Genomic DNA, 288,358 nt, shown 5'->3' with positions numbered 1-288,358 from the left:
CTCACATTATTCAGAGGAATGTGTAGGTAGTAGGTTAAAGTATATTATTATTCTGTATTGAATGGGAGACAGGTGGGACATGGAAAGGATGACAAATATTATTGAAATGAACAAATGTTCATTTTGTTAAATTTATCGTGGAATCTTGGGTCACAAGAACTTCATCCTTATGGTTCTTTTGCTGAGCATGTGGAGATGATGTTTTAAACACCAAAAATGTTCAGGAGTTTGGGTTGTTGTGGGACTTAACGTGGTGTACCTTCAGCTGTCCTGTCTTGCAGGGAAGATTAGCTCATGGTCTTTGTACTGAAATGCATCTTCGAGAAAATCCCGGAGTGGGCACCCATTTGGCCTATGTTTTGGTATTAACATATTTACTTGTGGTCAGACTCCAAGAATCCATTCATTTAGTAGAGTGTCAAAAATCCAGAAGAGCCCATGAAATTATGAAGACCTGTGATTAGCTGCTTTGGAGTGGTAGGCGTAGAATGCTTTATCCAGAACACCCTGACTGTGAATGGAGGTATATTTCTTCCCATGTAACAACTGTTAACTTCCACATCCATGTGATCGCAATTAACTAATTTATTTACTCAGTTACTCCACAAATACTTCCAAATGCCTATGCTGTGCTAGATACTTTGCTAGGCACTGGGGATTCAGAGATAAAATCCATACCAGTCTGTGCCCTCTGGTTGCTTCCAATCAAGAGGGGACGAAAGATAAGTTGTAATGCTGTATGAACACTATAATAACGGTCTGCAAAACCTACGGTTAGATAAGGTTTATGGAACCGTGTGTCAGTGTTTAATCCAATCATTATCATTGGAAAATACCAGTATTTTATGTCAGCACACACGCAATATAACATAGAAGCATAAAATGTCTTTTCACACTACCCTAATAAGTCAGAATTCAGTTTTTGATTTTGATACGAATTTTTCACTTCCGTGGCCATAAGTGCAGTTTACCAAGAAATTTCTATGTCCTTTCTCAAAACAAGTAAAAATATAGACATGTCTTTAAAATATAGATACTTGCTTCAATTGTTTCCCAATACAAGTTCAGTTTAGCAACAATACTTAGTTCCAGTTTTTTGTTTTTTTGTTTGTTTGGGTTTTTTTTTAGTTCATCACTTTAATTAAATTTAGTCTTTCTCCAACCTTTCAGCCTTATTAATAACTATTACTTCTCAGGAACCTAAAGGATGATATCTTTAAATGATTTTTTAAGAGCCTCCCTGCTAATGATCATTAGCCTTACACACAGCAGATATTCTATTTCTATATAATTAGAAGGACCAAACATGAAGTTTTTCAGCAGCCAAAATTCCTCAGAAGCCTGTAGAACTTTTATCCATAGGTCTCTTTAAGATTAGACCCACGGCTTAAAGCCAAGTAATATAGTTTAGGCGGGGTTGGTAGTTTGGTCAAAATATTACCTACTGAAAAATATAAACGACAGCATTTTGCTTGCAATCCCAGAGTAAGGTTTTGCATATCCGTTTTCAATAACTTTAGTGAAGTTAAGTGATTTGAAATTGAATGCAGTGGGGTAAGCTGGTGAGACAGCTCAAAGCTATGGCAGGTCAAGGAAATCATGGAAGTGGAGTCATCCCGGATTTCAATACATTTCATTGTAGAAATGCCAGCACCATTGGACTCAGAGCGTGGCTGCATCTTGTTATATGTATAGAAGTTTTAAAATCAATTTGATTTTCACCGGTATGATTCTCTAGTGTACTTAATATGCTATGGACGGATTTCTGAGAATAGTAAGAAGCAGTTACACTTCTCATGAATATATAGCGAATGAGGCACTCTGATTTATTATTCCATTCAATCTTAGAACATGCTTATGATTTAAAAAAAAAAGGAAAAGAAGGAGAAAAAAAATTCTAAGAAGTACAACTGGTAGATCTGAGTTTTCTCTCACTAGGTGACTTTGGGTAAATACTTTAGCTGCTTTGTGCCTCAGTTTATCCACCTGTAAAATTCGATAAAACCTCCCACCTCTGAATTACTACATTTTTTTAACATTTTTTTATTAAAGATTTTTATTTATTTATTGAGAGAGAGAGAGAATGGTAGAGAGAGAGCATGAGAGGGAAGAAGGTCAGAGGGAGAAGCAGACTCCTCGCCGAGCAGGGAGCCCGATGCGGGACTCGAACCCGGGACTCCAGGATCATGACCTGAGCCGAAGGCAGCCGCTCAACCAACTGAGCCACCCAGGTGCCCTGAATGACTACATTTTTATGAACAATGAATTTTGAGGTTTTTCAATATATGTGTTCAAAATTAAATTATCCCCATATTTTAGATATCAGTTTCTTTATTTATAAAAAAATCTCCCTTCTTCCTAATGATTTTTTAAAAATTTATATGACATTTAAGGAAATAAAGACAGTGAAAAACTCTCCAGAAAAAAAATAGCATTTATTGAAAGCACAAGCTCTGAAACTCCAGAGAATTCTAAATGAACTCAAGATATACTAATTCAAAAAGCAATGTGTATGCAAACTTGCAATAAATTTTGATCATGATTTATAAAGTTTGCTATAACTCTTAGTTTGCTATGATTTCCCTGGTATTAATCTTGCTCTTACTCCTTTTTTTTTTCACTAACGGAGTTAATATCTAGTTCATTCTGTAGCATAGCCTCTCCAGTGGTATTGATTTTCTTTTCTCTTCTGTTCTGTGACCTCAGTGAAGTATCAAACATCACAGGGGAAGAATTTAATGTAGAATTTAACACCAAGAAATTAGCAGAAGTCTGTGTCCTACTGATAGAGGGGAAAATTATTTAACCTCGCTTTCCGTGTCATTGATTTTTTAATGCCTTAATGCAAAGTGTTCTTAAAAACTTCTCTAAACCGTATGTTGTGCTGCATTTTGGTGATTGTTAAATGCACTAGTTTAGCTAACTGCAGATGAACTTTGACCCCATCCGCATTGTACCTCTAAGATTGGTTGTTAGAGAAAGAGAAAGTAAAAATCCCAGGAAATCAAAATTAAAAACCAGATTCTAAAATTAAGGTTAATGATTAGAATGCAGAGTTTATTGGGGAGTTAAAACCTGTATAAATGGAGTCTGTTCCACAGAAGTCCTGGCCCTGGGCTGAAGCTGTTGGGAGGCGGAGAGCAGAGCCTCAGCCCAGCCCTGAGGGCACGACCTTGCAGGAACTTCCACAATCTCTACAATCACAGCTGCTTTTCCAGGGTCTGCTCAGGGGCACCAGAGCGCGTAGGGTGGCACAGGAGACCCCACCCACCAACTCTGGAAACATCTGGATGTTTGATTGAAATCTTCACTCTTCATCCAAATGTTAGAGGGCATGTCTACATGTCTTATGTAGAGGCACAGCCCCAAACCAAAACAGTTTCCCTGACTCAGTTTATCCTTCAGTGTACAATTAAATGACACCCTTTCTTTCAATGGGAGCGTTTCCTCCAAACGTTTTTCTTTTCTTTTCTTTAAGATTTTATTTATTTATTTGAGAGAGAGAGAGAATGAGAGATAGAAAGCACGAGAGGGAAGAGGGTCAGAGGGAGAAGCAGACTCCCTGCTGAGCAGGAAGCCCGATGTGGGATTCGATCCCGGGACTCCAGCATCATGACCTGAGCCGAAGGCAGTCGCTTAACCAACTGAGCCACCCAGGCACCCCCCTCCAAACGTTTTTTATCAAGTATTGTCAACAACGGTCCTGGTCCCGGAGGAACTAGAAGCCCTTTTCGTGGGAAGCAGCTTGCTAGCCCCTGGGGCTGCAGCTTGGGTCCCCTGAATGCTGGTTGCAGGCTCCAGGGAGTAGAACCCCCAGGAGGGGAGCAAAAGGAGAGAGAAGGTATTTCCATAAAAGGGATGGGTGAATGCCAATGTTTTAACTCTTTATCCAAATGTCAGGCATTGCATATTGTACCCTGCATACTTAGCAAACCCTATACACACGCAAGGTAAAATATTTGAATGATCTTGTTTATTGAATTCAAGTTTAGCCTGAAAAGAGTGATTATGTATTGAATCAGCTTTTTGCCCTGTCCCATGACCACCAACAGAACAGGTCATCTGACCTACTTGTTTGGCTCTTAAAATTAACCACCTGAGCCACCCAGGCACCCTTAAAATTAAATGAGCTCTGAAAATGTAAGTTATTTTTGCCCTTGGAGGCCACAGCAGACATAAACATTAATATTTTCGTGTCTTGGTTAAAATTCAGTGCTATGATTTTAGCTCTGAAAGAAATTTTCCAAAATGTCAGACAGGAACACAAATGGAAACATCACAAACTTCCCCAGTAAACTGAAAATATAGAGTATGTATTCAGTTATCCAAATGGATCAGAATGTGCTTTTTCACTCATAGGGATGAGTTAGTGCTTAAAAACCCCTTATGACAACTGAGGATTTAAAGTAGCATTGCTTTGTATTTCTTCTGCAAACCAGATTGAATTAAATTAAGAGCAAACAGTATTTGTGCCCCTCCCTAAGGTAGAGGTGATGGTGTTACCTATTGGGCAAAGGTCTCTCTGCCCTCAGAGTCTTCCCCAGCTAGCAGATTTTCTAGCTGGGGAAGACTAGGCTTGCTGAGTTGAAACCCCACAACGTCAGGTGGTCGAGTGAAGACAATAAGCCCTTGGAACTTCAGCCTAGGAAGGAATGGATCAACAGCATTTGCAGAAGTTGGGGAAGGCTTTACGGAAGAGTAGGGACTTGGATGGCATTCTTATTGTAGATGGGGCACCTTGGGAAGGGCAAAAACATAAGGCAGAGCCAGTGGGTGTGAGGAATGAAGGCCCGACTAGAATAAAGGGTTTGTGCTTGCTGATAGAGAAAGGCAGCTTGGCTCAGCTGAATGGAACAAGGTTATGGGAGAACCTGGAGGCACCGGGGGCTGGGGGGGGGGGAGGAATTTAGAGTGAATTATGCAACGTAGACCATGGGAAATCATTGCATGGTTCTTGAGCAGAGGTGTGCCATGATATTTAAGAGAAAGTAATTACCCTTGTGCCTTGAAAGGTGGTGCTAATGAATCTGTTGACGGTTTGGGGTTTGGTTGTTGTTGTTTTCTGTTGGATATTATACTTCCCCCTCATTTGCTTTTTACCGCTTGTGTCTGCTTTAGTGCGGCATAGTCTCACGTCCGTCCCTCTTGTACTTCCAGTTTCCCATGGCTCTGCGAGGGCAGAACCAAGGGTGGGGTGGAACTTTCACCTGGAATGTGGGACCACCTGGTGCTGAGGATCCTGGAGAGACCATGGGAGCGGCAAACCTGTGGCCCCAGGCTCTCTGGCCTCCAGGGCCCTCGGCAAGGGTGTGGTTTCCCCCTACGTGGCGCTGTGCTGCCCCTGCCTTTCAAGACAGGCAGGATGCATGGGCAGCGATGCAGGTCACAGCAAACTGGCTCTGTGAACGTGCACTTGTGGAGTCCTGGTGTAGGCATGTCCCTGAGCAGCAGATTCCGGTCACATCAGTCCACTGGATGCATTTTATGCCCTTATTACCCATTATTCCCCAACTTTAAGCCACCCAGCTGTTTTCTTTGACAGTCTAACTTAAGATACAGTTAAGCCTGGCCTCTAAGAAAGATGTTCCTTCCATACTATAATGTTCCCTTCTATAACTCAACACAATTAAAATCTCCCCCTGCCATTTTGTAACTTTTTTTTTTTTTAAACGGGAAATAAAGTGGGAAGGAAAGTGAGCATTTTAATTTCTGGATGTCTCCAAATCCATTCATTAATTTTGGAAAAGTAAAATGCATTTAACCTAATGGAATATTTATAAAAATTGGAAGCTCATTGTCAAGTAAATCTCATTTATTTAATCTAGTATTAGACTGCCTTTTTTTTTTTTTAACCAGATGGAAAATATTAGCAGTAATAGTGAACAAACATATCCAGGCTCCCAGAGGTCATTTTTAACCACCATTAACAATCTGGTTTCACAGATTAGTAATATACAGAAGGCAACGGTCCAGTAAAAGATACACAGAAAGGCAGCTGAAGGGGCCCCTGGGTGGCTCAGTTGGTTGAGTGACTGCCTTTGGCTCAGGTCATGATCTTGGAGTCCCGGGATTGAGTCCCGCATGGGGCTCCCAGCTCGGCGGGGAGTCTGCTTCTCCCTCTGACCCTCTTCCCTCTCATTCTTTCTATCTCTCTTTCTCTCTCAAATACAGAAATAAAATCTTTAAAAAAAAAAAAAAGGGCAGCTGAAGCGTCTGTGCTCCTTATTTACCTAACATTTAACCATTTTAAAAAACCCTTCATAAGTGAAACATTTGAATCTTCTAAGCTCCAAATTGGCAGGTTTTACCGAGAAGTTGCTGCAAATTATCTATTTGAGATAAGACACTGATGTAAAAGATTAATAAAAGCTCCACAAAGCTGGTGAAGAGAAAAACTTAATATTATCAGTAGATTTGCTTGTGGTTAAAGTAGTTTCCAAGCAACCAGCCATTTGTTTAATGGTTTCACACCTATGTCAACCTCCTAACTGTGAAGTAGAAAAGAAATGTATGTTTACATATCATAGTTCCATTTTTAAATTTAATTATCCAACTGAAGTATAATGTAAGATAAACAGTCCACAAAATACCCTAATGAATCAAAAAGGTCTATAATGTGATCAGAACACAGCTTCTAGAGCTGCCTATTCAGAAATGGATGGTCTCGTTTAAATCATGTTTCCAGTGCTTGGGACAGTGAAGGATGGTAAACCCTCCCTCTGCCCTGCAGATGGTTGCAGATGTACACGCATGCTTGTTTCTTCTCTTGTTCGGACTCAACATTGTATGTGACTATGAAACAGCTATGCATTTAACTGATTGACTGAGACTGGAGTAAACAGGTAAAACTGCACATAATAGACACATAATAGGCATTTATTTTCACTTCAAAATGCCATTATTCTTGGTTTATATATTTATGATTTATTATCAACCTTCATGTGATTCTTCTTTCAGAGAGTAGTATTTTCTAGGAATCAGAGTGAAGTGTATATTTAAAATGCTTCACAGATATTTTCATGATTCTATATAAAGAAGAAAGCCAGGTTTGAATGAGCCAAGCCTAGAGAGGAGGTCATGTCCAAAACGAAAAGTGAGACTGAGGTTGTACAGATATGATCTAGATGGTAGAGAAAATGCCTGTCATTAAGGAACTCAGAGATGCCTAAGATATCATTGTCCTAATGACGGGGAGCCAGGGGAAGTACCTTTTCATCGCTATGCACATGTGCAGGAATATTTGCATATATGTATATTCACATGTATATATATATATATATACATACACACACATATACGCAATCCACTCATTCCTGCAAATACGTACTCCCCACGGTCATTGGGTAGAATGCAGAATCAACATTTATAATATCACATTAAAAATTTTCCTGTCCATCCTTGATTCTGTAGGCTACTGCTTTGTGGAGAAATTGTTTCCCTCTTTGCAGGAACTTTTACCTTGACAGTGAAATCTCCCAGTATTCCTACCAGGGCCTAGGGCCATTATATTCTATTTCTTGCTGAGGAAGGGAAATGAATGAATGGTGAGGAGAGAATTGAAATGATGCATTCTGGCCTGTACTGTCATTTAGAATGTTTGACCTCCTGGGGTTCCTTTCAGTGACAACTGAAATACTTTATTGAATACCTATTATGTGTCCAGCATTCCACTAGGCACTGGCCGTACAGGAAACACAGAGCCCCTACCCTCAAGTAGTACACAGCCTGGTGGGTGTGGAAAGTGAGTAAGCAGACAGCACCATGGATGCAGAAGCAGGAGCTAACCCAGGGGTTCAAGGAAGGGGGAATCCATGAAACCTGAGAGCACCTTTGTCTGTCCTCTTGTACATGAAAATGGCCAGCTTAATTATACTATGTGGATATTTGCAGATAGCAGGTTGAAATTGGAAAAACAAATTCTGGTTAGCTAAATGATTGGATTCCTTTGGTTTATTTATGTCTTGTAGGTTATGCAGACTCAATGTATGACTGTACATAAATCCATTTTCTTGGCTTGCCATCATTCTAGTTAGCACATAAACACAATAGGTAAGAACAGCACCTAACTTTTATCCACAATCTAGTTTTTATTGCTTGAAGACCAAGTCGTTCTGAAACTATCAGCATGTAAATATTACAAAGTAACATAACTTATTTCACACCTCTGTTTTAGGTTGATTAAAAAAAAAAATTGGGGCGCCTGGGTGGCTCAGTCGTTAAGCGTCTGCCTTCGGCTCAGGTCATGATCCCAGGGTCCTGGGATCGAGCCCCGCATCGGGCTCCCCGCTCAGCGGGAAGCCTGCTTCTCCCTCTCCCACTCCCCCTGCTTGTGTTCCCTCTCTCGTTCTGTCTCTCTCTGTCAAATAAATAAAATCTTTAAAAAAAAACAACTTATCAGTTTTGAGGAAAACTCCAGGCTTATACATTCTCTCCCAAGGAGAACAAAAGCCACCTCCTGTTTCTTTCCAACTGCCCCCAAATTGTGGCGATCCAAGAAGGGAAGAGGTTTCTGCTTCCACGGCCTTGAGGGTCTCCAGTTGCCACGAGGCTCCCTCACAGTCTGGAAGGAGAGGAACTCTGATCCGAATTCTTCGGGATATGTTAACAACCTCCTCTTCTGCCCCTGGAACAAGGACCTGCCTTGTAGCGAGGGGAGAGCGGTGCGGGGAGGGGCTGCCCCTTCAGGCCAGGTAGACCACCTCCTCTTTTCCTGCCGCTCTTGCCATGCTTCAGGGGAATTGTACACGAGTAAATGAGGACAGCGTTTGGTTCTGAGAACTGCCACTTTCAAGTCATCTTCACCAAGCTCCTTCGTAGATATTAAAAGAAAATGAAAAGAGGGGCACCCGTGTAGCTCATTCAGTTGAGTGTCCGACTCCTGGTTTCGGCTCAGGTCATGATCTCAGGGTTGTAAGATCGAGCCCTGTGTGGGGCTTGGTGCTCAGTGAGGAGCCTGCTTGGGTTTCTCCCCCTCTCCCTCTCCCTCGTGCTCTCTCTCAAATAAATATTTTTTAAAACAGAAAATGAAAAGAAAAACTTTCAGAAAATAGACTACACAAAACCAATATTTTTTCTCCTTTTTTTAAAGGTGAACACACACAAGAGACAAATTCACCTCATTCACTCAAAAAGGATGTTGAAAATATGGGGAAAGGTAAAGAAAAGTTTCAATTCTGTAGAACTTCTCTTAGCTTCAAAAGACCATGGAGATAATAGGAGGATATTTTTGTTCTACACCATATTTTAAGCTTGACAAGCAACATATGAATAATATATGGACCATTGGGTGGATATAATTGAGATTAATGCATACATATCAATCAATACATGACACTGTAATATAATACTTTAAAATAATATATTACATTGATTTATATTCATGGATTTCTGCACAAAATCTATCCTATGTCTGTGTAACACTTTTTAAACTGGTAAAATATTTTGTCTTATAATAATAAATTGCCATATATAACAGTTCTCTGGAGAGTTATTTGTAAAGATTAGTAAAATGACTCTTCTGTTTTTCTTTATTAGAAGAACTTCAGAAGGTTTTATTTGAACAAATAGATTTACGGAGACGGCTAGAACAAGAATTCCAAGTGTTAAAAGGAAATACGTCTTTCCCAGTATTCAGTAAGGAATCATTTTTATCTTATTGCATTATGATATGTAATGACGTTTCTATTATTAGGCTTAAAAGTGGGCTTCTGAGTATGAAGTGCTTGTGTCAAGTGCCACGGGTCTTCCCGTGGCCTCTGTCTAAATGTTTGGAAATTTTAGTCTGTTATTTATGCTTTGAATCAGCTCACAGATAAAATTTCTTACGAGAACCTTTTGGGATTTATTGTATTGATATTTGTGTATCTGTGTGTATGTATTATGTGTATTTAAAATATGTAGGCATAGCTAAATACTCTGATATTTTTAGGTTATATATTTCAAAACAAAAGAATTACTCAGGTATTTTTATTCTCCAGGGTAGGAAAAACAAAAGAACAATTAATTTTTATTCTTGGATAGAGCTGGAGAGCTTCCTGGTGCTTGAAATGTGTATAAATATGAAGATTTACAATTTAACAGTTCGGTGTACATATCTCTATTTGATTGACTGAGATTAGTATAACTTAGCAGTTCTGAATTCTGCACTCATATTCAATGTTAAAATTCCATTCCCAATTTGGTGGCGGATTCGGTAGCGTAAAAACTGTCGGTTCTGTTCCCAGAGTCCTAGAATTTAATGCTAGGTGTCCACATTTCTAAAATTCACCAGCCTTGGGCTGGGTCACATTTGGACAAATATGTCACAGTGGGGTTTTTTCAAGCTTTTTGGAGTTTCCTTTAGTCGTATTCCTCGCTCCAGAGAAAGGAAAGTGGGAAAGAAATTGGTATGTAAACTTATGTTTTGAATTCTGTAAATTTAATATTAGTTTTTTCTGGGACCCTTTTTTAAAATGTCAGCATGCCCCTTGTTATGAATCCGGGAACCACAAAACTCACATTGGCCATTCCTGTGCTAGGGCCATGGACCAGCATCTGGGAGATTTTTTAGTACTTGTGACAATTTTAATAACATGAGCATGAAGGTCTGTATTCACCAGGGCTTCTCACATGTGATCGTCAGCACAACTAAAAGACGTGCCTTCTCGGGCAGCAGCTTTGAAGAGGACTAGGTTCCTGGCACATCTCAAACTGAGTTCCACTGAGCACTTAGCAGGGATTAAAAAAAGGAGGATGCATGACGGAGGAGAGCTCTGACCACAAGGAGCAGTAGGGTCTGCCAAGTTTGTGATCTCTCAGTACCCACAGGGGAGGCTCGGAGTTCACAGTGTTTCAGTGTTTTGAATTTTGACACTGCCTGCTGAGGGCTCGGAGTAAGATGGAAGGGTGGAGCCTGGCCTGTAGCTTTGAATAGTGTGTTAGGATCGTCATGACATTGTGGCTTCAAGAAAAAGAGAAAGAAACATTTAAAAAGTATCTCTGAGATCATAAAAACCAAGTGCTTCCAAAGGATCCACGGTTCTCTCATTTCTAAGACAGTATTTTAATACCCAGCTCCTTACGGCAATGAGCAGACCTTGAATTGTTTGCTTCCCCTATGAGCTGATGTTTATCTCATTGTTGAGTTTGCAAATCCTTGCTTTTAGATCCAGCAGAGGTGGGTCAAAGTTCCATTGAACTGCTAAAGTACCCAGCTAACTCCCCATAAAGGCAGTGTATCTGTAATTTATCCCCTTGATCAAAGCTAATTAATCATTTTAAGGAATTAAGTAATTTATGGTAATTGGTACATTTTCCTTCTTAATTGCCCTGCCATAGAGTATGTACCTGTTTCTGTTGCAAAGAAGTTAGAATGTTACAGTACAACTGGCCCCATTTTGATTCAGACGTATCATTCATCCTTTTGAATTAAAGCTAATCCTCTGTGATTGCCACATACGTGAAACACTTCAATTAAAGAACAACAAAATTTGTTTTCTATCTGCAGCATACTCCACTGACCAAGGAAGTGGCATGTGTGTGCCCAAGTTTGGTTTAGACAGTACCACAAAGAGGCAGTTAATTTCACACCAATGAAAACAGCAAATGTGCATTACGTGCTTGTTTCCTAAATGTGAGAGGCCCTGAGGCTTGCAGACAGATTTAGATTCGCTCAGAGGGGGGAAAACGGAACTTTGTGAAGCCGCATCAGAAGGAAGGAAGCGTAGAGGAATCCCGGCCAGAGTTTTGCAAAGCCTTTTACTAGGAAGGGGACTCAGTCATGACATTTAAAAGCGTGGTTTACTTAGAACACTGTGGACCTCGGGTAAACTATCACGTGTGGTGAGGATTAGGAACCCAGACCTGAGTTCGCTCTGGGGCTCTGCCTCTTCCTGGTTGTGGGACCTTGGAAATGGTCAAATGCGTCAGATACTTCCTGTCTTGTGGGAGGACCCAAGGAGTAAAAGAGAGGAACCACGTGAGGTGCTGTGCATAGCGCAGCCGGAGAGATGTGCTCGGTACCGTCAGCTGTGAGGATGGTGGTGGTGAGGGTGGAGGAGGAGGTGATGAGCACTGCGCTCTAGAAAAGCCTTTCTAAAATAGGTTCAAATTTCTGAGTTTCTCCTAGCCTTCTTGTTGTGGTTCTGAGGGCTAATTAGGACCACAGGAATGAATCCTGGGCATGGAGGCGGTAAATGGAAAGATCAGAAGGATGGAGGAGGGGGACAAGGGGCGGGAGGGGGGAGGGGAAGGGGGAGGAGGAGGAGAAAGCAGGTCTCCATACTTGGGGGCAGAAGTTTGGAGGAAGAAGAATAAGCAGGTGTCTCTACTTGCTGTAAATCTGGAAGTCATGGTTGCCACCAAAGTCACTGCTTGCCCTTCCCTAACAGCTATGTCTCCTCTTCCTCCCTTCTCTTCTGGAGCCCTAGGCCTTCCTTTATTATGGCATCCATCCCTTGACTGTAGTTTTCATTCATTTCACTCTCTAGCCACAGGTACCAGCTCCGCTCTGAGCTGGGGACCTGCCAGAGAGTCGCTGGATGAGGCAACCAGTGGAGAAGGCCCTCTTCACTGCAACGGGGTGCCCTGGGCCCTCTCTTATCTTCCCTACCCCAGCCCTTTCTGCCCACTGCCATTAGCCCAGTCTTGCCAGAGCTCTACCTCTGGCTCCAAATCTTCTACCCAAGAAGCCATATTTTCCCCTACTGTTGATCATGTTGTATCTAATTTAACTCCTGACTAACTCTCAAAACTTTCCATAATTGGCCCACCATGCCTCTCCGGTCTTACCTCCACTCCCCTCCTTGCTGAGCTCCGGTTACCCTACAGATCACTCTCTCCCCTTGCTTTCCACCTCTGCAGACTATGTTTCTCTAGTCTGGAATGCCTCCCCTCATCTAAGCATTCCTAACCATTTGGGACATAGTTCAAGCTACCACCTCCAGGAAGCCTTCCTACTCTCACAGTAGGCACTCTTTGCTGACGTCCTACTGTGTTAATTTCTAGCTCCACAGGTGTTTGTGTTGCTTCCTCTCAGATTGTTTTACACCTGCTACTCTCCTCTACCCCACGGCATTGTTCACAGGTTCAGGAAAGGGTGTTCTGTTGCTGCCTGCGTGGCACCTGCTATATTGGGGGCACAGGACATGCTCTCAGTACATGACTGATATACATTCTGGTGTTCTATTCAAAGAGATTAAAACCGACAATGAAGAATGAGATTGGGAAGCTGAAAACTGTTGTATAAAGGAGATTAGTGAGGGCTCATAAGTTGAGTCCTTGGATTTGCATGTGACAAATTCATGGCACTTGAGAGAACTGATGGAAAGGCCAGTCAGTGAGGACAAGGAAGGCCCAGTGACTGGGGCTCCGTGAAATATTTCAGTAGTAGATTTTGACCATATGTCATCATTTTAGATTCTTCTAAAGAGCTACTCTTCCATGTTACTGTTAAGGTTACTTTTATTAAAAACAAGCTATATTTCATCTACTTGAATATGATTATCCCATCTTTCACCTCTGGCTCTTACCACCATCATTCTATGTTGAGTGGTTTCCTCTCTCTTTTTGTATCATCCTCCAGAGACGGAGCGATGGAGATAATCTAAAACACGGACACGGATGGTATGGACGAAAAGGTCCAACAGTTGTTAAAAGTAGTGATAACAAGGGCGCCTGAGTGGCTCAGATGGTTAAGCGTCTGCCTTCGGCTCAGGTCATGATCCCAGGGTCCTGGGATCGAGTCCCGCATCGGGCTCCCTGCTCCATGGGAGCCTGCTTCTCCCTCTGCTTCTCTCTCTCTCTCTCTCTGTCTCTCATGAATAAATAAATAAAATCTTTAAAAAATAAATAAATAAAAAAAAATAAAAGTAGTGATAACAAAATGAATACAATGTAAGCAAAGTAAGCCCCAAAGCCTATTGCTTGATGAGTAGGATGGACCACATGGACCAGATGTACCATATGGGTTTTCTTTTTTCTGGTCCTGGGAATGTAGGTTGCATACTTTTTATTGCTGTTTGTAAAACCCTGGGCTTTCAAACTGTCCATGTTTGCAGAGCACAGCCCTTGCCACTGTGTTGGGTGGCACACTGCACATTGGTGCTTTCCTCTGCTACCTCCTTTTATACTTTCATTTTCTAGAAATAGCTGGGTTTTAAGTAAGTCCCATTAGAGAAATTGGCTTAATGATTTTTTTTAATCTCCACTTAACTTGTGCCTTCATCAACCCTTAGAGCATAGCAGAAATTTTAGGGTTTTTTTTTTCCATTTGCCAATTAACAATTTTTATATCTCAAAAGTTTTACACATGCCTGTTGTAGGAAACCGTAAAGATACAGAAATACAAAGAAAAGGAAAGAAAAGTCACCCATAACCTTGTCACCTGGAGATAACCAAAGTTAATATTTTGGAGTTTCAGCTTTTTAAACACATGTTGAATCTTTTTTTTCTTTTTAACAAAATGAAATATTAGACACCCCATTTTTTACTCTCCTGTTTTTCACTTAACATGAGCTTCTTTCCACTACTACAGGGAGTCATAAATGTACTTTCTTTTTAAAATTCTTTATTTGAGTATAGTTGACACATAATGTTACATTAGTTTCAGGCATACAGCGTAGTCATTCGGCATGTCTCTAGGTTATGCTGTGCCCACCACAAGAGTCGCTACCATGGATCACCATACAACCCTTGGACCATACCACTGACTATATGCTCTATGCTGTGATTTTATTCCCAGGACTTCCTCTTTCCATAACTGGGAGCCTGTATCTCCCACTCCCCTTCAAGCATTTGGCGCATCCCCTCACCCCCTTTTCCTCTGGCAACTCTTAGTTCATTCTCTGTATTTATAGGTCTAATTCTTCTTTTTGTTTTATTCATTTGTTTTGTTTTTTAGATTCCACATATGAGTGAAATCATATGGTATTTGTCTTTCTCAGTCTGACTTATTTCACTTAACATGATGGACCTCTAGGTCCATCCATGTTGTCCCAAATGGAAAAAAAAAAAAAAAAAAAGAAAGAAAAATTCAAAAACACAAAAACACAAACCCATCCTTTTTTATGGCTGTATAACATTCCATGTGTGTATATATACCATATCTTCTTTATCTGTTCATCTATTAATGGACACTTAGGTTGCTTTCATATATTGGCTATTGTAAATAATGCCTCAGTAAACATAGAGGTATGTATATCTTTTCAAATTAGTGTTTTTGTTTTCTTTGGGTAAATACCCAGTAGCAGAATTATTGGTATTTCTATTTCTATTTTTAATTTTTTGAGGAACCTCCATACTGTTTTCCACAGTGACTGCACAAGTTTGCACTTCCATGAACAATAATGCACAAGGGTTCTTTTTTCTCTACATCCTCACCAACACTGGTTGTTTCTTGTGTTTTTTATTTTACCCATTCTGACAGGGGCAAGGTGTAATCACATCTCATGGTAGTTTTGATTTGTATTTCCCTGCTGATGAGTGATACTTAGCATTTTTTCATTTGTCTGTTGTCCATGTGGATATCTTTTTTGGGAAAATGTCTATTTAGGTTCTCTGTCCTTTTATTTTTTATCAGATCAGTCTTTTTGGTATTGAGTTGTAAAACTTCCTTACATATTTTGGATACTAACCCCTCATCGGGATATATCATTTGCAAATATTTTCTCTCATTCAGTATGTTGGCTTTTTGTTTTGTGGATGGTTTCCTTCACTGTGCAAAAGCTTTTATTTTGATGTAGTTCCAATAGTTTGTTTTTGCTTTGGTTTCCCTTGCCTGAGGAGACATATATAGAAAAATGTTGCTATGACTGATGTCAGAGAAATTACTGCCTGTGCTCTCTTTTAAGATTCTTTATGGTTTCAGGTCTCATATTTAGGTCTTTAATCTATTTTGAGTTTATAATGTATTCTTAGGTTAGACATTAAAGTTATCAAAGTTTTAGATGACGGACATCACGGAACTAAATCCTTGCACATGTCTATAATGATTCCCCTACGATAAACTCCTGAAAGGATTGCTGTGTTAAAGAGTAGGAACTTCTAGGAGGGTGGGTGGATGGGTTAGCCTGGTGATGGCAATTAAGGAGGGCACGTACTGCATGGAGCACTGGGTATTATATGAAAACAGTGAATCGTGGATCACTACATCAGAAACTAATGATGTATTGTATGGTGACTAACATAACATAATAAAATTAAATTAAATTAAAAATAAATAAATAAGATAAGAGGCGCCTGGGTGGCTCAGTCGTTAAGCATCTGCCTTCGGCTCAGGTCATGGTCCCAGGGTCCTGGGATCCAGCCCCGCGTCGGGCTCCCTGCTCAGCGGGAAGCCTGCTTCTCCCTCTCCCTCTGCTGCTCCCCCTGCTTGTGTTCCCACTCTCTCTGTCTCTCTCTCTGTCAAATAAATAAATAAAATCTTTAAATAAATAAATAAAGAGTAGGAACTTCTTATAGCTCTTGATATGTAATTTCTAGTTACTTTCCAGAAAGATTTTACTAATTTATACTCCCATTCTTGGAACACCACATCGCACTTTTTCTTTTAGTCTCTTCTAACTGAAGGAAAAATGGTAGCTCATATCGTTTCCTTTCAGTGCTAGGGACGTTGAGCACTTTCCATGTCTACTTTCCAGCTGTAGCTTCTGTAAATGCCCATTATATTCTCTTCTCATATTTCTTTTAATGTGTTCTTATTAATTTCTATAAACTTTTTACATACTAGTGTATTAAGTCTTTGTCACATCACAAATATTCTTTTGTTTGTATCAATTACCTTTAGATGTTGACCATGATCTTTTGTGTGTTGAGGGTTCAATTTATTTGTGATTTATTGTCATACCAAATTTTTAAATTTTTGTCTAATCAAATCTATCAATCCTTTTGGTTTTTCTATCTTTGATACCCTTCCCCACCCAAATTTTATAAAAATATTCACCATTTTTTCTAACATTTTATTTTATTTTATTTTAAGATTTTATCCATTCATTTGAGAGTGAGAGATCACAAGCAGGGGGAGCAGCAGAGGCAGAGGGAGAAGCAGACTCCTCACTGAGCTGGGAGCCCGATGCGGGGCTCAGTCCCAGGATCCTGGAATCATGACCTGAGCTGAAGGCAGACGCTTAACCGACTGAGCCACCCAGGCGCCCCTTTTTCTAACATTTTAATGGCTTTATTTTTTTTTCACTTTTTCTTAAAGAACAGTATTAAATGTACCATCATAGACCAGTGAGCATGAATTAAGTGAGGACTAAGCATCACCATTCCACTCTGAATTGTCCTTAACATCTTCTAGGATCCCAGGGAGGTACCATAGTCAGGTTTGGTGGGTGATGGGATGCAGGGGTTTCCTCTGCCCTCTTTGCTGCAACCAACTGAGTCACTTGCTCTTCCCTATGCCTCTTCCCATGTCTTTGTATAAAATATTGTTTTCTACATCTCTGCTCAAGCATTTCTTGCCCCGTAACCCCCCCTTGACTCTTGCATTGTGTCATGTACCCTCCCCTATTACAATACCTTTCATGTGAAATTCAGAGGTGAGACTAGGGAATGGATCTTTTTAAAAAATATAAAAGGCAGAACTATGGAGACAATAAATGATCAATGGTTGCCAGGGGTGAATGGAGGAGAGGGGTGAATAGGCAAAGCACAGAGGATTTTAGGGCAGGGAAAATACTCTGTATTTTCTCTGATATTATACTGGTGGATATTCTGATATTATAATGGTGAATATATGTCATTGTATATTTGTCCAAATCCATAGAATGTACAATACCAAGAATGAACCGTAAGGTAAACTAGGGACTTTGGATGATCATGTGTCACTGTAGGTTCATCCATTGTAACAAATGTCCTACTCTGGTGGGGGTTGTTGATAATGAGGGAGGATATGCAGGTGTGAGGGCAGGGGGTATATGGGGAAATCTCTGTACCTTCCCCTTAATTTTGTTGTGAACCTAAAACTGCTCTTTAAAAAAGTGTAAATTAATTAATTAACTAATTTAAAAAACGTGCTTGAGGTTGGGGAAGGAACTCAAATAGTATAGAAAGGTAGAAGTCAAAAAAATAAAAAGGATATGTTTTTAATTTCCAAGTACCCAGCATCTCACGAGTAGGAAAGGATTTATTATCTTGAAAGCAATGGGAAGCCATCACAGATTTTTCAGCAGGAGAAGGAAAGGGATTTACAGAGGGAGGGCCCAGAGGCCAGGTGGTCAGTTGGGAAGCTATGCAGGGAAGGAGGTGTCCATGTTGGGGAGGTGACAATGGCAAACTGGGAAGGATTCACACACCAGTGGCTGTGGAGGTGAAAGGAAGAGCTGAGGAAAAGATGTGACAAAGTTTCTGGTTTTTCCAAACTGCTGCCCTAACTACCCACCACAGAGTCCATAGGAGATCATGTGAGGTTCTCATACAAGGCAGAAAATGCCAAAGTTAGCCAGGTCCCCTCCCCCTTTTCTTTTAGTGGGTCCACACTTTTAAAAAATCACCTGGAGAGGTTGTAATGACACGATACACGTTGGAAAGTCATTTCCCAATAAAAATGATCACTATGTAGGACGGCAAAGATAGTTTGCATAACAATGTCTCTTAAAGCCCTCCCCCCCCCACCCCAGTTCTCAGATAGAGGCAAGGTCTGTAGAACCTCTCCTGGCCCACAAAGGACCACAAAATAAGGCTGATGCAGAGGGAGCGAGTTCACAGGTTAGGAGAATCAGAGTATGTTTATCAGTCTCTAGGGAGTGCAGAGAGGCAGACATGGCTAACAGACCTGATAACCCAGGAGGCATGACATGCATGCACAAGGGTCCACATTTGCTAAGACAGTGGAAGCTCTATACCTGTGACCTGCTCAAACAGGCAAAGGTAGAGAACATGACTGCACCAGACATTCCTATTTTTAAAAAAAAAAATATTTATTTATTTAACAGAGAGAGAAAGAGAGAGAGAGGGAGAGGGAGAGAGAGCACACATGCACGTGCGTGTGTGCGTACAAGCAAGGGGAGGGGCAGAAGGAGAGGGGGAAGCAGGCTCCTCACTGAGCAGAGAGCCTGACATGGGGCTCCATCCCAGGACCCTGGGATTATGACCTGAGCCAAAGGCAGACCCTTAACCGACTGAGCCACCCAGGTGCTCTGACTAGTTATTATATGTGAGGGATCATCTATCTAGATGGGCTATGGGATGCTGTGAACTATGGGATATAGACCTTACTCTCTCAACATTTGCTGTCTGTTCTGATTATGGAGCCTTGAAAACATCCCTTCCAACAGCTACATTATTTACTTAAAAAATACCACAATCCTTTTTAAAAAGGGGAATGGGCTTCTCTGGGACCGTGAGTAATATTTTTACTAAAAATGCTAAAAGAAGATTTTGTGACTCTAATTAATGTCTTTCTCTATTTGTCTCTCCTACCAGATAATTTTCAAGATCAGATGAAAAGGGAACTAGCCTACCGAGAAGAAATGGTGCAACAGTTACAAATTGTAAGATGATTTCTACTTAAAAATCTATGCCACTTGATGGGTTTGTTTTCAAACCACCCAGTGTCTGAGACTGTTCACGTTTTTGCCGTGAAACCCTTTGGTCCACCTACCACTTACCTCTCAGCTGGTTTAGATACTAATTACCGAAAGATTTACTTAGACACAGGATAAACAGATGTGTCAGTACGTTTCCTCGAAATGTAACTACCTACCATGTGTTAATAGACAGATGTGTAAACTGTCTCTGTGGGTGAACCAGAGGTACCTGCATTGTCTCCCACTGTGCAAACATGTGAACACGGCGCTGGGCTGCACTAGAAGCTCAGTGAGGGGCAATTGTCTTCTCTCTTTCTCTCCTTTTGTTACCCTGAGCCAGGCCCTCCGCTGCCAATAAACTTAGTATAAATACACTTAATCAATTAAATTCACTTGAAGGGTGATAAAAAGAAATGATTCTTTCCAAATGAAGTGTGTTATTCACCCTCTCCTAATCATATTGAAAAGTGGACGCTAAGATGTATTTATGTGGAACCAGGGAAGCAGGAAGGTGCCTGGTAAATATACGTCGTGGGGGTTTTTGTTGCGTTTTTGGTTTTTTCATTCTGAATTCACTGCCCTTCATCTCCATGCAGATACATCTGGTATTAATCATTAGTCCTTTTATTTTTTTTAAAGATTTTTATTTTTATTTATTTGAGAGAGAGAGAATGAGAGATAGAGAGCACGAGAGGGAAGAGGGTCGGAGGGAGAAGCAGACTCCCCGCCGAGCAGGGAGCCCGATGTGGGACTCGATCCCGATGTGGGACTCGATCCCGGGACTCCAGGATCATGACCTGAGGCGAAGGCAGTCGCTTAACCAACTGAGCCACCCAGGCGCCCAATCATTAGTCCTTTTAAAAACAGTCTCCCATACTCTGATTTACATGAGTACGATGGGGAAAATAATTTCTCTTCCATGTTTGTAAGATATTTTTAATCACCTGGATAAAGACATACACTGATCCTTAGTGGTATTCTCAGCATGATTATTATAATTTGGATTGCTTGACATTTCTGAGCTGGTCCATGTTACTCTTATCTTACTAAGCATGTATCTACACATACCTGCCTGTCTTGTCTAGAGAGCCAGATAGCTAGCTCTCTATCGGGATAACTCAAGGAAGACAGGTATTAATGTTTTCTTTCTGCATCAGAGAAATCATACTTGTGTTAATGGAGATTGCTGGGGGTCATTTTTAAAACAACCTTGTAGCTCATGAGGTTTTTTCCCCATTCTGGGAGCTGCGTTAAAAGTGCTACTTATGGGGACGCGTCTGCTTTCGGCTCAGGTCATGATCCCAGAGTCCCCGGGATCAAGTCCCACATCGGGCTCCTTGCTCAGCAAAGAACCTGCTTCTCCCTCTGCCTGCCTCTGTCTCTCTCTCTGATAAATAAATAAAATCTTAAAAACAATATTTATTTTTAAAAAAGTGCTACTTATGCTCATAACATGTCCGCTGGTTTTCATTGGCCTCAAGTACTGGTTAACATTCTCTTTTCTGAAAGCCACCTCAGCATAAGATGCCTCTTAAACAGGACCTTTCTTCTTGTTTCAGTTTTGTTTGTGTTAGTTTTGTTTGTACCTAAAGTCATAGGAGGGGGTGGGGTGTAGAAGGATTTTTCTTAATTGATTGATAACTAAGCCCCCAAAGAGGTTAGAGAAAAATGTATCTACATTCTCAGCTTTTGATTAATAAGAGCTATTAATTACTTGCTGTGAATATGCTTATTGTTTTCTTTGTCCAAAGGACAAATTTATTTTTCTTTTTTAAGATTTTATTTTTAAGTTATCTCTACACCCAATGTGAGGCTTGAACTCACCACCGTGAGATCAAGAATCACATGCTGGTCCAGGCTGTCCTGCCAGGCACCCCGATCCAAAGGAAGAATTTAAGTTTAGATTTGGAGATAGGGGGATGTAAAATTTTAAGACCTTACTGATTTTACACATCACTTTTAGACTCTTAAAACAAAAATTGCGACCGAAATTTGTAATTTCGTGGGGGGGGGGTGTCGGATATAGCAACATGGGCTTTAGGAAAGGGGACTAAGTATTTATTTCAGTGCCCCTGTTTAAGGTCAGTTATGTAACTTTAATGTCTTAATTCTCTTTGACATTCAGTTGCTTTAGTGAACGAGGACATGATACTGCATCCATGTAATAAGCGGGCAGTATTAATAGAAGAAAAAATGGCTTTTGAGATATTCGGTACCTGGAAGATATAAACTGGTATTACTAAACATTTTTATTACATTGTATCACAAAATATTTTATCATCATATATTCATTTATCTAGACAAGTGTTATTAATTCAGATTTCTCTAGATAGTAAATGGTTCCTGGTCACAAATTAAATTCTTTGGGAGAAGCTAGAAATAGTTCCCCCAGTCCTGTAGTTACCATATAATTTCTGAAATCCACAAAAGCACATCCAGGATGACAACATGAAAACAAGTGTAATAGACATGATTTGTCCCTGCTTCTTCTCTTGTGTTTCCTGCCGTAAGACCGGAAGGGTCTTCACAGTGCCTCCAATACCTAGCATTGGTGTTTAGCATCAAATGGCTATCAATAAACATTTGCTGAATGAATCACCATCCAGGGATGACCTCTGACTCAACTCTGATACTCTCATAGAGTGGTCCTCTTAATTCTTTTCCAAATTTCCCTGGCTTGTCCCTGATTTCCTCAAATTTTCTTTTGTGCTAAGAAACTACTACTAAAATGACTAAAGAAAGCCATACTGGTGAATTATGGGAAGCACTGTCCTTGGGACCCCCAGACATAAGCTGGAAGGTCTGCAAACTTTAGTTCAAGACTACTCCCGGGCACCTGGGTGGCTCAGTTGTTTAGCGTCTGACTTCAGCTCAGGTCATGATCCCAGGATCCTGGGATCGAGTCCCACATCGGGCTCCTTGCTCGGCGGGAAGACTGCCTCTCCCTCTCCCACTCTCCCTGCTTGTGTTCCCTCTCTCGCTGTCTCTCTCTCTCTGTCAAATAACTAAATAAAATCTTAAAAAAAAAAAAAAGAAAGACTACTCCCATATAGTCCATTAAGTGTCAGTTCCTCAGCCAAAGGAACTCGTAAGGTCTAATCTAGTGCCCTGATAGGGATATAGTAAGGCACAAGTGCGTAATCAACATGAAATGGTCGTGCTTGTCATCGAAAGCTATCCAGTACGAGTAATCAATTTCATGGCACACCCCTTCCCAAAGCAGTACCTCTAATAGTAGGATTTTCAAGTCCTGGTGGCTAGATAGATTTTTGTGCAAGAAGGACCTGTGTTCACATTATACCATCTGCTTTGGAATTGAGGCAGCAAACTCAAGGTTACCTGAACAGAAATTTATCTAATCTTTTATTCAGCTTGTTTTATTTACTAAAGTACTGGGGGGGTAATATCTTTAGAAAATTCTACCTAAAAATTTTCAAGATGTTGCTAGGTATCACAATTATTCACTTTCTCAATATTTTTAGTTGAATGATCTAATTCATCAGTAAATATGGTTACATGCTTTGCTTCCTAGGAATAGGGCAATTCACTCAGAATTATCTGATTGTATTATATTTAAATTATTTTATATTTAAGGTTTACAGAGCATATGTTACAGAAGAGTCATTTGCCTACAGAATAGGCATTTTTTTTCCTTTAGATGAAATAAAAACCCATCCCATCCTGCAGAAATGGAGAATTCAAATATATTAAAGCCATCATATTTTATAACAATTCCCATAGATCCAAAATGCATTTATCCTATGCTGTTACACAGTGTTCTTATTCAAAAGATTATATCAAAAGCATCTCGGGTATCATTGCTATAGAAAGAAAACTTATGAATTTCTTTGGCTTCTGCATTTTTAGATTCTCCACTGACTATAATTTCTGCACCACCGCTTCCTTTTTCAGTTTGTTAAATGCGAAGTGGTGATGACTATACAGTCAAATAATTGACTCTCTTTGTACATTTATAAATGAATGTGCGTTTCTCTCAATGTGAGATTTAAAGCATATGCAGCTTATTTAACATTTATACATGGGCAACAAGATAACTTTTTTTTAATAGTTTAAAATTAGAATTTATAGTACTTCATACAGTTTGTGTTAAAGTCCTCAACCCCTGCCCTGGGTTTTCAAACCCTTACAATGTTTTCTTTACTAAGCTAGAGTTATTTATACAAACAAAGAAATATATTCTTCTCACTATGAACCAAATGCAAAAGTTTTAAAATTTAACAAGTTCATGAAAATGTTAGTGTATAGTATAGTACAGAGCAAAAAATTTTCTCATTCACAAGGGGATTGTGATTCTAGGCAAACTTTGTTCAATTTTGAAAACAAAACCTATCACCCTGTACAATTAAGAAGAAGGTGAAGAAGCTAAATGCAATGTTACATATCAATGACATCTAAATTTTTAAAAATTAAAAAAAGAAGCTGAAGATATTTTACTCAGTGTATAACCTCTTGATTAAGGTTTTTTCAAGGACTGAAATATAATTTACACATTATGATGCCTTGATAACTTTTTTTCAGTGATAATTTGGCAACAGTGTTTTTCAATCAAGTCCATCTGTGTAGCAGCTGCTGCTGTAGGTTTGTCGAAGACATACTCTTCTTTAGTCATAATTCTTGCAGGACCTTGTGAAGCTGCAAAAAAGAGCTTGTGATGAATGGCTCAACCCAGATCGACATCCTTCAAACTTGCTGGATTGCTAGGAAGAGGCCCGTCAATGGAGAAAATGTGCTAGTCTCAAAGTGCCCTCTGCTGTTTCTCCAGAACACTGCCGTCCCACGCAGCCCCCGGAAGCTGGTCTCAAAAGTTCTTCATTAAAAGCCTCAATTAAAATAACGCTCAATCAATAGATTTAGTACTAATGTTTCGTTCACTGTGGACTTGTAAAAAAGCAATTTCCAACTTCCCGATGGTGGGAGCACAGTGCTTCCTCGAAGAGAAAAGAGTGAGGTCTTTATTGTTGCTGGAGGGGCCCTCCCTCTTTGGCAAGGGCACAGATCTTCAGCGATAGGGTCTTTCCTTGGAGATTCTCCAGGATTCATTAGGATGGGAATTTGCTCAGACTTCTAACGTTCTCCACCCAGAGAGTTTTTAAAATATGGTCTACATGCTCTTTAAAAGGTAGATAGAACGATTACTGTTTGGCACTATGTTTTTAGGATAAGATCCCTAGGCCACTAGAGGATTTTGCTTTTGTGGCTAAATATGCAAGAAAAGAAGGTCCCTACAAGTCAGACGAATTGATGCTGCCTTAACATTCTCCAGCAGCAGACAGACTTTGACTACAGTGGGTCCTTTTCCCATTACTGATCGATTGCCATGCATCTTGACAAGGCAATCACAGTTCCCTAGTTATGTGGCCTGCTCTTCCTTCTCTTTTTGACATGCTAACCCACCTGAATGTCTGAGGTCAGGCTAATTCTTTCTTGGCACAAACTAGGAAGTTATCCTTTTATACTTTTGATAGACTAACACCAACTAGGTAATTAATTTAGAATTTATATAACTGAGGGATTTTTTTTTCTTTGTCCATGCCAATCTTGGTGATTTCTAAGCTGGTCAAAATGAAAGGAAAAAAAAAAGGTTTTATAAGTTCTAGTACAGGAAATTTACATGGAATAATTAGCTCAAATGGAGCTTCTAGGAGCCTGAGCTCCCAAGTTGGGGAGTGCGTGCCGAGATCTCTGTGAATCCACTATTGCATTTCATGGAACACAACTGTCGATTATAAGAGGCGCCATTACTTGATGTATCACAAGAAAAGAAATTTCCAGCTATAATTCTAAGCTATCATCAACTATAAGACATCTAATCTCAGAGATGTTAAAATGGGAGGGGAAAAAATGCATTTTAGAATCAAGGAGATAGGGTAATTTCCATGAACAGTTGAGCCATGTGCTAGTATATTCTTTATCATTCATGATTTAGGACTTAGCATTGATGAAGAAACATGATTTTCAGCTCACAACCTTATGCTTTTTGGTCTTTGTTTTTGTTTGGCTTTTATTTCATTTTGTTTGAATGAAATGAATGCAACAGTGTTTGAGTGAGGGTGATTCTTCAAACAGATTTAAATTCCCATCTGGAGATTTGGGACTCAAATGCGGAAATATCCCTTTTCCCCCACCGAGTCCTTTTTCTCTTTTTCTTCTCAGTTTCCCACCTTAATAAAATGCTACATTGTTATTTCTGGCAGGAAAAGAAAAGAGAAAAGGGAGAGAGGGAGGGAGGGAGGAAGGAAGAGTGGGAGGAAGGAAGGAAAGAAAAAGGCATTCTGACATAGATCTGAAAGCAGTGCCCTTCAGGCCCTTATCTTTGGGTTAGAATGAGTAGTTTATTGGCTTTGATGAGACAGCCCAAGGTGATGTCAACTTGTGTAGTGTCTGGGATGGAACAGATGCTTTCTAAATCGTTGTGGCATCGAATCTTGGTGTCGAGGACTTTCTCTAAATGTGAGTGTGGTGCAAACACATTGTATTCGGTAAGTCCTCATACCCAGAGGTTTACATCATTTCTACTTCTTCTCCTAAATAATAGAATTCCATTCGAGGCTCTGTTGGATCATGCCTCTGAAGAGAGAGGTGATGCACGTGTTTTGGCATATCACAACACGCACCGTGATGGCAAATGCGTGTCTCTGTTAATAGCAGGTATAGCATGAGCTAGAGTGAGAAGAACAGGTAACTAGAGTAGGTGCCTATGTCACTGTTCTTGTCATAGTTGTCCAGCTCAGCTCAGCTCACGTCCTAAAATGTGAGATTGGGACTCCGAACTTTTTATGGCACTAACTGAATGAATCATTAATTTATTGCTGTTGTCTGTGGCCTTTAGCAGATATGTGCCTGTTAGATGCATCCATGTTGTGTTTGTGTATCAAAATAGTGAGATGATTATGTTAGCTTCTCTCTCTCTCTCTCTTTTTTTTTCTGCCATTAAAAACCCTGATTCAACTGGCCAGTTATCATGGCAAAATGGTCCAGCTAATCTTAGGCACTCACATCATTGTAGATTCATGGTTCCTTCCCAGTAGAAAAGGCTCATATTTATGGATGGTGGATCAGGAGGACAAAGCACAAATATGCTGGAAACGTGGAGAACGTGTATGTATCAGTATTCAAAAACATTGCCTAATCAGACGAAAATAATTGCATTTCCCTTGCGGCTTTTACGTAATAGCCGTATTTCACGTTACATTCTAGAAGGCTGGATATTCATTTCTTTAAATATAAAATAGGTTCAAATCTTTAGAGTCCTGAGTTTAGCCTTATCATGCTGAAGGTAAGTAACATAATGATAGAATACCTTAACTGGGGTTAATGAAGAGGAAAATGTAAATAAAACATGTAATGCAATTTCAGCCATTTGAATCTTCTAATGAAAAGTAACATATCAAATGGGATAGGCTTTCGTTCAAAGTCTTAGCACTGAAAAGTACTTTCCAAGTTTATCCAGGTAGCATCCTCAGGGGTCATATTTTCCCCTCAGTGCAATTATTTCTGATGCTTCTTAGTAGTTATTGGGAAATTACCCAGAGTAATAATTCATGTTCAGTTCATCTTATTTGTGATTTATAATGACAGCATATTTTGTCACTGTAATTAAATGAAAGCTAGCATTGAACTAGTTCTTAATCACATCCTTGTCTCTTTATTTTGGACGTATATTATAACATCGTAAGTTTCATTTTCATACCTAAATAAAAAATAATAATACCATATTATTAAATGCAAATTTTAAAAAATTCTGAAAGTGAAATGTCATATACTGACCTCAGAGACTAGCTCTAGCAAGAGTCCGGTGTGATCACCAGTTCTGTCCTTGATACCATTTTTAACAGGCCTTAGGAGTTTCTATAACCTGGAAGCTACATACTGTTTTGTTTTGTTTTTTTTAAAGATTTTATTTATTCATTTGAGAGAGAGAGAATGAGAGATAGAGAGCACGAGAGGGAAGAGGGTCAGAGGGAGGAGCAGACTCCCTGCTGAGCAGGGAGCCTGATGTGAGACTCGATCCCAGGACTCCGGGATCATGACCTGAGCCGAAGGCAGTCGCTTAACCAACTGAGCCACCCAGGCGCCCTGGAAGCTACATACTGTTGATGATCAGATGGAGACCTTTTCTCCTTAAGAGGGGGATTCACTGGCATTCAAATTTTTAGGCATGATGAAGGGTCTCTATATGCATCTGTCTTTAAATTTAGCTTATCTGGATAGTTTTGCTTATTTTTATCTTACAGATCCCCTATGCAGCAAGCTTGATCAGGAAAGAAAAGCTTGGTGCCCATCTCAGCAAAAGCTAAAAGGTAAGCTTACCAGACGAAAGAGATTTTCCCGAATTCGGAATTCTTATTGCTCAGCCATGTTCTTTATTTGGTATATTCAAAATAGCCCAGGGGATTAGTAAAGTTGCATCCCGTGTTTCAGCCAATATACGGATGAACTTTGTTATGCACAGGCATGGGACTTCCTAAGTGAGTGGCCATGGACATTTTAGGGATTCCTTGGAAAATTCCTAAAACTAGGGAAATTCTCTACTCCTCTGCAGAAGCAATCTTCATTCTGTTTTGAGGTTTTCTGTTCTCTATGGTTCTCCTTGACACCCCGACTACTGCCCCTCCACACGAAAGTGGCGTGTCAGCAATCACAGTTACTGTGCCTCATCTTCTCTGCCTCTCCTTTGCTCCCAAAAGTCTTCCCGAAATCTGGCTTCCAGGGAGCTTCTGACAGACGGTGATGTGAACAATTGCAGGCAATGTGGACCTTTGAGAACATCGCTGTAGGAAGAGTCATTCATTCTTTCCCTAAACCAATCATTGTCTCTCTAGAGCTGAAGCCAGGTTCAAGCCCACATCCCTGGCAATGATTTAAAAGACAAATACTCTGGGCTCCTAAGGCAAGGAAGACAGTAAAAATTCAATAACTGTAGTCAGAACAGACCTAAACATTTCAAAAGCAACTTTTTGATTACGTAGAAGACATATATAATTTTTAGAATAGAAGGGATATAAAAACTATGGCTTGTTGGTTCTGTAACGATACATTAGGATGACCTAACAACTGGAATTGCTAAATCAGGAAAAAACTCAGATGTCAGAGGGAGCATTTGTAAGTGCTCATGGCCAACTAGGATTGCGGTCATTTATCAGTTTGACCTGTTCCCATCAGAATCATTCTTCCCAGGCCTTCCCTCTGGAACATGTTTTCAACTTAATAGAATTTATTGGCAAAAAGAATTCTGTAAAATGGCGGCTCGTGGCTCCCTTTCTTTCTTTCACGTCTCTCTCTCTGCATATCACAACCCTCCTCCATCTTTGTACAAATGACATCCCACTTCTTGTCATCATCTTCATTAGTGATAATCTTCAGCATTTTTCTTAAATAATGATAATTATGTCACACATATTGCATCAGGAGCTCAAAAATCTCTCCAAGATGGTCTCTCATTCATATGCTTTCCCTTAATTTTACACACAAGGAACTGAGGTATGGAGAAGAGAGATGTGATGTTTTAGGTCCATGTTGCAAAGCTAGGAAGAGATCCCAGGGCTCCTGACTTTAGATTCAGTGCCATCTTGCTCCTAATGCATGTACTTCCTGTCCTCTGTGAGTAGATGTTTCCGCAAGAGAGACAATCAAATAATAAGTCATTGTGTTTCCATCTCCATGAAGTCATACACAAGTGGGCCTGTGAGTTGGCTCTGTTCTATATATGCAGGTATTCTTCTTAAGCCTGAAGTTGATGTTGGGCATTTCTTTTTCATTAGAGTAGACAGGTTTGTACCAGTTGTGTGAAATGAATAATTTTAGAACAGATTTCACTAAATCTTAACTCCGACTATGGAAGGTAATCAAGGCAAGAATCACTCAAATAATCTCATAGGTATAATTTGAAAATATCAAAGTAATTTTCTTTCAAGTTAAAGAGAATATATTAGGATGTGTTCTTTTTAAATAACATTTTTATGAGAGTATAACACACATTCATCAAAGTCCAGAAATCATCAAGTCATACAAGTCATGAAGTCGACAAATCAAAATTCGGTAGATTTTCACAAGAAGAACTCACTTAGGTTTCCAGCACCCAGACAGCCTCTCTGTACCCCTACCCAAATATTCCCCCACCCAACAAAGATCAGCTTCACCTGATTTTGAGCTTCAGTAAAAGACCTTGTACAGAATGCTCTCTTTGGTATCTGGCTTCTTTTACTCCACGTTTATGAGATTTATCCATTAGAATGTAGTCTGATTTTCCACTCAGGAACTTCAGTAAACTCTCTTTTTACTCCTTCTGATTCCCCAACTCCTCTGCTTACAATGAACTGCTCTCGCACCTACAAAATGAAGACTCACTGCCCAGAAACCATGCCTCTGATGATGACATCGACTACAGCTAGGTGGAAAAAAAAGAAAGAAAGAAAGATTGATTTGTGTTTAGTAACTAATGCTTCCTTCATGCTGATTTTGTTTCCATCCTTGCAGACAACAGGGATTTCTCTAAGTAGACCCTGGTGCTTTCAGAAGATTAGTGGTTACTTAAATGCTGAGCTAAATCAGCCAAGCAGAGAATCACGACCATATTGTTAGAGGCGGTATTTGATTCTCAACATGCCAACCCTGCAAGGAATTACCCCAAGAGAGATTACAAAATAAAAATCATTACACCAAGGGAGAGAGACAAATTCTGCCTTGCTGAGTGACCACAGGTTTCCAAATTAGGGACTGATGCATTAATGTCTTATGCAAGAGTGACCCTTAAGGTAGTGTGCTGTGTTCTTGCCACCCAGTGGATTCCAATATGACTATTAAGAGGAGGAAGCTTTTCAAAACCACAGGCAATCCACTTAATAAGCCGAGCAAGTATTGCCACATATCACTGCTCTACAAATCTTTTTTGCCCTACGTTAGGACAGAAGAAATTCCATGTTGAGTCGAATAAAGGTCCACCCAGACCAGGATACTAACTGCGTAATTCCATTAGAAGAGCCAAATTGTTGTTCTTAACAATACCAAACTTGAAATTTAGGCACGTGCACTGAATGCTCCTAGCTTTTCCTTGATAACTCCTTAAAGACCCATTACCCATGGATTTATCTAAACCTTTCTTCAACCTAGGCATAGTCCCCTTTGGGGCAATGAATTCTATTTGTTTAGCTACCAGCTGTGTTAAGTGTAGTTTGCTTTCTTTATTTTCAAACTACCTCCTAAAACAAGCCCTAGTCGATTAGCCATTGGACTACTTTGTGTATTTGTTTCATTGTAAGCTCACAAGTACAATGGAAATGATTTGAAAAAAATATTTCAAAATGTTGTGTGTATTATCCTTGCATCTAGGACTGTTTTTAACCCCAGAATTACTCCTGACAGTCTCTCTGTTTCTATGACCCATGTCTTGCTCGGATACCCAATGTAATCTTTGTGAAATCTATACTCCCAAAGTGCCATGATGTCAACACTAATTTAACTATCACTTTGCGTTCTTTTTCTTCCAAGCCCCTTTTAAGATTTTATTTATTTATTTTAGAGAGAATGAGAGAGAGAGAGCCCAAATGGGGTGAGGGGCAGAGGGAGAAGCAGACTCCCTGCTGAGCAGGGAGCCTGATGTGGGGCTGGAACCCAGGACTCTGAAGTCATGACCTAAGCCAAGGCAGACGCTTAACTGACTGAGCCACCCAGGCGCCCCCAAGCACCTTTTGACATTATACAAATGTCCTCCATGTAGCTCGTTGAAGCACCCAGGTCTTTCAGTCATTTTATACAAGTGGAAAGTGGATCGTGGGAAATGACTTGTTCATAGTCATACAGAAACTCGTGACCAAGCCGGAAATAATAATAACTATCATTTCTTGAGCACTAATTATGCCAGATACTAGGCTAAATTCTTTGCCACATTATCTATCTCTTTTGACCCTTACAACTCTATAAGGTAGATAGAACATTGAGGTTCAGTGAGGTCACTTAGCTAACAAGTGACAGAGCCAGGATTCAATCCAGGTCTATTTGACTCTATTACACTGTGTTAAGTGTAGTTTGAAAGAGGATCGCTCTCCCAAGGATCGCTGAGCCAGTTTGGAAGGAGTCTGCCTTCTAAATCTGACACTACCTCCCTATGTTATCTTGAGTAGAATATCATGTAATCTCTTTGAGGCTCAGTCTCATCTATAAAATGTGGGTGGCCAAGCCTGATAAAAGTTTCTGCCAGGTCTAAAATGTTGACTATAATTCTTGCGTACCAGACTTCTGCCATACTCTCCTTCCTTTCCCATAAAGGGGCTGCTTTTATTAAAATATGCTCGAGACCATATATAACACCTTAGGGCACGATCAACCTACTTTTACCTATGTTTGCATTTTCTTCATCACAAATGGCTACTTTGCATACTTCTGGAGAGGTTGAGAATTTTTCTTCCTGTACGAAGAGTATCTACCTCTTTGGTAAACTCCTCTTACTTTTATTTCAGTTCTGGAATAATTGCTACAAAAATAATTACAAGAAAAAGTTCTTAAAAGGATATAGAGGGATTGTAAGAGAACACTCTGTGTCTTCCTTTTGTATAGCTCAAAGACAAAGGGAAGGAATAGCATATGCATTTCTTTCATCTGTAGTCATAGAAGACTAGGTTCTTTCAAAAGTCTCCATTGAAAACGACAACGTGCTCCTAATCTGCTCAATGCTTTGAGTCAATTATCTTATTTAATCTCCAAAACAACCCATTGAGAGAAGGACTTCTATTTTCACTGTATTCTACAGCTGTGAGAAAACTGACAGGCAGAGAGCTGAGTACGTGGTCTGTGGTCTCACTGGGAGCACGCAGGAGGATTTGAGCCCAGCTGCCTGGCTCTGCCTCCTGCACTTCATCTGCTCTCCTCTGATTTATACCTGGAGATCGGGGCCTAATTCACATCCTCTAGTATCCGTTATAAATATGCAGTTAATAGCCAATCCAATAGTTTTGTTGATGTTGAATCACAAAACTCCAGTCATGCTTCTGCTGTTGCCCTAACACCTCAGGACAAGAAAAATAGATGTAACGGGCTGTCCAGCCAAAGCCAGCAGGGCACTGGCGCATGAAATTCTGTCTGCCCCTTTCACCGCAGGCTGTCTTAAGCAAACCGGAGCTTCTAGAACCCTGCAAACATGGCATTACTGTAAAGAAGGCATAGCAAACCAGCACACTCTGATGTAATCGTTCTAGCTTGGCTCAATGTCCGCGGAGATGTATAAACGAAGATGGCAGGCAAATAGATGTAAAAAAGAAGATGCTTTCATAGTCACTGTTGAAACATCTTATCCACACGGTACTAAAAACGTCTTCTCTCAGGATGTACTAAATGCTACTTGATGTGTTTTGTATGGTGCTGAAGTCCTCATTCTGTGCTTTTTGTCTTCTCCTAGGTGCACAGAACCACTTACTCTTGTTCTCTTGTAAGATACACCCTGCCACTGAGCACTTCTGACCCACATAAAGACTGCGAATTGAAAGGGCTTGGGAATCCAATACAAAATCAGGTTCGGGAGAACCCAAGGACAAGTGACCTCAAAGCAGCATGGACAACCATGGAAAATAGACTGTAGCGGCCATTCATTAGTGGGGGGAGGGGGGGCGCCAACCAGAGCAGCCAATGCTTGTCGCATCTTTTGGTGGAACCAAAGTTTGAGTCTTTGTGTTTTTCGAGGCCAACTGAACCCAGAGCGTGGGAGTGCTGTTAAGCCAACCGGAATGGGAAATCCGTGGACGGTCCCAAGTGATCTCAGTGCTGCCCACGTGGAGAGAGCGGCTTTGCAAGACTGTCTGTTGTGTTTGAAGCAGTGATTCTTGGTGGAAACACAAGACCTGTCCTAGGAGTGGGGATCACGTTTCGACAGCTGGGACGGTGTCAGCCATACAAACCCGCTTTTCACAGCAAACTGGACAGACTTACATGTGGCCCCTTCCTCTCTGGTATTTTGCCTGCTGTATGAATGAAGATTGTATTCCTCTGGAAATATTTTACAGTTTAATATTGAGTGTAATTAAGAATATAATCATGTTATCAAAAATGGTATTTAACTCTGTTGTAGTTTCTTTAACATTCATGTGGATAAAAAAAAAGTCTATAATAAAAAAACTATGAAGTAATAGTGGTGTTCATGTAGTTAAATACACATTTGATTGGGGGAGACTAATAGAAATAAATACTTTCTAGAATTATTTTGACATAAAATATTTGAATAAATTATTTTTGAAAATGGAATTCCTTCAAAAATGATTATTAAAGTCTAGGTTAGCCTTTGGCCACTGTCAGCAGCTGGAGTCCTCCCCATCATGTTAGGATCTTTGTATGGCCAAGGGAAGCTTCTGTATTCCTGCTAGGTCTTCTGATAGTGTGGGTGATGGTGTTGATATTATGCCTCCCTCCTTACTAGGATGTTGAATCAAAGTCCAAGATCCCATTCTTTTTTAAAGGATCTGTTTATTCTAGAGAGAGAAAAAGAGAGAGACTGTGGAAGGAGAGGCAAAAGAAGAGGGAGAGAGAAAATCCTCAAGCAGACTCCCCACTGAGCGTGGAGCCCAGTGCAGAGCTTCATCCCATGACCCAAGATCATGACCTGAGCTGAAATCAAGAGTCAGATGCTTAACCAACTGAGCCACCCAAGTGCCCCCCAAGATCCTTGTATGCCAAACATTCTGCCTCTCAGATGAGATAGAAGGACCAAAATGGTGACTCCTCTGAGGCCAGGATTTCTAAGGTCTTGCTGAGTTGCACAGAAATCTACTGTGGAAGACCTCTTACCATGAGGTTGCCAAAGACCATCCTAACTGAAGAGGCACCTTGCCAGTGGCATTCTTGACAGATTTCAAAAGCATCACCATGATATTTGATACCTTTTCCCCCCACCATCTTTATTATCATGAACTATCAAAAAAAAGCTTCACAATTTACCCTTGAGATAAATTTTCTTACCTTAGGCTGTCACATTAAGAACCCAAAGGAGAGCTACTCATTACTGATTTTCTTCCTAGCCCATGAAGGACAGGAAGTCGATCAGAGAAGGGATCTAACCAGGTCCTGGAATCTGAGGATGGATTCCCAGTGATTACTAGTAGAAAATGATATGAGGATGCTGTGACTGACCACACAGGGCAGAATGCTCTCTCTGAGGTGTTCTGGCCTGGCTCTGAGAATGAGGCTCACACTGCCCTTCAGACATGGCACACATTTCTAAAAATGGCAGCTGTACTTAGGAGGGTAACTGGGCAGTCAAGTTGGTGGGGCATTTTCTCCACATAAGCTTTACATTACATATAGGGATGGAAGCCCAGCACCCTTAGCTTTGTACTTGAAGCCAGTACTGCCAGAGGTGACAGAAAATCATCTATGAGAACACAGACCTGGCTTCATGACCTACCCCCGGAGGACAGCAATGGTCATTTTCTGCAGAACCCAGTGTAACCTTAGGAACCAGAGCACTTCTCAGAGCAAGAAGAGTGACTGGGCAGGCTGAAGTAACTAACAGACTTACAGATGAATTGAAGGCCTTTGTCTTGCAGCTGCATCAACTGGCAGTGTAAACAAGCCTAAAATGTCATTCTTTTTTTCTAATTGCAACTTGAAACATCTCCGTCGTTAGTGCTAAGCTATCAGCAAGTAAGTTTGAAGCAAAAGGGACATTAGAACTAGATAAAATGACAAGTATGTCTGAGAGCCTGGAGTTAGTAATGGTGGCATAGCTCTGAACTGAATTAATGGCCAAGCTCTTGGCGAAGGCCACTGGCTTCTATGGATGCTAGAACACATTATGCCTTCCAGTTCTCCTCCTAAACTCCAGGCTTCATAGAAGCCCAGCTGTGCATCTTTCCCTGAGCACTTGGGAAATTGCTATTGTCTTTATTCTCTTGACCTTTAAGTCTCCCCATTTCTGGAGGTATTTTATCAGACTCAGTTTATTTCTTATCAGCAGTAGAGCCCAAGAATCTTCCATGTAACCATGAAGTTGTACACCCAAACCCAAAACCTTCAAAGAAAAAAGGCCAACATATGATATGGAAACATCATTAATCCATATATTTTCTCATTAAGGAGAGCGAAAACCTCTTCTTTATTCTAGCAATGCTTGATGCTCCTAAGTTGGAACAAAAAGAATTTGTCCCTAAAACCGGATGTGATTGGGTTATCTGAGCTGCCCTGTGGAAACAGACAGGACATCCATCTAAAAATGCTGCATGGGGCTAAAAATAAAGCCACTCTTCAGAAGGGCAAATAAAAATTCTTGGCTCCACAAAATGACAGCAGAAAAAATGCTGTGCCTCTTTTCTTTGTTTTACCATGTTAAAATTCCAAGGTCCAGCCAACTATTAGCTAATGAAGAATAAGGGCAATGCAAATAAAATTCTCTATTTCAATTCCAAATGAAATCATAAGATCAGAAATGGCCATAGCAAATCAAAGCAGAAATCCAGGCCCAAACAATAAAGTATTTCCTATTGGGATAGACATTTGCAGATGGATACTTTTGGTCCTTAGGATGCCTGAGTAATGGCTCATCTATTTGCCACAGGCAAGGAGAGTGGGACATCACATCCCAATTTCCTTAGATTGAGCAATGAGTGTAGCCTCAGCTCTGTGGAAAATAGGGGAGAATTCTCTCCTAGGTATAGGGAATATGACCAAGCAGATAGGATCTCATTTACAGGTAAGAGTTAAAACAGCTTTGGTGAGCAGTGAGGAAGGTCCGAGAAGAGGAATACCATCAGCATGCTAAGAATGTGTAACCACATCATTTAATGGGGGTGCTTCCAGCTGACTCCAGGCCCAATGACAGAGGCCCTTTGTCCCTCTACACAGTTGAGGGTACAAAGTTCAAGTCTGACCACCTAACACGATTCTCCATACACAACTCACACCACAGTTTGGAATTACACACATTTCCTTTCATAGGAAGATGTGCACTGTACATTTTATGAGGGCAAGGGATGTTCATTTCAGCTCCCTACCATCTCTCTGCTGCTGAGCACAATCCCTGACATACAGTTGCCACATAAAATATTTTTGTTGATTGAGTAAGTAGATGTCATTTATTTTATTTGAGCCAATCACAAAAGCAGATTGTTTCACTGTTATCACTTTAAACTCTCTCTCTCAAGGAATGTTGACATTTCATTCGGTTTCAAATGACCGTATGTGACAAACGTTAGTTACCATCCAACAGTATCCATTCTTGGGGGCAATGCACCCAAATGAAAGACTACAGTTCCCAGGCTTACTTGCCTTTAGATGTGGCTGTGTGACTCTGTTCTGACCAATAAGATGTAAGTAGTAATATATGAAATTTTCAAGAAAGTCACTTCAAAAGAGTTTGACTTAGGCAATATTTCTCTTCTGTTTCCTTTCTTTTTTTTTTTAAGATTTTATTTATTTATTTGACAGAGAAAGACATAGCGAGAGAGGGAACACAAACAGGGGGAGTAGGAGAGGGAGAAGCAGGCTTCCCACCAATCAGGGAGCCCGATGCAGGGCTCAATCCCAGAACCCTGGGATCATGACCTGAGCCAAAGGCAGATGCTTAATTACTGAGCCACCCAGGCGCCCATTTCCCTCTTTCCTGATGTCAGTAATATGGATGGGGCCCCAGGAGCCATCTTGGGCCATGAGGTCACTTTGAAGAGAGAGGCCATATGTTAGTATGGAACAGAAAGATCATAGAAGCCTGGGTCCCCAACAACTACTGAACCAATGTTCTAACTCCAGACTGCCCACTTCCAAACTTCTTTTATTTTGGAAAGAAATGAAATTCTATCTTGTTTACACCACTGTTATTTTAGATTTTCTGTTAACTCTGATTACAGAATCCTTCTCTCTATTTGGCACTCAGTGATCAGCCAACAGTAACTTCTTATTAGTGTTAACAGTTTTCCAGTGCATATTTATGCCATCTGTGTCATCTTACGTTCTCATTAGCCCTTTGATTTACCCAAGGGAGGTCAGCAGATATGAAGGCTTGTTAGTTGCAGAGTCAAGACTCAAATCCAGTTCTTACTGCTATAACAAGCTTTTCCTGCTCAATCTCTTGGCCTTACCATCAGAACTGAACCAGTCTGTAACATCTGTGATATCCCCCATTGCAATATAGATAGGTGAAGATGACAGAAGGGGCTGGACTTGAACTTGGTCTGTTCCCCAGGGTAGGACAGGAACTGGGTTGGAAAGGTACACTGTCCAAAAGGCCTCACAGATTCTTGTGTGATGCAAGCAAAGCTGTGACCTAGGGTGTAGCCAGGACCACAAAGGGAATAGAGCTCAGCAGCACGGATATCCGAGGAGCAGGAGGTTGTCAATCCTCATCATCCTAGATAATGTGTCCCTGCTGCTCACTTGGCTTCATGGTCACATTCTAGCCTTGGGAAAACACACCACTGAGAATAAATAGGGTGGCAAGAAGCAAGCCCAGTGCTTGACTAGGGGATATGATGGGCAGAGAGGAATTTAACTCAGGAACCCATGTGGGCATTGGCTCTCCTACTCAGAGGGCAGCAACATACACTGGGAGAGCAGGTAAGGCCCTAGGACCCCTAGACTTGAGTCAGTCACCAGTATGCAGGACTAGAAGGGAGCTAAGGCTTTCTAAATGCCACTGGACTCCAGTCTTGATGTGGGCTCTGAAACAATATCGTAGCTTCAGGAGGAAGAATGGCAAGACAGTTGGTCTTGAGCTGAGAAAGGATCCAAAAAATACTAAGAGCCGAGACTACCTTGCTGCAAATGGCCATTTATTTCCATTCCAGGCCTAATATACATATAATTTAGAAGTAATAAACTCAAGTTATCTAAAGTAAATAATCCTTCTGAAAAGCCAGGACTCTGTGCCAAATTAAGAACTTCCCTGAAAGCATTGTTAACGTCTGGAGTTTCCAAACAATAAAATTCATTCTTCTCATCCAACTTTTACATCATCTCACTATTAAGGACAGTGGCTTCCTGGATGATTGTTAATGATGGTTTTCTTTATTATATTTTAGACCATTTAGCAAAGTTTATTGATTTATACTTGCTTGTAATTAGTTGTGATTAAAATAGCTTTTATGGCCCTCTAGAGATTGACTTTCTAAAGAATCAACATTTACCCCAAATTGTGTGCTTTAAAACATGGTTAAATACTGTTTGAATTCAGTACTAAACCATCATTGGTGAAACTGTGATTTTATATGTAGTTGCTTTCTCATCCCTCTGCTTATATGGCACTATCATCCAACTACTTGGCAGCCAATAATAATAACAGCAGCCAACTTTCACTGAGTGATTACAATGAGCGGAACATTGTGCTAAGTGTCTTAACACATTATTTCATTTAATCCTCTCAACAACCCTCTGAGGCAGAGACTATTTAACTCTTTAATTGAAATCTGAGGAGTTAAGTCACTTGGCTGATGAGTAAGAAAATTAGAAATGTGAACCTTTGGAAACTATGAATTCCAAACCTCTGCTTTTAACCACTAAACTCCAGTGCACATTGCCAGGGGAGCCAAGTAAGACCCCTTGTACACATGGGTGAATTGGCAGTCCCTGACTGATGTAATTTGAAGGATGCTAGAGACCTCTCTTAAACAAAAATATCTCTCCTCACCAAACTCACTTGAAGCTGAAATTTCTCCATTAGCATGATTCCTTTAACTATGGTATCATATGTTCCTGGAAATATAAGTACTCTAACACAGTACTACTTGAAGTGTGGCCTAAAGCTAAAAAAACAATACAAGAAAACATAAATCTTTATGACCTTGGGTTAGGCAGTGGTTTCTTAAATACAGCATCAAAAGCACAAGAGACAGAAGAAAAATAGATAAATTGGACTTCATAAAAATTACAAACTTTAGTGCTGCTGATGATACCATCAAGAAAGTGAAAAGACAGCTTACAGAATGGGAGAAAATACTTGTAAATTATATACTTGATAAGAGATTGTATCCAAAATATATAAAGAACTCTTGCAACTCAATAATAAGAAGACAACCTAAATAAGAAATGGGCAAAGGATTTGAACAGACATTTCTCCAGAGAAGATACACGAATGCCCAGTAAACACATGAAAAGATGCTCAACGTAATGAGTCATCAGGGAAATGCAAATCAAAACCAGTGAACCCACTTCACTTCAAAAACCATCTCACATCTACTAGGATGACTATTATCAAAAAGACAGACAGTAACAGACTTGGTGAAGATGTGAGAGAATTGGAGCCCTTGTACATTGCTGGTGGGAATATAAAATGGTGCACCACTATGGGAAACGGTTTGGCAGCTCCTAAAAAAGTTAAACATAGAATTACCGTATCAGCTAGTAATTCCACTCCTAGGGATATACTCAGAAGTATGGGAAACGGGTATTCAAATGTTTTTATACAAATGTTCATAGCAGCACTATTTACAATAGTCAAAAGGTAGAAATGACTCATATGTCCATCAATGGATGAATGGATATACAAAATAGGGTGTATACTATTAATCAGCCATGAGAAGAAATGAAGTATTGACACATGCTACAACATGGATGAACCTTAAAAACATTATGCTAAGTGAAATAAGCCAGACATAAACGGTCACATAATGCATGATTCCATTTATATGAAATTATAGAACAGCAAATCCATTGAGATAGAAATCAGATTGCTGGTTTTCAAGGGTGAGGGGGAAGACAGAATTTGCAGAAACTGCTTAATGGGTACAGGGTTTTCCTTTGAATGATGAAAATGTTTTGGAACTAAATAGAGGTAGTGGTGTCCCTAAATTGTAAATGTACTGAATACCACTGAAATGTCACTGTGAAATGGTTAATTTTATGTTATAGGAATTTCATATAAAAAAAACTTTATAAATTTAGCACAAGATATGTAAGACCTTTCCAGTAAAAACCTCCAAACATTGTTGAAAGAAACTTAAAAGACTTAAAACACTTGAGAAATATACTATATGCATGGGTTGGTAGATTCGGTATTGTTAAGATGTCAGTTCTCCCCAGATGTTTTTATAGGTTCAACACAATTTCAATCAAACTTCCAAAAACACTTTTGGGAGAAACTAGCAAGACAACTCTGTAATTAAACACAAGTGCAAAAGATGTAGGATACCCAAAGCAATTTTGAAAAAGAAGAGCAAGTTTTCAGGAATTTATACCACTTGATTTCAAAACTTACTATAAAGTTATAGCAATCATAATACTGTGTGCTACTGGCTTCAGGATTGACAAACACATCAGGTAACTGAATAGAGAGCCCAGACATAGGCCATACCTATATGGTCATTTGATTTTTGACAAAGGTGCCAAAGAAATGGACAAAGGAAAGTCTTTTCAACAAAATGGTGCTGGAATAAATAATTCTGAATCTATATGGAAAAAAATGTTACCTTCAACCCCTACCTCACACCATATACAAAATTTAATCTGAGACAGATGATAGACCTAAATGTAAAACTTGAAATCATAAAAATTTCAGACCAAACATGGGAGAATATCTTCATGACTAGGAGTCAGGCAAAGATTTCTTGGACATACAAAGCAATAGTTGCCTAAAAACCAAAAACCGACCTGATAAATAGGACTTCATCAAAATTAAAAGTTTGTGCTCATCATAACACCAGTAAGAAAATGAACATGTAAGCCACAGACTGGGAGAAAACATATGCAAGCATATATCTGACAAAGAACTTGTATCTAGGATATATAAAGAAGTCCTTCATCTTAATAAAAATAAGAAGCAACCAGATTTAAAAAGAAAAAAACTCAGCAAAAGAATAGACATTTCATAAAGGAAAATATATAAATTATCAATAAACATGAAAAAGTGACCAACACCTTTAGTCATCAGGAGATCAAGTTAAAAACCACAATGAGATATCACTGCATACCCACTAGAATGACTAAATTTAAAGGACTGACAAACTCACACACTGGCAAAGTTGTAGAGTGACTGAAACTCATTTGTTATTGATAGGAATGCAAAATGGTATACATTCTTTAGGAAGAGGTCTGGAAATTTCAAGCCTAAGCCAGTCAATGCACTTCAATCCAAGAAAGGGAAATTTAAGAACAACCAATCACAGATAGCCAACTAGGCTTTCCCAAACAAGGCAACCACATAAGCTATAGCCAACTGAATAACTGCTTTGCTTTGTTTCAGCATCTTCTGTATGAAGACCTTGCCCCATTGGTGGAGCACTCTTAACCACCTCCACTTTGGCAATGACCAATTCAAATCAATCCATGAACAAATCAACTTTTGAAAAATGTAATGTGCCTCAGCTTACCTTTTATTTTTTTTTAAGATTTTATTTATTTATTTGAGAGAGAGAGAATGAGAGATAGAGAGCACAAGAGGAAGGAGGGTCAGAGGGAGAAGCAGACTCCCCGCCGAGCAGGGAGCCCGATGCGGGTCTCGATCCCGGGACTCCAGGATCATGACCTGAGCCGAAGGCAGTCGCTTAACCAACTGAGCCACCCAGGGGCCCCTCAGCTTACCTTTTAAAACAGCATAATAGCCAGGCACAAAAAGGGAGCTGCAGACCCACTGCTGGGCTGGAAACTCACTATTCAGATCATTTCCCAACCTCTATTCCTGTCTTTGTGAGTCCGATTCTGTGATGCTCTTGGGTCCTTGTGAGGCTTGGATGAGTAGAGAAGATCCCTGTTTTTATTCTTTCCATGTATGTTCTTCAGCCAACTTCCATTGTGCAAACTACACCAAACCTATAAACAAATGCTTAACCCACTAGCTGTGTTGCTTTTATACAGTCCCATGTTTACTTATGTCTATGTCTAAAGATATAAAAGACATTTTCTGTATTCTCTGCTCAAGGAAAAGTATGTTGAGGGAAAAACACGTGGTTTTTCTATTTCTTAGAAAGAGGAAAGCTGTTCCATAATACAACATGTTTTTAGAACCCTCACAGTCTCCAAATCCTATTTAACATCTATAGACAGCCTTCCTGGTATTCTTGGGTCTCCCTACCCCCCCACCACGGTCCCACCATCTTTCCTGACTGTTTGAAGTAGATTCAACAAAGACTAATAAGGTAATGTTTGTAAAAGACATCTTTTCTTTAATAAGCTACATAAATAATAAGCATAAGAAAGTCCCTTGCGAGATACTACTTAATTCTCGGAACTCCTGGGAGGTTTCCTTACTTTAACATTAAGTAAGAAGGAAGGAAAAATCTTGGCAACAACAGATATGGGTGTATCATCTTCTGGAACAGAACTTTTCATTCTTCACTCCCAATAAGGCAAGGCTAAATGACTTTTGTAGCTACTCCAGAACCAAACTAACTGGGGAGAGTATTTCCAGACAGATGAAAGTTCAAAAACTAATACTTGAAAAATAAGTGTGATCTGGGTACAAAACCACCACTTTTACCTTGATGCTACCTATTATCTACAAAATAAATCCCAAATCCTACCTGTTGTTCGAGGCCCTATACACTTTGGACCCAACTTACATTTGCCATCTCATAGCTGGACTCTTCCTACATTGGCCCCTAATTGCTATCTTCTTGCCTTTGCTGGCACCATTTCTCCACTTGGAAGGCCCTCCTTCCCTCTTTCTTCTTGCCTAAGCTCTGTCTGACTCTCAAGATCTAGCAGCTCAAGTTCACCCTCCTCCCTAGCTCTCTAAACCCTTAGATTTTCTCCCTCTTCTAAATCCTATAAGGGTATGTGGTTTTCTGCACCAGTCACTTGGCCCTTCTTATGTGCTGCCTTGGGTTTCTCATTGCTCTCGCTATCTTAATGTGTGCCCAGTGAGACTGTAAACTCCTTTAGGGCAGGAACAAATAGTCCTGGTCCTACTTTGCACTCCTCTTGGCTGGATAAGTATTTCCTAATGCAGATGACTTGGATGTCTCAAATGATCTAAACTTGTATACAGGTTTGTAGATAACTATCAGAACTTGGGGAGACTCAATATACAGAAATGTGGCCAACCAAGCTAATCTGCTTTTTGAGCCACAGTTCATTCATTATCACTGCTCCTTTCTACTTCCCCACCTGTCCCCCTTGAGAGTCTCTGTCCTCTATATCTATATACATACAGATGCTTCTTAACTTTCAAACTTTCATATATTATGTAGCTTTGCTCTAGATCCAAAGTAGGTTAACTCCTCTATAACATCAGCAAATGGCTCTGGTGGTAGTTGGTACGGTGCCAGTGGACTTAAGAATAAATGAACCTACCACAGTTGTTCTTGAACTCTGCCTTCTCTTCAGGCTGCTGCCCCCTTTTGCCTTCCTGTCAGCACCAATTTCTTTTTCTTAATTCTTCATAGATTTATTTGTGCCCAGGACCTAGCTTCTGCCCTGACAGATGGCCACATTTAACTTGACTTTGAATTGGATTATGAGTTTGTTGTTCTGCATTTTATTTTGAGTCCTAAGTATATTTATTTCTTACTGAGAGAAAAGGGTGCTTTCTCTATCTCTTTCTCTCTCTCTCTCTCTCTCTCTCTCTCTCTCTCTCTCACTGTATTTGTAGTTAGGGTAGATTAAGAAATGCTGCAGTAACAAATAAAACCCTGAAATCTCAGTTGGTCAGTGGCTTAATATTACAAAAATTTATTTCTTGATTATATCACAGTCCATCACAGTTCACAGTCCACAGGAGAAAGTTTTCGTCCATGCTGTGGCTCTGACACCCTGAGATCTTTGAAGCTCTCCTTTGGATCCAGTCCATCCAGCCAACTAACGCTTGGGGGCTGGGGACATCAAATAGAAATCCACTGTTTCTCAGCTGCCCTGGCCTGAAAATAAAATTCACATTCCCTTGGCCATAATTCAATTATACAGTACTAACAAACTACAGGGAACACTGAAAAATGTAGACATCCTATGTACCTAGGAAAGGTATTTAAATGGATATTACTGAACACAGTTAATACCACACCTTATCACTTCTATCTTCCAGGGGATTCTCATTTTATTTATTACAAGAAATCTATTTTTATTTCTTTTTTCTATAAGAGATTCTAAAGGAGCATAATGACTTCTTGTTTGAATTTGAATCAGTGCATTTTAGGACTATGACATACCACTCATCTTAGATTATTCATTGCTTGCTTAGTTTAGTTCTGTCACTTCTTATAACTTCTTGTTTTTTACTAATCATTTGCTGGAGTACATCTCCAAATAACTTTCTCCAGAAGGATGCTTGAAACTTACCTCCTTTAAAATATAAATTTCTTGAAGGCAGGGCATCCATCACGTTTCTTGTTCTATCTCTACTGCCTAAGAGAATGCCGAAATAGGTACACAGTGTGTATTTGTTAGCTAGGCAAAAACTTTTTGAGTGTTTTGCATGTCTAAAGTCTTTTTAAAAAATAATTTTGGGGGGCACCTGGTGGCTTAGTTGGTTATGCATCCCAGTCTTGATTTCAGCTCAGGTCATGATCTCAGGGTTGTGAGATTAAGCCCCATGTCGATTCTCTCTCTCTCCCTCGGCCCCTCCCCGCTGCCAAAATAAAATAAATAATAATAGTAATTTTGTTTGAGGCACCTGGGTGGCTCACTCAGTAAAGCATCCAACTTTTGATCTCAGCTCAGGTCTTGATCTCAGGGTCTTGAAGTTCAAGTCCTTCTCTGGGCTCTGTGCTGGGTGTGGAGCCTACTTAAATAAAAAATATAATAGTAGTAATAATAATAATAATTTTGTTTAAAAAAATGTTGGTTTGGGGGCCACCTGGGTGGCTCAGTGGGTTAAGTAACTGCCTTCGGCTCAGGTCACGATCCTGAGGTCCAGGGTTCAAGCAAGCTCCACATCAGGCTCCTTGTTCAGCGGGAAGACTGCTTCTCCCTCTCCCTCTGCCTGCCACTTACCCTGCTTTTGTCTCTCTCTCTCTCTGTCAAATAAATAAATAAAATCTTTTTTGTTAATTAGTTTTACCTTTATCTAAAAAACCTTCATTTTGCCCTCACCATTAATATAGATTGTTTGGCTATAGAATTTTAGATCTAAAATTATTTTCTTTCAAAACCTTGAAAGAAGTACACTGTTGTCTTCCATATTTAGTGCTGATCAGCTTCTTATTTCTTTATAGGTAATATTTTTCCTCCCTTAAAGTTTTTAGAATTTTTAATAGGATTTTTAAATTTAAGATGTAATAAGTTTTTGAAATTTCATGATGATGAATCTGGCTAATGCTTTTTTTTTATTTTTTATTTGTTTGTTTGTTTATATTTTTTACCATTTAATCTACTGTGTACCTGGTAAGTCCTTAGTCTTTTCAGTTTGACCACTCCATGTATTTTTCATCTCTGGAAATTTTTGCTTATATTATTTCCTGTCCTGTACTTCTTTCCTTATGAAACTCTCATTTTCCCTAAGCTTTCTATATTTCTGTGCCTGTCTCATACTTTTATCTTTGGTTTGTTTTTTTTTTTTTTCCTATATTCTTGGATAGTCCCTCAACTTTATCTTCCAGTGAACCTTTTTGGAGGGCTATCATGGTTTTCATTTTAAGAATTCATTCTTTTTCTCTGATTGTTCCTTCTATATAGAAATATCTGAAAAAAAATTTTTTAAATGCCTGTCAAATCACTTTCATTATCACTAATTAGCCTTTTTTCTTTTTTAAATAAAGTATAATTAACATACAGTGTTATGTTAGTTTCAGATATACAGCCTTTTTTTTTTCCCCTGAATTATCTCTGTCCCCATCTGAGGTCAGTTTTACTGAGTTTTTCCTCTTAGTCTTTCCTTTTCATCTTGCTGGTTTTCATCGTATGTCCAGGTGGCCTGTTTATATTTAATAATAATAAACTTGAATGGATATTTATATAATTGGTGTGTGGAGAAACATCTAACTGGAAGCTCTGTGTACTTGGAAAAGCATGAAATCAGCTGCTTAGCTATAGATTGAACCTGTAGGGAGTCAGCAGTCAAGCTAAGAGCCTCCCAAACACAGAAAGAACAGCCCCACTCCAGAGCAGCAACGCTCACATTGGAAGCCTTAGCTCTTCTCAGATGCTTTAATTTCATAAGAGTAAAGTCCTTTCAGTCTTGCCCAGGGGCAAAAGCAGACTGGTTGCTATATTGTCCAAGCAGTTTGGGAGTCTAAGTACTGCGTACAAAGATCATCAATCAACCCATCTGTTTTCAGCCCTGCTTCTCCTTCTGGATCTCTGTTGTACCTCCAACTCTGAATCAGGAGATTCTGTAAAATTCTTCAGGACAACGATTTCCACCCCTCCACTGTGACCCCTTTGTGGTTTGTTCTGGGCTACGAGTTCATCCACTGAGAGTCATCCATCTATATGCTTCCTTCCTTTTTTTCTTTCATTTTCTTATCTTCCATACATTGTTGAAATTTCTTCTATTCCTCTCTATCTTTACTATTAGAAAAGTCTCCCCCCCCCTTTCTTTTAATTTGTAATGTAATGGAGTCTCGGAAAGTAGTGATGAGAAAAACATGCACTTGATGTGCCATCTTGAACTAGAAGAAAAGCCTGTATATTTAAAGGCCCTCAGGTGACTATGATCCGACAAGTTTGGGAGACACTGTCCTAAACTATCTTTTATTCTTACTTACCCTTTATTTTAAGCACTGAGCGTTTACTGCTTTGTAACTCCTTGCATTTTATGCCTCGCTTTTCCTACTAGTTATCATTTTCATTAGAGCAAGAGCATGTCTGAAGGTTCTTTGTGCTTAGCCTACTGCACTTCACCCAGCCCCTTGAACAATGTAAAGCATGGCTTAGAAGTTCAATAAATACTCCTTGAGTGACAGAATGAACAAAGGGATGAGTGAGTGAAGGAATGATATGCATTTGAGTAAGTAGTTTCTCTAGTATCTTATTCTGCTTTTATTTACTCAGTAGGTTTGTTGTTGTTTTTTTTAAATAAGACTAGTCAGCTATATGTAGCCATTCAGAATTAATTCTCTTTAAAAATAGATACAGTGACTCACTTTTATTTTTTAAGGAAACTTTCCATTTCCAAGAGCCCTATTTCCAGAAACACTTCATAATGCACAAGCTTTCAGCTTGTAAATGGTTTCATTTGAGTCTCATACCAGGAATAGCTTGTATGAATCCATAAACATGAATGAGGCTCTTCTTGTGGGATTTTCCTATTTTAGTCCAATGCTTACCTCAAATAGAACCCATTTAGGTGAATTCTGCTGACATAAACCCATTTAAACTCAAGGTTGTCATTGTAAATAACAAGATTAAAAGCAAACATACCTCAGTCATCATTGATTCATATCTCAGACAGACAATAAAATAAATATATCTACTAAAATATAGCAGGACAAAAATGTTAAAAACTAATAATCCATTTTTATCATTCTTCAAGGTGAGTCTAAATTTTTGATAAATAACATACATAATCCTTATCTTCGTGAACTAGTTTTTAATGAACACAGGAACAGAAATGCTGAGATTTAAAAATAGGAATGCGAAGAGAACAGCTAGCACATTCATTGTAGACTTATGCTAAGAACTGACTTGCAAACATTTTTTCTTTACCACATACCTGATATTATTCACTGGGTGAGTGAAAAGTTTTAGTCAGTTTCAATAGTGACTGTTTTCTTCAATCAAGTGTTTTCATTTTGTTACAGATGATTCAGGTATTGTGCATAATATTTAAGTCAGCCAGGACCATGGGGATACAATCTGCAAAATTCAGAATGTGGGAGTTCTACAGGACAAATGACCCAGTTCTCTCAACAAATAAATTACTTTCCTTACTTAACTTTGAAAGAGTACTTGGGCTGCTCTGGGGAGAATAAACTGAGGGGAAGCAAAAACCATGGAGACCGGTTAGTAGTTACTGTGCTAATCTATCCAAGAGATGATGGTGGCTTGCACCAGGGTTTTGGTGGTAGAGAAGATGAGAAGTAGTCAGATTTGGAGATATATTGAAGTTAAAGTCAAAAGAATTTGCTGATAGACTATATATAGAGTGTGAGACAAAGAGAGTGAAGGACAATCCAAGGATTTTTTCTTGAACCACTGGAAGGAGAAATGGATGACTGCGAGAGAAGTGGGTTTCAGAGGGAAATCAGGAATTCAGTTTTGGGCAAGGAAAGTTCGAGATGTCTATCAGACCCCCAAGTGATAGTCAGCTGGAAATATCAGCCAAGAGTTCATGCGTGAGTTCTGGGTAGGAGATATAAATTTGGAAGTCTTCAGAGTATACAGATGTTGTCAAGCTGTTAGAATAAATTAGATCACCAAGGGAGTGTGAGTAGAAATCTGTTGCTTCAAAAATACTGTGGAACAAACAATCCCAAAATTTAGTGACTTAAAACAACAATCATCTGTTCTCATGGATCTGTACTTGGATAAGGGTTTGCTGATCTAGCCTGGTTGTCTGTGGGGCAGTTTGGTTCTGCTTTAAGTATCTTTCCTCCTTCTCCTAGAACCAGTGGACTGGCTCAGGCGTAGTTGCTGTTTGAACTCGCCCCTGCCCCATGGCAATGTCAGAGGCACAACAAAGAAACATATAAGGCTGGGTCACCTGGGTGGGTCAGTCGTTAAGCATCTGCCTTCAGCTCAGGTCATGGTCCTGGGGCCCTGGGATGGAGCCCCGCTTCAGGCTCCCTGCTCGGCAGGAAGCCTGCTTCTCCCTCTCCCACCCACCCCCTCCCGCTTGTGTTCCTGCTCTTACTATCTCTCTCTGTCAAATAAATAAATAAAAAAATCTTAAAAAAAAAAAAAAGAAACATGTAAGGCCTTTTGAGGTCTAGGCTCAGAGCTGGCCCAGCATTTCTTCCTTCTTATTCTATTGGCCAGAGCAAGTCATAGAGCTGAACCCAAAGTCAAGGATCAGTCAAATGAAAAGGCAAAGGTGCTGGTACATGGAAGGGTAAAAATTGAGTTCAATAATGCAATTTCTCCTAAGTCCAGGGACTAAGTCCATCCTGGAGCACTTATCTTTAAAAGGTAAGTTTGAATTCTACATCTACCCTGCCCCCCACATCTAATCAGAGGCCAAACATAAAGGTTACCCTAGACATCATCTTAACCATTGCTCCCCCTTGCCTAAAGGAACTTTACTGAGGGCATTCATTCTTTGATTTTTGTTATAGGAATGAAAATATTGATTCCATAGTACCAGTTACAAAGAAAGTCTGTGGCAAGATGGTCCAAGATGCCAAAGTGTGCCACCTAACAGTCTGAAGACAAAAAAACACAACCTGAAGCAAATGATAAGGAGACATCTGTATGTGAAATTGAAAACTGCTCAACAGCAGCGTCTGGTAAGATATCTAACATGAATGCATGAAAACGTACCACACTGACATCAGAAGCTCAGCACCATGCAGCAAGTTCTAATTTTAAATAGGCTATACCCAGTTGGGTTTCTTTTTTCCCCCCAAGCTACTAAGATACAGAATATGCATTTTACCCATTTCTTTGTTTGGGGAAAGATTTTTTTCTAAACTGAGACAACTGTTTAATAAATATATTTTAAAAATTCCAGGCTTTTAAATTTTTTTGGAAGTAAGGACATCCGAGGAACAATTTTTTTTTTCAAGGAACAATTCTTTTAAAAAATATAATCTGCTATTATCAGCTTAGTCTACAAGCCTGGATTTTTGAAAAATAGTGGATCAGATAATGTCATACTAGTATTCGTACACTATCTTATATTTTAAGCTGCTTTTGCTAGATCTAGAGATTTTGGGGGCTGAAGGAGCCTTAGAGATCATAATCACCTAATTTTATAGATGAAGTAACAGAGGCCCAGAGAGGTTAACCTGATTCTTTTGAAAATAAAAGAAATGAATCCAGTGAATTGTGACCCAGGGGCAAGTGACACAAAGAGGTAACTGTGAGAGGCTTTACCCCACCTCCTCCGCATCTATCCCCATAATCTCCAGACTCCCCCCTCCCCCATTACTCCCTCCTCAGTAAATATACAAGCTAGTAAAAACTGTTATTCACTGTTCAACCAAAGCTGCGAGACAAGGTCCCCTGGGTGCCCTCTCCCCTCTCCCAGCCCAGGGTAGCAATCCTGGATTGGTCACCGTCCACTTACAGAAACAACCTTCCTTCTCTATCACCAGAGTCTAGAGTTTTGTGGACCTAGAAAAACTGGAGGATTTGTTGGTATCTCGTTGTTTCTTTTATTTCCTTTACTTTATCTTCCCGCATCTCTCCCTACCTGATTTGCATTCAGGGCCGATTATGGAGGTAGTGTTTATGTATGTCTGTGGGAAATAATACATCTCTTCTTCCCTGTAGGTACTAACTAGTTGGCCTATTTAAGCTTAATTTCTTCTTCGGAGATTAACTAATTATTTTTTATTTTTATTTTTTTTGGCTAGTGTCTCCTCCAGCAGCAGCCACAGCAACAAGCACATGGGCCTCCAAAGTCCTTTCTGGGACTAATGTGCTGCTTTTCTATTTTCTATTTTAGGGGACCATGAGAAGTTCAGAAGGTGACTAATTTGCATACTTGGCCTCAACAATATCTAAAATTCAACATAATCAGGCTCAGCCTCTTACTGCTGCCCTCAGTCAAAGATAAACAAAGCTAGACACCAGTTACAATGGTAAAGACAGATTTTAATCTGTAATATACCATTGCAATAAGCAAGAGGGTCAAATGCAAACTGACCTCATTTCAATTTGTACAGAGGTGACTGGGCATTTTAAAGAGAGAAGAAAGGGAGGTAAACAGGGGCTCAGTAGGGTTAGAGAAGTGAAAAATTACAGAGGGGTGGTCAGTGTAAATGTTGACTGGCCAGTTATGACGATGAGCTGACAATTATCAAAATTAGGATTCTACCCTCCCAGGGTAGACACTGGGAAACAGAGGCCCTATTCTTTCTGATGATTACATTTTTTTTAAAAGATTTATTTATTTGACAGAGAGAGAGACAGCGAGAGAGGGGACATAAGCACGGGGAGTGGGAGAGGGAGCAGCAGGCTTCCCGCCGAGCACAGAGCCTGATACATCTGCCTTCGGCTCAGGTCATGATCCCAGGGTCCTGGGATGGAGCCTCACTTCGGGCTCCCTGCTCAGCGGGAAGCCTGCTTCTCCCTCTCACTCCCCCTGCTTGTGTTCCTGCTCTCGCTATCTGTCAAATAAATAAATAACATCTTAAAAAAAAAAGTAAACAGTAAAAGTTAATTTTCTTTTTTTTAAAGATTTTACTTATGAGTGAGCACAAGCAGGGACAACAGCAGAGGGAGAGGGAGAAGCAGTCTCCCCGCTGAGCAGGGAGCCAGATTCCAGGCTGATCCCAGGACCCCGGAATCACGACCCCAGGCAAAGGCACACGCTTAAAGGACTGAGCCACCCAGGCGCCCCTACAGTAAAAGTTATGTTCCTAATTCATTTTATTTACCTAATATATTTTGAATGTATTTCAACATGTAATCAACATTTAAAAAATTAATGGGAGATTTTACGTTGTTTTCGTCCTAAGTCTTTGAAATCCGGCGTGCACAGTCTCACACTTTACAGCACCTCAACTGCGACCGGCCACATTTCCGGCTTTCGGCAGCCTCACGTGGCTGACTACTGCACTGGACCGCACAGGTCTAGACCGTCGATCACATGCGCCCTGCTGACGTAAGCGCGGGGCGGGTCCTAGACAGATCGGGGCGGGGCTTCTGGGAGAGCGCGTTTGGGGCCTCCCCGGCTCCCGTAGGAGAGCGCCGGCCGTTGCGGCGCCACGTCCCCTGCGGCGGCGGGAGAAAGATCAGTTGGGCCTCGGGGCGGCTCCGGGCGGCCATGGCCTTTACGTTGTATTCGCTGCTGCAGGCGGCCCTGCTCTGCGTCAATGCCATCGCCGTGCTGCACGAGGAGCGCTTCCTCAAGAACAGTGAGTGGGACCGCGGGGCAGGGCTGAGGGGGCGGCGGCGGATCCCCGGGGGCGCGGAGCCCAGGCGGGCCGCGGGAGGGGACACCCTGGGCCGCGACCAACGGGAGGCCGAGGGCTCGACTCTTGCAGCGATTCCTTGGAGGGAAGAAGCAGAGCCACTTCCCGTCTCACCGAGTTTGAGCTCAACAGCGGGACGAAGATTATTTAACAGATGTCTCCTATGTGCGGGACCCCGGGAGTTGGGATCGGAAGGGGTACAGAGAAGAGCCAGGGAAGCCTCTGCCTGCGATTAGTTTAGTAATTTAATGCACTCCTTTTGTGATCGCTTTTAATGGTCAGAAACTTGGGGTGTGAGGTTTTAGTTACAGAGGAAGGGGCGTGGCTCATTTTGGAGCCTGGGTAATTAGAAGAATGAACTGGGTAATTAGAAGAATGAACTGATGAAGAATGAACCCCCATAGGGGTTCCTGGTGTATGAGGCTAGGAGGAAAGGGAAGGTATTGGGATTATCATGGCATCCAGACACCCACGTTCCAAGAAAAGTTTATTCAGCACAGTTTATTGGGTGTCTACAGTGTGCCAGGCTAGAATCTAAGAATACCGAGGTGAAGACACAGTTATGCCTGTCATACCACAGAATACGGCGATTTCTGTGCCATCCTGGGCGGGCCACTTCTTGCTGTATGAGGCAAAATTAAAACAGGATACTGCATGATGTGCATCATTTTTCTGTGCAAGTATACCTAATATACAAAATATACCATCATTTATAAGCACGCCAGGTATGTCTGTGTGAGTGAAGCCCAAACCCATGAGCAAGATTGATTCATTTCATTTATTCCTTCAGATTTATTGAGCACAAATTATGTGCCGAGCCCATGTAATTAGGTTACAGGAGTCACTTGTCCTTCTAATGGAAGTTAAGTAAAAAATAAATAAGTAACAATGACAAGTATGCAGAATATTATGAAAGAGAAGTGCAGAGAAACACTAGCTTGTGAATCTTTGAAAGCGTTGTGGAGGAAGTGTGTTTAACCCAAAATCTCATAAGTAAGTAAACATTAATTAGGTGAAGGGTTGGGAGGATGAGGAGTAAGAGCTCTTCTGAAAATTGGGGCAGGTGAAACGAGGTTTTAAGGTTTTAAGCAGGGCAGTGACATGACCAGATTTGTATTATTTGCAAGAGCCTTACTACAGTGTGGAGAACAGATTGGAAGGGTAGAATAGTGGGTGTGGGAAGCACCATTCCAAACAGGGCAAGTAGAAATGGTGGGTATCACATCAGCTGAGTTGGTATAATAACAATAACTAACACTTAACACCACATACCAGGATCTGTATCATGTGCTTTACATATATTAACTTGTATAACCCTCACAACAACCCTATGAGATAGGTACTGTTTTCATCCCCAGTTTACAGATGGGAAACCAGAAGTACAAAAGAGAGTAGGTAACTTTTCTATGATCACACAACTAGAAAGTGGCAGAGCTAGGATTCACCTTAGGCATTCTGACTGAGAAGTTCATCTCCTCACTACTATACTGTACAGAAAAGTAGAAGGTATGTGGGGGTTGAATTGTGTCCCCCCAAAAGATACATTGAAGTCCTAACCCGTGGTACCACGTAGGTGACCTTATTTGGAAATAGGGTCTTTGCAGGTATAATCAAGTCAAGATAAGGTCACACTGGATTAAGATGGCCTTAGATCCAATGAGGTGTCCATATAAAGAGAGAGATACAGAAATGTGGGGGAAGAAGGCCAATTGACAACAGAGGCAGAGATTGGAATGATGCAGCAAGAAGCCAAAGAATGCCAGGGATTGCCAGTAACTACCAGAAGCTTTGAGAGGCACGGATGAGATCGTCAGAGTCCCCAAAAGGAACCAACCCTGCTCACACCTTGATTTTGGACTTCTGGTCTCCAGAACCGTGAGAAAATACATTTCTGCTAAGCCATCCAGTTTGTGGCATTTTGTTATGGTAGTCCTAGGAAACTAATACAGATCAGAAGATATTTTAAAGATAGAAAAGGCAGAATTTTACTGTTTGGTCATTGGGAATGCGGAAGAGGAAAAAGTCAAAGATCTCTAGGTTTTCTGGCTTAGCAACTGAGTAAAGCATAGTACATTTACCAAGTTAGATAGTACTAAAGGAAAAATGAGGGCAGCGGTGGTAGGTAAGAAGGTGAAAAGATAGTGAAATAAGTTTTGGACATGGTGAGTTTGAGATTTCTGTGAGATATGCAGGTGGAGGTGTGGGATAGTCAGTTGGAGTTAAGTCCATAGAACAGAAGCAAGAGCCACAGTGGAGACTGAATTTGACTTTGTCAACCACAGATGATAGATGAAGCCATACGAAGAGATGAAATTGCTCAGGGAGAGAATACAGTACAAAGAGAATTGGTGACCAGGACAGTCCCAGAATCTCTTCCAATATTTAATGTTTAGGTAGAGCTGGAAGAACTGATAGGAGAAATTGATGAATGAGCAAAACGAGAAATGGGAAAATCTAGACAGTGGGATTTCACAGAAGTCAAGGAATGTTTGAAGAAGGAGACATGGTACAACAGGGGAATGTTTGGGGAAATCAGATAAGGACAGAAAAATGTCCTAAGCATTCAGGGTAATAGAAGTCATTGGTGATTTTACACAAGTAATTACAACTGTGGATAAAATCCGAATTGGAATGTGTGGAGAAGTGAGCAGAAAGTGATAAAAAGGGCGATCACCGTAACAAATACAGTAATAATGGAAAAGTTTGCAATACTGTGAGAATTACCAAAATGTGATAGAGACACAAAGTGAGCTGTTGGAAAAATGGCACCGATAGACTTGCTTAACACGGGATTGCCATAAACCTTCAATTTGTCAGGAACACACTCTCTGGGAAATGCAATAAAGGGGGGCAATAAAATAAGGTATACCTATATAACATTGTATAGTTTAAAGTGTACAATGATCATTCGATACACATATACTGCAAAACGCTTACCCCAGTTAGTGTTCTTCATGTCAAATAATTATAATTTGGTTGTGGTTGTGGTGGTAAGAACATTTAAAATTTACTCTCAATGCAACTTTCAGGTATACAGTACTGTATTAACTATAGTCCCCATGCTGTACATTAGATCCCTGGAACTTACTCATCTTATAACTGAAAGGTAGTACCTTTTGACCGGGAATTTCCCATTTCCCTCACCACTCAACCCCTGGCAACCACCATACTACTCTGTTTCCAAGAGTTTGAGACTCCACACATAAGTGAGATAATATAATATTTGTCTGGCTTATTTCACTTACTGTAATTACCTCAGGATTTACTCATGTCACAAATGGTAGGTTTCTCTTCTTTTTTATAGCTGAATAATATTCCATTTAATAAATACACCACATTTTCTTTTTCCATTCATCTCTCAGTGCATACTTAAGAGTGTTCCCATATCTTGGCTATTGTGAATAATGCTGCAATAAACATAGGAGTGCAAATATTATCTCTTCAAGATAGTGATTTCATCTCTTGGAGAAATACTCAGAAGTGGATCATTGCTGGATCATATGGTAGTGCTATTTTTAATATTTTTTAAAGATTTATTTATTTATTTGAGAGACAGAGTGCCTATGAGTGGGGGGAGGGGCAGAGGAAGAGAGAGACTCCCCACAGAGCACGGTGCCAATGCGGGGTGTGTTCTCACGACCCTGACATCATAACCTGAGCCAAAACCAAGAGGTGGATGTTTAACCGACTGAGCCACCCAGGTGCCCTGATAGTTCTATTTTTAATTTTTTGAAGAACCTCCACGCTGTTCTTCATAGTGGCTGTACCAATTTACATTTCCATCAGCCATGCACAAAGGTTCCCTTGTTCCACATACTTTTATTTATTACCTCATCTTTATATATAGTTTGAAATCAGGGCGCACGATGCCTCCAGCTTTCCTCTTCTTTCTCAAGATTGCTTTAGCTATTTGAAATCTATTGTAGTAACACACAGTTGATGCCACTTCTGTTTAGCATTATACTGGATATTCTAGCCAGGACAGTTAGATGAAAAAAAAGAAATAAGGGACATCCAGATAGTGAGGCTGAAAAAGTAAAACTATCCCTTGTTTGCAGATGACATAATCCTGTGTATAGAAAATCCTATGGGGTAACTAAAAAGCTATTGGAACGAATAAATGAGTTCAGTAAGATTGTAGGGTACGAGGTCAGGAGCAAAAATCAATTGTTTTTCTATATATGAACAATGAACAGTTGAAAAGGAAATTAAACAATTTCATTTACAATATAAGTAATAAAATACTTGGATAAATTTAACAGAAGAGGTGCAAGTCTCGTACTATGAAAAACATAGGCATTGTTGAATGGAATTAAAGAATAAAGATATTCTTAAAGGTAATTAAAGAAAATAAAGACATCTATGGTCATGGATCAGAAGACTTAATATCATTAAGATGACAATACTTAATATTATTGATTTACAGATTTAATGCAGTCTATCAAAATCCCAGTTGGCTTTTTGCAGAAACTGACAACTGCTCCTAAAGGAAATGGACCCAGAATTGCCAAAACGATTTTGAAAGAGAATACAGTGCCCAGACCTTACTCCCAGACCTGCATTTAAATTTTCCAGAAGTGAAGTTCAGCAGTGTCTTCTCCAAAATTTCTGCAGGTGACTTAGCTTTGTGCCCCTAAATGAAAATCACTACTACAAACTGTTGGAATGGCCCAGAAATGTTAATACTTTCCTCCTATAATTTTGTCTTCATTTCCTCTTCTCTCCAGAAGTAGCACAGATATGTTATCTGAATATATGTTTTGAATATGGTCCCAGAACTAAGGGAAAACACCACATTGGCTTGTCTAAGTTGATAAGCTGTTATTTTAAAATATCTAAGGGGCGCTTGGCTGGCTTAGTCAGGAGAACATGCCACTCTTGATTTCAGGGTCTTGAGTTCAAGCCCCACATGGGCATGGAGCCAACTTAAAAAAAAACAACTCCCTTTATTCAAGGGTGCCTGGCTGACTCAGAGGACCCTGTGACTCTCAATCCAACCCCCATGTTGGGTGTAGCAATAACTACAAAAAATAAAAAATGAAATATCTAAATATGTTTTAAAATAGAATTTTAAGATATTTTGAGTATTTGTTAAATATTGTTTGTGTAGGCTCTTGACTCTTATTTCATAGTAACCTCCTCACTGGTCACCCTCCCTCCAGGTTGTTTCTGTGTCTCCCTCTTTTTTTTTTTTTTTTTTTAATGATTTTGTTTATTTATTTGACAGAGAGTGAGAGAGGGAACACTAGCAGGGGGAGGGGGAGAGGGAGAAGCAGGCTTCCTGCTGAGCCGGGAGCCTGATGCGGGGCTCGATCCCAGGACACCGGGATCCTGACCTGAGCCAAAGGCAGACGCTTAACGACTGAGCCAGCCAGGCGCCCCCAGTTTTATTTCTCTTTGTTTAACCTTCCATGAGAAGCCGAACATGTTTCTCAGTGGTTTGAAATTCTTGAATTCTTTAATATTCATAGCCTCCAACATAAAAGTCAGACTCCCTGTGTGCCCTACAGGCTCACCATAATGTATTCTTTCTTCTCTGTCCCTCCCTTCCTTTTCCCCTTCTGCAGTATTTACCCTGCGTGCCATTCTTACCATGTGCTCCTCGCTCCTGAGCCTTTATACATACTTCCTCTGCCTTCAGGTTCCTTGACTTACCTCATACTGTTCTTTAAGGCCTACCTCTGCCATTTGCCTCTCCTAGAAACCATCACTGACCTATTTCATAGGTTGTAGCACCACTGCAGTTCCTTTCTGGTCTTCTCCAGTAGACTGATGACAAGGATTCTCTCATTTTTACAATTCCATCAGTCAGTGAGTATTTTCTAAATAACTGAATAACATTACCATTATCATATTCTTGCAATTCCTGATTTGAAAGCTGTATGTTTATACCAAATAGTTTAGCCAGTATTTTTTTTTTTAGCCAGTATTTTGACTGTAGTGCAGAGAATGTATTTCTTCTGGTGTTCCACAATGATGCAAATTCCCTTTTTGTACAAGAAAAAAAAAAAACACACATGCAGTGAATTTTAATACCTGCCAAAATTATTCTTACTAGTTTTTGTTTATGGTGCCGGGTATGGATCCATTTGACAAGTATAATGTCCAGTAGCATTTATGAGTGCTACAAAAGAAACATTTCATACATGAAACAGTGTATGACTCAGCTCTGGCTGCCATAAGGAAGTATCATAGACTGGGTATCTTAAACAACAGAAATTGATTTTCTCACAGTTCTGGAGGCTGGAAGTCTAAGATCAGGTCAAGTTATGGTGAGGGCTATCTTCCTGGCTTACAGATGGGTGCCTTCTCTGTGTTTTCACATGGCTAGGTGGAGGGAGGGGGGAGGGAATCGAGATCTCTCTTCCTCTTTTTTGTAAGGCCACAGTCCTATCAGATTAGGGCCTTACCCTTAAGATCCATTTAACTGTAGTTACCTCCGTAAGACCCCGTCTCCACATAGGCTTCAACATAGGAATTTGGGGGGAACACAATTCAATTCATAGCAATAGTTAAAATATTACAAGGTACTACGGATTCAGGGTTTAAATGACTGCTCCAGAGCCAATGTAACATTAGAATTTAGAGTAGTGAGAGCTGTATGAGCCCAAGTAATGGAGGGAGAATTCCTAAAGGAGGTAGATGTTAAACAGTAAATCAGGTGTGCATAAATATAGAGAAATGAGCAAGGCATTTTACAGGTCTTGTATGATAGTCAGGGTATGAGCATGGCAGTTTATAAAACATTAAGAAAACCATGTAGACATATAAGTTTCTCTGTAAATATATACTCCTAAAAAGCATTTGTTGAATTTCATCCCAGATTAAATAGAAATTGTTACATTGAGCTGGAAATTAATTATATTGATCCAAGAGTGATTAGTCCAAGTATACCAGATCATTTACTTCAACATTGATCTTTTTGATCAAGGTAATTTTTTAAAACTTATGTTAGCAGAATTCTTTATTCTGGAGTTTATTGGGTACTTTCACATGAGTGATAGCATTTGTTTCCCATGCAAACTTGGGTGACACTGACAAAGTGAAGCAACTTGTCTCTTTTGCACATATGGAAACAGGGTCAACCAGCCCTCAAAACTCTACTAATACTTTTAATACTAACACTGTACTAATATGTTTCTAATACTTTTTCTTCAGAATGTATCTGGCTGAGGGTTGTTGGCTGAATCTGGATGGATTGCCATTTTGTGTGACTTTTTGAAGTCTGGGCAGCAAAAGAACATTTTTGGTGTTTGCAATAAGTAACTTTTCATATTTAACTCTCTTCCTGAAATTATGGCAGCAACCAGTGCTGGCTAGTCTTACCATTTGTTCTTTTCTAGGCCCTCTAGCAATGGAAATGTCAAGAGAGCTGCAGAATTAAATCTTTCTCCTTTAAAAAAAAAAAAAAAGGCAAAGCTCTTTAAAGCTTTGGCCAATTTCCTTAGAAAAACAACTGAGACTCCCTAAGACTCCCTAAGTAGCAGTTGGAGGGAAAACTATTTGTTACAGTAAAAGATAATCCATGGTATCTGGTCCTTTACTTGTCACCTTTGTGTTTTTTGTCCATGGAATATCTAAACACATGATTTACTCTCTCTACCCAAAATTAAGTTTTCTTTTCATTCTGGTGGCATGGAAATAGAGACTAGGCTAAAATTAACTGATAACTTAGTATTTTTTAAAATACTTCAATGCTGATGCTTAAAATGTCATACTCCCAATATTGTAGAATTTTATCCTGTTCTGTTGAAGAGCAGTTAGTCAGTGTTGGAAAATACATTTTTTTCTGGCAGTCACTCTTATTATGGAAAAACAAACATTCAAACATTTTTGAAACAGGTCTAAAAGAAAAAAAGATTGTTGGAAATTATGCTTTCTAACAATAATTGGGTGCATAATCCATAACATACTGAAAACAAGTCCCTTTTACCATCTAAGATTGTGGCTGTGGGTGGAAAGGCTTGTTATTTTAGCAATGATAAATTCTAAAAAAAGCAGGTAAAGGAAATGAAACCAACAATACCATTTAAAGCTGGTTTTGGGGTTTTTTTTAAAGATTTTTTATTTACTTATTTGACAGAGAGAAGGAACACAAGCAGGGGGAGTGGCAGGCAGAGCAGGCAGAGGGGAGAAGCAGGCTCCCGCAGAGCAGAGCCGGATGTGGGACTCGATCCCAGGAGCCTGGGATCATGACCTGAGCTGAAGGTGGTTGCTTAACCAACTCAGCCACCCAGGCGCCCCTAAAGCTGATTTTAAAACATACTTTTAAATATTCAGAGTAACTCATAGATGAAGACTTTCCACTTGTAGACCTTGTCCCTGGCCTCAGGGTATTCATGCCCTGAAGAGGAAGGCCTAATTGCAGAGGGGTTTCTCCAGTGGGTAAGCGTCTTTACAGGCTTTCTTTTTAAATTTCATTTTTCTTTTTGTCAAAGCAGTGTAAGTGTGTTTGTGGTTGTTAAAGTCAAAAAGCTCTTCTGTTTATAAAGAAAGATAGAAGCCTCCTGCCTCATCTCTCTGCAACCTGAGCCCCATTTCTCAAAAGTAGTTATTTTCAACTCTTCCAAGTTTTGAGTCACTGACTGACTGCTGTGGAAGGGTTTAGTATAATTATACCATCAGCAGGACATTTGTGCTCGTGGGAGCACAAGTACACACACATATCCCCTCCCCCATCTCTCCCATCTCCAGCCAATTATTGGCAATATTGGTATTCCATATTTATGTTACCGTCACTGAATATTGCTCACAGCTGAACAATAAAAAATAATGATGTCGTTCTTCTAGTTGATTTGTGGTTTGAGTATAGAATTCTAGATTGGAACTAATTTTTCTAAAGAGTTTTGAAGACATTGTCCCACTTAATTTTCTCACTTCCAGTATTGACATAAAGAAGTCTGATGTCGGGGACACCTGGGTGGCTCAGTTGGTTAAGCATCTGCCTTTGGCTCAGGTCATGATCGCAGGGTCCTGGGATCGAGTCCCACATCGGGCTCTCCGCTCAGCGGGGAGCCTGCTCCTCCCTCTGCCTGCCGCTCCCCCTGCCTGTGCTCTCACTCTCACTCTTGCTCGTTCTCTCTGTCAAATAAATAAATAAGTAAAATCTTTAAAAAAAAAAAAGTTGGGGCACCTGGGTGGCTCAGATGGTTAAGCGTCTGCCTTCAGCTCAGGTCATGATCCCAGGGTCCTGGGATCGAGCCCCACATCGGGCTCCTGGCTTGGTGGGGAGCCTGCCTCTCCCTTGCCCTCTGCCTCTCTCCCGGCTCATTCTCTCTCTCTCTCTCTCTCTCTCTCTCTCTCTCTCTCTCTCTGCATCTCAGATGAATAAATAAAATCTTGGGAAAAAAAAAAAGTCTGATGCCATTCTGTTTCTGATTCTTTTTATAACCTGAACTGTCTCTCTTAAAGCCTTTAGGGTGTTCTCTTTGTCTTCAGAGGGCTGAGATTTTACAAAAATGTGGCAGCATGTGGGCTTTTTTTTTTTTTATTGGGCTGTTCTCATTGGGTCCTTTTGGCTTAAAGGCTCATGTCCTTCAGTTCCACAATATTATCACTTAATATTTCTTTGATATTTCTCCCTGTCTGTTCTTTCTTCTCTCTGAAACTCCAGTTATTTTGACAGGTTGATACTCTTCTTTTTTCCTTTAGCCTTGTCTGATAGGTTTCCTCAACTTAATCTGTCAACCTCTTGAACTTCTTACGCTAATGTAGCAAGAACAAGAGCTTTGTCTTGATTCCTTAATGTTCCTTTTTTATGGCATCCTGTTCTTGTTTCATAGGTACAGGAGCTTTGCTCTCTATGGATGTTCATTTTTAAAATTTTCTTCTGGGGTGCCTGGCTGGTTCAGTCAGGAGAGCATGCGACTCTGGATCTTGAGGTCATGAGTTTGAGCACCATGTTGGGCATGGAGATTACTTAAAAAAATAAAGAATAAACCAGTCACTTAAAAAAACATAGTAAAAAGGTTTTCTTCTACTTCTTGCATCGTCTCTTCCTCAGAGTCTCCTTTTTCTGTTTTTGCTCTTTCCTTCCAAGTTAAGGATGGTTTCTTCTTGACAGTTCATTTTTAAGTGTAGGGCACAGAGGCTCATTGGAAGCTTTGCTGTGTGCTTGGGGCTTGTTTACTGGTGGGCCTCACTGGTGCTTGAAGACATTGTCTTGTTGACCCCCGCCCCCCCCCCCCCCCCGTGTCAGTATCTGAAGTCTTTCTTCCTGGGCAACTGGCTAATTTCCAAGTAATTTTCTAACTTCCGACCTGCAGAATGTAAGCATTATATGATCAGATTTAGAGATGAGCAGAGATGGGCAAGAGTCTGACACTTTGGTGTGCAGACTTTCATTCCCTCCACTCACAGCGGATGTCCCCAGGTCCAGAGCTTCTGTGGTTCTCTGCTGAAAGAGTAAACCTCTTGTCTTTGATGTGGGTGAGAGGCACACTCTTCCATCAGTCAAGTCTATGAAAGGAGATGGAAGTGCAGGGGGGAGCTAACTGCTCTTACGTAGCCCTTCAGTGAGTCCTGTTTCTTGTCCCTGTTGCCTATATTGGCATTTTGAGGTTTCTCTCACCTTCCCAGGGTTCTCATTCTCAGCACGAGTCACCTCAGTGTTTTATTGTGTGCTCCCTGCAGAGTTTTAGGTTTCACCTTTCTCCACTAAGTCAGTTATTCTTCTTCATTTATTTTTTAATGTCCAAATTTTGATTGAGTTCCCTTGCCTGAAGACTTCTCTTTTGTTAAGCTATATCCTTTATTGTCATTTTTAGTAGGGTTTCAGGAGAAAGCTAAGATAAAAATGCGTATCCATTGATGAGGTTTGAGGTTCAGGACATACTACCCCAAAATATGACACCTTGGCAGTATTTAGTATCTTAAGCTGAAGGAGTTTGAGAAAATGGCAGAAGCAGGAAGGTCGTTCTCACCGTCTGTTCCCCCCTCCCCTTGCCCTCTTTTCTCGAAGCCGATACTTGATCTCCCATGTGAAAGGTACCCTCCCGGTGTCAGGAGGAGGGGAGACATCCTTATCACCGGAGAGGAAAGCTGTAGAAACAAACCTTGTTACTTTTCCAACATTTATTACTCCCCACTCCCAGCTCAAACTCCTTTGTCTTATCAGTTCTTCACAAATGTCTCAAAAGCTTCCTGCTCTAGTCACTTCTTTGGCTCTTCATTCTCTCCTGAAGGCTCCCATGTACACGTAAAAAGTTAATAGATTTTGTATGCTTTTTCCTGTTTATCTGTTTTTATGAGTGTAATTTTCTTTATTTTTTTAAAGATTTTATTTATTTATTTTGAGTGAAAAAGAGACGCAGAGGGAGAGAAACATGGGGCTCAAACCCACAACCCTGAGATCATGAACTGAACTGAAACCAAGAGTCAGATGCTCAACCGACTCAGCCACCCAGGCACCCCTTATCAGTGTAATTTTCAGACCTAGTCAGGGACCCCAGGAAGGTCAGGGTTACCTTTTGCCTCCCTGACCCCATCATGATGAACCAGAACCACAGTGCTTTTTTATTGTACAGAGCTGTTAAAGAGGTTTCTGTAAGGAAGTTATCCCAGCCATGCGGCTTTCCCATAGAAATCTCCTGTAGCAGTTATGGAGGTTGGAAACTGACACAGTTGATGGTGGGTGGTCATTTTGTGTATCCTATATGTCTAGAGATGAATATGAAATAGCTTTTACCACACTGTAAGTAGGTGAAGGCTCGTGCTGCAGTTTGAACTTAGATTACAAAAAGAGGACTGCCATTTAGTGGACAATGCTGACTGAGCTTCTGGGACAGTGAGACATATTTGGAGGAAAGATGTGGTAAAACTCGTGATAGAGTAAAAGCAAATGTTGGAGAAGCGGCAGAAGTTTATTTGCTTGTTGGAGAGAGTAGATCCTGAAGTAGGAGGGTGATGCTGCCCAGGAAAGATGCAGGTATATTTTCTAAAATTATTTTTAATTTGGATAGATGTGTACATTTGATATTGGAGGATTTCTATCCCCTTCCTCTAAAGCTACAGTGGAATGATCTGTTCACGTTACAACTTCTTGTGTCATAAAAATTCAGAAATGGAGTTCTTTGGAATTGGGATCCTAGAAATTACCTTATTTCACCTTATCCCAGATTAACTCAGTCTACTATTACTCACTTCAATTCCACAAACCTTTACTAAATACTTGCTGTGGGATGGGGGTGCAGGAGAGTGGGAAGGTGAAGAAAGACTAAATTTAGTCCCCGTCTTCCAGGATTTTATAGTCTAATGAGAGAAACTTGAAAACAGCTAACCATGAAGGAGAACAAAGTTACTACAGTCAGGAGGCTATTTGAGGAGCAAAGAGAAAGAAGGTTTATTATGATATGAGAGGGAACTAGGAAAGGCCCTGACGCTGAAGTCAGACCTAGATTCAGAAGCTGCCTTTAACATGTACCGCAGTTAGTGGGCATTGAGTGTGAATAGGAATTGGAAGGTAGTGGTGGGATATAAGGCTAGAATGTCAGTTTTAGGATTTGAACTATACTCGGTAGGCAGTGGGAATCATCACATGATTGGGTGGTGGAGAGGTCTGACCCCGTAAGGGAGAAAACTCAAGGGGTTAAGACAGCTAGATTGTGAGGCATCTGTTGAGAGAGTCTTGTGAGACATCAGAGAGGCTGATTGTAACCACTGTGACGGTGGCTGCAGTGCGGGGGCACAGAAACGAGCGACACCCCTGTCAACTGGGATGGCTTGTCAGCACAGCCTGAGCTGGCCTCGAAGGGGGAGTGCGAGTCCAAACACGTTGGCTCTCTTGTGAACCCGAATTTTAAAGTAGCTTTATCCCACAACAAATCTCAGTGTTGATGTGATCAAAAAAGCAGGCCAGTCCTTGCTTAACTTTCATGTTGAGCAAATAAAGGTTGATGAAATGAAGTGCAGTCTTGTTTCCTGAGACTTGGTTCTTTCACATATAAAATAAAGACCATCATCAAGTTTAAGGGCCAGCATGTCAGGAACTAGGCCCTATAGTCATCGGAGCTACAAAACAATGTAATGTAGGATATGAAAAGTGGGCCTGAAATGCAGACCAGAGGACACGTTGCAGAAATGAGGACTTGTAGGCCTTCAGCAGAATGTACGGCAGGAAAGAGAGAACTAGCAGGTAAAGGTAAAGAAATAATGATGTATATCAGGAAAGTTACACAGAAGAAAGTAAAAGACTCTTCTACAGAGAATAAGTGGGGTAGTGGGCTAGATTCCACAGCTAGAATGGAGAAATGAAGAGAGTGATGAAGAGAGAAAGATGTGCCCCAGCCGGCAGGATGGAGCACACTCTGAAAGCCTAAGCAAGCCGTGAGCATGCTTAAGTTCAAATTTCCCCAAGTAATGTAGATAGTGCGTCTCAGCCACAACATTTTTATATTGCTAATTGCGTGGGATTTTACAAATTCTGAATTGAGCTAATTATCGAGTTTGACCATACGCCTTGGTTTTCAGTTCCGACCTGAAAAATATTTTGTTTGAAAAAAGGCAAAAACCAATCAGGATGTCACAACAATCATCTTCACTGAATTAAATGCTATGGAATAATTTAGACTGTAGTTTATTTTATAAAATCAGTGTGGAAATGAAATGAGATTGTTGCTGCTACCAAAGTAAAAAATATACTCTACAATATTTAATCAGTATGGTAACTTTTAATTCAGATGACTATATTTTATCGTCTTTAACAAAGACTCAAGCTCATCTTTTAGAAGATGACTAATGAGGGAGCAAGGCAAGTGCATAATAAATTTCAACACAACTAATCATTTTTATATTATGCAGTTGGCTGGGGAGCAGACCAGGGAATTGGTGGATTCGGAGAGGAGCCAGGAATTAAATCTCAGCTAATGAACCTTATTCGATCTGTAAGAACTGTGATGAGAGGTAAGGAAAAAAAATTAGTGAAACACTCTTTTAAGTTTTAATTTTGTGATTTGAAGTGGCAAAGCTTCTGAGTGTGAATACTATCACACCATTTTTGTAGTGAAGTTTTTTTCTCTTTAACCTGGCTTTACTGTTTAGAAGTTAACTGGTTTTCTTTCTTAGTTTGCCTCTTACTTCTGTCTAAACCATTTGATGCGAATGGAATGCCCAATGGTATAATCTGTTCACGTGTTACCTCTCAGACTTGAAAGCAGTGTTCTTACCTTTTGGAAATTATGTTGCTTCAAGTAGTAAAGTCATCTAGAGTCCTAGAAGGCTTTTGAAAGAAAAATAAAGGTCCCATATCTACCAGTCTATTGGATATTATTTTAAAGATTTTATTTATTTATTTGTCAGAGGGAGAGAGCACAAGCAGGGGGAGCAGCAGGCTGGGATCATGACCTGAGCCGAAGGCAGACGCTTAACTGACTGAGCCACCCAGGCGCCCCTATTAGATATTATTTTAGAGCAACTGGAGAAAGAAGGGTTCAAAAGTTTTTATTTAAAACCATTAAAATTAGGGTCTGTCTCCCTCTTTCGTTGTTAGGATTTTTGATCACAACTCTGTATAGAATGGTAAATAAGTTCACTCTTAATTTAGTGGTGAAACTGTGGAATCTTCTTTGCCCTTTATTCCTAATGTCAAGTGTCACAGACAGCCGTGTCTCCTTCTGCCTGGGCCTGATGTGCTTCTGTGTTCCCAGCCCTGCACCAGCACCATTCACAGATGTCTTATATTGATTCAGTTGTACCAGTGTGACTCTTAACCCCAGTCACACAAGCCCTCTTTAAAATAAATTTTGGATTTTATGATCCAGTGCATGTTCCTTTGTTATAATGATTTGCAACATAATTATGGATGACATATTGGTATTTTCATCTTCCCTGGATGCTAGTAACTATTACTTAGTTTTTTCCTGCTATTTTCTTTATAGTAACGAACTTTTTTTTTTTCTTTACAGTGCCATTGATAATAATAAACTCAATTGCCATTGTATTACTTTTATTATTTGGGTGAAGAACAGTGGGGGAAATGGAGACTCAGAAGAAGAGATGCCAGCAGAAGTTATTACTTCAGTCATTATTGGAATATACATGTCTTAGCTGGTCATCCTTGCACTTGACAAAAATGTAAACCTGACAATAAAGCCAGAGTCCCTATTTATCTGATTTTTTAAAAAATGTTGCACTTATAGTTTCATTACAGAAAGATTAGGTCATCAGAGGCAGTAACTATCCAGGATTGGAATACATTTGATTGCTACCTGTTAATAAAAGTTCATGCTATGATAAAGATTGTTAAAAGGGTACAGGACTGTCATTTGTGTGGTTTTAGAGATTTTTCCTCTCTCACTTCTCAGGGATAAATTTTTTTCAAGGTTTTGAAGTCCTTGTGACTTAGCTATGATGTGAGAGTGATTATCTTCCTACATAAAATTTAAAGGATTTTTAAAAAGTAATTACTACATATAAAATGATAAATTGGTAATTTGGATAATTTTACTTTGAACACTTTATTTTGTCTATATATCGTTTTGGCCATGACAATTCAAATTTATAGCAACTATTGAGCAATACTCTGACTTCAGGGAGAATTTAATTTTGTAAGTCAGATAGTCACATGATGATTGTGTTTTTAAGTTCTTTTCATGTGTTTGTTATTTTATTAGTTGGCCTGAATGATATCAGACCACTATCTACATATTTCCATTGGTAGAAAAATCTGTGTAGAAAAGTCTGTGCCCTTTTTTACAATAATGACTTATTTCTTAAAATCAGCCTAAATATTAGCCTGCAAGAGCAATCCTAAACAGTCACAAACTATGCTATGTAGGAAGACTATTGTGAAGCATTTACCTCTCCCCCAAATTATCACGTTTCCGTTTTCTGGAGTAGCACATTAAGGGGTATAATTCTTAATTCTTCATTCTGTCTGTCAGTAGAGATTCATGTTAGATAAGTTTTTTGTTTTGTTTTTATATTCTTAGACCATTCCATATTTGCTCATTCCATAATACAGTTTTATGCAGGAAGATTAAAATTATGTAAGTGGTTTTCCTAGGAAATTGTCAGTTATTATAGTTTAAAGGGATAGAGTGGCATCTTTGTTTACAGGAGAACATTTGTAAATAAAGTTAAATTTCCAAGTCAAGCACTTGTTTTTGTACCTTACCTGTCAGTATTAACTGAATTAATCTCATTTCATGTGTGACACTGGTTATATACTTTCTTTGCTGTAAAATCACCTAGCATAAATTTAATGAAAGTAAACATTACAGTCACTTTTTTTCCTTCAGTGAGTTAACTGAATTGCTGATTACATCAAGGAGACTCATGAGCAACTTTTATTCCATGATTTAGGTTACTTCTAAAACTTTGGAGCAGGTACTGAATGCCTTTTGGCCATGCCTGAATTAGAGATAGATGATCTTTGGGCCACAGGCTTGCAGCTGAACCAAAAAGATGTACCAGGGATTCTTAGTTGATTATCTGGCTCATATGAGTAACATATCTGGCACTTAGAAGCAGTGTTCTTTTGGCCTTAACAAAAATCCGATGCATGAGTCGAAGTTTAAGCCACTGAACAGATTCAATACATGCAGTTAATTGAGAGCACTCCCATTTCTCCACAGACCATACAGAACTTTAAAAGGAAAGAAAAGCGAGACCTTGGCCTGATGCCATTTTCTTGTAAAATTTACAGCACACCTTCATGCTCGTTTAGTGGCAGGATTCTGTCCAAGTTCAGACTCCAGTGGAGACCAGTCATAGCAGGGCAGGATCAGAATATTCTGTAGCAAAGTAGTTCTAAGGAAACTGAAGCACTGAATATCAAAATATTTCATCTCTGGCGGCCACTTAACACAATTCTAGCTTCAGTGTGCCTGTAGGGAGATCGGCAAGCTTTCACAGGTTAGTCCTGATTTTCCCAGAGCAGTTGAAATTCAGTAAGTATAGTATCTTACTTAGTTGGCAGTAACTTCAGTGTCTGTTTGCCTGCCCACATCCTCCCCTTAGCCATTCTCTGTTAACAATTGGTGATCATTCTAGATTCCAAATATCCATGATGTTTATGGTCCTAATGTATGCTGACCCTGTGTCTATATGCCTCTGACCTATCTCATAAAGGATCTTGGCCCATGTGTAGATGTTAACCACATTCATACCCTGATCTTTAGTTAAGTACAGTGGTTTTCAAGTTTTGATTGTTAATGATAGAACCAGATTCCAAAAGGGATAACACAGAACTGTAATGCTCCACTAACCGAAACAGATGAGAGCAGTTCACTTATTTCTAGTCGAAGCAGGGATGGGGCCCAAAGGCCCACTGTTCAACCTCCACCCCACTCTTGTCATCATTCCTAAGGTACTTCCACAAAACTCTTAAGTTTTCGAAAACATAGTTTAAAAGAGTATCTTAAAAAAAAAAAAAAGAAATCCGTACTTTAGATAAGAGTAGGCAATGTGATCTGTGGTCTACAGGTATATGCTATCACTTGAGTTATATGATGTACTCATGAAGTGATTTGAGAGAAAGCAATATATCTGAGTAGTAAAAAAGGGTGGGAGGTGGGGTATTTCTAATATGCCAAGCAAAACCTTTTATCATGACAAGACAAACTTCCTAAGACCTCAGTTGTTTACAGTTGCTTCGTCTGTAAAACTGGTCCAGAACTATTTCAGAACAGAAATCTGCTCCAGGTGATTATGTATGTATACCTTTTCCAGGTCACTAACCTTTGATTCTAGATGTACCTCAACCAAAGAGATGTTCTCCCAAAGTAAATGTTTTTAGTGAAATAAAGTGCTTTCTCAGTGCCTCATAGTTTCAGAGTTATTACCGATAAATAAAATTTTGATACTAAGCAAAATGGAATTATTTTTTGCTGAAATTTTTCTTGGCCCCTGATTGGTCATTAGATGCCAGATATTATGAAAACATTCTGTGCAAGGACTTTAGACACATAGTGGGCAGTGTCCAAGGGTATTGATCAAGGTGAATTTTGGAATCTTACTGTTTGTTTCAGGAAAACACTGCTTTCTTTACTCTTTGTGTTTTTGACACTGCTTTCTTTACTCTCCCTTTGTGTTTTTGTACCATCTTTCTCTTTTCCAAAATCAGCCCCTTTTTTCTTTTTTGTCAATAACAATTTTTTTTTCATTATTGAAGTATAGTTGACATACAATGTTACTACTTTCAGGCAACATAGTGATTTGACAGTTGTATACATTATGCACTGCTCATCCCCATAAGTATAGTCACCATCTGTTTAGACATCCTATCCCTTCTTTATTCATCTTGCCCTTTGGCAAGCAAAATCATTTGAGTCTTTTGAGGAGGAAGCCATTAGTCCTGTTCAATCATGCCACATTATAGTGAGTGACACCATCACTTATACTGCCAAACTGCCCAAGCCTAAAACTTAGTAATTGATGCCTTCCTCTCCCTTACCAATTTAATCTGTCAACAATTTCTGACTATTTTACTTCCTAACATCTCTTCAATTTGCTTTGTTTCCCCACAATTTAGTGCAAGCATCTCTTCTTGTAGCCCTGCAGTAGCTTACCTGGTCTTACATACAAGTTGGCCCCTCTCCCATCCATTCTCCATACTACACCCAGAGTAAGCACTTAGAAAAAGGCAAGTCTTAACATTACCCACTTGCTTAAAATCCTTCAGAGCTGTTTTAGTCTGGTCGCAGCTCTTAGGTCTGAAGGGGAAACTAGGAGCTGATTCCTTTTCCTCCAACCACGTATGTCCTCACATAGAAAATAGACTTAACAAATATGAATAAAACAAAAACAGCCGCCAGGACCAGTGGGGAGGAAAAGTAGTAGAAGGTCACTAGTCCAGAGGAAAGTGTTCTAGCTCACAACATGGCAGACTGCTGCACTGGGCAGAGATGTTGGATGGGTTCTGGCAGCACAAGTCCCAAGGCAAGGAGTTTCATTTGTGCAAACCAGAGTGCGTATCCTATTATGTCAGACCGCTCCAGAAAGTTTTTCATTTAGTCGTTTTCATAGAGAATGCACAGGATGACCACCTCTGCACTCAGGAAGGCAGCCAATGTGGATCAAAGTAGAGACTCCCAGTAGGTGCGTGGGAGGGGAGCAGTGATGGTTCCCCGTACCTCGAGATATTGCTCCCCTAGGGACGGGGAGGCAAGGCCTCTGGTTGCCTTAATGAGAGGCATGATGGGAGAGTTGACAGCCTAAGGTTTGGGAATAGCTGATCTAGGAAAAGAGGAACCTCGTTGCCTGAGGTTGTGGTTAACACAGCTACAAATGCCAGATGCTGTTTAAGTAGCAAAGCAGAAAATGACTTCAGAGATTGGGTATCTCACGGAAAGTATCACGGAGATGACTTCCGAGTTACGCCTCGAGAATGGGCATGAAGAGGTGCAGCGACGGAGGGTGGCGGCAAAGAAAGGTACTAAATACTTGTTTCACCAATGGTGCTGTAGAAGGGGAAAGAGCGGCTGAGCAAAGGCAGAGGTTTCGTTTACCCTCCTGCATCTGAGGCTAAGCAGGCCGCGCCCTTGAGGGAGCGGGTCTCAAGAACAACTTCTCCACCTTGAAGGTGCTCAGGAGCAAGACTATAGACTCCAGAGCGGGCGTCCGAAATCCCGAGCGAGGCGTGGCCGGATGGGGCGGAGTTGGACGGGGAGAGGCGGGACTTCCGGTGCGGCCGTGGGCCCTGTTTCCGGCGTCTAGCGGCCACTTACCTTGCGCGCTGGGCTGTCCTCGAGGACGTTGCGAATGGCGGGGCTGTGCTGACTTTCCTGGTAGCGGGGCTTTTGCTGAGGACGGCGTGCGGAGCAGGGGTGAGGAGCCGCTATGGGACGGGCGACCTCCCACCCGTGCGGAAGCTGCGTTTCTTTGTGAGAGGTTTTGGGGACACTGGTTGCGTCTCTAGGCCACCCCCTCCTGGGCCGCGGACCAACCCGCGCGCGCCCTCCGAGAGGACGGGCCCACCCCTCCGGGCGGGGGCGGTTCCTGCGGCAACTGGGCCACCGCGCATGTGCGGAGTGGGGCTCCAGGCACTTCTTACGGGCCCCGGGGGCGCGGGGCTGTTGGTGGTCCTGGGGCACATTGCGATTCTGGTGTGGTAGACGTACCTCGGGACCTGCCCCTGGGCTGTATTTCGAAGCTGGTGTCCCTTCCGGTCAGTGTTGCCAGGTCCTGGATTTGGTGCTGGGACAGAGTGCAGCGACCGGTCCTGAGGCCCTTTCCCATCCAGGAGATGGAGGAGATCGCCGTTGTTAGTGCTGAAAGACCTTTGTTCTTGGAACTCTACCAGTTCCTGAGACCGGGATTCATGAATTGAATTAACTCACAAGCCTGTACTGAGCGATCAGTAGTGCAGCGGAAAAGGCAACAACAGCTCCTTTCCTCGTAGAGCTTAACAGTTTGGACCGAGTGATGAGTGGGATAATAGTAGTAAGCTAGGAGCTCCTCGCCCAGCCCTGGACTCAGGAATGTCCGAGGAAAGGATGATAATCTGAGACCTGTGAACTGCAGGAGTTGCCCAGGGAATGGGAGGATGTAGGGGACAGGGGTGGTAGAAGTCAGGGAACAAGTGATTCTAGACAAAAGTCCAGCGTTGAGGGAGGTAGAGTATAGGCCTGGTAGCCGACTGCAGTGCCGTGGAACTTTGGTGTGGGAGTAGAGACAAAGGAGTTGGAGAGATAAACCAGGGCTCTGGTTTATGACAGACATGACACCAGTCATTCATGGTTCAGACTTTATCCTGAGGGCAGTGCAGAGCAACTGGAAGATTTTTAACTGGAAAGTGACTGAGTAACAGTGTCATTTATTGAGTGCATACAGTGGTTCCAGACTTTTCTACCGGAAGTACATAGGGAAGAAAAGAGAATTTGTATTCCCCAGGAGGTCTAGAAGGCATATTCTGAAAAGCCCCAGCCTCCCAGGAGAAAATTGTTTGTGGAAATCTCTTGTTTTAAATATTTATACAAGATCTGAATGATATACCAAAGTATATACTTGGTTTGGTATAAAATGTTTTCTCAAATCCTCAAGTTATTCTGATGGCTTGAGGACTTTGCATCATAAGTATCCTGTGATTTCTGTAGTCCTTGACACATGCATCATGTACCCTCCCCTCCACCCCCACATACATAACCCAGCCTTTCTATGTGGGGAACAGTGTTCACAATACATGTGTTACTTTCTTTAATTGTCCTATCAACCGTTAGAGGTGGGTGTAATTCCTTCCACTTTAGTAATGAAGAACCTGAGGCTGAGAAGTTAAGAAAATTGCCCACGTTCCCCCAGCTCTAGTGAGTCACATTCAAACCCAGGCACGTACAACCCCTTAGTTCTTGGACTTCACTGCACTACTTCGCTTCGAGGAATGGATTTGGGGCTGGAAATAAGGAGAAGATTTGAAGCAGAGAAGACATTTAGGGAGTTGTTGAGATAGGCTAGATTAGAGGTGATTTCAAAACCAAGATAGTTTTAGTAATGATAGAGAGGAGTGAGTGGATTCAAAGGAGGTAGAGCTGACATGATTTGGCATTTGATTGAAGGGGAGGAAAGAGTGGGAGTGCCTGGTGGCTACATCTGCATTGCTGGGGTGGCCATTCCCTCATAAAGACTGTAGGAAAAAGAGCAGCTTTGAGGGTAAAGAGGGCTTGCTGGCCTGAGATGCACCATGATATTCAAGGGGAGATGTCCTGAAGTATCTTGAAGAGTTCCTTTTGGCATTAGAGAGAATTTACTTTTCTTCTTTGCACTGAATATGTGCTGTTCATTATCAATTGTTGATGACTTTCTAAGGTATATCCCCTATAACCTGTTCAAACTATGGGAGATGGTGGGACATGGACCCAAGATAAACAAAAGACGTGGACTACTTCTGAAGCCTTTGCCTGTTTTATGGAGGTGACACATATTTTGCAATTTTATTTTATCAAATACTGACCTGCAGTTCAACTAAGAAGTATTACAGAGGTTCAGACGAGATCATGGCAGAAGCGGTCAAGGCCTATACTGGGGCTAATTGAGGAAATATATTTTGAGGTTTGAGTGGGGCATCTCAGTTTTTTTCCTTCTAGGCCTCAGTCAGTCACTCAGATATGTAATGCTCCAGAGAGCATTTTGGAATTTAAAAGGTATGTTCTGTGGAACTGATGAAAGCAAAAATACGGCCTTTTTAAATGCTTTGGTAACATTAAGCCTATGTGGATGCTTCAGTAAGGATTAATATTTTTTTTTAAAGATTTTATTTATTTATTTGAGTGAGAGAGAATGAGAGATAGAGAGCACGAGAGGGAAGAGGGTCAGAGGGAGAAGCAGACTCCCCGCCGAGCAGGGAGCCCGATGTGGGACTCGATCCCGGGACTCCAGGATCATGACCTGAGCCGAAGGCAGTCGCTTAACCAACTGAGCCACCCAGGCACCCTTCAGTAAGGATTAATATTATCAGTTTTTATTACAACCATTTGCTGGCTCTAGTTGTACAGGTTTTTTTTTTTTTTTTAACTACACATCTTTTGTTGTTTATCCAGTCTTGTTTATATTTTGTTAATTGCCTTCAGAGTTAACATTTTTTATTGAGTACAGATGTCACCCATTTTTCTACTGGGTCGTTTGTCTTAATATTTATAGTTTATATTTTCTGGATTCTGGTCCTTTCTCACAAGTGTTGGAAATTTGTTTTTCAGTCTGTATATTTTCACTCTCTCTCTCTTTGCAGTACTTTTAAAAACTCTCTTTTCCAGTAATTGAATTTATCTGCCTTTTCCTTTATGGTCAGTGCTTTTTTATAGCTTAAAGAAGCCATTCCTATCCTCAAGTCATGAAGATATTCTCCTATCTAAAAGTTTTACAGTTTTGGGCACCTGGTCGGTGGCTCAGTCGGTTAAGTGTCTGCCTTCGGCTCAGGTCATGATCCCAGGGTCCTGGGATCGAGTTCCGCATCAGGCTCCCTGCTCAGCAGGGAGTCGGCTTCTCCCTCTCCCCCTCCCTCCTGCTTGTGCACTCTCTCTCTCTCAAATAATAAATAAAATCTTTTTAAAAAATAAATTTAAAAAAGTTTTACAGTTTTGCCATAAACATGTAGTTGTTTAATCTACCTGGGAAAAATTGTTTATAGTGTTATATGGGAGTGCAATTTAATTTTTTCTAATTGTTCTAGCACCATTGTATTGATCTAACATCATTCTTTCTTCATGAATCTCAAAGTAACCTCTGTCATGTCCAGTTTCTATACATGGGATGGGGGTCTTTTTCTGGATTCTCTCTTCTGTTCCAGTGATCAGTTTGTCTCTTTATGTGCTAATACCACAATATCTTAATTAATTACGAGAGTTCATTAATCAAATCTGGATATTTAGTAAAGCAAGGTCCCACCTTCTTTTTCTTCTTCAGTCTTGGCTGAAGTATCTTGGCTATCTTTGGCCATTTGCACTGATGTGTAGCTTTTAGAATCAGCTTATCAAGTTCCACAAAACACTTTTTGAGATAATGATTTGAATTGCCCTGAATCTATAGATCATTAGAGGGAAAACTGGTATCTTTATAATATTGGGCCTTTTAATCTACATGGAAATGGTGCCTCAATATATTTATTTTTTTGTGGCTTTCATTGAAGTTTTTAAATTTTGACATAAAAATATTGACATCTTTTATTAGACTTTTTCTGGTGACTTTATATTTTATGATACTATTGCAAGTAATATTTTTAAATTAGTTTTTAATTATTTTTAGTGACATAGAAATGATAGTGATTTTTAATATTGCCCTACTTTCCTATTGGTTTAGAATCTTGAATTTTTGTATATACAATCATAACATGTATGAACAGCAGTAGTTTTCTCTTTTCCAATCCTTATACCTTATTTTTCTTGCCTGACTGCACTAGCTGGGGTATTATTTACACTGTTAAGTGGAAGTGATGATAGTAGCATCCTTGTGTTATTCCTATCTCAAAGATGTTTCCAGTATGTTACTGATAAGTCTGATGTTGGCTATAGGCTTTTTGTAGATAGCCTTTATCAGCTTATAGAAGTTCCCTTCCATTTTTATGTTGCTTAGAGTATTTTAGTGTGTATAGATGCTGAATTTTATTAAATGCTTTTTCTGCATGAATTGACATGATCAGACATCATTTTACTTCTTTCATCTGTTAATGTGGTTAATAACAGTGACTGATTTTCGTAATTTAAACCAACCTAGTATTAATAGGATAACCCCAACTTGGTCGTGATTTTTTTTATCTGTTACTAGGTAGGCAGTTATTTTCTTTCAGCACACTGAAAATATTTTTCTAATGTGTTTTGGTTGTCATTGTTGCTAGTGTGAACTCAGCTGTCAGTGTGTTGCCTCTTTGAAAGTAATGTGTCTTTTCCCTTGGCTGCCTTCAGGATCTTATCTTTGCTTTCAGTATACAGTGATTTAGATATGGACTTCTGGAATGCGTTGGGCTTTCTGAATCTGTACGTGGATAGTTCTTCATGGTTTTTTTGCACAGATTTTCAGTCTTTTATTCTTAAACAGGTAGGCCTATCCAGTGGATCTATCCGATAATCAACATTATCAAAGGAGCCCTTATGGGACTGCTTTATGCACGGTTGTTTCTGTAGGTTCTTCTCCCTTATGGTCCTTGTTTCTTTAGGTTACTTGCTCATTATGCTTAAAATTTTATTTGATTTTATTTATGGGATTTCTTTACTGTTTGGGCTGAAAGTAATATCTTGTGGAGGGTTTGCATTTGCTTCAGCTGGGCACCTATTGTCAAGGTCATTGTAATTAAAATCTTGGAAGGTTCTCTGAGGACTTACTTTGATAATATGAGTTTAGTCTGCAGACTGGGTCCCAGGCTGGCTATGGTTCCACATTCTCGGTGGCACTTTCTTCCTTTCACTCTTTGGGCCAAGTTTCATAGTAGTTGATTTTCTTGTAGTCAACTGAGACAAGGTAGGATGGGAGTGCCAGTGATGGCTTATTTTTGGCTCATCCTTACAGTGAGGGCTCTGCTTTTAGATTGGGAGGATCTGTCTCTTCAGGTGGGCTCTGAGTTTTATTTTTTTGTTCCCTGAAGGGGCCAAGGAGGTGGGGGACTCAAATAAAGGTAACCTAGTGTGAGCAGATGCTCTTAGGGCCAAAACAGGCTGCAGTATTTTTCTCATCTTCTGGTTTGTTGCTTTATTCAGATCTAAGACATCCTTATTTTCTCCTTGCTCCTTGAAGCTTTATACACACACACACACACACACACACACACACAAACACACACATTATACACAAATAAATACACCCTTGAACAACATGGGTTTGAACTGTGCTGGTCCACGTATACAGCGATTTTTTTTTCAATAAATACAGTATAATACTGTAAATGTATTTTCTCTTACAGTTTTTTTAATAACATTTCCTTTCTCTAGGTTACTTTATTATAAAAATAACAGCATACAATACATACAACATACAAAATACATGTTAATTTACTGCTCATGTTATCGATTAAGGCTTCCAGTCAATAGTAGGTTATTAGTAGTTAAGTTTTGGTGGAGTCAAAACTTATACTTGCATTTCCAACTGTGCAGGGTCAGCATCCCTGTTGTTGTTCACGGGTTGTGTGTGTGGGTGTGTGCGTATGTATTTTAATCTAGTATTGTTAGGTTTCATTTGGAGAGTTAATTTGGTTACTTAGCCGGCTATATTATTGGAAGCCCAAGTCCAAGAATAATTTTTTTTTTTTAAAAAGAAGCATACCAGAGTTTATTCATCCACAAATAAGTATTTGCTTTTCAAAGGAGTCAATGTGTAGGAGATTACAAGTTTCTGCCATTGCTCAAGATATATTTGGAACTCTTTTTTTGGAATTGGTTTCAGAGCTAGTAGCATATTCTTTTAAATATCTTTATTGGCTACATTTTTCATTCTTTAAAGATGAAACTTGGGCTTACCAAAGGATCCAGCAGTCAAACTCCTAGGTGTTTACCCAAATAAATTGAAAACTTCTGTTAACGCAAAAACCTGTGCATGAATGTTTATAACTGCTTTATTCATGATCACTGAAAACCAGAAATACCAAGGTAAAATTCAACAAGAGAATGGATAAACTGTGGTATATCCACATTGTGGGATACTATTCAGTAACAAGACGAATGAGCTTTATTGATTCTGGCAAAAACATGGGTGGATCTTAAATGCATTTTGCTAAGTAAAAGAAGCCCACCCCAAAAGGCTACATATTCTGTGATTTTATTCATAAGACGTTCTGAAAAAGAACTAGGGACAGAATATCAGTGGTTACCAGGAGTTGGTGGAGGGGAGAGCAGTTGACTACAAAGGAGGAACCACAGGGGAATTTATAAGGTGATGTCTTTGATACTTGTTTCTGTGTCTGAAATATTTTATTATAAAAACAAAAAATGGAAGGAAAAAATGAATAAGCTTAAAAAAACTAAAAATGAAGTCCCATCCTCTTCTCTTTAGCTTCCGCTACTGTTCTTACCTACTCTTGTTATTTTTAAACCGTACATATGCCCACTGTACATATGATGTAGCTCATAATAAGCAAATTCTAAAAGGGAAAATATGCAGAAGGAAAGTTGAATGTGGTTAAGGTAAGGAGAACATCTCCTGACTAAAATTACTTTATAACTTGAAATTTCCTTCTTGGTGACCTGTAAACATCGGTAGCTCCTTGACCACATATACCATATCAGACTGTAATGGTGGAGATGGGCAATTAGAACATTTTTTTTTTAAGATTTTAAAAATTAATACGTATAGAGAGAGAGCATGCGTGCATGCCTGTAAGCAGGGGGAGGGGCAGAGGAAGAGGGCGAGAGAGAGAATCTCAAGCCAACTCCACCCTGAGCCTGACGTGGCTCCATCTCACCACTCTGAGATCATGACCTGAGCTGAAGTCAAGAGGTGGACACTGAACCAACTGAGCCACCCAAGTGCCCCTGAACACTTTTCATCATATATAGGAAAAGATGAAAAAGATTTTGCCAATGATTTAAGGCTTCCATCCACCCATTCTTCAGAGTACATTTGCTCCTATTTAAAATAAATGAATGAACTATTCCACCAAAGAATTATTTTAAGAAATCTGAAAGTAAACAGTAACTTCTCTTTTAGTATTCCCCTTTCTGTGGTTTTTAATTCAAGATTAAAAAAAAAAAAAACCCCAAACATTGTAAAAGTTTTATGGATCAAATTTTGGATTTTTAAAAACACATTTCTTTTCTAAAAGAGAAGCAGCTTAACACTAAGCAGTATTTTCCTGGATATGAATGATATTTTTGAAGACTTACCAGTTTTTAATTGTCCATTGTTTCCTAAACTGTATTTTTAATTTCATTTGTTCTCTCCTAGGGAATGAAGGATGGCAGCACGCCGTGCGTTAAAAGCTGTTTTGGTGGATCTCAATGGCACACTTCACATTGAAGATGCAGCTGTGCCAGGCGCCCAGGAAGCTCTTAAAAGGCAAGCTATTCTCTAGGTTCAGCTGACAAATATGTTCGTAAGTGCCATTTTACCAAGGCAGATCATTAGCTAAATGGATGGCCTTAGATGGCGTTTCACCAGCTTTTACCATATATACAGGAACCACCTTGGGTTTAGCTAGAAGATGTATGCACAGTAATATCCTCCAAACACTGTTTTCTCAATCTTTATTAGTTTTGGCCTTTTGATCTAGTCTTTTTGGTGTGTGTGTGTGTGTGTGTGTGTGTGTGTGTGTGTGTGTGTGTGTGTCTTTAAGTCAGTATTGTAAATTTGGGAATGAAAACTTAAGATTCTAAAGTATGGAATAAATAGCATTGGAAAATCACAAATGAATCCTGGAATCACAAAATGAAACACACACATACACAAAGGTATAGTTCTGCTTGCTTCCCCTTCACCCAAAATCTAACATTGAGTGTGCAACTGTGCTTGAGTAAAATTTAGCGAGAGACTTGAAATTTTATATTTGTTTCTATCAACTAAATTTAGTGCTTTTGAAGGTTAGAGACTATCTTATGTTTCTTTTTTTTTTTAATTTGAAATACAACTTTATTTTGATTCTAAATGAAAAGGAATGGAAATGACAATGACAGATGAGATTTCACCACTGGATATTGTGATGGGATTATAGCAGTCTCATATCTGAAACTGAGGAGGGAAACAGTTGCATTCCAAAACAGCTACATATGCAGGTCCAAAAAGCGAAGGTACTTTTTAGACGACCACATTCCAAAGCCCATTCATTTCCTTCAGCATCCCAAAGATGAAACACTTGTTCTGCTGAGCTGTATCATAAAGTGGCAGGCACGCTGCACCGTTGACATGACAGGACGGTTGCCTCTAGAACTGCACTTCTGATGCTGGGCTCCAGCTACACTTTGTCTGGGGTCAGTGTCCTCATCCAGGAGAGCGGGTGTTGGAGCAGCCTCTAGATGGTGCTCCTGCTGTGCTGCCAGAGCTGGCTCCATGACAGCCCCCGGTGCGGTGGGAGCAGACATGGTGACACACCCCAAGTTAGGGTCTCCCCTTAGTGTTCTAGCAAGCCACAGGAAGGGCTTTTCAAAGCTCTAGTTACTTTTGGCAGAAATGTCATAGTACTGAAGGTTCTTCTTTCGGTGGAAAACGATAGATTTTGCCTTACTTGCCCTGCGCTCGGGGTCCACTTTGTTGCCACACAGCACAGTGCAGATGTTTTCACACACTGGGACCAGATCTCTGTGCCAGTTAGGCACATTCTTGTAAGTAACCCTTGACATGACATCGGACATGGCACCCTGCACTTGGATGTCATAGCCATCTCTCAGCCCACCAGATTTCTCCTGACCAGCCATATCCCATACGTTGAACCTAATAGGTCCTCTGTTGGTATGGAACATGAGGGGGTGGACCTCAACACCCAAGGTGGCTACATACTTCTCAAATTCGCCAGTCCGATGACGTTTCACAAACATAGTTTTTCCAGTACTGCCATCGCCCACCACAAAAGTTTGAACTGGAGTTGGGGTTCTCCTTGGGCAGCCAACATGCTGGTGCTTCTAGAAGCATCTCTGGCCATCTGACTGAGCTCTTCTATTTCTGATGTATCAACCACAGCACTTAACACAAGTCTGCATACAAATTGGGGATATGGGAAAAGTCTGTCAAAGTGAACTGAGTGCGAATGTGTTTGCCTCTGAGTTTTGAGGAAAATACTCATCGATATGACAGAACTATTAATGTTACTAAGTACTTTCATCCTAAAATAATTTAGGGAAATTTTCAAAAACCAGCAATACTGAGCATGGGGTGCTTCTCATTTTCCAACCTTAAAATATTCATAGCATAACGTTATTCAGCAAATGTAGTCATCAGTGTCACAGGGCTAGGTATTAGAGCAAAAGATTGACACAGACTTTGTACTCTCAAGGAGCCTATTTCCCATTTGGGGAATCAGTGAACATGAAGAGGCTTCTGTATCTGGTAGGCTTCAGTTGGAATCTATCAGTTTTGTTAGAGTTACGATATTCGTTATAGGTGGACAACATGTTTAAAGCCAAAAGAAAATCCGTTGCAGGGTTGGACTTTCTCTTGACACGGTTGCTCTTCTAGGTAGGCCTTCTAGGGAAAAGGATGCCTGTTGTTCAGTCTATTCTCCTATTGGATAAGAGCTTTTACTGCTTTAATGATGAGCTTTCTACTCTGGGTTGAAAGAAAAATCTTTTTATTTCTGGCGAACTGTGGATGACATCTCTGAGTTGCTCGGTAAACTGTGAGCCTGCCAGTCTGGAGGGAACAGGACTCTACACACTCTTCTCTTACTGTCACTGGGGGCTTTCCGTCCCAAAGAAATCACTGTACTCTTGTCACTGCTGGTTTGGGTTTCTATGGAAACAAAAGAGACTAAGGGAAGTTAAAGGACGAGTCAGAAGAAAAGTTTTTTTAAAAATGCTCATTAAAAGTGATGTGGTAATTTCCGTACTTGTTCGTTTTTAATTATGTTGATGGTAGTTATGTTGAAGTAATCAGTTTCTTTTGAGAGATAAATCACCAAATTTAATGTGTTTTTCAGGAAAGCTATCACACAGATATTATACAGATAATCATGATGACAGTGAACCATTGAATCATGCACATGTATTTAATGTTCTTTGGGTGAATACTTAAAAATATTTTTTCTGATTTATTTGCTTGCTCATTTTAAATCGTAGTTGGTGCTGTTATGTTTTGCGTCCACTTGAGACAGGCATAAAATAAAAAGCAACAGGGTATTGATATAAAATTTTAAACTGCTGTTAAATTAAAATTATTTGTAGATTTTGGATTAAAATACTGGAGGTCTAAGAAAATAATTTCCATTTTTTTAAATTTTTATTGTTATGTTAATCACCATATATTACATCATTAGTTTTTGATGTAGTGTTCCATGATTCATTGTTTGTTCATAACACCCAGTGCTCCATGCAGAATGTGCCCTCTTTAATACCCATCACCAGGCTAACCCATCCCCCTACCCTCCTCCCCTCTAGAACCCTCTGTTTTTCAGAGTCCATCATCTCTCATGGTTCCTCTCCCCCTCTGACTTACTCCCCTTCATTCTTCCTCTCCTGTTATCTTCTTCTTTTTCTTTTTTCTTAAAATATGTTGCGTTATTTGTTTCAGAAGTACAGATCTGTGATTCAACAGTCTTGCACAATTCACAGTGCTCACCGTAGCACATACCCTCCCCAATGTCTATCACCCAGCCACCCCATCCCTCCCACCCCCAACCACTCCAGTAACACTCAGTTTGTTTCCTGAGATTAAGAATTCCTCATATCAGTGAGGTCATATGATACATGTCTTTCTCTGATTGACTTATTTCACTAAGCATAACACCCTCCAGTTCCATCCACGTCGTTGCAAATGGCAAGATCTCAATAATTTCCATTTTTAAAGAAAGCTAGACTATCATGAATTCTCTCTCTGGTACCTGATTGCCAGTTTAGGTTCCAGAAGCAGCTCACAGAATCAAAACAATCCTGTATGTAGGTAGTTCAGGGGGAAAACACATTTCAGTCTGTACAACTGGAATGTTTCTTTGAGCATTCCAGATAGTTTTTGTTTATTAACTTAGTAACATGTGAGGGTTTAGCCAGTCTCTAATTGACTCCGAAGAAGGAATAAACATCCTCAAGTGTCCTCTGTTCTCTTAATGTAGATCAGAAGCTGTACCAGCACATAGATCCAAGTTCCCATCTGGGCTCTACTGCCACCAGCTGTGCAGAGCTGAGCATTCACTTAACTCCTCCTGGCTTCTGTTGTCTCATCTTTAAGTGAAGGTTGCACTAGTAGATAATCTCTAAGATACCTTTCTCTCTCATAATCTGTGAGTACAGTGGCTTAATAAGCTTTGTGTTTTGTTTTGTTTTTTCACTTCTTTACTAAAACCCTGTGGTAAAATTTAGTTACAGAAGGCCCTCAGAAAGATAGACATACATAGCTTTTACAATTAGACATTGCAGCCTTTGGAGATGAAGCAGTCTGCAGGGTGTGGATGATTGGTAAAAATCTGGGTAGGTTATAAAAAAAAAAAAAAACTTAATGGCCATAAAAACATTTACTTGGTGACTTACTTTTCATTTTCTGACCTCTGGCAAGTGCTAGCAAATTAGGTTTTATGGGGCTAGAGTGTAAAAGCTATGTATTGACATCTGAATTTGACTTTCCCAGGTTACGCGGTGCTTCTGTAATAGTTAGGTTTGTGACCAATACTACCAAAGAGAGCAAGCAAGACCTATTGGATAGGTTGAAAAAATTGGAGTTTGATATCTCTGAAGATGAAATATTCACTTCGCTGACTGCAGCCAGAAATTTAGTGGAGCAGAAACAGGTTCGACCTATGCTGCTAGTGGATGATCGGGCGCTCCCTGATTTCAAAGGTAGGGGACATTTGGAAATATACAGAAATTGGTTCTTCATATTCGCTTATAAATCATTCTTAAAACTGGACGTTTACAAGTGTTTTTGTCAGATTTCCTCTTATTATTGAAATGGTCAACAGATAGTTTTAATCTAAATTCATGTTTCTCAAACCTGTTTTGACTACACTCCACAATATGCACACATAATATAGTAACCCAGTAGATACATATTTGTGTTTATGTGTGTTAAACAATACTTACTCTTACTCTATGAGATGTACTCTATTTTCTATTTGGTTTACTTTATTGTTTGTTTGAATTTGATGCTGTATAGAGCCCTCCACATTAGCTTCACATCTGCTCATGGATCATGGCCCACAGTTTGAAAAAAACAGGTCAGAATCACTTTGTGTATTATAATCCTCAATCCAGGAGCCACTGTATTAATTTGGTTAAATGAGATATGTTGGAATCTTACATTTTATTTCAGTTTTTGTTAATAGAATTAATCTGATCCCACTTATAAATATTGATTATGAGGAGTTTATATTTATGATGGGCTTGGTTTTCAAGGCTGATGAATAAATCTTAATAGTATTGTGAAAAAAACAGATACCATTCTGTATCATGTGAAATTTTTGCAATGACCATAAAATACTTTTAATCAAAATAAAACTTTTTTCTTTGGAAAAATGAACAGACTCTGGGAAAATATCCTGGTTTTATGAAGCTTTGCCACATTACTTCTTTTTATAAATGACATTCAGAGTGAAATGACACAATATAGAAAAATGGGTATAAATACCTCATTATAAAACCATAGGATGGCTTTACAAATAACGATTAGGGAAATTTAGCGTGAATATATTGTTAGGCAGAACCTCAAAACTTGTCCTATCAGGAAATAGAACAGTGTATCAATCAGAATTATTATTCATAAGAAACAGAAGCCAACTTCGGCTGAATTAAACAGAAAATACATTTATAAAAAGGATCTGAATGCTGACAGGAATATAACATGGTACACCTCCTATGGAGAGGAATTTGGCAATAGCTAGCAAAATTGCATGTGAAGCAGAACTGCCACTTGTAGGAACCTGTCCCTAAGAGATAGTTACAGAAAAACACAGTGGCATGCAATCAAAGTTGTTCATTATGGCCTTATTTGAAATAACAAAAGATTGGAAACAACCTGAATGTTCATTGGAAGGAACTGACTGTTTAAACTGTGATATGTCCACAGAATGGAATGCCTTGTAACTGAAAAATAAGTAAGGGCAAATTCTATCTCCTGATAAGGAGTGGTCTTCATAGGGTATATTAAGTGAACAAGGAGGGTGTAGAAAACCTTAACATATTTTCTGTGTAAGAAAATGAGAGAGAAATGGATATGTGATTGTCTTATGTTTGTGAAAGGAAGCTAAAGAAGAATAAAGGGGGAACTAGGAAAAGTGGTTATCTAAAGGGGGAGGAAGGAAGAAAGGGATTAGGAGACAAGACTTCTCCACAGGTACCTTGTTTACAGCATTGCCTTTGGAACCATGTAAATATTTTGCATATTTAAAAGGCAATTAAAAAGTAAAAATCAAGCCAGTCCCTGAAAACCAAAATCAAATTGAAACAAATAAATTTAATTCTCTATCAAGTTGATGACGTATCCGCTCAGAGAAAAGAGTTACTTCAAATGACTTTAAAATACAGTATTTTGATGGTTCGTTCATAGGGGGGTCAATTCTAAGGTTAAAAGCACTGCAAAGGGATGACACGATACTCGTGTGGAAAACCCAAAAGACTCCACCCTAAAATTGCTAGAACTTGTACAAGAATTCAGCAAAGTGGCAGGATATAAAATCAGTGCACAGAAATCAGTTGCATTTCTATACACTAACAATGAGACAGAAGAAAGAGAAATCAAGGAGTCGATTCCATTTACAATTGCACCCAAAACCATAAGATACTTAGGAATAAACCTAACCAAGGAGGCAAAGGATCTGTACTCTGAAAACTATAGAACACTCATATGAGAAATTGAGGAAGACACAAAGAAATGGAAAAACGTTCCATGCTCATGGATTGGGAGAACAATTATTGTTAAAATGTCTATGCTGCCTGGAGCAATCTACACATTCAGTGCAATCCCTATCAGAATACCATCAACTTTTTTCATAGAGCTGGAACAAATAATCCTAAAATTTGTGTGGAACCAGAAAAGGCCCCGAATAGCCAAAGGAATGTTGAAAAAGCAAAGCAAAGCTGGTGGTATCACAATTCCGGACTTCAAGCTCTATTACAAGCTGTCATCATCAAGACAGTATGGTACTGGCACAAAAACAGACACATAGATCAGTGGAACAGAATAGAGAGCCCAGAAATGGACCCTCACCTCTATGGTCAACTAACCTTCGACAAAGCAGGAAAGACTATCCAATGGAAAAAAGACAGTCTCTTCAACAAACAGTGTTGGGAAAATTGGACAGCCACATGCAGAAGAATGAAACTAGACCATTTTCCTATACCATACACAAAAATAGCATTTTTGTGTATGGTATATTACATTTGTATCTTTGGGGTAAACACATCCTCAAAATGGATGAAAGACCTAAATGTGAGACAGGAATCCATCAAAATCCTAGAGAACACAGGCAGCAACCTTTGAGATCTTGGTCCCAGCAACTTCTTCCTAGAAATGTCGCCAAAGGCAAGGGAAACAAAGGCAGAAATGAACTATTGGGACATTGGCAACATAAAAAGCTTTTGCACAACAAAGGAAACAGTTTACAAAACCAAAAGACAGCCAGCAGAATGGGAGAATATGTTTGCAAAGGACGTATCGGATAAAGGGCTAGTATCCAAAATCTATAAAGAACTTACCAAACTCAATACCCAAAGAACAAAGAATCCAATAAAAAATGGACAGAAGACATGAGCAGACATTTCTGCAAAGAAGACATCCAGATGGCCAACAGACACATGAGAAAATGCTCAACATCACTTGGCATCAGGGAAATACAAATCAAAACCATAATGAGATAACCACCTCACACCAGTCAGAATGGCTGATATTAACAAGTCAGGAAATGACAGATGTTGGCAAGGATGTGGAGAAAGGGGAACCCTCCTACACTGTTGGTGGGAATGCAAGCTGGTGTAGCCATTCTAGAAAACAGTATGGAGGTTCCTCCAAAAGTTGAAAATAGAACTACCCTATGACCCAGCAATTGCACTACTGGGTATTTACCCCAAAGATACAAATGTAATGATCCGAAGGGGCACCTGCACCCCAATATTTATAGCATCAGTGTCCACAATAGCCAAACTATGGAAAGAGCCCAGATGTCCATCAACAGATGAATGGATAAATAAGATGTGGTGTGTGTGTGTGTGTGTGTGTGTGTGTGTGTGTGTGTGTGCACGCACAATGGAATACTACTCAGCCATCAAAAAATGGAATCTTGCCATTTGCAACAATGTGGATGGAACTAGAGGATATTACGCTAAGCGTAATAAGTCAGAGAAAGACAATTATCATATGATCTCACTGATATGTGGAATTTAAGAAACCAAACAGGATCATAGGGGAAGAGAGGAAAAAACAAAACAAGACGAAACCAGAGAGGGAGACAAACCATAGGAGACTCTTAATCATAGGAAACAAACTGAGGGTTGCTGGAGGGGAGGGGGGTGGGGTGATGGGGTAACTGGGTGATAGACGTTAAGCAGGGCATGTGACATAATGAGCACTGGGTATTATATAAGACTGATGAATCACAGACCTGTACCGCTGAAACCAATAATACATTATATGTTAATTTAAAAAAACTGCAAAGAAATCTTAAACTACATTCAGTAGTCTTAGTGTTATTAGTAATGTAGTAATTAGTTATTATTTTTAAATTGTAGATATAGGATAAAGCAAAGTAGTAATTACGCTAGTATTGGTAGTACCCACGATTTTATGTGTAAATGCAAAGAGATATGAATATAAAAATCAAATAAGCCGTGTATTACTAATTTTGAATTAGAAAGATCATTATCAACTCCCTTGTTCTCTTTTAAAAAATACATATTATCTAGATCTTCCACTGCAAAGGCCTAGAAGCAGTGACAACCAATGCTCAATGGTGGCACACTACCATTTCTGAACTACTCAGTACTTGTGGCTACTAGTAAGGAGGAAATTGGAAATCTGGGTATCTGCTCTATTTCTTCCCCTCACATTTTGATGGAATCTATGTTGAGGATGCTTCAAGGCAGGCAGTGGGAGAGGCAAATAGGAATTGGTATATAGAAAATCCACAGAACCTTTAATTGGACCTTTAATAACTGTGATCGTGAATATACTTGTTTGGTTGTCATATCTGAAGTTCTTTTTTCAGATACCAAAGCCTTAAAATATGCTTTAATGACAGAATAATATTTGTGGAACTGAAAGTGGATTAGGTATTAAGTAGAAAACTGTGGAATCTACAGTGCATTCCTTATTTATCATGAATGTGTTAACCTCAGCTGTGTCAATTAGAAAGTCTAATTTCCCTTGCCTCTTAGACTTTTAGTCCCTCATCAGTTGCTATTGATCTGATAGCTCATAGAGGACTCACCTCTCTTCTTGTTGATGGTAATCAGTAAAGCTTTTAAAAGTTAGAAATGGTCACTTGTTTGAGAACATCAAGTTGCAAGTTTCCATTGAGATCTTCTAGTTACTAAGTAGTTGTAACACCATGCAAAAGGAATATGCAGAAATACTAGAAAAATAAAAATATATTAAAAAAAAACTATTTTCTTTAAGTATTGTTTATACCTCCAAAGTACATTGGACAGAATAATCTCTTAAATTTCAGATTATGGCTACAGCAAAAATTTGTGTTTGATTGACTAAAGAAAGCTATTTTATTATAAAATGTATTATTACTGTTAATTGCGTTTTTCAATAATTACATATTTTTTCCATTCCCAGGAATACAAACAAGTGATCCTAATGCTGTGGTCATAGGATTGGCACCAGAACATTTTCATTATCAAATTCTGAATCAAGCATTCCGGTAAGTCTTTAGCTATTTTTCTTCTGATCATATGCTTCTCTCTTTCCTTCCTGAGTCTCTGTCATGTAAGGTTATAGATATATTTTACTTTCTGGCCACCCAAATTGTGCATGAGGATAGATGTCTTCAAGATCGCTTCAAGATCAACATTAAATCATATTTATTACTATCTTGCTTAGTTCTTAAAAAATAATCAATATGTTAAAATGTGATGATCATTGGAGTTTTTCTTGTTTGTAGAATCAATATCCTGGGGCAGAAATTCATAATAAAATTGCAACTCCGAAGTTAGCAGTTTTGTAATGGAACCCAAGTCCATCTGCTTGGTGGGCAGAAAAGCCAATCACTGAGATATCAGGTTTGCAGCAAGGCAAGAGTTTATTCGAGAGGCAGCCAAAGGAAGAGACTGGAGGACACGCTTCAAATCTGCCTTCTCAAAGGGAGAGAAAACAAGTGTTTTATAATCAGAGGGGTTGAGATTACATACATGTTGATGAAAAGGGTAGGGAAACTATATGACTATTCATGAGGAAAGTTGGAGTGTGATCATTCAGCAAACATAGATGTAACATCCCATGTTCACTTTGGGGTGGAGATTTAACACCAGAATGAGGCAAAATTCAGCCCCTGATGTCAGAAGTTTATCTTGGGACAAAGGGGCTATGGGCATGCTCTGAGAGCTGGTATAAACTGAATGGGATCTTGGGCTCGTTATCTCATGGAAGGAATGCGGGGCTTTTTTTGTTCATAGGCTGGAACCATATCAGATGACCTTGAGTCCAGGCTCTTGTAGAGACAGCTAGTGGATATGTTGGTGGAGTCTGAAAAGATGTAATAGCTGATGAGCAACAGTTCTCTGAAAAGCAAGCTTTAAACTTTCTGCTTGTTTTAACCTCATTAATCCTGTGGAGCATAGTTTCAGTTTTATCTTTTATTACCATTCCTGTGATTCTCCACTGACTATGCTATTCTCTGAAGGAAGGTGTATCATCCTGGTTAACGCTCCAAAAACAATACATGTGATTTCTTCCTCCAGTGATAATCTAGGGTATTGAGAAAAGTTGACACATTTGACCACACTTTCAAAGAAATTACTTGATAAGTGATAATGGTAGTCTGAACTGGGATGGTAGCAGTAGGGATGAAGAAGCAGATTCAGGTAGTGTTGACATGACTTGATGGATGGTTCGGTTTAGGGAGTGAGGAAGACCAGTGAGTCAAGGCAGATGTCCAGATTTCTAACATGAGCACATGTGACAGCACTCCCTGTTTGGGGTTCAGGAGGTGATAAGTTTAGGTTGGGGCTGTTTGGCCTTTGGGGTATCTAACTGGAGATGTTCTAATGGCTGCTGGTAGAAATTTGGGGAAATACAATGGAAAATTTCTAAATCTTCACTTGTGTGTCCATTTTAGTTACATGAACTTTTCACTGGCTGCTTCAAAGGGAAGACAGCATCCTGGTTCTCACACTTCAGATAAATTGGATCAGAATTTACCCGCAAATATGCTCTAGAGTGAGATTTTTTCCCTTGGATTTTTCATTTTTCATAGATTTTTCATTTTTCATCTTTTACTTCTTGTCAAACCATTAAGCCAGTATAATTTGCCTTTCAATTTATGACAAGTTAAGTAGTTCTAAATATTGCATCAATATTGCATATTGAACTTGTTTAAAAAAATTTTTTTAACAGCTTGGTAAATTTTTGGTACTTAGTTACAAAGAATGCCATAAAAACATAATTTTCTTACCAGTACGAAGATATACAAGAATCATTTTAATGTGTACTTGATGTAGAATTCATTTCTTGATGTAGATGTCCAAAAATCAGAATGTTTGTGGGAAACTTTAAAACTCACTACAGGGTTCACACATCCAGGCACATTATTTGCTGTTGATCTTGAAAATCTTTGTAGCCAAAAATAGCACTTTGGGCACAGCCTCCTTTTTTCTTTGTATGAACATTTATTTTAGATCCTTGGTTAATGGAAACTATGGCTACGTAATGCACTTTTATTTGTGACTCTCTTATTAGTCACTGTGATAGTCAAGCCTTTGTTTAAAAGGAACGAACTCACTTTTTATAGTTGTTCAGTATCTATTTACTGTATTTACTTCCTGAGGAGCTATTGCTGTGCCATATTGCTTGAAGATATACTTTGAGGTATATGGTATTAAAATTCAGTTATCCTACTTTAGCTTCTTGGGTTGGGGGTTGGGGGATGGATTGTCTAACTGCTCCTTAAGTAAGGTTTACCACTATGCCAAAATCAGTTTTTATGTGAAATGGAGAACTTGTTATGATTTCTTACTTCTGAACTTAACCCACTACCTTTTATCCATTTCTCTAACCACAGAATTCAAGGAGAGGGTATTGATTGATTTTAGCTGGTAATTTGGGAAGGACATATTTAATAGGAAGTTGGAAGGTCTCTGTCTTAGATGAACACTAGACTCAGGGTAATAAAAATGTATGTTGACATAATACTGACTTTGTAATTGCTCGGATGCTGTCTAATTAGTACACTTCCCTAACCATATTGATTTTTTTAAACACTACATTTTAAAGCATTACAGTGCACTTATAGGTCAACTCTAATTTCACAAATGCACTTAACAGCTGGGTGGAGAATTAACAGAAGGATTTTAGGTCTTGCCTTTCTTTGCATATTGATGTCTCCACAGAGACTATGCCTTCCAACCAATGACTACAGCTGTTTGGATTGTGTGTGTCAAATATAGACATCTCAAATGAACCACCGATTAGTTAAATTACTATTCAGGTTGATAATGAGAATAAGCATTGGATTTTAAACCCCGTTGCATAGCTGCCTTGAATAACAGCTTCGGGGGCATATTGCCCTCAGGCAGATACATCAACTTTCCACATTACACTGCCCCTTATTTACTGTGTTTTGAATGGGTAGCGCCCCCCCCCACATGCACACACACAAATGCATAGTACAGTCTGTCTACAAATGTGTCTTAAATGTCTGAATGAAATTGAGAAACCAGAATTTAAAGAATTGATTTTGGGGAAGGATAAGAACCAGCTATAGGGAACAGACATGATTTGGATTTGGATTCTAGAAGACATTCAAATCCTAAGAGTCATGGGTAGCTTTCCCCTTTTATCTAAAACTAAAAGATACAAAGAGTAATATCAACCAGCTTAAGAAATACAAATTATCAGCACATTTGATATTCCCTGCATATCCTTCCCCTATTTTATCGCCCAACATCCCAAAGTAATCATGGTTATGATTCTGTGTTTATCATTGTCGTATATTTCTTTATACTTATCACATATGGTAGGTAACTTTAAACAATATGTAATATTATTTTGTGTGTTTTATACTTTTATCAGTTTGCTTTATCCCCTGGTAGTATTGTTTGATTCATCACCACGAATATCCAAAGCTCCAGCTGATTCATTTTCACAGCTGTAGTACTTGCTTGTAGCAAGGTCTGTTTTCATCTGCTGACCTGAGTTAGAAACACAAAGCTTGAGCATTTTAGTAATGGACCAATTATAATTAAGTTTGCTGATCTCTATTAGGAGAAAGGCTGCTGGGCAAACAGATCACTTAATAACCTAACTTGAACTTAGTCACAAGACTAAAAAAAAAAATCAGCGCAAAAGTAATATGTCTTCATTGTGGAAAAGTTTAAATGCTCAAAAAGGAAAAGAATAAACAAAATTACCTGTAATCCTGCTATGAGAGAGCCCCAGTTAACATGCTAGCACATAGCTTGTTGGTTTCCATGCACGTAAATACTAGATAAAAATGAGAATGTATATATACTATGTGGTCACTTGGCTTTTTAAAAACCCCACAATTTGTTGTGCATGTTTTTCTATATTCTTAGTCTTCCAAAACATGTTTGATTCCAACAGCATATTCCACTTTAAAAAGTGCAATACATTGTGTAGCCATCTGCTTCCTATTGGTTATTTCCAGGATTTTGAAGTGAGTTTTTGAAAAATGAAAACATGTTTCTTTAAACTGTATTTATGTTTATGCCTTAAGATTGTTTTCAGAAGTATATAGTTGCTGGGTCAAAGGAATTTGGGGGGAAAACTAGAGAATTGCTTAACCTAGGAAAAATTAAAGTGTTTTTTTGTTGCTTTTTTTTCCCCCTAAATTAAGAGCAGCTGTCCTACAGCTTCTAGAAGAGTTTCTTAAAATGTCATTGTAACTGAAGGTAAATGACACCACAACTTTCACAGTTAAATGCAGAGATGAAGGCTACTTAATAATAATGTTTTGAAACTTTGTAAATGACTTCTTTTCTGTAATTGTTGCCAGGTGCAGGAATGCTCCCAAAGTCATAGAGGTGTGGAAAAATTAGGGGGTTTTTTGGTTTGGGGGAGGAGATCCTTATCACCATAAATGATCTCTGTTCAGTGTTGAATTGCTTCCTTTTCCCTATCTCCTTAAGAAAAAATAAAATGTTTTGATTATGCCAGTATATTCCGTTCCTTAGAAAGGGAAGAAAAAATCAACAGTAATGGGCTCAGTTATTAATGCATTTGGACAGGAACTCCTGAATATTTTCTAGGTGTTTAGAGCCCTGGGCATGAGGAATTCCAGAACAATGTGGCAGCAGGGCTTAAAGTAGAAATAATATTTCTGTGGGCTTTTCCTGTTTTGAAAGGGCTGACTGCTGTGCAGTTTTTTAAATTAAAGTCCAGACTATAAAATAAAACACTTTGGAAGTAAGAAATTGTTTAAGACTTAAGAACTTATGTTATATAAAGCATACCATTAGTACAGGCAGGAGGACAAGTTATTATGACAGTCTGAAAATCAGAATACAGAATTGAGTTGATTATCAGTCACTAACGACTCTTATTTTTTAATCAATTGGGGAGATTCTTTTATGGTCAAAGCAGCTCTTGCTATTCCAAATAAAAGCTTCTGGTGACTAAATCACATAAATATGTTATTACTGATTTTTTTGATTTGATGTATAACATGCACAGTAAGGTATACAAATTGTTAGTCTATGACTCAGTAAAATTTTACACGCAGATACGCCTGTGTAACCCCCACTCTGATCAAAAGCCAGAATATCTGTAGCACTCCAGAAGGCCCCCTAGCCCAGGCCACACAACCCCTTCCTTACGGTCACTACTCTCATTGCTGTCAGTATTGCCAGTTCTTGATCTTCATGTGAATGAAATCATAAAATTGTAGCATATTTGTCTGATTTTGAGATTACTCAGGTTGCATGTAGCAATACTTAGTTTCTGTTTTGTTTCTTCTTTTTTTATTGTTGTTGTCACTGTTGTGCAGTAGTCCATTCCACAATTTATTTATTCTACTGTTAATGGGCATTTAGATTGTTTCCAGTTTGGGCTGTTATGAATAAAGCTGCTACGAATATTCCTCTACATGTCTTTGGGTAGCATATGCACTCATTTCTCTCGGGTCTGTACCTAGGAATGAAATTCCTGGGTAAATAGGGTAAGTACTTGTTTAGATTTAATAAATATTGCCAAACAGTTTTTCCAAAGTGATTGTACCAAGTCGTACTTTCCCACTGGCTATATCAGTGAGAGTTCCACTTGCTCCCCATTCTGACCAGTTTCTTGCCAGTCCGTGTAATTTTAGCTGTTCTATTTGGTGTGTATAGTGTATCTTACTGAGTTTCAGTTTGTATTTCCCATATGAGTAATGTTGTTTTTATATACTTACTGGCCATTGGATAACTTTTGTGATGTCCCCATTCAAATCTTTTGTCTTTTCTGATTGGGTTGTATTTTTCTTATTGATCTGTAGGAGCTCTTTATTTGTTATATATACAAGTCGTTGGTTGGATATATGTATTGCAGCTTTGTTATCCCTGTCTGTGGTTCGCCTCTGTTAGTAGTAGGAGAATACTCTATAGAATATAGGGAATACTAATGGTATGAAAACATGAAGTTCTTAATTTTGATGGAGTCCAATTTGTCAGTATTTTCTTCTCTTCTGCTTAAGAAATCTTTGCCTACCCCACAGTCATGAAGATATTTTCCTGTTTTTTTTTTCCTACCAGCTTTATTATTCTACCTTTGATAAGTAGGTCTAAGGTCTATTTTGAATTAATTTTTGTGAATTATGTGAGATAAAAGTTCTTTTTTTCATATAGATACCCAGTTTTTCAGCAACATTTATTGCAAAGACCCATTCTTTCTATTCTAGAATTGCTGCTTTTGACAAAAATCAAGTGACTATAGATGCAAGGCTCTGTTTCTAGATTCCTTATCTGTGTTTATGCTGTTCCATACTGTCTCACATGCTCTACCTTTATAAGTCTTATTATCCAGTAGTGTGCATTCTTCAGCTTTAACTTTTTTTTAAGGTTGTCTTCGCCATTCTACATCTTTTGAGTTTCCAGATAAATTTTGGAATCAACTTGTCAATTTTCACAAGAAAAGCCCACTGGGAGTGTGATTGGTATATCTGTGAATTGGAGTAGAATTTACATCTGAACAACGATGTCTCTTCCAGTCTACGAAAATGGAATATATCTCCACTATTTAGATTTGATCTTTACACTCTTGAAGCAGTGTTTTGCAGTTTTTAAAGTATGGGTCTTAGACTTTTTGTTACATTCATCTTTGTATTTCATGTTGTTTGATGCTATTCTAAATGGTATTTCATTAAATTTCATTTTTAAGTGGGTGTTGCTAATACATAGGAGTATAACTGAGTTTTTGTGTGTTACCCTCATATTTACTGATCTTATATTTACTTGCTAATTCTAATAATTTATTTGTACAGTCTTTTGGATTAGATTTTCTACATAGACAGTTGTGTCACCTACAAATAATGACAGTTTTACTTCTCCCCTGCCAATCTTTATATTTTCATTTCTTTTTCTTGCTTTATTATACTGTCTGGGATCCCAACCGCAGTACTAAAAGGTGGTGATAATAGATAGCCGGCTATTGATGAGACAGTTACTGTGTCAGTACGACATTGGAGATATTTTGAAGGTTTCAGTTCATTGTTAATGAGATTTTCCTTTGATATACTTCATGATTTACTATTGTTTTAATTTGAGCTTTTGATAGCTTGTGTTTTTCAGGTTGATTGGTATTAGTTTTAAATGTATTGAGTGTCAAGGCTGTGGCAAACATCTAGTTTAATGGTTCTCAACGAGGGACACTTTTGCTTCCCAGGGGACATTTGGCAATGTCTAGAGACATTTTTGGTTGTCACAACTGGGGAAGAGGATGCTACTGTCTTCCAATGAGTGGGGAGAGACCAGGGGTGCTGCTAAACATCCTCCTGCATATAGGACAGGCACCACAACAATGCATTTTCCAGTCCAAAATGTCAGCTGTGCAGAGATTGAAAAGCCCTGATCTGTTTAGCCTCTTCCATTTATTAAGAAACCGAGGCCCACAAATATGAAGTGATTTGCTGTTACCTATTTTAAGTAGCATAGATCCCACACTTCCTATATTTATGAAGAAGAATAATTGCCATTATCGTCAGACAGATACTGTGAAAAGGTTTGCATATATCCCCTCTATTCCCCAGGAAGGTAAGCAACACTCCTCGTGTCATATATCAGGACACTGAGACAGATGGAGCTTCATCCATTAATTTGTTCAGTAAACATTTAGTGAGAAGTGCCATGGGTTTTTTTGTTTGTGTTTTGGAAGTAAGAGATACAGTGATGAGTAAAACTGATGGGCATAGTGGAAATTATGTTCTAGTGAGGAAGACAGACCAATCACAGCTGAGTAAGGATGACCAACTATGGGAAGTGATACAAAGGAAAAAGGGTGATGAGAGAAGAGATCAGAGGTGAGGAGGAAGTCTGCTTTACATGTGGAGGTTGGAAATGCTTCTTTGTTGTGCTGACCTTGAAGCTGAGACCTGATGAATGAGCACAAGATAGCTATGTGAAAAGTACGGGGAGCTGTGTCAAGAGTTGTGGGCTGGAGCACAAGAGAACGACGTGGTTTTTAAGAAGTTGGAAGAGACTCTGGCACACGACCATCGATAGGGAAGGTGACTTAAGACTGGAGATGTAGGCTGCAGTGAGAACTTTGGGTTTTATACTATTGGCAGTGAGAAGTTGTTGAGGGCTTCTGAGTGGGGGAGGGATGTGACCCCATCTGTACTTTTCAAACTCCCACTATTGCCTGTACAATGGCTTGGAAGAATGGAGCAAGAGTAGAAAGCAGGAAGGCTAATTAGGAGACAATTGCAGAAGTTCAGGAGAGGAGGAAGACAGTTTTGAGATACTATTTTTGTTTTGGAATTGGAAATTTTACTGGGTATGTTAATGAGTAGGGGTGAGGGGGGATGGGCGAAAGGGAGAAGGCAAGGATGGCTACTAGGTGTCTGGTTTGAGGACCTGAGTGAATATATCAAGATGGGAAAGATGGGTGGGGGTGATTCTTTGCGGGGGGGGGTGCAGAGAAAAGGGACTCTCTCGTTTGACGTTGGACATATGGGAGATGTCTGACAATTATTTAAGCTGCCATGTGATTTCATTTCCATATGCTCCATCTTCTTTGGAAATGATGAAAAGTTTGTTTTCCTAGAAAAGTTATTTAGAAAGACAGTATAGTGCATTTGGAAGAAGACTAGATTGGTTTTCAGATGTTCTCTGGGTTATAGCTCTCCTTGGTGGTGCGATTGATTGTGGCCAACATCTCTGGACGACCTCTTCATCCAACGACAGGGCATTGTTCGACCGGATACGCCTTGCGACAGGGTTTTGTAGCCGCGAATGTAAGTTATCCCCTTAGCTTTCCCTCTCACTGCTCTGCCTAGGATTTCCGTATTGTGGCCCTGCTTGGCTAGGACTTGGTACAGGTTTTTTACTTTGCCTACATGGGATTTACAGCCAAAGATACTTGAATCAGGCCTTCTTTGTGCCTTTTTTTCCCTCTTATTTCTTGAACCTCAGTGGTTTTATAGTTAGGTATAGACAGAAAATTGTCAGACTTCCTGCTGATGGATTCCTTGTAACAAAAGCAACAACCCTTTGTTGCCCTGTCTAGGAAGTGTAAAAACACTCCAGGTATTGGGGTGTCTATTTTTGACTTTTTTTAAACGTTTAACTATAAAAAATCTTTTCATCTGTGTCCTAGAACACGTTTACCTTTCAGTCCATCCTGAATATGCCTTTTGGCTCCTCAAAGATACAGTAAAGCCCATGTTATGCAGAGAAGGAGGGTAGGAGCAGGAAGCACTTCCCTGAGAGATGCCTGTCCTCTCCAGCCTAGTGTAGAACCAGTTCCCATTTAGAGAAATGTGGAGGAACCCACAGTTTCAGCCCTTCCAGGGAAGGCACTGAAGTACTGCCTGGGAGTTAAAGTACACACATCAATCAAGCTGATAAGTTTTATCCCCAGTTAATATATAATAAAATATTAACAAAGCTAAATCAAATGAGTTTTTAGTTTAGCTATATAAGTGGAAAGCAATTTTGAGGTCTGTTGCATAAAGAATTCCAGTTCCGTGGTAGAGTAGCAAATAAATGGGATTGGGGGCAGGGTGACGGGGGTGGGGTAGATAAATCACCCATTATTATTTCACTGCTATCAGCAGTGGTTCCTTAAGGCCAACATAGTGGCTTTATCAGGCTTCCTGACAGTTGGATTTCAAGATCTGCTTTAAGAAGTAAATTTGTATGAATATGAATGAGTACATTTGAAGGATCTATCCTGTGCTGTGAGCAATTCGTAATAAGTAACAATAAGGCCCTGTAATAGTCCAGTATGGTTTTTACTTAATAAAATATTTAATCATAAATGTCTGAATTCTGCATCTCCCACAGGAAGGCATTTCTGTGCCCACTGACAAGAATAATTTAGCAGTTTCATAGTCGAGCGCTTAATTACTCATAATTGTGAAGGGTAAGATGTGATGAATTCCTCCTCGATGGACATACTAAATATTTTAACTAAGGAGACGACTTAAAGTAAATTAAGCTAGTGAGATCATTTATTACATCGGTTAAAAGCAGCTTAAGAAATCTGTCCTGTCCCACATGCCGTTAGATGAGAACACACGCACGGCTCTTTCTGCCAAGTGACCGCAGGCTGCGCTGTTGGGACGGAGGGCAGGTGTTTGGGGATGGGGCTTGGGAGGTGAGTATGAGGAAGTTGGTATGGTTGTTTGGATTTGTGTTCGTGTGTTTTGCCTGAGTCACTCATGAGGATCCTTAGCTTTGTGTAGAGTTTGGTTCTCAAACTCTGGTTGCCCTTCTGGTTGGTCTGAGGGCATGTGTCCTACATCTGGACAAAAGAAGGGACTTGACAGCCTGGGCTGACCCTTAAACCTCGTTGGCGTGCTCTTCAGGGAAGATGGCCTGAAGCAGTTAGAGATGGAATAAAGAGGTAAAGGTACAAGAGAAAGTGTTCGTAGAGTGCTCTTCTAAATTGCTGAATTAGGAAGAAACTTCCATTTTGGAGCAGAAAAAGAGGAATCCAGGTATTTCTGGAGTTAGCCGAATATGGCAGCGCATAACAGTTGCGTCGTGCGGTGAAAGGCTCCAGAGCCTCCTGCTTACCATTAGGGAAGGTTGAAACAACTTGTCTCATTAAGTTAAGCTTCTTCCCTCGAGTGTCTTATTTAGCTTTACTTCTGTTCATTCTCTTTCCCTGGTGATTTGGGTAAAGTGTCTGAAACCACTAAAGGTAAAAGGTTGAAGCAATCCCAAATTTAATAATCTATCACCTTTCTTTCGCGTATCTGAGTGTAATTCCCAGCAGTTCTTCGCGAATTCATTAGAAGACAGCAAGTCATTAAAAGTTAATAAGAAACTATTTGTTTCCATGGGTGTGAATAAAACTACTTTGTGAGTCTGACATTCTTTTCCAGTTATAAAAGCCTTGCTTTTAGCCAATTTCCATTTTCTCTGTCTCCCTAGCTTACTCCTGGATGGGGCACCTCTGATAGCAATCCACAAAGCCAGGTATTACAAGAGGAAAGATGGCCTCGCCCTGGGGCCTGGACCATTCGTGACAGCTCTGGAGTATGCCACAGACACCAAAGCCACAGTTGTGGGAAAACCAGAGAAAACGTTCTTTTTGGAAGCATTGCGGGGCACTGGCTGTGAACCTGAGGAGGCCGTCATGATAGGAGATGTAAGTAGAAAAACCCAGGAAATGCCCGGAGCTTACCTGTCATGCGGGCAAGAGCCAGCTTCGAGTTACTGCTTTGAAACACAGGCAGACTCTTACTGCAGATATCAGATGGTTGTAAGTGGGTACCTATAAACAGGCTTGCCAGTAGATGGTTAGTGATACTCCTGTAAAGAATTGAAATTTTGGGCACCTGGGTGGCTCAGTTGGTTAAACGACTGCCTTCAGCTCGGGTCATGATCCTGGAGTCCCGGGATCGAGTCCCGCATTGGGCTCCCTGCTAGGCAGGGAGTCTGCTTCTCCCTCTGACCCTCTTCCCTCTTGTGCTACCTCTCATTCTCTCTCTTTCAAATAAATAAAAATCTTTAAAAAAAAAAGAATTGAAATTTTGATTACTTCTGACATTGTTCATAATGTGGTGAGATATGTGTACAATCAAAAGACCACTAAATGCAAGTCAATTAAGTGCTGTATATGTCTTTGTGAAGAAAACCTCTACACAAATTTAAGGTTTTTTGAACATTACATATACAGAGAACAGCGTATACCTATAGAGTTCTACCATTATTGATTTTTTTTCCTAGTATATGCTTTATGGAAGAACTTCCCAGTCAGTGTGCCACAAATAGCTACAAATATTGATTGCCTCGGCCCTCTGAGTGGTAGGGCTGGACCTGGACAATTAGAAGCTCTAGCCAATGACCTCTGGCCAGGAGCACCTTGCCATTTTCCCCCAGTGTCCTGGGAAAATGTTACCTTCTACGTGTGCTGTGAGGGGAAAAGAGCTAGAAAGCACACTGCCTTGTGGCAAGGAGGCGGCAAGGATTATATTTCAATTTGAAGTCAGCGCATTAGGCTGGAAGGGGGACCATGGAGGTTGTCCAGTTCAAACCTCGTCATTTGATAGACTGGGATGCTGGAGCCCAGAGAGGTAAAGCTCCATGCCTGAATTCCCATTGCTAATGAGTGGCCCAGCCGGAAGTAGAACTCAAGGCTCCGGACTTCCTCCAAAACAAACTGTGGATCCCTTGCTTGCCTCACTTGTGATGGTGCAGATACAGACCAGTGTTCCTCATTTCCCTGTCCACTTCCTTCCTCACTCACCTGAACCTAAACGGGACAATCACTAAACTTGATGTTGCTTTGAGAAGCCATCTTTTTGGTCACATCTTTTCCTCTTGGCAAACCTTTAGTTGACTTTCCTAGGCAAATGCGTGTTTGAAGAAGTGGGGACGTCAGAATTCTTTATCCCAGGAGTTTCCGGTATGAGGACAGGGTGGGAGGCAGGAAGGGCACGTGATGGCAGTGTTCAGCTGCGTTGAGGGTTGCTTGTTACCCCAGAGACAACGGGTTTTCCCTCCCTTCCCTTGTCCACTTTTTCCCACCTCTCTTCTTCCTTTTCTCCCTCTCCCCCATCTCTGCCGCTTCACTCTAGGGCAAGTTTAGATGCAATGGAAGGTTTTAAGTTAGACCTTGAATGAAGATTTTTGTATTCTAAAACTCATTTCCAAGGTTTGTTGTTGAATGATATTAATGATTTTTGAGGAGAAGACTTTTCTTCAGGCATGGTCTGAATGAGTCCTGTCTGTAAAGTCCTATAAAGACATAAGATGGCAGGATTGATTTTCTTTCTTTTTGGGGGGGGTGGGCAGTGAGGAGGGGCAGAGGGAAAGGGAGAGAGAAAATCCTAAGCAGGCTCCACACCCAGCAGAGAGTCCAACGCAGGGCTCGATCTCACAACCCTGAGATCATGACCTGAACCACAATCAAGAGTGGGACGCTTAACCAACCAAGCCACCCAGGGGCCCCAAGGATTGATTTTCTTGATATTTCTTCCAGTCCTTGGATTTTTATTACCTGGTGTTTATCATCACAGTGAACCAATTATATTCATCTCTGTTGTGGGTAAGAATTAGAAAGAGGAGCTACCTTTTCTAACTGATCTGTTAAATCAGTTCACCTCCAAGTGTGAAGTGAATCTCAGAGAATCTCAGTATTCTGATTTGGCTTGATTCCACCTTTGAGGGACAACTGGTTGGAAAGTAAGGAGAGTGTGTTAGAGCAGCAGAGCTGTCTTCCGAATGTAGTCCATTCACGGTCTGCATTTGGATCGTTCACCTTCAGAGCTGCCAGATGAATAGAATGCTTTTCCCATGATCTGTTTTGAGACAGATGTACATGTGGAAAAGACGAACTGTAGATGTGCTCTTTGTGCTTGATCGCTAGAATTACTACTCTGTTGTACACCTTCCACTTTTTTGACACTTCCCTTTCCAAATGACATGCTTCCTCAGACGGTTCCATGTGGATTTACCCCCTTTTCCCCTCTTGTATTTTAAGAAAAAATAATGCTATTACAGCTGGCCATCCCAACCTAATCAGTCAGTCAATTGGTAGGGTTTTGTTGACAAGCTAACTGAAGACAGTGAACTAAATGCTTTCTTTATGCTTTTCTAGGATTGCAGGGATGATGTTGGTGGGGCTCAGAATGTCGGCATGCTGGGTATCTTAGTAAAAACTGGTATGTATCTTCTGCATAAGCCTTCTCTAAAACGGGATGGTAAAATACACAGTTCCTTAAGGAATAGTCTTTGCAGAAATGACAAAGCCCACTGGGCACTTTAATTCTCTTTCTCTCACAAAGCAAAAATAAAATGGGCTCAGGATCTCGGGGAACAAAAGATACTGTGGGAGGGCCCATGCTGCATAAAACTAGAAAGATCAGAGAGAGTTCAGAGGTTATTTTAAAACTTACCCAGAGATAACCAGGCTGGTTGACAATTAGTATTTATATGATTTCCTTGATATACAAATCACCACATTGGAATGGACCAAAGACAACTGATTTGGGGATGCTCTGTAAAAGTATCCTTTTTTTGGTGCCAGCTATAAGCTGATAAAGTTGGTCTCTTTAGGAACTGGTGGGCTAAGTGATCTGATACTTTCTGTTAACATTTGCATTTTTTAAAAATCACACAAAGAACTTTTATCCTTTACTTACTGTTTTAGGAATTGTTTCCTATTCCAAGATTATGTATATTCTTTGTGGTCCCTCAAAGTAAAAATAAGGAAGACAGGAACTTACTGGGGAGGACTCAGCTAATAATGGTATTATGACTACAGAGGACCCATTAGTGTCCTGGGTCCTGGCCTCAGTCCGCAGTGATTAGCCGTGCAAGGGCATGTGCCTGGGTTCATGTAATGCTAGCGAAACCATTTAAGAGGCTATTCCTAAAAAGGAAGATTTAAGCAAAGTTTCAGAAGAGCTGCAACATGGAAATTTTTTAGAAAAAATACATTTACTCCTGACTGACATTTATTCAAGAAAATGTGGTTGCACAAAACCTATTTTAAATTTAAAAGTAGAAACAAGAAAGCGTAGCTAGAGCTACCATTGGATAAAAAGTATTTGGCAAGGCCCTGTGTGAACGGTGCAGGCCATGCCAGGGTTCTGGAGGGAATCATTGGAGCCTTGCAAATAGTGACTCCAGTCTTTCCAGAACGAACAGTGTGTTTGTTCACATTTCTCAGTCAAAATGATCGGCACCCTCCTGGGAACATTACTGCCCTTTGATGTAGGCAGAAAAAGAGGAAGTATCAAGAAAAAGTCCAGAAAAGTCATCACACTCATGATCCCTCCCTGTATCTTAATTTTCAAATTCCTGCCATTCACTATTTTATTTTCTGGTCACTGAGGAAATCTCTAGATAACTATTTCTCCTCCTGTGTATCAGTCCTGTGACCATTTACTCTCTTTAGCTCACATAATTAAGGATTTACACTAAGTATGGAAACCGCCCTATGCTGGTGTCTTATGGGCCCTTCTCCCCTCCCCCTGGCCTGGCTTCTGCTGGTTGTCCCTCCTTTTCAGACTGGCAGTTGGTTGTGGCCAACCTGTCACAGAGCCATCCAGTTGGTCTTAGAGAACCCAGCAGCATAACTCGACCAAACTGAAAACATATAACCAGTAAAGCAGCTGAGTCCAGTGCAGGGAGACAGGCCCATTTGTACTGTTCGTCTTTGGTCAGAAACAAGTGCAAATAAGTCCACTGTTCTAAAAGCACAGAAAACGGCTGGCTCTGTTGTTAAATTTGAACTCCCTGTATTTGAACAAGTACTAGGCTTCCCAGTGTTGAAAATGATCATAAAGTTGTTAATCTATCCCGTAATAAGTGCTTGTTGTGGACAGTCTTGAGCAATTTTGTTTCTCAGTGAGTAGCACATGGTAGAAGCTCAGTATGCATTTGCCCAATGATTTGTTAATAAAGATTTGTGACTAGTCCTACCCAGAATGTATTTGTTTAGCATGTTAAACAGTCACCTAGAAAAGATATTATCGAATATCCTCAGAATGGCTTCCTGTATTCTCCCAGGAATTTATCTATCCGGGAAAGCACAGACTGCCACAGTGAGTGAGGCAGGCGTGAGTGACGATGGCCTGTTTCATTCACTCAGCCCACATCAGTGAGCACCTGCTGTGTGTCAGCCACGATTTGAGGTGCTGGAACTATCGCACGTCTCTCAGCCACTGTGTCAGTGTGGACTTTGTAGAAGCCCCCACTTGCAGGGCCGGACAGCAGCAGCACCCCATGGCTAAGAAACTTGACTTTCACGTGTGCGCCCTTAGGCCACTGGCCCCAGGGAGTAGGTGGTATGGTAGAGCAGTAGTTAGTGACTTCTGTATGAGGCCAAGTAGAAACGTGTTAAGAGTTTGTACTTCATGGAATTTAAGCTTGAGAAAAAACTAGCAGCAGAGTTTTCTTGTGGCCCATACTGTAGACAGGTGCCTTGAGGATGCTAAGGTGAGTGAGGCAGATACTCATTACCTTTGTACATTTGATGCTGACCCCCCTCCTGTAGGAATTCACAGTTAGTAAGACAAGGCAGGAAACATCTTCTTCGCCACAGTGCGGAGGTATGGAACGGGATTTTCAGGCTTTGTGTTTGCTGGGCAAAGCCTCATAAAGAGATAGTTTATGGAGAATGGCGGGAAACTGTAGGAAACGGTGGGTCTGTTGTTAGGGGAGCTGGATTCAGGCAGAGAGTGCTGGAGAATGCAGAGGGTTAAATGTCAAGAGATGACAAGAAAAGGGATGAGAGAGCACAGAGAAAGGGGAAGTGCAGAGGTAGCCCGAGTGGCTACAGGGCACTCCGTCTTGTTCCCCAAGGTCTCAGCTGAAGCAGTGGTCTGCCCTTTCTTCCTCCCTCCCTCCCTCCCTCCCTCCCCCTTTCCTTCCTCCCTCTCTTCTTTCTTTTCATTGTTAAAGAAAAAATTGTGGAATGCTCACCATGTGTTAGTCATTACATTCAGTGCTGGGAATGAGTACCTTGGGGAAAATAACAGACATGGTCCCTACTCTCAGAGAACTCACAGTCTTAGGTGCGAGGCAGACACTGAGCGAATAAATATATAATGGCAGTGCATTATAAATATGGAGGCAAAGAACAGGGTGCTGAGAGAGAGACTAACAGGGAGGAAGGAGATAGAAGTGGGATGGGAATATGAAGTTTGGCCCGAAGTGTGCGGGGGGTAGTGAGTGGGCTGAGAAGACTGTTGCCGGCAGAGGGATGGCAGGTGTGAAGGTCCTCAGAGAGCCACGTCCCGTCTAGGACTGCAGTCTTGTGAAAGTGACACATGCTGAGGTTGGAGGGATGCTGGCCAGATGACAAAGGGCAGCGGTAGGGATTTGGGTTCTTCCTGAAGGGCAGTGGGACCCATCAAGGGTGTTTAAATAGGGACGGGGCATCATCTTGGATTTACATTTGTAAAAGGGGCCTGCCTGTGACCACTGTGTGGAAGGGTTCCTCTCTGTACAGGGGTGTTCGGTTATGGGTCCCACATTCCAGAGCCCGGGGAAACTGGAGCGGTGCCCTGTTGGGCGGACCGTCCTGCCTGGCGCAGGCCTGTGTGCCTGTGTCGCTTTCTACACCCCCACCCCTGGGTGCTCCCGGGGTCCCTGCGTGGCAGCAGGACGTGCGCCCTCAGAGGCTGACCAGGCCTCCGCCCTGTGGTGGCCCGGCTTCCGCTGAAAAGCATTGATTCGGTCTCCATTCCTATCTTTAGGGCTGGTGGGGAAGAAAATGATTTCCCCAGCCATGGAGATCTGAAGGAAGCCTTAGCGGCCAGGTGCCCCGGGCCCTGTGTCCGTTGTAAAGGACCAGAGTCCTGGGAAAATGCTGGCTGTGATACTGCTTTGAATTGCCTCATTGCAGCCTAAAGCTTCACTGGGAGATGCTTTGGAAGATGGGGAGCCGCCGCCTCTCCAGGACTCGCCGCGGTGGTTGGGTGGTGGCCCTGGTGCTCACAGGACGTGATGAATGTGGTGTTCTAGCAGTAGCCTTTTCACTGGCTCTACTTTCAGGGAAATACCGAGCGGCAGATGAAGAAAAAATTAATCCGCCTCCTTACTTAACTTGCGAGAGCTTCCCTCATGCCGTGGACCACATTCTGCAGCATCTCCTGTGATCCTTGATGTGACTCAGAAGCAACCGGAGATGCAGCTTTCCGTTGTCCGGAGTGACTCGCTCCCCGTCTCCATGCCAGCATAGCTAGACATGGACCAGCACTCCTCTATTGTGTGTTAATTAGAGAGAAAGGTATCGAATTGCAGCCAGCCACTACACCTTGCTTATCCCTTTTGTTTTATTTTGTAAAAGAAGATGAGACCCAGAGAAAGGGAAAGCTGAGATTCTATGCCATTCCTTTTAAAATAGTCATCGGGCTCAGCAGGGCTGGGAGGGAGAACCTCTTGCGGGGATTCATGGGCTCCACTGCCTTCTCACTGGTCCGTTGGGAGGGGCGAGGGTTCCGATTGTGAAGAAAATTGAATGGCATTTTTTAAATTATAAGATAATGTGGCGAGAAGTGCATTTTGGCTGTAGTTTTAATATTGAGTTCAACTGTGAAATCCATCAGAAGTGCCAAGTGGAGTACAAGTCAGAAGCAGCAAAATAAATTGTCCTTTAGCCCAGGTGATCAAGTGAATTTGCCTTAACGGATGTTGAAAACTAGATTATCTACTGTATTATTCCCAGCATGGGTGACTTCTTTTTCTCTTCATTAGCCAGAGATGACTAATTTAAATTTAGAACCTGATTTTAATTTAAAATAATATTTCCATTAATAACCTATTCATTGCAGATACCTATTATACTGTGTAACAGTTGTTTTGGAAATTTTATGTAAAATTAAAACTATCAGTATTTTACAGATGTTTTAATTAGACATTGTTATTAACAGGAACAGTGCAGAAACTAAAATCAAGCCTTTAATGTCTTATAGACCATGCATTTTTGAAGTTAGTGTCCACCAGAGTCCTATTAACTGTACATTTGCAAGATTTCATTATTTTTGCCTCTGACACTATGGGAAAAATCTTTTAGAAGCTATTGGGACAGATTCAAGCTTTTATGCACTTGGTTACTACAGCTGTAAAATGAAATCTCGTCTTGTAGCATGGATTATTCTTCTCATGTTAAACCCACCAAAATGAAGGGCCTAAGTAGGTAATGATTTTCTTAGTGCATTTGCATACTGTGATCATCCTGGGCCTTTGCAATTGTTTTACAGGGCCCTTGGGCATTGAATTATTAGCATGTAATTGTACATCATTGTGGTGTTCACCTTATTGAAGCACATGCTGATGTTAATGAGCTTCGGGCTTTGATGCTTGTTTAGAGATCAGCTTGGTCTTGGATGGCAGGGAGGAAAGCTAAATAAATGGCAGCTCCCTCTCCTTTTGGTGGTTTGGTGATCACTCTGTTCTTGTTTTTGCAGATGCCCTGACTTAGTACTTGCACAGCCTAGAGTGCAAAGGACAGCTGTGATAGGACGGCTGCCGCCGATCGGAAGCACGAGCGGAATGGCCAGGAGCATAGGTTTGGGGGCCTCACCAGCAGTTAACTAGCTCAGGGCCCTTGGGCAAGTCACCTAGGCTCTCACGCCCACTTTTCCTTATCTGTAAAATGGAGACCGTGGCAGCACCCACCACGTAGGCTTGTCGTGAGGGTTAAATGCGTGACCAGCATATTAATTATTGAGAGTAGAATCGGGCAAATGCTGAGTGCTGTGTGTTTTTGGCGCTGATGATGAGGCAGACGTAGCAGCACTGTCCACACTGAATAATCTGATAAATCCTGATAGAATTCATCTCAACAGTCAGTTCAATGGGGGAAGTCTTCCTAAGGATTAAAAAAAGGAGACACTCTACTGCACTGAAACGCCCACACGGAGGTGCACGGAGCAGCTCAGCGTGTGGATGGAACACGCTGCCTGGTGCCTGATGGATGTGCTCCATTCAGCTGGGGCCTGCTACCTGGCCACCTGGGTCAGTGATGCCTTGGCTCAAGCACCATTGAGTGTTTGCTGGTTGCTACGTGCTAAGTGCCATGCTAGGAAATAATCGAGCGTATAAGAAAAGGATTTTGCCCTGAGGATCCTTACTAGTGGAGGAGCTAGGGAGAATGCACAAGATGTTATTAATACTCCTATGGCCCTCCTCTGTGATGTCTGCCTGACTGCAGGTGGAATGAGGCATTCCCTCCTCTGTGCCCTCCTAGCACTTGTTAGATTATACTTCGGTCCTCACACATCCCTTCTCCTCCCCCCCACCCCCCCGACAGGACTGTGGCTCGGTCTTTTTTATATCTCCTGCAACACAGATAGTTCTTACTCAGATGGTTACTGAACCAGTACAAACTAGCTGTAAATACTATAGGAATTTCATGTCAGAAGGTATAGCTATGAGTAGGGAGGAGAAAATTAAGTTTAATTTTAGACTCGTTGCCCACAGAGGAGGCCCCGTTAGACACTCAGAAATAATGGATCTGATGCTTTAGAGACAGGTTAGAGCTAAAGCAAAGAGGTAGACATCACTAATGGGTTCAGGAATCAGAGTGACAGGAATAGGTAAGACCACATGAGCCTCAGGTCCTTGGCCAAGAGAAATGGCTTCTTTCCTCCATTCTAGTTTGGCCGTATTGGGCCATTAAAATTTTTGTTTCATGTTTTACTTATTTAACAAGCATCATATAGGGCTTGTTAACTGACCTGTCCACAGTGAGGTTCAGGAGGATAAATAAAAATCTGGTTTTAGATTCAGGTTACGATAAACATTCCCAGCATAGCTGGTTGGTCTGCCTTGGGCCTCACGGAGGAGATTTAATAACCAAAGTACCGAAAAGACTTCGTTTTTCTAGCCATCCCAATTACAGTGCTTTCCAGTGGTATGACCTCGAGGACAGTGTTTGCATCAGTTTTACTATAATCCTCTGCTAGGCCCAGAAAAGGGACCAAGTGCTATTTTGGGACTGGAAAGGGTAGTAAAGAACACCCACCCACTATCAGGAGAGGAGTACTGAGCATCTGCTGTAAGGCAGGTGTGTCCTGGGTGTGGAAGGCAGAGCACCAGTCCAGTGGCGGAGACAGATGGCTAGCCCACCACTTCCCTCTCCTCCCTCCAGAATTGGCTCGTTTTGCTGTAGTTCTTCCTACACACCATTCTGCATCTGTCGGAGCTGATCGGGGCCGTCGAACACCTGTAGCCACGGATGTCAGAAACTACTTTGGAAGGATAGTGTGTCATCATCTCACTTTTTTTTTTTTTTTTTAAAGATTTTATCCATTTATTTGACAGAGAGAGACACAGTGAGAGAGGGAACACAAGCAGGGGAAGTAGGAGAGGGAGAAGCGGGCTTCCCGCAGAGCAGAGAGCCCGATGCGGGGCTCGATCCCAGGACCCTGGGATCATGACCTGAGCCGAAGGCAGACGCTTAACGACTGAGCCACCCAGGCGCCCCTCATCACCTCACTCTTAACCCCACATTCAGAAATTACTGTACCGTTTTGGACCAGGAAGTCAAAAACACATGCACAGGTTGTTTATTTGGTTTGAGATCAGTGGTGTTTCATGTAGGATGAAACTGAAAGCCTTGGGCACCTTCGGTAAAGAATTTTTAAAACCGCACTAATCTATTTCATTAAAACACTCTGCTTCAAACAGCAGAATCCCTTTTTCATATTAGCAGCTGCTTGACTAAAGCCATGTTTGCATTATCAGGTTCCTTTGACATAGTCACAGAAACTTTTCTTCGGCATAAATGCATAGGACATCTGCTGACTTTATCATGCCAGCCATCAAGACCGACTACACCAAAGCATGCTTCTCTAAGGGACAACCAAAACAAGACACCAGAGCACCAGAAATCATTTTATCATTTAAATTATGTATCTGTTAAAATCCAACAATTTTGAATACCTTACTCTCTTCAGTGCTTACCTTCATGTCCTACACATCTCTAACTCCTGTTTGTTTCACTGGCTAATGTGCCTGAGAAAACCAAATTATTAAATGCCAACTATGGGTAAAAGTACAAAGGAAGACAGAGCAGAGTGTAGCTCCAGTTCCTAAGATGCATATCTTCTAGTTGGGAAGTCAAAGCATATAAAAATATGTTTTTATACAGTCCAAGGGTCCAACAGTCCAAAAGGCTCTGACAAGTTCAAGGTGTGTTGTAGAAGTCCTCTCAGAGAAGAGGTCATGTACAGTGAACTAAGTGCTTTGGGACAGTAATCACAGCTTCTAGCCTGTGAAGCAGATACAGTGCTCATTTTAAAGAATGTTGCGTTCATTCAGTGGCAGTGACAAAAGTACCACAACCATAGGGCTTACACTTGGGTAGGGTAAACGGACAATAAAACATATACACACTACTTAACACAATAGCTATATGGCTCCGTGAGGGACAAGAAAACGAGGGAGGGAGTTATTTTAGATAAGTAGAGTCCAGCTGAGAAGGCTTCTGATGGTGACCTGAATGAAATGCAGGGACAAGCCATGAACTCTAACCTAGATACTTAACCTTAGTGGCCAACATCTGGGTATCAGGAGATCTCAAATGCAAATGAGTTGCTACTGGTTTTCCTAGGAATACCATAAGATCTGGCAATGTTGGTCCAAATCTCTAAGTTCGGTGGGAGCCGCACCACTGCTGTGTCATTCAGGTAGTCTGACCCTCCATCACAGCCCCACCTCTTCCTCGTTTTACACCCAGCTTACTTTACCCATGTGTTAACTGTGTTCCAAGTTCCTACAGACATTGTGACTTCTGCTTTAGGAGAACATAACACATGTTGGATGAAGTTAAATTTTCCTCCAGCAATAGGCCAGGCTCCTGTATCCCTATAAACTTGGATATACTTCTAATCTACTTTTTAAATAATACAGACTCTGAACGTAAACTAATCACGTGTCTTAGTTGGTCTCTCTTTCTCAGAGCCCCACTAAAATCAAAGTGAAGGAATAAAGAAGGTATAAACTCACAAGGGGAGCCCACAAGAGGAGATATACCAGTGGACAAGAGGGTACAATAACTTGAAGGATGGAAGTGGTTAGGTTGTGGATAACAAAATCTGTGCAAAGAAAGACAACCAAAACTCATCCTATAGAACCTCAAAGATTGAAGTCTTGGAGACTAGGTAGAGAGGAGGTGAGGTGTGAGGTAGCACTGAGAAGCAAAGATTTAGTTTGAAGCTGCTAAACAAAATGGAGACCCAGGAGCCATGAAAGTGAAGGCCTTGGGGAAAATGGGCATGGTGGTGAGCCGGGGTGAGCTACAGGACTGCAAATGGGGAGACTAGGTACATCTCTGCTTATTCTGTAAGGGTTCTTATTCTGTATGGGTTCTTGGGTCCTTTCCCATTAAAACACCAGGACCAGAGGGTATGGGAATGGAATTGACAGTTTATCTGATATTGGCCATTTGGAAACCAATGCTGATAGGTATCTGACAGATCTGAGACTGAGTTGCAAAAAATCAGAAGAGATACTTCAAAAATTAAGCAAATGATAAAATAAGGCAATTAATTCCTGGAAAGACAAAACCAACATATACAGGAAATGTAATTTTGATTCACTAGTGGCTCTGCATGAACAGTATGCATTCCCATAGAAATACCAATTATTGAGTAAACCTAAAATCATAACTGTTTGGCGATGATGGGGATGTGGCAGAGGGATGAAAGAGCTACATTTCATTTCATCCAAAGCAAGAAGTCATTAGATAGTGTATAAAACGGATAAAGAAGTCACTGAAATAAAAGCATGACCTACAAACATACTTGCATAATTATTTGGAGACAAACTTCCCAAGGGAAAGAGGAGGATTGAATATGCGATTGAATAAGATGGAAGTATTACAAAGATGAACTTGGAGATTCTTAGGAGGAATGGAGGAAGGATGTGGAGGTGTGTCAGGTACATAGCTGTGCGTGGGATTGTGTGTATTTGCTGTGAGGGATAGCAAAACCACGCTTACCCTGACTGGGGTAAGGAAAGAGCAGTAAGCTAAAAGGGGCCATTGTCAAAAAGCATGCTATCCAAAAGCTGGTCACCTTTAGGTACACACGCACAAACATATCTACTTTCCAACCACGACAAATTAACAACGGTTGAGGTTCCATCTGCTTGAGATTTTATGAAATCAGAAAGGATGCTAGTGGCCACAAGCTAATGGACTAACAGCTGCAAGAAATGTCCGCTGACAGCCTGACAAAGAAAATGACCCTGGGACACCTGGGTGGCTCAGTTGGTTAAACGTCTGCCTTCGGCTCAGGTCATGATCCCAGGGTCCTGGGATCGAGTCCCACATCGGGCTCCCTGCTCAGCGGGGAGCCTGCTTCTCCTTCTGCCTGCCGCTCCCCCTGCTTGTGCTTGCCCTCTGTCTCTCTCTCTCTCTCTGACAAATAAAATCTTAGAAGGAAGGAAGGGAGAAAGAAAGAGAAAGAAAAGAGGAAATGATCCTAAAACATGAGAAGCAGATGTCTGAGACCATTTAGAGATTTCTACATCTAGAGTAGAGCTAGTGTTGGATAGTGTTAAGACCTTCATGATCATAAAGAAGCTTGAGTTTAGTATATACTAAGATGAAATGTCTTTTTGTTTATTTTTAATTCACTATATGTGGTATATTTCCAGTTTGACTACATTGCCCATGAAATGGCATTTTAAAAGGCATTTGAGGATATTCTGCTCAAAATAGTACCCTCCCCAAAATGCTTTGTTTTTGTTTAAAATTAGGGTAATCCTTTGGACTATTTAGCTATCCAAAATGTCCCTTTTCCTGCAAGTTTTTCTTCGGAGGAGGAGTGTGCCTTGCTGGGATGAAGAAAATGAGGTGAGGGAGGGAAGAAGGGGGGGACAACCACAGGTAAGTTCTAGCTGGGAAGAGGGGTGGTGGCGTCACTTAGCAGCATTTTTCAGGGGTTGAAAATAGATGGTTCAGATCATGAGTTTCTGAGGGAGATGCTTCCAACTGTTAACAACCCCATAAGGAGATGTAGGAGAGACTAAGAGTGAGGAAGACTCAGGATGACTGTTCTGAATCTCAGGTTCCCCATCCTAAGCTTTGGATCCACCGAGGAGCTGTGGCAATGGGAAGAGGGCAGAGCACATGGGATGTGAACTGTCCAGAGATGTTACTGGGAGCCAGAACTCAGACTGGAAGCTCAGGCTGGAGGCTGGTGGTGGTGTGCTGCTAGCTTGAGACTCCACATGCTCCTCCCCTGATGTGGAGCAGCGACCCCGGGGCCGGGGGTGGCGGTGGGGGCGGGGGGAGCTAGTCTGCTAGGGCTTTGCTGCTGAGAAAACTGGTTGGGGTCAGAGTTAGGGAGAGCTGATGACACTCAGGATGTTGTCAGAAGAAACGCTGTGTGTCCTTCCCTGTGCCTATTCTTAACCAACCCTCAACCCCATCTGCTGGTCGGATGGTCTGTCACCCTTCGCTTCTAATGGGCCCCCCAACTCGGAGCCACTGTGCGTTCCAACACACCTTCCCAAACTACATCTTTTTCTTCAAAATGAAAATACCAATTCACAAACAAGGAGCACCGTAAGAAACTGTTGATCAAATTGTATGGAGTCTAAGTGTGAGAAAAGTCTCCGTTATGTGACTAGTAGCATATACACCTGTAATTGACATCTTCAGTATTTTGTGGGCATCGATCAGGAAAAATTAACAAAAATATCTCTCATTTCCAAAATAGTACAGTTATTCAAACGAACTCAGTCTTCAAGGATAATTTTCTCTTTTCTCTCCCAATCATCATGTTCTTCTCCTGCTTACACTAATAAATCGGAAGGCCTCTGTGGTTGTCTCTGTGGCCAGGTCAGGGTAGATGTGATTTCATACAGACTCAAACTCACTTTGCCAGGCTGAGTATCGCTGAGTCAGATTCTTTGCTGAAGGCTTGGTGTGAGCTAGCACATCTAAGAAGTCAGCAGTGGTCACTGTATCCAGCTGTATTCCAGGTAAGTTGCTGCTCTCTAGATAAAAACACAGCAGTAACAGCACAATAATTGACCTTATGATGATCTGTGCTCTTGAAAAGCTAATAGACCTTTTTTCAAGACAATGCATAATGCAGCATTCTTAATGGTTAATGCAGCAAAAGGCAAGACTAAAGAGAGCTGGGGAAGAAATTCTTTAATGTGCAACTCAGCCCCTGAAGCCCAGATAAAAAATATGACTTAAATGTATCATTATCAAAGTAGTGTTTAAGAGTTATATAGTGCCCCACATGGATCCAGCCCAACATCATAGTGTGCCAAAGAAAAGCCCGAGCCCTAAGGAGTTTATAATCTGGGGCAAAGTTGATCCAAAACAGAACACCAGAGGAGAAATGAGTACATGGACAATTTGACCAAAGCACCGTTTCCAAGTGCGAAGAGCCACCAAGAACAGGAGCAAGGCTCCATCTGCTGGTGAAAGTTGGGTTTTTAAACAAATTTCTTTCCCAGAGTCGCTGTGACTCCCACCATACCTGACTGGTGATTTTCAAGTGCACTGAAGATCTTCCTCATAGGCCGCATGGCTGCTTCCCTGCAGACGAGCTTAATGTCTGAGCCTGAGTAGCCTTCAGTCTCCTGAAACAAGCCGCAGACCAGCCGCTGGTCAGCAGGCAGGGTGCTGGTGGTGATCACGTTCTTATAGGCAAGACGCAGTACGCAACTAATGAAGCATTGACCACTACGTCAAAAACTGATGATGTACTATATGTTGGCTAATTGAATGTAAATAAATTTTAAAAAGAGCCCCTGTTTAGAATCTGTATCTGTCCCTCATGAACATTACACAAAGATTCCCAGATCTGTAATGCTTGAGGGGGAGAGAGGCTGCTTATGTGTTTGGATAACCTGAAAAGCTGGGCAGTAAACAACTTCCTAACACCATCCAGATACATGCTGGAAGATGCTGGTGAAGGACTAGACCACCCATGGTATGGTAGCCTAATGGGGCCCTTGTGCCCAAATCCAAGGATGATCAAATTTGGTAGACACTTCTGTTCTTGTGAATAAGATCATACCTGCCTTTGAGAAACCTCAGGGAACATCATTCAGATGTTCATCATTCAGATGAACAGAGAACATGTTCAAGTGTCCACTCAGGAGGGAGTGACACCAGTGACAATGAGGGTAGCAGGCATGTACCCCCATTTCCATTTGTAAAAACTTGATCATCACAGTAATCCACTGTGGCATATTAATTATCTGTTTTGCAGATGAAGAAACAGGCTTAGAGAGTCAGGGGTTTCCCTGAGGCCACACAGCTGATCAGGGGCAGGACCCAGATTTGACGGGGTGCTCTGAGTCGAAACCCTATGCTGTTGCCACTACATCGTGCTGTTTCTCCCCACGTGAATGTTTCTGAGGGACAAAGAGCTCACCCTCTCATGAAGAAGAGGCACATCGCATTGCTGGGGCAGCTCAAGTCTTTCTAAGTGACTCAAGGAATATGCCCCCAAAACAGCACACGAGAGGACCCTGCCCAGAAGATTGGTGTGGCGGCTGCTTGGCCTGCAGGTGCTCCCTCAAGGGCAGCTTACCCGGCTCAGCACGCTGTACTCCAGCTGCGTGCGCAGCTCCAGAGCTCTGCTCTTGCTCACAGGGGGCAGCCAGTGGCGGATCATGGCTTGCCTGGCCTCCCGGCTAGGGAGACCAACCAGAATCCTTTTCTCCAGACGACGTAACATGGCACAGTCCAGCTCCCTGGGATTGCGGGGGAAACAGAGGAACTGGCAAGAGTGGCCAACTCACTTCTGAAGCAACTACTATATTTGAAGAACAATTTAGCATGGTAGGAAGCAATTCTGCATTTTGACTTTATTCTACATCTGTACGTGCGCAAATAGGACAATTACCGCGTGTTGTTTGGGAGAAAGACTTGGTTAAAAAAAGAAAACAGATCCCCAAAATACCTCATGTAAAGGAGATAATTTTAGGTGACTTAATTTGGGGGGAAAAATCCAACTAACAACCATCACACGTGAGTATTCCCATTGCAGTCGTACCATGAATTATTCAGCCTGATGCTGCCAGTGAGTTATTATTCCTGACAATAACTTGGGCACTCTGGGAAGTACATTAATTCTTCCCAAACTCTCATACATTCCGGAGCGAATGACTGTGTCACGCCATGCTCTGGTTGAACTCAAAAGAGCAAAAGCTCCTTCCAGGGAGCCCAGTGGAAATGTGGCCCTTTGAGACCCGCATGCCTGCCCCTCCTAAAACTGTCTGGCCAGGTTCATGCAATTTTGCATCTGCAAGCCAGTTCCCTGAACTTCTTAATAGAAAATTTCCAAACAGATAGAAAAGTGGAATCATTGGGTATCCGTAAACCTTCCGTCTTGATTCAACAGCAGTCAACATTTTGTCATATCTGCTTCATATCTATTCATCCAGCCAAATTATTTCAAAGTAAATTACATCATGAAACCCCACCCCCAAAATGCTTTAGCATGTAATTCCCCCAGTAGGGACATTTTTCTTACATAGCTTTAATACTATTATGAGACCCAAAAGAATGAACACTGATTGCATAATATGTCTAATGCTCATTCCATATTCAGATCTCTCCAGTGATCCCTGAAATATCTTTTCCAACCCAAATCCAATCAAGAATCATGCATTACATATGGTTATATCTCTTAAATCTCTTATAATCTAGACCAGTCTCCTTGCCCTTTCTTTAGACTTTGCCTTGACCAAGATAAGACACATTCTGACCTCCTGATGTTTTCCTCATGGTATCATATAACTGGTTCCTCTGTGTCCTGTCCTCTGTGATGGAATTTAGATCTAAAAGCTTAATTAGAATCAGGGTAATGATTTTTGGCAAGTATATTTCATGGATGATTTTATGTTTTCATATTCATTACATTGGGATCCACATTTTGGTGTATCCCACTATTACTGATGTGGTGTCTAATTACTGGGATCATCTGGTGACCACAGATCGCTCCATTATAAAGTAAACATCTCTTCGCAAGTAGTAAGTATTTTATGTACAATACTTTGGCACTGTGTAAATACCCCTTTTCCCATCCCCTTTCAACTAGTGGTTTTAGCATCTGTTAATGATCTTTAAGTTGGTTATTTCGTAAGAGTGGTGCAAAATAGTGATTTAAAAAATTTTTTTTCATTCCAAATGTATTATTTGGCAGTATTCAGTAAAGTAGAGCTTTCCCTCAACTGGGGCTCTTCGGTTACCTTGAATTACCGTTCCTATTAGTAGGTCATTTTGAGCGTGAGTTTGTGAACTCTTTATATGTTCAAACTTCAGGTTCCTAGGAGGGAGGGAAACATCTATTTGATTTCCTAGTAGAGAAATTAGGCGATGCCTGTGTGTTGGTCTGGCTTAACCATTAATAAAGAGTGACAACGAAAGCAGCACCACCAGGTAGTTCTCATTCGTAAAGACACAATGTCCAGCGCACCTTCCCATTCTTCTTGCTGTCATTCTGAATCTCTGTCCTGATACTCCCTTTTACATTGAAAAATGAAAACACCCTTTCAGGGAGCATATGTGAATCCTAACTTGGGGTGACTAGATTTCTTTAAAGATTCTGTCTTTATCTGTTACCCCTCTAGTCCTGAGCTGAGAATCCATAGTCTGGGGTGCTTCACCAGCAATAACAATCACCTTTTGCTTTTTTTTGCATTCGCTTTGTTATCATCCTTGCCCTGTTGAAATTTCATTTCATGTCAGAGACTCAGGCCCTCTCCCTCTGTGTAGCCATTCACCCTCTCAAGGCCAACATTTCTATTCAAGGCACAGGGTCAAGGAAATCTTGTGAAACTAGGAAATTATTTTTTTTGTATTTGAAATATTAAAAACTTGCTTAAGTAGTAGTTCTAAGTGGCAGGCACTGGCTTTAGCATTTTACAGATATTAACTTACTTAATTCTTACAACAACCCTACAAGGTAGGTACTATGTTGTGTTTTTTTTTTTTTTTTGTCCATTTTAAGGTGAGGAAACTGAGGCACAAAGGTGGAGTAGCTTGTTTGAGGTCAGAAAGCTAGAGAATGGTGGCAGTGGATTTGAATCCGAAAAGCGAGAGCCCAGAGCCTATGCTTCTGGTACGGGTCTGATGCCAGCACAGTAACTGTCAGTAGACCGCCAACTCCAATCATGATGAGATTTCAGGAGCCCAAGCACAAAGAGGATCGTAAAAGCTCACGGAGAGAAAAAACAGGTTACAGACAAAGGATCAGTAAGAAGACTTCTCATCAGCAATGGAAGATAGTAAGAGAAAATAGAGCAATGCCTTCAAACTTCTGAGGAAAAATAATTTCCAATGTAGAAGTCTTTATCTTGATCAAACAACTGTGGGGACAGAATTAAGATATGTTCAACGCGCAAAGCCTACAAGTATTTACCTCCCATGCACCCTTGATCAGGAAAGTACTAGAAGACCAAAGGGAGAGCAGAAACCAAACCAAAGGGCTTCATGGGATTCAAGAAACAGGAAAGGACATCTCCAGGATGATGAGGTGAGCTCCCAGGGTCTCCTTATCTATGGGTGCAGAGGATCATCAGGTCAGTTTGGTGTTGGCAAGAAGGTTCTGGCAGACATGGCTCCAAGAAGATGAAATCGATACAATATGGTATGCTAAATGAATCCAGAGCAGAATCAGACAGCAGAGAGTTGTGGCTGAATGGGAGGAGAAGATGGGAAAGGAAAGGCAGAGAGGGAGGGATAATTTAATAGAGAAGAAACCATTAAACTCACATTTTAGGAATTTAGTTCAGCAATACCACTTGCCAAGTGTGTTGTCACTGCTAAGTCTTCAAAATAGAGAATTTAATGAGACAGACTCCCTCCTTATGAGTAACTAGAGGCAATCCTAGGGAGGTTTTGGCTTTGGACTGCAGATATGTTGGTCCCGTAAACATCAAAGATGAAAATGGGACTTTGAGATCGGATTAAAACCCAGGAAGGGAACAGAGACTACCCTGAAGGAAATTGCAGAGCTGGGGGTGACAAGCAGTTGCCATATTTCTTACAAGGCCTTTCCTTGGACCAGCTGCCCCTCCTGCAAAGGCAGGGGACTGCAGAAGGAACGTCCTTTAGCAGGGGTACCTTCTGTGTCTCCCCATCGCACCTGGAGGGACTTCTTATTGAAAGGAAGAGCAGATCCCCAGAATGCCTTAGGAAAATGGAGTCATGCGGGGGGTGGGAAACAATAGCTCACTATAGATGTCTGTATTGATCAACTAATGCCCTAAAGCAAGAGATTTACCTCAAAACTGCTTGTGGGCACAAAGTAAATGCAACTCTCTGACAGCCAGGTCTGATGGATGCACTTTTAATGACAGCAATAATAATATAATCATACAAGGGAGGAAACAAAGGACAAATGGAATGTACCCAGGAATTATTCTTTATGCCAATATAGTTATATGAAAAAATTTAATGTGTGGCAACCAGAAAATATTCCCTTTAGCTCTTACACTTTGATATTTGACTAGTTTTTCCATTCTTATGTCTCCTTTATTTTGTTTCTCTGGTACCTTCATCACCTCGAAAGGCAAAAGCAACCAGCAAGAGTGATGTGAGACACAGAAGAGCCTCACAAGGCCTCAGGCCCGGGCTGCTGGGCCTCTGCTCACTGGCCTCCCAGACAGTTGCCTGGGCCCCGAGGCCTTGCACCCGAGCCCCGAGGTCTTGCACCCGAGCCCATGGGCTTCTGCGCCAAACCTGAATTCAGGGCCTCTCCTCAGCCCTTTACCTGTCTCCCCTGTTAAACTGTGTGGTTCCTGGGACAGAGATAATTCCAAATTTTACAGAATTTGGAAACAGAACTAATTCATTCAATAGCTAAAACATACTAAGTTCAAACTATTCAGCATGGCAGGAGGAAAGGAACCTTCCATTTTGTAAGCAACCTTTGCAGTTCGTCCATAACCCATATGAAGGGACATGGCCGCCCTTGAAGAGCAGAGTGAGGAACTGCAGTATTGTGTGGTAGATAATGGGGATCCAATGAAAAAAGCAGTGAAGGTTACTTCGTTTCCCACAGTGAAGCCCGCATAAGCTGACTTTTATCTATATTTCCCACGTGGGCCAAACTGGTCTGTTTGCTGCTCACAGAATCCACGTTTTGCCATCTTCCTTGAGCTTCTACTCAGGCAATTTTTGTCCACTTTGTCTACCAAGAACCAGGTCATTTTTACAAGCCCAATTCAAGTGTGCTCTAGTCCATAAAGGCTTTTTTTTTTTTTCTTTTAAATTTCTGTTCTCAGAAATGGCCTCTTCCCTGTACAATTGTATTTTACTTATTGTTTGTACCATTCACATAGTACTGGCTATATCCCCATCTCATATTATTTGTGTTTATATCTCATTCATTGTCCCATCAGATAGCCAGCTTCCAGAGGCCAATGATCATGGACCACATTTCTTGAATTCCCCATCCATCCATCATGCAGAATACTCAGAATAGGTGCTCAATAAATACTACTTGGATGAATAAATGAACTTTTGGTGCAGGGCTATAGGCTTCATGTAAAATGGTCTGCTTTCTTAAAGCCCAGCATTTATTTATGAAGGTTTATCTGCTTTGTTGAAAATTAGCATTGTATAGTCATTTGTTCTGATTAATAGAGAAAATCAGCATCAACTCAGGCAATGGGAATAAAATTTTCTATTTTCATCTTTAGTGAAAATAATGGAAACAATGATTTTAGGGGATGATTCATCAAACTCACTTGGCTGAGCAATACTTTTGAAGATGAATTGAAAGATGTAGTCTTGGGGCACCTGGGTGGCTCAGTTGGTTAAGCGGCTGCCTTCGGCTCAGGTCATGATCCCAGGGTCCTGGGATTGAGCCCCTCACCCGGCTCCCTCCTCAGCAGGCAGTCTGCTTCTCCCTCTGCCCCTCCCCCTGTTTGTGCATTCTTTCTCTCTCTCTCTCTCTCTCTCAAATAAATAAAATCTAGAAAAAAAGAAAAGAAAGATGTAGTCTCCATGTGGAGTCTCCAGCCTCTCATCTCCAGAGACTTCTCATTCTGACAAGTGAGTTCACAAGCCAGAGCCAAGAGGATCCAGTAGGAAAGTCTACAGCAATCAGTTCAGTTTATGCCCTACTGATATTTGGGTTAAAAGCATCATCTCTTTATAATAAAGAGTAAAAATTATTTCTAATTACTATAGTACCAACAACAAAGATATATTCCCATTACTCTTTCCAGCAAATATATTATCAATAATTGATTTTTAAAAAATGGAAGATTGTTTCCAGCACAGTGAAGAACTCTAGGATATCCAGAAATCTCTTGTTATAAAGTCCCTTTAAAAATGATGAATTATAGGAAACACTTTTTGAATACACAGTAATGAGCCCACAAAGAAGCAGGGCCAAAATTCTTGAGGACTAAAAATGAAGAGGAAGCAACACTGAGCTGTTGAAGTTGAAGCTGTGGCTGACTTGGGGTGTTTGCCTCGTAGTTACAAAAAGGTTTGGATCTGAAAGTTTACATGTGGGATAGCATAAAAGGCCTTGGGCCCATTCAAGATGGGAGGTGGAGTCAAGGCCCATTACATAAAACAACCAGAGGGCACATCCTCTATGAAAGGATGGGTTAGAAAAATACACCCACTACCAAGGAAGGAACAGGAAATCTGTCTGTCTTGCACTTTAGGGTAGGAAAAAGTCTTCCTTCGTGATTCAGCACTACAGACCTACTCTCATTGGCATGATCAGAGAAACCTTAAGCTGAGGATTAGCTTAAAGTGGTCTAAAGCTTGACACGGTCAAATATAAATTTTCCCTGGAAGGGCACATGCAAGACTCACAGATGGAGTCCCCTTCATTAAATGGAAGCTCACCATCTAAAATTACAAGACTTATAACAAACCACCATGAATGAAAGCAGGAGAAACTAACAGACTCCACTGACCTAGAATATAAAATCATTGTGTTTAAGATGTATAAGAGATAAAAAGGGAATCAGAAGAGAAGAGACTTTCACTTTTGGCCAAGATGGAACAGCCCACCCTCTTAGAATTAAAAATCCCTGGACATAATACAGCGAACGAATACCGGGAAACACTGAAGGGTGGGAAGGAGGAGGAGAGGTTAGGCACCTCGGGACTCGAGGGATGATGTGACGGTGGCTTCTCTGGGTTTTCTTTTTGCTTCTCATATATCCCCAGTGGGTACTAGAGACGCATAGGCCCCAAAACTGCTAACATGCACAGGCAAAAGCCCATTCTCTTTATCCGAAGGACTATGAAAACCTTTTTGATAATACTTGCCCTACTCCAGCCAAACACTAAAGAAAAAAACTGCTTCCCACCTAAGAGTATCTGTGGGGCTGAGCTGGGAGCTGAGCCGCAGTGGGAGGAGCATGATCCACCAGGCTGATGCTATATTAAAACCCTCAAGAAAAAAGAAAAGGAAAATCAAATAAATTATGGCCTATCCATACAGTGGAATTTTGTATGGAATTGGGTAGATTTTCAAACTTGTCCACAATATATGGAGTGAAAGAAAAAAAAAAAACAGGCCATATAAGAAAATAATACGCATCCATAGGATGATCACATTTTTTATCATGTGTGTCTCTCTGTGTGTGTGTGTCTAAGCTACACACACACAAGACTCTGGGAAGATTTATATCAGCTACAGGGGACCGTTCACTTTCAAGCAATACCAAAGCATATACTGTATTTTTAATGAACATGTATTACTTTTCTACATAGCCGAAACAGTAAAACTATTCCTTCTTTGGGGGGAAAAATTACCATGGAAAGGTACACAGGCAACAAATGATAATTAACCCATTTTCGCCAGGAGGTATATACAAAGAGGCTAATACCTGTGTCACAGTGATAAAATTGTAAGTACTTTTCTCTAGCTCTCAAATTTCCCATAAAACAGTTATATTTCATAGTTTGTAAAATTTGGTTCTAAAATTACAGTTCACAAGTCAACCTGCACCATTAAGAAGAAAGAGTAATGCTACAGTAGGGCCAGGTTGAAAGAGATTTATGTCTGACGGAACCAAGCAAATGGAGTAAGATATGAACGGGACAAGGGCAAGATTACTACTAGCAACCTCTTGCTCAGCCAGTCCTGTGCCTTCCCCGCTGCACATACCCAGTCCTGCACCACACCCTTCTTTCCTGGTTTTGTTAGAATCACCCATCAAGCTCATGTGGAGGATCACGGACTCAGTATTGTTGCTTGGGATAGTGACATTATGTATGGACAGAAGCAATTTCAAGCAAAACAGTCTGACCACTGGTAAGCACAAAAATAGAGTGAACAATAAAAAGCCTGCAAGCATGACTGAATGCAGTTGCAGTGAAAAAGATGCAATCATCAGATCAGAGTGAGTTCATGCAAACCACTGTTTCCCAAAGCATTCTCAAATGGAACACTGGTCTTGTGAAATGCTCCTTGAGGACAGGATTCTGGGGTCAAATAAGTATGGAAAGTACCTCTTTCTCTTAGCTTCACATAATAACATCTTAAAGGCACCGAGCAGTCCTGTCATGGGGAAAATCCAGTTGAACTGTCTTCAATTCAGTATCTCTTGAACTTACTAGGTCACTAGATTCTGTCCTTCGGATAATCCTTACTGACCTATGGCAGACCATTCTCAGATAAACGTTGATCTAGAGGGTGATGATAGCCAAGGCATGAGGCTTTTCCCTGGAGCCCAGGAAATGCACAGAGAAATTGTGGAAAGAACTGGGGTTATGTGTGCTGAGCTCTTCAATCCCATGCACACAGTTTCATAGAAATATCACACCAGAGAGGAGATAGCTCATACAGGAAGAAGTCAGTTTACATAGGTAAGTTCTTGCACGTTCCCAGTGCAATAATCTTCTGGATCTTATGCTTCCTTCTGAATATTAGGATTGGGATTTGTTTGTTTTTAATCCAAAGTTTGGTCGTACTTAGTGTCTGATTTTTAAGAAGGATAGTGAACTTTCTAGCCCTTCTGCAATAGTTAATAAGAGATGAGTTTCCTCATGCTCCACACATAAAATTTTCACACCTTATTTGTACAAACTACCATCCAATCCAAGAGACATCTAAGGATGGCATTTGCCTTAATGGCCCTCTTCAGTATTTTGTTTCCCTCTGGACTCTTAGGCATGAGTTTGTGCATACTTAACAATTGAGGTGGGTCAAATTAGCCCTAATTGTGCTCACTAAACATTTCTTACATGGCTGTTATTTTAATGATAATAGTACAAATGCAACATTTGTTATTCTCCTCATTGCTTATTTACACAGTAAATGACACAGCCACGCTGTTACTTCTTGCTTCCTTCCAGTCATCTCTGTGATGCTATAGATGAGGGAAGGTGCTCCTTGGTAGAGAGGCTTCACTGCTGAGAAGGGAAAACTGACCAACCCTTTGAGACAGAATGGACTCCCCCTCAGGGAAGATGGTAAATTAACAAGTAGTAAATGATAGCCTTGTGCCCTGAAAGAAGCTGTAGGGGAGAACTACCACTAACCAACCATGAAGAATCTCTTTGGGGATTTTAAGATTGGGTTTTTATATAGTTTGGTATGATTTAGTTATTTCCCCCAGAAGGACTGTCTGCTTTAATCAGATAAGTTTGTTCCCTCATGTAAGACACTGAAGCCAAGAGAAAGGTCTGTTCCAATAGCCTCAATAAGAACACGGTATCTCCTCATAGATGGACTTGGGCAGTATGTAGCCAGGGGCTTAAAAACCATCCATGTCCTTTTTATACAGTAATCCTACTTCCAGAAATCTGTCCTCAAGAAAAAACCCAAATTTTGGTCAAAGATTTTTATTCAAGGAAGTTCATTTCAGTGTTATTTATAATAGAGAAAAGTTGGGAGCATCATATATGTTCAACAGGAAAGGAATGATTAACTAAATTGTGGCATATTCACATGTGGGAATTTTGGACAGCCATTACAAAATCCAATTTTCAAGGATTATTTAATGACTTTGGAAATGTTCTCACTATAAAGTTAAGTAATGAAAGCAGGACACTAGTGGGAATACAAAATGTACAACCTCTATGGAGGGAAATTTGGCAATCTCTACTATAATTTCATGCCCATTAACCCTTTGACCCAGCAGTTCTATTTTCCAGGAACCTATCCCAAAGATACACTGGCAAATACACAAAGTGATATATGCGCACCATTATTCATTACAACATTATTCATAATAGCAAGAGTAGGAATAACCCAAATGCCCATCATCAGGTGATTGGGATAGATTATCATATGCTGCACAAAATGGAACATACACAGCTATAAAGGGAGTAAAACCTTTCTGCTCAGAATATTTTGTTAAGAAAAAAAATCAAGATACAGAACAATTTATATAATATGCCACCTTTTGTGTAAGTTAACCAAATTCAATTATTTTGGGGGTTTTAAAAAAAAAACCCTTGAGAGATCATCTGTGGGGCATGTGACAGTTTGTTTCTATATAATGTCTGTCACTTACTTCTGTTCAGTGAGTCTCAACTAGGGATGATTTTACCCCCGCCCCCCCCCCCACCACCCGCAGGGAACATTTGGCAATGTCTGAAAGCAAATTTTGGTTGTTACAATGGAGGTTTGTGTGTGTGTCTGTGTGTGTCTAAGCTACACACACACAAGACTCTGGGAAGATTTATATTTGCCAGGGTACAGTTACAGGGGACCGTTCACTTTCAGTGAGGTATCTAGTGACGAAAGGCCAGGGATGCTACTCAGCACCATACAATGGCCAGGACAGCCCCCGCAAAGCATTATCTGGCCCAAAATGTCAGTAGTGCTGAAGTTAAGAAATCCTGAATTAGCACTTCCATCTCAGGCCAGGTGTGTACCATCTTCCTCATCAAAATATTGCTGTCATGAGAGTATTGGTATTATTACTGAGAAACTCTCTTCCATACGCAAATACAAAATATATCTACATATTAGGATTAAGTGATTACTAATTATATGAATGTTAAGAACTAAGATTTTCACAATCAGAGAAAAGGTACAAATATAATCAAATAATTTAAAGCTCTTGTAATCTTAAATTTGGATGGAAAATACTAGTATGAAGTCATTATTTGCTTCTTTTTAAAACTATGTATTTCCCTAGTTCTGCCCAATCAAAAGGCCAAGAAGCAATGAAAACCCAGTTAGCAAGGAGCACCCCTGTAAGACTGCGATCTCTAAATATTATTTTTCCCACTAAAGGATACAATGAGCACAATCCAGACAGTTTAGATGTATTACAGGACAGTCTCCCTGACAATCAAGTCAATGGCAAGTGGGGAAAAAGAGAGAGGCGGTATGTTCTAGATTAAAGGAGACTTAAGGGAAAAACCAATTACAAACTTCAAACCTTGTTTGGATACCAGTTCAGTAAATTAATTGTAAAAAGACATCTTGGAGCAATCTGGGAAATCTGAATGTAAATTGGGTATTAGATGATATGGAGGAATTACTGTTAATTTTGTTGGGGGTGGTAATGGCATTGTACAGTAATGGAAGAAAATGTCCTTTTTTTAAAAGATGTATACTGAGGCATATTGTGAGAGGTGACATGACGATAGGGACAGGACAGTCTGGGATATACTTTAAGGTCCTGCAGCAAAACGAGGGAGGGGGCAGGAATAGATTAAATCAGCTGGGCAAGGGCCACCTGGGTGGCTCAGTCGGCTAAGCGTCTGCCCTCGGCTCAGGTTGTGATCTCAGGGTCCTGGGATCAAACCCCATGTCGGGCTCCCTGCTCAGTGGGGAGCCTGCTTCTCCCTCTCCCTCTGTGCACGCTCTCTCTCTCAAATTAATAAAATCTTTAAAAATCAATAAATCAGTTGGGCAAGATGTTAGTTACTGAAACTGGGAAATGGTGGGTGCTTTTTCCTCTTCTTTAGTGTCTGTTTGGAATTTTTCATAGTAAGAAGTTTTTCTAGAGCCCAGCACTGCTCAAGGGTGGGTCAGAAAGAACATATTGATTCCAAGGTACATTGTAACGATGCAGGCAAAGCTCAAAAGCATTGTGCGTATTTGTCATTTACCGTGATGAGGGGCAATTCTTTTGGAAAAGACTTCTAAGCTTTAATATTTGATTGATTGCCTTTTTTTTTTCTTCTGTGATCATTTTATTTGGGGTTTACCAAAAACTGATCACCTAGGGGAAATTGTGGCAGCACAGTAACTTCCTCAACAAAGTCCTAGGTATTCACTGGGAGTAGAAGGTTTTCTGTTCCTGTAGAAAATGTGTCGGTCCCCCCAGGGTGTACAGACGTTCCCAGAGCCATGCACAGACCCTCTCCAGCTGACTCCCACATCACCTGGGAGGGGAGTAAAGTGCTTATGATCAACCCTATTTCAAATGGATGAAGCAATGGAGATTCTTTCTCTGAGGGATTTCACAGTCACATTTAAATGACAGTTCTCTGCTTGGACGTCACTTTAATATTTGTATATAAATACCTCTATCATGAACACATAAATGCTGATCACCTTACACATTAGTGAAGTCTTATAAATTTGAGGGAAGGTGGAACCAGGTTGAAATTAGGAATATATTTAAAATAACAGATTACATGTGAACATCACCATCTCTTTTCAGTGACTTCTTTGGGAGCCTAGATGACCAGCAAGAGAAACGACAGAAGAGTTTCTCTTTCGTCTTTGCATGTGGAAACAGAAATGGATGGGGTAGGGGGGACAGTGGGGGGTTAGGGTGACAAGTCCCAGCTCTGTTGCAGATTTGCTATGGACTTTGGGTGGATTGACCTTCCTTGTCCTTGGTCCCTGTCTGCAAATGGGAAAAAACAGCACTCCCTTATCTGTCTCCTGTCTTAACCTGCAGCTCAAAAGAAATAATGTATGTGAAAATATTCTTGGAACTATAAAGGGATTATAATTATTTTTTTTAAATATACTCTCCAAATAGATACTGTTTTTCCCTAGTCAACCTCTCTTATTTCCCAATTCCACTTCTAGAATTGTTCTTAAACCACTCTGGGATACAATTTAAATAAAAGACTCTGAGAGTAGATTATATTTTCAATTAGAGATTATTTAGCTTCCTATTTACTATGCAACATTAAAGATTCTCCTCCTAATTTAAAAAAAAGTTTGATTTTAATACTGTTAAAGTATAAACATATTATTTCTGGAATATTCCTTGAATCCTGCCTGAACACTTTGGCATTTTATAGTTCTCTGCCAAAGCCCTGCTCAAATATAGTAAATAATTTGACTTGAAACTCAAAATGTCCATTTTATTTTTTGAAAGATTTTATTTACTTATTTAAGAGAGAGAGAAGGAAAGAGAACACAAGCAGGGAGAAGGGCAGAGGGAGAAGGAGAAACAGACTCCCCTCTGAACATGGAGCCTGAGGTGGGGCTCAACATGGGGCTCAATCCCAGGACCCTGAGATCATGACCTGAGCTGAAGTCAGACACTTAACCAACTGAGCCACCCAGGTGCCCCAAAATGTCCATTTTAAATATTGTTAGTGGTAGGCCTGGCCTATGTTCCTTCTATTAAGGCAGATTCTCTCATGGTACGGATAGCAAGGACTGAGGACTTGACCCGGAAAGACTTCCGATTAATTCCCCAGGGCTGGAACCAAACAATGAGCCTTTGCCCAAAACGGTCAACACAATGTCTTCATCCGTACTCAGTGGCTCATGAAAATGTATTCAAGGGGCACCTGGGTAGCTCAGTCAGTTAAGCATTAGACTCTATTTTGGCTCAGGTCATGGTCTCCAAGTTATGGGATCAACCCCCACATAGGGCTCTGCGCTCAGCAGGGAGTCTGCTTGAGATTCTCTCTTTCCATCTTTCTCTGCCCCTCTAGGGCATTTGCTCTCAAATAAACAAATCTTTTTTAAAAATGTATTCAAAATGTAACAAGATCTCTTACCATGGCAGGTTAGAGGCTGCTAAGACAAACACGAGATCTTCTGAGCGAGCCAGCCCATCCATTTGCACCAGTAACTCTGTCTTCATCCGAAGGCTTCCTTCATGCTCTCCCCTACAGAGAGACACAGAGGTGAGATTCTCCCAAGACGTGGAGCCTTTGCTTCCAGGACAAGAGTAGCATTCACATCAATGACTCGGTGCCTGTAGAACAGGTTCCCTGCCTCATTCTAAGGAGCCACTTGTACTAGAGTTGGAGGAAACAAGCAGTTTGGTACTATTTTCACATAGAGGGTGATAGAAAGGAAGTAAATGAACATAATGACGATATTGAAAAGAAAACCAAAGGCTGGCAGTGAACTAGAAAACAGCTGAAAAGTAGACAGTAGCCCTGATGGACTTACTGCAGCCGGGCTATGTCAACCTGCAGTACTGTTTGCCCTTGGTGAAAATGGTGTAATTGAGAAGAATCCTTTCATTTCTGTAGCGGGCATAAAAGTACTTTTATACACAGCATTTCTTTTAGTATAACTTGTGGATATAATCTATTGAAGAAGAGAGATGAGCTACTACAATGAATCTATTTCATTCTCTTCTAATAAGAACCAAGATAATGACATGGAAAGTATGCTTTCCTCACACAGCAGATTGAGGCTGTCTTCTGTGCAAATTCACCTTCTGAGCCCCACCTCCACCACGGCCAAAGACCCTCCCAACAAGAAGGATCTCACTACAGGACCTAACAATCTAAATTGGCTCTAAATACTGACTACATTAGCAGGTTCTCCTTCCTCTTCACTTGTACAGATTGAAGTAAAAGGACAAAAAATGCATTTCTTGGACCGCACGCCATTCAGCCTCTCATCTCTGCATGTGTATGGTGGCAGCATCGATTAGGTATGTGTTTTTTCAAGAACTGTGCCACTCACTATCAAACTACCTTTCTTAAGAGAAAGGAGAGTCTCACAGTAGAGTTGTATATTTATTTGGCATTTACTCATAATTTTTCTCTTAACATCATATGACCCACGAAGTCTTCAGAGCACCTGCCCTTATTCCCTGACCCTTTGAAGACTCTACTTTTAGGGTCCAAGTTCCAGACAAGGAAGCTGACGTTCAGCTTCCCCTTGGGAGCACACACAAGGATAGTTGATGAAGTTCCCAAATTAGCACATTCAAAGCTGTGGGGAAACCTGGGAGTGGAGATGGACAGAGCAAATGAAGCACAAGTGCACAGGTCACTATGGTAAGGCAGCCAGGTGGGCCAGGTCTTTGCAGGTGAGATGAGCACTAGAGTGATCTGCCTGATGGGTGCCCAGCTGGGTGCCTGTGCACTGGTCTGCTCCCATCAGGTCCTGAATAGAAAGACAAGGTGTCCCAGCGTGGGGCTGACTAGCACCCATTAAGCCATGGCAATTTTCCCATTTAAGTCAATGCCATCAATGCCATGCCTCTTGGGTGCATCTTAATGGTTGCTTTGCTGTTAGGAAAATGATTTCCAATAAGTAAAATTTCATAAATTATATTGTAGTTATATATCCAAGAAGCTAAATATTTGCCTCTTATTACTACTAGTTCTGCCTTGATAATGGACCATTAGAGGCCATTAATAAATGCAGCTGTGTTGAGATTGCCCAGAGACATGTTTTTCCAAGCCAGGTTTAGTAAAAAGTTTCAAAGAAGAATACTTCTGACTAAGACAGAAAGACTTTCTTAAAACACACACACACACACACACACAGAAGGCTCACTGCAGTCTGAGATGTGTTCTTTCCTGCTGGGGACATTAGTGGACACTTAATCTTTAGAGATGACATATTTGACATATTTAAAATCAGGCTGAGCCACAACCTGATGTCACAGAGAAGTGGTGGCTTCCCTGGCCTCACACACCTTGTCGAGGGCTGCCTCTCGGGACTTGGCCTTTGCAGCCCCATTCCCCGCAGGCAGCCCCTCTGGCTCCAGAGGAGGTGGTCACAGACAGCTATTTTGAGCCAGCAAGACCGTTATGGCAGCCTGGGATCATGGGGCTGGGTGATCTTCAGGCCTGAAAACCACTCTGTGGGGAAAGGGGGAAGGGAGGATGACATTTCCTCCGGTTATAAAAACTCCTTAAATCAGCTATTCAGTTAACAGGATCTAATTTAAAGACCTTTCCATGTGTCTGCAGAAAATTTGTGGGCTTATTAATAGGCTCATTCTGCTGGTAAATGTCGATGGGCTTCCGACCATCAAACACACTTACAAGAGGGGAGAAGTGATGACCAAAAAAAAAAAAAAAAAACCCTGTCTGTTACCCAGGAGCCGTGCCTCTCTGACTCATCACTGACTCCAGCTCGTCCAGGAAGATGGTGGAGGGGGCGTGATAGCGGGCAAGTTCAAATAACACCTGGGTGGGAGAAAAGCAACCACATATTCAAATTCATATACTTAAGTTTAAGTTCACTGATGCTCCCAGAGATTAAAAGCTTAGGATGGCTGTAACATTAAGCATTTATGCTGCACTCTGTTCTTTCACAATAACTTTATAATCATTGCAATTATTTCTCCTTAGCACAACCCCATGGATGGTCCAATTATTTCCACTTATCACTTGATAAAATTGGAGACAGAGAGAGTTAATGGTAAGCTCAAGGTTACTAATCATAAATGGGAGAGCTTAAGATAAAACTCAGTTCCTGAGCTTCTAGTCAGTTAGTTAGCCCCTGAGACTCCCTGCCAATCATATGTTCCATATGGACACAAAAGCCTTGGAATGTTTAAACTCATTTGTTGATTTTCCCTTAACCTTTAGGGACAATGAAAGTTATTCTTAGAAGGAAGGGTTGTAGGGAGAGGATACAGTTCCAGTCATGGGTAACAAGGCTGAAGAATGTTGCCCCTTTCTACTCCCCATATCACTCCTTGGGGCCCCCATTCCACTCCAAACACTGTTGTTTGGTAGGCTCAGGTACTCGAAGGCAATTCCCAATTGAATAAAATGTTCCATTCCAAAATAAAATATTACAGACTGAACAAGAACAGGAAAGCAGCCAGCAAAAGAACAGACATATAAAAACAAAATAAAGAGCTCTAAAGGGAGATGTGGTGGTGATGAAAAGAGTATAAAAAACTAAACCTTTCTTTTTTTTAACCTTGAAACTGATCTCTTGAGCACCATATGTAATTCTTCACTGGTTGATCAGAGAAAGCAGTAGAGATTTAGAAAAGAATAGAAGTTCTTTAATAGGCATAGGGGATTTGTTCTCCATGTCACTTAACACTAGCAAAGCATCACAGAACAAATAAGAGGAGAAGAGCCCAGAAAAGGCCAGATTGCAGTTTTCGTGAGTAGTGGCAGGTTATCCCTTACAGGTCTCCCTGTCACTGAGTGGGAAATTCCTCACCTTCACCACTGCATGCACGTATGGTACATCCATGCTCATCCTCAAGTATTTTCCTTTCACAGAATCCTATTTCATTCAGCCGAGACAACTGGCTCAGCCTAATGAACTGAGAGAACAGTATCAATGCTGGGACACACATCACAAATGCCTTTTAGACACAATAGAGACCCTCTCATTAGAAGCCAGTAACTTGTTTTCCTTATCACAAAAAAAGCCCAGATATAACTGATACTAAGGATGATTACAATAGCAGCAATCTTCCCAATGAAAAGTAGAATATCAGAACTCTTTAATAGAACCACACATGTTTTTAAGGTGCTCCCTAAGGTGCAGAGAGACCAAGAGGCTCTACAAGACCAAACATCCAGTTGGAAGGAGAACCACATCTGGAGCCTATGTCTCCATATTGACCACGCCACTGCTCTTTCCAGTGCCAGAGAATATATAGAATTCCGGGTAAGTGCTCTGGAAGCATTAGTCTAAAATTTTCAAAAGTACTTGGAGGAAGTTAAATCATATGACTGGGGGGCAGGGGGAGGGTGTTGAAAGATGTAAGCACCAACAGGTGTGTGCATTTGCTGAAGAGACCACTCAACTATTCAATAGCATCAATTCCTAGGAGGCAAGAACATTAGGAGGGGAGGGAGGAACATAACCCAAGGGTTCCCTATAAATAACTCTTTAATTGGAATAGAAAGAGAAACAAATGGTAGGAAAGTGTCTCTGATTTAGGGGAAGGTCCTGAAGGGCTGCTCTCTTTATCTGAAAACTTCATAGTAAAGATCTTGACAGCATGACCAAGATTTTCCAGGTGAGGATCTTTCCAAGAGCTCAGAAAATAATTTCTGAAAGGATAGAAGATGAGATCCTTCAAGGTTAGCAGAAGTTATCTATTTCCCTGTTGAATTATTTTTTTAAATATCCAAAACCAAAAATGCATTTCACAGAAAAAAAGAAAATACACATATCTTCTAAACCTATAAAAAGATGCTCAAGTTCATTCAGAATTAAATAAATGCATATATGAGCACTGAAATATTACTTTCACTATCAGATTGGCAAAGATTTTTAAATTTAAGTACTGCAAGCGTTGGCCAGGGTGGGGGAAGCAAATGAGCAGTGCACATCATTGATGGGTGTGTAAGCTGGCGCAACGCTGTTGTCAGGTAATTTGGCAATCAGTGATTTTTCATTCTCTCTGACCTAGCAACTCTACTTCAAAGAAATTGTCCTACACTACTATGTATGCAAGGACACGTATATAGTAAGATTGTTTACTGTAGCTTTGTTCACGATAGCAAGAGACTAGAAACAACCTAAATGTCCATTGAGAAAAGACAGGTTAATTACATTTTGGTATACGTGGGCAATGAAATGCCATGCAGACTTATAAAAGAACTGTTCTGTCTATAATAGTGTGGAACAACAGCCAAGTTATATTCTTGAGTGTGGAAAAAAATCAAAAGGTATACAAGGTTATGTGTCGTATGTTCCAGCTTGTATTTAATAAGGAAGGGAGATATAGATGGAAGTTGTTGATATTAATATAGATATAGATAAATGTCCTGAAAGGCTGCTCTAGCAAACTGTAGTAGTTGCCTCTAGGGAGAGGGCTCAAGGGTCTATATTCCCTTTTGTACCTTTTTTTTTTTTTTTTTCCAAAATACTAGTGTGGTTTTTTTAAAGATTTGTTTATTTATTTTAGAGAGTGAAAGAGAGGGAGCATGAGTGGGAGGAAGGGGAGAGGGAGAGAGAGAGAGAATCCTCAAGCAGACTCCCTGCTGAGTACAGAGCCTGACGTGGGGCTTGGTCCCAGGACCCTGAGATCATGACCTGAGCCGAGATTATGACCTGAGCTGAGATCAAGAGTCAGCCACTTAACTGACTGAGCCACCCAGCACTCCAACATAGTTATTTTTAAAAAATATTTGGGAAAGGAAGGGGAGAAATTGGGGGAGGAATCATTTCCTTGCCCTTAGAATTCTAACAAAATAGGGCGTCTGGGTGGCTTAGTCGTTAAGCGTCTGCCTTTGGCTCAGATCATGATCCCAGGGTCCTGGGATCGAGTCCCACATCGGGCTCCCTGCTCCACGGGAAGCCTGCTTCTCCCTCTCCCACTACCCCTGCTTGTGTCCCTGCTCTCACTGTGTCTCTCTCTGTCAAATAAATAAATAAAATCTTTAAAAAAAAAAAGAATTCTAACAAAATAATACTGAAGCAAAGGAAAACTTTAGTTAAATAAAATGTTCACACAGAATGGAGAGTCCTTGTTAAATGACTTTTCTGGCTATCCAACATTAAACAAGACAATTCTTTTAGTAGTTTCAATCTTCATTGAGAATATTCATAAAAGGGGCGCCTGAGTGGCTCAGTCAGTTGAGCATCTGCCTTCGGCTCAGGTCATGATCCCAGGGTCCTGGGACAGAGTCCTGCATTAGGCTCCCTGCTCAGTGGGGAGTCTGCTTCTCACTCTGCCTTTCCCACTGCTCATGCTTGCACATGCGCGTGTGCTCTCTCTCTCTGAAATAAATGAATAAAATCTTTAAGAAAAAAGAATATTCATAAAATATTTGAATTTATTCTTCTGTTTAGGGATGTCCTGTCCAGGGAATATAATGTAATCTTTCTTTGAGCATCTTGCAGTGTTTTGTGCTCACAGTTGTAAACACCACTTTTCATGACAGGAGATGAATCTAAACTGATTCTGGGGTCATCTTGTAAAAGTTTTATTGTTCCTCAGCACATAGAAATGGAATGTTAAAAAAAAGTCTTCAGGCTGATGAAGATTTTATAGTTAGTTGGATTTTAGCTAATTGAAATCAGACTAACTAGTATCACATAGAACCCAAAAATTTGGGGCACCTGGGTGGCTAAGTTGGTTAAGCGACTGCCTTCGACTCAGGTCATGATCCTGGAGTCCTGGGATCAAGTCCTGCATCGGGTTCCCTGCTCAGCGGGGGGAGTCTGCTTCTCCCTCTGACCCTCCCCCCTTCATGTGCTCTCTCTCTCTCTCTCTCATTCTCTCTCTCAAATAAATAAAATCTTTAAGAAAAAAAAAGAACCCACAAATTTAGGAACAGGTAAGATCCAACCCCACCTTTAGACCTGATACTAAGGTAGACTCAAAGAACAAAGAAACAGATGTCAACGTGGATTTCCACGAATTACAATCTTGAAGGGGTGATAAAAATTTATAAAAACTTACACATTTGAAGTAACTTGAGAAAAGTATCAAAGTAATAAATAATAGGTCATTTTAGGTAAATCAATCCTATAAAAATATTCTATTATGACTTCCAAGTAAGCCATAATATTTTGAAAATGAGTCATCCAAGGGAATATAACAAGCCTAATATTTTAGAGTAATTTCTTTTCAGAAAATACATGGTATTTACACTGACTTAGTATTGATTTCATACCAGTCATTCTACAGAATTCAACTGTTTAACAGGACTTCTGAGAAGGGCCCACCTTACAATGAGGTGTAAATCATAAACAGATGTTCTCTTAAGGTGACTGGAAAGTATAGTAAAATTTTAGAACATAAAATTTTGTATTATATTTTACATAAAATATATTTTATATTTCTCTCCTAAGGAGCGGAAAAAACTGTAAGGCTTTGGGGCACTGTGGAGGAAAGTTGCTCAGGGCATCTGAAAAAATAATTGTTTTCAATTTCTTGATTCTTTCTGAGAGTATCTAGTGTAGGAACTAGCATACGGTAGTAGCTTCTCGATAAATGTTAACTGAATATACTGCACATGCTTAATAATAAATGCTTCTTGAATGAAGAAAAAAATATTCCACTTCATAAAAAACCTTTGTCCCAGCTTCCGTTCCTAAGCTACAGGAATCAAAAAAGGACTGTTGGTCACATTCCTGAAGGAAAGGAGATCATGTTTTGCTGATGGGGACAAGATTAATATCCACATATAATAGTCAGCCCATCTCCTGGGCTTTTGGTAATCAAAATCCAGGGTAAATTCTATTAAAACAAATAAGCTCTAACATCATCGTGTACCATCGTATTCTGCTGGAGCTTATTGTAAAAAAGGCAAAATCAAGAATTCCTACCCGAACAAGTTTTTCGGAATCCCCTCTCCATTTGCTGACAATGGTAGATGCAGAAATGTTAAAGAAGGTGGTTTTGCACTCCGTGGCCACAGCTTTGGCTAGTAAAGTCTTTCCTGTACCTAGAGACACATGGGGATAAAACATGAGCGACACCTGAGCTCCGTTCCCCTGCTCACAGATAGAAGTCAATCTCACAAGTGAAAAAGGAGGTGGTTGCCCAGCGCTCATCAGCCGCCGGCCCGAATGAGGACAGATAGGGCAGCTCGTCCTCGGCACACACCGGATATCAAGACCAAAACAGAAAGGTTCCTTTACCTGGAGGGCCATACAGCAGCAGTCCTTTCCAGGGAGAAAGGATTCCTGTAAACAGCTGTGGGTACTGTGGAAACAAGGAACAGAGATGAGGTTTGGCATCAGTACATCAGCCTGCACACCGTTAGCACAGACACATGAAGGAAGCGGGACTGAAACACGGCACAACGCAGAGAGTCACGTCTTCCTTTTCTTAAGGCTGGCTGCTTCTGTTTACATCTTATTTACCCCAGTTTTACTTTCACACTTAATAGCCATGCCTGGCTTAATTTTTGTAGCTTTTTAAAAGAGCAATTTTTTTTTTTTTTTAAGGAAAAGAAAGGCATATCTAGGTACTTTCCCGCTCCAGGAGTTATTTCCTACATACATAACATTATTTCCCCCGGAGTTCTCTGTACAGGGCAATCTTTTGAATGTTGTGAACCAGGAATACCCTTTAAGATAAACACTAAAACCAACAACAAAGGTGTATATTAATAAAGCACAAAGCTATGGCAAAGCCTGATTTAGAAGTTGGGAACATTCAGTGCTGAATGCATTATGAGACAAGGACTCCAAACAGGACATGCATGGACTTCAGGGATTCTCTCTCATTAGTTCAAAATCAGACAGTCTAGAGGGAAGGGAGAGTTGATAGAGAACAAGGGAGAAGGAAAAACAATAGTAAAATTGTAACTAGCTACTGGTTTCTTGCTGATGCTAATGCCAAAATCTTGATGCCATCACATACAAAGGTTATAACACCATGGAGTTAACATATCCAGAGTTTCAATGAGATGTTCTGTCCTTTCCCAGGAAACTTATACTGTAGAGCCACTTAGAGGAAAGGGTGAATAAATTTCTACTAATTCTGAATGCCAGTATATTCCTTACCCCCCTGTCTAAACACAGGAAGAAAGCAGGAGAGACCATCCAAATTTATTGATTTTTGTCTCATTAGAATAGAAGCAACCAAAAATCAGGGGCTGCGTGGGCTCAGTGGTAAGAATCAATAGATTGTTCAATACAATAAATGTGTTATCTTGACTTTGAGAGATCACAGAAAATGGTCACAAATTATCGGCAGCTCCTTCCACTGAGAGGCAGAGTATATTTCTGCCTCTCGGTAGAGTACATTTCTCCACCACTTGAATCTGGACTTGGCCTTGTGACCTTGGCCACTGAGACATTAGCAAATATAAGGAGAGACTTGAAAATATAAGGACTGTAATAAGAAGAGACATGAAAAATGCTGTTGGATTGGGACCTGCCCTTTCTGGCTTCTGTCTGGGAAGTCTGTGTCGCCACAGGAACTGGGCCTCCCTGCTGGAGGATGAGAGGCACGGCGACAAGGCTCAGTCGTCTTGTCTGTTCCAACTTTCCCAGCCACGCCGGTTGGTGCCGCAGACACGTAAGCCCAGCCAGTACCAGGTGGAAAAGATGAGCCCAGCCCAGACTGCCTACCGCCACAATTGCACACAAATAAATGATTGTTGTTTTAAGGCACAACGTTTTGGGGTGGTCTGTTATACAGCCAAAGCTATGTGGTATACAGACCTTCTCGTCACCACAGTCGTAAACCCGACACGGAACATCTTATTTTCCTATTCTCCTTCCTGTTTCATGACCCACTCTGCACGGAGACTTGTCGGGAAAAAGCAGTGAGCATAACATGGTGGCTTTACTGGCCAGTGCCCTGGAAGGGGCCGTCTAGTCTTTACAAAAAGTCAAAAGCAGAACCTCAGATGATGGGGGTATTGGGGGGGGTAAGATCTATAGAAATAAAGTGAGAGGCCCTCTCTTAGAGGAGGCCTTTCTACTATAATAAGTATATTTTTAGGGAGGCAGGCTAATTTGAACCAATCTATGGTAACTGACAAATCATCTACATTAGAGTCTTAGATCTTAAATGATCACTTGAACAGACCTGCCTTGAACCAATATGTAACATGATTTTAAATCGACAGGGCCTTGGCACTCCAGTGTTTAACCAAATATTGTGACACAGGCAAAAAGTTAACTAGATGACAGAAGAACAGCCTGCCCTTCTCTTCCTGATGGGTTCATGACATACAGTTTGGCCAATGGATAATGAACAGGAACAACCCCCAAGAGGCTTCCCATCCTTACCCTGATAGGGTACACAACAGCTTCTTTGACTAACTGCTTGGCTGCATCGAGTCCGATAATGTCATTCCACTTTATGTTTGGATTATGGAGATAAATGTCCTGCAATGCACATTTGATCATTTTGTTAAAACTAATGTTTTCCTCCACAGCTGTAATAAACACAGGAGCAGCAGAACACTTGACTTACAATAGGACATAAAGTGCTGGTGATAAAAACTCCCCATATTAGATATATGTATATATATGCATTGTAATTATGGGCTAGTTCACCAAATGGATGCCATGAACATATTCCGTGATTTTCCCTGAAGAAGAGATTGATGAGATAATATGGTACTTTTAAGAGGAAACAAAATCTCCTAACGATGGACTATACCTGTCTTCAGTCAATAGCAAACCATGCTGATTTATGACTGTAATCAAAGAAGCTACAGAATATGCCTTCAAATTACATTGGCTTTTACTGCAAAACAGAGTTCCCAGCCAGGGCCTGGCCTCGCTTGCTCCTTGATCTCGCAAATGCTTTCTTAATTTGTGGCCTAAAAGAGATAATGTTCCTCTGAAACCAATTTCTCTTTTTCCCTAGTGATCTCTCCCTACTTTCCATCAGGAGCAATTGCTTCTACAGAATTCAAGGAAGCTAACAAGCAAAAGCACAGTTTGCCCTCTGCTAGTGGAGCCCTGTAGCAACCATCTGGGGCAATCAATTAAGGTAGGTTTTACTGATAACTAATTTACAGGTTCCAAATTTCAATTCCACAGGACGCCTCAGAACAGCCACTCAGGGCCTTTCTCAGTAGGGGCAGTTCCAAGCATACTGAGTATCTAGTGTTACATCAGAAAAAGCTTCCTTTTAAAAGTCATTCTGAGTGACTACAGAACAATCTGGTAACTATTTTTATAGTCATTTAATTTTTTTAAAGATCTGTTTATTTGAGAGAGTGTGTGTGCACCTGAATGGAAGGAGGGGCAGAGAGAGAGAAAATCTTCAAGCAGACTCCCTGCTGAGTGCAGAGCCCACCGCAGGGCTCAATCTCATGACCCTGAGATCATGACCTGAGCCAAAACCGAGAGTTGGACACTTAGCTGATTAAGCCACCCAGGCGCCCCTATATTTATCTAATTTTTAAATAATACACATGGTTCAAAATATAAAAATATGGTTTTTGGGGCGCCTGGGTGGCTCAGTCGTTGGGTGTCTGCCTTCGGCGCAGGTCATGATCCCAGGGTCCTGGGATCGAGCCCCGCGTCGGGCTCCCTGCTCGGCGGGAAGCCTGCTTCTCCCTCTCCCACTCCCCCTGTTTGTGTTCCCTCTCTCACTGTGTCTCTCTCTGTCAAATAAATAAAATCGTTAAAAATAAATAAATTAATTAAGTTTAAAAAATGTTTTTAAAGTATGTTTTTTCAATGCTGATGAGATGGTATACCCCCATCCCTGTCGCCCACCCTCCCACATCTCCTCCACCACGACTGACCACTTTTATTAGCGAAAATATTCATACGAGTGATTTTGGTGGTGCGTAATGGGCATGATCCATTGATACAGTGACAGAGAAAGGACTCCGTCTTCCAAAATCTTGGGAGAACGCCCCCTATTCAGATTGTGGATCTGCAGGATAGCCCACCACCCACTCACATTCTTACTACCATACTTTCTAAGGAAAAGCTTGGCACAGAGTGGGGACTCATCTACCTTGGAATTCAAAGCATCCATAGATGAGAGCACTATTTCTTGCCCTCTTCTAGAGCTGACATTGAGTTCCACAGAGCAGTGTTTAACTTCCCAATAGGAAGTTCCTCCTTATAGCAACAAAAGTTATCAGTCATGAGGTGGTGATCTCCCCATCACTGTAAGCATTCAAGCAGAGACTGGATGACTACTTCCCATGGTATTGTAGAAAAGATGCTGGGTGGAATCATTTCAGGCCACTTCTACTCTATAACTCTGTCATCACTAGTCATGTTGTCTTTTTGCAGAAACAGTAACGAGACTATTGATTTTTAAGGGCATAGAAATTTTTTTTTTCTCTCCTCTCCTTTGCATCCTAATTACCACGGCCTGGCTCAGACCTCGTCCTCTCTCACTAGTAATAACTCGAGAGCTGGTCTCCTCATCTCCATTTCTTTGATATCCAGCCACCACACTGTCATTAGAACAGACGAAAAACACATTTGAGTATCCCATTCTGCCGATGGACACCTTTCAAAGATTTCCCACGTCCTACAGGCCACTTCCAGCCCTGGGTTAGTGCTCACTGTGCCCCTTACTTGGCCTCTCTCTGCAGCCCCCTTCCCCACCACTCCTTGTGGCTCCTTGTGGCTCATTCGGCTCAAAGCTGTACAATTTCCAGGTGTATGTTATTTGGTCCAGAACCCTCCACCCTTCCTCTTGTGCATTTTCATGTGCCTATTTCTTGTGTATCTTCTTCCCTCATGCTTTCCCTACCCTTTGGCACAAAATACCCCTCCTTTATGTTCTCCAAGTGCACCTTACCCATGGGATGAAAGACTTCCATAGGCAAGGACTGTGTCTGATTCGTTCATCTTTGTGTTTCCAGCCCCCAGCGCGTGCTTGATACCTAATAGGGGCAGTAACCGCGGCTGAACTGAACAGCCAGAGCTAGGGAACCCTTTTACTGCAGAATACCTGCGCATTTTTTGGAGCATATTAAACATCTCTCTGAGTCTGCTTGGCTTTCAGTCTTTCATTAAATATGAGATTGCTAGATATCAGATAAGTACCCTATAACTCAGGAATCTATCCTGTTTCCAAGGAACTTGCTCAAAGTCACATGGCTAGAAAGAGAAGGATGTAGAAATCAAATCCAGCTCAACTGATCCCAGAGCTGATTCCAGTCGTTAACCATGAGACTTCACTGTTTTTAAATTCTGGAGGGTAGGGAGGTGGGTCGGGGGATGGGGTAACCGTGACGGGCAGTAAGGAGGGCACGTGATGTGATGAGCACTGGGTGTTATATGCAACTGATGAATTACTGAACTCTACATCTAAAAGTAATGACGTACTATATGTTGGCTAGTTGAATTTAAATTTTTTTAAAAAGAAGAAATTAAAATAAATAAATTCTGGAGGGTAAACTTAAAAATCAGTAGTCCAGATGATAAACTCTTTCCTGCTAATCTTGTTTTTCATGGAAATTTCCAATGATGAAATCATTAGACTCCCAACATCTCTGTTTCTAGACTTTGACTGTTTAAACAAGACACAGGCATGCTCTTTCCTTCTCTAAGAGGCTTTCTTTCCTTAACTCTTGGCTCTGCTCTCAAACCTTTCACCTGTCCCTTCCCTTCTAAGTCTTTTTCCCTTTTGGTTTTCTTGGCCTCTGTAGTGAGATGGTGGGCTTTTTGTATTGTAATTTTATGATTCTATAATTTATTTATCATGCATTATTGTGCCTCTAAACAATATGAGTGCCTTTGCAAGTGAGGGCACTTTATAAATAAATGATCATATTTATTGTTATTAATAAAAGAAGCAGCCCACAATGTTCCAGGAGCCCCAATCCGCCTCCGTAAATTTGTGAATTGAATATCAGATCTTACCCGGCTCACCACGGCTGCCAATTCTCGCATCTCACTATTCATGCCAATAAATGCACTCAGAGGTTTCAACAGTCGTTCCTGACGATAGGAACAGAAAGCCTTACGTTACAATATTGCTCATAATTTAGAAAGCAAAACGGGGCGTGGATCTCGGTGACATAAGTGGTGGCAGGTTGCTGTGACCTTCGATTTGATCTCAAGGTTTGTCTGGACTCAAAATTATATTTCTGAAGTTTGTCTAGATGTTGGTAGTTTGCAAGATGAATGTCACATCTTAGCCACTTACTGAGGGGTCGGGGTTACAGTCAAAGCTGTTCAAGCCAAGTTCGCTGGTTGCTCCTTTGATGGCATCTGTGAGCAGCCCTCGGAAGTCAATGATTTGGCCCTGAAAGGGAGTAATGGTTATTTACACCATTAAAACATGGGGGGAAGACTATCCCTAATAGCTCAGCTTCAGTCAGTCAAGACACCTTTATGTATCCTGATATGTAGGGCAAACTTAAAGTGGGGCTTTAAAAAGAACCTGCACTAATCATAAACGAGACGATTTCTTCAAGTTGGGCACTCTAGAAAAAAAAATTAAGTTGCAAATAAACTCTTCAGAGCGAAGTTGGTTTGAATGGAAATTCCCAAGCATTTTTCTGACACCACGCCCTCTGCTTCCTTACAGGTCTGCCTCCCCTTCGTTGTCTGGTCCTTGGAAACATCCCCCGCACGGGAAGAACTCATTGACGTAGGAGTAACAGTAGCTCCCACTTACTATCATGTACGTTCTCCACTCAGTAGAGTCCCATCTAACAAGTGGCTTAAGGCCAGGATTCGAACCCAGATATCTGTCTTCCCATACTCCTCCCAGCACCCCCTTGCCTTCCCCGCAGGCAGAAGGAAAAAGGAAGGATGCGTGCAGAAAAGGAATATTGGCAGCAGTCGCCAGCACTTACTGAGTGCATGTTATATGCCGGGCACTATTCTAACACTCTCCACTCGTGATGTTTAAAGCACAAGCTGATTATTTCCATTTTCTAGATAAGAGAAATGAGGCTCAGCAAGATTGAATGACTTGCCCAAGGTCACACAGCTGGAAAAGTCTGAGCAGGGTTTTGAACCTAGGCAATCTGACTAGTGCCTTTAAGAACACCGTGCCTACTAAATTTGTAGGGGGGCTCAGGAACCCTGAAGCTAGGGGCCCTAACATGGCAATGATAGACCCATTTTGGAGATGGGCCCCTGGCCATATACCCTTGTTCAGTTTATGAACATTTGCAGTGCTAGGAAGAAAACCATCTACATTTTAACCCTGAGGACACTTCTGCTGGAAAGAGAACTTATAACCAGATTCCTTCAAAGGTTAAGTGCTGGGTTAAATAGTCCCTTCCTTGTGACCTGATCAGAAACAACTATTCATATCAACGTGAGATGTTCACAGGAGAAACCAGGGCCACAAAATTACTAGGCCAAAGTGGCCGAAAACACAATGAAAGTGGCAGAGGTGAACTGGGAAGTATTTCTCTGAGGGAGGCACTGATCTGAATGCATCATCTCCAGCGATCACCCATATAATGGAGGCCCTCCCAAGGAGCCAGTTCAGGCCAATGAGAGCTCCCTTCATTTCCAGGGAGATGCTCCCAGCTTCCCCTCCAAGCGCACACAGCCAGAGTCTCATTTACCCAAGAAGAGCTGGCCAGAGGTAAATCTGAAGTCCTGTAGTCTGAGAACTTGCCCAAAGAAAGAGAGATGGCTCTAACAAGAAATACAACCCCTGAAGTTATAATCAAGAGAAACCTGTTGATGTTGATACTGCTTCTTCGCATCTCCAAAGGACATGTGTTAACCTGCTTTTTGCCTACATCTACCCAATTAGTCTTTTCTATTTGAGCAGCTCTTATTTATGAATCAAGACACGAGGTTCATCATGAAAGGAGTAGAGATATCTAGTAGGGACAAGATCCACCCTATTTCAACTGAGGTTTCATGGTTCACGTGAAATGACAGTTAAGCCTAGAGCCACACCCCCAGGGAGACAAGGTGCCACCACTAGTCAACTACCACAGGCAGGGAGGAGAAAGATGAGTACTCCGCCATAACTCCTTCAATGATGCCGAACACCGACGTTTACCATTTCAATCACAGGATGTTTAAGCTGACAGTGACTTTGGAAGCCATCTCTTCCAAACTCCTGAGTTTACAAATAGGGAGACTGAGATTCTTAGAGATGGGGAGTTCCTTCAAGACCATTCATCCAGAAAGGAGATTCAGACCAGAGCCCCAGGGCTCTAATCCTCACCCAGTGTTCTTCTCAGCCCACCTCATAGCCAGGCTCTGACCATTCTATATTAGCTTTTCTGTTTGACAACAGTAACATTTTTTAGTTTTCATTTTTAGAAAGAAAAGGGATTTCCCCTTTTGGTGCTAGATTCATGAATTCCACTTACTTTTTGTGGGCGGACATTTTCTTCTCCACTGCCTTTGTTGATTCCTGATATACTCAAGCCAAAGTCAGCACTCTCCGCATGAGAATTAGTGACAGCCTCCTGAAGAAAGAGGAAGCCAGCGGGAAGTCAGCCATGGAAAGCAAGTTACAAAAGCCGGTAGAAACTGCCTATTCCCTCGTCCCAAATCACACACTGGATATCAGTTCAGTAGATGGGAACCCCATGTGAAATTCAGCCACTTCTGTGCAGTCCCAACAAGATGAGTTCGCTGGCTGCCTGCGCCATGTGGGAAGAGCTGTCGCTGGAAGCCATGGGCTCTGAGGAGCTTTTCCAGTGGAGGAAACCACGGTGCCTCAACCCAAACCCACTCCCTGGCTTTTCTCCTGTAACCAGAGGTGTTTGATGCTGGGAGTGGCTAAGTTTGGAGATGGAGCAGAGTCAATAGTCAACCAGCCACCTGTGGAATTCTCCTGCCCCACCTTCACCTCCCTTCCACCTGAGTTCAGACTACACTGGCCAGAGGTATACAACCTCTTTGAGAGTGAGAGATTCCTTCTGACAATTGAGTTTCATGATTATTCCTTTCTATCCCGCCGGGCATCTCTGACATCCAGTCTTCCCATTCCTTTTCCCAATTTCAATTGGTTCTCTTTCCTCTGAAACCTGGTATGTTTATCCCAACACAGGAGGTTCTAGGTATGGATCCCCTGAGTCAGGAGCCATTGATCTCACCCACCTGCTGGGCTCTCTTCTCTTGCTGCCCACCCTGTCCCCAAGATTGTCCAGTGTGGAGGTCCGGCGTGGGGACCGACCATGTGTGCTTTGGAGAAACCCAGCCATTCCTGAGACTATCCCTGGCCTAATCTGAGGAGCCCGGGAATGTGCTTTGGGACGGGAAGACTTGCCACCTACAGTTACCGCAAATGGGATGATTGAGCATTGTAGCAACCAGGCCCCCTGCTTTGACTGGGCCCAGGCCGAACCCCTCAAAGCCTGTCACCTAGCACTCTGACCAGAGGAAAGGCTAGGGGGAGGAAGGAGACCTCCCACTCAAATTAAAAAACACTGGGAAGACTAGAGATTTGCCTGTGGTTTTAATCCAGAAGAACATCTACAATTTAACAAAATCACACAGCATTTTAAAAACATTGTCCTTAAATAAATAAATGTGACTTTTTTCTTGGAGCTATTTCTCAGCCACCTGCAGTTTTACCAATGCCAAGCAAAGCTGTCCAGACCTGTTTAGGATGCTCCTGATGGAGGGATTTGACATCCCCTGACTTCCCCACTGTGGTTCTGGACCGTGGCCTCTGCTGACTGATCTTGGGAAGATTTTGACAGCTGTCGCTCATCACCCTAGGGGCGGGAACAAAGACCTTGGAGGGAATTATTCTAACCACTTAATTTGAGGTAACTAAACAACTTGTGTAGCACATTTTAAAGAAAGAGTTCTAGAAAGATAGGCAGATGTACCACAGTTGGGCCCTTCCATCTTCACTGCCCTCCCACCCCATCCATCTTGGCTCTGACTTGATCCAGTCTACTCCTTGGGTTCCTCCAAGACCAGGCTAGGGGGTCCACCTCCCCCCGGAGGCCCCTGACCTCCTCTTCATTTTCCCTCATGCCACCTGTCTCCAGCCCTTCTGCACATCGCTCTGTATTCTCAAGAACACATGGCTTTGCAAGCATTTTTCCAACGTTTCTTCCCATCTTCCTTAAAGAACAGTATGCAGACCAGGGGACAGGTTGTGGGGATGAAGGAGAAAGCCTAGGGATTTGCCAGTGGTTTTGATCCGGTGTGCTGGGTGTACCTAGAGGGGACTTGTGGAAGGGAAGCAAACCTTACCTCATCTCTTTTGTCACAGATCTTCATATTTGCAAAACAAATGTTCACCAAATATTGTTCACTTAAAGCAAAACAAATTGATGGGGCTGAAAGTCAGATAGTGGCTACCTCTGGTGGACATGGGGAGTATTGGCTGGGAAGGGAGCCTGCTGAGGGGTTGCTGGGGTGGTGGCACTTACAAGAGTATATATGTGTTTGACTGCATATATGTGTATATATGTGTTTGACTGCATATATATGTGTATGTATGTGTTTGCATATATGTTATATATGTTATATACATCAGTGCAAAAGTAAAATAAATTTGTTCACGAGGTCCTGTCCATGAGACCTAAAATTTCAGGATTGGAATATTGTTAGATAGGAGATGACATTAGAGAGAGGCAGGACTGCTTGAGAGGCACAGCATGAACTCCCACATCAGAAGCTGTTTGGTTTTCTCAGTTTCTTTGTCCTTACATGTGAGACATGTTTGCAAGAGTTTCACTGGAAGCATTTCTCCCATGTTCTACAGGGTCTCAGAGAACAGCTATTTCTCCATTTCTTTGTGGGAAAGAAAAAGTTGTTTGTGTCTAATATAAACACATAGGTGTTTGGCCAGCAAGACCACCCACACCAATAATACCACCAGTGTCCATACACAGTGACCCCAGTGTTGACCCACTGGGGTGAGTGTCATAAGAGGTAGACAGCATTTGTTTTTCATCTGTAAATTAGGAATAAAAATGCCTGTCCTTCAGGCCTTTTGCTGGCACAAAAATGAAATATCTATGAAATGAATACCAAAAATTTTACAAGTGCAAACTCTTATGAATAGCAATGATTTAAATGAAGTGAGGTTTTATATATATATATATATATATATATATATATATATATATATAAAGTTAAACTTTATATAAATTATAAGTTAAACTATATAGTTAAACTTGCCTAACATTGCGGGGCTGGCAGGGAACTGGGAGTCTGCTTCCCCTCTTTGATTTCCCTTTAGAGGCAAGTGATTCACAGATTTGCTTTAACACTATCAAAGACAAGTGCTTAAAGTGCAAAGCAGTACAATTCATTTCCCATCAGCTCTAACGACTGTAAAATTCTTCCTAGTATGGAACCAAATTCACCCCTCTGTAACTTTAGTTGCCACTCCAAGGTGTGCCCTATGGAATTCTACAAAGAAAGCTCAACCCTCTTTAGAGAGTGAAGACTGGTACCATGTTGTACTAGGGGCACCTCCTCCCCAAGTCTTCCATTCTTCAAGCTAAACATCGCCAGCTGCTCCAATCATTTTTAAGGTTACCTGGCTCCCAGATTCATCCTCATCCTGGTCATTTTTCCTTTGTCCACTGTCTTCTGACCACAGTAGAGTCACCTCGTATTTTGTGGATACTGTATTTCTATCACTGAGGCCCAAGACCACATTGGCAATCACATCACGTTGTTGAGTTCCCACTGCATCTGTTGTTAACTCAAATTTCTGGGTCTCTGATTTTGTAATGAGGGAGCTATTTGACTTAATCTTTAGTTAGAGCCTCTACCTTATTTTGTTAAATTCCATCTTGTTATTTTGAGCCCATCTTCCAAATTGTCAGGATTTTTTGGCATCATAATTCTGTTATCCATCACATTAAATAACCATTCCTCCACTGGGTCATCTGCATATCTGTAACCCGGGAGCTTGCTCTCTGGTGTGAGACGCCCAGATTAGGAGAAGGTACTTTACTTGTTAATAGCAAGTCTCATGACACAACCTCTCATTTCAATAGCTATCTTCAATTATAAAATTATAAACAAACAGTGTTCATTAGTTTCCTAATTATCCTTCTTAACTCCAACCATGTGCTGTCTGACCTCTATGCTTGCCATGTACAAACATTTCCTCAGAGAGGAGCTGAAGACACCCAAGCTGTCAAGCTCTGTCCCTAAAGAGAAGCAAAGTGCTCAGAAGACATTCACTCATGGAACGTTCTGCCAGGTAGAGAATGCTGGGGAAGTTCCAGGTATGAGCGTGTGGCTGAAAAATAATCAGAATCCAAATGCATGCCGAAGCTGGCCTCTTAAAATGCTCCTCACTGTTTCTGTTCAAAAGTAGTTATCATTCATTGTCAGAGTCTGACTAGCTTTATGGAAACTGTAAATAAAAGGACAACACTTTGGTCAAAACAATAAAACTGTCCCTAAAGAATAGCACAAAGCAAAGGTAGCCTCAGGTAGAGCATCATTGGGAATATTATCATGAAGCATGTGTGGGTGCTTGCTATGTGTGGGGACCTCACTTTGTGTCGGAAACTTGCTCCAAGCTGGTGAGTAGCAGAGACAGGAATTGAACCTGGACCTTTTCATCTCTAAGGTCTGTACTCTTCATAGCACAGAGCCTCGAAGGAGCACCAGTGAATGCAGTTATTTGTGATAAAACCAGGAGAACCAACAGACAGTGACCCATATCCTGGACATCTGTAATGTGAGGAGCACCCATGGCTGGGCCCACCAAGGTCACATGATCATAGTCTGCAATTGCTGGTAGACAAACATGCAGTTGAGCTGGAGAATCTTCTGGAAAGGGATCCCACAAACTCCTAGAGTTGGGTTGGTCAAGATGAATTACCATTCATTTTACCTTCTGGTCTTCCCTCCACTTCTTGGTGGTAAATTATTTTCCACTGTGGCAAAACAAACATTGGGAGGAAAGGGAAAGAATTTAATTTTTTAAGAGAAAGTGATTTGTCAGGTATGTTTGTCCTTTCACATTGTTCTTAAAATTTGTGCTACAGCCTTGTGGAATCCAGGAGCTTTAAGCTATTCTCCTGTAGAAAGAAGTGAAACTACCAGCAAAGAGAAAGAAGCCCGTGTTTCCCGAGCATTTCCACACAGAGGAGGACCCCAAAGCCCTCAGCTATGAAACGTGTTGGAAACCATGAACCTGGTGGCAGCATCAGTGTGGGCCAGGTGACAGGAACCATTTCAGGTTTTCATAAACTTGACATTTTGCTGTGTGATCTCTGGGATACCAGGCCGATTGCATGAACATTTATCAGTACTCTGCCAGTTTACCTTAAAATAAACACGTTGTGTCCAATATCCCAGGAGACTGTGGTTCCAAGTTAGATCAGAACCAGCAATCTAGAAATTAGATCGTGTCAGTGATAGTCCTGGTGGCCCAGTGGTTAGGCGGCAGTGCTTTCTCTGCCAAAACCCAGATCCAACGACCAGCCAAGGACTTGGAGCTCTGAACGCTGCACTGGAAAGGAGCTCAGATAAAATATCCCTTCCAGCTAGGAGATTCGCCCCGGCTATTTTTAATTGACATTCCTCTTGGTTTCCTGGTCCCCACATGAAATGTTAAAGTCTGTGGCTTAACAAGTGCCTTGTAAACAGGACAATGATCTCCCTTGGTTTATAATTACTTCCCCCACTTACAGATGTCTAAGTCAATGCTACTACAAAACATAGGGCCTTCACTTTAGATCTTTCCTCCAGCCAGCCTCATTGACTGCTAACCTATACTGGGTCTCTGCATTATATTGATCATTATCTGGATTGATGGCTTTCAAAAGCATTTCATTATCTATACATGAGCTATTAGCTTCACCAATACTCATTTTCATGTTATTTTCAAGATAGATAATAGGTCTTCCTAACAACAACAACAACAAAAAGTCTTCTGTCATTTATCCTCTCCCAACAGCTCTTTCCATCTCTAAAGAAATGAAAGTAATGTTGGTCTTCTAAAAAATAACTGTGATACACTAGGAGACCCTTTGCTTTCCTTGTCCTAAAACATACATTCCTTGAACAAATACCAACATGGCTATGGGGACATCCCTGCCCAGACGATCACGTTTACATTGTCTGTACAGGACCTAATAGAGGCTACACAGTCTTTCCAGTCTATTCCTTCAGTAGAGGGTGGCGGTAGCATCTATCTGGGAATACAATGAGGAAGAAACACTAATCTTAAAGATGAGAGGAAACCTTATTTCTAGAAAATAGCCATGTACCTGTGTCTGATGCCTTTTTGACAATTTTGGGGTATTTCTGAAATTTTACAAAATAGTAGCTCTCATATTCCATCAAAATAGTTTCAAGGTCAATGTTGTCACAAACTTCAAAGCGTCGTAACCCCAGTTTAGTTTCTTGCTCCAAAGCATTGGCTGCATCAATATATCTGGCCATTTCACGAAGGGAAAAAAAAAAAAAAAAAAGAATTAACTCTGGGTAAAATGAATAAAGGCAAACAGGCATGACAAGTCTACAGATGTTCAATACAAATAGTAAGCTTATATTAAGTAGTACATTAGATAACAATTAGAATACATGAGGTTTGCCTATAGAGTAAGGAGCCCCACATACCGTGAGGATATGCACGTAGTGTTTTTCAAAGCAGTTGCCTCGAGAAGCTACGTCCTTACTCTACTGATGTCATCATGGTTCAAAATGTTTTTGGAAGTGCTTAAAAGTCAAATAAGTAAATCAACTAAGAAAATGTCTTGGGCTTTACCTTTACTCATTTTTAGCTTAAAGTGGGTATTTGCCCAAATGATTACCTCCTTATTCACCAGCAATCATTTTAGATAACATCGGGCAATTGATAAACCCAAATTCAACCCCAAGAGGCAAGATTCACCATGATTTTGCTGCAGCTGAAAAGGGTAGGTCATGAGTTCTGAAGGAAATTCCAAAACTATGTTGATCAATATCACTGAGGGAAATGTGGTGTAAGAAGACATCATCAGCTTGGATGTATTATTTCTGGTAGTTTTTTCTTCAGTCACACGTGACACTAGCAGCTGACTGTGGGTGTAAGCACCATCTTCCCCAGGGAAAGATTTTTAACCTGTTCAGTTGAAGGGCTGTCCAAATTAAGTGGTCTTAGCAATAAAAACAAATGCTTTGTCTCACAATCCTCTGAAAGTGGGAAGACTTTCCAGGTCTTAATCTTAACTCTTGACTTCTTATTGAAACCAATGACTCCCTCCTGAAAAGTGTGCAAATATGCACAAGTTAGCATACAATTTCATCCAAGGACCTCAGATTAAGAATTCCTGCCGCACGACAGAGTTCTTGCTGTTTGATTCTAATCTGGGAAAGTAGGAGAAAACTTTATTATGCTCTCTTCCCTGCCCCAGATTCAGGGCAGTTGGAAACTTTGAACTTTCTTAAACGAGGTGGCCATGATTATTTCCAGTGACCTTGCTAACTTTAAAGACATTGTCAGTGTCAATTGATAGTCAACCTCTGGCCTTTCTGTTTACCTCATTGTTCCACTTAGGTCGTGCCCTTTCTTTCTTTCCTTTCTCTCCGCGCCTGCCTAGAATATCCTCGTCCATCATGTCTGTCTGTCTGTATTCTATACATCTTTCAAGACCAGCTCATATCACTTTCTCTACAAAGCTTTTTGTTTATTCCAGTCCATTATAATTTATCCTCTTTGTGAGGATAAATTCTTAGTATTTTGTTAGAGGCAGGTCTACTTTTCTGACAGTTTACTTTTCATCTTGAGGATCCACTCATAAGTACTTTAACCAGTGGGTCTCAGGAAAATGATCAACTCTAGTCGAAGTTTCATTAATTCGAGATGCAAGGGGCCATCTTGTGGCAGAAAGGGGAAATGCATGCTTTGTAAATAACACAGTAAGCCTTGCAGGAGAAGGGGAAAACTATGCTGAGTTTTCTTTGTCTTTTTGTTTTCGTAGTTCCTCCTGATACAGTGTCTTGGCACGGTTGACATTTGGGGCTGGATAACTCTGTTGTGGGTTGCTGTCCTGTGCATTGAAGGATGTTTAGCAGCATCCCCGCCCTCTCCCCACTAGGTGCCATTGTAACAGTCAAAAACATCTCCCGACATTGCCAAATGTCCTCCAAGGGGCAAAATCACCCCAGTTGAGAAATGCTGCTTTAACTTGCAAGTTCAAGCCCTAAGCCTGAAACCCGAGTATTTTCTTCCTGGCTGAAACTTGGAAAGAAAGGAAACTTGAAAGTAAATAGTGGATGAGCTCTCTTCCTCACAAAACCCAGAACACTGGCAGCCTTCATTGTAAGGGCTTGCACGCTTCTGAATCAGGTAGATGGCCAAACTCAAATGCTTAGCAATTTCCTCACCTGCCAGTTATCGAATGGCATTACCCAGAAAAGAGAATCAAGCACAGGTCATCAGGTAAATGCGATCCCTTTATTTTGAGGGAAGGAGAATTGAGGAATAAGAGCATTATTTCTGTGTAGATACCCAGCAGTGGGACCCCAGGAACCTCATTTGATAGGCCTGAAACCTGAACGGGAAAGGGAAGGTATCTCAGGACCTGGGTAGCTTTGTTAAAGTTTTCAAATGCGTAATGGGAATAATATCTATGTAAATGAGGCAATAAACGTATGTGTCTGGGTTGCTGAACAAGGGTGCCGGGACAGGCAGAGCACAAGGGATTTTTAGGGCGAAGCTATTGGATATGATACTACAATGCTGGATGCATTATGCATTTGTCAAATCTCACGGAGTTATACAGCCGAAGAGTAAACCCTGATGGAAACTATGCATGTCAGCTAACAATAACATATCAAGATTGGTTCTCCAGTTGTGACAAATGTTCCATGCCAAGGTAAGATGTTAATAATAGGGGAGAGTGGCTGGGGTGGGGGGATTCCCAATAGATGGGAGGTCTCTATACTTTCTGCTCAGTTTTTCTATAAATAGAAAACTGCTCTAAACATAAATTCTATGAACTATTTTGATAAGTGTGTATCTGGAAAAGTAGGGGTCAGAGAAAGAGAGGAATCATCTCTGTAAATAATTGTAATGTAACATACCCTTCCTGTGTTAAGTAATGCAAAATCAAAATAAGAAGATTTTTTCGTCGTGCTTCTGTCCTCATCTCGCACTGTGAACAAAAAGGAAAATTTAAATGAGATGACAATCAGATAGAAGACTCTTTTTATAGCAATAAACCCTTGAAGGGAAATGTAACCTGTCAAAACCAAAACCTTTAAGCATGACTTAAAGGCTGGAAGGCAGTTTGACGTCTCTAAGAATATATAAAGTTATTTTCCATTGTCTTCTTCTTAGAGCTGCCTTCTCATTTGTAAACTGAAGGTACGATGATTTAAATTAGAATTGCGCTTTGCTAGTCAACTTCTACGGCCCAGCTAATTGGCATTTTATTGCTCCTAACTGCAAAGAAGCGGATATATACACTTCTATTTGGGCCAGGTTAAGGAAAGTGACGGTAAAGAGAAACTCATGAGCTAGAAATCAGCTCTGACATCACAGGTATTCACCTGCTACGACATCTTCACTTCACTCAGAGACCCACCTAGTCCCAGCACAAATGTGGTGACGAATTCCAGTAAGCCATTCAGCAGGTGACAACACAGCCAAACATTCAGAATATCCACTAAGAGGGGTGCCTGGGTGGCTCAGTCGGTTAAGCGACTGCCTTCGGCTCAGGTCATGATCCTGGAGTCCCGGGATCGAGTCCCACATCGGGCTCCCTGCTCGGCGGGGAGTCTGCTTCTCCCTCTGACCCTCTTCCCTCTCGTGCTCTCTCTCTCTCATTCTCTCTCTCTCAAATAAATAAATAAAAAATCTTTAAAAAAAAAAAAAAAGAATATCCACTAAGAGTAACAGAGGCCAGAAAAGGGAAATTCCTGCGTAATAATGTCCTTATTCAAACTGGATGCATCTGTACATTTATTCAATAGCGTTCATGTGCTACATTTAGTTACCTGATATCTCAAATTCCCCTGAAATGTATTCATAAAATACCTACTTTCAGTAATACCTCCCTGACTTGAGAATAGCTTACCTAACATCTTTAAGAATACAGGTAAGAACTGGATAAAAGCAAAAAAGGCCCCTGAGTGGCCCAAATCGTATCGTAAAATCTGTGCGCAAACACTCACGCTCACGACACATAGAAAAACTTCTCGTTCATCCAGGGCTTTCTAAAAATGAATGTAATGAAATTAAAGTGGGCATACAGCTCTTTAAAATTCAAACAGTACCATAAATTATTTTTCTTCTTACATTGCTTTTTTGGTGTGCTGAAACATACATAACATAAAATGTAGCATTTCAACTATGTATATGTATAGTTGAGTGGCATTAAGCACATTTATACTGTTGTGTCACCATCCGTCTTCAGAGCTTTTTTTTCTCTCTCCCAACTAAAACTCTGTATTCATTAAACAATAATGCCCTCCCCCCACCCCCTAAGCCCTAGCGACCACCATTTTATTTCCCATCTCTATGATTTGGCCTATACCAGGTCCCTCATGGAAGTGGACTCATTCAGTATTTGACCTTTGGTGTCTAGCTTATTTCACTCAGCATGATGTCATCAAGGTCCATCCATGTTGTAGTATGTGTCCAATTTTTTTCCTTTTTTAAGGCTGAATACTAGTACTATACATTTTTAAAGAAAAACAATAGTCTCTGCCCCACTCCACTACCCCACCCCCACCCACTCCCTATATGCAACAACCTTAATTACTTTAGCTGTTTCTTCTCATACTTACCTCCACATTTCTAAGTATATCAGTGTTCCACGATACATGAATATTCGGCATTAACTAGTCCCATCCTGTTAAGGTAGATGAGAACCAAGCTGCCATCCAGCTTCTCACCCTCCCCTCCCCTTACAGTGATACCAAGATTCGGTTGTTCTATTATTGTAACCATGTAAACAATGTTCACTGCTGAATCAGAAAGTACTTTTCCATTTCTGTACATTATTTTTCTTGGAATGAATAATTGCCTCATTTTTTTTTTAGCTTGGTTACTTTTCTGTATACCTATTGCTAATTTTGAAACACGAGCACACCTCTAAAGGCCCCTCATCACTTTCCTCACCATCAAATACATCAGATAATGTGTCATTTACACTCCCCCTGACCCATGCCCCCAAGGCTCCCCTTCAATGCAAGAGAATTGTCTCAGAATTTGTGACAGGGAAGAAAGCTTAGGATTGCTCTGTGGAACTTCTGTTGCTTTAGCGTGTGTGTGTGTATATGTGTTGGGTCCCAGTCTAAGATATCTTACAGTTGGTCACAGTCACAGTTTGAAAGCTGCTACACAAAATGACACTATCCTGATATTAAGATGTTTAACACTGGCAGTGTTTGCTCATCTTTCTGAAGATGTTGACACAACGATTCTTGATAAAGACTGAAACCTTTTGAATTTACCGTAGTTAATAACTTTGACTTTGGTAGTCAAAACCTACCCTCCCTCCCCCGCCTTTTTTGGGGGGAATTTGATTTGCCTTGCCTCTAGTGCCATCTAGTGTATTAGGAGGAGAAGCACTTCATGAAATCCAGGTTAGTTCCAAATTATTCTCATAATAAAGATGACAATCATCACAAAACTCAGTCCAAACCAAGTTTGCAAAATAAAAATATAACCACCTGTTAAATAAGCAGTAATAAAAGTGATAGGCTGTGTTTCTAAATATACAAATTCTCAAGTTCATGCTTGGGGTTTTGACTCAGAATTTTAAGAGTCTAGAAGGTACTGGGAGATCATTGAATCTCAGGAACCCAAGATCCAGATAAATGAGGAATTTGCTCAAAAGCCTGCAGAGTTGAGATCAGAATCCAGTGCTCTTCCCCTCATCACTTCCTCCCCTGCATTCACCCCTTCCTCATCAATTCCGCTCCACCCCTACACATTAACCACAGACTAAAGAGAAGCTATTTTAACTTGCCAAAATCCGTGTGCCAAATTTGCTAAAATCAAACAATTGTGGCTAACAGATAGTCTTTCTTAGCTGACCTCACGTAGTAACACAAGAATGGTGTCCCTTACAAGAGCCATGAGAGCCATGTCCATTCTCAGAGGGACTTCCCTGGACACTGACTAGTGCCATTTCCAATTGGACAGTGTTTTGCAAACTGGGGGGTGCTGTGCCCATAGCAGGGTCAGTGATCGGTGGGTGCTCAACAGCTGTTAGTTGCTTTGTTCATGTATTTCAGAGTCTCTCCATCCTTCACACTGGAAGCATGCACTTCTTCCTAATCTAAACAGGCACAGATGCACAAGTTCTCTTATGAGTAGGATGCTGAGAAAAATTAGCTAAGGAGTGTTTTGTTTGTGCTCCCTAGGACCGCACACACTGCACTGGGTTTGGCTGATAGCTCGGAATTTCCTGAAGATGAGAGTCTGGGTAAAGCCAGAAAACTTATTAGGGGAACAGAAAAAGATCTTCGGAGAGATGTTTGTTGTTTTTGGGTTTTGTGTTTTTTTTTTTTTTTTTTACAGATTTTTTATTTATATGTCAGAGCACAAGCAGGGGGACCAGCAGGCAGGGACTCGATCCCAGGACCCTGGGATCATGACCTGAGCTGAAAGCAGACGCTTAACTGACTGAGCCACCCAGGCGCCCCGGGAGAGAGGTTTTTAAAAGGGAATGGGGTGGGGGGGGGCACCTGGCTGGTTCAGTGGGTGGAGTGTGCGACTCTTGATCTCGGGGTCGTGAGTTCAAGCCTCACATTAGGCATAGAGCTCACTAAAAAATAAAGAAAAAAGAAGAAAAGAAAAAGTGTTGGGAGGGCGCAGAGGAGGATGGAGGAATGAGGATGGGTAACAGTTAAGGGGCACAATTTCTTTTTGGGCCTGAAAATGTTCTGAAGTTACAGTGGTGATGGTTGTATCTCTCCACAAATATGCTTCGGGTGAGTTGCATGGTATGTTAATTATATCTCAAATAAGGCTGTTTTAAAATGCCAGAAACAAATGGGGAGAGGTAGAGAAAAGAAGGTTAAAATGAATGTAAATAATTCGAGTAATTTTTTACCCTGAAATATAAAACAAATGGTCTGACTGAAAATGGAAATCATTTCACGCAACATTTTGGAGTGCTTCAAAATGGAAATGGTGGGGAGAAAGAGCTGCTTATCGTCCACACCCCCATGAGAGCCTGCTCACCAGCCTGATGGCAGTGCTTGGTCCCATTGTGGGCTTGGCTGCCTCCGGCACTCCTTTATGTGCTTGATGACTCGGCTGTAACGAGCAGCTCAGTCTGCGTGAGTCCAGGTGAGACATACCAGGAAGAAAAGAAAACGCAAAACCATCCAGAAGGCTTTCATTCCCCTTTACTGTAGACTTCTTTTTTTTTTTTTTTTTTTTGGTTTTGTCATCATTGGCCATGCACATAAAAGTTGAGGAAGGCACCTTAAGTATTGTTAATATTTCTTCAGTTCATTGGACAAAAATAAGCTTCTTTCAGTAAGATTCTCCAATTTTTTTAAATGCAGAAATCTTAATGTTATCCAGATAATACCCAGGCTTGGCAAGGTATGAAAAGACATGCACTCAGACATGACTTGTGGACATGTAAACTAGTACAACCCTTTTATAGAGCAAATTGGCAAAATCTATCAAAATGAAAAATGCACGTACTTGTTGACCCAGCAATTCCACTCCCAGCGATTTACACTATAGAAGATCAATTATACTATATTATAGAAATGGTCCATGTATGCACGATGATTAATGTTCAAGGATGTTTAATACAGCATTATTTGTATTCGCAAAAAAATAGAAACAGGCTATTAATGTCCATTAGTGGTTAAATAAGTCACGGCACGAGCTCATGGTGGAATGCAATGCGCCAGTCAGAGGAATGAGGTGGGTCTTTATACACTGATGAGGATTCTGAAGACATCGCGTCTTCTCTCCACCCCCACTCACTGCCCACCCCAAATACTGTGTTACTCAGGTGGTGTATTTTTCTTTAAAATACAAGCTTGAATTAAATTTAACAAAGAAAAACTTCAAATAGTACAGTTTAAAAAGACAAGATTCTCTCTTCATGCTATCCACTATTTTTAATTTCTCATGTAATGGTTCAGAAAGGAATTATGAATATATCAACATACGTATGCGCAACTTTTTAAAAATTTACAAAAATGGAATAATTTTGTTTATACTGTTGGGCATCTTGCTTTTCCCTCACTTAATGATATGTCTTAAAAATCTTTCTATTCCAGCATATGTAGATCTACCTAATTCTAAGATCTGTTGTAAAGTGAAAAGTCACAGAAATACACAGCCACAATCTTCCACTCATAGAAAAAGTAAGGAATAAAAACCCAGGTATGTAATTACCTCTGGGTAGAGGAAGGAGCTGGGGGCACAGCAATTTAAGGGTCAATCCCTATACTTTTGAATTGTTTAAATGTAATGTTGGTAAGTAAGAAGCAAACAAAACTTCAGCTTGGGCTCAACTGTTCACAGATCAGAAAATTTCTAGGCCAAGGGATTACACCTACCACCTCTGACATCCAGGTTCTCTGCCCCAGCCTTGGGGGGTATGGGGTACAGGGCAGCGTTCTCATTCACTGGAAGGGAAAGATCCGTACACAGGCACCTGAAGGTACCTCCTCCACACCACACGTCCCAGTCCCGTGACCCTAGACCCCACCTCACCTCACTTCGCATGCACAGATGCAGAGAAACCTAGGAGTGCTATTGTCTGCCATCCATAGCTAGCAGCTTGGGTCTCACAGCCACCCCAACTAAACTTGAGCTGGAGGGTCTGTCAGAATTATCTCCCTCAGACTCCTGTTAGAATCCTGGGAGTGCCACCTAAACAGCGAACCACTGACCTGGGGAACTCACAGTAGAGCAGGATAAACAGGAAGGCAAAACTCTCATTCTTAGGATGGAGGCACCTCTGGATCCTAGGCTGATCTGGGCAATGTTGACCATATTCTTCAAAGAATAGCTTGTCTAGGGGTTTGATTACATTCCTGGAAAATGGTAGCTGTCCCAACTCCAGTCAAGAGTATATCTAGTGGTTTTTGGCTGGAATCGCCAAGTTTGGCAAATAGTCCTGATGTGTAGGGCAGACAATGGGGATTGAGGGACACCCTTTGGTTCAGTGACTTAGAATTCTGTTTGGTAATGAAGATGCTTCAAAAAGGGCTTTCTTACTAAGCACACGGCAAAACAGCTTGTACTTGGGAGGTTCCCGGCCTTGAAATGATAATTCAGCTTTTTATTTGAAACGAGTTTGATGGGAATTCAGAATTTAGTAAGAATAGAAAAAAGATATAAGAAAATACTATTCAAATATCTAATACTAAATATTTAAGACGTGCTATTACTTGAAACACAGACTGTGGTCTCATGAATTTGTTAAGAGTGTAAAGTTTTCCAGATCTGTAACATCTTTATACTCATGTCAATCTAGATGAGCATAGGAAGTTGTCTTCTGAATTAAAAAACTAAGAATGGGCCACCAACACATGGACAATTTAAACTGTAAAAGATGGTGTGCCCCTGAAATGGACACAATTAGATGCTCAATTAATTTCTGTCTACCAAAGAAAGGAGGTCCAGAAGCGAACATCTAACTGCAGTATCTCGTTTGTCTCTGCTTCAGTGACCTGGCTGTTTTCTTCTTCCTTCATTTCCTTTGTGAGCAATTGTGCAACAAAAATGCCTCCATTATCAGATTCAAAATTGAATCCTATGAGACTGTAGCCTGAGGAAAAGGAAGCACTGAATATCATCCCTAGTTTTAGACCCAGAAGATATTTAGGAAATGTTACTGTATATACACCACATGCAACATTAGTGCTTTTAATTTCTTTTTTACGGGTGCAATAGAGATTAATTTGCATGAGCTCGTTTCAATTTCTGTAATAAGATCCAAATTTTGCATTAAGCTTTCCATCTCAAAAACAAACAGTTAAAAAGGACACATTTCTTCTTTCAAATGTTTTTATTATAGTTCTATTTTACAGTCCCTGCATCTAATATTCACTTAAAAGCTTGAATATATACCCATAGGTTCTGATTTGTTTTTTGTTTGTTTCCTGATTATCTCCTGTTTCTACCAGGAAACTTCCTAAGTTTCAAATGCTGTACGACTTGACAAAGCACTAGAACTACCAAAAAAGGGTCTACAGATCCAGGAAAGGCCTTTATTGTTTCTAATATGAAGTCAGAACTGATCAACTATGCTCAAGAACAGTGTTCCATGAGAGGAGGCATTTGTTGTTAATCCTGAGTATGAACTGGTTATGGAATTTGGGATTTCAGAGAAGTATAAAGTCTTCTGAAACAGGAGATGTTCCATACCACCCCATTGTTATTCAACTCTGAACTAGGTTATGGAATTACGATATTTGTGTTTTTTTCAAAAGCTCATGCTGACACAGGCTCCTTTCTGTTTATCACAGAGCGGCACGGTAGGGAGATCAGACTGCTGTCACAGGCACTATCGGTCCCCTGATGTATACAATGTGAAGTTCTCAGTATCGCCTTTGAGGTAAATAAAGGATTTAACTGAAATCATCAAATCTTTAGAGCCAACTTCTCATTCACCGGAGATAGAGCAGCAGATGAGACCTCAAGGAAGCAATCAGACAAATCTGGAAGGGGAGATGTTCTAGAGAACAATTCTCGTGGTTTCTTGAACAAGTCGGTGTTGTTAAAAAATATAATAACAATAGAGAAGGTAGGGGGTGAGGGAAGATGTGTTGATTCAAAGAGACATGAGAGATGCAACAACCAGATATGATGCATGATCCAGGTTAGAGAACCAGCTGGTTAAAGAACACTATTTAATATGATTTCATTTTGGTAAAGCATGTGTGTGTGTGCATGTATCTGTATATACACACATAGAAAAGGATTTGGAAGAGTGTCTATCCATATACTCACCTTTGGTTAACACCTTAGTGTATCTGGGTTGTGGGAATGTGCTGTTTTTATTTTATTTATTCTCTTCGTTACCTATCATTTCTTTAAACTTGATTTGTGATTGCGGAAGCGTTCATGTGATATTAGAACTGCCAATTGATGCTACTGAGAATATCAAAAACTAATAACTGCAAGAATTCTTAAATCTAATACATTCTAAGACTTGAGATATCTTTAAAACCTAGAATAATGGGGGAAATATAGGCTACTATATAAACAAACTATGTAAATAATGTTAAGACAACTGGAAAGAATTGAGGGTAAAGTTGATAATAATACCTCACAATGTATACTTCTAGAATTCTTCAACAAATTAAAAAATTTAAATATAAAAAAATAAAGGAAGAGCAACCATGGAACTTTCTTGATCGGAGCAAGAGTTCTGGCCAGATGCATTGCTGGAGATCTGACTAGGACCTAATCAGTTCTGATCTAATCAAAGGAGCTGTAATTAAAGCTGCCATCTTAAGTTAAGACTAGTAAGTGATTACTATTAGTGGTAATAATAGTAATAATAAAATGTAGTCCTTCTAAGAGAAGGGTAAGTGCCTTCAAGGATAATTGGGTCGGAGGGGGGTGCTTAGGCTGATTTGACTCAGGCCCTACTGTGGATGTTCAGGTGGTCACAACAAATGGCTACTCATTCATTCAAGAATTTATTTGATGCCTGTCATACACTGCTTTGGAGGCAAGCCAAATGTCGGGACTATTACCGTCCTCACGGGGCTAAACTGTTCGACTTTAGACTAATCCTTCCTGTCTTTAGGCTTCAATTCCTCCACCTATTCAGAGGTGAGTGCTCACCCTAGACCCAAGCTACTTAGATTCAGATTCCAGCTTCACCTCTTTCTGTGATGTGACCACATGCAAGTTAATTTGATCTCCCTAAGCCTCAGTTTCCTCATCCATAAAATGGGGGAAATATAACTCGTTTCGTTGGGTTAAGTTGAGGTTAAAATTAAGATGGTCAACAGCAGGCGCAGGGTACTAGGGTGGTCACTGCTGATTGGTTCCTGCTAATTCTCAGGACCGGAGCGGGCGGGGCGGCCCAGGGACCACCCACAGGAGCTCATTTCATTGGGGCGCGCGCTGGTCACAGCCCCCAAGGGGAGGGTGGGTGGGATACCTATGAGGCCAGGATCTGGCGAGGGGGCTTCCTTCCGTCGTGGGCTGCAGCCGCAGTGGCTCCGCACCCCGAGGAGCTAGAAGCCAGGGTGTCGGGTGCCCCCAGACTGCAGACCCAGCTCCCCCCGGGAGCACCAGTCCGGGCCAGGCCTGCACCCAGCCAGAGGCGCGACGCAAGCCTGGCTCAGGGCAATGGCAGCGAGGTCGGGGCACCCAGCTGTGCGGGAGCCTGCCCACCAGCCTCCACCCAAAGAAGCTGCGGCAAGATTTGAAGAGCCAGTCCGCCTGGCCGCTCTCTAGCCATGCTCGCGGAGACCCGAGGGGCAGGACAGTCACTCACCTGCACAAACACCAGCACATCCGCAGCCCTGCCGGGGCCGTGGCCCATGGGAAGAAGTTGACTCCCATGGATCAGACGCTGAGCCCTACCTGGAGAAGAGGACTCCCCAAGGCACCCTGGAACCGCTCTTCAGGAGGCCGCAATGGAGGGACACCACCCACACCCCTGAAAGCGTCCAGCGGCCGATCGGACTGCCCTGAGCACAGACCGAAAAAAACACAGGAAAGCCTCCGAGCTTGACAGGCCCCACCCAGTGTCCCACATCGTGAGAGGAGACAAGGAAGAACCACAGACTTGCTCCAGTTTAGTCCTCAGAGCAGGAATCTTCTGGTTACTCCCCAGGAGCTGTCTGGGGACAGGCACAGATGCCCCACAGGCCCACGGTTGCATGCCAGAGGCCTGGAGAAGGCCACTCTGCTGCCTCTCAGTACAGAAGGGGCCTCAGGCAAGAAGGACACCTGGGTGGCCCCAAGGGGAAGGGGCTGTGAGTCAAAGCAAGGGGCACCAATCTTCCTAAAGGGACAAACTCCTGGTGGGTACCAAGGGACGTCAGAAGTCCAAGGCTTTGATCAGCCAGAAATCAAACCAGGTCTTCTCCAGAGAGGAAAGCCCAAGGCCTCTGTCCTGAGACAACACAAAGAAGACACGGTCTCAGTGAGGGTGTCAAGAAAGAAGGAAAGAGGGCCACTGCATCCCTAAGTTTTCACCTCCATGGGTGGTTGCTTCAGATGCCTTAAAAAGCAAAAGCACGAGGGCGCCTGGGTGGGTCAGTTGGTTAAAAGACTGCCTTCGGCTCAGGTCATGATCCTGGAGTCCCGGGATCGAGTCCCACATCGGGCTCCCTGCTCGGCAGGGAGTCTGCTTCTCCCTCTGACCCTCTTCCCTCTCGTGCTCTCTATCTCTCATTCTCTCTCTCTAATAAATAAATAAAATCTTAAAAAAAAAAAAAAAAAGCAAAAGCACGAGCCTCCCAGAAAATCAAATCAGACAAAAACAAGCCAAGTCAAGACAGCTTAGATGTAGGACAGTGGGCAAGAGGCCTGTTGCCCAGGGTGAAAGAGAAAGTTCTAACAACTCAAGGACTCAGGAAGGGAAGATAAAAACTTCTAATTTGGATAGAAAGTCAGTGGACTCCCTCCCTGACATTGAGGAGGCTGATCTGCATGATGAATTGGAACCAACCACCATGCCTTTGGAGGCATACTATGACTAGCCCCAGAAGAAAAAGGAAAAAGGAAACGACCGTGAAATCTTCAGCTACTGCACTTGGAGAAAAGCGACTTAAAAATGATTCTAAAAGCACTAGTGAAAACTTGGACTCGGGCCAGAGGTTACCTAAGGTGAACAAAAGCAAGTCAGAGAAGCTGTGGCCATCCGGAGCCCCTTTAGCCAAGCTGAAAGAGGTCCCCACTGATGCATTACCAGTGTTGCCAGACCTTCCATTACCCAGAGTACAGGCCAATTACTGACCACTTCTGCCTTTGAGTTGATGTCCTCCTTCCAACCAAAGCAAGAAGCACTGGTTCCCCAGGAAGAGGAAGCCGCTGGATTTCCTGGGTACAGAATGAATTTGAAGATGCAGATGTTTTCTGGTTCCAAGGGTGCCTGTCTGCGCAAAATGACGACCCTGTGCCAACCGTGCATCCAGGTACTTAAAAACAACATCAGTCTTGGAGGTGGGAGGAGTCACGCATTTAGTTCTTGAGCCCATCCATTTTGGAGATTTTATGCCAATCAGCTATATCGCGTAAATATACAATCATGTACTAGTTGAAGAAACATAAATTATGGAAAATTCATTGTCACCAAAACATTAAGAAAGTCCAGAAGAGCATGGGGCATGGTGGGAGTCGTACATGGGATGCCCAAGAGCGGCGGCTACGGAGTACTGACAAACATCGGATCTGTACCTGTCAATAAGCCCAAAGGCTGGCAGGCAAAGCTGACCCTTTTCAGCTGTGTGGCCCAGCCCCCTTCTGATATTCAAAGGAACCAGGAGGAGTTTGAAATAGGGAGGAGCAGCAGATCAAGCCAGCATCATCCCCACCCCCCCACCCCCACCCCCAGGAAGCAGCCAGAGCGACAGTCTGAACCTCTTCTTGGAGAAGCCGGGCTCTGACTGCCTGAGCTCCAGCGGGGCCCCCGCCCAGCAAACTGCCCCAATGATGGCCGAGACAATGAAAGATTTCAGGAAGAGATTCTCTCAACGGTTAACTGAGGACTTGCCCTGGACATGGAATTTGGGGGGAGGAAAACACGGGCAGTGGGCATTAGGGGATGGGACTTCTGAAGGAGACCAGAATCTTTTGCTTTGTGGAAACTTTTGGACTCTGGCTCCTGGACTTTTCAAATGTTGCACCCGTGAGCCTCTGTGCCACGGCCTCCCAGCCTGGAGAATACTCCAGAATGCTGAAGATGGGAAGCCTCGGTTTCACTGAGCATTTTAAGATTGATTATACTTTTGGGGCACCTGGGTGGCTCAGTTGTTAAGCGTCTGCCTTCGGCTCAGGTCATGATCCCAGGGTCCTGGGATGGAGCCTCCTGCTCAGCGGGCTCCCCGCTCCGCGGGAAGCCTGCTTCTCCCTCTCCCACTCCCCCTGCTTGTGTTCCCTCTCTCGCTGTGTCTCTCTGTCAAATAAATAAAATCTTTAAAAATAAATAAAATTAATAAAATTTTAAAAAGATTGATTATACTTTTGTCAAGTCGCCTCTCAGTAAACAATAAGATATCGTTTTAAATAATAAATAGTATCCCCAGATTGTACTTAAAGAAATAAAACTACTTGGCATGGTTTGGTTTTGTTGTTTGTTTGTTTTTAAGATTTTATTTATTTATTTGACAGAGAGAGAGAGAGAGACAACGAGAGAGGGAACACAAGCAGGGGGAGTGGGAGAGGGAGAAGCAGGCCTCCTGCGGAGCGGGGAGCCCGATACGGGACTCGATCCCAGGACCCCGAGATCATGACCTGAGCCGAAGGCAGATGCTTAACTGACTGAGCCACCCAGGTGCCCCTGGTTTGGTTTTGTTTTAATCTCAGAGTAAATAAGGCCTTCTTGGACACAAACCCCAGAAACCATTAATGAAAAAGGCTGATAAATTTAGCTACATAAAAATTTTAGAAATCAAAAACAAGGTCAAAGGAAAACAATCCGGGAAAGATATTTACAATTTTATTAATGTTCAAAAGGCCAAATTCCTTTATATATAATAAGCGCCCACAAATCAACAGGAAAAAGGGACCAACAATTTACTATAAAAATGGGCAAAAGATAGGAAAAGATAGTCCACTAAAGAGGAAACACAAATGAGTCTTAAATGTATGAAAAGATGCTCAATCTTATAAAAATGCAAATCAAAGACATAATGTGATACAAATTTTTACCTATTTGATGAATAAAGTTCAAAAGAACAGCCTGCTGTGTTGGAGCAAATCACCATGCATTATTAGTAGACGTATAAATTGATACAACTTTTACTGAAGCTACTGGGCAAAATGTTGAATGTATACATTCTTCGGTACAGCCATGTCAGTTTTAGGATCAGAGACTGAATATATCAATGGATAGTGGTCAGACCCACATAAGCTCAGGAAGCCAAACCACAGCCTCTGCAACAACCACCCCAGAAAACCAAACCACAGCCTCTACAGCAAGCTGCCCAGGAATCGGAATCACAGCCTCTGTAGTAATTGGCCCAGAATGGTCGGGATTTGGTCAACAACTACCAGCGTCCCGATTTTTGCCCCCAGCTTCCAAATGAGGACCAAGCGGAGAAAGCCAAATATGCTCTCCAAATCAGTCACATAAGGTACCCTGCTTCTAGTTAGCCTGCCTCCAGCAGTCCCAAGTCAACAACCTCCAGTCAGAAAATACCTGAAGCCTTCCTTTTTTTCACTGTCAAGCTTTCCCACTCCCTTGCCTGCCGTTCTCTGCCAAATGCAAGCGATGATACATCTCTTGCTCCAGCAAGTTCTCAATAAAGGGCGTCTGCTCTCATTTGGATGGTTTTCACTGATTTCTTTTTTTTTTAAGATTTTAATTATTTATTTGACAGAGAAAGACACAGCAAGAGAGGGAACACAAGCAGGAGAAGAGGGAGAGGGAGAAGCAGGCTTCCCGTGGAGCAGGGAGCCCGATGCGGGGCCCGATCCCAGGACCCTGGGATCATGACCCAAGCTGAAGGCAGATGCTTAACCGACTGAGCCACCCAGGTGCCCCTGGTTTTCATTTATTTCCATAAGAACTTTATTCTACAGATGCAAGTATGTCAAATATACACACATAAAAACTCTTTAATATAGCAGCTGCACTTATAGGATTTTACCCTACAGACATACCTGTGTGGGGGTGGGGGAACAGTGTATTCATTAATGCACAGACATGACCAAGGCATTTGAAACCACTTTTTCCCAAGTTCATTTACCTGCCTATAACATACTAGTTTGACAACCTGAAGGTGCTATAGGCGCAAAAGTTGGAATCCAGGACCCCGCATAATCGAGCACCCTGATAAAAACCTGTGAAGGACTTATCAGTCCCAGGCATAAGGACAGAGGAGAAGTTAAGCTGCCCAAGCTCAGTCCAAAATCTCAGTCCCTGAAACTGGATTAAGATGTTCCTGGATTAAGGGGCACCTGGGTGGCTCAGTTTGTTAAGCATCTGACTCTTGATCTCAGCTCAGGTCTCAGTCTCAAGGTCGTGAGTTCAAGTCCCACATTGAGCTCCACCGAGTGTGGAGCCTACATTTAAGAAAAAAAAAAAAAAAAAAAAAGCTCCTGGATTGCTAGTACCTCCCCGTCAGGTACAATAATGCCTCTTATTTCCACTTCTATTCAACATTATGTTAGAGGTCTTAACCAGTAAGATTAGGCAAGAAAAACAAATGGCATAAGAATTGAAAAGCATTAACTCTGTATTTCTTTATGGATAATATGATTGCATAGATAAAGAAGTCAAAAGAATCCACAAATAATTCCTAGAATCAATAAAGGAATTTAGCAGTGTTGCTCAAATAAAATCAATATACAAAAATCAATTGTATTTCTACATATCAACAATAAACATAAGATGAAGTTAAAAAAACAAGAAACCATTTACAGTGACATGAAAACCATTTACAATAGTATCAAGGACTAAAAGTATATCTAACAAAAGATGGGCAAAATCTCTAGGCAGAGAACTTCTAAATTGCTACTGAAAAAATGTAAGAAAGTTGGAATAAAAAGGATAGGTATTGATCAGAAGACTCATTATTTTTTGTCAATTCTCCTCAAGTTTATCTTCAGATTCAATTCCATCCCAAAATCCAGCAATCTTTGTGGAATTTGACAAGTTGATTCTAAAATACATAAATATGTGTTGTAACAGTAATCATTTGACAAAAAAAAAAAAAACAGTAAAAGTCTTTGCTTTAATAGATACTCAGGTTGGGCGCCTGGGTGGCTCAGTTGGTTAAGCGACTGCCTTCGGCTCAGGTCATGATCCTGGAGTCCCGGGATCGAGTCCCGCATCGGGCTCCCGGCTCAGCGGGGAGCCTGCTTCTCCCTCTAACCCTCCCCCCTCTCATGTACTCTCTCTCTCTCTCTCTCTCTCTCTCTCATTCTCACTCTCCCAAAATAAAAATAAATAAATCTTTAAAAAAAATAGATACTGAGATTGCACAACTACAGTTATTAGGACAGTGTGGTATTAGCATAGGAAGTAGACAACTAGACCAGTGGAACAGACTTGAGGGCACAGAAACAATTCTGCATGTACATGGACAAAGAACAGTGGGAAAGGACATCTTTTCAGTAAATGCTTTTGGAAAAAGTATATGTCCTACCTCATCCCTTACATACAGACATGTGTATGTGTGCATGCACACACAAATCAGTTTCACATGAATTACAGATCTAAATGTGAACACAGTAAGATTTTTAGAAGATAATATAAGAAATATCTTCATGATTTTGGAATAGGGAAAGATTTTCTGAGGATACAAAAAACCCACTAACTGTAGAAGGAAAGATGAATAAAGTGACATTTATTAAAATATGAATTTGTGTTCATAAAAGAGAGCATAATACCAGCACTTAAAAGAATTAATATACAAACACATAGTGAGTTCCCCCCAAACATCAGTTAAAAAGACAGACTCACCCAATAGAAAAATGGACGAGAGAAATAGGTGCTTTGCAAAATGAGATATCCAAATGGCTAATAAACTAACAGAAATGTACTTGACCTCATTTGTAATCAAAGAAACATAAAATAAAGGATAAATAATTGATAATGCCAAATATTGCTTAGGATGTGGAGCAATAGGAATTCTCATGCATTGTAAAGGCAATATAAACTGATATAACCACTATGGGAAATTACTGGGCATTACCTACTAAAGTTGGACTTATGGCTATTCTATGTTTCAGCAATTCCTCTCCTTGGGTTCCTGTTTACCTGTCAGCTGCCTTCCCTACTAAAAGATAATCATCATGAAGGTAGAGGCAGTGTTTTGTTTTGTTTTGTTTTGTTTTCACTACCATATCCTCAGAACTTAATGTATCTGACTCAGGCTCTGCATAAACATTTGTGAAAAGACTTACAAGATATGTAATAAAGGGGGAAATACAGAATGAAGAAAATGATCTCTTCCATGAAAAGAAAAAAATATAAATACATATGTATTTATGACGTGTACACATATTTCTAAATAGGTATATCAGGAACGACAGATGACAGTTTCTTACAGGGTGAGAAAGCAGAAATGGGCAGGGGGTGGAGAGTAGGGAAGAAGGCATTTACTTTTCATTGTATGTCTTTCTGTTAAATATTGTGTGAGTTCTTATATCACTTTTGAAATCACCTTTATTAAGGTATCATTTACATATAGTACAATGCATTCATTTTAAGTGCACAGTCCCATGAATGGGTCCACATATGTAATCAGCACTCCCATTCAGATTTAGAACATTTTTTTTAATTTTTTTATTGTTATGTTAATCACCATATATTACATCATTAGTTTTTGGTGCAGTGTTCCATGATTCATTGTTTGTTCATAACACCCAGTGCTCCATGCAGAACGTGCCCTCCTCAATACCCATCACCAGGCTAACCCATCCCCCTACCCCCCTCCCCTCTAGAACCCTCAGTTTGTTTTTCAGAGTCCATCATCTCTCATGGTTCGTCTCCCCCTCTGACATACTCCCCTTTTCTTCCTCTCCTGTTATCTTCTTCTTTTTCTTTTTTCTTAAAATATGTTGCGTTATTTGTGCTACGGTGAGCGCTGTGAATTGTGCAAGACTGTTGAATCACAGATCTGTACTTCTGAAACAAAGATTTAGAACATTTCTATCACCCAAACGTGTTCCTTCTGCCCCTATGGTTGTTGGCAGAATTCAGTTCCTTATGAGCTGGAGGACCGTGGGCCTTAGTTTCTTGTTGGCTGTTGGCTGGAAACTTCCTTCCGTCCCTTGCCACATGGGTGTCTCCAGAGAGCAGCTCATAACAAAGCACCTTGCTTTGTCACAACTAACAAGTGTGTGTCCGTCCTGCTTGGAAGGTTTTGAGTTTCTTGGATCTGTGGGAAATTTTTAGCCATGATTTCCTTGTATTTTTTTCTCCTCTTCGTCACTGCTCTGGGATATGAATTGAACGTGTGTTTGACTCCTTGATATTATCCATCATGTCACTGAGGTTTTTGTCCATTTTTTCCTTCAAACTTTTTCCATGTGCGGCAGTTTAGATAGTTTTTAGCGAGTCTTTCGGATTAAAATACTTTTTCAACTCTGTGAGTTGTGTTTTATTTTTTATCTTCTGGTTTTTTCCTCTTTAGAATTCTGTTTTCTTTAAACCCTTAAACATATTTATCATAGCTATTTTAAAGTCCTTGTCTGCCAATTCTGTTTTCTCCACTATTTCTGAATCTATTTCTGTTGACTGAGTTTTGTCCTGGTTTTGTTAGATTTTCCTGTTTCTTACAACCGCTAGTAGTTTTTTATTGGATGCCAGTTTTTGTGAATGTCTGGATTTTCTTGTCTTCTTTTAAGTGTGTTGAGTTTTATTCTGGCGGATAGTTTAGTTATTTGTGGGTAAGTCTGATCCTATCAAGCCTTGCTTTTAAGCTTTGTTAGGAAAGAGAGATCCAAAGTGGCCTTACTCTAGGGCTGGTTTAGCTTACTCCTAATGCACAGGCTTCCTGGAAACTCCACTAAGTGCTCTGCTCTTCCACAGCATTTCTCCACTCGGGCTGCTTGGCATTAAAATGTCTTTCAGTGTTACAAGGAGGTTATGTGAACACCACTAGTTGTTCAGTTTATCGTTCCCTGGTAACTGGGTTTTCCCCAGCTTTGTATATTTTTTACTCTATAGATGCACAGCTTAGTATTCAGCCCAAAACTCAGAAATATGGAGCAATTTGTTTGCAGAGCCCCCTCCTCCCTGGTCCCCTTTCCTCCCACCATCAACCATCTAAGTGTTCCCAAACTATACTCTCGGTCTCATCTCTGCTCTGCTTAGATACTCCCTTGGGTGTCAGAACCCGGTTACTGCTTCCAAGCTGAAGCCCTTCTCCCGTGAGCACACTGTCCACTGGCTGAAAACAGATTATTCATGTACGTAGGCCAAGTTTCTAGCTGTGTACGGTAGGAAGGCTAGTCTGGCACCTGTTACTCGATCACAGTGGGAAGCAGAAAGCTTTATCAATTTTTTTTTTGATGCATACAAGATTTATCTGGGTGATGGGGTACCTGGGTGACTCAGTCAGTTGAGCTCCCAACTCTTGGTTTCAGCCGGGGTCATGATCTTGGGGTCTTGGAATCAAGCCCGCCTCAGGCTCCCACTCAGTGGGGAGTCTGCTTGAGAGTCTCTCCCTCTCCCTCTGCCCCTCCCCTTCCTCATACATGCACACGCATGCTCTCTCTCTCAAATAAAAGAAAAGAAAGATTTATCTGGGTGGTGATTTATATATTTTTATATACTTTTAAAAGTATATTTATATACTTTTTGCATTTAAAAATAAAACCTAATAAATGTTATTTTTCCAAATGAAGGTATTTTTAAACCAAACCATCAAATATACCAATTCATATCTGTACACTCTCATATTCTCTTTTAGTGGTTGAAAAAGAAATAAAACACAAAAAAACAAGTCTCCAAGAGTAGCAGTGTGACATTCGCAAAGTGTTCCAGGTGGTCCGATCAGTCTCCCTTTCTTGGTCCATGTCCAGGAAGAATGTGGTCCCACAGCAGCCACAGCATTTTAGAAGATACCCACGAGGCTGCTGCAGTGGTCAGTAGTGAAGTGGTTAATCTTCCTTATGGAAAAGCGGAGAAGAACATTTAAACCATAAAAGTTACTTAAAATTCAGCTTCGCTTTATGGTGATTTAGAGTTTGTTTAATTAGTATTTAGAACTGCACATTGTTTATAGCTATTGGTATTCCAATAGATGCTTAAATGTTTGAACATTTAAAGTTTAATAAGCTTCAGTTCTTTGAGGAAAAACACTGATGTAATTAAATTTTCAATTACTCTTTTGTTTAGGGGCCCATGCAATTAATAAAAGCTACGGCATTTAACAACACTCATTTAAAAACCTAGTCAACCACCTCATTAATTAGCTAACGCTTATAGCAGATATTTTTTAATATAAAATTCTCACAAAGGCAAAGTCACCACTTTTGAAAAGTATATATAATGATATAGGAGAAATAAAATTAACTTTGTTCCAGGATTATTCTGCATGTACATATGTGTGGATCAATAATGGCTTTCCAAAAAGCATTCTTGTGCATTGATACTAATTACTGTTTATTTGTTTTGAATTGTGTGGTCAAATTAAAAACACCGAAGCAATTTCTCCTTAGAGCTTCCTTGCCCTTAGCACGTTTTAGAGGATATTAAATTCAAATTGAAAAGAAATAAGTTGCAGAGGTCTAAAGATTGGAAAAAGTCTTATTTTAATTAAACACTACATTTATTTGGGTTTTTTTTTTTGTTCTGTTTTTGTTCATGGTTTTCTTCTCCTTTATTTAATTTCTTCTTTTTTAAATTTTTTAATTTAATTTCATTAACATATAGTGTATTATTAGTTGAAGAGGTAGAATTTGGTGATTCATCACTTGCATATAACACCCAGTGCTCATTACATCAAGTGCCCTCCTTAATGCCCATCACCCAGTTACCCTATCCCCCCACCTCCCTCCCCTCCAGCAACCCTCAGTTTGTTTCCTAGAGTTAAGAGTCTCTTATGGTTTGTGTCCCTCTCTGTTTTTATCTTTTTAATTTTCCTTCCCTTCCCCTATGTTCATCTGTTTTGTTTCTTAAATTCTACATATGAGTGAAATCATAGGGCATTTGTCTTTCTCTGACTGACTTATTTCGCTCAGCATAATACCCTCTAGTTCCATCCACTTCTTTGCAAATGGCAAGATTTTATTCTTTTTGATGGCCAAGTAATATTCCATTGTGTATATATACCACATCTTCTTTATCCATTCATCTGTTGATGGACATCTGGGCTCTTTCCATAGTCTATAAACACTGGGATGAAGGTGCCCCTTTGAATCACTGTGTTTGTATCCTTTGGATAAACACTAAGTAGTACAATTGCTGGGTCGTAGGGTAGCTCTATTTTTAAGTTTTTGAGGAACCTCCATACTGTTTTCCAGAGTGGCTATATCAGCTTGCATTCCCACCAACAGTGTAAGAGGGTTCCCCTTTCTCTGCATCCTTGCCAACATCTGTCCTTTCCTGAGTTGTAATTTTAGTCATTCTGACTGGTGTGAGGTGGTATTGCATTGTGGTTTTGATTTGTATTTCCCTGTGCAGAGTAATGTTGAGCATTTTTTCATGTGTCTGCTGGCCATTTGTATGTCTTCTTTAGAGAAATGTCCGTTCACGTTTTCTGCCCATTTCTTGACTGGATTATTGGGTTTTTGGGTGTTGAGTTTGGTAAGTTTATAGATCTTGGATAGTAGCCCTTTATCTGATAAAACATTTCAAATATCTTCTCCCATTCTGTCGGTTGTCTTTTAGTTTTGTCAACTGTTTCCTTGGCTGTACAAAGGCTTTTTATCTTGATGAAGTCCCAATAGTTCATTTTTGCTTTTGTTTCCCTTGCCTTTGGAGATGTCTCTAGCAAGAAGTTGCTGTGGCCAAGATCTCGGAGGTTGCTGCCTGTGTTCTCCTCTAGGATTTTGATGGATTCCTGTCTCACTTTAGGTCTTTCATCCATATTGAGTTTATTTTTTTGTGTATTGTGTAGGAAGATGGTTCAGTTTCATTCTTCTGCATGTGGCTGTCCAATTTTCCCAACACCATTTGTTGAAGAGACTGTCTGTTTTCCATTGGATATTCTTTCCTGCTTTGTTGAAGATTAGTTGAGGGTCCATTTCTGGGTTTTCTATTCTGTTCCATTGATTTATGTGTCTGTTTTTGTGCCAGTTCCATACTGTCTTGATGACTATAGCTTTGTAATATAGCTTGAAGTCCAGAATTTTGATGCCACCAGCTTTGGTTTTTTGGTTGTTTTTTTTTTTTTTTTTTCCAATATTCCTGTGGCTATTTGGGGTCTTTTGTGGTTCCATATAAATTTTAAGATTCTTTGTTCCAGTTTTTGAAAAATGTTGATGGTATTTTGATAGGGTTTGCATTAAAAGTGTAGATTGCTCTAGGTAGCATAGACGTTTTAACAATATTTATTCTTCCAGTCCATGAGCATGGAATGTTTTTCCATCTCTTTGTGTCTTCCTCAATTTCTTTCATAAGTGTTCTGTAGTCTTCAGAGTACAGATCCTTTACCTCTTTGGTTAGGTTTATTCCTCGGTATCTTATGGTTTTTGGTGCAATTGTAAATGGGATTGATTCCTTCATTTCTTTCTTCTGTCTCATTGTTAGGGTATAGAAATGCAACTGATTTCTGTGCATTGGTTTTATATCCTGCCACTTTGCTGAATTCCTGTATAAGTTAGCAATTTTGGGGTGGAGTATTTTGGGTTTTCAACATAGAGTATCATGTCACCTGCAAAGAGTGAAAGTTTGACTTCTTCTTTGCCAATTTGGATGCTTTTTATTTCTTTTTGTTGTCTGACTGCTGAGGCTAGGACTTCCAGTACTATGTTGAACAACAGTGATGAGAGTGGACATCCCTGTTGTGTTCTGACCTTAAGGGAAAGCTCTCAATTTTTCTCCACTGAAGATGATATTCGCTGTGAGTTTTCATATATGGCTTTCATGATATTGAGGTATGTTCCCTCTATCCCTACACTGTGGAGAGTTTTTATCAAGAAAGGATGTTGTATTTTGTCAAATGCTTTCTCTGCATCTATTGAGAGGATCATACAGTTCTTGTTCTTTCTTTTATTAATGTGGTATATCACATTGATTGATTTGCAGATGTTGAACCACCCTTGCAGCCCAGGAATAAATCCCACTTGGCCATGGTGAATAATCCTTTTAATGTATTGTTGGATCCTATTAGCTAGTATCTTGGTGAGAATTTTTGCATCCATATTCATCAGGGATCTCCTTTTTGATGGGGTCTTTGTCTGGTTTTGGGATCAAGGGAATGCTGGCCTCATAGAAAGAGTTTGGAAGTTTTCCTTCCATTTCCATTTTTTGAAACAACTTCAGAAGAATAGGTATTAATTCTTCTTTAAATGTTTGGTAGAATTCCGCTGGAAGACATCTGGCCCTGGACTCTTGTTTGTTGGGAGATTTTTGATTACTGCTCCAATTTCTTTGCTGGTTATGGATCTGTTCAGGTTTTCTCTTTCTTTCTGTTTCAGTTTTGGTCATTTATATGTTTCTAGGAATGCATCCATTTTCTTCCAGATTGCCTAATTTGTTGGCATAAAATTGCTCATAATATTCTCTTATAAATGTTTGTATTTCTTTGGTGTTGGTTGTGAAACAAGAAAAGTCTCAAATGCACAATCTATCCTTACACCTAAAGCAGCTGGAAAAAGAACAGCAAATAAAGCCTAAATCGAGCAGGAGAAGAGAAATAGTAAAGATTAGAGAACAAATCAATGATACAGAAATTTAAAAAAAATAGATCAACAAAGGAGCTGGTTCTTTGAAAGAATTAATAATATTGAAAACCCCTTGCCCTTTAGTTTTGTTGATTGTTCCCTTCACTGTGCAGAAGCTTTTTACCTTGATGAAGTCCCAATAGTTCATTTTTGCTTTTGTTTCCCTTGCCTCCAGAGATGTGTCCAGTAAGAAGTTGCTACAGCTGAGGTCAAAGAGGTTGCTGCCTATAATCTCCTCTAGGATTTTGATGGTTTCCTATCTCACATTTTTTAATTTATTTTTGTGTATGGTGTAAGAAAATGGTCCAGTTTCATTCTTCTGCATGTCGCTGTCCAGTTTTCCCAAAACTATTTGTTAAAGCGACTGTCTTTTTCCATTGGATATTCTTTCCTGCTTTGTCAAAGATTAGTTGACCATATAGTTGTGGGTCCATTTCTGAGTTTTCTATTCTGTTCCATTGATCTATGTGTCTGTTTTTATGCCAGTTCCATACTGTCTTGATAACTACAGCTTTGTAATAGAGCTTGAAGTCCAGACTCGTGATGCCTCCAGCTTTGCTTTTCTTTTTCAACATTCCTCTGGCTATCCGGGGTCTTTCGTGGTTCCATACAAATTTTAGGATTGTTTGTTCCAGTTTTTGGAAAATGTTGATGGTATTTTGATAGGGATTGCATTAAATGTGAGTGATGTTTATAGCAACACAGGCCTACCTCAAGAAGCAAGAAAAGTCTCAAAATCTCAAATTAACAACCTATCCTTATACCTAAAGGAGCTAGAAACAGAACAAACAAATTCCAAAAAAAAGCCAGGAGAAGGAGGGAAATAATTAAGATTAGAGCAGAAATGGTTGGAGGGAAAAAAGGACAAAGACCCTAGAAGAGGAAGTGACAACAAATATGACAATAAAATTGACAAATGGAAAGCAATTAGATAAATGCCAGCTGACTTAAGAGAGCACAGAAAGACAAAAGCAAAAGACAACCAAAATCAAAGAAAACCAACACCTACAGAGAAAGTAGTCAACAAGAAGCACCTAAGTATGACAGAGCCCTAGACAATTACAGGAACTGAGTGCACTGGGTACTTGTGGAGTCACCAGGCACTTCTAAGGACAGAAATAATGAGGAGCAGGCTGAACAAAGTATAAGCGATTCCCTTCCCCACCCCAATCAGGTGACAATTCCTCCCCTACCCTGGCTGAAGATTGGACATTTACTCTGAGAAGAAACTCAACCACACAAACTTTGGAAAGGAAAAAGTAATTAAGTATGCAATTATGTAATTAGGGAAGGAGTAATTAAGCATAATCTGTGCACTGAATAGTGAGGAGAAATCCCCCACCTCACACAGAGCTGTCTTCCCCTGTTTAACTCCAACAATGGTGGCAACCAAGTTTATTGTGCCCTTATTCCTATAGGAGCGTGTAGAGGATTTCTCCCTGGAGAAATTGAAGATCTCAGAGCAACTGTATATGTATGTATAATTTGAAACAACAATAAAAATAAACCAAATAAAAAGGAAGTATTCTGGAAATCCTAATACAGTAGTTGATGTAGATGATCACAATTGCTTGTGGACATGCAATCCTTTTTATAGTCAGTTCACCAGATCACCGCACCTACCTCCACCTTCTTCCTTCTGCAGACCCCTAATCAGCACAACTCCTTGCATTTACACCCCCTGCAAAATCAAGCCATCAATGGCCATACCTAAATATGTCTCTCAGCGCCATCTAGGGAATAAAACAAAAAATGAAAGTGGATCTGCCTTCAAGTTACATGAATTGTTTGACAGGCTATGTCACATGCACGAAGCAGTAACATAAATTAACCACAAATTAGGGGCACCTGAGTGGCTCAGTTGGTTAAGCAGCTGACTCTTGATCTCAGCTCAGGTCTTGATTGCAGGGTTGTGAGTTCAAGCCCCGTGTGGAGCCTACTTTAAAAAAAATTAGGGGTGCCTGGGTGGCTCAGTAGGTTGAGCATCCAACTCTTGAAATCAGCTCAGGTCATGATCTCAAGGTCCTGGGATGGAGCCTCACGTTGGGCTCCCTGCTCAGCAGGGAGTCTGCTTCAGGATTCTTTCTCTCTCCCTCTGCCTCCCCCCAAGTAGATGAATAAATCTTAAAAAAATTAATCACAATTAAATACTAACGTGTATGGTACAGAATATGTGGAGTTCAGAGACATGTCAGATCAAAGAGAATGTGCCTGGATCAGTGGGAGGCAAAGCAGAAAGTGGTGAAGAAGAGACTGGATGCGGAAATTGGGCTACACCATTGCGGTGCTCTGTAGGTCACGTCAAGGTTTGGGGGTTTTATCATAACCGTAATGAAAAGCCAATATAAGGATCCCAGCTAGGGAGTGACACAATTTTAAGAAGATCACATGGACTAGAGGGAGGCAAAAACCAACAGGAAGAATAGTTAGGAGGCTATTGCAGTGTATATGTAAGAGATTATGGTGGATTGGATTAGGATCTCAGGGGCAGAGATAAGGATGTTTAAAGACCTATTATAGAAGTAGAATCAATAAGATTTGCTGCTGTCTTCCTTATGTGGAGGACATAAGGGAGGGACTAGGAGGAAGGAGCTAAGGAATAGTCCCAGAATTCTGATTTGGGCAACTGGTGGATGGTGGTTTCACATTCCCAGGTGGAGGAAGACTGGGAAAGGTACAGGTTTTAGAAGGGAAGCAAAAAGTTAGATATTGAACAAATTAAGATGCAGATTCTTGGGGCGCCTGGGTGGCTCAGTCGTTGAGTGTCTGCCTTTGGCTCGGGTCATGACCCCAGGGTCCTGGGTTCGAGCCCCATATCGGGCTCCCTGCTCGGCGGGAGGCCTGCTTCTCCCTCTCTCACTCTCCGAGCTTGTGTTCCCTCTCTCGCTGTCTCTCTGTCAAATAAATAAAATCTTAAAAAAAAAAAAAAGATGCAGATTCTTGAGATATGCCCCTAGATTTGTCAAGTAATCAGTTGATTCATTGTCCTCTCTGTATTCCACCTTCTAGGACACCATGTGGGCTTGGGGCCCAGCAAAGAAATCCACTCTAGAGTCAGTTTAGGGGATGGGGGGTTGTTGGCATATAAATGGCATTGGAAATCATGAAAATATATGAGACCATTTAGGGCAGTGGTTTTCAAACCTGGGTATGTGTTTACAATGCACTTTTCAAGACCCCATCCCAGATTGTTTCTGATTCAGTAAGTCTTGCGGAGGTCCAGGAATCTGCTTTATTAAAAGTCAATGCAAAATGTTCTATATATGGGTAATTTGGGCTAGACTGAAATAGGCTTGAGGACAATACAAGCTTGAGGAACACCAACCCTTTCCAGAAGCTGGAGAGAAATAGAGAGAGGTTGGTAGGTAGAGGGGAATGCGAGGGCAACCGGAGGGTTATCTCTTCTTCTGTATTGTTTGTTTGTTTGTTTGTTTGTTTGTTTGTTTGTTTTTAAAGGTCAGAGACACTAGGGCAGTGGTTCATAACCTTGGCTACACACTGTAATCACCTGCTGGGCTTAAAAAAAAAAAAAGTTGATGCACAGAATGTACCCAAAATCAGTAAATCAGAATCTCTAGAGGTGGGGGCCCAGATATCAGTAGTTTTTTTGAACTTTAATTTTATTTATCCTCCCTCCTCCCCAAAGCATTGTTTTTATTTCCCCAGTGCCTGGCATTGAGTATGTATGTCCTCAATTCATGGGCGTTGTTGTGTAAAGTACTGCTGGGCAGTTAGCAGATGGTACAACACAAACCACCGTATGACCTGTAAAGGTCATGTAATCTTCGTGTGAAAAGGGTTAGAGTCCCAGAACTGAAGCCCGAGGAGGGAATTAAATACCTAAGGTCCCTCAGCCTTGGTAAGTGGAGAATCAGGATCAGAACCCAGGGTCCCAACTCCCAGGTCAGAGCCGCCCTGCCTTTCAACAGTCTTCCTTTTAACCACTCCCCGCACCTGCTCACCCATCAGGACAGCAGGTCTAATAAACACCACACCGTTTCCTAAGTCACGAACTGCGGTCCCTTTCATCAAACCCGTAGGCACTCCCAAACCGCCCTCGGTCCCAGACCCATCCTATTCCCATCACAGCCTCAAACCCAGCCCTGGACTTGACCGGTGGGGCCTAAGAACCCTCCCTGCGCTTGTGCCACTCGGCGGGGGGGGGGGGGGGGGCTGTGTCGCCATAGCAACCGGGGGACGCACAAATCGGCCCGTAGCAACAGGAGAGAAGAGTTCCTAGTACAGTTCTTTTTTTGTATATGCTTTCCTTACCGCTTCCCGTGCCTGGTGCGTGAATCTGAGGGTCTGGTAAGAAAGCTCCATTAGCTCCTGTTTAGGGCCGGAGAGGTGAAAAGGGCCAGTCACTAGCCTGCCCAGTGCTTCCAAAGAAAGCCGCTCGGAGAAACCGGACGCTTAACCAGCCCGCCCCTTTCAGGATTGGTCGGAGCCTAGACAGGTCAGCCAATCGCTGGGCACAAATGGATTCTTTCTCATGCCAATCAATATTAAAATAAACACGTTTAATCCGGAGCCTTTGCACGGCACTGACCAATCAAGAGATGGAGAGGGGATGATTGACAGGACTTGGGGCGGGGTTTGAAATTGTCTTGGTTCGCTTAATTTCTGTCTCTAAAACGCAAGTTACTAAATTTATGTATTTGTCCTTGATTTCGGCAGTTGTTTAGGCCTTTGTGACCCAACGGCTACGTTCCCAAGACTACACTTTGACATCTCGTCTTTTCTAGGCCCCCATCTCCCCCCGTATTAAGTTAAATGTTTGGAAGGAACTTCCTGCTTTCCTTTGAAATGTCCGCAAGCGGTCCTTGCAGACTGGAAGAATCTCCTGTGTACTTTGGCTGTCAGAGGCTTTCTGGGATGCAAAGTGTGCGTCCATCTTCCCCTTCTCCAACTCCCTCCACGACAGACCTATGCTCATTAAAAGCCGACAAACATGGACTTGACATTTTCCTCTGCTCCATTTTCTTCATGTGTTCTGTGTCTTCAATGTATTTCCCTTCTGTCTCACTTGCTGTTAATCCTATTCTAAACCATCCCCTCTTCATTATCTTCGGGCTTCTTCTTCCATTCTCTACCCTTAGGATACAAAATATCCAAGTTTCCTCAGTCTAATACAAAACAAAACAAAACCCCCCAAAATCTCTCATCTTATAATTGCTGAATTGAATCACCTCTCTCCCATTTACTACAAGCCTTTTGAAAGGACTAGGTGTCCTCTCTCTTCCCTTTGTCACCTCCCATCCAGTTCTCAACACATTCTGTCCCTCCTCCTTTGAAGCTGTTCTTCCCAGAGTCTTTAATAACTTCCTAATTAGGAAAGCCAATTATAGATTATTTTACACCTTTATCTTATTTAAACTTAGCACCATTTGAACTGTTGACCACTCTCTCATTAGAAATAATAACTACAATTTATTAAACATCTATAGCACACCAGACAACGCACTTTTTTTGTGGTTATCTAATTTAATCCTAACACCCCATGGAGAAGTCATTAACACTCCCAATTTACAGTTGTGGAAATGGGCACAAAGAGCCAAATTAGCCAATTTTAAGATAAAATTAGGATGCAAAACTGTCTCCTGAATGAAGCCAGTGTGCCTTTCCACTACACCATGCTGCCACCCTCCCTGTCCAGTTTCACCTGTTATTCCTCTAACCCAGGCAACCCCCACCCCCATCCCCAGATTACAGGAATTGTGAACTACTTCTGAGCAGCGTCTTTTGCTTAGAGGTTCACTCTCACTTCATTTGCCTAATAAAAGCCTATATTGCCTCCTAAGACACAGCTCAGAAATCACCTTCTAGGACAGTTCAATGGAGCTTTTCCAATCACTACACTTACCCCAGGTAGAGTTTAGGCAGAGAGAAAATTGGTCCTGATTTCATTGCATACCTTTCCTGTTGCACTTATTACATTGTTTTGTTGACATAATTTTCAAAAAATTAAAAACAGAATTCTCTTTAATATGAACGGACACATGTCAAAGATGCCCCTTAAGTCCTTCAGGGAGCCAGTTAAATGGTAAAGGTGGTTTAAAGAGCATTTTGAGGTACCAGGTATTCACAGGCATTTAAAGAAAACAAAGTTAGAATAAGGGGCGCCTGGGTGGCTCAGTCATTAAGCGTCTGCCTTCGGCTCAGGTCATGATCCCAGGGTCCTGGGGTTGAGCCCCGCGTCGAGCCCCGCGTCGAGCCCCGCGTCGAGCCCCGCGTCGAGCCCTGCATCGAGCCCCTCATTGAGCCCCGCATGGGGCTCCCTGCTCCCTGCTCCAGGGGAAGCCTGCTTCTTCCTCCTCTCCCTCTCCCACTCCCCCTGCTTTTGTTCCTTCTCTCACTGTCTCTCTCTCTCTGTCAAAAAATAAATGGAATCTTAAAAAAAAAAAAAAAAGAAAGAAAACAAAGTTAGGATAAGACTGCTGGATTATATACAAAACTGGTCAATGTTCTACAGGGCAATACAACCATAGCCTTTGGAATTTTTTCTAAGGGGAATAGATACATTCCTCTAGTTTTGGCCATTTACATTTCAATTTTAATTAAAATTTAAAAAGTTAAAAATTCAATCCCTCAGTCGCACTAGCCCCATCTCTAGTATTTAGTTGCCATATGTAGCTTGTGGCTGATATATTGAGCAACACACATCTAGAATATTTCCATCATCACAGCAAGTCCTATTGGACAGAGATTGGGCCTCCTAAACATTGTTCTAGTGTGACACTGAAAGGTCATGCTATACTGTTTTGCTGTATTTCCAAATTTAATGTAATTTTTTCTAAGGGGTCTCCTTCATGTGACCACTGGCTTTCAAACTTTTCTAACCAAGACTCACATTAAGAAATTCATTTTGATCAACTAATATTTGACAAGTCAAGAATACTCAATGGGGGAAGGACAGTCTCTTCAATAGATTGCGTTGGGAAAACTAGATATTCACATGCACAAGAATGAAATTGGACCCCTATCTTATACCATTTACAAAAATTAACTTGAAATGGATTAAAGACTTAAGCATAAGACCTGAAACCATAAAACTCCTAGAAGAAAACATAGGAAAAAGTTCTTTAACATCTGTCTTAGCAATGATTTTTTTTGGATATGCACCAAAGCACAAGCAACAAAAACAAAAATCAACTATAGCAAACTAGAAAGCTTCTTCACAACAGAAGAAATTATCAATGAAATGAAAAGAGAACCTATGGAATCAAAGAAAATATTTGCAAACCATCTTTCTGTTAAGGGGTTAATATCCAAACTATATAAGGAACTTACACAACTCAATAGCTAAAAACAAACAAACAAAAAAACCCCAAAAAATCCGATAAGAAAAATGGGAGACATACAAATGAACAAGTTCATGAAAAGGTGCTCAACATCTCTAATCATCAGGAAAATGCAAATCAAAAACACAGTGAGATATACCTTACCCCTGTTAGAATGACTACTATTAAAAAGACAACAGATGCAGGCAAGGACACAAAGAAGAGGGAACCCTTATGCACGGTTGGTGGCAATATGAAGTGGTACAACCACTGTGGAAAACAGTATGGAGGCCCCTCAAAAAATTAAAAATAGAACTACTATTTGATCGATCACTTCTGGATATATACCCAAAGGGAAAGAAATCACCAGCTTGAAGAGATATCTGTACCCTCCAGTTCATCGCAGCATTATTTACAATAACCAAGACATGGAAACAACCTGAGAATCCAGATGATTATAGAAATACGTCTCTATATGTGCTGAAAGAAAAAAAGTACCGTTAACTTAGAATTCTATATCCATGAAAATACTCTTCAGAAATGAAGGTGACTTTGAAAAGGTGACTGCCAGGAGTTGGAAGGTCAGAAAGGAAACTGTGGAAGTGTCCTAGATGAAGAATAATGAGGCAGGGACTGTAAGGGCTGAGAGAGAGGAGATTCTCAGATGAGGTCTTTGGAGATCACCCAACCACAGAGTTACTCCTACTGTTTTCTATTTTTTAAAAAAGATTTTATGTATTTATTTGTCAGAGAGAGAGAGAGAGTGAGAGAGAGAGCACAAGCAGGGGAAGCAGTAGGCAGAGGGAGAAGCAGGCTTCTGCCGAGCAAGAAGCCTGATACGGAATTTGATCCCAGGACCCTGGGATCATGACCTGAGCTGAAGGCAGGCACTTAATGGACTGAGCCACCCAGGCGCCCCTACAGTGAGTTTTCTAGACCAGAGATCTTATCACACTATTACTTAGAAAACCCTTTATCTTGACATGTATGTCCCCAGTCTCATCTCACCCTGTCTTAAAATTAGTTTTGATTAAAGCCACCACTTTAAAAAGAAAAAGCAAACATAAATGCATACGTTTTCCCTTCAAGAAAGAAACTCAGGTTTGCCTGGCTGGCTCAGTCAGTCGAGCATGTGACTCTTGATCTCAGGACTGTGAGTTCAATTCCCACGTTGGGCACAGTTTACTTAAAAGGAAAAAAAAAAAGAAAGGAACTCAACTTTTCTCACTGAAATTCTCTGCTAGTTAGATTTGCTGGGCTAGGGCAGTGTTTCTCAGACTTATCACTATTGACATTTTGGGATACATAATTCTTTGTTGTGGGGGACTGACCTGTGCTTACTAGGATGTTTAGCAGCATCCCTGGCCTCTGTCCGCTAGACACCAGCAGCACTCCCCGAAATTGTGACAACCAAAAATGTCTCCAGGCATTGCCGAACGCCAAATGTCCCCGGGGGGAGTAAACTCATCCTGAGATTAGAACCTAGGATATACACATAAGCATGCACACCCTCCATCCCCAGCCCAGATAAATTAAAAGAAAAAAATAAGGGCAAAGTTCTGTCCAACAGACCATTCTTTTTCTTTTTTAAAAATTTGACTTCCAGTCTAGTCAACATACAGTGTTATATTAGTTTCAGGTGTACGATATAGTGACTCGACAATTCTATACGTTACTCCGTGCTCATCATGATAAGTGTACTCTTAATCCCCTCCATTTATTTCCCCCATCCACCCCCCAATTCAACAGATAAATTTATCTTCCCTTCTGGAAGATGTTTCCATGTCCCATTCTATACTTTCTTCCACTCGGGGCCACATGGACCTTTTCCACAGCTGGCCCCTTGAGACTTTGTTTTTCTTTCTCACGCTCTTTCACATGGGGGCACTTTTCAGCATGTCAGGGAAATTCGGGAAGATCTCGCTGCCACAGATGTGCACCTGGCCCGGCTGTGCCACATGGCATGTCCGGAGGGGATTGTGATATTGGACATCTGGCAGTTCCTGTTATCCTCTGCCCCTGAGCTTCCCATGGTGCACCTCACCGGTGTTTGTCTCTCATTTTGTGGCCTTTAGTCTTAAGCAGGACCCGAATTGGCACACCAGTAGACATCTCAACAGGAAGAGAGTGTGGCCTGGGCCTCTTTTCCTTTCTGGTGCAGCGGTAATTCCAGGGACCGTGAAGGTATGAGGTGAGCAAATGGTAGGTTCCCTGCTCTCAGAACCAATTTTTTTAATGTATCAATGTGTTACTTCCCAAACTATGAATACCTACCGAGAAAAGAAAAATTCTCCTTTTTCTAAGAAACACCTTTCATAAAACACATTAAAATTTCTTATGCTTGAGTTCTAAACAGTCTAAATAACGACCAAGGCAACAAAATTGTGTCTGATGCACATACTAATGATGCTTTCAAGTTGTGTCATTTAAGGTCTATGAGCTACAGCTCAGGGTTACCACTTCTTTCTCAAGGCATATTATTTTCTGAAGTATTGAAAACACAGTCCAACTTCAGCTGGAGAAAACAAATTATTCCAGTTGCTCCTTCTCCCACAGTGAGGATGTTCTATAAAGTGAATTCTGAGTGTTTTTAAATCATAATCTTTGATTTATTGATTACTCTCTTCAAATCATACTTTAATCCATCAATCCCCATCCCTTTCTCTCCCCAGCCCCTCCCCAAGCAAACACCTTGGATTTCTGTATTCACCACCTCACTCTCGTCAAACAACTTCAGTAGGGCTTCTCAAGGCATGCAAGAATGAGGGGGAGTTTTCAAGAATGACAAGAAATATACCTGCCTCACTGCAAACCCTGTGACAGTCAACTATAAGTCATCTCCGAATATATATTGTTAAAACTCCATTTTTTATGTTGCTAAAAAAAATCCTGCCATTCTTTAAAAACTGTCAACTCTGTCAATGGGAAGAGAAAACGTTTTAATCATATAGCCATTCTGTGTCGATAAATCTCTCTCTGCCAACGATTGGTGAAATGTGAGAATAAAACTTTTTCTGGATCTTACCCAAAACAAGAATGAAATCTGGGTTTTGCCCCAACACTCTTACCTGTGTTATTTTTCTAAATCGCCCTAAATGGATTAAAATGTTGGCTCTGGGACGCCTGGGTGGCTCAATCGGTGAAGTACCTGCCTTCCGCTCAGGTCACGATCCCAGGGTCCTGGGATCGAGCCCCGCGTCGGGCTCCCTGCTCCGTGGGAAGCCTGTTTCTCCCTCTCCCACTCCCCCTGCTTGTGTTCCCTCTCTTGCTGTGTCTCTGTCTGTCAAATAAATAAATAAAATCTTAAAAAAATAAATAAAAATAAACATAAAAATAAATCAAATGTTGGCTTTGGTTTCCTTACCTCATCTCTCCCACCCTCCTCCTGCAGCCGCACGGAGAAGCTCAGGCTCCCCTCCAGAGCCACACAGGCCAGGAGTGGAACCTTCACTGCTCTGTGATTTTCGGAACGTTTTTGGACCTGTTCAAGCCTTGTCTCCTCGTCTGGAAAATGGGACTAATAATAGCCTCTCATAATGTTACAATAATTAAATGAGACCATGCATGGGAAAAACTCTCTTAGTCAAGTTTCCTTGATGAAGAGATGGTTTACTTTTCTGCTTTTGGAATGAATCAACAACAAAACAAAGAGACTTACCCACACTCATTTTAAAAACGAAGGGACCCGGTGTCATGGGAAGGACAGAGGGGTAACTATGTCTTTAAGCCCAGGAAACCTTGAACAACAAGGTCCAGAAAGGGCAGATACCAGGGCAGCACCTTCAGGGACCTCAACAGCTGTCCCCTTCATTCAGAAATGTCCTGCCATCAACATGGCTCATCTTCAAACTTCTTCAGCCTGCACAATTCTCAGCACAATTTTCAAGAAAAAGAATCTGATTGCTTCGTCCTGGCTAACAGATGGGCTTTTCTCACCCAGCGTTCGATCCAGATCCAATGAGCTGTGACTAGGGAGGAGGCTTCTATGTCACAAATAGATTTTCGGGGCCTATGAGAAGGAGAGCAAGGCTGACATGCTCCCCAAGAAGTATGTGGTCCCGGTGCTTCGAAATGCCTGGTACATAATGAGCTCTTAATGAGTCTTAGCTGTTGTTATTGTTGACAGACTACCCTGTAATTTTCAGCTTCCATATGTTTGATTATACCTTTTTTTTAAACCACTAAAGTGTCATTCCTCTCCTTTTTGAATGAAAAAGGAATCATTTATTCATTCCTCCAAAAAAACACGTCACACTTAATGAGTCAAGCAATATTCTTAGCAATGGGGACACAGCAGAGCATAACGTTCCCGCTTTCATGGAATTTATATTCTAGAGGAAGCTGGAGACTCTGGGAATAACTGTACCCTTAAACCATGAACGAATATAATCTGAGGTAGTGAGAAGTTCCAGAAGAAAAATAAAACAGTTTGAAGGGGTAAATAATGACAGTGGAGGAAGACTAAGAGCTAAGTGTTGGATATAAAACAAGGGCCTGTGGGCTGTGGTAAGGAGTTTAATTTTTATTTTTAGAGCGGTATAAACCCACGGAAAGGTTTGTATTGGGGGATGGTGAGAGCAGATTTATATTTATAAAATATCATTCTGGCTGTTGTGTGGGGAATAATTGTAGTGGAACAAGATAGAAAGCAAGGAAACAAGACAGGAGGCTACTCCAGTCATTCAGGCTGAGGAGCAGGGAAGTTGTAAAGAATGATCGGACTTAGGATGTATTTTATGTTTTGTCTTATTATGAAATGTTTCAAGCACACAAACATAGAGAAAAGTAGGTTGGCATATCTACCTTCCAAATCTGTCATATCTTAACACTCTGCCATATTTGCTTCAGGTTCTTTTTTTTTTTTTAAGAAAAAACTCTATAAATAGAGAATCTCCCAGAATACCCCACAGATCCCATTCCCTTCTCAGAGGTACCCACTGTCCTGGTTTTTGTATTCATCATTCACATGTATGTTTTTGAACTTCTATCACATATGTATATATCCATAAATATATACCATTGTTTCATATTTTGGAAAAATTTGTAGAAAGGAGATATGTAACTTTTTTCCAACTTGATTTTTGCATTTCACATTGTTTTTGGAATTTGCCCATTTATTATATGTAACTCTGGCTTGTTCATTTTTTTTCTTATTTCTATACACATAGCATTCTTTTTCAGTAATATAACGCAATGTATATACACACTCTCTTGATGGACGAGGTAAGTTATTCCCAGTGTTTCACTATTATATACAGTGTTGTAATGAATACCCTTGTACATACATACATACATACATACCCTTGTGTATATCTCCTACTATGCACATGCAGGTGTAAGAGTTTCTCTAGGTGAATACTTCCTAGCCTTTATCAGGTCATAGCTCACAAAGAAAATGATAAAACTTTTGTGGCATGTTGATGAAGTAGAAAGGACTTAGAACACCTATATGGGCCTTGGTTAAAAAAAAAAAAGGCTCATCACTATTTTCTTATAAGAAAAAAATGGAATAGTAAAGTGTTACGGAAAACGTAAAATAGTAAACTCGTATAAAACGTCCAAAAAAAATTAATGAAAAGTTTGAGAGAACTTCCATAGCAGACTTAGTGCTTAAAATGTCTATACTTCCTGATCAAGACATTTTAATGACAACATCTTCAAATTCTTGTGGATACAACTGAAAAGAAATTTTACATTTTTACAGTCATTTAAAGGTTGAAGTGTTAGCAAACTGGCGCAGCCCAGCTACTGTGGAAAACAGTATGGAATTTGCTTAAAAAATTAAAACTAGAACTACCCTATGATCCAGTAATCACACTACTGGGTATTTACCCAAAGAATATGAAAACACAAATTTGAAAGGACATAATGAACTTCTATATTTATTGCAGTATTATTTGCAATAGCCAAATTATGGAAGCAACCCAAGTGTCCATCAGTAGATGAATGGATAAAGAAGATGCACACACATATATACAATGAAATATAAAAATATGAAATCTTGTCATTTGCAATAGCATGGGTGGACTTAGAGGGTATAATGCTAAGTGAAATAAGTCAGAGAAAGACAAATACCATATGATTTCACTCATGTGTGGAATTTAAGAAACAAAACAGAGGGAAAACAGTCAGAGACAAACTAAGAAACAGACTCTTCACTATGAAGAACAAACTGATGGTCACCAGAGGGGAGGTGGGTGGGGAAATGAATGAAATAGGTGATGGGCATTAAAAAGTGCACTTATTGTGATGAGCACTGAGTAATGTATAGAATTGTTGAATCGCTATATTGTACACCTGAAAAGTAATATAACACTGTATGTTAACTATACTGGAATTAAAATTAAAAACTTAATAAAATTTTTAAAAAGGAAATAAAAATAAAGTGGGATGAACTCTAGGGATTAAAAGGGAATTAAACAGCATTTAAAACAAGGTTTGGGGGAGCCTGGGTGGCTCAGTTGGTTAAGTGCCCGGCTCTTGATTTTGGCTCAGGTCATGATCTCAGGGTCAAGAGATCAAGGCCCGAGTCAGGCTCTGTGCTCAAGGCAGAGTCTGCTTGAGATTCTCTCTCCCTCTCCCTCTGCCCCTCCCTGCCCCGCTCATGTTCTCCCTCTCTCGCTCAATAAATAAATAAAATCTTAAAAAAATAAAAAGGTAAAACAGTTTATTTTAACTTACTTATAACGAGAAATAAAAATATAATTAATATAACAAAATAAAGGTTGAAATTGTAATTTAAAAATCTAATACCCCCAAGAATAAAAAATGAAAATAAAATAAAAATAAAAGTCTAATAGCCATTTCTTTTCTATCATTGGAAAATATAATTTTGAATGATAAACATTTTATTTATCAAATATGATTTATCGTTTTTATGATAAATAAGATTTAGATTCCAGTTGTGCTTATAGTACAGAGAGTTCCCATATACCTGTTGTCCTTAGTAACACCTTGTGTTTATATGGTATATATGTCATAATTAATGAACAGATATTGATACATTATTATTAACTAAAATTCATACTTTATTCAGATTATGTTGGTTCTTGCCTAATGTCCTTCTGTAGCAGGATCTCAGCCACATCATATTTAGTTGTTCTATCTCTTTAGGCTCCCCTTGGCTATGACTGTTTCTCTGCCTTACCTTGTTTTTGAGGACCTTGAAATTTTTAAGGAATTCTGGTCAAGTAATTTGTAGACTGTTCCTCAACTGAGATCTTTCCGATGTTTTCCTCTTCATTGAACTGGGGTTAGGGTTTTTGAGAGGAAGACCACATAGGTAAAGTGCCATTCTCATGACATCACATCAAGGGTGCACACTATTATCATGACTTACCATATCTCATCACAACCTGGGAGATGATAAGAAAATTGTATCATGAGAATCTCTGATAGAGAAGCAACTGAGAAACAGACTTGTAGCAGCTCCTCACAAATCTCCTTTTGGGTTTTTAGTCATTTGATCCTGTTTTCTGGCATGTCTGGTAATTTTTGAGGAACTATCAAGCATTGTGTACAAATTATATGTTAGTTTTCCCCTTCATCGGTTTTTTTCTATTATGTTTAGTGTGTCTTTCTTCTTACCTTCCTTGGATATTTTTCGGTTCTGTTACTTTAAAGTTGTTTAGGTCAACTGATTGCCAGCCTTTTTTCTTTTCTAACATGTAAATTTAAGGTAATAAATTTCCCTATAAATGAGGTCTTGGGTACAACTCACAGATTTTGAGCTTATATTTTCATTCAGGTAGTATTTAAATTTTCATAGTGATTTTTTTCTTTGACTCATAGGTTATTTAGAAGGGTATTTCTTAATTTTCAAAACTATGGTGATTTTCTAGTTATCTCTTATTGATTTCTACCTTAATTGTGCATAGATCATAATCTGTATGCTTTCAATCCTTTTAAATTTAGTGAAACTCAACAACAAAAAAACAGCCTGATTTTAAAAACTGGTAAAGGATTCGAGTAGACATTTCTTCAAAGAAGGTATATATGTGGCCAATAAACACATGAAAAGATACTCAACATTAATAATCATTAAGGAAGTACACATCAAAACCATAAGACACCAGCTTGCTCCTATTAAGATGGCAACTATTGAAAAACAGAAAATAACAAGTGTTAATGTGGATGGAAAGAATTTGGAACCCTTGTGCATTGCTGGTGGGAATGTAAAATGATGCAGCCACTTTTGAAAATGGTATGGCAGTTCCTCAAAATATAAAAACAGAATTACCATATGCTCCAGCATCCCACTTCTGAGTAGAGACTGAAAAAAATTGAAAGTAGGGTCTCAAAGAGGTATCTCTCTACTCATGTTCATAGCAGCATTATTCACAATAGCCAAAAGGTGGAAGCAACCTGCTATGGATAGAATGTCTGTGTTCCCCTCACCTCCCCAATACCCATCCGTTAAAGCTCTAATTCCCAATGTGATGATACTTGGGTTTAGCTGAGGTGAGAAGGTGGAGGCCCTATGATGGAATTAATGCCCTTATAAGAAGATGAAGACACCAGAGCTGTCTTCCCACTATGTAAGAATACAGCAAGAAGGAAGCTATCTGCAAACAAGGAAGAGGGCCCTCATCAGACACCAAATCTTCTGGCACCTTGATCTTGGACTTCTTAGCCTCCAGAACTGTGAAAAAAAAAAAAAAAAAGTGGTTCAAGCTATCCAGTATGTGATATTTTATTTCAGTAGCCCAAACTAAGACATATTGACAGATAAATGGATAAACAAAATATGTATATACATACAAAGGAATATTATTCAGCCTCAAAAAGGAAGAAAATTCTGTCATATGCTACAACATGGATGAACTCTGAACACATGATGCTAAGGGAAATAAGCCAGTCACAAACAGAAATGCTATATAATTCCATGAGAAAAGCAGAATGCTGGTTGCCAGGGGCTAAGGGTAAAGGAGAATAGGGAGTTATTTTTAAATGAGTACAGAGTTTCAGTTTGGGAAGACAAAAAGAGTTCTGGAGATGGGTGGTGATGATGGTTGTACAACAGTATGACAATTCTATCTTTTCTTTCTTTCTTTTTTTTTTTTTTAAACAGGCTCCAGGGGCGCCTGGGTGGCTCAGATGGTTAAGCGTCTGCCTTCGGCTCAGGTCATGATCCCAGAGTCCTGGGATCGAGTCCCACATCAGGCTCCTGGCTCAGCAAGGAGCCTGCTTCTCCCTCTCCCTCTGCCTCTCTCCCTGCTCATGCTCTCTCTCTTTCTGTATCTCTGTGTCTCAGATGAATAAATAAAATCTTAAAAAATAAATAAATAAACAGGCTCCATGCCCAGCATGGAGCTCAATGTGGGGCTTGAACTCATGACTCTGAGATCAAGACCTGAGCTGAGATCAAGAGTCAGCTGTTTAACTAACTGAACCACCCAAGTGCCCCCAGTATGACCATAATTTTTTTTAAATATTTTATTTATTTATTTGAGAGCGTGAGAGACAGAGAGAGCACGAGCAGGGGGAGAGTGGCAGAGGAAAAGGGACAAGAAGACTCCTCACTGAGCGGGGAGCCAGACGTAGTCCTGGATCCCAGGACCCTGAGATCATGACCTGAGCCGAAGTTATATGCTTACCCGACTGAGCCACCCAGGCGCCCTCCAGTATGAATATTCTTAATGGTAGCGAACTGTACACTTAAAATGGTGAAGATGGTAAATGTTATGTGTAGTTTATCACAATTTTTAAAATTGTTGAGACTTGCTCTATTGTCATTGTCTGTTTAATTTTTGTAAATGTTCCATATGTGCTTGAAATAATGCATTTTCTGCACATTATAGTCACTTGGTGAAGTTTGTTAATTATGTTGTAACAAAAATCTGTATCTTTAATGATTTTTTCTTTGTCTTTTTTAATCAATTACTAAGATAGGTATGCTTCACTATACTTATGGATTTATTCTATTTCTCAATGTAGTTCTATATAATATATGAAGGTGATGCCATCAGTTGCTCACAAACTGCAAACTGCTATATTTTACTGGTGAATTGAACTCCTTCGGGAAAGTCCCAAGTATGGCCTCCCCATCAGGTATTTATAATTCATTTGTAGTTAGTTCCTTCCTCCTGATTCAGAGGCAATTTACCAGTCAGCGGTTTTTTGTTTTTCTGTTGTTGTTTTTGTTGTTTTTTATTATAGCCCTCTATCCCCCTTCCAGTGAACAAAGCTAGAGAATTACCTGAAAGTCAAGTTCCCATGCAGGATGGCAAAGGGTTTTGTTACCCTTTCACCTAGTTTTTTTGATCAGTCTAGAAGATCTCAAGATTTTATCTCTTCACATACTTCTGCCTCATGCTGGCTTTCTTGTTCTTTGAGGATTCCAGTTAAACATTTGTTGGACCTTTTCAACATCATCTTCTAGGCCTCAAACTATGTCTCCAATATTTTCTTATACATTTTTCCTTTTTTGTTTGTTTGTTTTGTTTTCTCTGTGCTTCATTCTACACAGCCTTCTGGGGCGCCTGGGTGGCTCAGTCGGTTGAGTGTCTGACTTGGTTTTGTCTCGGGTTGTGATCTCATGGGTCATAGGATTAAAGCCCCACGTTGGGCTCCACGCTCGGTGGAGGGGGGTCTGCTTGAGGATTCTCTCCCTCTGACCCTCTCCCAACTCTCTCTCTCTCTTTCATATAAATTTTTTTAAAAAATAGCCTCTGACATATGTTCTGGTTATTTTCTCTTAAACTGTATGTAATACACTATTAAACCTATGCATTGAATTCTTTTTTTTTTTTTTTAAGATTCTATTTATTTATTTGACAGAGAGAGAGACAGCGAAAGCAGGAACACAAGCAGGGGGAGTGGGAGAGGGAGAAGCAGGCCTCCCGCCGAGCAGGGAGCCCGATGCGGGACTCGATCCCAGGACCCTGGGATCATGACCTGAGCCGAAGGCAGACGCCCAACAACTGAGCCACCCAGGCGCCCTATGCATTGAATTCTTAAACCTTTCAATTCTGGAATGAGTTTCTGCTAGATTATTTTTTTCAAACTTTTTTATTTTTTACTGTAAGCATGCTTTGATTTCAGTCTTTCTCTGATTTTTGACTATGTGCTGGTCATTTGGAAAATTATCTATGTAGGGTAATTTGAGGTTTGGGGTCATGATATCTTCATCTGGAGAGGACTTAATTGTTTCTGTCCAGTGCCTGTAGCGTGCCACTCCAGGACCTGTTTATTCAATATACAAAGCTTGAAATATTATGATTACTATTAAACCTGGTTGCAATCTGTGGAAGTGCTGATTTACTTCTGGTTTATCTTTACCCTATGGGGTCTCATATTAAATATAGGGGGTGTTTATTAGACCTTCCATCTTCTGTGATACTAGATTTAGATTTATTTCTCTCTTGCTCAGCAATCCTGCAAAATTCATAGCTCATTTTATAGATTTTGCTTTTGTATTGTCAAATGCCTTCAGGACAAATGTTTGGTTTAACTGCCTGGAGCACTTCCTTCTAAGGTTTTGGCTGGATAATTCCTTATATTAGGCATTTGGTTCTATTTTTCTAAACCCAGATTTTTTGGTTGTTTCAGGTGGTAGTTGGATCAAATTACCAAGCTGCTTAATATATATTCTGTGTGAAACCATCCTTGCATTACTAGGGTAAGAAGTATTTATAAGTTAGATGGGAAAAATAATTTTTGTCTAGTTTTGGCATCAAAGTTATTATAGCACTTAAAAATAAGTAGAGAATGTTCCTTCATTTTTTAGTTCTCTCTATAGTATTAGAAACCAGATTATTGGTTGCTTGTTGTGGGAGCCTTGACTGGGATGGGGCAAAAAGGAACTTGGAACTTTCTGGGGTAATGGCAGGGTTCTGTATCTTGATAAGCATTTTTCAAAACTAAATTGAAGAGTTTACTTAAGATACGAGGACTTCATTGTATGTAAATTACACCTTAATAAAAATTATTGTTCAAATACCAATAATTGTTGAATCTAGTTGGAATATATACGGGTCTTCATCATATTATGCTTTCAATTTTTCTTGGTATTTAAAATTTTCAGAATAAAAAGTTGGGGATATAAAATTAAAAGATAAATTCATTGTTCAGTTTCCTTGATATTAGTTTCACTAAAGGTTAAGGCCAAACACTACAGAAAAGTATAAAGGAGTGAAGAAATGTGAATAAAATAGATTTATGCTTGGCAAAGGAAGAAAGGTGGCTTGGAAGTATAGGAAGCTTGAAAATGATTATATGGAGGGAGGAAGAAATCAGTGGAAAAGAGAGAATTGTTGGGTTCAGAGATAGGAAGGAAAAGAATTAAGACAGGTGCTTGGAACTGAATTCAAAATTTCATGCACAGTCCAACTAGGTTGAGTCTTTTCTAAAGATACTAGGATATATCATATGGGTATATGAGTGCCTCTTAATACTTTTTTGGTATGTTTATCAGCTGTTTAGATATAAAAGATTATCATCTATCACTTTAAAAGTTCATAAAGTCATATACTTTATCTCATTTAATCCTTCAACATTCTGAGTTCAGGAATAAACGTTCGTTTTATAGATTAGAAAATGAGGTTGTGACTTTGCTAAAGTTACAAAGCTAAGAAGTGGAAAAGCCACTCCTGAGACTTTTGACTTCATGTAGTGTAATCTTAGGACACTTTAATTACAATACCGATGTTTTTTAATTGGAGCTAGGTTAAGGGGGTGGACCAATCAGGTAATTGCCTAGAATCCCAATCCATAAAAAGTGTTAACACATTTTATCATAGAAAGTGTAATAAGGAGGGTGCCTGGTTGACTCAGTCTGTGGAGCGTGTGACTCTTGATCTTGGTGTTGTAAATTCAAACCCCACTTTGGGTATAGAGATTACTTAAAAATAATATCTTTTAAAAAAAGAAAATGTAGCGAGGAAAAAATTGTATTTATTATTTTTTATTTTTTCGGTGCAAAAAAGGTAGTTTTATTAGGGCACAGACACAGGATCTGTGGGCAGAAAGAGCTGCTAAAAATTGTATTTAATGGAATTCCTCTGGGAGGATAGCTCTGTGTGTGGCTGGAAGTGGTAGTTTGGTATGAGGCTTAAAGCGGTGGTGAGATTATCACACCTCCCTCCTCCCCAGCTCTGCTCCAAGGACATTTCATGCCACATTATAAGGAAGTTAGATGCAAGTAAGTGCAGAGATTTCTTTCTCATGAGTAGGATATACAAATTTAGATCAGAGCTGAACTGTTCGTGACAGTCAAGAGACAGACATCTCCTCCACTCTTTACCACTCAGGCTTTCCACTAAACAAATATTGAATGAGTATTAGAGAGTATAGTTTAGAAAAGATGCCAAATTAGTAATCTGGTGTAGGCAGACAACGTAGCATTCTATTTCAGATGCTACTAATAGAAAACCTATCGAAAACTATCTGAAACAGTAACAGAAAGTCATTGGCTTAAGAAAACTGACTAGTAAAGAGGTGCGGGGGGGGGGGGTTGTCAAAGTTAATTCTGGCATTTTTTTGGTGATTCTTACCCATGAGATGGGTTGGTCCTCAAGCTGACCCCTCATTGTAGCAAAATGGTGATAGCACTCCACAAGCTAGAAAGTCTCCTCATCTCTAATCACTGAATAAATGGGCCCACACTTGATCTAATTGGCAAAGCCTGGAAATGCCCTGTGGTCGTAGTTGGATTTACTGGTTCAGCTCTGATGTAATCACTGTGACAAGGAGGACATTGGTTATGATTCGGTTGTCTGAGGCAGCACTTAGAATTCTGCGGTCAAACCTACCCAACCCTAAAATGAACACTACAAACAAGTCTCAGGGAGGCCATACTTCTCTTAATTTTGTGTTCATATTGGTCCCTCTTTTGTGTTGAAAGCCTCTTGGCGGAAGGGCTGTATTATAATCCATTCATCTTTCTAGTCCCTCAAAGCTCCTAGTTTGCAGTGGCCTTCATTTAATGCCTGTTGAACAATGTTAAACTCCACTGAGGTGTAAACCAAGGCCAAAGGAGAATAAGCTCAGATCAAGAATAAGCCAAGCTAAGACCACAAAGTTAATGTTAGCGAACCAGCATTAGAAACCACTCTAGTGTTCATTCATTCTTTTATTCATTAAACAAATAGGGTTGGGAAGAGGCAGTAGGTAGGAACCAAATTAAACAGGGCCTTGCAAATTGTATCGTTTTAAAGTTCTTTCGTGGGTGGGTTTCATCCATCTCTTCAAGGAAACCTCAACCCTGGACTTGGTCCAGTGAATTTTTGAACAGCTTGACTCAGCATCTTCTCTCATCCTTTATCAGCACGTCAGCGGTGCCATCAAGCTTCCTTTCATCTCTTCTGCCCTCGGCATTTCATCTTTCCTAGCTATCTGATTTCCCTGACCCCTCGACTTTTTAAAAACCAGGGTTCTCCTGAGCGCTCTGATTTCGCTCTCTTATTTCACGGCTCCATAGTCCCACCGCCCAACTCTCTCAACTCTGCAGTCCATGACATTCAGTCGCCCTTCAAAGTCAGAAGGAATCAGCCAGGTTAGTACTTGGAGGATATTACCAAATCCAAAGAGGTCTCACCAATCCTGCACCATTAGATAGGAACAATAGCTTACCCAACACCCACATTTAGATTGTTCCGCCACTACTCTGGGGGATGGTTTTATTTGCGGCTGCTTTCCTCCAGCTACAGCCACCGTGTGGAAGAACACCGTTAGAATTTTCCCGAAATGTTGCTGCCTCGGAGCCCCGGGCACCTCTTCTTTCTCTCCGCCAATCCCCCGGGCCAGGCCCTCCTCCAGGCCGCCGGGTAACGCTGCAGTCGCGCCAGCGCTTCCAGGAGAGGGAAGCGCCGCGCGGGAAGGAGGGCAAAGCCACAGGCTCGGCGCCTGAAGGCGTGCGGGAGGCCCGCAGGCCGCGGGAGAGGGCGGGAGCTGACGCTCGGCGAACGCAGCGCGCAGCGAGCCGGGGCGGAAGACGTGGGCGGAAGGTGGTGGACCGGGTGGGCTGGGTGGGCGCCGGAGGGCGGAGCCCGCGCGCGCCGGGGGCGGGGCTTCCGCGCCGGTCACGTGACAGGTCCGGCGGCGGCGGCAGCGGCGGCAGCGGCAGCGGCGGCGGCGGCCGCGGCGTCTTCAGAGGCGCCCAGTGCAGGATGGTGCTGGAGGCGGCGGCGGCGGCCGTGGTGGCGGCGGCGTCGTTGGCGGCAGCGGGAGGGGGTGCTGTGGCGGCATCGGCGGCGGCGCCCGCGGGTGGTGTAAAATGGCGGATTTCGAGGAGTTGAGGGTAAGCGGGGGCGCGGGAGTGGAGAGTGGAGGCCGCGGGGGAGGGGAGGGGAGGCGGGGAAGCCGCAGCGTCGCCGCCCGCCACCTTCTTGTTTCGCGGGGACGAGTTGGCGGAGCCGCGAGCTCCGGCCCGAGTGCGAGCGAGCGCCCGCCTGGGCGGGCGCGGGCGGGGGAGGGGAGCCAGGCGGCGGAGGACGCCTGGGCCGCGCGGGGGCGGCAGGCCCGGGGCGCGGGCGAGCTGCCGGTGGGTCCCGCCGGGGGTTCGCACACCTGGCGTGGGGCGGGGGCCGCCGTCGGGAGGGGCTCAGGGGGACTCGACCTTCTCGTGTAAGGGCTGAGGTGGGAAGCGGGATTTGCTTTTCCACCTTCATGGGGTGTACGTGTGTGTGGCGATTCAGAAGTCTACACGTTACTCACTTGGTGGGAGACTATTTTGTGAAACGTGAAGTTGCCTTTAGGAATCCTCGTCTTATGGCTGATGCTACCGTTTAGTAAGATCTGTCACGAGAAAGGCCCCTTCCTTCTACCAGTGCTTCCTCTTTGAGAGAAGCCTGGTCTTTTGGGATCACTGCCTTTAATAATCGACCTTAAACCTTGATATTTTCTTAGTGCCATGGTAAGACACCCGCAAAGGCCGTGTTGTCATGAGGTTTGTGAACTCGTTTTGCTCTTGAGGGAAAACATTTCTCTTTCTAGCCTTAGAACAAGGTGAAAACTTTATTGTTGATATCTTTGTACTGTAGAGGTTTGAAAATGGGTGTGCTGGGGGTGGAACGGAAAAGATATTTTTCCCTGGGCTGATAACCTTCAGAGTCCTCAACTGAAACTAAACTGTGGTAAACGAACAGGCTTTATTTTTTATGGATCGCTGAATTACTGGCGACAGAAATGGAATACCTAGGGACGGAAACCCTGATTTAAAAAAAAAAAGTCAAAGTGTAGATGAATGTGAACTTGAAATTAACGGCATTCCTTTTGCATAACAGAGGTATGATGTTAGGGTTACTTTTTGGAATAAGAAGGAAGAGGAATCCGGTAAAAGATTCAGTTTTGTATGTTTATTGTTTTTTTCCGCGAGGGATGGAGTCGGGAAGGATGTTCGCTGCTCACCTCGCTGGTACGGTGGACATAATCAAAAGAACGTATTGGTGATTCCGATCTAAAGGGAGAGTGTGTTACAGTTTGCATAATACCTGCCATTTTCCCTTTTGTTTCAAAAAGAATAGTACATTAATGCATTTTATGCCTTATATTAGTTTATACAGAGAACCATGATAGTAGGTAAAGGGTATTCATATTGGTACGTGTAGGAGTTTTAGTATCTCAGACCGTAGAGCTTTTAACACCTGTGGAGCTTTGGAACAACCGGGCCTGAGCCTCAGCTGTAAAAATGAATGCATTAGGTTTAGGGATTGGTTGAGGAGACTGAAGGTTGAAGTTAAATTTTTTTTTACCTGCAATATTCTCTTCATTTTTGCGTAGTAACGTCTATACAATTTATCCTCTTTTAAGGTTTTTTGTTGATGAAAATTTTTCCAAGACTTGCATTAGACTTTTATAAATGTTATTGGTCAAAGCTTAATAAAAAGGGAGGATTTATTTACCAATATAGGGCAGACAGGGCAGTTAGTGCTGAAGTTCAAGTGGAACTAGGAACTGCAAAGTGGTTGGAAACCAAAGATGCTTTTTTTCTCTTTGGGTCTACCTGTCCCCAACCCCTTTTCCACTACCCCCCTTTATCTCCCCCCACCTCCTTTCCCCCTTCCCTCTTCCGCCTCCCTCACCTTGCCCTCTACAATTTGTTTTGTGGGTCAGCTTCATTATCTTTTTCTGTAAATCAGCTGTCTTTGCTTCTCCCTACACTTGATGGAAGATGGCCCCTCCCGCATAGTTTACATAAGGTGCCCAACAGAGAATTACTGGGAAGAGTTTTCAGAGGAGAGGAAGGATGTGCAGGTAGATGCTGGAAGAATTATCCACCTCAGTCTTCACCTTAGTTGCTCAGCAGCATCTTCTCCATTTAAAGATGAACAGTCTCCGTCCCCTGCCCCCATTTGGAACAGTGATGATGATGATGATGATGATGATAGGTATCCATTATAAGTGGTTATTACATACCTGGCTCTGGTCTAGGCACTTCACACACTTGTTTGATTCTCACAACAATTGTAATAGAATTGTTAGGAGAAATTGTCAGAAGAAATTGAGACAGCTTGAGTAACCTGACAATTTGAGCTGGAAGACCTGGGATTTTTAACATCACATGTCCAGCTTTAGAGTCCATGCTTTTCAGAGTCTGAGCTATCCTGCTCTGTGTAGTTTCCTTCAGGTCCACGTGGTGCTGCTAGCCATCAGCCTGCAGTCTGTGAACTAAACGATGATAAATAGCCAGTGCCCTTCTTATGTGACATATAATAGTGGAGGGGAAACAGGACAGCTGACTGAAAATCTAATTAGAAAGGAGGAAAAGAGGAAGAAACATGTAGGGCATTCTAAATGGTCTCTGCTTCAGAATATATTCTGTGAGGGTCAGAGAGATCATCAAGTAAATTAAAGGACCAGGAGAAATGGCCAGTATTAGTTTGCTGGCTAACTTGGCAGTAGAGGAAATAGCCGACCTGGATGTCACATATATGTCTATCCATACTGCTGCTGAGAGGATTTCCATTATCTTTATCCATTATCATTCAGGGCTACTCCCTAGGGGCATGTATAACTGGAGCAGGTCACTTCTGGCTGGTGATGCCATCTCCTGTACTGGAGGTCAGGAATTCTGGGAAAGGTCATCCTCACTGTGCTTTGGTGACTCCTGTGCCTTTGCTTTGTAAGCTTAGGGTGGGGGGTGGGTGTTATTTGATGAGGCAACTTCTGTGGAACCTTAAGAGGCCGCCAGATGATTTTGGAGACTGCTGTGTAAGCCAATACCAGAGGTCTTGTCCGGTCATAGCAGAATATGGCAGCCCTACACTTTGCTGCTTTCATTTTAATAGAATACCAGCATACCTTTCTTCTAGTTCTTCTGAGAGAGGATCCGACTGGCTGAGCTTAGGTGAGGGTCCACTTCTTTTCTAATCATCTATGGCCAGTTTAGAGTCCTAGCACACAAACGTGACTCATGAGATTATCTTGATGGGTTGGGGGAAAGGAAGGAGTAAGTTCTCTGTAAATGGAAATTGTGGGCTGAGTAGTCAAGGATGATTTTTTTTTAAGATTTTATTTATTTATTTATTAGAGAGAGAGAAACCACATGAGAGGGGAGAGGGTCAGGGGAGAAGCAGGCTCCCCGCTGAGCTGGGAGCCTGATGTGGGTCTCGATCCCAGGACTCTGGGATCATGACCTGAGCTGAAGGCAGTCGTTTAACCAAATGAGCCTCCCAGGTGCCCGTCAAGGATGATTATAATAACACATCATGTGTTCCAAGCTTTCAAGGTGCTAGAGAAGAAATTATTCAATTCACTGGTTGCTTGTTTATAGCATTTATGTTGGTAGAAGTTTCTGAATTAACCTAGTTTGCAAACTAACTAGTTGTGAATTAACCTGGGACAAGCTCATAAGATCTGATGGCTTCGACTTCTGTCACTGCCACCCTCCTTTCTCCTTACGAAAGTCTCTAGCAGAGCTAAGCACAGGGATGGAGCAGAGGCAGAATAGTCAGGGTTCTGAAGTCCCTCATTTCTTCAACCAGAGTGGCTTTTTTTTTTTTTTTTTGAGATTATTTTAGAGAGTGAGCTTGCATTTGAGTGGGGGGGGGTGGGGAGGTGCAGGGGCGGGGCGGGGTGGAGGAGCAGAGGGAGAGAGAATCTCAAGCAGACTCCCTGATGAGTGCAGAGCTCAACATAGGGCTTAGTCTTACAACCCTGAGATCATGACCTGGGCCAAAATTAAGAGTGGGACGTTTAATCGACTGAGCTATCCAGGCACCCCCCCCCCCCCCGGAGTGGCTTTTTTACCCTTGTCTTTCTCCTCCAGTTGCATAATTGTATACTGTGGGCTACTGGTGCAGTCTTTTGGCAGTTCTTAAAAAGGTTCCTGCTGTTATTTAACCTGGTTAATCCACTCTCCTTACTTCTCACCACTCAAGTGTGGAGATGGAGGGGGATCTATTGCAGTAACATTCTTTTTTTTTTTTTTTCCTTACTTTAAAGGTTCTCTCTCCCTCTCTCCTCTATTCCTTATCCCCTTCCTTTTGTGCATTGAGTTTATTATCTCCATGTGCCTCAGAGAACGGGAGTGAGTGTATGTGCAGTCTTAGTGCCTATTTGGGCTAGTGAAAGAGTGAGTGATCATAACTTTCTTAATAGATACTGGCAAACCAAATGCAGAAGATCTTTTATGCTGAGTCTTAAGTAATTCTGTAACAGAAGATTTTCTGCCTAGAAGGCTTGAGTGTTTGGTTCTTTACACCTAGCAGAACTTGCCATTCTGGTAGCTTCAGGTGCTGTTAGGATATAGAGGGAGAATAGAAAGTTAATGGGGTATTTGAGGTTAGAGTTCCTCATCCTTCATACTCCCCAACTACTGGACAAGTAAATAGATTAATAGATATGATAGATGCATCTGAATCCACCATGTGATTCTAAGTCATGAGTTGGACACAGCTAAAATTTCAGGACACAACTTCACTTGAGATCATGTCTATGAAAGCACATTCAAAACTCAATATTTAACTTAAATAGATAATTTTTTATAGTAAACCAAGGTATTCTTAGCTATAGTAGATACTTTTGCATTTGTTTGCTCCTTGGGTCTGTGGCCTCCTTCCATGAATATCTTTTCTGATAAAGCTGACACTTTTCTAAATACAACATTATTCAGATGTTTCTCCTTTCTCAGAATTTTGTCTTTGTTTTTCTTTTCTTTTCTTTTTTTAAAAGATATTTATTTATTTGACAGAGAGAGAGACAGTGAGGGAGGGAACACAAGCAGGGGGAGTGGGAGAGGGATAAGCAGGCTTCCTGCTGAGCAGGGAGCCCAATGCAGGGCTTGATCCCAGGACTCTGGGATCACGACCTGAGCCGAAGGCAGATGTCTAACGACTGAGCCAGCCAGGCGCCCCTGCCTTTGTTTTTCTGGATTGGGTCTTAGCTACTTTATTTTAAAATTTTTTTTTATTGAGATTTAATTTACATGCCATAAAATTCAGCGTTTTAAAGTGGTTTTTGGTCTATTCACAAAGTTGTGCAAGCATCCACCATCTAATTCCAGAACATTTTCATCACCCCAGAAGAAACCCAATACTCATTAGCAGTTACTCCTCCTCCTTTCATCCAGCCCTCAGCTTCCAGTAATCTACTTTCTGTCTGTGGATTTGTCTGTTTTAGACATTTCATAGAAATGGAATCATACACATGGCCTTTTGTGTCTGGCTCCTCTCATTTAACATAACCTTTTCAAGGTTCATGTTGTAGCATATAGCAGTGCTTCATTCCTTTTTATGGCTAATATTCCATTGTATGGAGTATACCACATTTTGTTTATTCATGAGTTTATGTATATTTGGGTTGTTTGCACTCTTTGACTAGTATGAACATTCATCTGTGTATAAGTTGTGTGTGGATACATGTTTTTAGTTATTTTGGGTAGTTACCTAGGGGTGGCATTGCAGGGTACACATGGTAACTCTATGTTTAAGTGTTTGAGGAACTGCCAAACTTTCCCCAAACTGCTGCATCATTTTACATTCCTACTAGTAGTTATAAGCGTCCTAATTTCTCCATATCCTCACCCACATGGATGTAAAGTGGTTTTGATTTTTATTTCCCTGGTGACTAATGATGTTGAGCATCTTTGCGTGTGCTTATTGGCCATTTGTGTGTTTTCTTTGGAAAAATGTCTATTCAAACCTTTTGCCCATTTTTAAATTTTTTTTTAAGTTGAAGTTCTTTATCAGATAATATGGTTTACTCCTTTTTATAGGCTGTCTTTTCACTTTCTTCATAATGTGCTTTGAAGCACAAAAGTTTTTTAATTTTGACAAAGTTTAATTTATAACTTTTTTTCTTGTGATTTTGATAAGTCATTGCCTAATCCAGTGTCATAAAGATTTATGTTTGTTGTCATATAAGGGTTTATATTTATAGTTGTAGTTTTTAATTTAGGTTGTTGATCTATTTTGAGTTACTTTTTGTTTATGGTGTGAGGTAGGGATCGAACTTCTTTTGCATGTGAATATCCACTTCCCCACATTATTTGTTGAAGGATGATTCTCCCTTGAGTTATCCTTATAGCTAATCTCTTTTTATTCAGGTATCTGAATTTAAGAAATTGCACAGTTGAAATAAAAGTGATACGTGGAATCAGTTGGCATCATAGTCCAAACTATTCTCTATGAATGTTTACTTTGAATCCCCACCCCCAGTAATGTGACTTTTTTGGAAAAGCAGTTTGAAACAAATAAGAATTTTGTGAATTTGCAGAGAACAATATAAACCTAACGTAGACATTTAGAGCTCTCCATTTGATTATTCCTATAGGTCAGTAAAAGCTGTTGCAGAAGGTTGTTTTCTTCTTTCTTTCCTTTCCTTCCTGCCTCTTTTTTTTTTTTTTTTTTGACATTAGCTTTGGGGATGCATGGTTATTGACTGTATGACCTTGACCAAATTATTTCACTTTTTCTTTAACCTGGAAAATGTTTTTTAAAAAAATATTTTATTTATTGAAAGAGTGTGCACATGTGTGCACAAGTGGGGGGGGGCAGAGGGAAAAGGAGAGAGAGAATCCCAAGCAGGCTCCACACTCCATGCCCAGTGCAGAGCCTGACACAAGGCTCAATCCCATGACCCCGAGATCATGACCTGAGCCAAAATCAGGAGTCAGACACTTAACTGACTGAGCCACCCAGGCGCCCTAATCTGGAGAGTGTTTTTGAAGATTTCTTTATTTTGCAAGTGTGAGAGAGAGCACTCACACAAGAGCATGAGTGGGAGGAGGGGCAGAGGCAGAGCTAGAGAGAGAATCCCAAGCAGGCCCTGTGTTGAGAGTGGAGCCCCATTAGGGGCTTGTTCTCAGGACTCTGAGATTATGACCTGAGCTGAAATCAGGAGTGGGAAGTTTAACCGACTGAGCAACCCAGGAGCCCCTGGAAAATGGTTTTAATAATAATTTATATTCTTATCTCCATTCCTTATCGTTTTTCCCAAATGAAAGCAATACTTGTGCAGGTGGTTTAGGAGAATTCAGAAGGAAAAATAAAAGCCCTTCCTTTATTTCCCAGTAGATTCCACTCCTGATATAACTGCCTTTAACTATGTTTGGGTGTTTTTAGTTTTTTTCTTTAGGCTAATTCCTAAACTCAAAAACACATATTTTTCTGTATCTTGATTTTTCTTTCAATTCTGAACAGTGTCTTTTGCTTGACTTTAGTAGATATGAAGTTTAGATCATTATGTTTTCCACTTTTCCTAGCATTTTGATTTGTACCAGTTATTTTTTATTATTTTTTTTAAGTTTTAATTTAGGGGTGCCTGGGTGGCTCATCTGTTAAGCCTTTGGCTCAGGTCATGATCCCAGGGTCCTGGGATCGAGGCCCACATCGGTCAGGCTCCCTGCTCCGCGGGAAGCCTGCTTCTCCCTCTCCCACTCCCCCTGCTTGTGTTCCCTCTCTTGCTGTGTTTCTGTCAAATAAATAAAATCTTTAAAAAAACTTTTAATTTAAATTCCCATTAGGATACGGGGTAATATTAGTTTCAGGCATACAGTATTGTGATTCAGCACTTCAGTACATCAGGCAGTGCTCATCACAAGTGCCCACCTTAATCCCTATCACCTAGTTCACCCATCCACCATCCATCTCTCCTCTGGTAACCATCTGTTTGTTATCTGTAGTTAAAAGTTTGTTTCTTGATTTGCCTCAGTTTCTCTTTTTTCCCCTTTGCTCGTTTGTTTTGTTTCTTAAATTCCACATATGAATGAAATCACATGGTATTTGTCTTTCTCTGACTTACTTTGCTTAGCATATACTCTCTGGCTCCAACTCTGTCATTGCAAATGGCAAGATTTCATTCTTTTTTATGGCTGAGTAGTATTCGTGTGTGTGTGTGTGTGTGTGTGTGTGTGTGTGTGTGTGTGTTTATGTATATACATACATACAAACAACGTCTTCTTTATCCATTCATCTGTTGATGGACACTTGGGCTGCCTCTGTAATTTGGCTGCTATAAATACTGCTATAAATACTGGGGTGCATATATTCCTTTGAATTAGTATTTTTGTATTCTTTGGGCAAAAACCTAGTGCAATTGATGAATCGTAGATTACTTCTATTTTTAACTTTTTGAGGAACCTCCATACTGTTTTCCAGAGTGGCTGCACTAGTTTGCATTCCCACTAACAGTGCAAGTGCCCTTTTGCCACATACTTGCCAACACCTGTTGTTTCTTGTGTTGCTGATTTTAGCCATTCTGAGAGGTGTGAGGTGATACCTTATTGTAGTTTTGATTTGCATTTTCCTGATGATAAGTGATGTTGAGCATCTTTTCATGTGTCTGTTGGCCATCTATGTCTTCCTCTACCAGTTACATTTTTGTTCCTAATTCTGCTGTCAGTTGTTATTAACTTTTTGTAATAGTTAAATTTCTGTTTCTTGACCTATCAGTTTTAGAGAGTATCTCTTCAGTTCCCAGTCTCTGAGAGGATTCAGCACCCATCCATTTCCCTTTGTTTCTCCTACCTCCACTCTTCTCTTCCAGCCTTCATTTTCTATTGTGCTGTCAAGATTTTAGCATTTATATTATGGTTTCTAACACTTTTAAACTTTTCTGTGCTTCTATAGGAAGATTCTAGAAATTGAGTATTGGACCACCCTTTGTAGTATATATCCTGATAGAAATATCAGTCACTGTGAAACCAGATCACTTGGAGCTATAGAGGAACTTCTATTACTAAACCTGTACTCTTTGAAGGAGAAATATAATAAAGTTTCCTGCTTGAGTGAGGAGAACTCATAGAAATTATTTTTTAAATTTAATGTTATGTGTTCTCATATGCAACCATTTAAGTTTTCTTGAAGATAGGTTTTCTGGAGCTCTCAACCTTCCTATTCTAATTTGGGCAGCTTGCTTTCTAGATCTGCTGTGCAGCTGTCATCCTGGGATTACATTGCACTCCTGGATTAGGTCTTTTGCTTGACTCCCATGTCTTTTTTAAATTACTTTTTTGATATTACTGGAATATAATCTTGAGTAGTTGTTTTAGGATGGACATGTGGTGATAAACAGTCTGATTTCTTCAGTGTCTGAAAATGACTTATTGGAAGTTTAGATATAGACTTATAAGTTGGTAATCAGTTTTTCCTACCGAATTTTGAAAGCTTTGCCCTAGGAACTTAAAACACCTAGTGTTGGTAATAGAGTTTCATTACAAATCTGATGGTTATCCTTTTGTAGTCACATTGTTTAAAATCTTTGTGGTGGTGTTTTTATCTTTGGTATTTTGTGACGTGTGTTTAGTTGTAAGCCTTTTTTTTCATTCTTGGGGGTTAACTTTTTAGTTCTAAAATTCTTCATGTGTGGGGAATATCTTTTATTTCTTTGATAATTTCTTTCCCTCCTTTCTGTTTTCTTTGAGACTTGAGGGGTGAAATTTGGACTTCTAGATTGACATGTATTTGTATATATCTGAGCATTTTCTTGATTTTGTCTTTAATATAGGATTTAGTTCAGTGATTATATTTTTAGTTTATAGAAGCTTTATTCTTTCAATAGCAATTTGTTCTCAGTTTATGGGGAAAAATACCTTGAATTCTCTGAGGAAGCAAATTCCTTTAAAAAGATCTCTTGGGACAATTCTCTCATTATAATCGTAGTTTGTGTATTTGGCTTTGCCAATTTTTTTGCCCATTTTTGTATTGGGCCATCTATTTTTTTCATACTGATTTGTGGGAGTTCATTACATATTCCAGATAATGCAAATTTTTTAATATTTAAGTTATTTAGTAAGTACAAAAGGTTGTAACAGGTAAGGTATAGGTAAATAAACATGTATGTAGCCATCATGTAAGTTAAGAAATCGTTTATTTCATTAGGTCAGCAAGGTGCCCTTTCCTGATTTTATCCACAGAATGTAGATATATAAAATTATATTTTTATCTATGTATGTAGGTTTTCATATATTTAAAAATTTTATACAAATGGAATGATCCTGTATTTGGGGTTTTTTTGGTTAATTATCGTTTTTTATTTTCCATTGTGTGAATACCAGTTCATCCATTCTCTTGTTGGAAATTTGTGTAGTTTACATTTTTTTCCTATTACAGATCCCCAATTCCTTATTCAAATTTCTGAAACACAAAATGTTCTGAAAATGCAAAAAAAGAAAAATTCTATAAACGTAATCTGCACTGATTTGACACTATTTGTGATTTTTATTGATTTCATTTAGTGTAAATGTTTGTATGTTTCACTGTAGAAATTCTAGGAGTAGAATTGCTGGAATTTAAGGATGTGTGCGTCTTCAGCAGTACGGGATAATGCCACATTATTTTCCAAAGAGGATTGTATCAGTATTTGGCTTTCTCCAACAGTGTAGAAATTTTCATTACTTAGCTTTCTTGCTGACACTTTTATCAGATTGAAAGTTTTTGCCAATGAGTAAAAATTTCAGTTGTTGGTTTTTAATTTTTCCTTTTGAATATGTAATGAAGGTGAGCATCTTTTATTATGCTTACTAACATTTTCTAAACCCTTCTGAGATTCTTTTCTCTTGTCCATGTTTGTACTAGGTTTAAAAAAACTTTTTCTTGCTAATTTGTAGTACTACAATTTGATCTGTCTGTACTTTCTGGATTCTAATCTTTTAATCTGGGCTAACAGCACCATCACATTGTCTTAAGTACTCCAACTCTGTAACAACTTTCACAAAAACAAACTTCTATTGATAATAGGGTATTCATGTAGGAAATACATGGATCATGGGAATACATCTGGATAAATTTTTTCAGTATAACCAAATGCAGATGAAGAAAACAGAACATTACCAGGACTCTAGAGACTCCCCTTGAGTTACCTCCCAGTGACTAATGTCTGTCTTCTCAAAGATAGTATTGGCTTGACAGTAGTCTTAGATTAGTTTTGTCTATTTTTTTTGAAACATATAAATGGAACTGTGTAATGTATATATTTTTTGTGTCTGACTTTTTCTCTCAATTTTGTTTGCAAGACTCATTGGTATGTAGTTGTAATTTGTTCATTCCCTTCCACTAGCAAAATAATAAGAGTTCTAGTTGCTTCACATTCTTTCTTGTCCACTCTTTTAATTTTAAACATTTTAGTGAATGTTTAGTGGCTTTAATTTGTGTTCTCCTAATGAGTAAGGATGTTAAGCCCCTTTTAATATGTTTATTGGCCATTTGGATATCTTTTGTGACATGGCTTTGCCAATTTTTTTGCCATCTATCTCTTTCATACTGATTTGTAGGAGTTCATTACATATCCCAGATAACAGCTCTTGCAGGTTATATTTTGCAAATAATCTTCTCGTTTCCCGAGCCCTGTGAGTCTATTCAAAGATCTTTCCTTCTCAACCTACCCATGGCCCTTTTCTCTTTGGCAGATATTCCCAGGGAGTTGGCCTCCATTTTCTACACTTCCCTTCTTTCCACAGCATTGGTCTCTCAGGTCCTTGCTGACTTTATAGTGCTTCAGGTTTTCAACTGGTTGTTTTTCATATTACCTTCAGTTTTTAAATTTTCATAGTGAAGGTTGGTCTCAAACAGTCGACTCAATCATTGAGGGACAAGACGTAGGCCAACTCCTTCTGCCTTGTAGTTCTTCAGGGTACTTCTTGGCTGTTTGATCCTTTGTATAATTTAAAAATCATTTTTATAAGTTATAGACACACACAAACATGCATGATCTGTTGGGATTTTGATGGTAAATGCATTGAATCTATAAATCAGTTTGGAGAAAACTAAGTTTTCTTAACCATGAACATTGTAATGTCCATTTATTTAGGTCTTTTACAATGTCTTTCATAAAGTTTTATAATTTTCTTCAACTAAGCTATTGCAAATATGTTAGATTTATTTTTAGGTACTTTATTTTTGTATCGAATGATAAATGGTATCTTTTCATAATTATATTTTCTACGTTGCTGGTGTATAGAAGTACAGTTTTGACTTTGTGTAATAACCTTGCTCTACTCCTAATTGTGATAAGTTATCTATAGAATTCTTTTGGATTTTTTGTGTAGACAGACCTGTCTGTGAATAATGACCTCTCTGTTTCCTCCTTTCCAATTCTTATGCTTTTTTTTCTTTCTTTTTCTTGTCTTAATGTGCTGGCTAGGATCTCCAGTACAATGTTGAATAGAAGCGGTGATGGGGGCATCCTGATCTTGTTCCTGATTTTAAAGGGAATGCTTTCAAAGTTTCACAGTTAAGTATGATGCTTGCTGTAGGTTTATTGTAGATAATCTTTTCAGGTTAAGGATGTTCCTTTCTGTTACTAGTTTGCTAATTAAAAAAAGTCATGAATGGATGTTGAATTTTATCAAAAGCCTTCTCTGCATTTTTTGAGAAGATGATGTTTTTCTTTTGTACCTGTTAACAGGGTGAAATTTGTGTGTTTCAAGCATAAAGTCAATCCTGCTTTGTCTCTTTTTTCATTATTGGACTCAAGCTGAAGATAGTTAATTTAAGATTTTTGCTTCTAATAATTAGTAATATTGACCTATAAAAAATATACTCTTTTTCTGGAAGAATTTATGTAAGATTAGAATGATCTTTTATGTATTTGGTAGAATTCCCTGATAAAATTGTTACTGGTGTTTTCTTTGTGGGACACTGCTTAATCATTGATCAATTGCTTTGTTTATAGGATTGTTCATATTTCAATTTTTAAGCCAGTTTTGGTAGGTTATACATTCATAAGAAGTTATTTCATTCATGTTCTTGAATTTATGGTATTAAGTTGTTAATCTCTAATTTTGTAGTACCTGTAGTTAATGTCCCTTTTATCTTTCTTCTTTTAATGCCTTTTTCTCTTGATCAGTATTAAAAACACTAAAAATCTGCCAATTTTTTAAAGACTTTTCGAAGATCAAATCTTTGATTTTTTTTTTATGCTTTTTAATGTATCCCTCCCCCCATTTCATTAATTTCTGCTCTTTATTTACTTTATACTTTTTTGAGGGTTTATTTTTATTTTTTCTCTAATTTCTTAAGTTGGCTGCCTTGCTTTTTAATTTTCAGCGTTTTAACGTAGGGCTCCATTGTTTTCCCTGCATCACACAAGTTTTGATGTGCATTGTTTTCATTATTTTTCACTTGTGAGTATTTTTCTGTTTTTCACTGTGAATTCGAGTTACTTAAAAATTTTTATTTCCAAGCATATGGGAGTTTCTTTAGTTATTGATCTGTAAATATGTTGTAATTTGGAAGCATGATACATATGATAGGTTTTGAAATCTGTTAAGACTGTGGTCAGTTTTTATTTTTGTTTGTACTTGGAAGAGAAAGTGTATTTTCCAATTATAAGCACAAACTTTTATATATGTCTAGTAGTTAGGCTTGTTAATTCTGTTCATTCCATATGTTTTTAGAGAGAAGTATGTTAATCTTTTAGAAGAATATTTTTTCCCCAGGTTTTTTTATAGTTTTACTAATTTTTAAAATACATTTTAAATTGTTGCTAGTACATGAAAGTTTAAGCTTATATTTTCTTGTTGAATTGATGCTTTTAATTTCTGTATTGACTCTTTATGTCTTGGAATGCTCTTTGTGTTAATGACTACTGTTTCATATTATGCCTGTACCATTTTCTTTTGGTCAACTAGTTTTGCCCAATTTTTAAAATTCTCCCTCCCCCTACATTTTTGTGTTCTTTTAGTTTTTTCTCTCTTGTGATTAAAAATATTAATCTGTTCTAGTAATCTTGGTCTTTGTAATTTTAAATTAAGTTTTTTATTAAGAAAATTGTCAACTTACAGTTGTGAGAAGTAGTGCAGACATTTCCTATGCTTTCTACCAAGTTTCTCACAGTGGTAATATCTTGCAAAACTATAGAACAGTATCACAACAATACTTTAAGAATATTGACATTGACACAGTCAAGATAATAGACTTTCCATCACTATAAGGATCTCTCTTCTTGTCATTTTTAATGCCACACCCACTTTCTTCCCATCCCCTTAATATCTCGGACCCAGCCATCTGTTTTTCATTTCTATGGTTTTATCTTTTACAAGAATGTTAAGTGGAATCATACAGTATGTTACCTTTTGGGCTTGGCTTTTTTCACTCAGCGTCGTTCTCTGGAGATTCATTCATGTTGTTTTATGTGTTGATAGCTCATCTGTTTTTATTGCTGAATAGTATTTCATGGTTTGGATTTGTTTAACCATTTACCTGTTGAAAGATATCCGTGTTGTTTGAGAGTTTTGGGCTGTTACGAATAAAAGTCCTTTAAGATTTCTGCATAGGTTTTTTTGTGAACATAAGTTTTAATTTCTCTGGGATAAAAGTACCCAGGAGTGCAATTCCTGGGTTGTATGGTTATTGTATATATAGTTTTTTTAAGAACCTGCCAAACTGTTTTCCAGAGTGGCTGTACCATTTTACATCCCTACCAGCAATGTATGGAGTGATCCAGTTTCTCTGCATCCTCGCCAGCATTTGGTGTTATCACTGTTTTTCATTTTAGTCATTCTGGTATGTATCTGGTGATACCTCAGTGAGATTTTAATTCGCACTCCCCTAGTGGCTAATGATAACATATTTTCATGTGCTTATTTTTTATCTGTATATCCTTATTGATGAAATGTCTCTTCATGCCTTTTGCCCTTTTTTAAATTGGATTTTTTTTTCTGTTGGGGTTTGAGAGTTCTAGATATATTCTAGATACTCATCCTTTGTTGGATAGGTGGATTGCAAATACTGTTGCCAAGCCTGTTGATTGTTTTTTCATCTTTTTAACAGGGTCTTGCAGAGCACAAGTTTTTAATTTTGGTCAAGTCTAGTGTTTATTTTTTTCTTTTGTGGCTTTTGCTTTGAATGTCAAGTCTAAGTAAACTCTTTGCCTAGCCGTAGTTCCTGAAGATTTTCTTTTGTGTTTTTTTCCTAAAAGTTTCATAGTTTTATTCTAACGTTTAAGTTCATGATCCATTTGGAGTTAATTTTTGTATAAAATGTAAGACATAGTTGGATGTATAATTTGCTTCAGCACCATTTGTTGAAAGGCAGTCTTTCCTCCATTGAGTTACTTTTGCACCTTTGTCAACTATTTTGGCATATTGTGTAGGTCTGTTTCTGGGTTCTCTGTTCTGTTCCATAGACCTGTGTGTTACCTTTGCTAATACCACATAGTCTTGATTACAGAGCCAAGTTGTGAAATGGAATGGACTAATTTCTCTCTGTTTTTTCCAAATTGTTGTCACTCTTCTAGTTCCTTTGCCTTTCCATATAAATTTTAGAATAATCTTAAATATAAAAACGTCTTAGTGGGATTTGGGTTGAAATTGTGTTAAATCTGTGTCCGTTTAGGGAAAATTGATGTCGGTTCTTTGTTGAGTGTTAAAAGCCATTGGAGAATCCATTCATTTAAATTTTCTTAGACTTCTTTTATTAACTTTTTATAGTTTTCGGTATACAAGTCCTGTATGTGTTTTGTTATATTTGTAAACATGTATTTTCACTTTTTTGGAGTGATTATAAGTAGTACCATGTTTTTAACTTCTTTCCGTATGTTCTTTGTTAGTGTGTAGGGATGTGGTTGGTATTTGTGTGTTGCTCTTGTCTCCTGCAACCTTGCTGAACTCAGTTACTGGTTCTAAGAGTCGTTTTATAGATACTTTGGGATCTGCAAATACAGGCAATTAAAATTTTTTTTTCTTTCCAACCTGTATGCCTTTTATTTCCTCTTGTTTTTTCCATTATCCAGAACTTACAGCACTATCCTGATTAATATGGTGAGAATTGACATTCTTGTCTTGTTCCCAATCTTAGCTAATGCATTCAGTCTTTTACCATTAAGTGTAATGTTAGCTATAGATTTTTTTTGTAGGTGATTTCTATCAAGTTGAGGAAGTTCTCTGTTCCTGTTCTGAGAATTTTTATCATGACTGGGTGTTGAGTTTGTCAAATGCTTTTTCTGCATTGACTGTTATGATCATGTGGCTTTCTTTTTTTAGCTATTAATAAGGGTGTACTACCAAAAAAAAAGAGCGGGCGTATGCTATATTGATTTCAAACATTGAACCAGCCTTGTAGTCCTGGAATAAACCTCACTTGGTCGTGGTATATAATTCTTTTTATGTATTACTAAATTCTGTTTGCTAACATTTTGTTAAGTGTTTTGGCATCTATATTTGTGATGGTTTGTAGTCTTATTTTTCATACTGTTTTTGTTTAGTTTTGCCATCAGGGTAATGTTAGCTTTATAAAATGAATTTGGAAGTATTCTCTCATCTTCTGTTTTCTGGAAGAAATTAGATAAAAGAAACTAGATCAGATTGGTGTTAATTCTTTAAGTGTTTGGGTAGAATTCTCCAGTAAAACCATTTAGGACTGATCATTTATTTTTTGGGAGTTTTATTTTTTTGAAGATTTTATTTGAGAGCATGAGTAGCAGGGGGAGGGACAGGGGCGGAGAGAGAATCTCAAGCCGACTCCATGCTGAGTGTGGAGCCTCATGTGGGGCTTGATCTCACGACCCTGAGATCATGACCTGAGCCAGAATCAAGAGTTGGACGCTTAACTGAGCCACCCAGGTGCCCATATCTTTGGGAATTTTAAAATTATGAATTAAATTTCCTGAGTAGTTGGAGGGGTATTCAAGTGATCTATTTCATATTGTGTGGGTTTCCTAATTTGTATTTTTCAAGGAATTGGTCCTTTTCATATAAATTGCCAAATTCATGTGTATAGTTCTTAGTATTCCTGTATTTTTTTGATGTTTGTGGGTTTCTGTGGTGATATTCACTAATTTTGCTGTTTTAATTGGAAAGTTTATTTCATTTTTATTTGTTGGGATTATTGGTATATTTGCATTTATCCTTACTCCTTCATTTTGTGCTATCCTACGTTTTCTGTGCTTTGTCTCCCCATCTGTTCTGTTGCCGCCTTTTGGGCTGATTTTTTTTCTGCCCTCTTTCTCATGTTTTCTGCCATTTACATGTGTGAAATTACATTGCTTGTTTTGTTTTCTCACATACTCTTGGAGTTTTCTTGAAATTTTAATACATGTCTGTAAGTCTAAAACTATCTTTTCCTTTCTTACAGAATACTTTAAACTGCTTCCCACTCTGCCAACTTACATGCATGCTATTGCCGCACAGTTTTGTTCTCATTTCTTAGCCTTAAAAATCTGATATTAGAATTTTATACAATAAATGTTTGTTTAAGCTAATCACTTTCCTCCCCGGGGCTTGTCATTTTCTTTGGTCATCGTTCTGCTATGTTAGATTCCTTTAGATTCTTCTGGTTCAGCATTGATGGGCTTTTTACTTTCCCTTCCCCTGTGTTAGACACGCTTTCTTACTCATGGCTTTTGCACCTGCTGCATCTGAGGTCTTGGAATGCTTTTCCTCAGATATTCTTTGGGTGTCTTCTTAATTCTTCAGTTACTTATTCAGTTACCTCCTGAGGAAGACTTCTCTTTGAAAATGCAAATCCTTTATCTCCTTATTCTGTTTTCTTTTCTTCCATTATTTTTGTCCTTTGTATTCATCACCATCTGCCATACTATAGATTTTATTTTTTATGGTAAATTTTAATCTGTCAAGCTCCTCAACTCAGTCATTCATTGGAATTTCATTATATTTATAGAATTTAGGGGCATTGACATCTTTTCAGTATTTACTGTTTTAATCTAGTAACAGGATACATTTCTTAATTTATTCAAGGGTTCTTTTATGTCTTGTTTTATGTGGCTATTGGAAAATTTTTAAATTTATGCCTTTGCATTTTAGATATTGTTATTAGATTTTTTTTTTTTTTTAAATACCGTTTTTCCTGATCAGTCACTTGAAAATCTGTTTGATGTATAGGTAACTCAGTGAATTTTCTTAACTTATTATTAGGTCTTATTTTTCAGTGGATTTTTAAATATATTCAGTGTAGAAAGTTCTGTCATTTGTAAATTACAAATATTGCTTCTTTTAAAATCTGTATTGTCTAGACACTTTAGAATAATCTTAAATGAGAAAACATCTTTTGTAGGTTATTTCTATTTTATCTTTAAAGATGATATTTGTTCTTGATTTCTGATAGCTACCCTTTCTCATGTTAACAGAGTTTCATTCTATTCCTGTTTATTGAGAGGTTTTATCAGTAATGGGTAGGACTTATTCAAATGCCCTTTTGGCATTTATGCAGATTAATCATATGGCTCTTTTTGAGCCAATAAATCTTTTTGTATTGCTTTCCTTTAACAATTTTCAGAATAACGAGTTGGTTTCTCAACATCCTGTAACAGAAATCAGTGAGGGTTTTTTTTTTAAGTATTGTTATGAACAAATGATTTTTAATATATTTGATGTGTTTGAACTGAAGCAGTATTGTTCTCTTTGATGGTTAGATTGTCTTGTCTTGGGCTACTGAATTGTTTTCTGTGTCCTTCTGACAAGATTCCAGTAGTCTTTGATAACTTCTTTGCTTTCTGGTATGATAAAATGTTCTAGGCTCATCTTGGGGATTTTCTACCCCAGACTTGCAATTAGCTATTTACTCAAGGAACCTCCGTTCCTTTTGTTGGAAATGGTATTTATACCACAATCTGTTTTTCCCTGCCTCAAACGATTTTTGCTTGATTAAATCTAGAATACTTACAGATTTATGGAAAAGTTGGGAAGATAGTGTAGAGAGTTGCTATATAACCCACAACTAGTTTCCCCCATTCAAGCAAACTTTTTACTGTGGAAACATTCTTACAAGGTAGAGAATTCCCCTTGTACCCTGTATCTAGCTTCAGCAATGATCAACTCTTTGTTTTTTTCGTGTCTCCACTCATTCCCCCCAATAATTTTTTTTTCAAGTTTCAGGTAATATTTTTTATTATTTTCTTAATCGAGGTATTATTGATGTATAACATATAGTTTCAGGAGTACAGTATTTGTATGCGTTGCAAAGTGATTACCACAATAAATCATCACCTTACAGTTACCAAAAATATTTTTCTTGTGATGATAACTTTTAAGATCTCTCAGCAACTTTCAAATATACAATAATTCATGGTTTGTTTGTTTTTTATACAAATACAACATGGTTTGTTGTATTTTAATTCTTTACTCTTTTTGAGGGTGTTTGTTACTTTTTTGTTTTTTGAACTACTTAATTGTAAATTTTGTATAATAATAGAAGCATTTAGGGAGATGTTCTCCATAGCTTTGGCTTTATTTATAGATTTTGAAATGTATTCTCTTTATTGTTTCTCTTAATAGTTGATTTTCAGTTTTGATTCCTTCAGCCTGAGAGTTAATTTAGTCATTGTGTTGTAAGGAAGAGATCCACCTATGGTCTCTCAAGTAAAAGGGATTTAATTATAGGGAAAATGTGAATTCACAGGGATACAGTGCTAGGAACTAAGGCCTCCTATAACCTCTGAAATGGGCAGAAGTTAGGAATTGTAGTATCTTTCTAATTTGTTGCATAGTTTCTCTTACGGGTTGGTCAGTCCTTTGATGTATTGATTATATATCTGGTGGCTTTTCTTTGTCCATTACTACTTATAAGTGAAGATGTAAATTGTTTTAATATTATATTTGGGATAGGCAGTGTTAATAATGTGATCTATCAGTTTCCCTCAGCAGTTCCTTTCCTTACCTCGTATTATACATCCTAGCGGATGGAGTATCTATTTACAAAGTTTGTGTTGATCTTTACCATGACTTCCAACCTATTAGAACTTCCCCAAATTCCAGACTGCTTGTGCAATTTCCATCTTATATTTAAGAGTTAAGAGCAGTCTCAGGGAAATCTTTTTACTCATTGGTTATTGCATGTAACTGTCATATTTACTTCCTTAATGAGGTTTTCTAAATATAGCACCTTCAGCTTGCCTTCACTCTTCTTTTTTTTTTTTTTTAAAGATTTTATTTATTTATTTGACAGAGAGAGACACAGCGAGAGAGGGAACACAAGCAGGGGGAGTGGGAGAGGGAGAAGCAGGCTTCCCGTGGAGCCGGGAGCCCGATGTGGGGCTCGATCCCAGGACCCTGGGACCATGACCTGAGCTGAAGGCAGGCGCTTAACGACTGAGCCACCCAGGCGCCCTTGCCTTCACTCTTCTATGTGATGTTCCAATTATATGATGACCCAGCTTTAATTTTTTTAAATAATATTGTTGTTACTTAAATTTGATAAACAAGGTTGATTTAAAGTCCTAGTCTTTTTTTTTAATGTTTTTTCTTTTTTAAGATTTTATTTATTTTTGCGAGAGGGAGAGAGCACATGGTGAGCATGAGCAGGGGGAGGGGCAGAGGGAGAAGCAGACTCCCTGCTGAGCAGGGAGCCCAGTGGGGGACTTGATCCCAGGACCCTGGGATCATGACCTGAGCCGAAGAAGGCAGACGCTTAACTGATTGAGCCACCCAGGCGCCCTGAAGTCCTAGTCTTAATTTATATTATCTTTTGTTTAGAAATCCAGATTGTTTATATATCTTTTTAAAAATCAGTCTGGCCAACGTATTTCTGTCTGGTTCATAGAATTTCCTTAAAATCAGTTAGCAAGCATTTACTGAGAATTTCTTTTGTGTAGAGCATTTAGCAATTGTCACTGAAGTATTAGAAGACAGACTTTGGGAGGCATCAGGGTGGACTGGATAAAGTCCACTTGGAAAAAATTATACGAAAGATATAGATAGTGGAGGTTGGTGGAGAACAGTAGCTAAAATCCCTTCTTGGTAGGGATAGCAGGATCATCTTACCTGGTGACAGCTGAAATTTGGTTGAAGACTTAGTTAAGGTGCTGCCTATGTTTGTTTGCTTTTTAAGAAGAAATGGGATCCAGCAGGGTTGCCAAGAAAAACATAGTCCTAGAATTTGACTTAGTAAGCTCCCTAGAGAAGAGAGTATCTTAATAGTGAATGCTAAATAGAGGAGAGTTTTGTTGTTATGTGTTTTTGAATATAAATAGGGTGACCAGAGGGATGAAGTGACTTTTCCAGTATCCTGAGTCTGGATGCCAGGATTTGACCTACATGTGACTATTGATTGCTGTTGTGAAGTTTCCCACGGGGTATCGTGGGCTCACAGCCGCCCCTTTTCAGTAGTACTTCATCTTTGCAGCATTTTGCAATACAGAGACCATCCTTGTCTGCTGTCCTTTCCTTTGCCCTTCCCCAAACTGGGGGATTTCTTTTTGCTTCAGAATGTCCTGATTCTGCATTCATGTTGTGAGCCCTTATCTGTTTCTTTCTTTTTGTTTGTATATTTACAATAGCTAATAGGGTCAGTTGCATTAGCATTCTTTGCCAAATAAAGTTATCATTGGAAATAAGTGGCATGAGACCTCCCAGAAATTCCATTTTGAGAGCCAAGCTTAGGGTGACTTTGTGTTCTTTTTTGTCCTTTCTGTAAAACAAGTCTCCTTAAAACAAAGAATAATGTGAAAATAAGTAGAAGGAGGGAAGCAAAGTAACGAATTCTGAGTTAAATTTCTTTAGAAAATATCCCGGATGTATTGTATCTGTTTGACTGCCTTTGTTAGTGTTCTCGCGATTTAATGTTGCTTACGCTACTGTAGTATAAGCCAACTTGAATTGAAGTATTGGGATTGGGGACTTTGGGAAAGATGCGTTGTGTTCTTGCTTGGCAAGACACTTGAGAAAGCTGTCATAGTCCTTTTTATCCACGAAACCTTGAGTAAACTGTAACATCTTGACATAGGCCAAGAATTTTCTTGTTTTTCATCTTTGTTGTCCATTGCATTGGGATAAGATAGATAAAATCTTCATTTTAACACATGGAGGAAGTGAAGCGATTTGAAGTGTAATGACCGTGCGTTGTGCTGTATGTTGCTATTAGAGTGTGATTTAGAGCTGCACTGTCCAGTGTGGTAGCTGCTGGCTGCATGAGGCTCTGAAGCACTTGAAATATGGTTAGATAGGCTCCAACTGTAAAATACACTGGATATTGAAGACTTAGTATTAAAAAATGTCTCATTGACACTTTTAAAAAATGGATTTTTTTTTATGATTTATTTATTAATCTTAGAGAAAGAAAGAGCAAGTGTGCCCACATGCGGGGGAAGTGGGAGAGGGAGAGAGAAGCTCAGGCAGACTCCCCACTGAGTGAGGAGCCCAACATGGGGCTTGATCCCACAACCCTGAAAATCATGACCTGAGCTGAAACCAAGAGTCGGACGCTTTACTGACTGAGCCATGCAGGCACCTCGGAAAAGATGGATTATTTTTAAATCACAAAAATTGGTTACATGTTGAAATAATTTTTTTGATATATTGGATTAAATAAAGCATATTAAAATTTTAACTTTTAACGTAGCTACTAGAAAATTTAGAGTTAAATATGTGATTCCTTTTTCTACTGGACAGTGCTAGTTGAGTATAAAAAATGGTTGCTAGGATTACAACTTAATGGTCTCTGACTTGTGTGATATGAGATATGGAGACACAGTATATGAGATAGAATTATGATACAGTTGTACATCCGGATTACTTTGATATGTTTAAATTTGTTTGCTTTTTAGAAAACTAGCAAGTATTATTCCTGACTACTATTTAAAAGTCATTGCTTCAGGGCTATCAGTGAGACTTAAAAGTGCAGAACAGAGGACTTCTTTGACTTGGTACCAGCTGTAGGTGTTGCCCCTGCGGACCTACCAGGTTGAGAAGGAATCCCACGGAGCTCTGGAGTGTTAACTCAGAGAGGAGGGGTGGGCAAAGTTTCCTTAGGGTCAGTTCCAGGTCTTACTCTTCATTCTGACTAGATGGGGCACTTGTGTACAAGTAAATCTGACCCAAGTGTGGTTTAACCTCCCAAGTTCTGAAACTCACCAAGTAGGTGGACTTAAGAGGCAGCAAATAATTAAAAGTATTTGTTAGGTTTTGTTGAATAAATAGATGGTGAAATGTGAAGCAAGAACCGCATATAACCTTCATTTCACACCCAAGAACAACAAACAACATTTTTCTCATCAGCTGTGGATTTCACTTGTTTTAGAAGTATGATAAATAAGATGTATGTGGTTTTTAGCTTTAATATTTAAAAATAACTTACTTTCTTATGTTGTCTGTTCCTTAATTGAGTTGGGGTGAAAAATTCATTGGATTTTTGGATCATAATTTTGTCTTGATTTTGTAGATTTACTATTTAGCATTGGAAGTTATGCATATAATTTTGCAAAAATCAGATTTTTTGTTTGGTTAATTTATGACCTTACTGTAACAAACATTACATTGTGTGTTGATAAGGCTTAATTTTGAAAAGGAAATTTTCATTGGTTATAAATTTCATAATCATAGAGCAAATACGGGTTTATGCTTGAGCATCATCAGATAGTGAGGTGGTTAGTAGAAACTGATAGACCATAGATTATCAAAATTAATAATACAGCAAACCATAATTAATACCATGACTTGAATGTAACTTGGGCGGGCAGTGGCTCTATAAATAGGATCAATTCTAAGTGGTATGTGAAAATGCTGGGTACTAGCATATAGCAGGCGATAAAATGCTGGTAAAATCGGATTTTACAGTATATTTTAGATGGGGTTTTTATATGCTTGAGGGGACTCTTGGCTTATGTCCTTTTTTTTTTTTTTCCTTCTTTCCTTTTAGAATATGGTTTCTAGCTTTAGGGTTTCTGAACTACAAGTGTTACTAGGCTTTGCTGGACGGAATAAAAGTGGACGCAAGCATGACCTCCTGATGAGGGCGTTGCATTTACTGAAGAGCGGCTGCAGCCCTGCGGTTCAGATTAAAATCCGAGAATTGTACAGACGCCGATACCCACGGACTCTTGAAGGACTTTCTGATTTATCCACAATCAAATCTTCGGTTTTCAATTTGGATGGTAGCTCATCACCTGTAGAACCTGACTTGGCCGTGGCCGGAATCCACGCGCTGCCTTCATCGTCAGTTACACCGCACTCACCGGCCTCTCCTGTTGGTTCTGTGCTGCTTCAAGATACTAAGCCCACGTTTGAGATGCAGCAGCCGTCTCCCCCAATTCCTCCTGTCCATCCTGATGTGCAGTTAAAGAACTTGCCCTTTTATGATGTCCTTGATGTTCTCATCAAGCCCACGAGTTTAGGTAAGTGTTAGAGAAATTAGTTCCTTCCAGATGAGAGAATAACTAAAACAAGAGGCCTTCAACTAGTGATTAATGATTAGTACTCTAAAATTGAGACATTAATGCCAAATAAATGCCAGATAAAAAATATTGGCAACCATGAATGAAATCTAGTGTAGAACTGCTAATTCATCATGCCAGCATTTTTATGGCTTAGAACTCAAATTACTTCTGTGTGTGTGGGAACAGGTACTACAAATATTGCTTGCTGTCTGTAATTTGTGTTTTGGTGTTTTTACAGAGATTTAGTTTCTGTTTAACATAGTGTTTAAACTGTTTTCCTAAGAAATAAACGTTTTATACTTAATTTGACACGTGGAGTTTGACAAACGTATTTAGCTTTTTTAATATCTGACAAGTGCTCAGAAAATGTAATAAATTTTATCATTACCAAAAATTGATACATGGAACTTTAACAAATTCTTACCTACATAATGACTTCTTTGTTATGGTATGATTTCTTATTGCCTAATGAAATTATTTACAGAGGTATTTGGAATTTTTGATGAAATAAATTGTTTAGGGAATGGCATTTCATAGTTAATTTGGGAGTTTTTTTTTTTTTTCCTCATCCTGGGAAAGACTCTTTTTATTTCAGGTCATTTGAGAACGCTCTTAAATATATCAATATGTTCTTTTCCTTTTGTAGAGGATTATGCTGCTGTATATCTTGAAGGAAATTTTGAGGGGTAGGACTGGGGTTAATGGAGTCAGTACGGCCTGATTGATGGCAGGCCACGGTGGCTGTGCTTTTCCCAGCCCCTTTCTCCTTGCTTTAAATGTTTTAATTTAGCAATACTTAGCCAGGCAGGTAAAGTAATGCATTATCCCTTCATTATATTCATTATGAAGTAAGGATTGTGTTTACGTTTTATTATTTGTACAAAGTTCTATGAGTAAACTACTGCATCAAAGAGTAAGAACATTTTAATTTTAGACTCTTGATAACATGTTGTTGAAGTTTCCAGAAAAGCTGTGCCAGTTTACATTACAGGAACAAAGTGAGAGAATGTCTCTCATTGCCTTTCTTCCTGCCTTTATTAGGTGTTATTAAAAACAAATCTTGGTGATTTTGACTGGTGAAAGCTTGTATCTTGTTTAGATTTTTTTGTTTTTAAAATTAATAACTGCAGTAAACATTTTTAAATGTTTATTACCCAGTTGCCTTTCTTTTGTGCTTTTACTTTCTTTCTTTTTTTTTTTTTAAACAGGTTCATTTATCTGGTTAAAATGGTTCCATAATTCTTTTTATTTCTACCTTTGTCATGGTTTTTGGTTTATACCAGTGGACCATATCATGGCTCAGTCCCATGTTTCTTTCTCAGCAGTTATTGCAAATTTATTTTTTTTCTTTTTGTATGTATTTTGAGAAAGATTCAGATTGGTAATATGCTTAGGTGCCCCTACCTCATGGGACTCCTCAGGAGTATGGCTAAGGTGAGGCTGGAGAAGGTATAAGAGGGCCTGTGGGGTTGCAGTTACAGTGGAAGGGACTGAAAAAGACCTGGTTGCGTGCCTCGAAAGAAGATGCAGCCATGTGTCTTCTCTACTCATCAGCATCAGTGGTGCACCAGGCTCTGTGATTTTCTTTCCTTATTTCCCTGTTTAGTTCAAAAATAGAAATTGGAGTTTTCTGCTTTTCTGTATTTCATAGCGTTTCTCTTTCATTACCTTCATAAGGTTAAAGGAGAGTAGTAGGCTTTTTATAAGTTTACTAAAATAAAATTTTCCTATCTGATTTCACTTAGATAAAATAATTTTGTATTTTATGTTGAAGAGTGGCTAAGAAAAACCTGCCTTTTGCTCATAGTTTAAATTAGAATGTAAGAGATAACATATAACCTTAGGGCTTATGAAATAACTTTTATCCCTGAGCTAAAAACTCTCTATATATATGTTTTTCAAGAGTCCTGCCTATCATTGTTTTTATGAATTTATAAACTGATTCTTGTTTTAAAACAATAAACATTTCCTTATCTTGCCTCCCCTAAGGAGAAAAAGAAAAGAATTTTCTTAATGTGTGTAATCTTGTTTTGTCAGATTGATAAAACAGTGATCTAAGAAATGCTCTTTTAGACTTGGAGGTAAAAAGTTAGAAAATCCACATCAGCATGTAGTCTGCCAAATGAAAGTGGAAAAAACTTAATCATTTCTAGTAATGACCTTTAATTGAAAACTTTCAGTGTCACAGTGTCTAAAGCAATGTAATGACATCCAGAAGTTTCCTTAATTTTTATTGTTTTATAATACTGAAAATATACATAAAAATAGAAATTCTGGGGAAGTCCATTTGTTTGGAATCCTGCTATAGAGAAACCTGTTTACATTTGGGGATTGAGAATTAAAAATCCTCAGGAATCAAAAGAGATATCAAATCCATATTTCAAAGCACATATTCTTGACATCTGCGAGCCAGTCTGTGTATTCTTGATTTTATATACAGTTGATTAGATGATTTCTAAGCCATCAACATATTGTTAAGTAGGAATTAATTGACAACATGAGAGAGACTAGAAGAGCCATGGTAGAAAAAATAGACACAAGAGGTCAAAATATGTTACTCCCAAACCTCTTGGTATATTGAAACCAATAGCCCGTTAGTAATGAGGGAGTTGCTATTACAGCATGGCCCATGTATTGATGCTAAAAAAAGAACCCAAGAAACAACCATGATGTATATATTCTATTAAAAGAGATACATTGTAATACAGTTTTCTAGTTTGGAATTATTTCTATTCAGCATGGTTAAAATAAAAATATTTTAGCATTTAAAATGGTAAACTGTGGCATCTGAAAAATAAGAGTGTACACAATACTAAATGAGGTTCTCTGTAGCTGAGGTTTTTATAACAAATGGATAATACCAAAATTCAAAAACTAACAGAAATCTCTGTTCTCCTCCCTTATATAGCTGTTCTGATTTGCTTTCACAAGCCGTCTTTCTCTCTTCTTCTCTTCTCTTTTCTTTCTCTCGTCTTTTTCCTTCTTTTTTTTTTATGACAACTTTTGAAGATGAAATCCCTTTGGGAATTTTGTATTTAAGAAATTTGTCTATATTTAATCTGTACAAAAAAGAATATATATAAAACATGAAAGTATAAAAAACATCAGTGAAATGAACACTAGTGAAACCACTACCTAGTTTTGTTTTTTGTGTTTGTTTTGTTTGTTTTTTAAAGTTGGCTCTAGCATGGAGCTAGTGCGGGGCTTGAACTCAGGACCATGAGATTGTTACCTGAGCTGAGATCAAAAGTCAGATGCTTAACTGACTGAGCCGCTCCGGTGTCCCCCCAACTGCCTGGGTTTTTAAAAAGAAACATTGGCAGTATCGTCACGCCATCTCCTTGCCTTTTCTGAGTTAAATCACTATTCTGAATTTATGTTCCTCTCCTTTTCTTGTTTTACAATATATGTGTTTAAAAAAAAGTAATGTTTCTCATCCAGGTACTAACCAGGCCCGACCCTGCTTAGCTTCCGAGAGCAGACGAGATCTCTTCTGTGACTAGCTCTTTTTGTTCGCTCTCTTTTATAAGCTTTGTATGTTGCTACATCTAGCTGTTTGGTATTTTGTGAAATACCTTCAATGTATTTTGAGCCTTTAATTCCTTAAAACTTCTTCATTGTGCTTTTCAGATTACAAAAGTAATTTATGCTAGTAACTGAAAATTCAAACATCATAGAAATATAACAGAAAGGAAAGGTCCCTTATAAAGTCATATATTATCCAACTAGGGTTGTATCAATAGTAAACTGTTTTTCTGCATATGTTTAGTCATCTTCTTTCTCTTCCTATTCATTAAAAAGGCTTTTTCCATCTGCAGAGCTACTTTGCCACATTTCTAGTGAGAAAGGACACTGTTCTACTAGTATCCTCTGCCAATAGCACCTCCTGGAGTTCTGCATTGTGATAATATTTCTTAACAGTGTTTCTTGGAAATACAGATTTGTGGGTTAAATAGACCTGTTATCTTGTAGATGTACCATCACTTAACCAGTATTCCGTGGTGGACATTTTCAGTGATTCTCAGTTTTTCATTTATTTGAAAGTATTTTAGTATACAGCATTGTGAGTCACTATTCTTGCAGTTTTTTAGACATTGCTGCTGTTAGCATTTTTGCATATGTGCTTCTGAATACTTGGGTGAATATTTATGAAGTATAATGCCTCTGTGAAGTTAGTCAAAGAGTATAAGTACTTAGTATTTTGATATTCAGCTTTTGTTTCAGCAATTGCTTCAGAAGCCTTGTGCCCATTTATAATCCAGCAGTGTATGAATGTATTAATTTTTTCTATCCCTCATCAGCATCGGTCTTTTAATTTACTATTGGTCTTTTAATCTTTAATCTAAAAGATGAGAAATTAATAAGAATCAACATCTTTTCATATTCTTAAATTCCTGATTATTAGGAAATACTCATTAAGCTTTCGGGTACAGTTGAATAGGTTTAAAGTGATGTGCAACTAATGGAAAGCCATTAAAATAGAACCTCACTTCTAAGGAGTTTGGATAAATTCAGACACTGTACACATTTTTATTAACCCAGTTAACGAGTATATAATGAGGATTTAATTTGGGTATGGTCATGTAGTCTAATTGTGGAGAAGCCAGAAGTATAAGATGGCCATTAGGAAGTTTGTTACCTAGCTGGGGAGGTAGTATTAACACGAGAGCAAGAAGCAATGAGGTATGTGCCTGTATGATGAAGAACTATAAATTGTGTATCTGAAACTCACATATTTTGTAGGCCTCAGGAATGGGGAAGTCAGTCAAGACTTCTTGGAGTAGGAGTGAGACTTGAAGGAGCTTTGAAGTATGAATTTGTCTACTTTGAATTAATGGCATTTATAGGAGACGAAACACCAAGGAAGGGGAGAACTGTGAGTAGTCACAGGAGTAGAAATGAAAGTGGCATAGTTAGGAGACCTGACTGAGGAAGCTGTTTTGAATAGAGAGTAAGACTTGGGGAGACAAGGGAAATGTAGGTTTGCGAGGGAAGAGGAGGGGCCGTTGTTATGGAGACGCTTATAGATAAGGGAGCTTAGACTGGGTTCATTCTGAAATAGGACGCTGCTGAGCAGTTTTGAGCAGAGAAAGGGTGATGATAGTGCTGCTAAGGGAGACGAGCTCTGCACTTGTGTTCTGATGGGAGACTGCAGAGAGGCAACGTTGCTATTTCATTTGTACCAAATGTAATAGTTCTGAGTAGGATGGTGGTAGTGAAAAGGGAGAGGAAGCAGCCAATAAGAACATTTTAGAAAGCAGGACTTAATGACTAATAGGATATAGAGGCTGAAGAAGAGGACTGGGGTACAGGAAATGAATGATTTCTAGTGATTGAACTCATTCTAGTGATTGAAAATTGGTAACTATTCTCCTGTTTCATAGTTCTGAATTAAAGTCACTGTTTTTCTAAGAAGCATGAAACCTCAGTACTCTCCCCACATGATCTTTGCAGCTGTTGTATAGGGAAAAAAGTCTTCTCATATTAAACATCACTGATGATTATTAATATAGTGATGGTTTCTGTCTAGATAAAATTCTTTCAAATGACTCAGGTTTCTGAGTGAATTTCATTAAATTAGAAAAATTTAGGTATGTATATAGGATTATCATTTAAAAAGTGTTCACATAAAGCAATGTTCAATGATAACTATTTGTAAACAATTGAACATTGGAATATAGAATCACTCAAGTGTTCACTGAAAGCATTCTGTGTGCCTGTTCCAATGTGTTAAGAAACGGGTTACCAAAAACCAGCTAATTTGCGAATATAGAACAGAACTTTGTATATTTATTTCTTCTATTAGAACTGTATGAGAATATTATTTTGGGTATGTTTTTATTTATACATGTTTGAGGGTTGTTTCCCCACTTTTTGATGCAGAGATATGATGGGAAAAGGAATTAAGTAAGAGTATTCTTTGATTGGCAGCAATGGTACAGTTAATTGGTGGGTGATAGGGCAGCAAATAGCTCAGGGTAGAGATCTTAGATGATGCAGTATAATAAACTATTCATTGTTACGTTGTGAATTATTTTATTTATAGATTAGCTAGACAGAGCCATGATAACCCACAAAACTGCCTATAAAACATCTTGGTTTATCTCTTCCCTGAGTGGGCCATTTTATAAGCTCCTGTTACCCTAGGCACGCATTGCTAGGAAGCATTCTTGACCAAATCTAAACCAGTTTATCAAAAGATGTCCATATAACTTTCTGCTGTGGGGGAGCTTGGGAAGTTTCCTATTTTACTAACAATAGTTAACATTTTTAGGCATGTTAAAATATTTTCTACCTGAATACCTTTTTTTTTTTTTTAAAGATTTTATTTATTTATTTGACAGAGAGAGACACAGCGAGAGAGAGAGCACAAGCAGGGGGAGTGGGAGAGGGAGAAGCAGGCTTCCCGCGGAGCAGGGAGCCGATGCGGGGCTTGATCCCAGGACCCTGGGATCATGACCTGAGCCGAAGGCAGATGCTTAACGACTGAGCCACCCAGGCGCCCCTTTCTACCTGAATATCTTACCAAGAAAAAGTCATTATTATTGAATAGTTGGCAAAATGCATCTGTTGGACGGTATTTTTTTTTTTTTTCTTGAAATTTTGCTATCTTTTAAAAGCAGACATTATTGATTAGGATTTCTGGAACTGAAAATACATGTGTAGTGCTGTATTGTTTTCAGAATACTTTCACATGTTACTGCATTTGATCCACAAAACAGCCTTTATTTTTAAATATTTTAATTTTTTTTTGTGAGCTGGGGGGAGGAGGAGAGGGAGAGAGAGAATTTTTTTAAAAAGATTTTATTTGAGAGAGAGAGAGAGAGCAAGTGAAAGAGAGAGAGCCCTTGCAGGGAGGGAGGGGCCAAGGGAGAGGGAGAAGCAGACTCCCTACTGAGCAGGGAGCCCAACGCAGGGCTCAATCCCAGGACCCCAGGATAATGACCAGAGCTGAAGGCAGATACTTAACTGACTGAGCCACCCAGGCACCCTGAGAGGGAATCTTAAGTAGATGCCGCTCTGAGTGCGGAGCCTGATACAGGACTCGATCTCATGATCCTGAGGTCATGACCCCCACAAAACAGCCTTTAAAAGGCAGATGAGGGGTGCCTGGGTGGCTCAGTCGGTTAAGCGTCTGACTCTTGATTTCAGCTCAAGTCATGATTTCAGGGTCCTGAGATTGAGCCCTGCATCAGGCTTCATGCTTAGTGCCGAGTCTGCATGTCTCCGCCCCGCCCTGCCCCTCCCCCACTGCTGCTCTTGAGTGCACGCGCACTCTCTCTCAAGTAAATAAATAAGACCTTTAAAAAAACAGATGAGCAAAAAGTTACTCCCATTTTAATTGAGGAGTAAAGAAGGACTTGGAGATCTTACGTGAATTTCCTATCACTTGGGTAATAACCAGTAGGGCTAAGATGAGGATACAGGAATATTCTGGTCCATTTATGCTTAAAAAGGTAGAAAGAATCAATATCCACAAACCTAGAATAGTCATAAGTATTATGTCATATCAGCAGGCCTCATCAGTTAGTAATTATAAATGAAGCTAGATATAATGCTAGAACCTGGGATTTATAAGATTAATGCTAAAATTACTTCATGAAATTGTGGCACAGTTTTACTTATTATTGCTGTATAATATACCATTCCAAAGTACAGTGGTGTAAAACAACCATCTTATTATGTTGGTGGGTTGTCCCTGTTAAGAATTGGAAGTTCAGCAGTGTGTGGATAGCTTGTCTCCACCCTAAGATGTCTGGGGTCTTAGCTGAGAAGACTTAGGGGCTAGGGGTGACTTGATGGCTAGAAGCTGGGATCATCTGAAGGCATCTTCACTCGTGCAGTATCCTTGCTACCTGTTGGCTTGGATTCGGCTTGGCTGTTGGCTAGAGTACCTATATAAGGCTTTTTCCTCTGGTCTAGTTTGGACTTCTTTAGAGCACGAGAGCTGGGTCTCAAGAGTGTCCCCAGAGAGCAAGGGAAAAGTGCATGGTGCTCTTATGATCTAGCCTCGCAACTTATATAGCATCACTTATGCCATCAATTAAAGCAGTCACAAGGGGCCATTCAAGTTCAAAGGGAGGGTGATAGAGACCCCACTGCTTCATTGAAAGAATGTCAAGGTTATGAGAAGGGCATGAAGGGAGATATTGTTGTAGCTGTCTTTGAAAAATAGAATCTACCTTTACCTTATGGAGGATTGTTAAAAAAGGAAAGGGTTTGAATAAAGTCGTATCTGATTCACGCCCCTGAGTCATGGTCTTTTTCCTTTGTCATTTGCTGCTGTTAACATAAAAGTGTTCGTGGAGTCTGTGTAGAATTGGTTTTCTGATCCCAAGTTGGAGACACTAATGGGAAGAAAATACACTGCAAAACCTGCATCTTACTGCTTTATATCCTGCCATTCTTTCTCTTGATCTGTATTAAAGTGACAGTCTAGCTAATAGGTCTACCTCATGGCACGTTAGGTGTGCTTTTGGCTGCTGTTCTGTAATAAAATTGTCTTATATAAAAATTGTCAGTGTTAATACAAATTGGATTTTATTAGCATATGCACTATTTTTTTGTTGCTGTAAATTCCTGGAATTCAGTTATGGTACACAGTGATGAAGCATCCATTTTTTTTGTAGAAACAGGGTAGTTATTTGGTATTATATTTTGGACAGAAAATTTAGCATCAAATAATGAGTTCAAAACTGTGTCAGAAAAATAAAAGCCTCTGCAAAAATGTTAAGATATAAACTGCAAACATTAGGCTGCAAGTTCTGTGAATTGTACATAAATGTTGGCATATACTGACTATGGAAGCCTTCCAGGTTCAAGGTAAGTTTCATGGTATATGGGTACTTTTCTGGGTGGGTTGACTCCAGTCACCCAGGCAAGGCCTCAAATACTGGTATTTACGCTGCGTGAATTGACCCAAGGTCCTGCACCCAGCTTTGCTGTAGTAGAAACCTGACATTTTTGGTGCACAAGGAATGAATCTGTCTCTGGGGAGATCTGTGTTAATCAAGCTGTGTTAATGAAGCAAGAATCACAGCTCTTGGGTAGATAATTTCATTTATCTGTCCTTTTTGCTATTGTCATATCTTTTCCTTCTACATATCTTAAAAATCCTGCCTCTCAATGCCATTACTTTTGCTTTATTTTTATTTATTTTTTAAAAAAGATTTTATTTATTTGCTTGAGAAAGAGCGAGAGAGAGCACAGGGAGAAGCAGACTCCCTGCTGAGCAGAGAGCCCAACATGGGGCTTGATCCCAGAACCCTGAGGTCATGACCTGAGCCGAAGGCAGACGCTTAAGTGACTGAGCCACCCAGGCACCCCACTTTTGCTATAAAGAAATCATAAGAAAAAAACAACATATTCTTTTACCTTTACCATTAATTTACTGTTTAGAGTGGTTTTCATTCCTGAAAATTTGGTTTTGAATTTGGTATCATTTCTTTTTATCCTGACAATTTCCTTTTACATTACTTGTATTGCTTATTTGCTTTCAAAAATTCTCTTGGCCTTTGTTTATCTAAAAGTCATTATTTAACCCTGTTTTTGAAGGGTATTGAATTTTCCAGCGAGTTTTTTCCTTTTACCACTTTAAAGATGACTTTGGCTTACATTGCCTTTATTCATACTGTTTTTCCCTCGTATGTTATGTGTCTTTTTTCCTTGACTGCTCTCAAGATTTTATAGTCATCATTGGTTTGCAGTAGTTTGATTTTGATGTGACTAGGTATCTTTCTTTGTATTTACTTTGTTTGAGCTTTGATCTGTAAGGGCTTCCCCTTCCCCCATGAGTTAATCAGTATTCTTTCATTATTTCCTAAACTTTTTTTTTTTTTAATGCCCTGTTTTCTCCTTCTGGGACTCCATTTGTACCTATGTTAGACATTTTGAGGTTTCTGGCTGGATAGACTGAGTGCTTATACCATTAACTCTGAAAATGCAGTGTGTTCACCTCTAATCTCAAAGGTTATTCAATTTGACAGTTAAGAGGTCATTGGTGACCTTAACTATGGATAGAGAGTGGGAAATGACCTTAACTGTAGGTAGAGAGTGGAAAGTGAAATCTGTACAATAAAGAGTTGAATGAATAGGATTGAAGAAATGGAGGGACTTAAGTACTGTAGCTGTGTGTTTGTGTTTTTTGCCCCATACTTATGTTTGTGACTTAGCATTTTGTTTAATATTTAGGCCTTTGTCATAAGCCACATTTATCTTTCTCCCCTCCTTTTTTAAATGTTCTGGGAAAATACGAGCCACTTTATGGAATGATTTCTAGGCACATAATTGCTATAATAAACTGTGCTTAAAGAAAAGTGTTTTACTCAAGGAGTTAATATTTTTCTTGATTTGTTGTGGCTTGTGGATGGAAGGCCTCTGACATTGGATATTTAACTGGCATCTTGTTTATCTTTATGTACCAGGAAAACTGTGGCGAGTAACACACAAGCCATTTTGCCTTGTGAGTTTGTTGCAGTACTTGTTAGGAAGCAGAAGTTCTCTATATTAGCTTTTGCTTTATTTTGTTTTAATGCGTGCTAGAACATCATTGAATAATACCTCAGAATAAATGTGTTATAAAGTTCTTTGTGAAGTAAATAGATTTCAGTTTTTAATAAGATAGTTAAGGATGACTTCATTAGGTAATTTTTTAAACGATATTCTTCTATATATAAATAATTATGTATCTTCATTTGATCAACTTAGAAGTTTAAGTTTAAAATTTTATATTAATGTTTTGTGTAGCTGAATATAAAGGGTTGAAAACAAAACACAACAAAGAAATAAAACGAAAGATCACCTAAATATAGAGTTCTGGGTGGGGGGGGGGTTGACTTCCTCAAGTTTTCATTTGATAATGCTGTAGTCAAGGATGAAATATAATTTTGAACAGTTGTGTTATATTTTGTCTATGTTATAATTAGTATTTTAGAATAAAGACTAAATGCTTAAAATTGAGCCTGTTTTAAAGTGACTTTGCTTTCATGATTCCAAGATGACTGCAGTTTACTACTTCTTTATTTTGGAGTATTTTAATTATAAAAATTTCAGAATTTGACAGACTCTTGATCAGAAATGCATTGTTATTGCACATGGTTACATCCTTGGATTTGTTATCTTTTGGATATTGGATATTGGAATGTTATCTTTTTTTTTCCCTCCCCAGTTCAAAGCAGTATTCAACGATTTCAAGAGAAGTTTTTTATTTTTGCTCTGACACCTCAGCAAGTTAGAGAGATATGCATATCCAGGTAAGAGGAATGTTTGGAATATGTTTCTTCATGAATGTTGGTGTATTAGTCTGCTACGGCTGCCATTACAAAGCACAACAGATTGGGTGGCTTAAAAAACAAATTTATTTTCTCAAAATTCCGGAGGCTTGAAGTCCAAAATTAAGGTGTCAGCAGATCTGATGTCTCCTGAGGCCTCTCTCCTTGGCTTGTAGAGGCTGCCTTCTTGCCTCACTTGACCTTTCTTCTTTGTGCCTTGCATCCCTGGTGTCTCTTCCTCTTTGGAGTACACCAGTTGTATTGGATTAGGGCCCCACCCTTACGACCTTATTCCCATCTTCACATATGGTCAGATGGGGGGGTCAGGTCTTCAACCTGAATTTTGGGGAGACACAGTTCAGTCCATAACAGTTGGACTATTGTTCATTAAGCAAGCATAGTATACATTGACTAAAGTTAGCCAAATATTTAATAAACAACTTTGTATTAAAAAACAGTTTTAACCTTTGACTAAAACCCCAGCTTATTTTTTTGAATTACTTTTTGGCAATAACTTTTTTTAATGAAAATTTTATTCCAGATATAGCAACATAAAAAAGAATTTGTGACAACAGCCCAATGATAGGTTGTCCATAGACTTTATCATTCAGACTGAGGCACTTTAAGAGTAAAAGTAGACATCATGTTCTTACCCAGAAAAATTATTAATAAACTGGCACTGTTCTGAGCTGTGTGGTCACCTAGACCATAAAATTAGTAGAAATCTGAAAACAATTATGAAAAGTACTCTTAGCTTTGCCGTTTAGAAAAATTGGAGAAACTTAAAATAGACACATTTATAAAGAGCAAATGAACTAAGTTGTAAGAGGAAAGAAAAGGAAATATGTAGTGTATACTTTTCCAATTAAAAATATAGTCATCTTGGGGCGCCTGGGTGGTTCAGTCATTAAGCGTCTGCCTTTGGCTCAGGTCATGATCCCAGGGTCCTGAGATCGAGCCCCACATCGGGCTCCCTGCTCTGTGGGAGGCCTGCTTCTCCCTCTCCCTCTCCCCCTGCTTGTGTTCCCTCTCTCGCTGTGTCTCTGTCAAATAAATAAATAAAATCTTTAAATATATATATAGTCGTCTTTGGTGTTAATAATATGTATGTGACTCTTTAAAATTGCATTCTTAAAGATTTAGTGTAAGAAAACGGAGGCTCTAGGAGGTTAAGTGATTTTTCTGGGATTGTAGAGTTAAAAGTAGAAGAGTTGAGCAAATTAGAAGTCTTGCCTCCTTTCAGCTGCTCATTTGAATGCTCATCTTCTCTGAGATGTTAATAATTTACAAAAATAAGGATTCTGTAGTTAAGTTTTAGAAATTCTATATTCACAATTACATAAGTTCTTTAAGGTTGGATTGGACTTTTTGGTCTTTCATATCTTCGTCTGCCTGGTCGATCTCTCAAGATGGTGAATCCAAACTTACGGGCCTCATGTCTCTTCGAAGCACACTAACATCTTGAAGATGCTGTCTTTATGTGGAAGAGTCTGGGGCAAAGTTTTAGATTCTTTCATTAATCATATCACCTTTACTAATATATGTATAGGGTGAGAGTGCTATTGTCAAAATCTCAAATGATTGTATGTTCTGACCCTGTAAAGTTTGATCTCAGTATTGCATAGATAGACTGCCTCTTCCACAGGTGGGAGAAAAGTGTTGAAAACTAAGATTAAAAAAAAAAAAAAAAAGACCATACAAGGATTAGTTCAAAAGATTGGATATCCAAAATAATAGTTTCAGAAAACAGAAAATTCAGAGGAGAAAATTATCAAAGAAGTAAAATGAATGTAGCCTGATGTGGTTCATTTTCACCAGGAGCAAGAAGACATTGCAGTGAGTTTTTGTAAATTTGGAAGTACTTTCAATCTTGAAGATAGTAATAAACCAACTAACAAATAAGTAGAATAAATGAAAATTTTAAAATTATATTTATATTATTAAAATTATATTTTATATCCAAAACCTTATCATTAATATTAAGTTTTGTTTGTTATTCAGTGATGATCCCTTGCTTGAGATCAACATTTACTGTGTATTAGGTCCAAAGCACTATATTATATAACACGTCCACTCTTGTTAGTGAACCAGCTCATATACATAAAATGATCTTGGCATTGCAAAGTGTCAGATGAAGAGATCCAATTTTAGTAATTACAAATAACTGATTTATAGGACGATGAGGTTACTATTAATGTTGGTGGTTTGGGAAAGCTTCAAGAGTGTTGCATGGGTCTTTGAGGGAAGGAGATTATTTAGAGTATGTTAGATTTAAAGATACATTTTTAAGTGAACAAAAAACAAAGCATCAAAATGTGAATAATATACTACCAGTTGCCCTAAAAGGTATGTGTGTGTGTAATTTGCTCAAGTGTCTAAAATATGTCTGGGCAAATAAGATCAGCTGCCTCTGTACAGGGCAATTGGATGGCCAGGGCCAGAGTTGGGATAGTTCTTTTTTACTTTATATCCTTTTTGAATGTTTTTGAAGTTTGAACTATGTGAATTATATTAAGTAGTCCAAAAAATGAATGACTAAAATTTAAATCTCAACTAAACATTTTGATCATGTTCTGGAGCTGGATCGTAGTAGTGGTTGTACAAACAGTGTGAATATACTTAATGCCACAGAATTATACACTTAAAAATGGTTAACATAAAGTTTATGTATCTTATGTATAAAAATTAACAAAATAAAAGGCTATTTGTAATCCTCCTTTCAAAGAAAACAAATCACATACACATATAGACAAAGCCTAACATTTTCAGTCATATAATTAAATAATACAAAATCTTCTTCCTAATAAGTGGAAGTGAAAATTTGGTACCCATTACCTAACTTCAGTAATTATCAACATTTTGGCAGTGTGTATATAAACCCCCCTGCCTTTTTCTTGAAATATTCTTTTTAAAAGATTTTATTTGTGAGAGAGTGAGAGCATAAGCGGGGGGTGGGGCGGGGGGCGGGCAGAGGAAGAAGCAGAGTCCCCGCTGAGCAGGGAGCCAAGGGTAGGGCTGGATCCCAGGACCCAAGGATCATGACCTGAGCTGAAGGCAGACAGACACTTAACCGACTGAGCCACCCAGGCGCCCCTTTCCTGAAATACTTTAAAGCAAATCACAAGCATCATATAATTTCAGCTGGAAATACCTCAAGATGGATCTCTAATTAATTCTTAATATAGTCACAGTAAAATAATTCCTTAATATAAAACAATGACTAGCCCGTATTCAAATTTTCTTAGTTGTTTCAGTATTTAAACATGGCCCATGTAATTACTTTTGACTTCTTTATCTCCCAAGATTTTTTAAAAACTTTAAAGTAATTATAGATTTATAGAAAAGTTATGAAAATAGATATACTCTACCCAGCTTCTCTTAATATTAACATCTTGCATAACCATAGTGTAGTTATCAAAACCAAGAAATTAACCTTGGTATAATACTGTTAACCAAACTATAGGTTTTATTCAGATTCACCAGGTTTTTTTTTTTTTTTTGCTAATGAACCTCTATTCCTAGATCCAATTCAGGATCCCAAATTACCTTTAATTGTTAGTGTCATGTTAGTCTCTTTCAGTCTGTGACAGTTTCTTAGTTTTTCTTGTCTTTCATAAGAACTTTTGATACTTCTGAAGAGTCCTGGCCAGGTGTTTTGTAGAATATTTTTCAATTTGGGTTTGTCTGATATTTTGTCATGAGATTATGCATTTTTGGCAAGAATACCTCAAGTTATATGCCCTTCTTAGTGTATCATGTTGGGCTACATAATATTGATACATTTTATTTTTGGCAGTGTTAACCTTGATCACTTGGGTAAGGTACTCTACTAGATTTTGGCACTATAAAGTTGCTGTTTTTTCCTTTGTTAGTAATAAATATCTTGGGGGAGTTACTTTGAGATAAGGCACATATTCTGTTTCTCTTCAAATTTTTGCCCAGTGATTTAGCATTCACTGATGGATCTTTCCCCTCAGCAGTTACTTTTGTCATAAACACTCTTGTGTTCCAGTGGTGTGATTTTCTATTGTCCTTACTCTTTTTCACATTAGAGTTCTTCTTTCTCGTAAGGAAGAGCTGTCCTTTCTCCCCCATTTACTTACTCAGTCATTTACTTGGTATCTGCGTAGGCTCTTGAGTACTCTGGATTATAATGCAGTACTATGATAATTTGTGTTGTTCAAACTGGTCTGCCTTTGGCCATTGGCTGATCTTTCAGGTTGGCTCCTGTGCCCTTTGGTATGTCTCCATCTATTTCGGAGCGCTGCTTTACTTTTTGGCACCACAGAATGCTCTAGGTTCATTTTGTAATTTCTCTGCCCCAGTTCTGGAATTGATCACTTCTCTAAAGAGCTCTGTTTCCTCTCTTATAATATTTCTTACCACTCTCTTTGAAAAAAGCGGTTCATTGACTTTGTAGCATATTACACATGCTGGATTTGGATCCAGAGTTACTTCTTGTGGTGTCATTTAACTTCCATGCCTGTGGTTCTCACACTTTGCTGCATATTAGAATCACCTGAGGAGCTTTTAGGAATCTGAATGCCCATGTCTCATTCATACCAATTCAGTTAGAATCTCTGACAATGGAACCCAGCTTTTAAAGCTCCCCAGGTGTTTCCAGTGTTTAACAAATTTGAGAATCGCTGCTGTGCATCCAGCTTCTCCCCTTTCCTGTAATGGTAGTAAGGTCTAAATGAGGCTCGAATATGTTCAGGTTCGGGTTGTTTTGTTCTAAAATTTATATTACGTCTTGTGAAGATTGATCAGTTCTCTTCTTGGTTTTAGCAATCCCCTTCCATTTGCTGCTACTGCCTCCCTGATCCTGCTGCCTCAGCTTCTCACACTGACTTCTCTTCCGTGTTCCCAGGAATCAATCTCTAATTCTCTTCTCACTACTCTGTGATAGTATTCATGAATGTGCTTTGTTATTTTTATGTTGGTGGCTTTAAAATCTCCACTTCGCTCTAGAGTCCATATTCACTGTCCCTACTTCGATGACCCATAGGTACATCAAACACAGCACATTCAGAATTGAACTTGCATTCCTCCCAGACTTGCTTATCTTTTGTTCTTTCATTTATTCATTTAGTCTCACAGCATATATTTATTTACTACCTGTTATGATCCAGGCAATGTTCCCGACACCAGGGATGCAAAGTTGAAAAAATAAACTGGCTTCAAGGAGATTTGTGCTTGGTATATTTCCTCCCACTACCCGTTTCATTAATGGCATGGGATCTGCCCAGACAGAGCCCTCTTTGTATTATCCCACACTTCATCCACCAACCCCTGTCAGTTTGCTGCACTCCACTGATCCTTCTTTTATGTCTCTTTCACGATTTAAAACGTGATGCAACTCTACCCTCGAGGGAGGGAGCTAGCATGGTCTTTGGAGTAATACCAACTGGAATGTGAATTCTGGCTCAACCACTTAGGCTTGTCTTTATGCCCCTGAGTAAGTTACTAAAGCCCGCTGAATCTTATTTACCCAGTGTAACATAGGAAAAATAGTCACCACCTCACTCAGTAGCTGGGGGCATTGAATGTCATAACTTGCTTTACCTCTTACCCTGGTGAGTAGCAATTGCCCCATTCCAAAACCTGGGCCCCATCCTAGATGCTCCCCTTCTGTATCCTGCCTTCTGTATCTAGTCAGTCATTGAATTCTGTCTGTTTTTCTGCCTAAATATCACTCAGTGATGTTTACGTTTAAGCCCTCATCTTTTGCCGGTACAATTGCAGTGGTCCCCTAACTCTCCCGCTAACCGGGTGATCTTTCTAAAGCCCTTCAGTGTTTTCTCTCTTGTGCTTAAAACCCTGGAGTGAAACTCGTGAAGTCCGCACTCCATTGCCTGGCAATTCTCTTCAACATCTTGTTCTACTTCTGTCTCATTGCATCTCCTGTCACTGCTCTTCCCCAGCGGCTGGGCTATCACAGCTCTGTCCCTTTGCATATCCTCTTCCTCCCTGTTCTGCTTGGCAAACTTGAGGTATATTTTAGGGCCAGTTCTAGTCTCAGCTTTTCTGTGAGGCCGTTTCCAGATTTCTCCAAACATGCACTTTGTCTCACTGTACTACATACTTATTTTCTCTTAAAGCTTCATTGCATTTATTTGACTACTTGAATTTACAGACTTGATGACAACAACATCTTACTCCTTTTTATATTCTCAAAGCCTGTCACAGTGCCTGACAAATAGTAAATGCCTGCTTTATATTTGATGAATGAGATGAACATGTGAAAGTCCCCAGAACAGTGACTGGCAGAAAATGTCAGAAGATGCTTACTCATTACACCTAATGTTTGTAAAGATATATAGCACATTGCATTTCCCAGTTTATGTTAATTTCCCTTACTGGCATAAAGTATAAATCCTTAGGCAAGCTATTTAAAACCCTTTATATCATTTTCCCCTCTATCTTTCTAGTTATGTCTTTTGCCATTTCTCTTTTTTCATATTATGTTTCCCAACCCAACAAGAGTTTGGTAGTTATCTCTGGTTGATCTTCACACTTTCCTTTTGCTGAAAATCTGCACCGGTGAAGCTACTGTTAATGATGGAAGCGTGTCTAAGTAGAAGTAGGCAGAACCACTGCTGTATAAACCTTACTTTCTAGTTTGATTGGACTGTGATAATTGCTTGAGCTTTTAAGACAAAGTTAAACTTGCATCTTCTCTGTAGCACCTATTTTTTGTAATGTACTATCACATTTGCCACATTTTATTTTAGTTGTATGTATCTATTACCTACTAGCATGAGACCTTTGAGAGCAAATACTGTGTCTTTATTTGTTGCTGAACCAGCACCCAGCCTGTGAAATGTTTTTTGATTTACATGAGGGTTTTTTGATTTACATGATAAGGGTTACTCACAAGAGGTCAGTGTCATCTGGGGTATGGGGATGTTTTGAATAGACACTTGAGAAGGGTGGAGGCTACTGGTGAGGGAAAGTGAAAGCAGAGTTAATAATAATAGCAGCCGGCTGCTCATACTTGTTGAGCACTTTATACGTCCAGGCACTTTACATGTATCAACACATTTAATCATCGCAACAACTCTAATTTTCCATCTTTAATAGATGTAGAAACAGGCACAGACAGGTTAAATAGTTTGCCCAAGGTCCTACTGTTTGGGACTGTAGAACTCAAGCTGGTCACTGTGGTGCTTTACTGCCTTCCAGTGAACATAGTGAAACGAAGACTGGCCCAGTTAGAGCAAGGTGAAGGCAAAATGTACTCTTAAGAAAGGACTGATTTCTAGTACTCTTCCCTTTGACAGAGTCCAAGATTGATGATAATGACTAAGGACAAAACTTCTACACTATATAGTGCATTCATGTCACTTGGGGATCTCGTTAAAGTGCAGATTCTAATTTTCTAGGTCTGCAGTGGGGCCTGAGATTCTGCATTTTTGACAAGCTCCCAAGCAATCACAATGCTGCTTCACTGTGGGCTCCTTGGTGGCAAGGCTTTGGAAGGTTCAGTGCCAAAAATATTTTATATGGGACTCTTACTAGGTTCTCATGTAGAAATTCTAAGAGGTTCTGTGTCCCTTAATTGGATACTTAATTATAAAGTTGCCATGGTACAGAGATGCTGAGACTCTAGGCACTTGTTCTTCATTTTGGTTCTATATTAGAACCACCTGCTATAAAAACTAATGCTCAGTCTGTATTCCAGACCAATAGTCTAGTGAATGGGTTTTTATATTCTTTAAAAGTCACATGATTAAAATGCTCAGCCAAGGTTAAGAACCATTATGAGCAAACAAATTAATTTATTAAACTCTTTTAGAACCGAGGGTGCTTCTCTTCATGTTAACCAAATTTGTTTCCTGTTGAAATAAATACTGCATCGCGAAAGTTCCTGTGAATTGACGATATCTTAAAATTGCTGTAAAGACATGACTAAATGTTAAGTAAATGAGGGTTAGTATCACTATAGCATTTTGATTAAGGCTTGTGCTGTTGGTAGGGTAGTATTCATCTTCAGGAATAAGAATAAAAATATTAATAATGCTTTTTTTCTGGTGAGAATGTTCCTGTGAATTCTTGTTGTGCCTTCTCAACCCAGTTTCTTTCTCTTTCCAACAGGGATTTTTTGCCAGGTGGTAGGAGAGATTATACAGTCCAGGTTCAGCTGAGGTGAGTTTGAAATTTTCTGTTAATTTTATACTTGCTAACTATGTGCATATAGTCCTAAACTTAAAATATGTAAACATGTTTGGGTACGCTCTTAAAGAATAATTTGGTTTTTTTTTTTTTTCTTTTCTTTAATGCAGACTTTGCCTGGCAGAGACAAGTTGCCCTCAAGAAGACAACTATCCCAATAGTCTATGTATAAAAGTAAATGGGAAGCTGTTTCCTTTGCCTGTAAGTTGCTTTTTATTTACCGGGCTTGCATGTAAATATAGTCTAAATACTCACAAGGCAAAGAAACAGTGACAACTCCGTACCAATGAGTATTCTTACTGTCCAGGTTAAATACTATTTTCCACTAGAGGGATTCATGACTCCTTGGAGAAATGGCTGATTCCAGGTCTGGGGGAGATGGAAAAGGTGAGCCTGGACCATCTTGTGCCAGGAAGCAGGGGCGCTGTGAAAGACTCTTAGGATCACATCAAATGCATAATAATGGGGCATGACTTGCATATATAGGGTAGGGCAACATGTTGTGGTAGTTGTCTAAATTAGCTGGGCCTTCTCCATGGATGAGATGGTAAAAGGCAGAGGCTGCTGAGAGTGACTGGACACGGAGATCAAGGATTCCAAGTTTGGGCCTTAATGTGCACAACTGGGGTGTAGATGCAACGGTATTTGATTGACAACCCATTGTTTAAGCAGTGAAACAGTATATGGGCTTCAGCACTTGGGATACACACATGCACACACACATGCCCGTGCACACAATGGGTACAGTTTCCGGCCTGATAGATAACTCTGGACTCTCCTGTTAGTCACATCTTAAAATAACACTTAATTGGGCGCCTGGGTGGCTCAGTTGGTTAAGCGACTGCCTTCAGCTCAGGTCATGATCCTGGAGTCCCGGGATCAAGTCCCGCATCAGGCTCCCTGCTCAGCAAGGAGCCTGCTTCTCCAACTCTGGCCCTCCCCACTCTCATGTGCTCTCTCTCTCTCACTCTCTCGAAATAAATAAATAAATCTTAAAAAAAAAAATAACAATTGTTGAACTGGATTATATATCTGTCTCCACTGAGGCTTGGAATAAGTCAGTAAATTAGTGCAGCTGTGTAGAAGGCCAGCAAAGCCATAATCAGAAAAGTAGGAGAGCATGGCCTGTTGGTCAAGCACTGCAAAGTGGAGGTGCATTTAACCCAGGACATGCTTTGAGAACTGATTTCACGAGGATGCTAAATTGCCATTTCAACAACAGAGACTACAGAGAAGGAGGTGGGGGAACTGTTTAGCATCCCTGATGAGCACAAGGCTTGGCTCTGGAAAAAGTATATAAGCAACACTGATGAATAGCTGAGCAGGCCGGACAGCATGGTCTAGGACTCTGGGCTCTACCAGAGCCAGATGATTGTCATTGAGCCCCCCAAAGTGAAGACGGCCCATGGCCAAAGCCAACACTTGTAGTCAAAGATCTGACTTGATCGTCAGGAGTCCTGTTTTGTCTCTTCATAGCCTGTGGATTTAGAGACCTGAGAAGTACCGATTTCATGAATTTTAAAGAGCTTGAGCAATACTGCATGGTTGCTGCCTCTTTTTGAAAGATGTCTGTGGGGCTGAAATCATTTGAGATAGTCCTTTGGGGATGAATGGGGAAATTGCAGAGGTGGAATAGATGTGGTCAGGAGGAATGCTTACATGGCCCCATGCTTGTTCAAGACCCCAGTGGGACATTTTGCTTCTCAGATTTCTGGCAATGAGCAACAGTAGATTCTTAGGAGCTGTTTTTTATCTGGATAGATCATACAAAGATCTGAACCAAGGAAAGAGGCAATTTTCCTTGGAACTAAAGGCCACCCAATGCCAGTGGGTGGCCACATGTGTGACGAAGGAATCCTGGGAAAATCACAGATTGTGGAATGCCTCTGTGCACACTTTCCATGACTGTTCATACCCAGTTTTCTTTGTCTGAGACATGTTAAAATTTCTCTGACCTTGGCTTTTCCTGTTTATCTCTCTCACCACCCTTGAAAGATCTAACCGTGAAGATCTTCTTGGTATCTAGACCTACCTTGAAGACCTGTTCAGTATCATGTGACTGCGCCAGTGATGGGGGCTATCTGAGATGTGTGAGGTTCTACCTAAACTCTGGCATTGCTGCAGAAAATATGGTGGTTACAGTTCCACAAAATACTCCAAATGGAGCAGTGTTATGCTTTGGGATGGTATCTTCATCCATGAGATCTATCTATGGAGACCTCTGAATTTGTCACTCTTTCAGTCCTTTTGAGAGAGAAGAAATTAGAGTACTTTCTCTGGTAGATTGTTACTCAGTCACTGTTCGTTTCTTTCCCAAAGCACCAACTAACCCTTCAGTACTTATATCAGGCTGTTTGTGAACATACCAGTTACTGTGTAATGAATCTGGCCCTCTCCTCTAGAGCCAGGGGCCTGCAGTGAGTGGCTCTAGGGGCTCTGTGAAGAAGGTGAAGAAATGGAGCCTTAGGACAAAGGCAAAGACAGATTTCAAAAACAGAAAGCAGGGTGGGGCAGGGGGCGCTTTCCTGACCTGATAGGGTCATCCCAGAGATCAAAAGCCGGCCTTTCCCATAGAGGCTTTTTGGCTCTGTGACCTTCGGTGGAACAGCTGCCAGTGCAACTGATACAAAACTCCTTAAACCACCTCTTGATCCACAATTGCTACTGATTGGGATAATGAAATATGGAGCCTTTACTAGCATGAGGCAGGTTTACGAACATCATATGAGTATACTGCAGCCTCAGAAGACCTTTTGGACCTCCAGTGACCTTTTGGAAATTAGTATATTGAGCTCCTCACCACCATGGAGATCCTCAGGGACTTTGTTCCAGTTGTAAGAAACATTGACAGGTCACAAAGAAGTTTGACACGCGATCCTTGCCCATGATCCTAGTTTATTGCACAGCAAATCCTAGAGGAATAAGCTTGACACAGTCATGGAATTTCCCATGAGAACTCTGAATATATTTGAATTTGTGTCCTGGAACCAGTCCCTCTGTGTAGACCTTACTGCAGTAGCCAGTCATTATGGAACGATGATGCTGCATGTACAAAGAGAAAGCTGAATGAGAAATGGCATTACCTTAATAATAGCAATGTGTCCCTGGATTCTTAAGGCTCAAATGGTGATGAAAGCAGTTTCTGTGCTGTTTTACCCATGTCAGGATGAGTTTTAGGAGATGCCTTCATGCATCAATTTTCCAGATCCCTTAATACAAGGACAGCAGTAAGCAGCTCACAGCAGGACTTGCAGAATGACATGTACAGCGTGGACAGGTACAAATGGAACTGTCTGAGAGTATCTCCCTTTCCCCGTCTTTGGTTCCCAGGGCTGTCAGTGTACAAACTGATGGCAAGATGAGAAAATTTTATGTTTTTAAGGACAGAAGAGAGGGAAAGGAAAAAAAGACCCTCTTAGAATGATTTTGAGGGGCTGAATTACATTTCTTTTTAACCAGATTTTGAGAAATTTCTGTAAATCTGTGGAGCTGTAAGGTTGGGGGGGGTGTCACAGAAGTGGGTGGACAGTGGGGAGTATTACTTGGAAAGATTTTTGTAGAATGGAGAGGATGTCTGCTACAGTTCAGCTGACAGAAATCAAATATTTCCTCTCGGTGCAGTCAGAAATCTTCTTGGTGTTTGTCCTCTTATCGTAACATACTCTGTTTCTGTGTTCATGGAGTTCTTTTTTCTGATACATATTTTTTCCTGCGTGAGTCATGCAGATTGTCTGCCTTACAGTAAGTCTGAGGTAAAGTCAACATTTTCTTATTTTAAACATAACACTTCTGTCCCCCAATTTAATGAAATTCCTTTGGCCTAAGATGGGATTATGTTGGCATCTAAAAGATAATACTACAGTGGACTCAAAACTGTTGCACCAATTCAGTATTCTAAAAATTGATAAAGGCAGAGAGTCACTGATTTCAGGGTAATCAAACATGCGCACAGTCAAGTTTTTTTATGGAAACATTTTAATATAAGCAGAAGGCATAATGGATTAGAAAACCAGTCTTTGCAAATCCATAATTATATAATTGATCTAGGTAACCATCAATGGATGCTAAAACTATTAGATCAAAGCTTGATGAGGAATGTTACCATGGAGGGGTCAGCCTGACGTCAGCTGAATTCCTCATCAGTCTTGACATTATTGTAAACTGGGGCAAACTCATTATGCGCCTCATGATGTGGTACAGTGGGAAGTACGTAACACTCCCTATGAAGTTTTGTGTCTGAAGATTCAAATCTGAATCAAATCAAGCCTGCACAACTGGTTACCAGCTTAAAATGTCTACAGGAGATAGAGCAGCAGAACTTTATACCGTGAGGAAGCCTCCAAAAAGTGAGGCCATTCTTCAGGTCAAAAGTCCTGGTATCTTCAACAAAAAATGACATTGGAAAAGAAGAAGAGAGGGTGGGGGACAATAAAAATTATTCTTATTATAGAATAAAGGAGATTTCAGAGACAGCTAAGCACAATGTGAGGCTCTAGTTTGGATTCTGAATCAGACTGTAAAAGGACATTATTTCCAACATGTGTACCAGGCTATATATGGATAACATGATGTGTCTGGGATTTGCTTTTAAAAATAATCTGGAATGGGAGTGGGGTTGAATAGGTAAAGACGGTTTATGAGCAAATATATATTGAATTGGGTGATGGGTATATGGGAGTTCATTATACCTTCTTCCTCTTTTTATATATATATATATTTTTTTTAAGATTTTATTTATTTGAGAGACAGAGTGGGCAAGCAGAGGGAGAAGCAGACTCCCCGCTGAGCAGGGAGCCCGGCGTGGGGCCGATCCCAGGATTCTGGGATCATGACCTGAGCTGAAGTCAGATGCTCAACTGACTGAGCCACCCAGGCGCCCCATCTTTTTATATATATTTGAAAATTTTCAATAATAAAGACATTTGAGGCACTTGGGAAATTTGAATATAGACTGGATACTAGGTAATTTTTAAGAATTATGGTTAATTTTATAAGGTGATACTGGGTTTGTTGTTTTTGAAAGGTGTTATTAAAGCTGTATATAAAAGTATGGGTCAAATGGCATTGTCTAGAATAAATGTGTGTATGTGTGGGGTGTGTATTTTTGGGTGGGCTGAGGGTGGAGCCAGAGGCAAATGAAGCAAGATTGGTAACATGTTGATAATTACTGAAGTTGGCTGGTGGGTAATTTCCTCTACTTATGTCTATGCTTGAAAATTTTTATAATGTACAGTAAAAAAGTAATCTATGTTGACAGTATTACAGTAGTGGTAGTAGTAGTAATTAGAAAATTTCGGGGGAAAATGTTAAAGGAATTAATGCTGTCAACTTTTGTCCCAATTACAAGTCAGGTAGGATGTCATCACAGAAAGGTTTTTGAGTATATCTTTTATTGGAATGTTAGGTTGAGACTGACAGATTATCTTTTCCTGGCTCTTCCAGCAGCCTTTTTAAAGAAAATTTTTAGCTTTGCTCCAGAGGTCCCCTGTCAAATGAACTTACGTTTTTTTTTTTGCTTTAGATATGGAAAAGTGTTAGAAATGTGTTAAAGCTACACATTTATATTTTAGAAAGTTGTAATTATATCCTGTTCTCAATAACCAGGTAATTAATGGCTGAGTGGAGGTGATGGTAACGGTCAAAAGGAGAATACAAGTTAACAGATAACTCAGAACTGCCAATGAAATCAAACTAGTCAGGTAGGGTAATAGAGATGGATTTAAAATACTTGAGGTGGTTGAGACTAGTACCAAAATTGATTTTGAATTTGCTACTCATTCTTGTAGTCACCTCTTCTCCCCCTTCTTGTTGCTCTCTCCCTCTGTTAGACTGACTTAAAACATTGTTGCTTGGTGTCTCTGATCCCTGTTTCGGGAGTTTACTGTTTGGTATGAGTTATTTTTATCATCTTGGCAGACCCTGTGCCATTGTTTTATTTGGCTAACCTACCAGTGAACATCCGAGAAGACAGAATTAACTTCTAGGCTAAAAACAAAAGTTTCATTGGAATTATCCAGAATGTTGATATTCCTTAGTTTTTTGCTCGTTGAACCAATTCCTAGAGTCTTTGTAAGAGAATGAATTGTTTTTGTCTTATTTCACTTGAACAACTTTAGGTGGGCATAACCTTCCTACACGTGTATGCAGGCGCACACACAGTTTCCCTTTTCCATAGCGTAATGGCCATTGTGAAGTTATGCTCTTAGCCTTCCTTCTTCCTTGCCCAAACTGTTTTGAATGATTTTCAAAGTCTTGATGCAAGTTGTAGATTGCAAGTTAGGTGCATTCCCACTGAATAATTACTATCCTACGAGGCAGTGAAGGAGGTTCCTTAGTTGTGATAGAATGTGTTCCTTAGCTCTGTTGTGTAATGCCACCAATACTGTATTTCATTATTTCCAACATGTGTATTTTTAACATCACTAGAATCCAGAGGTATCTTAGAGTTGCTGATGACCAGGTAATTACAAGCTGTAATGTACTGTCATTGCCTATATTTGTATAGTCTTGATGTTATTCCTGTGGCATGACTGGTTAGCTATGCTCCTTTGGTTTTTTAAGCAACATATGATTTAAGAACATTTTAAGGAAGGTTCACAAATCCTGGTTGTTGTCTGAAAAGCTTTGATCAGTGCATTCTCATAAGATCCAGATTGTATCAGCATTAACACATGCAGTTAACTTAAGGGTGTCAGTGATCTGCAAGGAAATCTGAGTGACGCTAGTGGAGTAGAATATAGTTTTAAGAAATCCTTGTATCTCCAGAGCTCTTAGTGGCATTTAGGGAGATACCATGAAACATACGCATTGATGACTGAGTGAAAAGTGATTCAGAAGAATTTTCTGTATATTTAAAAGGAATATGTTAGCCGGTTCATTTTGCTTATATTTCTTTGCTATGCATGCAGGAATAAGTAGTGATATGATAAGTAGGTTGTATCATTAACTGAGTGTTTTTTTCCTTCTCAGTGGTACACAGTTATGTTACATCAGTGGGATTTTAGATTCGGTGAAATATGGTATCTGCTTTTCAATACATAGATGTTTTCACAGCTAAGAAATTTTAATTTTCTAAAAATTATTATATTAGGGACACCTGGATGGCTCAGTTGGCTAAGCGTCTGCCTTTGGTTGAGGTCATGATCCCAGAGTCCTAGGATCTGAGTTCCATTTCAGGCTCCTTGCTCAGTGGGGAGCCTGCTTCTCCCTCTGCCTGCTTTTCTCTCTGTCTGCTGCCCCCTCCTGCTTGTGCTCTCGCTGACAAATTAAATAATATCTTTTAAAAAATATGTTAGTTTTGAACATTACAAACTGAGAAGTCTTTGGTAATTGAGAATTGGATGTAATGTGAATCAAAAATGAGTACACTTGCTGTTTAAAACAAATAATGATTAGAAAAAGTAAAGCATAAATATCAGTATTACAGCCATCAAGCTAATTTAATGCCAATTGAAATACTGATTGTTCTTTGTTAACATGATCTGGTTTTAAAAATGACAATTTCTCTTCTACTTGGAGAGAAAGCATTCAAAAGACTTCAATAATTCCTTTGAAATTCATTAATTTGTTTTTTTCCCCATAAACTATAATACATTTTATTTTTATTATTTTTAAAAAATATTACTAAGTTTTTAAATTTTAATTCCAGTGTAGTTAACACAGTGTTATATTAGCTTCAGGTGTACAATATAGTGATTCAACAATTCTGTACATTGCTCAGTGCTCATCATGAGAAGCATACTCTTTAATTCCTATAATCTATTTCACCTGTCCCCCCACTCCCCTCCCCTCTGGTGACCATCAGTTTGTTTTCTATAGTTAAGAGTCTTTATTTCTTGGTGTGTCTCTCTTTTTCCCCTTTGTTTTATCTCTTAAATTCCACATATGAGTGAAATCATATGGTATTTGTCTTTCTCTGACTTACTTCACTTAGCATTACACTCTTTAGCTCCATGTGGTTGCAAGTGGCAAGATTTCCTTGTTTTAATGGCTGAATAATATTCCATTGTATGTATATACCGCCTCTTCTGTATCCATTCATCTATTTATGGGCACTTGGGCTGTTTCCGTAATTAGGCTATTGTAAACAATGCTGCATAGCGGTGCATGTATCTTTTTGAATTAGTGTTTTTGTATTCTTTGAGTAACACCTACTAAGGCGATTACTGGATTGTAGGCTAGTTTGGTTTTTCATTTTTTGAGGAACCTCCATACTGTTTTCCACAGTGGCTGCAGCAGTTTGCATTCCCACCAACAGTGCACAAGGATTCCTTTTTCTCCACGTCCTCGCCAACAGTTGTTTGTGTTCTTGATTTTAGCCATTCTGACAGGTGTGAGGTAATATCTTACTGTAGTTTTGATTTGCCTTTCCCTGATGAGTGATGTTGAGCATCTTTTCTTTTTTCTCTTGGCCATGTGTATGTCTTCTTTGGAGAAATGTCTGTTCATGTCTTCTGCCCAGTTTTTAACTGGATTATTTGGGAGGTTTTTTGTTTTTGTTTTTGTTTGTTTTTTTTTAGTGTTGTGTAAGTTCTTTATATATTTCGGTTACTAAGCCTTTATCAGGTATGTCATTTGCAAATATCTTACACTCACTAGGTTATCTTTTAGTGTTGTTGATTGCTTCCTTTGTGGTGCAGAAGCTTTTTATTTTGATGTCCCAGTAATTTATTTTTGCATTAATTTGTTCTTTAATCCCCAAACTTCGTTTTCCCTCTTTCCCATCCCCAGTATTTGAATGCATTTTGAATAGGAGCTCCTACGATGAATCAATACAAAGAGGTGCAACTTTATCATTTATAAAAAGGAAAAGATTCATTGTATGGCAAGATGTTAGTATCTTTAATTTTAATGGTGGACCATGGATTTTTTTTTTTTTTTTTGGTACTTTCTGAACTTGTGAAATGTAGTGTTTTTTAAAAGGTCAGTTTTTTCTCTGGATTGGTGACCTTAGGATGAAGATTGTGTGATTTCCAGGATAAAATAAGAATATGTATCGGATCTATGTAACAGAAATTAGGCAAATGTGTATCTATCTTGGAGAAAATGTTTGATTCCCTGACAGAGATTTTAAAATTGTTTTTTCCTCTTATGATTCTAGGGCTATGCACCACCACCTAAAAATGGGATTGAACAGAAGCGCCCTGGACGCCCTTTGAATATTACATCTTTAGTTAGGTTATCTTCAGCTGTGCCAAACCAGATTTCCATTTCTTGGGCATCAGAAATCGGAAAGGTAAAGACTTTCTGGGTAGCATGAAAGTGATCTCACTAGGAGTTGATTTGTCTTTTCTTAGCTCAAGCTACTAGCTCTAACTTGTTAGTCTTCTGATTGTCATTTCTGAGAAGCAGTAATTTTCAATTCAGGGGTGAAGATGTAGAGATTCTTAGGGTTAAAAAGTTTAAGATTTCCTGAATGTCATCTCTTTATTTTCTTGGAAAAGAAGTGAGTGTAATTACAGTATTTCTTAAGGAAATTCTTAATCACAATTGTTTATGTATGTGTTTAAGTAGTGTTTTAAGAAACTGGAAACTTTGGGTAATGTTATGTATTTATGAAGAGGGACAAAGCTTTATAGGCTTTGAGGAAAATGGTTAAATGTGGTTGGAAATAATCTGTTCCAGCTTTTACATGAACAGCTGTTATTTCAGATAATGTGGGAATCTCATATGAAAATATTTATTTAGAATTACATTATTTTTCCAGTACCTTTAGGTTGATGAACTTGGGCTTTCTACTGATTCTTAGTCTTAAATGTGTTCTGTCAGTTATGGGATACTGACTCATACAACACAGGATTTCTGTTTTAGAACTATTTGTTTATATATAGAAATAATAGAATGTCAAAAGAGATTTCAGTTAATCTGAACACCAACTTTTAATCTTGCTATTTCATTGAGATAAAGGGTAATAGTCCTGTTTTATGGACAGAGAAATTGAGTCATATGTTTGTAGCAGGAATTTTTTGGTTGTAATACCCAGGCAGTTGCAGAACTGGACATAAAGATCTTTGTGTTACTATTTGGACTATAAAAATATTACTGTCTCTCTAATGATTGTTTTCTTGAGCTCTCTGTTTTGAATTTTTACCGTACCTTCTCTGTATTATCATAGGGCACTGATTCCTAATATTTTTCATTTGCACAAACTGAAGGATTTAGAAAATCTTGATTTAGTCCCAAGTTAGACACTGTTTGATTTTAGCAAAATTGCTTAATTTCCTGAGGCCTACTTAAAGATAAGTAAAATCTTGAGAATGGGTATTACCTGCAAATGCAAGGGACATTGTTAAATGAGCAGGTATTAATGCTTTAAAGCTTATGGGAGGAATTTGAATAGAAGAATATATCTTTTTGAAGTAATTATTAACTTACAGATTTTTTAGTAAATGATTGTAGACATTGAAGACCTGGCAGGGTTTTTTGCCCTGTAATGGGAATAATATTCTTTCCTTGTAATTAAAATGATTGACTTTAAATTTGCATACTATATTGAGTATTCAGATACTTAAAAGACTGTTGCAGGACATTAAAAATGACATAATATTTGGCTTGGTAACTATTAAAAGTGTTTTGTTTATTGAGGATCAATTGAATGAATATATGTAGTAAAATAGTAAGATAGATTTTTAGCATGTAGGTAAAATTCTATTTCATCTCTTCATAGCTCTATAAATAGCTAACGAAGGTTCCTTTGTGCCAGATCTAAGAGGTATGGGATTGGATGCTATTATTTTCTGGCCTTGTCTTTTTTTTTTTATCATTTCTTCATGTGTCTTAAATACTACAGTAACTGTTCCTTCCCTAATGTGCATTTGGAAACAGGAATTAATTTGTCGAAGTTTTTCTCAGAAGAAAGCCGATATTGGGTTCATTTGAGGATTATTAGCTCAAGGCCATGTATGAGGTGGTCTCTTCTGCCAGAATTAGAACTTTGGAACTCTGGATTTGAAATGTTAATTCAGACCACTGGTGTTTGAACTTTCTGTAATGGAACCCATTCTTCAGTGAAAATATTGTTGACAGTTCCATTACATGAAAACAGAACAATTTTAGTTAGAAGAGGGCATGGCAGGGTACATTCTCATTCATACCATGATGGCCCTAGGACAATTAGTTTTGCTAAATTAGAAACACAGTTTGAAAACTACTGATCTAAGATATGTTATCTTTCACATGGATGTTTTAAAGTGATAAGTGATTGAGAAATACCTTTAATATGATCGAGTTTTATCTTCCCTAAAATAGCTGAGTTGATTTTGTTCCCTTCCCAGTCCTTGACCTTCCTGTGAAAGTTATTTTGAATGTTATTTTTCGAAACCGGAGTTTCTTAGACAAGTATTTTATGTAAATAGACTATTATCTCTCATCTTTAATACAGATTATCTTTCTTTGTAGAATTACTCCATGTCTGTATATCTTGTACGACAGCTCACATCAGCCATGTTATTACAGAGATTAAAAATGAAAGGTATTAGAAACCCTGATCATTCCAGAGCACTAAGTAAGTAATGTTTCTAAGACTGAGCATATGAGATGCTTTAATGGAAAAAAAAAAAAAACGCCTCAAATATACATTAATACAGGAATAATTTGGGAAGAATTATTTAAAAACCTAAAATGAATTTTGAGTTAAAAATACTCTAAGAACAGAGCCCTATAAATTGAAAAACGCTTCTTAGAAATCACTCCCAAGGATCAGTTTTAAATCCCAACTAGTCTGATTTTTGGCTTTTTCATGAAAACTTATTTAGGTAAATGTCAGGTTGATGGTAATTTTGATGCATATGTTGATTTGCGAATAGGAAATAGAAGTCTTCAGAACCTCCAGTGTGTAATAGAATGTACATTTTAAAAAATTCTAAATGAAGAAGCTCGTGTTGCAGAAAAAGTGTTTTATCTATCAACAATATTTGCCTTCTCAAGTTTTATTTTGAACTTTGCTTTCATAATGTATAATAATAGAGAAAAAAGTCTAACCCAAACTGTAAATAATTCAGTAACTTAATTTAATTGAACAAGACATTTTTCTGGGAAAGAGAATATTTTTCTCCCAACTACCTCCCATACCATTGAATGAACCAGAAAGGAGAAAAGGATCTACAGTACGAAAAGGGAGCCAAGTAGGGTTCTTTAAATGGTGTTGCGTTTCTTGTATTTAAACCATTCTCATCTCCTTAAACAGCAGAGTAGCGATGTTCCTGCCTAGAGCCGGAAGCCAAGGAAGCGCTTCCTTCCGTTTTCTAGCCCTGCTGCAGTTCCAGTTTCCCATTTCCTTGCCTTTTCTCTATAATGGTGTTGAATTGAGTATTAGGCACCTAGAGGCCGTGCATATATTTATAAACTTGTAGAGACCGTAACTTGCATACATTATCTGGTAAATCAAATTGCAGAGACATTATGTGCACATCTATTGTAGTTTTCAGTTGTCAAAGGAAGTATAAGAATATTTGGCCTTTTCGGTTTACAAATTTAATAGTTGTTGGAAACAACCAATACCCCCAATAAAAAGTCCTGAGTGTATGTGAGGAAAGCATTGAAGCTCCGAGTACAGCTCCTTTCCAGGTTCCTTTCCCAATTGTTGTATTGTTCTTCAGTCTTATACAGCTTTCTGTTTTGCAACTCTTCCTTACCTGCAGTTTTACTTTTAAAAAGAAATTTAAAAAATTCAATTAAACATGTGATCTAGAGTTTGCAAGTTTATAGTTCTTTAACCTAATACTGGAAGTATGATTGTGTTTTCACATTAATATTCAACATTTTGGGGGTTTTTTGTTTTCTTTTTATAGTTTCTTGACCTACTCAAAGTGTTTGGGAAACTTTGAATAAGATGATATATATTTCTATAATTCTTTTCAGAATATCACAGTTCATTAAAAATTTTTTTAAATTCCTTTTCTTTCTTTTTAAAGTTAAAGAAAAACTTACTGCAGATCCTGATAGTGAAATTGCTACAACTAGCCTTCGGGTATCCTTGATGTGCCCTGTAAGTAAAGAAACAAAACATTCTGGGGTATTTCACTTTTTGTAAATGACTTGTTTTCCTATATAAGTAAGTGTGGAAATGAATGATAACCTTATGATAGAATTTTGAACTTTTGTCATTTTCCCATTCAGGAATTTTAATGATTAAATATAATTCTAAAGAAAGCACATGTTCTTCAAAAAATGACTAAGCAAGGAGAGACCTTAAAAGGACATTGTATCGAAGGGGGAAGAGAGCTTTATGTTCAGAATAGTCTGTCACAGTTTTTTGCTGTAGATAATCCACAGCTAATAGTAAGCATACAGGGAGAATAGAGAGTTGGTTCCTTTTATCAGAATATAAACTGTATTGAAAAATAGCAATAAAATTACTATCACCTAATAAATGCTAATTGATGGGTCTGGTTTAATGAATTAGAATGTTTGAGATGTCTTAATCTGTTTGTAATATACTTCTAAATTGCATAGTAATTTATGTCTCTTTGCATAGAAACTACGGGGTGGAAATCAGTCAGCAACTCTCAGATCCTCCTGTGTGCTTGTTACTGAGCTAATTTTGGGAGGAAATACTGAGGACTTGATAAGTTGTCAGAAAGTTAATAGTCTACTTTGAGAGAGAAAACTAACTCACATGAGAAAGGGAAGACATACATACCAGATGTAACCTTGCGAGTACCAAAGAGATGGGAGAGGTCAGGAATAGTGGATGAAGGCTTCTTTGAAATCAGTACTGGTGGAGGGGACCCTTTACCAGATGTGAGGAACTTTATGAGAAAAGTCACGGAATCAGGAATGTAGTTTTGGGGGCACCTCATGACCAGCCACCATTGTGAGAAATGTACAGTATTTAAATGGAGAGAGAATTGTGTCTGAGAGAGGGAGAGAGAAAGGAATAATTTGTTGAGTTCCTGTGATGTGCTTCTTAAGTTAACTGTCCTGGCAGACCTGTGGGGAAGAGTTGTTCCCATCCTGTAGATGAGGAAACTGGGACTAAAAGTGGTTGGATAACTCACCTCACAGTTAGTAGTAGAACAAGGGTAAAAACTTCGGTCTTCTGACATTATTCCAGTTACCTTAACAATATACCATAATACCAAATTGGGCTAAAATATGTTATCTTAGTTAGAAATCCACCTCTCTTTCACCCTGGAAAGTGATGTTTGCAGATCTCTTTCTTTCTGAATTTATTTCTTTATTATCATTAACTTGAACTAACTTAGATTTATTGAAAAGGAATAGAAATGCATGAAATTGGGATTGCTTAGAAATGGGGAACCTGTAGTTACCAGACGCAGAGAGAAGGTCTGCAGTCCCAGCAGAGAATGCCCTGAAGTGGTGGCAGAGGCCTTAGAGGGCTTGTGTTTGGACCCAGGACCTCCTCTTCTACCCCCATGCTGTGTGCAAACCTTGAGGCCTGAGTTCTTTTGAGTGTCTTCACATTACCCTTTTCCTCCCTCTCGTGTTAAAATTGATGTTAAATTGAAACACAGGAAATCGCCATTTTTTGGTTAAAAACAGTTGAATATTGACAGTTTTCTTACAGTTTAAAACCCTAGTATGTTAAGCAAATGTTAATTGCTGGCTATATTCTAGGCACAGTCCCTGCATGGGAAGGGAACTCACATTACCTTTATGTTTTAGTAGCAGACTATTCTGTCAGGAATAAAGTGCTCCTGTATAGCTTACCTAAGGAGTTCTAACGGTTGCATGATTCCATTTTCTGTCTTGTTTTCTTGGCACTTGTTTTTTTCCTTTTTTTCTTCAAACACTGCTATTCTGTATGAGAACAACCCAAACAAAACACGATGGACTAACATACTAATGGACTCTCAGATTTTCAAAATAGTGAAAGTGGCCTATCAGAGTGGTTAGGATTCCTTCTATATAAAAATAGAGAACAGTTAGTTCCTTTTCACTAAGTCTGTTTTGCAGACTGTCTTTTGAGCTTTTTGAAAAAAATCATCCTACCTGATTTTTTCAGCACTTTCTAAGAAAAGAGTAAGTGGTACTTTTCAGGCTGTAGTAGTGTTAACACGAAGTTGAAGCTAACTATAGTATATGATATATGTTAATTAGAACACCAGATGTTTTGATCAAATTTAACAGATGGATGACAGAAGTTAGATGATGAGAGGAGTTTTTGAGGAGGAGATAATACCAGTATTAGTTGAAGAGAGCAGAAAGGAGTGCAGCCTGCTGGCTGTGGAAGTAACACTGGATCTGGTGCGGTGCTAGGAAATAGAGAAGCACAGAGTGGATCAGAAGCATTTGGAAGGATAGAGGTGAACCCTGGGATCAGGAGGCAGAAATGAGAGAAATGACAGCTTTAAGGTAGTGGAAGAAGTGTTTGTTCTATTTCACAGTATGTTTGTAAAATGATTTAGAGTAGACATGAGTCTGGGTAGTGGGGAGCACAGTCCAGAGCCTCTATCCTTGGGACCAATGGAAGGCAATTTTACAGTCGTTCTTGAGGGAGGGATCTGACGACTAATTATATTTCTGAACACAGTGTCTGAATTTTACACAGGGGTTCTATCTTAGTGATAATCAGCTAGTGATTTTCTGTCTGTCCTGTAGAGATGGGCTGGGTGGCTGGGGGATAGAAAAGGGAGCTAGGTTTGATTTTATCTTTTAAGATTCTGACTCATATAGTTTGGAACCACTGATTTGGGCCATTTTTACTATATACATTCTTTCTTAATTTACATAGATACTAATTAGGCTACAGTAAAGTGAAAATCAGTTTAGGAACTCTATGCATAACATTTCACTCTGATGTTTATAGCAACATTATCTACAATAGCCAAATTATGGAAGCAACCCAAGTGTCCACTGACTGATGAATGGATAAAGAAGATGTATACATATGTGTGTGTGTACGTACACACACACACACACACACACACACACACAGGAATATTAGCCATAAAAAAGATGAAATCTTGCCATTTGTAATGAGATGGATAGAGCATGAGTATTATGCTAAGCAATATCAGAGAAAGACAAATACCATATGATTTCATTCATATATGGAATTTAGGAAACAAAACAAATGAGCAAAGGGACAAAAAGAGAGAGACAAATCAAGAAACAGACTCTTAACTATAGAGAACAAACTGATGGTCACCAGAGGGGATGGGTGATGAGGATTAAGGGGGACACTTGTGATGCATACCAAGTAACGTATGGAAGTGTTGAATCACCTATATTGTACTCCTGAAATTAATATTACACTGTATGTTAACTGGAATTTAAGTAAAAACTTAAAAAACAAAATCAAAAAAGGTGTTGCATTGGTTAGGCATGATTTCTTTTATCCATCCATCCATCCATTATCTGACTAAATAGAATTTAACAATATACAAAACTTCTTTTATTGACACACCATAATCAGTATTAGGAAATTGATCAGATTTGGCCAGTTGGTAATAAACGGTTTTTTTAACTTGGGAAATGCTCATTAACTCTTGTAAGACACTAGGATTAAACTGAGGATCAGCAACTTCCATAGTTGTGAATGTTTTCAGTTCTGTATGTTGTGGAAATTCTAAGGCAGTGAGAGGAGAGATGAAGGCGACACTGAAGAAGAAGAAAAACAAGTTCTCAAAGCCTGGCTCAGGGATACTTGGGGGCCCCTGAGACTCTTGGACGAGGTTCACAAAGTCAAAGCTATTTTTTTTTTAAAGATTTTATTTATTTATTTGAGAGGGAATGAAGGAGAGACAGAGAGTACAAGCAAGGAGGAGAGGGAGAAGCGGGCTCCCCGCAGAGCAAGGAGCCTGATGTGGGGCTCGGTCCCAGGACCCTGGGATCATGACCTGAGCCGAAGGCAGATGCTTAACTGACTGAGTCATCCAGGCGCCCCAGTCAAAGCTATTTTTAAAATAATACTAGGATGCAGTTTGTCCCTTTTTTGCTCTCATTTCCCTCATGAGTAGGTAGTGTTGTTTAATAGGGATTACCTGAATGTTGGTGATGTGCTCCGAGGGTTGATGTAGTGTGTGTTTTTGTGAATTCTTATGTTTTAAAAATGTTCGCCTTAATTTCTACTACAATAAATATTGGCAAATATAACCTATATACATAAACAGTCCTTGAGATTCTCAATTTTTAAGAGTGTGAAGGCACTCTGAAGCCAAAGGTATGAGAACTAGTAGCCCCCCCCCCAAAAAAAACCATAGTAGTCCGAGTTAGAGCATTATTTAAAAGAAACAAATTACGGAAATTGACTAATATTACCTACCTTATTATAAAATTATTCAAATAGAACATTAAAACTTTAAATTGATGAGGTACTATTACTCAGAAGTAATATTACTAATAGTATGAAATATATCTTTCTAGATTGAAGTTTATGTTTATAATCATGTGTTTATTGGAAAAAATTGTATTGTGCTACATATACTATTCTGTGGTTTACTGTTATAAAATTAACAGTATATCTTAACTATTAATATCTGTAGATATGTCTTATTTTAATCACTATAGGTATTTTGTTGATTGGGTATGGTGTAAGTTAACTTGTTCTACCTTTTTTAGTGATTATTTAGGTTGTTTCCAAATAAAAAGCAATGAAGAAAAATTCCTAAGTAAAACACTAGCCAGTAGAATCCAGTACTTTAAAAAGAATCCAGTATTTTAAAAGAATAATACGTGATAACAAAAGGCTACCTCTTAGGAATGCAAGTATGGTTTGATTTTAGAAAACCTGTGAAAATTATTTGTATTAATAATTGAAAGGGTGTGGGAAACCCCTGTAGTCATCTCATTAGGGGGCTAAATAGGTGTTTAGTCAGCATCAATTCCTACTAGAACTCTTAGCAAAATAGGAAAAGGTAGATAATTGAAACCAAGAACCAGCACCATGTGTTGTTGTAAAACTAGGAGGATCCTCATGGAAGCAAAAAACATTGGCGTTTGTGTTAGAGCTCCACCAGCTGGGTCTCAGTGAGCGTGTTTGTAGCCTCACGTCATCTCAGCATCTTCATTTCAAAAGCAGAAATACAGATACTAGTCTTTCTGCAGTCATAGGGCTGTTAGAATTCTGTGAAATGTAGGTAAAAATCCTTAGCTCCCAGTAAGATTCCACATGACTTTGGAGATAATTTGTTATTAAAGGAAGGGAAAATACAGAAACAAATATCGTAAGAAGAAAAATTGCCTCAGGTTCTATTCTTTTTTTCTGTCTTAAATAATGAGTTCTGTTGTGCTACGTACTTGCATGAATCGCTGTAACTTATAAGATCCCTTTTAGAATTTTAGTTAAACACAGTATAGCACAGTGATAAGAGTATGGACTCTGGAGCCAGAGCTGCTCGGTTCAGATATTGGCTCTGCCACTTTCTAACTTTGTAATGATAGTCATTGTGCCTCAGTGTTCTTGGGGTGGGGGGGGGATGATAATCTAGATCAATCATACAGCGCAGTTTTATATAAATATATATAATATATAAATATATATTTTTATATATATATAAAGTGTCACTTTATAATATAAAATCATCAACATTGTGCCTTCCATGTAAGTAGAACTATACAAACAATAGTTATTGCTGTGGTGACAACTTGGCTAAATTAATTTTTTAAATTATGAAATAAGCAAATGTTCATTTTAGAAGAAAGAAATTATAGATAAACCAAAAGGGGGGGGAACCAAACAGGGGCATTCTAAAAATCCTACCCCTCAGGCAAAGTTAACAGTGTAATTTTGCTGTGAATTTTTCTAGACTTTATAGTGCTTGTAAAGGAGTCCATCCTTCTTCCCTTTCTTTCCCTTTGCCATTTTTTAGTCTGTCTTTATTTGTTCTATCATCTGGTCAACAAATACTGAGCACATGCTGCATTCTCGGTATTGTGCTGTGACAGTTGGATTACCATGGTGAACAGCGACATGGACCTTGTCCTCGTGGAGCTTAGAGTCTAGTGGGAGAAACAGATTTTCTATCAGAATAACACAGAGCTGGTTATAAACAGATATTTTCTGCAAGGAAATATATAGGGAGGGCTGTTGAAAGGCTATACAGAAAGACTTAATCTAATCTGGGTGTGTCCTGATGTTGGTATACCTCTACCAATTGGAATAAGAATTGAACAAAGCACTATAGTTATATAAAAATATATTGGAATATCAGCACATGTGATTATATGCAAAAAATTTTCATAAGTGAAAAATACATTTGCCGTTCATATCATTTATAAGAGGCTGACTTAATGTAGAGCTTCTGTAGATAGATAACCAAAGACTAACAACCAAATGGAAAATGAGAAAAGATTTTGAATAGACGGTTCTTAGAAACACAAGTGGCTCTCAGAAGTAAAAAAGAAGCTCAACTTAAAATTTTAAGACAAATACAGTTCACGGCTATAATGGGGCATTTTTCACCTATCAGGTTGGCAGAGATCAGAGTGAATTATAGCACTATGTTGACAAGGTTGAGGGGAACCAAGCACATTGATACAAGTATATGCATAAATCAGCAGGTAGATAACTTCTGTGGAAGATATTTTGTCAGTGTGACAGAAATCACAAATGCACTTTCCCTTTGATCCAAAAATGTCACTTCTAGGAGTTTATCCTATAGATATTTATTGCAGCATGATTTGTAGTCATAAAAGATTGGAAATAATTTAAACGTCCATCACTAGGGCAGGATACTAGTTAAATAATGATCCTTTGTATCATATACTTCATATCAGTTATGATACCTTCATATCATGGTATGTGTACTGATATATATATGAATTTTGTGTACTGATATATATGAAACAATCACCAAGTATTATGTGACAGTTGGTACAGAATTGTGTGTATTGTATGCCACCATTTCTGGAAAAATTTTTAAAATACATACTTGGTTATGCGTAGAGTATCAGTGAAAGTACATGTAAGAGATGGGTAACAGTGGTTCCCTCTACATAGCGGAACAGGTAAGAAAGAGACAGTTTTTCCTACCTGTGAATTTACATGTCAATTATTTTAAAAAAGTGAAATGGGCTTTTAAAAGTCATAGGGCAGTCAGTGAATACAAATAAAATGGGTAGCAGTCTTGATGGAGATAAATTCTGGTTTGAATTTTTTATTCATTTTGATCTTCTGTAGGATCTTTTCAGACTCTAATGAATGACTCTTGCCTTTGCGGCTTTATTCTCTTTTCTGAAAGGTTTCTCCCTGTTGTCTTTCCTGTCCTGTAGTTAGGGAAAATGAGGTTGACAATCCCATGCCGTGCAGTGACTTGTACACATCTACAGTGTTTTGATGCTGCCCTTTATCTGCAAATGAATGAGAAGAAGCCCACCTGGATCTGCCCTGTGTGTGACAAAAAAGCAGCCTATGAAAGTCTAATTTTAGACGGGTAAGTATATCCCAATGTAAGTGTTAGCTTATGTAAACATTCAGTACAGCCTCATATAAATTTTAGTCTAGCATCGTGTTACCCTTTTTATTTATTGTTGGGTTTGTGTACTGTGGGGTTTGTTAAATTCACAAGGGATATTGGTCTGTTGTTTTCTTTTAATGTCTTTTTTTTTTAAGATTTTATTTACTTATTTATTTTAGAGAGAGAGCATGAGCGTGGGTTGGGGTGGGGAGAGAGGCAGAGGGAGAGGGAGAGAGAGAGAATCTCTCAAGCAGACTCTGTGCTGAGTACGGAGCCCTACATGGGGCTTAATCCCACGACCCGTGAGATCATGACCTGAGCCGAGACCAAGAGTCAGACGCTCAACCCACTGAGCCACCCAGGCGCCCTCTTTGTCTCCTTTTAATACCATAGTAATGCTGGCCTCATACAAATGAGTTGGGAAGTGGTGATATCCTGTCTCCTCAAATATTTGATAGAATTCCCTAGTGAAGATGTTTGGGACTGGGGCTTTCTTTGTGGTAGAGTTTTTAACTACAAATTCATTTTCTTTAATATACGTGGATTTCCTCAGGTTATCTATTTCTTTTTCAACCTTAGTGTGACTAGAAGTTTGTCAATTTTATTGATCTTAAAGTCCCAGCTTTTTGTTTTCATTGATTTTTCTTTTTTCTATTTCTTTTCTTTGTTATTTCCCTTTTCATGTTTACTTTCATTTTAATTTGCTCTTCTTTTTCTGGTTTCATTTAGGTAGAAGCTGAGGTTATTGATTTGAGTCCTTTTCTAATATAGAAAGATTAGTGCTTTAAATTTTCTTCCAAGTACTGATTTAGCTATATTCCATATTCATTTTTTAATTCCATTTCCATATTTCCATATTTTCATTATTATGAAAATTCATTATTCCATTTCCATATTTTCATTCCATTCAAAATACTTCTAATTTGTGTTTTTATGTTTTTTGGGTTTTTTTTTGTCTCATTGGTTTTTAGTTTCCAAATATTTGGGCATTTTCCACATATTTTTCTGAAGATGATTTCAAATTTCATTATGGGTATAGAACATAGTTGTATGCAGTTATTTTAAATTTATTGAGACTTTTACATGTCCCTAATCCTCCTTTTCCCTACCTCATGATCCTTTTTTCTTGATAATAAGCTTATAAATTATTTTTTATATAACAACCTTTATTATATTTGCTTATTTTTTTAAAGATTTTATTTATTTAATTGACGAGGAGAGAGAGAGACAGCGTGAGAGGGAACACAAGCAGGGGGAGTGGGAGAGGGAGAAGCAGGCTTCCTGCGGAGCAGGGAGCCCGATGCGGGGCTCGATCCCAGAACCCTGGGATCATGACTTGAGCCGAAGGCAGACGCTTAACGACTGAGCCACCCAGGTGCCCCTGCTTATGTTTGTTTTTATATGTTATGTTGGAGGTTGTTCTTTACTGCCAATCCCAGTTACGAGGCTCCAGGTTTCTTTCTGTTTAGTCACTGATTTCTTAGATGATACTCAGTAAGTCACTTATGTTGCTCATTAAAGATCTAAAACCTAGGAGGAAGGGGATGTAATAATGTAAACAAATGTGAAGTATTGAAACACCAAAACAAAATGTCAGATAGCATTACTTTTGTCTCCAGGGCAGTATATGTATTACTTTATTAGTTCACCTTTGAACAAAGCCGTTGATTACATTTATTTACTTTTTAATTGGTTTATAGGCTTTTTATGGAAATTCTCAATGACTGTTCTGATGTGGATGAGATCAAATTCCAAGAGGATGGCACTTGGTGTCCAATGAGACCGAAGAAAGAAGCTATGAAATTGTCCAGCCAGCCGTGTACAAAAATAGAAAGTATGTGCAGAATGGCCACAGAGAGCAAAGCAATGAGACAACATTGTCTTTATCGTTAACTTTGGCCACTAGAACTACATTTGGAACTCAGTTTGCGAACTTTATCTTTTGATCATTTGTTACATATGTAATTTCCCCGAAATGATTTTTACTCTTTCCTTAAGAAATGTGCTAAAGTTTATACCATCTTATAATTAGCTTTTTCATAGTATCTTGTAAAGTAAATGTGTAAAGTAAAGGAAGCAATCATCTAAAATTATTTTAATATATGGTGTTTGTTACAAAATTAAAAGTTATAAATGACATTTTTATGGACGGTTTTTCAGGATCGTTTTTAGGGTACCTTTTGGGGGAACTGCAAGTGGAGGTGTGCTTAGAGAGGCCACAGAATCCATCATTGGAGTGTGGGGGCAGGTGCTCACAGATTAGTTGCTAAAAAAGTGAACAGATTGTTTCCATTTCTTTGTGGGAAGGAATTTGACCATTGTCTTGGTTACCTAGGATGTATACTCAGTCGTCAACTCCCTATATCCATCCACACTGAGTGGGGAAACTAAGGGCAATTACAGTAATTGAAACCTGTAGGTGAACCTAAAGTTTTCTTTTTATCTGACATAGTCCACTCACTGCATTTAAGTTTTGTGCTGATTATATTTGACGTTCTAACAATGTAATGAATAATGGGTACTCAGAGTAAAAAGCAAAAGATTCATGTTAATATTAATCATTCTCCTGGGGCACTTGGCTGTCTCATTTGGTAGAGCAAGCAGCTCTTGATCTGAAGGTCTTAAGTTCAAGCCCCACATTGGGCATGGAACCTACTTAAAAAATTTCATTCTCCTGTGACTGTTACTGAACCTATAGGTAGAATGATCAAGGTTTCCCTCATCTTTGGGAAGAATAGTGATTTAGTTGATTAGCTGCTGCTTTTCCATTATCCGCCAGGATTAGTTTTGTGTTAAACAGTTTACAGTGCATAATGTAATTTCTATGGTGAGTTAACATATGGTATATGTCGGCAGAAAGGAGGACCTAAGTGATTAATAGATAGTTGCTAAGAAAAGCTTTAAATGTCTGAATAACTTAAATGAGAAGTTTGGAGTTTTTTCAGCTCATCATCAAGGTTTTAAATTTTTACCAAGTTCTGGCTTATGGTGAGGGGCCTATACAGTCTCTGACATGAGTACCATTGCTTTGCTAGAATTAAGTATTCGATTCTGACTTAACAGTGCCACACATCTGTGAGAATACACAGCTTTTGAAGCCACATACTCTTGCCTGTGGCTGGAGATTGGATCCCTAACCCTCTGCTGTCCATAAAATGACTGCTAACCTGGGGAGACAAGTGTGAGCACCAGGATCTGAGCAAATCCTTTGGCAGTACTGGGGACATAAGAGCATGCTTTCCGAAGGAGGCTTTGTTGACCCTCTGGCAAGGCATAGAGCTTACTCTTTCTCCCCAGGTAAGCACTTTACAGACCAATGTGTGGAGTTAAGGAGTTAGTCTCTATCCAGTGGGCAGAGTATGTGGCTTTCCTGGCTGTATATTCTCCTGGTCTTGCTGCACAGTTAAGACTTATGGTTAGAGTTTATGTGTGTCCCACCTTTATTTTTTTTTCTTTTACTTCTCTTCCTTACATCAGGTTCAGGTGTCCTCAGTAAGCCTTGTTCAGTGACTGTAGCCAATGAGACAAGCAAGAAGAAAGTGGATGTTATTGACCTAACAATAGAAAGCTCTTCCGATGAAGAGGAAGACCCTCCTGCCAAAAGGAAATGCATCTTTATGTCAGAAACACAAAGCAGCCCAACCAAAGGGTTTGTTAATTTATAGTTCACTATTGTTTATTACACTTGGAACTGTTCTTGGTACAGGTTTGTAAATGTCTCTTTGAGAGTTGCATAACCATAGAAGGCTATTTTCATTTGCCTTTGTTTGGTTGAAATATTTTCAAGAGAGCACCTTGTTTAAAGGAGAAAATTCTGATGAAGAAATTATTAACATCTTTGGGAAGTGAGAGTTGAACTCTTCTCATGTCTAAGTATTTCATATTTGATCCTTTTTTGTCATTTTCTGGAACCTAAATTTGGCATCACAGACCAACAGGAGTAAGCCTGGCGTAAAAATGGAGTGTGGCATTGGGAATCTGACAAGTGTGGATTCCAATTTTGATACCATTGCTTACTCGTTCTGGGATCTTGACTGAAATACTTGTGTGAGGCTCCTTTTTCTGCTCTGTAAAATGGGGTTAAATAATACCTACTTCATAAGATGATTGTCCGATTTCAATAAGCTAGTGAGAAAGCTTAGGCTCAGTGTCAGGCATGTGATAGTCTCTCAGTAAAAATTGGTTGCCTTCCTATTTCATCCTCTCCAGGGCAAACTGTGGTCAAGTAAATGCGTTCTAGCATGTAGATTTTATGACTCATATGGCAGAAGCTGTTGCTGTCTTATGTAGTAAGTGATAGCTTTAAGTATCTAACAACAGGTGCTTCTTAGAAATTTTGGAAGCTGCAAGATAGTAGCAGAGGATTTTCCTGACATCCCATGAACATACTGTATTAGACTTGGGTGTGCCAGTCTTGTCCTTTGGGCCTCTCAGTGCGCTTATTTTTTCTAATGGCTTTATTGGGGTATAGTTTATATGACATAAAATTTTCCCATCTCAGCTATTAAGTTGCCCAATTCATTGATTTTAGTAAATTCAGGGAGTTGCCCATTCATCATCACAATTCAGTTGTAGAGTATTTCTAACACATAGTAAACTTCTCTCATGTTCACTTGCAGTTAATCTGCATTCACACCCTAGATCTAGGCAACTGTTCGTCTTCTTACCATCTCTATGAATTTGCCTGTTCTAGACATTTTATGTAAATGGAATTATACTGTCAGTGTATTTTGGTTTAAAAAGTCTAGAAGTTATAGCTGCCCAGCTCATTCCATGAAGTCAACTTAATTCCTAATACCCAAATGAGATTTACACGTTAACAACCATGCAGAATGAAGCTGGCTCACATTAGAAAGACCAATGAAAATTCTAAATTCAATCTTAGGAAATCATTTAATTATATATTAAAATGGTATCCATTACCACAAAGTAGGGTTCATCCAGGAATGCTTTATTATTAGGAAATACATTGATAAAATGGATTGTATCATAAGGATGACTATATAGTCATCTTAATGGATTCTGGAAAGGTATTTAGTTCATTAATAGCCATTCCTGATAGAAACTCTTTGAAATATCAGAATTCACTTAATGATTTGAAGGGTTTACTGAAGCTGATTTATTCTTAGGCTGCATTAATGAAAGAAGCCTAGTGTCCAGGATATATACCCACACTAGTTTTATTCTGTTTAAGGCTAGATGATTTTTTCGTAATATCATTTTAGTCAGTATTGGTCATGAGAAGATGGGAACAGGGTGGTAAATAGTGCATACTGTAGCATGATGGGTGGATGGGTCTAAGGACTGAAGGTGTTAAGCCAGGGCAAGAGAATATGTGATATGTGAGTGAATATGTGAATATCTTGTAGTTCTTAAAAGGGAATCATTGATTAAGTTTATTCTATGTTATAATATTTGGGAGATCTAAATCCAGTGGAGGGGAAGATACATGGAAAGACTCTCAATTGGAGCTGAACGCTAGGAAAGTTGATGTTTTGTGCTAAAATCACATTTTCTGTATTGAGGTAGATTGGATGCCACCTGTTTCAGTGGATGTCATGGAGACTCATGCTATGGTTATATCCTCTCTGTAATCCCTTCCAACTCTTAATGCTTTTCTGGTTTTGTTCTTGGTCATCCTTTTCATACTGTCTTGTGGCTCAGCATCTAGAATTTTCATGATTTTCCTCTACTGTTTAAGTTTATCGTAGGACTTCTTGGTCAGTGATAGTAAGCAAATGAGAAAGAATAGAGAATGAGAAACCAGGAAAACTTTCTTTCAGTTACATTCTGGAAAGCAGTTATTTTTAAAGAGGTATTTGTTTTAGTAAAAAAAATTTTTTTTTTTTTTTTTTTTAAGGGGGAGAAAGTGCACATGAGCGGGGGAAGAGGGAGAGAGGGAGAGAGAATCCCAAGCAGACTCTTTGCTGAGTACAGAGCCTGACTCGGGGCTTGATCCCACAACCCTGAGATCATGACATGAGCCGAAACCAAGAGTCAGATGCTCAACTGACTGAGCCACCCAGGCACCCTTAGAATTGTTCTTAAAAACAGTTTTATAGTTGTTTTACAATCAAGAGGTAGAATGCATTCCACCTAGACATAACTTCTGTTAACATTTTGATGGTAATCCTTCTAGTGTCTCTTCTTGAGTACCTACTCTAGTCCTTAAATGTGGTCATATAGTACCTATCAGAAGAGACAGGCACCTTAATCAAAGACTTTTAGAAAAACCTCTGATATTTTTCTACATTATAAGATAATTCTAAATACTATGTCCCAACCCCATTCCCTGAATCATTGAATGATTACTTTGTCACTAATAAGGTATTCTAAAGACAGACTTAGGCAAATATAGAGATAATTTATTTCTGTGGATTAAGACTCATTAGGAATTGGTAAAAAAATTGTTGAATCTTTTTTATGTTTGTATGATAAAGTGGGAGCACACAGGAGATTTCAGGTTTATGGATAAAAATTCAAGTTATTGAACTGTTAACTCATTTTCAGACATCTAAGTCTGGGCCAAGTATGATGAATTCAGTGATCCAGTATATGGTCTAGAATACTAATATTTGCTCTCTAGCAGTGTTCCAGCAGTTTACCTTTGTGCTGTGATGTTATGGATAAAGCTACAAAATTTAAAATATATATGTACACATGCATAATGTATACCTATGCCTGTGTGTGTATTTACTAATCCTATGAGGAGGCAATAACATGTTACAAATTTTAAATTTTTTATTACTTTATAATATCACATTTTTATACCCACAATTCCATCAGATATAGCCATTTATATTTCTCCCTTGTTATTCCATATTTATAAATCTATTTTTTTGCATAGGCATTAGAATCATACCTTTCTGAATGTAGTCCTTGTGAATATTCTGATTAAAACCAAAATCTGCTATCAGTGTATAATTGATAATGGTCACAAATGACTAATTTACCCATTCCTATAAAAATGGAATTTGTGTTAATGGTTGCAAAGTTCACATAATAGAAATTAATCTACCCATAATAGTTTTTCAGATGTTTGCTAAGATTTTATTTTATTTTTTTTTAAAGATTTTATTTATTTGAGAGAGAGAGAGAATGAGAGGTAGAGAGCACGAGAGGGAAGAGGGTCAGAGAGGGAGAAGCAGACTCCCTGCTGAGCAGGGAGCCCGATGTGGGACTCGATCCCGGGACTCCAGGATCATGACCTGAGCCGAGGGCAGTCGCTTAACCAACTGAGCCACCCAGGCGCCCTGTTTGCTAAGATTTTAGATGTTGATCTAATAATTTGTACCTTCACTGGATTTTGACATTTTCACATGTTGTGACAGTCAACATTTTGTACTGGAGAAACAAGGAGTAAGTTACTTAAAGTTTCATGTTATAAGAACAGAACCTATGCGATAATTAGATGTTACTATGGTGATAGACTGTGTCTTGGGACACTGACTTGATGCTATAGGTGTAAGTAATGGAGCCAAGGAGGAAAGTGAGTTTTGTTGTTGTCGCCTATAAATCTGATTCAAGTTCAGAGGTCCATTCAGGATCAAGACAAAAGAAACTTTTCAGTGTGAGATAGCAAAGGAAGAGAAAGAGCAGGAGGAAGGTAGGCATGGGCATGTGCATGTGTGTGTGGTATGTGTTTGTGTGTATCTTCAAAAGCTTGTGTCTTATATTTAAAAAAATATGATGAAGATATTAATAATATGAAACAGAATAATCAGAGCCATTTTTTTAACCCCCTCCTCAGCATGAGCATCCCAGTCTCTCTCCTTAGCCCCTGTCCCCCCCACCCCCAATTACAGATGCACATTCTGGTGTGGGAGGTAGGATCACGTGTAATCTGAAAATACTTTTGGTGATTACCTGTTGTACTTTCATCCCTGTAGGAGGACCACTGTTTTCAAATCCCTAAGAAAAGGTGTGCTTTAACACAGCATAACTTACTTGATTTCATCCCCAGTTCATTCTTTCCCCTCCACAGAGTCTGCCTTTTCTAGTATTGCTCACCTCCTGTTTGTGGTTTTAGGTCTCCAGGAGGCCAAGAAGCCTTCTGATTCTAGCCAGGCAGGTTGCTCTTTGGATGATGACTTCCATCTTCATCTACCTCTGGAAAATGTGTTTGAAATACCAGGCTTCTGTTAACTGTCTCAAGCATGTTATGTTTCCTATGGATCCATTTTTAAGAGTTCTGAACTCTGAACTATGTTATTTATTCACTGTCCTGAGAATAACATAGTTGCCAACACAGCTATATATGTATTCAAGATGACTTCATTTTCCACATTTCCAGTGACGTCAGTATTTTTGACAGAGTATAGAATAAGAGCTAGACAGAATCCTCATGTCATCAGGCAAACTAGTTTTAGAATGACTCCAGTGTCTAAATAGGTTGTGATTATTTTAGTGGTTTGAGATTTAAATGGAGGTCATGAAATAGTTTTGTCAGTTGTTTAGAGTATGAAAAAGTGTCATGCAACTATGTCATCAATTCTTATCGCTAGTATGTAATAATTGGAGCAGTAACAGGAAGTGTTTCGACCAAAAGAAAGGACATCTAGAGGTCCTAGTGGTCATCTCAGTCTAGCTTTGTGACCATGGTGCTAAGTTTCTGTTGGTTTTACTTTCTTCGTTTTTATAATGATCCCTTCCAGCTACATAATTCTGTTCCTCTGTCATTAAGCTTACAGTAGTTCACTGGCAGTGCTTTGGGATGCTAGCATTAATGTCCCTGTGTCCCTGTCCCTTCTCCTTTTTTAAAATAAATTTTATTTTTCATAAGGTACAGTTGGTGGGACCTGTTTATGCATCTTTAGTTGTAATAGGGGCATCTCCACCCTTGGTATTTCTGGCATAAATCACTTGAATGCCGTGTTTTGAAAACAGCTTAATGAGTCCTTTACTAAGGAGTTCCTGAAGTGTTCTGCCCTGGCCAGGGAAATGTGAATCTTTAGTTTCTCAGAGACAACAGTTGGGGTTACTAGTTTATAGATGGGAACTTCCTTATAGAGTTTGTCACATGGGGCCCTTGTCAAACAAGACCAGGTTATTGATCTTAGGTCCCAAACTCTGCCTTTGGACTATTTCTTTTTGGTTTTGGCCCCAGATTTGTTCACTGGGTCTTTATCTTTCTTGGCTGACTTTCCTGCATCACGTTTTCTTCTTGTCCTTGGGTGGCATCATGAGGCTCAGAGAGCAGCTGCTACCACTGCAGCCTCACTCAGATGAGGGACAAAAACATGGCCGCCGTGAGCCATAGGGTCCCTAACATTGCTTAGTTTCTTGTGTACATTCAAGATGTTTTTCTTGGGAGGTTGGGCGACTAAGAGAAAATGAAGGCTAAATAGATAGAATGCAGTTATCTCTCTTTATTCCTGACATTTAAAAAAATATTAATTATACTGCTTGAAATTATAAAGCTGTAATTATATATATATAGTGTGTGTGTCTATACGTGTGTATATATATATATATAACCAATTATAGTGTATTTTTTAAGTGTGTTTAATTTGTATTCTTAGCATGATTAGTTAATTTCAAAGTCTATAAACCCTTTTAGGGTAGATGGTATCATAGTAACTTTATATTTTTATTTCTGGATATTTTATCTTAAATCTTGAGAAATCATCTTACTCTAATTTCTGACTGCTGCCTATTGTCATCAGGTTGGCTGGCTTTAGGATGGGCTATCTTTGCTCAGGTGATTCTCAGATAAGATTACTGGTAATTAACACGGTTCGGGTTAGAATGGAAGAGCTTGTGGTTGAGCTCTAGTAAGTAGCTTCACTTATAAAGGTGCCATGATTTAAATCAAATCTTAGGAGTCCTCCATTTTATTTCTAAATTTCTTTACAGGTAAAATTACTGACATCCACATCTGTGTTGCACATACATTAATAAGAGCCTATGTAAAAGTGTATTTCTACTTGTGGATGATGGTTTTCTGTATTGCTCCAGCACCATACATTATGTTTTAATGCTGGCTTGCTCTTACGTCACAGCTGCTGCTGAGAGCCATCGTACGTTCATGTTAAAATGACTGTTAAGAAAGAGGAGAGTAGAGTGGAGGACTGTGTAGTGAGTAGCTGCCATGTAGTTGAGTTGAAACTTAGTGCGCTTACAGCTGAGAATGCCCAGTGGTGCGGCCCGTGTCTCCTGTGAACTAACAGCCAGATTGTTTGTAATTTCCCGTGCTATTTAAAACAGGGTTCTCATGTATCAGCCATCTTCTGTAAGGGTGCCCAGTGTGACTTCGGTTGATCCTGCTGCTATTCCGCCTTCATTAACAGACTACTCAGTACCATTCCACCACACGCCAATATCAAGCATGTCATCAGATTTGCCAGGTATGTGAAGAGTTCTTGTATTTTGTTACCAAGTTTTATTTACTTTTAATCTGTGGAGCAAATGTAGTGTTAAAATTTAAACACAAATACTAAGGGAATTTGATGGCTTCATTTAAAGGTAGTATCTGTTTTAATGCATCACATTCAATTCCTATCATTTTAACTACAGAGCAATCTATAGATTCCTATATAGTAGGAAATATAGTAGGAAAATTTTATAGGCTTTACTCTTCCTCCTAAGGAATTTGTACTCAAGAGATACTTTATCATAGAAGCTTCACAGGTTCAGGAGAGTGTTTTCTCATGATCTTCTCAGTAACCCATCACAGCTTCAGAACATAGTGCTCTACCATCGGGCTAACATTACCCGTAGCTTTAACCTGTGGGCTTTTTCTCCTCTGTAAAAATAGGATCTACCAGCTGTTTCCTTAGAGCACTGCTTGGTATTTAGGGCTATCTCTTATGTGTATATTAACATTTGAAAAGTTCAGTGCTGCTTGAATTACCTTAGAACCAAGGCCATATTTATAAAATTTGGAACTCCCCCTCTCGCCCTGCGCCCCCTTCTCTTCCCTCCATAGCCATTGTTGTTGTAGACATTTTTTGTCAAATTTGAGCAAGCTTGAAACCAATGCCTCTTGTATTCATGACTTCCCTTCTTTCTGAAGGACCCTTTTGGTGCAATACAGTTCCCTCCTCCTGTTCTTAATATTCTTTTCTAGATTTGTGAAGTTAATTTTGACCTAGAATTTATTTTTCTTACCCTCTTAATGAGGTCTTTATTTTAAGCACGGTATATATTCTTTTCGGCAAGATTTGTGTTGAAACAATCGGTAATTGTGTTATCTGGCCTAGTGTAATCTTGCCACTTGAAATTTATTCAAATTATTCTAATAAAATTTAATCAAGAGAAATAGACCAATAATGGTATCTATCAAAAATTTCAAAAAGCCTACTTAACTATGTTTACTCCATGTGTACTTGGGGAATTGGTGTTTTAAACATTGTTAAGCCCAGCCTGCACCAATTAAAAAATATTTGTTGTGTACAAAACTTGATGCCAAGATACAGGGGAGGTTTCTTGGTCCATAAGACAGACGGAACTCAGAGATACTTAGTTCCTAATTGCCATGTTTTCCTTTAACTTTGTCTAGTTTTAAATGAGGTTGACGAGTGTCCACGTATCGTCTTAGTATGTGTTATAAACAAGCATTCTGGAAGAATTTGTGTTCCTAAAAACCTTGAAATACAAATTAATGCTGAAAAAGCTTTCTGTTTACTAAAGCAACCCTGGCCATTTAAGACTAGAACAGCCACAATTTATGAATCACTTGCTCTGTTAGTTTTCAAATTATGTGAGTCTGGATGAATTTTTAATTTTAGAGAATTTACATTATTTCAAAATTTGGGCATAAAGTAGACTATTTATAAAATGTGCAGATTTAAGAAGCAATAAGTTATGTTACCTGTATATTTTGTAAAATATATTTCAAGCTGGTATGGAGGAACTAAGACTAATATGCAGGGCTGATACTTGGCCAGTATAAACCAGCATGGGGATACTGGTTATTGAAGTGTTGAAATGCTTTCTTACCAGTTGATAAATTGAACAGAAAAGGATCTATTGTACTTTAGAAGAATTACCAGTTTATCATCATCTATGAATTATGTAGCAATTACTGCTTCTAAATAGTTTAGTTTTTACTTTGGTTTCATTGTTAATGTGCTCTTTTGTAGTTAGTAATTATTTTGGTTTTATTTTTGTGCATAATTTTTATGTAATTAGTCCTATTGTGCAGTTTTGATATTTATAAATTTAATAATTTATAATAAAATATTAAATAGAACATCAAGAATGGAGAGATGACAAAGTTTTAATACATTTCTTAACATTCCTTTTAAACATCATAAACATGAATCTTCTGAATCTGCAGGAGAACAAAGAAGAAATGATATTAATAATGAACTGCAGCTTGGAACACCTCCTGATACTGTGCAACAATGAATACAAAATAAAACAAATAATTTGTATTTATGGAATGGAAAACAGCTTGATTATTTCAAGAAAAAATATGACTGCCTTATTATTGCTAGTGCCATATTGTCAGGTGCGAATGGTGCTCAAAAGTTTGTATCATTAAAATTGGAAAGTGCTAAACATTTACATATTTAGTCCTGTAGCATTCATGTTTTGTTAAAGTTCATGGCTCAAGTAAGGAAAATGTGGTGTTATTAATAAGACATGTAGAGGCAGTTTCACATAAAGAAACACTTAAAATCTAAAAACTACAATTTTATCAGTGTTAATAAAACAAAACATTTAGAATGTACCATCAGAATTTTAACACTGCTTTTTAGTTAAAAATAATTGAGCATTTTCAACCATGAAATACTTAGGTGAGCATAAAAATATATAGTATAACACATTGCATTTGAAACTTGTGAAATAAGAAAACAGTATTTACTAAACTACAAAACAAGGCAGTAACATTTTAATCCGTATTCATGAAACTCCCATCTGTTTCATATAGGAACTTTAATAGTATACTTAAAATGTAAGGTGCAAGACTTTGATAATAGTTTAAAGTTTTTTGTCAGAAGGAATAACATCTGAAATACTGTATCGAACTTCATTGTTAGTGTTTGAGAAAAAATGGTTTCAGTGAGAAATATTTACATTAAAACATTGGATTTTGTGTGGAGAGCATCTGTGTAATGCTAGGGACACAGTCAAGAGTTTCAACCAATCTTAGAAACATTTCTAGTTGTTTTATTATGGCATATTAGAAGTCCCCATATTCAGTTATCCTTGGATAAGGTGTCAAAAGATATAAATGAAGTAAATGTCTTAAATCTTTTGTCAGTATATATCGACTGGCACACATGAAATGATCATCAGAGAGAATTATAGTACATCTGAAGAGCTGGGAATTGAAATAACGAAAATATGAAGAATCTTTGCACCTTGATGGGCAGCCTCCAGTGCTGGAGCTGCACAGTTTAAAAATTATATCAAGCCTGTATATTTATTTAAATTGCAGTTATGAAGTGGGAAGTGTTAAGCAGTTAGAAAATGAGCATTTTTGAGTTGATTTGGCATCAGTACACAGTATTTCAAGAGATAGTAATACTCTTCTTCAGCTTTATAAAAAAGGTTTGTTATTCAAATGGACTGAGTGATTCAACAAACATTAAAAGTGATTGAACATATAAAATTAAGTAGGCTATAAAAAGCAGAAGCTATTAAAAATGTTACACCATTTGAAACAAAACCAAATTAACAAAATTAAGTTAATTAAAGGACATGCCAGTAAACTATCTTTGTGACTTATAGTCAATAATAGAAATGTTGAACATATAAAATTCGGAAGGTATTATAAGGGCTAGACAGATTTTGAATTACTGTTCAGATGTGGAGGATTTACTTAATAACATTAATGTGAAGAGAAACTCTCAGCTTACTGAGATGTCATCTACTGATGATCAGTATAATGGGAAGTCATTGGAAAAGTTAATTGTGATCCCCTTTGTCCAGTGTTGGCTCAGACTCCCTTGTATCATAGAGCTAGTGACAGGCATATGGAGTGAAAAACCGTATTTAAAAATGCTTTAGAAACTGAGTGCTTTCTTTCAAATGATTGGTGCTATACCTTGTATCACTTGATAAGCCTTTCTATCTTATCCTTACAGATTATAAGGGAATAAATGTACTTTAAAAGAGGTATAAATTATTCATACCGGTTATTAAATATTTTAAATATCATTTCCACAAATATCCTCTATTTTGAGTAACAATCTAATATCAGACTTTTATTCTGTATGATTGTTATATTTGAGGTGACATTGAATGCCAGCATATAAAAGTTCATAGAATTGAACAGGAATTGGCCTGTCTCACTGACCTATACCTAGTAATTTTTTTTTAATGTTTTAAAATCTAGTCAGAGAGGTTTAGGGGGACTGATTTTGAAGTTTATTGCTAGACTTTTCAGAGTTGAATTTTTTTATTATTTATTGTTATAATTTTAATACTTCAAAATTGTATTACTGAGCAAACTTTTCCACATTCCCGTTTCTAAAGCATAATTGGAGAATCCCAGATCTTTGGTTTAGAAAACTGCATTAGCTTATAACCCAGTAAACCCTACTAAGATTTGACTTGTTAGTGAGCAGCAGTTAACCAAGTGCTTGCTTTGTGCAGAGCGTTGAACTGTGTGAACTCTTGATGTGGGGACAGGATGACAGAGAGCGATCCGTGAAACAGACATCTGTTTAAGAAGTGATATTTTAGATGAAGCTCAATGTGGTGTATTTCTAAAAAATAAATGTGAAGTATCTTAAGAGCCTAAGTATGTTTTTTTTAATGGTCCGAATCCAGATCATTCTCTCATCATTTTAATTGCTTCTCATTCTGTTAAGTGATGAAGGGGAAAAGTTTGCTTTGACTAGTCTTACTTCCCTGGAAATTTTTGGACTGGTCCCTCTAAGTCTCTGGGAGGTGGTTTTTCCAGTTGTTTTGTGAGGGAATATGTTCATTTTGGGGTTTTATGCACTTTAGATATCACTGATTGTGGTATTGAACTTCTCTGTGGCAGAATGGTAAGCACTTACCCAAATGTTTTATGACTCATGATAAATACAAAATGATTTTGGGAAATAATCTTGTCTCCAAAATATGAGACAACTATTAACAAAGCATTTTTGTTTTAGGTTTGGATTTTCTTTCCCTTATTCCAGTTGATCCCCAGGTATGTATCCTGAATTTAAGCAACTAATTTGTATTTGATTGTTGGTTATGTCATACTAACTAAAAATGACCAGTTGCATAAAATCAGGACAGTCAACTTTCAGCTACTTAACTTGGTGGAAATGAATTACTATATAAATATTTCACAATTTTATTTGGAGGAATAAAGTTGTTTTTAAATTTATATTTTTGACTTAATACCTGAATTTTTAATTATATTTTACTTAGTTTAATAATCAGTTGGCATTTCTTAACAAGCACTTGAGTGATTAAAATGAGAGGAAGCAGTGATGACCGGAAGTTAAAACTTCACAGAAGTTATTTGTGAAACATTCGTTCTGTATGTAGGAAAGAGCGGAAGCTGGTTCAACAGGCTTGAATCATTAGCTTGATTCTTCCTTGTGTTTAGAGGTAGTCAGATTCAGACTTCGGGGATGCCCCAGTCTAAAGTTGCTATAAACCAGTCATTCCTGTTTTCTCTGCCAGCGATAAGAAACTCTCGAATATCCTAGAGTCCCAACGTGGAGACCTGCAGTAAACCTGGACTGACAGGCATATAGCAGAGGCAGAGCAGAGGAGGGAAAGGCATGGGAGAAGCGGAAGGGGGAAGGGAAACAGACTTGGAGAGAATTGCCAAGGGTAGAGTGGGCCAGAGGAAGACCCACAGACCACTGCTTTGTAGGCCACAGAGGTTGCTAAGTCTCATAGTGGCCTCCTGTGTCAGGACTCTGTATCTGATCAGGAAAACAGCACTGGAAATTTGGGCCCAGGGTAACGTGCAGAATGAGGAATTTCTTCTCACCCTGAGTTGACTTTGTTACATCAGTAGATTCTTTAACAAAGGTAGCTATTTGTTTTTCTAGGAAATGGATTCTTCAGGCTTAAAATATTACTGATTTTTATGAGAATCATCCTTTTAAAAAAATGATCTTGGAACCCGGAGGGTTTTGATTTCGTAGTGCTATTTGGCATACTTAGCGTCAGGCTAACTTACTTGTTAAGCCAATAGAAGGGTGAGGTGGTGCCTTCAGTTTTCCTGAGAATCCTTAGATTTTTTTCTCCTTTACCTCCGTAGTGCCCCCTTAAGCTCTGTTATCTTTGTGCAGTTATGTGCCAATTATGCATGAAGAGTACAGAGTTAGAGGTGAAATGGCTGCAACCTGAATATTACAAGAATTCACAGGGCCTGTTGATAGCGGGACTGTGGTCTCTAGCATTCATCTTAAGAGAGTACTTTTTTATTACCAAGCAGTCAAAAATGGCCTGAGAGGAAGTAGAAATAAAATGTAAATTTCTGGGCTTTTTTTCAGATTGTTTCCTCAATGTTGGTGGAAAAGTAGAGTTGATTTGATTTTAAAATAGTTTAATGCCTTACAATTCTACTTTCTTTAGAGCTTCTGAGAGGCTCTTTAAGAACTCTTCCTTCTCCCCCAACCCTTAACCAATATCCATATGGTCTCTTTGTGCATGACATTCATTTTATTGATGAACCAAGACCGTTATCCATCCTAAGCACTAAACTACTTTTTTTGGTAAGGCATCCTGAATTTTAGTTGTTGCTCTTCCAGTTACTGGCAAGTGTAAGCCTGGGGCTGTCATTGCCGTTTTAAGATCTTTTGGTAGATCATGTAGTTGAAACAGCTTCAATTTTAAATTCCTGTTTGGTGATTAGTATGTCTAATGATAGGCTGAAAAATTTGTAGAATTGATAATATTGATAGGATATCCTTACTGATCTTCTTTGATACAGTTAATCTAAAGACAAACTTTTAGGACTTCTTCTCATATATATTGGACCTCACTTATTTTACTGAAGTCAGTGTTGTTGTTTCTCACATAAAATATTCTGTGGTGACATAAAATAAAGCTGTTAGCTCCTATCTCTCTACTCCTTTTGGACAATATTAGAGTATTAAACTCGGGTTTGAATTTGGGAGTCAGCGATCAAGATGGTAAGGAAACTTGAAATATGAGTTCTTGGAGGGCGGGTATCAAGTCTCACAGGGAAGATTAGATTAGATTAGATCTTTAAGATTTATTCCGAAATTTTGTGATTATGTGGGATACTTCTCTATTCTGAACATCCTGTCGTAGTTAGCTACCATGTAGTCTCTGTTTTAGAATGAATGCTATGCTCCTGATTACACAGGTATCATTTCATGTATGTCCAAAGGATTCAGAGTGGCACTATTGAGTTGATCAATCTTAACATTATTCCTAAAGGGTCTGATTGATAGTAAAGTGAAAGAATTACTGAATTTTGCATTGTCATTTTTGCTTAATACCATTAGAAATAAGTATTTGCTAGCCTTTTTGATGTGATTTAAACCTGGTATAAATACAGTTAGTGAGCAAATTCTTGTGGAGGTTAAGTATGAGTCATAATTGTGGGGCCAATATATACTATTAAATAATTTTGATTATTGTTGACATTTTTGTACTTGTACCTATGTATGTGGTCAACAAATTCTACAAGATTTGAGAAAATGAAAAATATGCTGCACTCACTAAACAGTAAAATGGCTAACTAAATTCATGCCACCTTCCATCCAAAGATGTGAAGTTTTGAGAAATTTCTAAATCCCACTGGGATTTGAGTATGTGGCTATCACGTGTGCATATCTAACAATTTCTAGTCTCTTTATTTAAAATCAATGTAGCCTCTTCCTCATCGGCATCATTGTTTGTTTCAAGCAGTACTGTCCTCCTATGTTTTTGGATAGTCTCACCTCACCCCTAACAGCAAGCAGTACGTCTGTCACCACCACCAGCCCCCATGAGAGCAGTACTCATGTTAGTTCATCCAGCAGCAGGAGTGAGACAGGGGTCATAACCAGCAGTGGAAGTAACATTCCTGACATCATCTCATTGGACTAAAGGAAGACTCACTCGATTCTAGGAATCATTCATCAAAACTGTTCTTTCTTGGATCTCTGGTCCGTGGAAGCTATTTTTTTGGTAACAATTACTTTGATATTTATTGAAACGTCAGACGGATTCTTTGGCTTTCTGAGAGATGAACACAGATGACTGCAGCAAGAACCAAATGACATGCAAGGATTTTTCTTACTCATGCTGTACTCTGAGCATCAGATACATTTGGCCATAACTATCTTCTCCAGAGACGGATTTCAATTTCATATGTTACTGGATGGATTCTACACACATCGGTTAAATTTTTTTTTGTTGTAATAAACAGCAATAAAATTATGTAAATATTCAAGTAAACTTTTTTCTAACTAAAAAAAGATGTAATCGATGATTCTAAAATGACAGCAACTTTTGTTTAACCTGATGTGAAGGAAAAATACCTGGAAGGAAGTAATGTTTGCTGAATGAGTCCTTTCCACGGAGATTTGTTCTGTTTCATCGAATAATGAAGTCTTGCTAAGTGGCCAGAGCTTGGCTCCACTTTTCTTCTGCAGTTCCTCTTTTCTTCCTGATTCCATCAAAGAAAAATGGCCTTTGTGTTACTTATTTTTCCCTGGTTGTCATTTACACTTTGATGTTTGCTAGCAGTTGCAAAGGGAAGTTCTGGGATTTGGCTGCTCTTTATCAGTGATTGTGTTGAAGAACACTATGCAGATCCTGCCCTGACGTGATGTGTGTTATTTTTGGTAATTGTACATTCTCATTCTAGAGATTTCTACAAAATTGGGCTTGCCTTCTCGAAAAAGAAATTCTGTGCAGCCATTGAATGTTGAATGAAATGTTTTTGGAGTAACCTGTGGCTAGAATGTTCATTGGAATTTTGTTCACACTGACCAGCAACATTGAGAGCTTTGAGGCAGTATAGAAGAACAGATTTTGGGGAGGTGGGATTAACAAAGTTTAATCTCTTCCTAGGAACTTCTTTGACTCATTTATTTTATAGATAATATACAGATCTTTGTTGAAACTTTTCACATTTTAGTAACACTAACAAAGCAGATACAATTTAGAACTCTGGTCACATTTGTCACCAGTACAGTCTCAGTGATGATTTTCAAACTTAATTAGAAGACACAAACAACAGCAAGGCATGGGGACTGCATCGGATTTCCTGTTCCTTTTTTTTTTTTTTTTTTTTTTTTAAACAAGGAAATCTTTCCTGATACCATGAAGGACACGCAGAGTTAGAAGTGTGTGAATTTAAGGTGAGGAAGGTTTGGGGAGGATGGTCCTGCAGCCCGCTTTGAAAAACACTCAGAGTGTTCTTGATTTTAAATCCCTCAGGAGACCGAGTTTTACCCTTAGAGAAACATTTCTATCCACATTTTATATTTCCCTTTGCTTCATTTGGCTCCCTAAATTTTTGAGTTCTCAAGGATTTGATACTTTTCTAATGTTTATCTTTCTCCCCCTAACTGTATCTACTTTAAAAATAAAAACCCTTTTTAAAAATGACTAATCTGATTTCTCAGACTTAAGTGTCCAGATGAAGAGTACCGATTTCAGTTAGAACAGGGACACTTCACATTACTTCAGGGTTGATGGAACTCCAGGAAGCTGACTTGTCACTGCTTGGGTGGTTTTTGTTTTTAAACACCTCAAGTTTTCATGGCCCCTGTGCTCCTTTTGTACTGATTTAATTTCATATGATTTTCTACATCATCCCTCCTTTGTCTACATCATCCCTTACTGTATTATTCCTTTTGGAGAGCTGCTTAATGAAAAACGTGGCAACAAACCAGAATCTTCCTTACAGTAGTTGCACCATCATTGCGGGTTTTACCTTCTTAGGCACTAGATTTCCAGTCCATGTTACAGGCCTTTGGTCCACATAGAGAATTTCTTCCTCGTAAATTTTATGTTGCTGCTCTAAATACAGATGCAATCTCTGTTCACTGTAATCAGATAGAAAACGGAACTCCGATTTGTGTGGTATAATTTGTTAATAAATAAATGATGGATATTTGTTACCATTTTGTTACCCTTTAGATTTTCAGACTCCCCCCCAACATAATCAACAAAGTTTTATAAGGTTAAATGAAAATATATTCATAGAAATTATTTACTTGGTTCTTGTAACCGATACCTCTGTGCTTTTGTAGTTGTGCTTTGTTTCCTTTTTACTATTTTATGTGAACAGTTTTAGTGTTCATTTTTGGTGCTTTATACTGAAATTACATAAAATTTTAATTTATACAGGCGACTAACATTCTTAAAAATACACTTTTAAGTTTGTAATCTTAAAATTGGGGCTTTTATGTATGTATCTTTGAAGGTGAGTACTTTTCTTTATGCTTTTGCCTTACAACAGCACGATCATTAAGTCATTATCCTTTTTTTTTTTTTTTTAAAGCATGGTCACCAGATACTTATACCGAGACCCTGACTTTTTAGTAGTTTATTTTGCTTGCCCAGATTTTTGCTTAACCAAGTGTAATGCAGTTTCAGAGGAGGTTGTCTTAGCTGTTCCGTAGTCAGCCAACTAGTGATTATGTGGAGTATCTTGTTTAAGGAAAGGAACTGCAGACTGTAGCTGCTAGTCTCCTCTTACAAACACTGAGGTAACCTGCGGTTTTGATCCTTATTCACGTAGAAATGTCAAGGCTTACCTTGATTTGGTGACTCCCGACGTTGTACTTGGTGTTGAATATAGCTTCACAGCTAAACTGTGCTTACATTCACTAACTTTCTGACCCTTAGGTGAGCCACTTTAGGATTTTGTAATTTCCATTTCTGCCCAGCAGAAGGTAAATGCCTTTACCAGAAGGTAAAAATACTTGGCATCTGTCATAGGGTAATTAATTATAAGGATAAATGAAATATTAGCGTTAAATTTAGTTTATGTGGCATTTATCTTACAGTGTGCTTCAGGAAAGCTGGGATGAAAATACTATGATTAGGGGAGGATTGTAAGTATAATAAGTAAGTTGAGCCATGACTCTTGACATAAAACAAGTTTCCCTAGGGTAGAATCTTAAAAGAGTTTGAAGAAAGAGTAAAATGTTGGATTTTAGGTGGAGTGGTATTCAACAGAGACTATTTAGGACTTGTTGACATTAGACCTTTCAGGCATTCTGCCTTCAGGCCAGTCCTGGACACTAGTCACTTAGTAACCAAGTCTGTTTTTCTTCTGCTAATATTCATTAGTTAACATTTTATCTTTTTAAGTAAATTTGATTTTTATAAAGCATTAGTTTAATTCTCATATATGCCTTTTATTTCTCTTTAGCTCCCAATTGGTACAAAAGCAGTTAACTATTTACCCTTTTCCCTTTTTTTTTTAAGTAAACACTTGTTTTCCTAATTTTTTTCATTTTGAAAAAATGCAGCGCTATGCATCATTTAAACTTGGGTGTGATGTGTTTTGTGGCCCTGGATTCCACGTGCTGTGGGAGCTTATTGTCAGTAAGATCAGTGATTGATGATTCAATCTGAATCACCATTTTTTCTGCTGCAGTTCTACATGAATATGGTGAAACTTGTGGAAAACAATTTAAGAATTTCTCTGCTTTTTTAAGAGTCTGATGCTCCTGTCAAATGAATGACTGGTTTGTAAGCCCCCCCCCTTTTTTTGTTATTAGGAGCCACACTCCCAGTTCCTAGGAGAAACAAATAAAGCTCTATAAAAGTGCCCATTCTTCTTTAATGCTTGCCTGATTCAGTAATGTTTTTGTTTTTTGTATGTATGTCAGTAATACATGCTCACTGTGGAAAAATTAGACAATACAGAAAAGTATAAGAAAAATAATAAGCACTTTGATATTTTTGCATATTTCTTGCCAGTCTCTGCTACTTGTGAGTGTTTTCACATAGTTTTATTCATTCTCAACATAATTTGTCTTGGTTTTTTTCTCAGTCTACATGTCATTAAAAACTGTCAACTTTTAATTGCATGATATTCCATTGTATGGATGTGCCATGATTCGTATCACCTTTCCCCATTGGACATTTTAGGTTGCATCTCCTAAAGTTACAGTGAATATCTTTGTGTATAAATTATTTCCTTAGGTTGAATTACTAGAGATGGAATTTCTGGGTCAAGGATACAAACACTTTTGTAGTTCCTGATTCACTTTTCCACATGATTTTACTGATTTTATACTCCAACCATATGATATGAGAAAAGCTCTTTAACCATATTTTCCAAGAATATACACCATTCATCTCTGTGCTGGCATCTGCGCTAAGACCCTATACCTTTCTGACCCTGTGAGCTGCGCTGATTTGGAGGTAATTGACAACGATTTTCCCGGACTGTCTCAGTTTCAGCTACATCTATTTGACATGTTCCAGATACACCTGCCTAAGGATATCCAAATAATTTTTCACATAGTTTTACTTACCCTGTGAAATAGCCCATTGTCAGACTATGTTTTCTATTTTTAGTTAGAAAATCTTGACACTTTTTTTTTTTTTTAACCATTTGTACCTAGGGCCAGCCCTTAGTAGCCAGCTTTCTTTTTTTCCTCTTTCTGTAGGCTCCATTTTGGGCTTTCTGAGCTCCCCAAAGCCAGTAGGATCTCCTGAGCCAAAGGCAGTCCAAGCCAAACTGGAAGAGTGGTAAGGCTGACCAACAAAAGCAGGGCCAAGCTTTGCTTGTTTCACTTTGTATTCTTTTGTGTTTCCAGTGACATCTTGGTGTCCTAAGGGCAGCTCTGTGGCAAAAACAAAACACCCCCCCCCAAAACAGATTGCTATCTCAAATGTTCAAGGTGTATTACTTTATTGATTGGCATACCACATAATTTCCCAGACTGCTTTTTGTTTCAGAATGGCTTCTTCATTCTGTGTTCTCAAAGCTTAACTCTTTTTAGTGAAGAAGAGGGTTGTGTTATAAAATAGAACATGTCTCTTATTTTGGCCTTCACCAAACTATTCACATATTCAATGTGTCTTATAAATGTGTGTGGGATAGAGTAGAATAAAAGATCTAGTCCCAGACTTCAAAGGGCTCCTAATCAGCTTTTCCAAAAATCAGGGGTTTGTGCTAAGAATTTTACAAAAATGTCTCATTCCTTCCATTTGCCCTACAAAGGAAAGTGGTATGGTCCTCATTTTACAGATGAAGGAATAGATGTAAGTAAGTTTCTCAGTGGACTTGGGAGTCTGAAACAGACCTACCTCAAAAGCCCTCTGACTAATTAGGTTATTTGGGAATCTAGACCTAAGATTTTAATAACTGATTTTAGGTGATGGCCACAGGAATAAGGAAGGAGTGGACCCTGAAGCCATTTCAAAGGAAGACTCCAGATTCAGTGGTGTGAACAGATCCAGGAGTGAGGGCTGAGTCCATTTCTCAAGCCTGGGTAACCAGGATAATGGATCTGTTTACAGAGAGAGGATGCAGTTAAAATGGGCATTAGTCATTTAGGGGAGGCAATGAGGAGTTTGATGTTAAGCATGAGATTTCAAAAGGGAAGGGCCTGTGAAGTTTATGTTTGCTTTTCGGCAGTCTTTTGAAGATGTGAAGCCTTCCTTCATTGTTTTCACTCTCACTGGTCTCCATTCTGTAGATCTTCTAGTCCCTCCCGGTTGCCCATCCGCTCTCTCTGCTAAACCATGCTCACTGCGTCTCCACATTTTCTCTGGAGTTTTTCTCTTCACTGCCTTGTTACCTCAAGTCTGGCCATACTCTGCACCTCTCACCAGTGTGGGCTGTGTTTACATACCACATAACTGAAGAAGTGGGTGGTTGCTGCCCTACCTCTATTGTAATTTCTAAACATTTCTCCCCAGGCCTCTGACGAAAATCTGCCCCATTTGCAGCCCAGGCGAGGTTCTACTGTTAGCTGCTTGTACTCTTACCAAGTAACCTGACCATGTCCTTGGATTTGCTGAAGGCTTCATTTCCTGACTCACAGTGTTTCTTGCCATCTCTAACTTTGTAGTCCTTCTCAGTCTTCAACATTTTGACGGATGATCCACCCAACAGTCTAGCTTGGGAGATTTTTGGTTACCTCTGATACTTTCTTGCACTGAAACGCCCTGTTTTCTCTGTAGTTCTTGTCTACCTTAGACTGCTCCTCCATTATTACAGCCTCAAAAGCATCCCCAGATCCCTCCTTCAGGGTCCCCCATCCATCCTTTGATTTGGTATTACATGCTGCTTTTGCCCATTCTTGTCGATTATTGCAAATGTTAGTCCTTTTCAGACCACACCTGTCTCCGCAGATGACCTTGCTTCCTAATGCACACAGAAGATTCAGTTTGCCAGCATGATTTCTCTCCACATGTGCCCATCTTCATTCTCCTTCATTCCAGTCTCAGAGGATGAGGTGGGCCTGAAGGCCAGTTCAGCCCCATGGACTTTTGACTCTTGTTTCCTGTCATCTTCAGGACCTTCCTCCATCACACTCCCTCTTTTCTGAATGTCTTTCACTTCTCTGCTGCTTCTTTTGGCTTACAGAAGTCTCAGTCATCAAATACTAGGTCCTGTGTTACATGCCAGGCATTGTATCAGGCGCTCAGAACACAAGATAGATAAATACCTACCTTCACCAAAGTTGTGATTCAGTAGAATAAAGAGTGAAATAGGGAGATTACAGTGCAGTGGTAAAAGGCAAAATTGAGGGTGCTACAGTAGTACGTAGATGAGGCAACTGGCTGATCCTATGGAAGTGTCCGATGAGTAGGATCATGGCAGTTGATTAGTTGTCAAGAGAACTGAGAATATTCAGAATAGCTACACGTTTGTGTAAGAAAGCATGCCGGGCCTTATAAAGCAGTGAGAAGGCACTGAGGAGTTCTCATGATCATTAACAGTTGAGCAGCATTGGTTGAGTTTGGTATGATCGTCTCCAATTTAAAATGTGGAAACAGATCATGAGAGGGTGAGTGACTTGCCTGTGGTCATGCATCTTGTAAGTGGTGAGGCAAGCTTCAAATCCAGCTTTAACCACCTCCGTCTGTCCGTGATCATTCTATCTAAAAAGGTGTTAACTATATCATATCGCTGTTTATATTTCTGTATGGCACTTGTCACAACCTGTGTTTATATGTTGGGTCACTGTGTATTGTCTGTTTCCCTTACTAGATTGTAAGCTCCGTGAGGGCAGGGGTGATCTCATGTCACATGCATCCCAGAGCCTAACAAGGTGTGTGGTGCATAGTAGGTGCTCAATAAATATTTATAAATGAAGAAGTGGTGGATAACTGTTTGTATTTGACTTGTGCTGACAGGGAAATAATTTAATACCTGAGCAGCAGGCTTTCATCAAGAGAGGAAAACAAGAGGAGATAACATGTTTGGGGCAGATCATAGAGGTGACACATGCTTGGGATTTGGGAGGAAGTCAAAAGACCCCAGAATCTTACAGGGGCAAGCACTGGGAATGGGGAATTT

General features: G+C 39.6%; 5 protein-coding genes and 2 pseudogenes across 14 annotated transcripts in view; 4 read left to right on the top strand and 3 right to left on the bottom strand.

The window, feature by feature from the left end:
• The window catches only part of SKOR2 (SKI family transcriptional corepressor 2), a 42,563-nt gene extending 9,468 nt beyond the window's left edge, over positions 1 to 33,095 (top strand). The window contains exons 5-9 of the mRNA XM_027576768.2: positions 9,089 to 9,154; positions 9,535 to 9,633; positions 19,402 to 19,469; positions 27,761 to 27,826; positions 32,917 to 33,095. Of these exons, the coding sequence (XP_027432569.1) occupies positions 9,089 to 9,154; positions 9,535 to 9,633; positions 19,402 to 19,469; positions 27,761 to 27,823 (296 nt within the window). The 3' untranslated portion in view covers positions 27,824 to 27,826; positions 32,917 to 33,095. The remainder of the gene's footprint in view (positions 1 to 9,088; positions 9,155 to 9,534; positions 9,634 to 19,401; positions 19,470 to 27,760; positions 27,827 to 32,916) is intronic.
• A 19,031-nt stretch (positions 33,096 to 52,126) lies between these two features.
• IER3IP1 (immediate early response 3 interacting protein 1) lies at positions 52,127 to 70,138 on the top strand. Its single transcript, XM_027575801.1, has 3 exons — positions 52,127 to 52,324; positions 66,179 to 66,280; positions 67,282 to 70,138. The coding sequence occupies exons 1-3, from the start codon at positions 52,234 to 52,236 to the stop codon at positions 67,335 to 67,337; spliced, it is 249 nt and encodes an 82-aa protein (XP_027431602.1). The 5' UTR covers positions 52,127 to 52,233; the 3' UTR covers positions 67,338 to 70,138.
• On the top strand, positions 52,196 to 108,060 carry HDHD2 (haloacid dehalogenase like hydrolase domain containing 2). 4 transcript variants are annotated; one of them, XM_027575797.2, is made up of 7 exons: positions 52,196 to 52,324; positions 79,676 to 79,786; positions 83,996 to 84,204; positions 89,141 to 89,225; positions 100,111 to 100,327; positions 102,782 to 102,845; positions 106,687 to 108,060. In XM_027575797.2, the coding sequence occupies exons 2-7, from the start codon at positions 79,686 to 79,688 to the stop codon at positions 106,788 to 106,790; spliced, it is 780 nt and encodes a 259-aa protein (XP_027431598.1). In that variant the 5' UTR covers positions 52,196 to 52,324; positions 79,676 to 79,685; the 3' UTR covers positions 106,791 to 108,060. The 4 variants fall into 4 exon arrangements, with proteins under 4 accessions (XP_027431598.1, XP_027431597.1, XP_027431601.1 ...); XM_027575796.2 differs by lacking the exon at positions 52,196 to 52,324 and adding an exon at positions 72,008 to 72,144; XM_027575800.2 differs by lacking the exon at positions 52,196 to 52,324 and adding an exon at positions 72,465 to 72,485.
• Positions 80,557 to 81,503, bottom strand: LOC113912991 (annotated as a pseudogene).
• A 5,127-nt stretch (positions 108,061 to 113,187) lies between the features above and the next one.
• On the bottom strand, positions 113,188 to 180,800 carry KATNAL2 (katanin catalytic subunit A1 like 2). Its single transcript, XM_027577689.1, has 16 exons — positions 180,697 to 180,800; positions 154,044 to 154,114; positions 151,244 to 151,410; positions 149,863 to 149,905; positions 146,641 to 146,758; positions 145,403 to 145,501; positions 143,257 to 143,355; positions 142,971 to 143,048; positions 139,410 to 139,508; positions 137,304 to 137,367; positions 136,989 to 137,107; positions 131,826 to 131,917; positions 129,533 to 129,643; positions 116,205 to 116,367; positions 115,143 to 115,245; positions 113,188 to 114,645 (listed from the first exon to the last, which is right to left on the bottom strand). The coding sequence occupies exons 1-16, from the start codon at positions 180,745 to 180,747 to the stop codon at positions 114,506 to 114,508; spliced, it is 1,617 nt and encodes a 538-aa protein (XP_027433490.1). The 5' UTR covers positions 180,748 to 180,800; the 3' UTR covers positions 113,188 to 114,505.
• Positions 180,801 to 198,734: 17,934 nt separating this feature from the next.
• On the top strand, positions 198,735 to 288,154 carry PIAS2 (protein inhibitor of activated STAT 2). 7 transcript variants are annotated; one of them, XM_027575242.2, is made up of 15 exons: positions 198,735 to 198,942; positions 211,224 to 211,312; positions 222,671 to 223,145; positions 234,355 to 234,439; positions 242,555 to 242,605; positions 242,743 to 242,833; positions 251,733 to 251,867; positions 254,030 to 254,135; positions 255,544 to 255,617; positions 262,808 to 262,968; positions 264,693 to 264,826; positions 266,470 to 266,641; positions 273,199 to 273,338; positions 278,049 to 278,086; positions 280,780 to 288,154. In XM_027575242.2, the coding sequence occupies exons 3-15, from the start codon at positions 222,674 to 222,676 to the stop codon at positions 280,960 to 280,962; spliced, it is 1,842 nt and encodes a 613-aa protein (XP_027431043.1). In that variant the 5' UTR covers positions 198,735 to 198,942; positions 211,224 to 211,312; positions 222,671 to 222,673; the 3' UTR covers positions 280,963 to 288,154. The 7 variants fall into 7 exon arrangements, with proteins under 7 accessions (XP_027431043.1, XP_027431046.1, XP_027431041.1 ...); XM_027575245.2 differs by lacking the exon at positions 211,224 to 211,312 and having other exon boundaries at positions 280,809 to 288,154; XM_027575240.2 differs by lacking the exon at positions 211,224 to 211,312 and having other exon boundaries at positions 280,783 to 288,154.
• Positions 270,606 to 272,172, bottom strand: LOC113912288 (annotated as a pseudogene).
• Positions 288,155 to 288,358: the final 204 nt, after the last annotated feature.

This window comes from Zalophus californianus, chromosome 14 (assembly GCF_009762305.2).
Source record: "Zalophus californianus isolate mZalCal1 chromosome 14, mZalCal1.pri.v2, whole genome shotgun sequence".
NCBI lineage: Eukaryota > Metazoa > Chordata > Mammalia > Carnivora > Otariidae > Zalophus > Zalophus californianus.
This window is presented reverse-complemented; position numbering and strand designations above follow the sequence as displayed.

What these genes read in the sequence shown, in the direction of transcription:
- IER3IP1 (XM_027575801.1), top strand. Translation starts at nt 52,234, where the DNA reads ATGGCCTTTACGTTGTATTCGCTGCTGCAGGCGGCCCTGCTCTGCGTC. An exon ending in GGAGCGCTTCCTCAAGAACA is followed by an intron (nt 52,325 to 66,178) that starts GTGAGTGGGACC and finishes TATATTATGCAG; the next exon opens with TTGGCTGGGGAGCAGACCAG. An exon ending in TGTAAGAACTGTGATGAGAG is followed by an intron (nt 66,281 to 67,281) that starts GTAAGGAAAAAA and finishes TTTTCTTTACAG; the next exon opens with TGCCATTGATAATAATAAAC.
- HDHD2 (XM_027575797.2), top strand. Translation starts at nt 79,686, where the DNA reads ATGGCAGCACGCCGTGCGTTAAAAGCTGTTTTGGTGGATCTCAATGGC. An exon ending in GGCGCTCCCTGATTTCAAAG is followed by an intron (nt 84,205 to 89,140) that starts GTAGGGGACATT and finishes TTCCATTCCCAG; the next exon opens with GAATACAAACAAGTGATCCT. An exon ending in GGGTATCTTAGTAAAAACTG is followed by an intron (nt 102,846 to 106,686) that starts GTATGTATCTTC and finishes CTCTACTTTCAG; the next exon opens with GGAAATACCGAGCGGCAGAT.
- KATNAL2 (XM_027577689.1), bottom strand. Translation starts at nt 180,747, where the DNA reads ATGGAGCTTTCTTACCAGACCCTCAGATTCACGCACCAGGCACGGGAA. An exon ending in CAAAAAGGCATCAGACACAG is followed by an intron (nt 149,906 to 151,243) that starts GTACATGGCTAT and finishes GTTTTGCCACAG; the next exon opens with TGGAAAATAATTTACCACCA. An exon ending in GCTGCTGTATGGCCCTCCAG is followed by an intron (nt 137,108 to 137,303) that starts GTAAAGGAACCT and finishes ATGTGTCTCTAG; the next exon opens with GTACAGGAAAGACTTTACTA.
- PIAS2 (XM_027575239.2), top strand. Translation starts at nt 198,919, where the DNA reads ATGGCGGATTTCGAGGAGTTGAGG. An exon ending in CATCAAGCCCACGAGTTTAG is followed by an intron (nt 223,146 to 234,354) that starts GTAAGTGTTAGA and finishes TTCCCTCCCCAG; the next exon opens with TTCAAAGCAGTATTCAACGA. An exon ending in CAAAGCAGCCCAACCAAAGG is followed by an intron (nt 266,642 to 273,198) that starts GTTTGTTAATTT and finishes TATTTAAAACAG; the next exon opens with GGTTCTCATGTATCAGCCAT.